The sequence below is a fragment of the Sinohyriopsis cumingii genome, unplaced genomic scaffold (assembly GCF_028554795.1).
Source record: "Sinohyriopsis cumingii isolate HCF-2022 unplaced genomic scaffold, ASM2855479v2 utg001779l, whole genome shotgun sequence".
In the NCBI taxonomy this organism is placed as follows: domain Eukaryota; kingdom Metazoa; phylum Mollusca; class Bivalvia; order Unionida; family Unionidae; genus Sinohyriopsis; species Sinohyriopsis cumingii.
In genome coordinates this window covers 474840-763197 of record NW_028316050.1, presented here as the reverse complement: position 1 = coordinate 763197, position 288358 = coordinate 474840, and the positions used below count along the sequence as shown (strand labels likewise).

General features: G+C 35.8%; 2 protein-coding genes, 4 long non-coding RNA genes and 22 other non-coding genes across 41 annotated transcripts in view; 6 read left to right on the top strand and 22 right to left on the bottom strand.

Annotated features, from left to right (window-relative positions):
* LOC149771557 (uncharacterized) overlaps positions 1-12135 on the top strand; it is a 24494-nt gene extending 12359 nt beyond the window's left edge. The window contains exons 1-6 of one of the 3 annotated variants that reach the window (XR_016418216.1): positions 8695-9020; positions 9143-9253; positions 9735-10286; positions 10377-10646; positions 10915-10984; positions 11594-12135. This is a non-coding gene — a long non-coding RNA (uncharacterized LOC149771557). Of the gene's footprint in view, positions 1-8694; positions 9021-9142; positions 10287-10376; positions 10647-10914; positions 10985-11593 lie in introns of those variants that run through there. The other 2 variants (XR_016418217.1, XR_016418215.1) reach the window with 2 other exon arrangements.
* Positions 12136-33549: 21414 nt separating this feature from the next.
* LOC149771556 (mediator of RNA polymerase II transcription subunit 22-like) lies at positions 33550-50242 on the bottom strand. The gene is made up of 4 exons (XM_089948355.1): positions 50146-50242; positions 47111-47301; positions 35534-35614; positions 33550-33982 (listed from the first exon to the last, which is right to left on the bottom strand). The coding sequence occupies exons 2-4, from the start codon at positions 47237-47239 to the stop codon at positions 33764-33766; spliced, it is 429 nt and encodes a 142-aa protein (XP_089804481.1). The 5' UTR covers positions 47240-47301; positions 50146-50242; the 3' UTR covers positions 33550-33763.
* Positions 50238-88933, top strand: LOC149771551 (large ribosomal subunit protein eL8-like). The gene is made up of 7 exons (XM_089948354.1): positions 50238-50341; positions 59217-59337; positions 67114-67263; positions 78904-79124; positions 80533-80663; positions 84342-84411; positions 88770-88933. The coding sequence occupies exons 1-7, from the start codon at positions 50339-50341 to the stop codon at positions 88872-88874; spliced, it is 801 nt and encodes a 266-aa protein (XP_089804480.1). The 5' UTR covers positions 50238-50338; the 3' UTR covers positions 88875-88933.
* LOC149771555 (small nucleolar RNA SNORD24) lies at positions 63172-63249 on the top strand. Its single transcript, XR_016418245.1, has one exon. It is a non-coding gene; the product is annotated as a small nucleolar RNA SNORD24 (small nucleolar RNA).
* Positions 70153-70230, top strand: LOC149771554 (small nucleolar RNA SNORD24). The gene has a single exon (XR_016418243.1). It is a non-coding gene; the product is annotated as a small nucleolar RNA SNORD24 (small nucleolar RNA).
* LOC149771553 (small nucleolar RNA SNORD24) lies at positions 78686-78763 on the top strand. Its single transcript, XR_016418244.1, has one exon. It is a non-coding gene; the product is annotated as a small nucleolar RNA SNORD24 (small nucleolar RNA).
* On the top strand, positions 79820-79893 carry LOC149771552 (small nucleolar RNA SNORD36). The gene has a single exon (XR_016418242.1). It is a non-coding gene; the product is annotated as a small nucleolar RNA SNORD36 (small nucleolar RNA).
* Positions 88934-91025: 2092 nt separating the features above from the next.
* On the bottom strand, positions 91026-103008 carry LOC149771550 (uncharacterized). The gene is made up of 2 exons (XR_016418235.1): positions 101526-103008; positions 91026-100664 (listed from the first exon to the last, which is right to left on the bottom strand). It is a non-coding gene; the product is annotated as an uncharacterized LOC149771550 (long non-coding RNA).
* A 26768-nt stretch (positions 103009-129776) lies between these two features.
* LOC149771543 (uncharacterized) lies at positions 129777-190819 on the bottom strand. Of its 6 annotated transcripts, none has more exons than XR_016418224.1 (9): positions 190634-190819; positions 182118-182246; positions 181112-181636; positions 174713-174863; positions 171102-171181; positions 166146-166386; positions 152640-152769; positions 151627-152158; positions 129777-129998 (listed from the first exon to the last, which is right to left on the bottom strand). It is a non-coding gene; the product is annotated as an uncharacterized LOC149771543 (long non-coding RNA). The 6 variants fall into 6 exon arrangements; XR_016418223.1 differs by having other exon boundaries at positions 151648-152158; XR_016418225.1 differs by having other exon boundaries at positions 151648-152158; positions 181133-181636.
* On the bottom strand, positions 150755-150828 carry LOC149771549 (small nucleolar RNA SNORD36). Its single transcript, XR_016418241.1, has one exon. It is a non-coding gene; the product is annotated as a small nucleolar RNA SNORD36 (small nucleolar RNA).
* LOC149771548 (small nucleolar RNA snR60/Z15/Z230/Z193/J17) lies at positions 152357-152439 on the bottom strand. The gene has a single exon (XR_016418264.1). It is a non-coding gene; the product is annotated as a small nucleolar RNA snR60/Z15/Z230/Z193/J17 (small nucleolar RNA).
* Positions 163009-163091, bottom strand: LOC149771547 (small nucleolar RNA snR60/Z15/Z230/Z193/J17). The gene has a single exon (XR_016418265.1). It is a non-coding gene; the product is annotated as a small nucleolar RNA snR60/Z15/Z230/Z193/J17 (small nucleolar RNA).
* LOC149771536 (uncharacterized) lies at positions 174755-240331 on the bottom strand. 7 transcript variants are annotated; one of them, XR_016418231.1, is made up of 9 exons: positions 240173-240331; positions 231658-231786; positions 230652-231176; positions 223957-224107; positions 220351-220430; positions 215403-215643; positions 206888-207016; positions 205882-206406; positions 199116-199335 (listed from the first exon to the last, which is right to left on the bottom strand). It is a non-coding gene; the product is annotated as an uncharacterized LOC149771536 (long non-coding RNA). The 7 variants fall into 7 exon arrangements; XR_016418233.1 differs by having other exon boundaries at positions 205903-206406; XR_016418232.1 differs by having other exon boundaries at positions 230673-231176.
* Positions 180217-180290, bottom strand: LOC149771546 (small nucleolar RNA SNORD36). Its single transcript, XR_016418239.1, has one exon. It is a non-coding gene; the product is annotated as a small nucleolar RNA SNORD36 (small nucleolar RNA).
* Positions 181835-181917, bottom strand: LOC149771545 (small nucleolar RNA snR60/Z15/Z230/Z193/J17). The gene has a single exon (XR_016418254.1). It is a non-coding gene; the product is annotated as a small nucleolar RNA snR60/Z15/Z230/Z193/J17 (small nucleolar RNA).
* Positions 187494-187576, bottom strand: LOC149771544 (small nucleolar RNA snR60/Z15/Z230/Z193/J17). The gene has a single exon (XR_016418263.1). It is a non-coding gene; the product is annotated as a small nucleolar RNA snR60/Z15/Z230/Z193/J17 (small nucleolar RNA).
* On the bottom strand, positions 204987-205060 carry LOC149771542 (small nucleolar RNA SNORD36). The gene has a single exon (XR_016418238.1). It is a non-coding gene; the product is annotated as a small nucleolar RNA SNORD36 (small nucleolar RNA).
* On the bottom strand, positions 206605-206687 carry LOC149771541 (small nucleolar RNA snR60/Z15/Z230/Z193/J17). The gene has a single exon (XR_016418253.1). It is a non-coding gene; the product is annotated as a small nucleolar RNA snR60/Z15/Z230/Z193/J17 (small nucleolar RNA).
* On the bottom strand, positions 212266-212348 carry LOC149771540 (small nucleolar RNA snR60/Z15/Z230/Z193/J17). Its single transcript, XR_016418262.1, has one exon. It is a non-coding gene; the product is annotated as a small nucleolar RNA snR60/Z15/Z230/Z193/J17 (small nucleolar RNA).
* Positions 229757-229830, bottom strand: LOC149771539 (small nucleolar RNA SNORD36). The gene has a single exon (XR_016418267.1). It is a non-coding gene; the product is annotated as a small nucleolar RNA SNORD36 (small nucleolar RNA).
* LOC149771538 (small nucleolar RNA snR60/Z15/Z230/Z193/J17) lies at positions 231375-231457 on the bottom strand. Its single transcript, XR_016418252.1, has one exon. It is a non-coding gene; the product is annotated as a small nucleolar RNA snR60/Z15/Z230/Z193/J17 (small nucleolar RNA).
* LOC149771537 (small nucleolar RNA snR60/Z15/Z230/Z193/J17) lies at positions 237036-237118 on the bottom strand. The gene has a single exon (XR_016418261.1). It is a non-coding gene; the product is annotated as a small nucleolar RNA snR60/Z15/Z230/Z193/J17 (small nucleolar RNA).
* Positions 240332-254641: 14310 nt separating the features above from the next.
* LOC149771535 (small nucleolar RNA SNORD36) lies at positions 254642-254715 on the bottom strand. The gene has a single exon (XR_016418266.1). It is a non-coding gene; the product is annotated as a small nucleolar RNA SNORD36 (small nucleolar RNA).
* Positions 254716-256259: 1544 nt separating this feature from the next.
* On the bottom strand, positions 256260-256342 carry LOC149771534 (small nucleolar RNA snR60/Z15/Z230/Z193/J17). The gene has a single exon (XR_016418251.1). It is a non-coding gene; the product is annotated as a small nucleolar RNA snR60/Z15/Z230/Z193/J17 (small nucleolar RNA).
* A 5577-nt stretch (positions 256343-261919) lies between these two features.
* On the bottom strand, positions 261920-262002 carry LOC149771533 (small nucleolar RNA snR60/Z15/Z230/Z193/J17). The gene has a single exon (XR_016418260.1). It is a non-coding gene; the product is annotated as a small nucleolar RNA snR60/Z15/Z230/Z193/J17 (small nucleolar RNA).
* A 17524-nt stretch (positions 262003-279526) lies between these two features.
* On the bottom strand, positions 279527-279600 carry LOC149771532 (small nucleolar RNA SNORD36). The gene has a single exon (XR_016418258.1). It is a non-coding gene; the product is annotated as a small nucleolar RNA SNORD36 (small nucleolar RNA).
* Positions 279601-281144: 1544 nt separating this feature from the next.
* Positions 281145-281227, bottom strand: LOC149771531 (small nucleolar RNA snR60/Z15/Z230/Z193/J17). The gene has a single exon (XR_016418250.1). It is a non-coding gene; the product is annotated as a small nucleolar RNA snR60/Z15/Z230/Z193/J17 (small nucleolar RNA).
* Positions 281228-286813: 5586 nt separating this feature from the next.
* LOC149771530 (small nucleolar RNA snR60/Z15/Z230/Z193/J17) lies at positions 286814-286896 on the bottom strand. Its single transcript, XR_016418259.1, has one exon. It is a non-coding gene; the product is annotated as a small nucleolar RNA snR60/Z15/Z230/Z193/J17 (small nucleolar RNA).
* Between the last annotated feature and the right edge of the window lie 1462 nt (positions 286897-288358).

Genomic DNA, 288358 nt, shown 5'->3' with positions numbered 1-288358 from the left:
GAAGAGCCCGTGGCGACACTATTAAGAGTATAAAAAAATTCGACGAAATAGATCTGTCACATTACGCGACTAAAGACGAACTCGCTGATATTATGAAACTCTCTGGAGGTGACCTAGATGAAGTTGTTGTTTATCAGGATAAATACGGCGTTTTAAAAACGAGAACAATCAAATGGAATGATATAGTTCGTAGAGTTCTCGGTGATACCAGGGATAACATTCCAGTATTTACTGACGGGGGTAGAATCAGAGACTCAAATATATCGTTTACAACCATCATAGATGAAAGTGCAAGAAGCATTGTTAATCGTTTGAAGAATACCGGTGACACAATGACAGGTGAACTCAGCATAAACGGAAATAAAATAGTCGTGCTAAGAGATCCAACATCCGACGAAGATGCGGCAACAATAAAATACGTGGATAACGTAGATGGTAAAGTATCCACGCTTCGAGCCGAGTACGACATTCATGTAAATATGTTCACGAATCTTCGTAGAAATTTTAGAAAAATTAATGAAACCTCAGAGGAATCCTTTGGTACTCCGTTGACTGCTGACGTGAAACTCTCTGTCTGATATCAAGACGCATATTGAAAGGATTAAAAAAAAAAAACACTAGAAGATGTCATAAGTGGAATTCCTGATATCGTTAACACAATTAACCTGATCAAAATTCCTCACAAGCAGATCACCAATATAGTATATACAGTGTCATCGGGATTCTCGACATGGTCACAGCAAAATAATACTATCAAACATACCGCAGAAGTCACTGGTGTATACAGGTTGTCTGTGTTCAGCACTGCAAAATTTAGTATATACACTACATATCCCTGGCGTCGTTCAACCGATAAGTTTTCCGGAGTTGGGTCTATTGTGTTAAATAGCGGAGATGAAGAAACATTTATACTGGAAGCAGCTGATAAGAAATTAACCGCAACATCTTACTGGTGGTGTCTGGAATTTGTTGCTCAAACGCCTCAATTGGTTACTGCGTAAAGTATAATGAGCATTTCAATCGACGTTCAAAAATTTAGATATGACCAAGTACGTGATTGGCAAATAACGTTGAAAACCACCATTGACAAGTATACAACGAAAGTAAAAAGAATACCGAAGACGTGCAGTTCTCATTGATGTTATTGTATACTAAACCTAACATTAATGATCTTGCACCAATGAGATTTTCAAAGCTGAATTGTATAGCCGAACGAGTAATCGAACATTTTACAAATGCGATGCCTGGAAATGGGTTAACGGATATACGACGTGAAAAAATAAACAAATGGGCTGAATTAGTTAAGTATATCGGAGCTACGATAAATAATGTCGCCAAGTTAGAAGAAAAAAATTAAAATTCCCAATAAAAGTAGCAACGATAACAGAAGAGATTTTATACGATTCGAAACATTATTAAAAAAGGGAGCTCCAGTAAATATCGTTGATCATAATGCTCACGCGTGGACCAGCGCAGTCACAATATTTCCACGAGATTGGACCGTAAGATTTTATCCCCCGGATAACTCTGGGAGGGGAAACATGTTTGAATTTATTCACGAAATAAGTAAAAACGATCCTGTATCAGTATGGCTATTTAAGAGTTCAGATGATGAAAAATATGATCAATCTGTACGACCTAACGGCGAAATATATCCTAAAGAATCTCTCCACGAAGAAATGAAAAATCTTGCGGAGAAATTTTCGACAAAGAATACTGAACTAAATTATTGTTTCACCGTTCCGTCAGTTGCAGCTCACTTTGCAAGAGAGAACAATTCGTGGAAGCCAACACGATTTGAATTTCTCGAAGACGTGCAGCTTAGTTGCTGTGAATACGGACACGGTGGATTGTAGAATACTAAGTATAATTACAGCGACGTTATTTCGGTTGATATGGTCGCGTGTTATCCTGGAAGTTTTCTTGGTTATGGATAATGTGCTGGATATTTTAAAAGATTTGGACACCACACACACGAGATGACCAGAGTATCGATAAATGGACCCCTACCTGATTTTGATCTAACCGGATTCGCTCGTATTGTGTCATTCGAGTTTGCTGAAGGTCTTCATCCGATCTGTTATGTTTGGTTTGGCAGGCACTTTTCAGAAAAACGTTGGGCACCAATAGTTTTATTACGAATTATGCTTGATTGTAAAATATTAAAATCGTTGATTGTCAGTGAAGCAATTATATCATACCATCCTCAAGAAGTTTGGTTATCACCACCTGATGATGATGAAACCGCAAAGGATCTCTGTAGAAGAATAATCGGTAAATTTACTCAAGGCAGGGCATATGATCATAAACGACATTATGCACGATTAATTCTAGACGATGCTGAATATGATTTTATAATCGCCGATGCAACAAAGAGAGATAAATTTGTCGAGAAAACGCTTATTTGTCTAGAGGAACACGATTAGGTACAATTGTTGGTTATATTGATGGTGAGTCACCTCAGTTTTCTCATTTAAGATCCTCGATACTCGCTTATGTTTCTATAAATTTATTATCGATGATAAATAGTTTTCCTACCACTGCAGTCAGAGTTGCTATGGATTCATTTTATATCGAAAGAAAATATACAGAATTGCTGACTCAATTTACAAGTACTGATGCATCATGGGGCGAATGAAGAATAAAAGAAGAAATGTTATATAAATAATCTGAATCCGCAGATGTTGAGATTAAAGATATTTATTACAAAAATAATCAAATATCAGAATTATCGTCTGCGGCATCTGTGTATGATCCAGTATCCAGACACAAGACGGTCTATCTAATCGGACCGGGTAGTTCTGGTAAAACAACGCGAGTTATTGAATTATTTCGACATAATTCAGATTGTATGGTTGTTTTAACACCTACACACAGACTCACAAGAGAAATGAGAGGACGAGGAATGTAATCATGTACTTATCATAGCTTTTTTCGATGGAAGGGAGACGCATGGACTCCTGATCGAATGTGAGAGAACTATATTCCAAAAATTATATTTTTGGGATGAGACATGTACAGTGTCGCTAGATACATTAAAAATGTTTCTCGATTGGCTATTATTAAAAAAATACAGCAGTGATAATGTGCGGCGATCACGGTCAACCACCGCCGATTGTTGGGTTATCTCCGCACGGAAGGCCAAAGAATTTTGTAGATTATTACGAGGAGATATCTGATGATCATAGATCTCTTGATGTAGAATTAAGGGAGTTTAAAATTTTAATCAGACTACAACCGAATAAAATTCAGTGCGAAATAATGTCTAAAATGACTTCAGAAACTTCTTTGAACGACTTTCTGCAAGTGTGGAGACCAAATGATTTAATAGTAGCAAGTAGAAAGATAGTTCTTGATACACTTCAACAGCGGTTATTTCAGTTGCATAAAGAAAATTTTTCAGATCTACGTGTACCATTGTGTTATAGATCAGCTGATACATTACGACAGAATATCGACGTTGATATACCAGGACAGACTGAGAAACAGAATCTCGTATTAAATGATGTTGTTTTGGTTGATGTCAGTGTTGTTGAGGATGCGCTGAGTACCGATAAGACACCATTGACACTGGGATATCTCAAGGGTTAACCATATCTGATACTCGAGTTTGGATTGTCGATGATCACGTCGAGTGGTCAAACTTAGTTTATCTTGCAGTGTCTCGAGTCAGAAGAATATCTCAACTGCGGAGAATTATCATAGACACTACAGAAACAATCAATGATGTCCTCGATGACAGTGATATAGTAAGAAAACAGTTAGCTGGTTATAAACAAAGTGACAAAAAAAACGCGACTTTGATCTCGATGTTGAATTTGTCATAGCGCTAAAACAGCAGCAGAATAATCATTGTGCGAGCTGTACTTGTATAATGTTTTTTCGATATTCAAATAATGATCCAAGACAATTTACCGTGGATAGAAAATATAGTAGTCTTGGTCAAACGCGCGAAAATGTGATGCTGACCTGTCTTGAATGTAATCGGCGTAGAGGTGCTAGTTAAGTGATAACGGTGGTAGTTAGGTGTCTTCAGGAAATACTTGTAATTGTTCACGTGTAAATCCACGTTGATGAGCAGTTGAATCTAGTCTGTAGATTGCAGGTCTACTCGCGGATCTTACCACTCTGGAAATTTGATGTGCCGTAATACTCCAGATAGGATCAGTTGCTCTTTTTTTTAACCACCTTCAGGTTCACCGGGTTCATATAAATATCTTACAGTCACATTACCTAATACTGGTTGTTTTGAAAAATCACGTCGTTGTTTTGGTATACGTTTTTTGTGATTGCGCTGATAGGTTTCATGGCAGTTTTCGAGTAATTTCATTATTTAATGCAGCTATCACATTTGGTAATCTTGCAACCCATTCGCGAGATCTTGTATCTTGAATTATTTCCTTCGCGTATTGATATAAAAATAGCCGCTCAGCAAGTGTTTGGTTAAATCTTTCAACAATTGCTTGATCACGATGAACTGCAGTGTGTCCTCGTCGTATTTTGACGTTATATCGCTTCACCAACGATGATACTACAACTTGAAATTCTTTGCCAGGATCAGCTTGTAGCAGCTGTGGCCATCGTAGACTACCACGTCGATAAATTCGTTCAAACGCAGAAGCTACTTCAGTTGCTGTCATTGTTGCTAGTGGCTCTGCTTCTTTATATCTACTTGCAACATCAACGACAGTACGGTAATCGACGTCTACCAATTTTAATAGTATAATGTAGTAAAAATAAAATATCAACCCGATGAACTTCTTTAGGAACGCAATCATCAAAATGTGTGTACTAAATTGTTTTAGGTGGTGGTAGATACATTTGCCATACTGCCTGTCGTGCTAACCATTTATCAGCAGTAGAACGTTCGACACCTGCTGCTTCAGCGAGTTTACTAATCGCTGCTCTATCTTTCCAATATCCTCTTGGAAATATCAACTCCATTATATAATAATAATAATCGGTTGATTAATTACCAGTTTCTAATACAAGTTTACTTTGCATCGCATATCTCACCAACCAATTAGCTAATGATTCTTATTCTTTAAAAGATTTATTTTTATGGGATTTAACGCATGAATTAATATTACATCTGCAATATGTCTATATTGTAGGTTTCTACTTTTTTAAGCTACATCATGAGCGTTTTGGTTGATCTTGGCTGTCAAGTCGGATATCAAGTCGAGTACTAGGACCACAATAGTTATACCCGGGAAGGTGTTTTTTTCCAGGGTATTTAGCCCATGGTGTTCCTGATAGTTTTGCTAACTGAGCGGCAACATCACCTCCTCTTTTTTATGTTGTTTGGATAGAAACAAATTAAAAAATTTTTGTACCACATCGTTCACACTTACCTGTAACTGCTGATCTGTTATTTTTTGTTGTAATGGTTGTTAGTTCACCTGTAGGAGTACGCGTACTGCATTTCACATAATATAAATCCATATTATTTATTATATTTCTACATCATGGATGTAACTAATTTTCGGCAACAAAAAAGCGAGAACCAGTCAAGCATCATCCAGCATTACCAAATTCTATCCGAGTGATTATAATTGGGCCATCTGGAAGTGGTAAAACGCAACTGTTACTTAATTTAATAATGAGATGGCTCAAGTGGGATAAGTTGTATTTAGTAGCTCCGTCTGTAGATGATCAGCGATGATACGATGTACTTAAAGACTTTAATGAAAACGCAATGTTTTGGGATGAAAACGGTGATGATGTTATTGAATTTATTACTGATAATAATGAAGCGCCATCTGTAGATGATACTGATGGATTTATTAATAATTTAGTTGTATACCACAATGTAATGCTGGATAAGCAATCTAATCGAGTTGGAATATTTTCACGCGGTAGACAAAAAAACACAAATGTAATTTATGTAACCCAGCGGTATACACAAATACCAAAAGTGATCAGAGATAACTGCAATATTCTTGCGGTGTTTAACGGAGTTGATACACATACGTTGAGACATATTCATCAGACTTGGTGCAGCGGAGAGATGGACATAATTAAGTGTAGAAATGTATTTAGTCACGCTCAGTTATCCCCGCATGGATTTATAACAATAAACTTACATGACCCACAGTCGAGATACCGAGTCGGCCTTGATAAAAATTTTGAATGAGAGAGAGCAGCAGAGAGGGTGCGACCACGATGAGGAGTCAACATAGTAAAACTTACAATATGTTTTTCGAAAACGACGACACGAAAAAAAAGTAGCAGGAAGCTAACCCCCAGGGAGACTCTCGGAAAGTTAGAAGCCTCGGTTTCACGTTATCAGCGTATTTGTTTGTTTTTTTTTCGTTTTTTTTTTAATAAGTCTTAGTTTACCAAAATAACACTTATAAAATGAGGTCGGTTCACCCTTTCTGCTGCTGACCGATTTGTTCCAATCGGATCCCACTCTCACAGAGGCCCCAAGCGTTAGTAATTTTAAACAACATATCTATAGGGAGAAAGTAATTTTAAAGCGATGGAAGAAACCTTTAAGTTCAATATAATATAAAACTTGTTTCAAATGCCTTGCTCACAGGGGTCTCCGCGCGTAAATCAGGCCCCGCGTTCCTAAGGCCGGTACTGCTGACAGCTACTTTAAAACCAATTGCAACAGAAGTTCGCAAAAAATCTGGGTTATTGTGATGCTTTCCGATATTTAATGGTTTTTACATTTTTTGTAACTATGGGAGACATTGGATCAGCATAATTTGTACATACTTCTAGGCTTTGCGCCGGGTGATTTTATTTTGTTTCAATTCAGCACACGTTAGGATGTACATAGCGGCCAGGTGGAAGAAGAACCAGGAAAATCATCAATAAGAAGCAAGGAACAACGGGAAGGTACTGGCAAGCTTTTTCACTTATCCATATTGGTCGAGCCCTAGATTCGAACCCACCTGGACAGAGGTAAAATGACAGTGGTCGGAAAAGGCGGTATCTGGTCATTCCGTACCCAAGTTGTTTCGTACCTAAGTCGTTTCGTACCCAGATGATCGTTTCGTACCAAAGCAACGGTCGTTTCATACCCAATGTGCTGGTTGTTTCCTAACCAATGCTATAGTTGTTGTTGTTGTGTTTTTTTTTTTTTTTGTTGTTGTAGGGTTTAACGCCATTTTTCAGCACACGATAGGCTATACATGGCGGCCAGTATTAATGGTGGAGGAAGAACCCGAGAAATCGTGGAAAGAACCACCTACCCACGAGAAGCTACTGGCAAGCTTTCTCACATACCCACATTGGCTGAATCCGAGACTCGAACCCACGCAGACAGAGGTGAGATGGCAGTGATCCGTAGCGGAGAGCGCTTTAGACCACTCGGTCACTCGGGGCCCATCCCAATGCTATAGTCGTTTCGTACCTAAAGTACAAATATAACCATCAATATCATATGATAAAAAGATATTTCATACGTATTTCAAACTGTTTAAAGCTGTTCAATGTTTCATTATAGGTATTACCATGTGAGAATTTATATCTTTGGATCGCCAAGATGAAGCATTGTAATATTATAGAATATGCAATTTTCATTTTATCAGAATTTAAAAAAAAAATATGTTGCTTTTTTCCTTTGTGATAGATAGATAGATAGATAGATAAATGGACGGATGGATGGATAGATAGATAGATCGAGGCATACAAAATTACGAACGATCAATGCTAAAATGGATCTACATGTTAGTGAAGCAACGGCTAGAAATAAATGGATAATAATAATAATAATAGGAACATAATTAGGGGATGATATGATATGAATTCTACATGACCTTGTATACTTTAACGGGAAGCATAATCGAAATGTTAAGTTATCAAATGTTAAAATCCACATATATCTAGTAAGTTGAAGCTTTCAAGCTTAGTTCAGTTTCACACGTGCTTGATTATTTATTTGCTTTTGTTTTACTTTGAAATATTTACACGAGGTCTTTGTTATTCAAATGTCTTTTGATTCGGAGAAATCTTATTGAATTCCGTGTCAAGAATTATTTGACATTAATGCTATATATACTTCACTGTTTACTGGAGATTTACTTTATCTCCGATAATTTAAATTTGTTTTACTCAGGCACTAATAATTTGCTATAATGATCAGAAGGCAAACTTGGAGTTATATCCAGTGAATTAAACTTTATCATTAAGCCAAAAAGAATCAGAAAATTAATTCAGTAGTTCTCATGGACGCTTAAATTGTTACGAATTGTCGCTGCTCGTACTCTCCTTTGTCGGTTAGGATTTACACGTGTTGAACTCCTAATTGTTTGTCGTCAGGTATTGTACAATTTACGTTTGATTTCTATCTCAGTTTATTTTAATGTTGTTCTATCTATTTATATCAGTAAATGAAGCCACATTTAAATTGTTTCTGTGCAAACAACATTTGACAAGAAAACGCGATATATATATAAATAGATGAGTTGGTTTAAAAAAATAAAATGTTGTAAGAAATAGTCAGACATCAGCACACACAAGCAAATACAAGCAAGAAATGGGCAACTGTATAGTTTGTTTCCAAAGAGTAAGACCACGTCAACATGCTTTACAATGTAACGCTTGCCAAAAGTGGCAGCATCGTACATGTGAGACAGGTATACACACTGATATTGTTATTATCATTATTATTATTATTATTAATAGTAGTAGAAGCAACAGTACTAAAAGTACTGCTGGTGGTTGTTGAAATAATATTAATATTACTGATGTAGCTACTATGCTGATGTTGTTGGTTTTCTTCTTCGGCATATCACAGACATTGTTCCTAATGTCGTGGTGATGAGATGCTGAGTGGCTGGCATTGCAAGGTCTATTCCCGACTTCGTCCACCATATTTTTCGACAGATGAGTCTCGACAATACGATGAACATTTTGCCAATAGCAGAGAGTACGCATCTGACTGCTGATGAAAGACATGATGTCCACAACCCTACACATGGTGATCTTATAGACGAGGCAATGAATGCTGACGTCAGTATCAGTGTCAATGATTCTGACATGCCGATCGACAACTCTTCAGTCCAGTAAGATATATATCCTTTTATTTCATCTTTTTTTAATCGATCTTAACGTAAGAAACAAATTCGTAAAAAATGTGCAGCGTTTTCACATTAGGTAACCACGGAAATATTCTTTTTTTTTCCAGATCGCCACCAGATGTTAGTTCTCATATCTGGATAGCGTCCCAAGCTACAGAAGTGACATGCACCTTTAACATAGACGCTTCCTTCCGAGTCACATAAAATCAAGAAGAAGAGTAGATTTATTCTTTTATAATCTTTGAGAATTTTATTATGTTGTAATGTAAATTTCCGTTCAATACAATTAAAATGGTATGTAGTTGAGAAATTAATAAGATTACATATTATGCTTAGCTACCTTGTGTTCTGAGAAAAACATAATATATAAGACCCATAATAGCACAATGTTCGATTGAAATATTCTTTATTCACGAAATCGAATCTTAATCTTTATATACATGTCCATACAAAACCGATGTTACAGCTCAAAGTAAACCATGTATGTCAACCAGACTTTCAGATCGCTCTTAATGTTTCCAAGATGTCTCGTCCAAAACTTGTGGAGGCTGATGGATATTCATACACTGTCAAGGTCAGTAGTAATATAATTGCCATAATGTCATCATCAGTATTGGTCATAGTAGTAGTAGTGTTGTGTTGGTGGTGGTAACCGTGATATTCACACATTTTATTTTTTTTTTGAAAACTTTCTTGTAGTGTAAAAGGGCCGGTATAACATACTAGTGGTGCTCTGTCCGCTCTATAAAAGGTGCAATGCCCAGCCACCATAATACAACGTGGGGATTGTTACGAGAGAGGACAACACCAGCATGTGCATAGCATCGATCCAGGGATCGTCTCGAAGGTTAAGGTATCATCGGAGGTTAGTTGCATGTCCACAAAATCTTGGCAATTTCATAATACACAATCGCTGATTACCCTGCACCTGTCAGTGTTCATTGTTTCTAAGAGGGAAAATCATCGTACATGTAAGTAATCTTTGATATACACATCATTAAAAAATAACGTTCCGCTTTATGTTCTTTATTTATTTGTAACGCTCACATATTCTATAATATATTCCATAGGTGAAGAGTGTAGCGAGACAGCACATATATACGTCGGCTGCTACGATCGTCGACAGAGTAATACAGCAATTAGTGCCAAACAAATGGTCACTTTCTACCTTAATCAGCGCTGTTAATTAGTGCTGCCTGTAGGACCCGCCAGAAAATGCGGCCAAATGAGCCGCGCGACTTAGAATTTGTTGTAAGTAGCACAAGTCATTATGTATTAATATTTTGCTTTCTTGCACCAGGCCCTTCAATATTTATTATTTCCTTGTTTTATTTCTTTCAGTTGGATGAATCACAATTTCCAGACAAATTTCTTCGAAAGGACATTCATGTTGGCAGTAAACGTCACATTTTATTGGCCATTGACAAACAACTTAAAGATTTGGGAAGAGTCAAGGTCTGGTACATAGATGCCACCTTCTAAATAATCAAGGTCCCGTTTAAGCAGTTGTTTTCTGTGCACGCCTTTGTCAAAAATGACGAGCATGAAACAAAGCAATTGCCACTGGCGTTTTCTTTTATGCCAGGACGAAAAAACAAGGATTATAAGAAGGTAAATATTCATTTTTTTCTTCTCATTTTATAACGATTTATTTACAAGTAGATTGGACGTAAAGTCAATTATGTTTCTTACAAGTTTTTAAAAAATGTTTTCCAAAGCATCCCTGCATATCATATCGTCATCATCTAATGGAGACGATGATAATATTGTTAACATGTTTAATACAATTTATTATTATTATTATTATTATTATTATTATTTCATGTTGTAATGTTGCATATTTAAGTAACTTATCACGGTCTTCTTTGTTTGTAATTAGGTATTCAAAGCGTTGAAGCGACTTCTCCCGTCTCCTGCTGTCAAAGAGGTTGTTGCAGACTTTGAAGCAGGTTAGTACAGTAGTAGTAGTAGAAGTAGCAGTTGTATAAGTAGTATTAGTGGTTTTAGTTGTCGTTCCTGGTCTCGTAATATTAATATAACGTATTTTTTTCATTCTTCCCCAATTATTAGCCAAAGAATTATATTGTGCATTTTTACAGATGAACTATTTTTCTTGATTCTAGCTGGCTGTAGCCATTTTATAGGTTCGTATTCCCTCTGTTCGTGTTAGCTTTCGGTATTATTTTATTTTATCTTTAAATTAAAACATAGTTGCTAATAATTATTTATTTATATTACTTAACACGTGCACAGACTTCATCATCATCGTCATCACATTATGTGCATTTCATCTGGGGCAAGTCATGTGGCGAAAACTGCAGGAATTGGGGTTGAGAACAACCTACATTCAAGAAAAAGAGTGTTCATCAGTTTTGCAGGAAGGTAATAAATAATACCGGCACTCTAATGAATTTGCTAATTTGCATTTTGAATGATATCTTTGTCATTGGTTTGGTAACTTTTCATTGTATTATCTCCAATGTTTAAGGCTTCCTTACTTTGTATAAAACTTATAATGTGTTATTAAAATTTTGCTTTCATTATGTGTCTCTTTTCAGGTGATGGTGCTACCATTTTTGCCTGCAGAACATAAGGAACAGTCCACGAAGATTCCCTTGTTATACATTTGGGTTGACTATGTGGATTCAACCTGGATTACGAACACCACATTCCCGTTTGAATCATGGTCTGTGTTCAGAAAATCTGTTCGAACCAACAACGATGTAGAGGGTTGGCATCGTAGGATCAACGCAAAAGCCGGCAAAGCCAATCTTCTTTTCTATGTGCTGGTTAGCCTCTTATACGACGAAGCCACTTCAGTTGTTACACAGATTCAACGGGTATCGGAAAAAAAACCTGAGAAGATACCAGAAAAAAACATATAAAAAGTGTAGCGAGAATATTCTCGGTGTGGGAAGAGTACCAGAACGGCGTTATCTCCTCCTCAAAAGTACTGAAACGTTGCAGCATATACGGCCCGACAACTGACTGACAAGGCAAATTATTTGCATTATTATACAATGATTTTAAATCGGAAAACATAAATGCATATAGTAATTATGTTTTCTTCATGTATGTAATAAAACTCTGGAATGTACAATTCGGAATAATGTTGTTTCTTTAAGAAACATGTTTGAGCAAAATCTTTAGTCTTACTGAGATTTCTCTTTCAATTATTCATTGGATTGTATTTTTTGCTGTTCTATTTTGGAAAAAAATATATGCCGTATTACATGGGGTGCTGTATTATAAACGTTTCAATACTGGCAGAACCAATTTATTAATTAAATAAATCAGTTTTAGAACACAGAAGTAGATATATGTAAAATGCAGTGCCAAGTTAAATCATCCCCCCCCTGCGCGATTATTTATGTGCATTATATTTAAGAGGATAACAAAATAAAACAGAGTATGCCAAACAATGAAAACAAAGTTTCACTTGCCGTGAAAAAATATTAATATTTATACATAGTTGAAAACGGAAAATTTCAATTATGCCATTAACTTGTTAGTTTCTTGTGATCGCTGCAAGTGTCCAAAACTTTGCATAAGTATGCCATTGCGGCCGGCAGCGTACCAAAAAAATGGACCGTATAGTATACCACGTTCAACACCCTTAAAAGCAGGCGATAAAAATTGAAATTAACACCAGTATTGGTCCTTGGAGAAGAGAACCAATCAAGCAACATTGTTTTATCTGCATTCAGCTCCATTATTAAAAGATCGCATAATTTCTAGTTGCTTTGAGAGCATAAACATTCTTAATTTTTTCAATCACGTTAGTCATTATTAAAAATACGACAATGTTTGCTAATTTGAACGATATAAAAAAGAATGGACTTATTCAGTTATTTAAACCTGGTCAACGTTTTCATTCTATTTTTTTACTGGCAATGTGAATTTTTGTTAATTCTTTTTAGTACACAGATGCTATTTTACAGTTAAAACAATACAGTTACTGTAATTATTTGTGTTTGGTCAATTTTTTTGCCCGGATATGCTTTGCTCATGCAATTTTTAAGGTAGGAAAAAGATTAGGCCTAGATGTATCACGGTACCAATTGTTTTTCCATATACCTCAGTGCTAATGTTTTGTGAAATAAATATACTTTCTATCCTACCTCAGCATGCATGTCACACACTGTCATAGAGAACAATGCTAGATTGTCAATTTGACAATGACATAACCACAGGTGCTCGACGCGAACTTGATGTTGAGAAAAAAAAAAAAAAAAATAATCTAAAGGAAAAAAATCATCCAGAGTGACAAAAATACCTTATATTACCCCCATGGCCCGTTCTGACATAGGACCCTCTCTATCATAATATATAAGAGAGAAGGTACGGAACTTCCAAATACTTCGTTCCACCTATGACCCTCGATTTCCTTCTGCTATTTCCGTCTTTAAAGGCACATGACCATGCTTTATGGCTTGTTTTACTCCTGAGATATTTTTGTATCCATCAAGCCATCATTGACTTTTCTGCGTTGAACCAAACTGAAGTTACGAGCTCCGAAACGTGAGATTTTCGATTTTTGATTGTGGACAAGTGCGTTCACATATGAAAACCGGTGAAAAGACGTACATGTACAGTCTTTTCAACTCTATGGTGCATCCCTTCTTGAATTACAGAACAGTGGTATATGCAAAAGTAAGTTTTTACTTACCATTAAGTCGATTCAACTTTAGGAATCCTGTTCCATGCAAGAATTAGACATTGTTTTCTTCACTGCACATGCATTGTATACATGCAACTCTATTTCCAAAATAGGTAAACTATGTGGCACACACGTCAACGCCGAAATATGATTGGCTCAAAAGGTTATACTTTAATGTACACTGTCATTAATTTAACACATTCAAATGATTCCTAACATGATCCGATCATGTTATTACCTATTTTTGCCGGTATGCAAATAGTCTTTATCGTGAAACGATTCTCTGAGCCATGGATGTTATTTAAATTCGCTACTTTTTTTACATTAATCATAACGAACACTAATTTCTTTACATAATTGTATAGATGCATGCAAATATATACAAATAATAACAGATTATACAGACTTTGTCTAACTTTTCGGTGTTTGGTAGGACCGACATGCAAATGACGCTATGGATCTACAACAGGGAAAGTGGCCGATTTATATTCATCAGTTACTGAATAAAACCCATACCACCAAAGATATATTTAATGGGTATATTTGAGTATATTCGAGTGTATTTGAGTATAAAGACGCTCAATACAAGTCCACATCATTAGCTGATTAAATACGCATGATATTGTATTGAACTCCAATGGCTACTGGTTAAATAATCTATATTTCAATGCAGGAACGCAAGAATGAATGATGGCTGATTTTTAAAGGTTGAATTTCCGCGATTAGTGGAAGAAAGCGAAAATAATATGGGATTTATCGAACAGTCATTTCTTGTACCACGTGGAAGACACGCTTTTCAATATGTAGGTTTTGTTGGTCACTATTAGTGATTAATAAAATATTCATGATAAAGATACATTATCATAAATCTAACAAAGCATTTTCATATTCCGACTAATACTCTCTCTCTCTCTCTCTCTCTATATATATATATATATAAGAAAAATGTAATTATTAATAACCACAATATAATAATCAACTTAAGAAATCAATATTAATATTTGCTTATTATTGATAGCTAAAGCATTAAACTCTTGTATAAATTGCAATACACGCTGTTAATATTAAATTTTGTTACTTTACGAACTGTCTCCAAAATGCGTTTCGGTGTTTCTATGCACCCATCAAGGGGTTGGGGTTTGTTACAAGTTCTAACCAGCCATATATGCTGGGATGGAGCTAAGAGGTGTCGTCAACAAGTTAGAACCCCCATCCCTTGATTCATGGACGGATACTCCAAATTTTCTTTGTAACAAGCCCCTGTGGTAGATCGGCATCACTTTTATATACGTGAACGGCCTTTAAACTTGTATGTTTCTTACAAATTTGATAAAATTCTGTTATGCGCCTTTTTGGAAGAAGTAGGTGTTTTTGTGTAACTGAGTAGCGGTCGCCATATCTGAAGGTAAAAGGCGCCATTTGTACATTTGTACAAACGTAAACACTCATCATGTAATCACAGTAGACCAGCAAGTTGTTCTCCACCTTTATTTTTTGTTTGACTAGCGCCGCCAGTCAAAAAAAAAAAAGAAAAAAAAAGAAGGTGGATAACAACTTGCTGGTCTTGTAATCACAGGTGCTCGACGCGAGCTTGATGTTGAGAAAAAAAAAACCAAACAATAATCTAAAGGGAAAAATCATACAGAGTAACAAAAATACCTTAGATTACCCCTATGACCCGTTCTGACATAGGACCCTCTCTATCATAATATATAAGAGAGAAGGTACGGAACTTCAAAATACTTCGTTCCACCCATGACCCTCGATTTCCTTCTGCTATTTCTGTCTTTAAAGGCACACGTCCATACTCCTTTTTGCTCCTGAGATATTTTTCTATCCATCAAGCCATCATTGACTTTTCTGCGTTGTACCAAACTGAAGTAGTTGGTGTGTTTGTGCTTCTCATCAGGAGGTAAATGTGGCGCAATATACATGTCGCCACTGCTAATGGTCTTTCCCAATTATCACACTTTTATTAAGTTAATCAATGCACGCTAATTTGAATGAAAAGAAAAAGTTAAAAATATTAAATGTGTACAAAGTGGCCGAAACTTTTCATTACATGGTAGTTTTTATCCTAAGGTGTAATAAAGGTGTTTGACATAGTTGTGTGTAAATTTTGGATTAATTTATAGTAAATACCGTTTATATTGTAACATTTCGATCGGATATATTTTGGTATAATATGAACTGATCTGTGTTAATAGTGACATTGGTGTTTTATCCGTGTGTAAAATCATTTTTAAATGCCATAGGCATGTCAGGCCTCGCCAGCTTGCTTTGTCTTGTAATAGATGAGGGAAATGGCAGCATCGCATTTCTGACACAGGTTAGCGTAATGTTTCATTATCTTTTTTTTTATTCTGTCAGTCAGCCTCTCTTAAATATTTATTTATTTTTTTATTTTTGAGTTGAACATACCAAGCAGCATAGATGTTGCTTGTGTAGCAGGAGCATATGTTTTATAATTTTATATTAATGTTTTAATTTGGCAGAAGTAGGTACTTTATTATTTTATGTAGTTAATGTTTATTATTGAGTGAAATACAGTCATCAGTTGCAATTATTGTGTTATTCTCATTTTACACATATTTAGCCATTTAGGTAACCTTGAACTAGGATGACCTGTTAGAGTTTTGTTCACAGAGCAATGCAACTACCCTGATTGCTGGTCATGCTGGGTTGTTCTATTGTGTGACAAGTGGTAAACAACTTTCTGATTGGTTAGTTTGCTACTTGTCTGTATAAACAATATAGTATGAACAGCATATTAGTGGTCAGTCCATTAGAGTTTCTGAAGGGTGCTGGTCATAGCATTGCATTAAAGTGCCTGATGATTCTTGTGCTTGCAAGATGTAAATTGGCCTTTTGTCCCATATGATAAGGTAAATAGATTTATAATATGGTTAATGTAATAGTTTATTTTATATGTACTCTGCATATTTCTCGGGAATGCATGTTGATGTATTTTAGTACATTTTAATAGGTTATCAACCTGCATTTTATTATTAGCATATCGTTCTGTCCATACCTCTGTTTGTCTGTCTGTCTGTTCCCTACTCTTGCTTTAAACACTGACTGTTGTTTAGGTTTAGTTGATCCACTATCTCTCTAGATGGATAATTAATAAATATATAGAACTGTAAGTTATTCGTATTGAATCTACTGTAAAGAGAATCAATGTAAACATGCAAAACAATAATGCACTGATGACGATATTTATTATTGTAGTAAATGTATTTTTATTGTATTTATAGGGTGTATGTAACAGAGAAAGGAGAAATGTCTCAATCTCCCCCAATCAACCCAATAATGCCCATTAAATCCAATACTAAACAAAATACTGGACTTGTATCCTCTCACCAATGAGTAGAAGGCAAGTGCGGTAACATTTTGGCGCCCACCGTGGGACTTATTGTGCTGAAGCCGAGGTTGTGTATATGTGTATGATGGAAGGAGGGCAGGACCAAGTGGATTAAACAATAGACACAATAGATGCAATCCGTTCAGTATCACGCTGCCAGTGGATATGGACATGTGGGTACTCCAGCCATATCAATTTAGAAGAATACATATGGAACTCCGGCTGTGTTTATTGTTTCATTCATGGGATTCAAGAAATGTTTTGTGACGCATGTTCATTGAGACTTTGTGGATCATCTAAATCTTGTGATATTCATCCTGTGCTTATATTGAATGATATTTATGTGTTTCGACTCATTAGGACACTGTATAATTTGTTTGTTCATTTAACCTGGACTAAATTGTTCTTTGATGAAGTATGTAAGAATGGTTATCATCAGTGAAAGTTGAAATAATTTGTATTTATTACAGAAACATCTATGAATATTTGAACTTGCTACTTGTTATATATATATATATATATATATATATATATATATATATATATATATATATATATATAATTTGGTGCATTTATATATTAAGTCCATCATATAGCAACCCATTGTAACAGATGCTCATATTAATGGAATTTCCTTCCTAATTTTGTTGCCATTCATTTTTTATTTTGGAAATTGGTTTCATCTTTAAATCTATATTATAGCATAGTTAGAATACAGGTAGTTCTGGTTCAATTGATTCTTCTAGAACTATTTTCCCATAGAAAGTATTTTTTCCCCAATTTTACAATATTCGCTATTGACAAGGCAAACATTGTTCTTTCAGGGTGATCCTTATTTTTTTTAAATATTCTTGCTTAACTGGCCCTATATAGATATTGCACAGAAGTTTGTGCATTTCTTCGTTTTAATCACGCGTTTGTTTTTTTGTTTTGTTTTTTTTTGTTTGTTTTTTTTTGTATGAGTACATATGGAGTTCACAGAGGACGAAGTTAAAAATATAGTAGGGGCCTTTAAGGCTTTAAAGGTCAAACCCAAGGCAGACACACCTGAAGATTTCGCAAAGTGGATGACAGACTTCGTCTTCGATGGGTGCACATCCTATTAAGGAAGAGCTGACAGCATCAACTGCAATGGAGTCCGTGGCCAGGGGTCCTATATCGGTCACACTACCACATGAATTAAGGATATCGGTATTTTCAGGAGAAGAGTGAAACATCGTATGAATTATGGAGATATGAAGTTACATGCTTACAACAAGGCAAGTATCCACAGGACCAGGTATCTCATGCCATCAGACGTTCCTTGAGAGAAGCTGGACGGATTGCTATGCGATTGGGTCCAACAGCATCCATTAAGGAATTGATATCAAAGCTGGACAGTGTATGGCAATGTAGATTTGAAAGAGACTTTGTTAGCTGACTTTTACAGTGCTCGCCAGGAAGATATTTCTACATGGAGTTGTAGGCTGGAAGATTTGTTAAACAAAGCCGTCCAACATGGGTTAGTGAAGACCAGTGAGACAAATGATATGCTAAGGGCTATGTTGTGGACAGGACTTAAACAGACACTTAAGGATGTGTCTGTCCATAAGTTTGATTTACTCAAGACATTTGACGAATTGAGAATAGCTCTTCGTCGTATTGAATCTGAACACAGGCAACCGGAAGATGAGCTAAAACGTACCAAGAGAACTACCAATCTTAATATGGCATCAACTTCAACCACATCACAAAACAAGGAGCTAAGTGAATTGAGAGATCTTGTCCAGCAGCACTCAAATGAAGTGAAGATGCTTAAGGAGCATTCAGCATCCCACGTATCCAACAACCAGCAACACTATATGAATCGATTTAGGACAAATAATACTGATGAGAGGAGAGATAGAATCTGCTGGCGCTGCGGGCAAATCGGACACATTGCTTCTGCTTGTCGTATTCGATTAGACCATTCAAAACGGATTTAAACTTCACGAGGCCTATGGCTGGGGGCAAGCAGTAGGCTTTATAAGGGGTTGCCCCAAGAAGCATAAAGGAACGGACACGATAGAGCTAGTAGGACAAACTAACGAGGTTTCTGTTGTCATCAATGGTATTAGAGTAAATTCATTGACTGATACCGGATCGACCGTATCAACAATTAGCCAGACATTTTATAACAAGAATTTGAAGATTACTCAGAATGAGCCCATTACAGACCTTTTGAGTGTTGAATGTGCAAATGGAGAGAAGCTACCATATAATGGCTACATAGAAGTTGAAATAGAAAGTAACATTCTGCCAAATGTGGAAAGACAACGTTGTCTAATGTTAGTCGTGCCAGACAACAACTACAGTAGTCGCCTTCCTGTGTTACTAGGGACAAACTACTTAATGCGTGCTCTAGAGGAATGCAAAAGTGAGCAAGGAGCAAGATTTCTACAGACAGCTCGATTGCCAACTCCGTGGTATTTGACATTCAGATGTTTGACTTTGCGAGAAAAGGAGTTAGCAAAGAGAAACTTTTGTCTAGGTGTTTTGAAGAGCGCAGAGTCACATGATATTATTGTAGAAAGCAATAACAATGTGATACTGCTAACCTTCGTTGATAAAGAGATACCTTATCATTTAACATGTGCTTTACTTCAGAATCCAGTGATGTTCACAGTAAATGAAGACTTAGATATTTCTCCAGGCCTGGTGACTTATAACTACACGAGGAATGGTTTAATAGAAGTTCACGTGTCAAACATGACTGCCAGGACAATTAGTATTCCCCCTAGAGCTATTTTGTGTGAGTTGCAACCAGTGTTTGTGGCTGATATCTCAGCAGATGTGGTTGGAAGGGAACGAGTAGATGATCTTCTCAGTCAGATGGACATTACTTCGGATAAACTGTCCAAAGATGAGCAACAAAAAGGAATAGTTCTTATAAAGAAATTCGAAGACATCTTTTCCAGAAGTAAAACAGATGTGGGATTTACGGCAGCTGTAAAGCATCGCATCAATCTGATCGACGAAACACCTTTTAAATAGAGATATCGTCGGATACCCCCTTCCATGTACAGTGAGGTGAAAGATCACCTTCACCAGTTACTTGCTAGCGGTGTGATTCGTAAATCACATAGTCCTTGGGCCAGCAATGTTGTTTTAATGAGGAAGAAGGATGGAAAACTGCGCCTGTGCGTTGATTTTCGGCAGTTGAATAAGATGACAATCAAAGATTCCTATGCCTTGTCCAGGATAGAAGATATCTTGGACTGTATGGCTGGATCTAAATATTTTACAGTGCTGGATATGAAGTCGGGGTATCATCAAATTGAATTAGATGAATCTCATAAGGAAAGGACAGCCTTTACAGTGGGTCCACTAGGTTTCTACAAGTTTGAGAGACTACCCATGGGGCTTTGCAATGCACCAGCTACGTATCTGAGATTGACTGATGGAAGTGTGCCTCGGAGATATGCATTTGACCATCTGCGTGATCTATCTAGATGATATCATCATTTTCGGTAAAACCTATGAGGAACATTTAACAAATCTGGAAAAGGTCCTAACAAGGCTTAGGGAGTGTGGTTTGAAGTTGTCCCCAAAGAAGTGCCAATTCTTCAAGGAAAGGGTCATATATGTCGGCCATATTGTATCAGAGGCAGGTGTTGAGGCAGATCCAGCCAAGATTGACAATATCATAAACTGGCCAGCTCCACAGACCCCTGAGGAAGTGAGGCAATTCCTTGAAATTTGCTGGCTCTTACCGCAAGTTTGTGAAGAACTTCTCGAAGATAGCTAGACCATTATCAGAATTAATGCCAAGCACTCTGAATAAAGCGGGTAACCATCAGAAGAAAATTCAACACATGCCATGGAAGTGGAGACCGGAACAGGAAAAAGCCTTTCACCAGCTGAAGGATGCTCTTTCTTCACCACCTATTCTAGGCTATGTTGACATTGGGCAACCTTTCCAGCTGCACACAGATGCCAGTCAACACGGCCTTGGTGCAGTTCTGTATCAGATTCAAGATGGTATCAAGCGAGTAATCAGCTTTGCCAGCAGAGGGTTAATTAACAAAGTGAGCGAAATTATTCAGCGCATCGACTAGAATTCCTAGCGTTAAAATGGGCAATCACAGAGAAATTCAATGATTACCTTTATGGACAGTACTTTACTGTGTACACTGACCAACTATCCGCTCACGTATATTCTTACATCAGCCAAACTTGATGCCACTGGGCATCAATGGTTAGCTGCTCTAGCCACTAACAACTTTGACATCATTTACAGAGCCGGTTCAAGGAATTCGGACGCAGACGGTCTATCTCGGTTGCCATGTGTAGAGAGCAGGAGCAGTACCAAGGATATGAAGACTATTACCAGAGAGACCTTACACGCTCTCTGTAATTTAACTAGTGCCCAGCCATTTGTTGAAAGTCTTTGTATGTCTGCAGATGTTGACATTGACTCTGGTTCGGGAATAGCCGCAATGACGGATAGAGATTGGAGAGTTGCTCAATCGAATGATCCGGTTATAAGGGAATGGGTAGAGCATGTACGAGACAAAAGAAAGCCTAATCGACAGTCCATACCTACTGGAAGATATCATTTAGGATTATTTCAGACTTTTTTTGACAATTTATGCCTGCGAAGAGGTGTGCTATACCGGAAGACAAGTGCTGATGATCATGATCAACTACAGCTGGTACTTCCCAAGTCTCACTGTGAGGAGGCTATGCACTACTTACATGATGATTACGGTCATTTAGGCTGAGACAAGACGCTTTCTCTCCTAATGGGTAGATTTTATTGGCCGCTTATGGGAAAAGATGTGGAAGTATGGATCCAAAAATGCCGTCGTTGCATGCTTAGAAAATCGTCAACGGATGTTCGAGCACCACTCGTCAACATAGTGACCACACAGCCATTGGAGCTCATTTGCATCGATTTTCTGACTCTTGAGATGTCCAAAGGAGGTTACCAAAATATACTGGTTATTACAGATCACTTTACCAGGTATGCATAGGCCATTCCGACAAGAAACCAGACAGCCAGGACTACAGCTGAGGCTCTGTTTAATAGTCTTATAGTGCATTATGGTATGCCCCAGGGTTTACATTCAGACCAAGGTGCAAACTTTGAAAGCAAGATCATCAAGGAATTGTCAAATTACTGGAATAAAGAAGTCTCGCACGACACTCTATCATCCAATGGGCAATGGTATGTGTGAGAGATGGGATAGGACACTGCTAGATATGTTGGGAACTCTCGACCCAGATCAGAAAAGGGATTGGAAGAGCTATTTAGGACCATTGGTTCATGCATATAATTGTACGCGCCATGAGTCTACAGGCCAGACTCCATTCTTTCTGATTGGAAGAGAGCCACGTTTACCTATTGACCTCACATTTGGATTAGATAAGGGTAGTGGATCAGGCAATTTGTCTATTTATATTATATCTCTTCGGAACCGATTGGAGGAATCGTACAAACTAGCCACATGTCTTGCGGAAAAATCTCAAGAAAAACAGAAGAGGGTATATGACATAAAAGCAAGAGCTGCAACTCTTCTGCCTGGGGATAGGGTTCTTGTGAAGATAGTGGCATTTGATGGAAAACACAAAATTGCTGATCGCTGGGAAACTGATGTTTACATTGTGGAATCCCAACAAAACCCGGATATCCCAGTATACGTTGTATGATCGGAAGATGGCAAAGGACCGAAACACTCTTCATAGAAATTTGCTGCTTCCTATTGGCGCCTTGCCAATTCAGTCAGAGCATAATAATCGTAAGCAAGAGAAACAAGCTTTCAAGTCTGCGACATCCAAGACTAGAAATTCACCCAAGAATAATTTCAGGATGAAAATAACTCTGTATCGCTTTATCTTCCAAGTGATAATGGAAATGATTGGTGTAACTGGTGGTTCCGCAACGGCAGATCTGGGAGATATATCTGTCAGAAACAGTGTTGAAAATGATTTAGCCGGCGAAAATTCAGTTGCAGACTCCTCCAGTGAGTCTTACAGTGGATGATGAAACCTCTTCAAACCAAGATGATGGTAATCCCAGTGTGGGAGGAGAGTTGGTTTCAGCTAGTGCAGTTGATGATGATGAGCAGATTGGTTATATTGCTGAACAGTCTGGAGCTATGAATCCAGAAGACACTGTGATCAACATTGATAATGACTCTGTAGTACCAGGGCAAACCAGGGTTGAGAGCCCCAGTAACGTAGTAGTTACTGATCAGTTACGAACAGAGAAGAGTTCCTTGCCTGTTCCTGCACCACGACGTTCTAGTCGAGTGATGAAACCACCTTATATGGATGACCTCTGGAGACTATTTGATGTCCCAAGCCGTTAATGAGCCAGACTGGCTAACAAAAGTCCGTATCCTCCAGTCATTGCACACAAAAAGAGTTTTCAACAGCATGCCTGATATATTTCAAGAGCCATCATTTCCATCATGGTGGATACTCCTAAATGATGAGGACATCATTTCAATGTGTGGAGGGAAGTGTGTAGGAGCATGTTTTATAATTTTATATTCATGTTTTAATTTGGCAGAAGTAGTTATTTTATTATTTTATGTAGTTAATGTTTATTACTGAGTGAAATAGTCATCAGTTGCAATTATTGTGTTATTCTCATTTTACACATATTTAGCCATTTAGGTAACCTTGAACCAGGATGACCTGTTAGAGTTTTGTTCAGAGCAATGCAACTACCCTGATTGCTGGTCATGCTGGGTTGTTCTATTGTGTGACAAGTGGTAAACAACTTTCTGATTGGTTAGTTTGCTACTTGTCTGTATAAACAACATAGTATGAACAGCATATTAGTGGTCAGTCCATTAGAGTTTCTGAAGGGTGCTGGTCATAGCATTGCATTAAAGTGCCTGATGATTTTTGTGCTTGCAAGATGTAAATTGGCCTTTTGTCCCATATGATAAGGTAAATAGATTTATAATATGGTTAATGTAATAGTTTATTTTATATGTACTCTGCATATTTCTTGGGAATGCATGTTGATGTATTTTAGTACATTTTAATAGGTTATCAACCTGCATTTTATTATTAGCATATCGTTCTGTCCATACCTCTGTTTGTCTGTCTGTCTGTTCCCTACTCTTGCTCTAAACACTGACTGTTGTTTAGGTTTAGTTGATCCACTATCTCTCTAGATGGATAATTAATAAATATATAGAACTGTAAGTTATTCGTATTGAATGTACTGTAAAGAGAATCAATGTAAAACATGCAAAACAATAATGCACTGATGACGATATTTATTATTGTAGTAAATGTATTTTTATTGTATTTATAGGGTGTATGTAACAAAGAAAGGAGAAATGTCTCAATCTCCCCCAATCAACCCAATAATGCACAATAAATCCATTACTAAACAAAATACTGGACTTGTATCGTCTCACCAATGAGTAGAAGGCAAGTGCTGTAACACTTGTATATTTATACATTTTAGATATAAAAATATATATATAATGATTTTATTCCTTCAAGCTTACCAACTTCATACAGTTATAGAATTTCTTTATTTTTAGAACATAATGTAAATAATTAAATATTGAATCAATTAACAATTAGCAAAAGTCTTACTAATTTCAGTATTTCAGACTGACTCAAACATTGTTTGCAGTAATTGTGAAGTATTAAATGTTTGACTTTCAATACCAATATATCATGATCTGTAGTTTGAATGGTATTTTATTTCTAAATGAATTATTACTGAGCATGAAGTTAGTAGCAAATTCTTTTATACAATAAATCAATACCATGATTACAGATTCATATAAATTCTTAACAATATTTAACTTTCCAAAACACAATATATATTTTATGATTAGTAGTATATAATAATAACAGCCTTATTAATTATGGTGCATTTTCCATTTTGTGATTTCATGTACTTTGATTTCTGTATACGTTTAATGTCCTTGAGGAAGTTTGTGAAAATCTCTTTTGCTTTTTGGATTTGCACCTCCAGACACTCATGGCAAATGTGTTTATTTTTCATTAACTGATAATTCCCGCTGTCGTGAAGAGCGCTTCTATCATCCATGAAATGGAGCTGTGTCACGCTGAAAAGTTGATGTATTAGGTCTTGCTCGTGTTGTGGTATCCAATCTATGGAGGTTTAGAATGTTACTGATGGACCCTGGATTGTCATTAGTCAAATTCACGTGTTCAGTATTTTTGCAGCTAGGTTTTTGAAAAAGTATTTCTGTAGTCTTGGTTTCAAGTTATTTATAAAGTATGGTGCAAATGTCGGATGCTGTTCATTGATGATTGTTTCCAGAAGTTCCGATTGACTTTCAAAATCTATTGTAGTATTTGCGTCTGTGATACCACCGGTACCAAATATTTGGGTCATTATTATATCATGTTCACCCCTTTCCACCCATATTTTATTTTGAAGGAAGTGCCTGACATTATCCTTCAGATGTTTAGTGCAAAGATAGCATGTAGCTGATGGAAATGCAGGCTTGGTTATAACCTTCTCATCATCACTTCCGAATTCCATCATTTCATGCACTCTTACTTCCACGGACTCAACACCTCTATCTAGCTCTGTAGCAATATGCTCCAGAGAGCTCTTGTAAGTTTTGTAAGAGCGTCTGTACAGAAGGACAGGATCAATACACATCGGATGTTCGTTTGTACTGTTTCCAACAACTCTTTGATACGTTATACTATCGTTTTACTCGTCAATAGCTCTTTATGCAATTTGTTTTGTAAATATAATGCAAAGAAAGCACGATTTGCTAGAGAACTCAATAACCAATAAATATGCATTATTGTTTGATAGTGTTGATATTTGGCCTTATTTACGAAAATTTTATATTTTCTTTATGGAAACATTGGAAAGTTATTTTAGTAAAAATAAATGTAAATGCGATAGCTCATATCTTTTTTCTCATTTCAGCTAGTAATTTGCTATAATAAATAAATTGAAAACGATGAAAATCTACCTTTCATATTCTATTACAATGCTTGCGAAAACATTAATAACTTCTAAAAAAAACCAGTTATGTGTGTTTCATCGTTTGTATTTCTTCTTTTAATCAGTCTTTAATTTGGGTCATATTTTTGGCTTGTCCTCTCGATTTGCTATTGAGACAGTAATTCATACATTGACACAAAGAATGTAACTTGTAGAACACCACTGATTGTATTTATTTCAGTAAATACTTAGTATAAGGAATACATTTTGTTTCAATATACAGCATAAGAAGAGCAGCAACTTTGAGGTTTGATCTCTCTCTATATATACATTAGGTTATATTAGGTAATCTGTCATCTGGTTACATTATCACCCCATCCACCCGACTAAAGGTGTTAAAGCACGAATGACTAATTTCTCATGTAAACAGGATTATAAAGCCCCCTACTTGACCTAGGACACAATCAGCATTTTCTAGAAATAATACGACTCGATGGAATTTTCTATTCATGAACATCCTGGGTTCACATCAAGATAAAATCTGTTATAAAATTACAATACAAATTAAAGTGTAAGCCAAACGGTCTTTTTTTTGTCTTTAGCACATGAATATTAGATTATACAAATGAATATTTATCCAATATTAATGCTTGATTAATGAAAAGAGGGCGTATTATGTACTTATTATACATTAGTGTCTTTAACTGGTGTGACATTATTAGAGAAACTTTCAACAGAACATATGGGATGATTTAAGTGTATTTGAATTAAACGATTTAGTGGTTTGTGAGTTATTGTTGATAATTAATTGTCTATGTGACTGTACCAATCATTAAATGACCTATTATATATTCAGACAGTTTAGATAAATTACATCTGATATATCAAGCATGACACTGGTGTAAAATCAAAAGAATTACAGAGCAACTTTCCTTCATGGCTAGTTAAAATCAAGGGAAATCACTTCCATGAAGCTTGTAACACTCTTTGGTCATGTATTCTAAACGTCTGTCAAAAATTCTGATGCACGATTTAAAATGAAAATTTGTATATAAACAGTTTATTACAAAATAAATGAGAGACGTATGGTGCATTGCCATTTAATGAGAAAATTGTTTAAAAAATATAAAATTAAAGAGATTTGATGCATAATAGTTTCCAGAGGTTATTGGAAATAGGGACATTCTATTAATCATTGATAGTAACAATATCCATATGGGTTGCTTTTTTAGGCTTCTTAGTACGTTTTTGAGCTCTTTGGTGTGAATATATGTAATATTGGGGTGTTCTTGGAGAGTCCTGGGGTGTTTAGAGATACCGTTTTCTTTTATTCGTAATAGTGGCAGTCTTTAACTGTTAAAAAGGAATAATTTTGAAAGCATTTAATGCCAGAATGATTTCTGCTATATTTAATTAAATTCTGTTCAGTATTTTTGAGATGATGTTATCAACTTTCTTCTATTTTTAGTAATGGTGTCCATATTTGACAGCGTTTGAGTAGAATTTGTTTTGCATTTTTCCCCATTGTTGAAAATGGAGACCATATTTGATGGCCCTTTCGAAAAAAATATGTACTTTCACATTTGGTTAATTCTGTTGAATTCCCCACCCCCACCCCCAGTCATTAAAAGGTTTACAATTTGTAGCAACAGTGTCCATATTTCAGTTTGGATCAGCATTGTTTGTACAAATTTTAAAAGGTTTTTGTGCCAGGATGCTTGCTGTCAAATTGGGTCCATTCTGTTTTGCAGTATTTAACAATAAGTCACATAAATGTTTTCTTATTTTATTTGTAGCAGTATCAGTATTTGATGGCAAATCAGCACCCTTTTTTTAAAATACATTTGAATGTATTTATGCCAGGAGACTTTCTGTTAAATTTAGTCCAATTCTAATGATTTTTTAAAAAAATAGACCAAGTAGATTTAAGGTTTGCACATTTGTAATACTGGTGGCTATTTTTGATAACAGAATGGCATCATTTGTGCAAAGTGTAAAGTTAGTTAAACATGATGGTCTCTGTCTAGTTTGGATGAAATGATTTTAGTGGTTTTGGAGAAGTTAAAAAGAGCAATTTTCAATGAACAACAGATGATGCAAGAAGCACAACATGCACAGGATATACCCTATTGGCCAGTTGAGCTGATTAAACAACACTTTCACTTGAGGCATATCGGAAATCTACCTCCATAGAACTGAACACTTAAAAATCATCCAGATCTTGAATAATATGCTCCCAAAAATGTAAGTTTATTGTGGAAAATGCAAATTAAAATTCTAAGCTCTTGTTTCTCTTTAAAACAGTCCAATTTCCACTATATTTATCTGAGCAACCATGGGTGCATAATTTCTAAAACGTATCATAAGGCTTGTTTTGGCATTGGTTTCACTTTATTGAGATCCGCAAGTTAACAAATGATAGACCATTAGAGATCAACCACTTAATTTTCTTTATTGTGTGTGTGTGTGTGTGTGGATATTTGTTTCTTTTATTTTAAGGCAGGCATACATCCACCCTGCTGACTGTGGCGCAGTCCTTCACATTGTGCAGTCCATGGCAGTCCTTTAGAAAATATGCATTTGAATTCCCTCTTTCTGTATTGCTTTCTGACGATGTTTTAAAATATTTAACAATATTATTATAACTGTTTAATAATAACATTATTAGTGTCATGTAACAATCGTGTTGGATTTTCATATTTAATTATTAAACTGTTCTTGCTCATGTACCCCTGTCAAGAAGGTTGGACGTCCTGTTTTAAGGCAATTTTGTTTTCTACCAACTAATATAATGGATAAATTTAGTTCTTATTTATGCAAATAAAAGGAAGAGTATTCCTGGTTCTGACTCAACTCTTCCAAGAAAATTAAATGGTAAGTCATTTACTATGGCAAATTGTATCTACTGATATGTTCAGTGGACCAATACACATCAATTATGATTTGAAGCTGCAGCAGCCTTTGTTTTGCATGGCAAAAGTTTTCAGTCCCCAGTTACGGAAATATTTCTCTAATATTTCAGTTAAAAGCTCTGATGACACGTCAGGATAATTTGTCCAATATTGAAAGGCTTGTATGCCAGGATGTAATCTGTAAAGTTTGGTCAAGTTCTACAAGCATTTTTTTATTAAAATAAAGTTGTGCCAATGTTTTTCTGTATTTATAAAATGTGGCAATAATTGACTGGATCTGCATCATTCTATAAATTTGAAAGATCACTTTCTGCCAAATGTGGTCACATTCTGTTAAACGACTTTTAAGAATTGACTAAAGTTTTCATTTATTAACAGCAAAACCATATTTAATGAAGATTATTGTAATTTGTAAAAAAATTGAAAGCCCGTCAGTCCAGAATGTTTTCTGCCAAATCTAGTGACAAATTATGCTGAGTAGTTTCTGAAAATATAAAACCTGAACCAAGTTTCGAGTTTTAAGTCATTTGACCCCAAATTAAAAGTTTCCATGCAAACTATATATGTGTAGTTTGTGTTTAGGAATGCAACTAAATGCCAAGTTCCCTTTTATATGTACAAGGCTCTGTGTTGATAAGTACATTGATGAACACATACAATCAATGATCTTTGATTTCACACCAATATCAATTAGGTCCATTTTTCAAAATTCACTGACTGAAGTGCAGGTTGTCCAATCAGCACCATGTTCATCTAAAATCAAATACTGCACAAGGTATTTTGGTGAATGCCACCATTTGTGCAAGAGTAGTGGCAAGAAGATTTTTGAAATGACCACTGTGGTGCCATGTTGGAAGTCAGATGAGCAGCATTTTACATTAGGAACCAGACACACATTGCCCAGAACCAAATAAATGTTGCTCAGAACCAGATACACACTGCCCAGAACCAGATATGCATTGCTCATCATCTCCAGCTCACTATTACTTTTGAAATATTGGGAACAAATGATTACTATTCATTTCTGAAATATGCTGTGTCTCCATAAAGAAACATCTCTGCCAATGTATTATCCCACAATAAACAAGAGTCCCTTGAAGGAATTAGTATTCTGATTTCCAAAACAAATTAACAGGAGTCCAAGCGAAGGCCATATCTATTAACTGCTGAGTGGTGAAACCATCTCTGATATTGAAAATTTATACATATGGCCTACAACAGGCTTGACACCCATATCCTGTTGGTGAAAATATTAATTTTGTCATCACAGAGTTTCTCAAAATGAATCTAAGAAAATCTTGGGAATAAATTTCAACATGTTATTGGTTATAAATATTTAGTTTTAAAACAAAAATAGCAGGCAGGAAGGAATTTCTTCTATATTAGAGATAAAAGTCACAAAGGATAAAAGCAGAGTCAATCACCTACTCAAAATGACTCAGATGATATTTGACTGGTTGAATGCCAGCGATGACATCAGTGTGAAATTATAAATTCTTGAGTGATAAGATTTTCAAATTGTATGCAAGAGTGTCAACATCTTCACTCAGAACCAACTAGATATAATACAACAAAAGATCCCTTCTAGTGAAAACCCAATCTTGATATTGTCATCCATTCAAAGAAGATAGCGATAAGAATATTTTCAAGATGGCCATATTATTATATGCTCATTTTTTTCCCCATTAACTTTACATTGTCAGAATCGTTCAATATTCCCCGATACTGAACGCGTGCGACAATACACATATAGCATTCACGCGAATAAAGGAACTATTTTCTACTGTAAACAAACAATGATGCAGACGCCATCACTTTTGATTTGTAAACAAATCATATACACTCGCGTAAAATGCTCCTTATGATGTGGTTGTTTAAATTTGTTTCTGAATGAACTAAAACATGTTTTATGGACTGCAAAAAACCCCAGCTGTTTTGGCACATTCCACGTTGATACAATGTTACGGATTTAGGCTAGCTACATTATATAAAAGACGGATGATTAGGTCCTTACAAATAACATACAAGTGACAAAGCATATACTGTCTTCTTTATCTGGTGATAAGAATGGCAAAAGAAAATATGCTTACAGTTTTACATCCTGAATTTCCTCAAAATGTTTTTTCTTAATTCTGCAAATCCGAATTACATGAGCCATGTCATAGGTTTTCAATCTGGATTACACATTTCAAAAGTGTGCTGTAATTTCGGTAAGTGCAATTGCATGCACCTTACTGCACTCACAATGAAATAAGCGTTAAATTCCATAGCGTCTTTTTGATAATTGCAATTGAAAGACTTCATATTTTTCCCACATTATGATTTCAAACATTCATGACAGAAACAGAAACACATTTGCAGACGTAAACATGCTTCTCCCACGCCACTTCAATCCGATGTATTTCACGTATATTCTGCACAGATGAATGCAGTCCAAAATCACAAACTTTCGTCGAATCGAAACAAAATACCAAAATATATTCATTCCAGATCAAATGGAACAGTTGTTGTAATGCGCATTCATTCACAATATGACTGCAAATTTCAATTTTAACTAGACACGCCATTTTCTTTCGAAAGTTATGTTGAGTGCACGACTAAGTTCAAATTTATCTGGGCGGAGTTACGTGTGTATTATTAATGATGTCATTGTGTAATGACAAATCTGCGTTTGTGTATTTAGTTTGGAATACGGCATTCATTCATTTACGTTGTTTCTTGTAGTGTATTTTGTTTATATAATTAAACCTTAGGTAGAATTTAAAAAATGAGCATATAATAAAAAGGTTACTGCATTTATATGGGAAAATATGAACTCGTTTTGTCGGAAAGATATACTGCACTCACAAGTTCGTGTAGTATTCCATCCCAAAACTCGTTCATATTTTTCCATACAAATGCAGTAACCTAATACTGGATACAAGATTGGCATCATTTTCGTTTTGGACAAGCCAGACACCATAAGATTTCTTCTGGTGAAAACTACCCAATGTCAATATGACTTTCCATTTAGGATGAACTATAACAAGATTTTAAAAATGAATGCCATGTGGCAATATTGGATGATGGATCTGCACCATTTCATTTAGGACCAACTATATAGACATCATAAAAAGTCCTTTGCTAAAATACTCATTTTGATGTAACCATTCATTTAGAAGAAGTAATAAGATTTTGAAGATGACCACCATGACAGCCATACTGATGGTTGGATCAGCACCAGTTTCATTTAGTGCCAACTAGACATTATGTCAGATTTGAAACCATTTTGTTTACGATCAATTAGGCCTTGGAATGAATATGTGTGTTAATTTCATGGCAGTAGCGTTAACAAGTGGACAGATGACGATGGACAACAGGCCATCCCAAAAGTTCTTGTGGGGTAAGAACAGAGCGAAAAACATAGTTCATACTGTTACTAATATGTGTATTATATATTATTATAAGATAATTTATAATAAAGTTTTACTTAAGTCATTTGGGTTTATGACATTTATAGTTTAATTTTTTTAATTCATTGGTGGGCTTGTGGTATAGTATTAGTACATGTACAATATGTGTAGAATTTCATTTATAATAAAGGAAGATTGCCAATGTCAAGTCAAAAAATATTTCAATCAAAATATGCAGTGCATCATTTGAATGTAGGTCATGTCAACATAGCATGATAACTAGGAGTACATTTGTCCTGTAGAGATATTAGGCTCACCCTAGTTGTTGATTGGCTCGATAATTTGCGAAGAACTGAACAAGACTTAAGTATTTCACAATTCAATGATTTAAATGTTTGAGAATCTTTTTAGTAATTCAGATTTTGTTGATTGGGTGCACACATAGAACTGGATAAGAGAATTAAAACACCATATTAGGATTCTTCATTTCATATGCCAGTTTTGTAAGAAAGAATAGGAATCATGATTTATTTATAATATTGTTTGTGGACTCGCAATCTGAGAGTGGAAAACACTTATTCTAATAGGGACAGTACCTTGAGGATTATGTGAAACTATTCAAGGACTTGAACATTTAAATAATTCTGTTGGATCATGTGAAACTTTCAAGAGCTTTAGTGATATTCTTCTTTCTCAGAATTACCTTGAAGAAAAAACTTTTGGATTTAGAACTGTTATTCCTCATTGGTGCCAGCATGTTAGCACATAACCACTTCAGAATGGTTACCTTCCATCGGAATACCTTTGGATAGTTTCCAGATTAATGTGAAATTGACAGTACAGTTTAGAATAAAAGTCTAGGAATTCATAAACTATATGTTATTTTAAGTTCTTTCACTTTGTTTGATTTTATATTTTTGCAAAAAATAAATTGATATTCTGGAAATTTGAATGCTGTTGGGTTTTACTATGCCTTGTTACTTAGTTCAAGCCCTTAGACATAACAATACTGGTGCAATACAGTCCTTTTGTTTCATTCCTTAATACATTTTTCACTGATTGCCCACATGAGAAAACCATGTGCGATAACACCCAGGGGACATCCATAACGTAGGTATGTAAAAAATCGGCCAGTTTCACCCCACTCCCCTACCTCCCATTGTACATCATACACTTTAAAGAAAACAACAACCTGTGTATGTATGCTTGTGAATCACACTCCCCCTTTCCAAAAATAGATGGGACAATCAAACTTAGAAAGATTAAAACATTTATTAAAAACAGTCAGTTTTAAATTTTAGTGCTACACTACAAAATAGTCATAATTTAATTCACAAAGTTCTAGTGACAGCTGATTTTGCACTGTAAGAATTACTTCAAATAAAAAATCATTCTGTGTTGGTATTTTTGTAAAAGAAGTAGCACTGTTCTCCAATCAAGTCATTTAAAAGATGCTGGGTAAGCACATCACTCATTTATAACTGGAGGCATAATATTCATCTTCTAATTCATATAGGTCCGCCGACAGCTCATCTCGTAGAGTCATCAATTTTGCGTCTAGGTCATTCTGCATGTGTTTATATAGTTGTGTCTTTTGTGAGATGGACTCATTCACTGAGGGAAAGTCATTCAAGATTAAAAACTGCTTCAGATCCGATACCAGCTTCATCAAAGACTCGCCAGCTCTCACCTGAACAATAATAATAATAGTAATAAAGAATTTCATTTTTCATATCTATTGATGGTTCTAAATTCTGCAATGAGCACCATCCATGCGTTAACTGCATGAGAAAATCATTTCTCAAACTCTTTGAAATTTTTGTAATTGTTTGAGCCTAGAAAAGATACATTTGTAAATTTGCACCAAATCAAAGTAATAGTTTATTTGTTATTTTAGCTCACATTTGCAATATATTTCCTCCAGTTTAAGGGAGCAGTTTCAACATGGTAGCATATATTATGTGGAACTATGTAATTGTACACTGGCTGTGGGTGGAAAGATAAAAAGATTCTAAGTTGCCACGGTGATCAACACATGTTAACTGCAACTAGATACATGCTGTATCCTTAGCTACAACACTTTCAGTCTCCTCTAAAATTGCAAAATTCTTGGACTTGCATTGGAATGGTATTTCTGTGGATTTGTGTAGACATGTGATGAAATAAAAAGCTTGCTATTTGACTCTGAACAAGTAAAAACCCAATAGTCCACTGCAAAATCAGCAGAGAACTAGATGGTTCCCTCCAGCTTTGTATGGCTTTTGAAATCAATATATTTGTCAAATCTGGTACACTAATTATTAAATGTGTCACCCCAAAAAGAACAAACTGAACCAGGGTGGTCCAACTACAAGCATGTGGGTCATTTTTTGTGTGGCCTGTGTTCATATAAAAAGTCAGTTCTTTAATTACAGTATAAATAATATAATATATATGTATGGCCCATGAACTTTACATTATTGGTCCATGTGGCTCACAGTGTTTAAAATATTGGACAAACCTTAAATGAGTAATACTGCAAAAGATGATCATGTTTTATGTGTTGATATATACAGAATTCACTTATTTTCTTGGATGCATATCAAATTACCTTTAATTTCAAGATAACCAACATCTGAAAGATCGTTAAAATCATTAATCCAAGAAGTTTCAACACACACGTGTACCTATGAAAGCAATGGATATTGCCAAACTGCTTTTGAATGTGAATGTAGCTATAATGGAGTGTTACTGCTGATTTATAGCAACACATATTTTTCCAAAAACTATGGACTATTTTGTGAAACATTAACCGTCAATGTTGAAACTAGATGTTTTTATAAAAAAAATTCCACGAATAAAATACTGATGCTATGATTTCATTGCTAGTAACCGTTTAAGTTCCTCTCATTCCTGAACAAACCTCTGAGTGCTAATTCAGGAATATCAAGTTCAATGCAAACCTTGGAACTTACTTCTCCATCATAAACTATATCAATGAAACAAGCTTTACATGGACTAATTACTCCCTTCTCTTGCAGATCCACTCCGGATTGTAAGATTTCAATAAACACTTATATAAATCAAACATCAAGACACAATGAGCACTTAATTAGGTTCTCAACAAAATGCTTGCATACACAGCTCTGATGGCAGACTGATATTTTTCACGTAGCAATACAATAGGGCACATCACATTTGTGATGCATGTACTATGATCCTTGAGTGTAGTATCAATGTACTTGATCAAGTATTTACTTACAATGTTAGCGGCTCGGACTTGCATTTCATATTGATCCTGTTCTGCTTGAAGTATCTTGGTTACCTGAGAATCTTCCTCTATCTGCAAAAACAAAAAAGTGCTCTCAGTCCAAGCTCATCTACTCATGACCACATCAGCTCCCATAGAAATTAAGATTGTATATTTTAGTTCTACATATTTATATCTAATTGTACATTGTTTAATAACATGGGTAAGTTTATGTCTTTGTCAACAGGGGACACAGGTTAGAGACAAATTGTAAACAGAAAACCTAAGTCATAAATAGGATAGCTTTAAGAGTTATTGGTGCTCTCTGTTGTAGCCTGATTGGCCTAAATATCATATACAGGAATTTTTAAATTGTGTTATACAATAGCTGACTACCACATTTCTTCGAGTTGGGTACCACAAAAAACTTTGCTTATTAAATACACTATTGATATAATATGCAGGGAAACTTCCAGTGGTATTCCAACACTGGGCAAGATATTTATCACAGAGGTCCAATAAACATAACACACAATGACTCGACAGGCAAGGAAAAACTTAGTGGACAAGATAAATTATATAAAATTCAAACAGAACACATGTGCTGTCCTAAAAAAAACTTAGGTAGATTTGGTCATACAAAGGAACATAAAGTAAAATACACTACTAAATAACTGAGAAAAAAAACCCAAATCCTTTTCTTTTTTTTGAAATCCAAAACTTGGATTTGGCTTGATTACTTTCACAATATCCTATCCTATTCAAATTCCATCTTGGCATTGTTGTTGTTGTATGGTTTAATGCCATTTTTCAGCACAAGATAGGCTATACATGGCAGCCAGTGGAAAAACCCTGGAAAGAACAACTGACCCAAGAGAAGCTACTGGCAAGCTTTCTCACCTACCCACATTGGCCGAGCCCGAGACTTGAACCCATGCAGACAGAGGTGAGCCGGCAGTGATCCATAACAGTGAGTGCTTTAGACCACTCGGGACCCCCTCATCATGGCATATGTGAAAAGAATGAAACCTTTAATTAAAATTTCCTAAATATAATTATATTTGTAATAAAGTATTCCAAAAATAATTTCTGATAAATACAGCTATCTTGTAACATTTCTTTATTTTGTCATCAAAAAGAAAACATTCTTTTAATATCAATAAGTCTGAAAAAAGCTCACTCAAAAGTTTCTGTACATTTCTTACTAATGGAAACTACCGAAGCATCAGAAAAGGAAAAGTACTGTGGTAATACCACCAGAACAATACATAAGTACACCAGTGTGATGGCAATGCTCAAAGAATTGTTGTTTTGTTTTTTTCAGACACAGGCCCAGGGCTTAAATTCCATAAGACCAGACTTGAATTCCATGTCCTCAAAAGGGCCCTATTGTTTTACTATCACTGGTCATAGTGGTGTAACTGATATACTTTAAAGATAAAAAGAAATAAACTAAGTGGTATTAAACTCACTCGTGTGTTTATTCAGATCTCAAAATATTTCCTATAAAGCAATATTTTCCTCATGGTCCTGATGTGAACAAGTGTCAAACTGCTCTATCAAGGACCTACTTACTCCTTAGACTACCACGTCTTGCTTTATACAGTAGCTCTTTATGCTTCTGATGACTTATGTTAGGTGTTTAGGCTTGAATAAACAGCAACACAAGAAAGAGTGAAAACAACAAGCTTTGAAAAATACAATAATTTATTTCCTGGATAAATTCTGTAAAATTGAAAAAAAAAATGAACTTAGGTATTAAGAATCAAATTCAAAAATAATCCACAAATAAAATTTTTAGAAGTCCTAATAACAAAATGTTCTAATGATTTCAAGTTTGAGTCCCGATGAAGAATCCAAGATGGAAGATGATGACATCTGATGTAACATGTAGTGCTGAAGTCTACAGTTCCTTGTAGAAACAAGAAACATCACACTGGTTTTGGAAATCTTAATAATTTTTTTTAAGAGCTGTCTTTGTTCCAGAAACTCATATGAGCAAACATATTTTCCAGAGAAAAAAAAAGAATTAATCCTTTTGAATCCAAGTAATTTGAAATGACTCCAAATGACAAAACACCTTCCAGTTTAAAGAAAAAAGCCCAACTGTGTTTACTTCTCTAATACGATGGCCTAAAACTTGAATTTTATGCCCCAGATAAGGGTCACATGGTCATGTTTACATATAAAAAAATCACATAGCTCCTGTATGTACCTGATAAGACCCAATCATTTTACTCCAAGAATAAAAGTTGTCCACTAAAAACTATTTACAAGTCTAAGGTCACATATTCAATACAGCCTCGATCTCACTCTTATAAGACCCACAATAAAAATAAATAATAAAAGACTTGTTGATGTGGCTGTTATTAATTTTGAATCAAGGTCAAACTATTTTCTGGAAAAAGTATCATCTCCAGTGAATAAATTTACATTACAATAGGATGAAAAATATTTTAAAAAATTAAACTGACAAACAATTAAATTTAAAATAAATATATAATAAATCAGATTTAATTAAATCAAATATACATAACATGTTGTTCATAGGTTCTGCTTAATAAGTTTAACCAGTGATGCCTTACTTACTCATGTGTTTCTGCCAAAATCAGTTTGAGTTTGTAATTCTTTTCTATCTCATCACCACCGCTCCAGTGGCCTAGTGGTTAGAGCGTCCGCCTTGAATGCGGGAGGTCAAGGGTTTGATCCCCGGCTGAGTCATACCAGAGACTTACAAAAATGGTACTAACAGCTGCCTCGCTTGGCGCTCAGCATTAAGAGGATAGTGTTAGGACTGGTCGACCTGGTGTCAGGATAATATGACTGGGTGGGACATCATGCTACATGTCTGTGGCATGATGCCCCAGTGCTAGACATCACTATAAACTGCCACACTGCAGACATCGTAGCGATATGACTGAAAAATTGTTAAAGCTATGTTAAAATTCAAAATCACACTATCTCATCACCAACAAAAGACAGACAAATTTTAATCAAAGTCTCAAAAAAAACATCACGGACCACTTTTGATTCCTTTATTACTTACAAGACTTCAAAAAACATCCCACATTTAGCTTAAACTCTTCCGATTACAACGATAAGCCCATCAATAAATAGCTTGTTGTATACACATGTTAGCATTAATCCCGTTACTCAGTCAAACATCATTGCACCGGTCACTATAGATGCCAACAGGTATCTGGGTACATGGGTACCCACCTGTTAAAAATAACCTGGGTAATAAAATGAACAACCAGGTACCCATAAAAAAAGTATTCCAAGTTTAGACTGAGACAAAGAATAACGATTACAGTTTGCAGGTCATGTTGTGTGCACACTTATTCATCATCACAGGAGCTCATATGACTACTTACAATTTACTTGTGATACATGTACTATATAATAATACAAGGGAGGACACTTCTCTCCTTTCTTGTGCAACCTATATAAGAATCAACGCTGATATTTAAAGCTAGACTGTCCTAACTTCATGTGTGTCCATGGTTTGTGTGCCATTTTTCTTGCAACTTAAACATGATTGTTTTGAGATCCTGATGACAATAACAAGGTCAGTACCTTTCATCAACAGCGACAGTACGTACCTATTAAGAAATATTCAATGAAATAAAATGTAAGTACATACTACAATTCAAAGAAAGCCCAATATAAATGTCCGGTTTAACTAATGCCATTTTTGCCTCAAGTTTGCGGCCCTGGAGCGAGTATTACCTGTTCAAGTCAGGGTCGCTGTTCACAGGACTCTTTTTCTTTCATTAGAGGGAAACCTGACATCAACTTTTGTCAAGGCAAAGGCAACACAAAATCTTGGTTACTGTAATATGCTTTTTTTAATACCATGTTAGGAAAAAATGAACCAAATGAACAGAATACATTTTTCACTTGAATATTTAAATATAAGGGAAATCTTTGTTATTTAATAATACTGAGAGAAAAAATCAAACAAAAATTGACCATGTGCATATATATGGTAATTTTTGCATTAATTTTACTTGAAACAGTTCCAAGAAAACAGACAGGATTATTCAATGTAAAACCTCTTGTCAAAGATTCATCAAATTTTGATACTACATATACAACGGACCAGTCTAAACTGCAAATACATGTCTCCAGATAGCATAAAAATAAAAGGCTGTATTAATGTGACTGTTGATGTTAAATGACTGAAAAATGTTAGAGGAGAGGGATTTTTTAACTTAAAAACATTGTACCGTACCGTTGTTAAGGGATGAACTATAGCAGGTTGAGGATTACTACAACAGTCGTCATTTGTGGACTTCACGACTATTTGCAAAAGCTACTACAGTCATGTAGACTAGTTAAAGTGAGTGTTATGCATAACTTATTTTGTGTCTATTCTCTTGTGCTAACTACTAATCCACATTGATTTAGCTGATTTGTGACAAAATATTACTGCATACCCAGGTAATTACAGCAATAAATGTACATTAAATAAAATAAATATGTATGTTTTTCATAGTTTTCTATAATTCTGGCATGTAATATATGATTGCTCTTTTTGTGCTCAGAATACACTTTCTGCCAATTATATTAGTAATAAATTATGCTTATACCTCTATTGGGCATTGGCATAAGTGAACCTAAAACAAAGCAGTTCAGGTTTACATTTAATACAATTTCCTTTTCATTGGGTACCCGGGTAACTGATCATTAAGATTGATGGGTACCCGGTAGAAATTTCTGAAAATTTTAACATCTCTACCAGTAACAATGACTGCTGTAATAGTTTCAGTCCCCATTAGACTAGTTATTGCTAGTTTCTGTAATGCAGATAAATGTGGATAGAAACATTTAAAAATACCCCCCCCCCTTCTTTTTCAATTATTTTAATGTTGGATTTCAGCTATAAAATGGTATGTGAGGTAGACAGCCTTAACAATGGTATTTCTGTCATACTGCCATTAGAATGACATGTACATTAAAGCAAACTGACCACTAATTACAGGCAATCCAAGCAATATGTTCCTCATTCATATGTTATATGCTTTGCTTTGTACACAAACCTTGTAACTTTTATAGACATACAGTCATAAAAGTAAAGGTCAATAATAGAGATAAATATAATTTACTAGTCTTATGCATGTCTTCAGTGCAATCCAAATTTTCTCAGACAAATTAGACTTTTTTTTTTTACAAGCCCAAGAGGATATTAGATATTTCTGGGCCCTGGTTGGTAATACCACGTACATATATTTCTGGATAGGTCTGTGTGTTTGCTGACATACATGTATTTACATTTGTGCAGAATGTGTGCCATCAGATCATTGTATACCTGGAAGTAAGTACCTGCATTTCACCAATCACTGAGAATACATTAAAAACTTTGCCAAATATTCAAAACTGATCACATTTTAACAACAATAGCTCCTGTATATTGTAAGCAAGTTCCACTAAACAATAATGACATACCACCACAGAACATAATGTCTAGCCTGTACCTTGTGCATTGTATTTTAATAATGTAATACTACAGAGCATAATGTCTAGACTTAGCCATGTACTTTAATGATATGGTACCGTAAAACACAATATTTAGTCAGTGCAATGTACTATATAATCATATACCACAACACAACATTGTGCCTAGCCTGTGCCTTGTACTATAATGACATACCTCCTCAGAATATAATGTCAAGTCTGTGCCGTGTACTAAAATGAAATACCACCACAGAATATGATGTCCAGCCTGTGCCATGTACTATAATGACATACCACCACAGAACATAATGTCTAGCCTGTACCTTGTACTATAATGACATACCACCTCAGAACATGTCTAGCCTGTACCTTGTACTATAATGACATACTAACTCAGAACATGTCTAGCCTGTACCTTGTACTATAATGACATACCACCACAGTACATTATGTCTACATTTGCATTGTACTACATTTATAATGATATGCCAGTATAGAACAAATGTAGCCTGTGCAATGCACTACAGTATCACCACTATCACACTGTGTGTGTGTGTGTGCATATGTGTAGATACACACAACATGGGCTCTGAAATTCTAATGGCTCAGGAGGTAGTAGCCTACTGCCAAGCTCTGTAGTATCATGGTCATGCAAGATACACTAAAATGGGTGGTATTATAGAAAGGTAGACAGATGTAGCTCTACAATGATACCAAATAATCTGGAATATCTAGCTGCACTATAAAATACAGAGGGAAAAACCTCATTTTTCTACCCATTATTCGCCCGTGGTCCGAATCCGATTTTGTGTCCGGATTATAGACTTTTTGGTCTCAGATCTAAGGCATATTGGTAAGAACTGCAAACAGACAGATGAACCTTTGCAAAAAGTAGGACAAGGTGGGCATTTGGAATAAAGAGTGGTCTCGATACAAAAATAATGGCTCTGCTTAGCAAAAAAAAAAAAAAAAAAAAAACCAATGAAAAACGATGCTTCTAACACAACTAGGCAGTATGTTATTGAAAGATTACCTGGGATTTGGTGTTTTTGGATCTATTCAAAAATAGCTTTCAAAATGTGTTTCTTACTCGAATTTCAGGTGAAAACGACAAAAACCTCCAGGGGTTAATGTGTTAATGGGTGCATTTTGATGACATCACCAAATTTGAGTATTTCTTGTGTATTTAATCACTTGTGCATCGACATTGCACATAAATTACAAATTTAGCCATTCCATGATGATTTGCAAAAAAAATTAAAAAATCCTTGTTAACACATTAACCCCATGCGAAGAGTTAACGTGGCAGGAGGTAGTAGCCTACTGCCGAGCTCTGTAGCATCATGGTCATGCATGATATACTAAAGTGGGTGGTATTATAGAAAGGTAGACAGATGTAACTCTACAATGATACCAAATAATCTGGAATATCTAGATGCAGTACAAAATAGAGGGAAAAACCTCATTTTTTGGACCCGATGTTTTCTACCCAAAATTTGCCTGTGGTCGAAATCTGATTTTGTGTCCAGATTTGCGACTTTTTGGTCTCAGATCTAAGGCAAACCGGTAAGAACTGCAAACAGACAGATGAACCTTTGCAAAAAGTAGGATAAGATGGGCATTTGGAATAAACAGTTGTCTTGATAAAAAAATAACGGCTCCGTTTAGCAAAAAAAGAAGAAAAAAGAACTCCAACATTTATCCTTCTGCTCATGCGCGAGCTAAAAAGCCAATGAAAAATGATGTTTCTAACACAACTAGGCAGTATGTTATTGAAATATCACTTGGGATTTGGTGTTTTCGGATCTATTCAGAAATAGCTTTCAAAATGTGTTTCCTACTCAAATTTCAGGCAAAAACGACAAAAACCTCCAGGGGATAATGTGTTACAAGGATAATCTTCATCCTGTTGAATTATGACAAAATGGGACTGGATTGACTGTTATGTTGTTGTTGTTGTTGTTGTAGGGTTTAACGCCATTTTTCAGCACAAGATAGGCTATACATGGTGGCCAGTATTAATGGTGGAGGAAGAACCCAGGAAATCCTCGGAAAGAACCACCGACCCTCGAGAAGCTACTGGCAAGCTTTCTCACATACCAACATTGGCCGAATCCGAGACTCGAACCTACGCAGACAGAGGTGAGATGGCAGTGATCCGTAACGGAGAGCGCTTTAGACCACACAGCCACTGTTATGTAAAAACTGGATCAGAGATGAATGAAAAAATGAACCAATTTGAGGAAAATCAGATTTAGACCTGGAGAAAAAAAATCAGCAATGAGGCAACACTACCAAAAAGCATACCTTACAGTTAATCATCAGCTTATACATGATGAGACAAAATGAGATTTAAAACTAAACATACTTTTGTGTCCATGTCATCTTTCCCAGGGCTCAACAAATATTTCATACACAGGTAATAATACAATTATTGACAGATGACTAGGAATATATGCTTGCTTGAGATCAATGTTTAGGAGTAAACTGACAGTTGTTACTAGGTTGATGAATATGGCTTATATGACAAGTCTGAACCAAATGGCTACTTTTTGTGTTATTATTGTCTATTTTTGTTTTACTATTGGCAATTATTTGTTTTATTTTTGTCTATTTTTGTTTTATTATTGTCTATTTTTTGTTTTATTATTGTCTATTTTTTTAAATTATTGGCTACTTTTGTTTACCTAGTGGCTATTATATTATATTATTGGCTGTTTATTTGTGTTATCATTGGTTAACTGATTTGATTCACACCAAAAAGGAAAAACAATATCATCGGTTTTCACATTCTCCTGAGCCATCATTCAGCAATGATTACTGATTTTTACTAACCCTATGTAGAAGAAAAAAAAATCAAGATTTAATTGAGTTAAATGTTACAATGTGATGCAAAACCAGAGTTGTTTATTCATAGAACCAGTAAGGAATATCCATATGTCCTTCTTGCATAATTTGATATATTAAGTACTGATAAATTAATCTAAACTGCATTATAAATATTTGTCATAATGTGAACTGAACCCTGAAAATAATTTACAATCTGTGCTAGAACAGCATTAATTTTGCCATGACCAGTTTTGTATTGAATATGGAATCAAGATTATTTCTTCAGGACTTCATGAATCTGAGAAGATATGAAGTTCCTTTTTCATCATAATCTAGGAAAATATGAAGTTACTTTTTCATCATCCACACAAATCATATTATGCATTCAGCTATAATAATAATAATAATAATAATAATAATGAGGACTTTGTATAGCGCCTAATCTTTAGGGGATGTCCATTAATTATGTCAACAATTTTTAGGCAATTTTTTACCCCCCCCCTCTTGTCAACAACTGTCAAACTTTCAGTGACCCCCCAATAAAATTTTACCCCCCCCCCCAAACTAACAATATTTTATATGGCTGGCTTTTATGCTAAAAATAGAATTATAGAAATTAAAAGGTCTACGAATAAATTTTAATACATTTTTTGTACTTGTTTAACAGATTTCAAATTGACTATAACACTTTGAATTCATGAAAAAATCGAGAGTTTATATTCTAGCTTTCATATATAGGCTACAGCAATTTTACAGCACATGCAAATGGGGGGCGGGGTCATTTGCCTGAAATGAACAAGAGTCTGTTATCAAAGTGTACAATATTTGTAAGGCATTAAGGTTACTGCATCTGGTTGAAGAAGTTGTATGCTTGTGTAGGCTACATAATTTATTTTATGTATTATGTTAAAGATGACTGTATGATAGTCAAGCTCTCAAGTTTCTTAGGCTCAGTTATCCATCCTTGGAGGGACAGCTCATGGACTTCAATATATATAGCATCTATACATACAACATAGATGCTATTTAATAGAAGTCCATGGATAGCTATACTATTTAGATGTCTATGGTTCAGTGCAGTCTTTGAATTTAGTAACAGCTTCCCTTAAAAATCTGTCTACAATCTACATTGAATAAAAACAAAATACGATGATGCAAGACTATGACTTCCTTGGCAAGAGCTCAACTGGTTTAGGATTAAACTGGTGGGCTGTTGACGGGCGAGCAAGTGTGTGCCATACCAATGCACCGACTAATTTCCTATTTTTTGATTTATTAAATTTATTGTAAAAAATAACATTGTTGACGTCAATTTATCTTGAACTCCCCCTCCCCCATGTCAACAATTGTCAAACTTCTTCAAACCCCCTCCCCCCTTATTTTGTTGACATAATTAATGGATGACCCCTTCGAAGCTCTAAGCGCTTTACAACATTAGACAACACATATAAGATCAAAAACATATAATGATATGATTATAAAAACAAACACCATGAAATTAGAAAACATTAAAAAACATGCAGAGAATATTTAAGGTAGGAAACATTATTAGGTCTTTAAATTTGTTCTTGCAGTCAAAATAAGTGAGTTTTGAAAGCCCTCTTGAATGTGATCACTGTGTCTTTGTGTCTCTAAGTTCAGTGGGCAATTCATTCCATGTTGCTGGGCCCTGGTATGCAAAAGAACGCTGTCCATATGACTTTGTTTTCATAGTGGGAATAATGAGTATACGATTGTCAGAAGAGGAGCGTAAGTATCTTTCTGGTGTGTACACATGGGTGAGGTTGGATAGGTATGTTGGACTAGAGTCCGACAGTGAAACGTAGCACAGAGAAATTTTGTGTTTGATTCTGGATTGAATGGATAGCCAGTGTAGGGTACAGAGCAGCGGGGAGGTGTGCTCTGATTGTGGTACTCTAAGTAAGATCCAAGCTGCTGTGTTTTGAACTGATGCGTCTCAGCTCAAGATATGCAGCCTTGCATATGTTCATGACATGTTGGTGTAATGTGAGAGTACTGTCCAGAGTAACACCTAGGTTTCGTACTGATTATGTGAATTTAATGTTGGTGTTGCTGATATTTATTGTTTGAGGTAAAGCATGTGAATGAGAAAGTCTTTGTATTGTGATCAGAATGGCCTCAGTTTTATCATCATTCATCTGCAGCTTGTTACATGTCATCCATGATTTCACATCAGAAATGCACCTTGGATGGTAGCATCAACTTCATTTGGGTGGCTAGATTTGTATATTTGGGTGTCATCAGCATACAATTCGTGAGACACTGGATGATGATCTATGACACTTGAGAGCGAATGAGTGTACAGAATGATGAGTACAGGTCCAAGAACAGACCCCTGTGGAATGCCACAACATAGATCAACTGGGCTGGAGTGTATTCCATTTGCAGATACAATTTGTGTCCTGTTGACCAAGTAGGACTTGAACCACAGTAAGGCTGTATCATGAATGCCAAATACATGCTGGAGACGGTAAGTAATATATCATGATCTATTGTGTCAAATGCTGCAGACAAATCAAGGAGGGTGAGGACTGTCATCTTTCCGTTATCCAACGCAGAGAGAATGTCATTAACTACTTTTAGAAGAGTAGTTTCAGTACTGTGGCAAGGGCAATATGCAGATTGTACATTGCTAAAAAGAATGTTTGAATTTATATGAGATACAAGCTGGGATAGAACAACCTTTTCTAAGATTTTTTATATGAATGGGAGATTAGAAACTGGGCGGTAGTTCTTTAAATCGTTATGGTCTAGTGTTGGTTTCTTCAGCAGAGGCTTTACAATGGCAGTTCTGAAAAATGATGGGAATCCCCAGGATGAGAGAGAGGTATTAATAACATCAGTTAGCGAAGGCAATACTGGATCTAAGCATTCAAGCAGCAGTGATATTGGAATTGGATCAAGTTGACATGACTTTGGTATAAGTCAACCTTTTCACGAAAGAACTAAAATTATTTGCAAAGAATTTTACTAAAACATGAAGAAAACTCAAAGTAAATCTTAATTTCAAGATCAAATTCTTTGATGTTTACAGTTAAATAAAACTTGTATATAATACTCAGTGGTAACACCAACAATGCAGGCACAGAATTAAAAAATGTTTACCTGTCTTCTAATATGGGTGAAACAATACTGATGATCATGATGATGATGACAACACCATCACAAAATGAAGACTATGTTTAGCTGTCATCTAACATGGATGATTAAAACAAGAAACCCAAGATTGCAAATAATAGGACTGAATACATATTCCTAGTTAACCAAATATCTGGTACTTACTCTGGCTAGTTTGACAATTTCTGTGAAATTATCTAACATAGACTTGACATCATCTTTAAGTTTCTTTGTGTATGACTTCAGTAATGCTTCTTTGCTTTGAGGAATTACTCCCCTTTGAGGCTGAGACATGGTGAGGGTCACTTCATGGAGCCAACTGCTTAAATCAATCTGGTAAAATCTTGCTTTGCCACCTGAAAGAAATTAAGATTTTCCAAGTTCTGAATGACTAGGTTTGCAGGTTAGATGAATGACAGATTTTACAACTGAACAACGATTAAAAAATCACATACCTGTCATGCCTCATACAAATTTCCCTCCTCCAATGGACATGTTTGGCACTGTCCTCAAATGCATACAAGTCCAAAGGAAGGGGAGGTGGTTAATTGCCTAGTACTGCTATGAAAGTGTCCTCCTAACGATTATCTCCTTTAAAAGATTGTTTAAGATTATTCACACATTCATGAAGGCTTCACCAAACAAAGAACATAATTTTATTGCAAACTGTGCCCATGACAACAAAGAAAAACTGTAATTGATGTTACATCTTTCACTAAGAAAGAAACTTTTCTACAGGAATAACTGATGGAATTTATTTATAACTAAGAAGATAGTTTGGAACAAGACCTTGATGAAGAAGCATGAATTTGTAAACAAAAATTCAATACCCACACTAAACTCTGGATCTTTCTCTTTCAAAAATACAGTACAATAAATTAAATAGGATAATGACATAAATATGATAATGAGATAAATATAAAGTAAAGATAAAAAAGAACAAAAAACAAACAAGTGTAATTAAGTTGCAAAAGCTGTATATTCATCACTGTTTATGATCTACATTTGTAATCCAAAATGGGCACCGTCAATTCACCAAAATATACTACATGATGACCACAGCTGGGTTAGCATGTGCAATAACAAGATACCATATGACGACTTCAACATACCACAGGATCACTACAAAATATTATATGTTTGAGTATTCAAAAGATAACAAGTGAATATATCATCCTCAAAAGCAGTGATTTTGAACCTGATTTAGCCAAATGATAAAAATGATGTAATTAAAATGGAAAGGGCTTTACGTGCATGGACAATAAAATGATCAGGCTTTGTTAACAATATAAGAAACCCATAGTGTGAAAGCAGAGTATATAATTATGGTTCTTTTGGCTCTTCATCATTTGATAGTAGTTGTTTTATTTATTGGAATACAAAAAATAGGTTGGACGCTTTGATTGCTTTAAAATCTTGTTTACACTAACGAACCTGTATGAAATCACTGAACTATTTTTTTCATGTCTACTTTAGTCACTTCCATTATATCCTCTTTTAAATACGATGTCTTTTTAGATTTCCGAATGATCAAACTATTTATTATTTACTGACTCTGCACTGTTATGAGTACATTGTCGAACTACAAGTTTTTTTTCTAAAAATGGACTTCAACACATTGCCAAATTAAACCTTCCAACCAGCACTGAAAATGTCTCTAAATCATCAGTTGTAGAGTCAAAGGTTGATTTATCTTGGGTTTCAGACTTCATAGCCAAAAATAATTTTCTCCCATTTATTGAAGTTGTATAAAAAATGCTGCCTCGCATTGTATTTAAGGTGTTTTGATAGCTATGCTCAAAGTATTCTGAAACATGCATTTTTAAGGAGTCATTTGTTTTAGACTTACTGGGTTCTGAGTATCACATATTACTGTTTTTCCCCATAAACCATAATATGTTGGGCTAGGAACTGATTAAAAGCTAAAATCTAAAAATAGCATGTAGTCACAATTTCCAACACTTGGAGACCATAGTAACTTAAACTACATAAATGTTGTGATATTCATAAATTTCTTCAAGTGAAAGACAGTGAAAACATTTATCCACATGTTTCTCCTATATAAGGTAATTTGGGTAAATGGTCCCCCGATTGTGTATTAGAATTCACCTCACTTTTATTTACTCCAAAAATAAAATGATATTAGGATTCAATGTTTCAGTTACATGCATTCTTGTACCTGAAAAATGAGTAGCAAAGTCGAGACAACAGTTAACCACAATCCTCAAGAAAAGGAAAAGAATAATATGTTTTTATAAAGTCCACTGGTTGGCGCTAACAATTACCAAAGGAGCATATACATATCTGATGACTGAATTTTTGAAATTTGATGAAATTGTTATGATTTTTTGTCCAAAGATTGACATACCGTTGGATTCTCAAGCCTTTACATCATTAAATTGGCAATGCATGTTCCAGTCTATTTCAGTAAAAACTGTTGTCTAAATCCACCATTTGCAATGTGTAGTTATAATATTTCTAAAACAAATTGAACAATAAAAAAGTAGGAACTATTGTATGTGTTCAATGAGATGCAACTAAACAATTCAAGGAATTATTGTGATTATCACAGACTGAACTACACTACATCTGTTGCTTCAAAAACAGACTGACCCATGCATTATGGTCACAGTGTTAGTGAAGAAACTCAAGTTTGATTCAAAACACCAACAGGTTGACAGTGTTTGGGACCCCTGGCCACAGTCAGGTTAGAACTTATAAATCAGTGAATAAAATGACCAAATTTTGTGCACTTTTTGATATCCATGATGCCTATAGTGTTGTGAGCAAGTATTGACGCGACTGGTAATGAAGCGTCAGGGGCTTTACGAGTTTCTTTTTTCTCACTGTATTATCAAGTCAGATAAAAACAACCTCTGCATTTCGAAACACATCTTTGTGGCAAATTGTAGTCCAACAAGGTAAAACATAGCACATGCTGGTTTTGTTTTAGTGCTACAAGACGCATATAATCTGACGCCCAAACCATGAATATCAGCGTCAAGGTCTTACATGTACTACATGATGTAGGACTGTGGTAAATTGACGTGTCGGATAAACTGGTTTCATAAGACCGAAATTTTTTACAGAAACAGTAAATTCCAAAACTCAACCATATCTGACAACTGTATATTTCTGAGTAGCTCTTTCACGTGAATGTCATATCTGTGAAGCTTAAAGAATTAGTAAAATTAGTTTACATCATTTGTATTCAGCTGATTGACTTGATTTAACCGGTCTGTTTGCTGCTGTAATGATCAGTATACTCAAGACGCATGTAATCTCTTTCAATACAAAGTCAGTTTGACTGGTTTTAGAACAATTACTTGGAGGAAGTTTGAAAACCAGTTTGAACATAGCGTGTCTCTTCCTTTTCCGGTTTAGAAAATCATCATGGTGAGCTATCGCTTATATTTTCCTTAAAATCTGCACGCATCTTTAAAGACTGGCAATAAATTAACTTAAAAAGCTGCATAAAGAAAGAAGAACAATTAATAATTAATATGAATGGTCAGATATCAGCAGTTTCTAATTACTGAATGCTAGTATGCACCCTCTTATTGTTGGAATAAACAACTGTACATAACGTTACAAATGCTCTCATTACACATTCCGTTGTTTTATAACTCGAAGTTAATCTAAAATGTGTTTAGTAGACCAACTTATGGAACGAGCTTCATTTTGAATGAATAAGTTCAACATTATTGCACTTGTAAAAAAAAGTACATTTTTCTCGATTTTGACTGCCAGTATAGTTTCTACAGCTTGTTGTGCACCTAACGCCTTCTGACAAACAATAAAGTAGAATACTTCTAACATTTGTAGGAGTGATAAACTTTCTTCAAATAATATTATTTTACTGTAGTACTAAAGTACATTTCTCTTACTGAAGTATGTGTCTAATCTAGTCCTACATGCAAAACATAGCACATGTTGATTTTGTTCAGGTACTATGTCTTACTATCCAAATAACGGCCTTGTATAGCGTATTCCGGACTTGCAGACAATTCGGCCCAACTTGGACCGAAAATAACTTGAAAGACAATTGGGCCCAACTTTGCAATAGTTGTATAAAGATTTTTCTTCAAACAGCAAGTAGATACTATACATTTGCTTCACATTAGTGAAATACATGCGTCACCTAAACAGTACACGTGAAGACTCCTCACTTTTATCTGCTAAAAATGTTGTTTTCTGTATGTGAGACTGTATATAAGTTCAGGCCATTTTAATTGCACACAAAAGTGTACATTTAAGTTGTTTGAACTTTAAAATATATCAGTGTTTTACACTACGACACATACATTACCGTTCTACATTTCAAAACATTTTATAAAATACATTTTTTTATTTTTATTTTTTAAGTTTCGTGAAAGCACTTAAGGATAAAATTTTTATTCATTTTATCTTATAAAATATAAAATAAGTCATAATGATTATATCAGATCAATGATCATGTGAATAATGATGTTCAGCTGTCACATAAAGGAGAAATAACTACAGTGAAGAATGTATGTGTTTAATATGGTTGATCAAAACATATTTGTAATAATTTCATGCCATATTTTCATGACCAAAAGGGAACCAAGAAAGCTGAGTGAAAACGATTACAGATTTAATGAAGTCTTTTGTCGTATGTATCTGATACATACTTTATATTTGTGGAGTGACTAAAAAGGCATACACATTGTAAACTTTCGTGCTGATATTTTGAATTGGAAACTTATGATTAGAATGGTATTTGACAACTTAAAATGTTTTTGATGTTTTGAATATTCATTATTATCAATTTAACCCTTTACCTCATGCAAGCGTCTTTGGACGCCTCACCTCCATTCGCATGGAAGCGCCTTTTGAAGCCTGCTGTAAACATCAGCCATTTTGAGCTGGTTTTCGTAGCGCCCCCTTCGGGGAAAATCCCCCTATTAGATACTACATTCATTTCTGCGAATGACAATTACGTCAGATCATGTGATCACTATTCATGCACTGGTCGATATCTGCTATTTAAAGTAACTGGATCGTAATCTCCACTCTGCAAAATGGTGGCCACGGATTTCATTAAGTACGTACGAAGTTTTCACGATTAGAATCACAACCACGAAAGATTCAATAAATTAGGTAAAGTCTCTGATATTGATGTAGGCAGCAATTAGTTTTTATAATTTATCAAATTCAGATGACTTAGTGATGTAGACGCACGCGAAAACCTTGTAAATTTCAAGTATCGGAAATGGCAGCTACGGTTGGTCATGCGGCCTCACTGACGTGACGGTGAACGAGTTCTCTCTCGATTTTAAAGCACATAAAAAAATTCCTCCGTGAAAAATAATTACACAGCTATAACAATCGGACTTTACTCTTAAATTTTTCCACATATATGTGTACCAAAAATGTAAAATGGTTAAAATTGCTGTTAAACATAACATACACTACATTGCTTAACATTTCACAGGCAGGATTTCATTTAGTACTTACAAAGTTTTCATGATTAGAATCACAACTATGAAAGGTTCAATAACTTAGGTAAAGGCTCTGATATTTATGTAGGCAGCAATTAGTTTTTATTGATTGTCAAATTCAGATGACTTAATGATGTAGACGCAGACAAAAAACATGTAAATTTCGAGTATGGGAAATGGCAGCTACGGTTGGTCATGCGGCCTTACTGACATGACAGTGAACGAGTTCTCTCTGTTTTTAAGCACATATAAAATTCTTCTGTGAAAAATAATTACACAGCTATAACAATCGGACTTTACTCTTAAATTTTTCCACATGTAATAGATGTGTAGCAAAAATGTAAAATGGTTAAATGGTTAAAACTCCTGTTAAACGTAACATACACTACATTGCTTAACACTTCACAGGCAGGCCTATGTGTATGCTGTTGACTAGTTAACGTGTTCTATTTATAGCATGCTGCACTTTGTCACTGTGCTATGAGGTAAAGGATTAAATGAAATTTAAAATACGAGAAATTTTGGTAAAGATGCATCTTATGTTGTGCACATTTGTCTTTTCGTAACTCATAATATTAAAACGCAATAATGTTCTGAATTAAATTTATGTGAAATTATCGCAGAATACCCAATTATGCAATTTTCAACCATTTTCCCGGTATCATTTTATTTGTAAATTATAACAAATACGTTCAAATACGAGATCTCTTGTAACATATGTATTTTGCTTGAGAATAAAGGTTTTGAGACCAAGTAGCAAGTGCCTAACAAAATTGACCTCCTTCCACAGGAGATGTGATGTATCTCATTATTGTCTATGTAACTCCCAAAGCATCACGTCCATCTGTACTATACTTCTTTTTATCAGATGTCCTTTCACCACAGTAATATTTGTCTTTGGGATGGTTTTCCTAAAGATATCAGAAAGCTCCTAATCATTATAACTTCGGAAAAAATTTATCTAGTTCACCAAATGTTTCAGATTTTATTCTCAATCTGTTCTATTTTACAAACTAATTAAAAGGAGAATGAATAATTATCTAATGCAAGGATTTTGAACTATACGGTAAAATCATATAAGAACTCAAAATATATGTTAAAAATAAATACTTGTTAAAACTATTGTCATTTGTACCATAAAATTGGGTCGAATTGTCTTCCGAGTTGGGCCGAATTGGGTCTTATTTTCGGTCCAAGTTGGGCCGAATTGTCAGATAGCCCATATTCCGATGTCGTTGACATCGGAATGAGTAATCCAAGTTTCAGGAACATCTCGCACATTTGACAGCCTATATCGACACTCTTCCACTAATTTATGTGTAATTAATATACTTATTGTGCTATCTTTATCCTGGCGGAATGAAAACATGATACTAGCAAATGGACGCATTTTCACGTTCCGTTGACATACATTTAAATTTGTTGCAATGCGACAGTAGTCGAGGTATGCCGAAGTAGGTACATGTTGGAGATAATTTTCTTAAATGAAACGAACCATTGCTTACGGTTCCAAAAGGCATACTATATTTTTATTAATTTTGTTAAAGAATAATATTTCAACTTGACCCGATTTCTGCATCTCTTATCACTTTCCAGCCAACTGAAATGTAGGCCAACAAAACTTGAAAGTACATCCATTTCTTTTGTTAGAATTTGAATTTATTAGAGAAAAGACTTCAAAGTAAAGTCTGACTAAAACATTATTACTTTACTTTGTTGAAAAGCGTCGTTTATTTTAGTTGTCATTTGTTTGAAATATTCCTGAAAATTTGACTTTCGTAACGATGTTAGGCGACATCAAAACACGCTACACAGTGCCGTTAGTTAGGCTGTAAGACCTTGGCGCCCACAACATGAATATCAGTATTGGGTCTTAGATGTAGGACTAATGTATAATCCTACAGTGCAAAACTTTGAGTAGTTCTACAATGTAAGACCTCGTTCTTGATATTTATGATTTGGCGTCGAGGTCTACTGCCTAAATGACTGCGCTGTCTAGTATGTTTTTATGTCTACTAACGTAACGAAAATAAATATTTCAGGAATATCTCGCACATTTGGCAGCCATTGTCTGTGCTTTTTTTACAAATTAAAGTTGTAATGTATTAGTCAGACTTGATACATATTTTTTCCTAAGAAATTCATATTCTCACACAAAGCAAATGGACCTGTTTTAAAGTTTCATTGGCCTGGAAGCAGGGAATGCTGAAATCAGGTCAGGTTGAAGTATTATTCTTTAATGAAACGAATAAAAATATATTATGCCTATTGGAACTGTAAGCAACATTTCGTTTTGTTAAAGAAACATCCGCCACATGAACATAATTCGTCATACCTCGACTACTGTCACATTTCAACTAATTCAAATGGTTGTTCACAGAACCTGAAAATGTATCCATTTGCTATCGTCATATTTTGATAACACCAGGATAAAAACGGCACTGTCACTATATTACATATCAATTGGTGGAAGTGTCGATATGGGCAGCCAAGTGCGAGATATTCCTGAAAGTTTGACTACTCCTTCTAATGTCAACAGACATTGGAACATGCTGTACAAGGCTGTTATTTGGACAGTATGACATAGCAGTAAAACACAAGCAACATGTGATGTATTTTAGATTGTAGGACTACACTTCGACTTGAAATGTATATTGTATTGGCCTAGTATTTGCACAACATACCGTGATACCATTTGTTTGTATCCCCCTACCACTATAAAAAATAAAAAAAAATATTAAAGATATTCGAAGAACTGGTGAAATTTTGGTCATTTTACTCATTGCCACAAGACCTAAAACACTGTTGACTTGTTGGCATTTCAAATTGGGAGTTTCTTCGGTTACATTTGCCATATTGGCTTGGGTGATTCTCTGTTTTCAAGCAACAGATGTGACAACATAAATATTGGGTAGATGGCATATTTTGGTGGAGTGGTTGTCCACTCAGATATTTATCTTGTTTTGGTTGACAATTTAGTGCAAAAATAAATGGCATAATATAGCATGTACCCTGGTAAACTGACAGGATCAAGTGGCAGAATTTTCAGATACATCTCTAACTTTGCTGCCTATATTGAGACTTTTCACAAAAGAAAATCTGATTTAGTAAGAAGTCTACTTTGTCTTCCTGATGAAATTAAATTTTGACACAAGCAAGTGGATATATTTTCAAGTTCCATTGACAGGGTTCCCACGCTATCGGGAAAAGTCAGGAGAAATGGTAATTTTTTTCCCGACTGTGAAAAGTCCTTGAATTTTGCAAATATTGACAAAAGTCTGGGAAAACCCCAGGAATTTTCCTCCACAACGTGATGCACAAAACAATTACATAATTGAGTTGTAACTGAATTGAGTTTAATTTGACGATTTCTAACTAGAATATTAGGAGGTTGCAGAATGGATCATTTTGGTGCTTGCCATAAATTTATTTGTTGAGACAATCCAAACGCTCAGTGGATTAGATGCATCTAGTAGACTTTGTTTCACAGACAGCTCGATATCCATATTTTTTTTTATTTAATAATGGAAGGTATGAAAAACAGTCTAGTACCACGAGCGGTCAGCATGGTGGCATTAAAGCATATCCCAGTGCTTCCCTTTGCGCACATTTGTGCGTCAGGGACGCATGCTGGAGAAAATTGATGCACACGTTTTTTTGATGCAAAAGATTTTCATAATGTGATAGGATTTATTTAATACCCAATGCATTGGATGATGGATGACATCGTATATACTTTTTCATAGGCATTGACTGCTTTCCCGCTTTGTTTGTTCCTTGCCTTGCGCTCGTATAGCAGAGTGCAACGCATGGAACATTCGATACAATGAACCAGACTAGCATAGGCAATGTTATGACCGAGTAGCTTCCCCTAATCTTGCGAGCTCCCGCACGATTTCCATCGAGCTCAGCAAGCTGTCATCTAGATGTTTAATCTCAATGCTTGTTGCACTTGAAAGTGATCTCCAGATTAAAACGCTGTGCACTAAAAATCATTAGCAAAGAAAGTGAAAGAAGCAGAACACAAGAGTGTGGATCTAACTTTAATGAAAAATGGAGAAAATAATGCCCTTGACTGGAATACGGTATTCATATATTAGGAAACCGGTGTGGCTTATGATCGCGTGATTGCGAAGACTGCAGTAGTAAATAATCCTTTCTTGACAGGGTTTTAGAATTCTTAAAAATCTGCCCTCATTCGCCACAAGATATCTGGAGAACACATTATAACCCAAGACATTCTTTCACAACAAAGAAATCGGTAAACTTGCAGAGACAGATGTATTATTTGGATTACAAAGTCGGTGGGTCACTGTAGATTTTGTTGGTTTTTAACTTTGCTGCAATAAAAGATAGATCTTAAAGTTCAAGTGTAACTTATTAGAAAGAAGATGAATCATTATCCTCCTTGATATTTGGATAAATATGTTCTAGGACGAAGTACAATGAAACCGATGATAGTACACATTTTATGAAAGGCAGTAATTTGACTGCCATTTTCTTAAAAAGATTTATTTGGCTTTTTGTATTGGCCTGTGTGTACTGTGTTGGGCTATAATATTGCTTCATATTGATTATAAGGAGACTGTTAAAAGTACGACTTTAAAAGAAATAGAACTAATAAAATTATTCTTTGAATGGACAATGCATTTGTTTGTTAATTGTGCATGTTGGCTTATTTGTATGTTTAGAGAGAGAGAATGTTGTGCAAGTTGCAATATCCCATTTCAAGCTGAAAAACTACAAGTCATATGAAAATTTGTCAGTACATTCTTTATTTGACCCCCAGTTCTGACACCAAGGGGTTTTTTTACCCTCAATTTTACACCCCTGGGGGATACACTGATATCCCCTTAGCGGATGGGCTACCAAACTTAAACGTTGTTAAATTGAGTTATACCTGCATGAAATCTATATGAAAATTATTTATTTTCTCAGAAATTGGAAGAGTATTAAAATCGTTATGTCTTTAATCTTCTGAAAGACAAAACTAATGCGTTGATGAAATTTGAGCTGGTACTAGCGATTTTGATAGCATGTCGCACGAGCACACAGAATCTCACAACTGTCATTTTGAAATATTATAGAAAAAATACTAAATGAAAGCCATATACTGCTTGTAATAAAAATACAAAAATGAAAGAGCACAAAATTCTCAATGTTTATTCCGAGACCTACTTTGGAGTTTTGTTTTATCATGTGATTACCATGTTGAATTTGCTCCCTCATGTATGGAGCATACGAAGCAGGTAACCAGACTACTCTGCTTGACAAATCAGACTGGCGCAGTTTCTTGTAGCTGGTTTTTCCAAAATGTATCAGACTTTCATTTAATATAATTGAAATTTTATACAACAACATTAAAAAGGAGTTTGTTGTTATCACATGCCTATCGGACTTCGATGTTGTTGTTTGAGATTTGTGAAGTAATGTGATTATTAACACAAATGGTGAGTACCAGGTCACATTTCATCTATGCTGAGTTTTGTCTAGTCTGTCAGCAGATTAAAGACGTTTGTAGTACTTAAAATTTATGAGAGAGAAAATAATTTTTGTATCAATTTCATGCAGGTATTAAGTCAACATAACCTAGTTAAAATTTGCTAGGCCCACTGGTAAGCTATCTTACGGTGGCGGCAGATTCCAAATTTGATATGTAATTACTCTGAACCCATCCAGGATGTCCAAATGTGAAAAATGAGGTTGGAATATTTGGCAGAAACCTGGATTAGAAAATTTTCGAATCCCTGAGCTGGACTTGGGCGCGAAACTATTACACAGTGACATGTAGCTTGAAGCACTGGATTCAGAGCTTAAATGGAATGCAGGAAAAATGGGAAGTTGTTGTCCCTCTTATTATATATTAAGAAACGATAATAGTCCATGTATCACTACAGGTTTGGGGACTGGTTTATTGAACTACAAGAAGATAAGTTGATTTTACAGAAAATTCAGTCCTTGTTTATACAACAGTATATAATCTTGAAGATCTTTTGTCAAAATTTAAATCAACCTATTTGTAAATGTCTTTAAATGATGAAATTTTTAACCAAATCGTCTTGAGAAGTTTAGGTTGGTTGAAGAATCTGGAGATTTTATTGGCACACATAATTTCAGGGTTAAACTTTTTTCGTAACAAGATAAGATTCTAAAATTTTGCATTTATTGGTTTTTTTTATACTGTGATAGGAAATGTTTTCTTTGTATAACATGCACACATATTGCTCTAGAATTCTGTGGAATTAAAGGTTTGAAAGGAAACAATGTATGCTCATTATGCTGTTTTCATGTAGCAACATAATGCAGGTCAGCAAAGTAAAGTTAGAATTTGTATTCTGTACATTGAAATGGCTTTAAATACCAATTTATGGGAATATAGTCAAATTTGTTTCGTGTGACTCATTTTGTGGTTTTGTACATGATCTTCGTTTCTGACATGCATGTTTTGGAGAGTTTTTGAAAGAGAAACATCTTCAGATTTGGAAAATGCATGTTTTGTAATCCAAAACGTTCTTTTAGTCCATTCAGTAATGGTCATATGTTAACCTTGAAAAAATTAATTTCATCCTGGAAAAGACCTGGAAATTTCAAAAAGCGTGGGAACCATGCATTGAAATAGTTTCATTTGTTTCAGATGGGGGATGTGTGTGCCGGAATCTGTTGCAATTGGAATAAACTAACCCCTCCTGTGGCTTAAAAAAAAGGTGTACTAAATTTCAGTTGCTTGAAATGACCATTCTGTTCAGCTTTTACAGGATAGTAGGTTACATTTAAAATTATTGTTTCTGATGTGTGAGTTATATTTACAGCCACCCAAGAAAAAGGGAAAGAAAAAGGTAGCCGCTGCACCCTTGGTGGCCAAGAAAGTAGTAGAACCCAAGAAGGTTGTCAACCCACTCTTTGAGAAACGACCAAGAAATTTTGGCATAGGTAAAGATCATCGTTTTTTAAATGAATGTTGAAATTTTCATTTGAATGGAAAGAAAATTTGTGGTTACTGAGGGAATGTTGGTGGAGATGGATAATAGCCACAGTTCAGGTCCAAACATTTGCAGCTCTTGGAAATGATTGTCCCTTTACCAGATGGAAGCGCCATTGAATGCCACTACCCCATTCTCATGAAATTACCTTTGGATGCCTCTGCCCGATTTGCATGGAAGCATATTTGGATGTCTGTTGTAAACATCAGCCATTTTGAGCTGGGTTTCTTCATGCCACCTTCAGAGAAATCTCCGTTAGATACTACATGGTCATTGTTTAAGCTCTGATTGTAATCTGCTATTAAAAGTAACTGGATCAGGTTTACCACATTCCAAGATGGAGGCGTGGATTTCATTCAGTACTTCCTGGAGTATGGGCAGTTGATGTAGGCAACACATAGCTTTTATTAGTTTATCAAATTCAGGTGATTTATCGATACAGATATAGACATAGAACTGGTAAATCTCGAGTACAAGAAATGGCAGCTATGTCATGGCTTCACTGGCTTGATTGTGAATGAGTTGTCTCAAGATTTTAAAACACGTAAAAATTCTTCTGTGATAATTAATTATGCAACTGTAATGATCAGATTTTACTTTTCAATCTTTCTGTATTTTAATATATGTCTACAAAAATGTGTACAATGGTTAAAATTGATGTTAAACATTACACATACTACTCTGCTGTAACAGTTAACACATTAACCCCTAGCGACGACTTTACGGGACAGGAGGTAGTAGCCTACTGCCGAGCTCTGTAGCGTCATGGTCAGGCATGATACACTAAAGTGGGTGGTATTATAGAAAGGTAGACAGATGTAGCTCTACAATGATACCAAATAATCTGGAATATCTAGTTGCACTACAAAATACAGATAGAAAAAGCTCATTTTTTTAACCCGACCTTTTTTATGCAAAATTCGCCTGTGGTCGGAATCCCATTTTGGGTCCTGATTTTAGACTTTTTGGTCTCAGATCTAAGGCAAACTGGTATGAACGGCAGAGAGACAGATGAGCCTTTGCAAAAAGCAGGATAAGATGGGCATTTGGAATAAAGAGTGGTCTCCATACAAAAATAATGGCTCTGTTTAGCAAAAAAAAAAACAAATCAAGTCCAGCTTTTACCCTTCTGCTCATGCACGAGTCCAATAGCCAACGAAAAACGATGTTTCTAACACAACTAGGCAGTATGTTATTGAAAGATGACCATGGATTTGGTGTTTTCGAGGCTATTCAGAAATGGCTTTCAAAATGTGTTTCCTACTCGATTTTCAGGCAAAAATGGCAAAAACCTCCAAGGGTTAATGTGTTAACAGGCAGGCCTTTGTGTGTGAAGCTCAATAGGTAACCGGTGTTCTGTTATTAGTGCACTGCACTGTTTGACTTTGGTACATGTATATCAACTGTCTACAAAACCATACACTGCTTGAGATGAAGGATTACTTGCGAGTCAGAAAGTCTGCTACTGACTTCTACTGTCCCATTCTAAAGATCTTGCTTCTATTTTGACTTGTTGTTCTGTGGGTACATCTCACTTAACCATTCATTTGGTTTTGGATAATGCATTACACAAAATGTAGTATTCTGTGGCATTACTGCCCCCTTACATGTGTTAAGACTGAGAGATTCAATGACTGTTGGCAAATAATTGATACCTTGGTAAGGTGAGCCTGTATTGCACCTTCATGGTCTGAAAAATATGGTGGTCTGAGGTGGGGAACCAAATGCTTTTTGGTATGGACCAGTCATATGTAAGCAGCACTAGCCTGATGGACCTTTATTATTTATTGCTAATAATTAATTTAAGAAAATCTGCTTCCTAATCCTTAAGAAACTAAAAAAAAAATCATAAAGTACACTGATGGAAGCAAAAGTTGAGCGAGCGACAGACTGGTGGTATAAAATTTGACAAGGAACCTTAACATCTAGTATGCAATATGCTGATCACTAGTCTAAACTTGATCTTGGCCAATCACACATTTGTCCTCAGCCATAGCTAAAACTAAGCATCACTAGTCTTGGATTACCATATATTCTAGATGGGTTTGTTTGAATATAGCAGAACACGAGAATCAACCAAAAGAAATTTGTCTGCTACAAGAAGAGTTGCTCCACAAGACTTCATATGTCCCAGTTCCAAAAGGGACAGATATTGCAATAAAAATAAACCTATTCAGACTTTACAGGATGATGGGGGAAAGGCTATGGGTTGAGTGTGATGATAGTAGCTTGTTTTATGTTTTGTTCAGCATGCATTGCATACACAGTCAACCAATCATTCAATTAACTTTTTTCACTGTGACATCCAATTTTATAACTGATCCATTGATATTATGTGAAACAAGCAAAGTACATATTACTTAAACCAGAAAGGTTATTGATTGTAAATAAGCATGCCATTCTTGGTCATCAAGACCCTGTTTCCTTGTGCCTTTAAAAATCTTTGCGCACAGGTTATTCGCCTGTCAGTGACAAGACCTAGCTCGTTTCTGTCCTGATAAGACCATTACCCACTAACTGCTTCTGAGGAAACGAAGCATTTGACATGAACACTCTGAGTGCCAAAGCAAAGTTGATCTGAGGTTGACCAGTCTGTCGAGCAATTTTCAGACATCTTGCACTGCATTTTAGATAATTTGATGAAGATAAAGTTAATATCTAAGATGAAGTGGGGAAAAGTCAGAGGATGCTTGGAATCTGTTAAGTGAATTGTTACCTTTTGGGCTACAGAATGCATATAGATCGACTTTATGAGTGTTTTCCCATTTATATCACTGAACATGCTTTGAATGTCAAATGTATTGTTTTATTGGGGCGTTTGGCATCTTTTATTTTGAGAACATTTACACTTGAAGTTTTATTTAACTATAGCACTGAGGTTCAAAGAGGAGCCACCAGTAGAAGGTATAGACACATAATTTTAAAACGTTTAGTCAAATATTTCTATGATTTAATAAGTAGTTAATTTTGAGTTTATATTAAATTTGCTATTTTTCTTGTTTGTCGCATATGGTAATGCACTGTAGTAAATAGTTGCACGGCAGACTTTGGACTGGTCCGTTGCAGATGTGTACCTGGGCAATTTAGGGTCCTACTGGGCCTGGACCAGCGATTCCAAAGCAAAATTTTCAAGCCCTGACCTTAGTTTAAATGGACTTGGGTAAACATTTTTAATGAGCTTTTGGGTAGTGTTCAATATACAGACATCTGAATGTTGAAATAAAGGGCATTTCTAAATGAATGAATACCTTTGTTAAACCTCTGCTAATTCTTGATTGACCAGCTGCTTTTATCTTAATAATTAACTAACTTATGGCATGCCAGAGTTCTATCCTTTAGTTAGGCATCTTAATTTCCATTGCAGATACGCATTAGAATGCACATGCTGCATTTAAATTGGACATTGCTCTGCTTAAGAGCCTTTTATTTTTCAGTTTTGCAAGTTTGATATTAACATGTAAAGCAATGGAAATTATGATTACTCTTACTTACAGATGGTATGGTCTTCATAGAGACAAAGATGTGCATGAAGAATTGACATCTTGAATCAGCGAATTTGCCCGTGTTGTACCATTATTAAAGTGGAACATTGTCATGGGGGCTTGCTCAAAATTCAACATTAATGTATGCTAACTACATTTTGGCATAGGAAGTGGTGGTGGTGGCGAGGGGTGCTGCTGTTGACATGACACAAGACATTTGTGTCAGATTCTTCAGATTAAATTGCAGAGTATATTCTTATAAAAGTGAGTGAACTGTTGTAGAAAGAGTGGGTAGTAGATGAAGGCAATGATGTAAAGAATATTTGCTATCTGATAGCAGTATGAATTTTAAAAAATCTACCACTTAGATCTCTGAGTCTTGTCTGTACCTATTAAACCACTGTATTTGTGCTGTTTATTTTCTTCGTATTGTAGAAATGGTTGTTTAATTAACTTGAACTCTGCAATTAAAAATGAAGTAAAAAAGAAAGTTTCAACTGGAAGAGATTGTTGGGTGGACCATTACGGTGACCTATATGGTTACAGCATCCATCTTGGATGTGGGAGGTGGTAGGTTCGAACCCTGGCTGAGTGCAGATATGATTTTTCTCTTGTTTTAAAGCAGATTTCTGCTTTTCTTTGACTTGAATCAAATTTTTCTTGATAAAGTCTGTTTTTTATTTCCAGTGTTTTTCCATACATTGGTTAGCACAAGAGTCTCGTAAAGACTATACTGATTGGTCAAAAGTTTAAATTCATCCAGTGAATCTTCTTTAATGGAAACTGATGGCAATGGAAAGAAGAAGCATGCTTGCAAAACATGGTGTCCCGAGTTGTTGAGAGGGCCATGACACGAAAAATTTAGATAAAGGTTTAAAAAATGTATGGGAATGACTGGAGCAAAAAGTTGATTGCAGTTTTCTTGGTCAATTTATAAGAAAACTGAATGCTCGAGAACTGGCATTTTGTGACCTCTGCAAGAAAGATGATCGCTGTTGGAAGAGTTTGGAACAGTACCAACAAAAGAAGCTGCATATGGAAAAGTTGAAGGTCAGAAGGCATCTGGAAAATGCAGTTAATTACTATTAGAAGAAAGATTTCTTGCGCGAGAGAACAGATGTAGCCCTCTGTTATAATATGCGACTGCATTTCGTCAGTACAAACAATCACCAGCTTGAAAGGAAAAATGGGAGGCTCAAGTCCAGTGAAGAGAAAGACAAGTGAATGTTTGGGATTATTTGTATATAGTTGATGTGTTTGGGTGTTTATTTTACAGATTTGTATTGAAAAGAGACAAGTACAGTAGTCTCCCACTTGAATGGCTCCCCTGACCAGCGGCCACCTGCTCCTTACAGCCAGAATCTGTTGGCACCGACGAGTTTGTATTCAAAATTACCCCTCATGAAAGGCCACCCAGCTAATGCAACCAGCGGCCAGCATATTGGTGCAGTTATATAAAATTTACCCTTCACAGGCGGCCACATTTCATTTTAATATGTATCCAGAACCCGTATTTTATTTATAACGTGTGTTAAGTAAGCCGATTTCTGTTTCCCGACGTCAGGTTTTCGTTACTGAAAGAAGTGTTGACTAAAGCACATGTACCACTAAGGTTAATATTATATCATTTATGCCTCACGAGAAGCCACATTTATTCCATAAAGCCGAGAAAGACTCAAATTTTAATCCATACAAGAGGGTAAGTACATGTAATCCAATTAGCCTTACTGTGGTGTTGTCATAAGACGTCAGGTTTAGTTACTGTGATAATTATTAAGATTACAATTATTGAACAGTAGTAACAGCTGAGAAGTGGCAGCATTGATGTGCAGTACACAAGTTAGCAGGAAAATGGTTTGATAGCCTTTATGGCTCCCCTTAGTAAGATGTTGAGCTTGTTCACTTTGATAATTAGTGGTTATTACTACTGACAATAATTGTCAAAATTACAAATCCTAACAGCTGTGAGGTCAAATCTGCATGTTGATTATACATTTCTAAGCCGTTTTGGATTCTCTCACTTAGTGTAAAGAAATGTATAAAAACTGTAGATTCAGACTGCGACTAACGAATCACGTGACAAGATCACTTCCTTTAAAAACACGGCAATTTGTTTAGATGCATAAAAAATTATTTTATCAGTATTGTAGTTCGCAACATAACTAACTGCAATAAGATCAGCATGTCATCGAGGAAATAAAATATTCTCAGTTTAGAAGAGAAAGTGAAAGTAATTCAACTGACCGACAGGGGGTTCGAGGATCCTTGCAGAAAACTAATGTCGGAGAGACTCGCTCGGATAACCAGTATCGTGAAAGATAAGGAAACAATTCTACACAAGTGGAAGGTGTAATGAGCCAAGAGATGTTTGTATCCTGATTTGAATGACAAGAAAAAGCAACAATTTTGTTAGTTGAATTGGCATATGATGACTTTACCAGAAGTAACGGATGGTTGCACAGATTTCAAGTGTGACAAAATATTAAGTGTTCTGTCCTTAGTGGAGAATCAGTTAATAATGAAGATGTCGAAGATTGGAACAAAAGACTAAACAATATATGCAGGGGATATGACAGTAAGGATATTATTAATTGTGACGAACTGGTTTGTTTTTTAGATTGTTACCAACAAAGTGACTATGATGTGATCTGTAACATAATTATAAAGACAGTTTTAAAACTATATCAATGATTATTCATAACATTCTTTTGAAAATTATGAAACCGTTTCTTTTACATTTATTTCACAACATGCATGTAATTTTTTAATGAAAATATTAAATGTTTTAGAATTAAATATACTTGTGACTTTCTTCATATGTATTTACTATTCACATTTGTCATCCCCCTCCAGAAAGGCCACCCTAATTATAAGGCTACTTCCCTGCTGTAATAGGGGTGGCCTTAGAAGAGTGGGATTACTGTTTGTTTTCTGCAAAAATTTACAAATTATCGTGATTTAATTACGACGTAAACAGTGACATGCACATAAAATAACTTAAGCATCAGTAGTATTGGAGAGCGAATTTATGTGAAATTATTCAAGACAAGTTTAACATTTTTGGTAAGTTGCCTTCCATTATCAAAGTTTCTTGTCACAGCACCTCCTGAACTATTTGGAGATTTAGATCAAACTTGACATGCACGTACAATTTATCCCGTGGTCTGGCTAGTTGGAAATGAAAATGTTGATGCTCTGATATAGAAATGTTTGTCTTGTGAAGTTGATCTGAAATAAATTAGTGAATCTCAGACATGCAATAGTGGCCATCTTGAAAGTCTTGTCGTTACTTGTTGACTGGCCGTTTCAACATCGTGCTTTAACTAGATTAGTTCTTATGATGTCTAATTGTTGGTTTACAGGCAGACGTGATACAAATCATGGAGATGTTGAATATTGATCAAGACCCGTACATATTGACTTGGTAACGTGAGTCAACCAGATAGGTAGTCCCTGGGAGCATACTTGTAGTGGGATCACCTAGCGCAGTGATAGCTATCATGATCTTTATCGCTGAGATTACTAGGCTATCAGATTTTTTTATTGAGGGGATACTTGAAAAAATTAATGCTTTGCTTTGCTTTGTATTCTTTTGAGTGTGCTGAAATTTACATCATAATTTAAAGTACCATGTAGAAATAAAGATAAATGGTCACTGTCAGACCTTTTTTCCTTGCCATCTATAGTTACCAGATTTTGTGGATGGCTTACATTCAAGCAGTACAGAATCTGAAAGATTCTGGGTTATAAATGTTGCAAGTGTAGAAAAAATATTGGGTTCATTTTAAGTTTTGCCCTTATATTAGTGACCCTTATTTTGATCTGCAATACCTGAAATTATTGATCTTCAATCCTTTTGATTTGGCTATAAGTCATCCAGAAAAGAGCCTTAAAATGCAGATTTGTGCAGCGTGGTTCTGGGTTTCATATTAAAATCAACAAATGATCAGGGAACCAGATTTACTTAACAGCAGTTGTCTGATGCTTTAAACTGTTCATCTTTTTTTCATGCAGACTGCTTGCTCATTTTGCTCAAGTGTACATCTGAGGAAAATTCATAGTATACCTTAATTTAACTTTCTCAGAAAACATTATTGCTTGTTTTTAGGAATATCTTGTTTAATAATCCAAAAAGATGAGAGGAAACACTTGGGGAAATCAATTATTTAGACCATGAATGGAGTTTTACAATTTGTATTTATGATCACTTTTCAGTATTGATACTGATTTGTATTTATTTGTAGGGCAGTGCATCCAGCCTAAGAGAGATCTAAGTCGATTTGTTAAATGGCCAAAATACATTCGTCTTCAACGACAGAAGGCCGTGTTGCTGCAGAGGTTGAAGGTGCCTCCCCCAATTAACCAGTTTACACAGGCTCTGGACAGGCAAACAGGTATTAACTATTGTCCCTTGGAACCCAATGCGGGTCTTGGTGTTTGCAGTGATTAATTTAGGAGTTCATAGGAGTAAAAGAAAATACTATGGGTATAAATTCCAAAATATCACAAAACAATGTTTTCAAGCAATTTGCCCAGATGCATTTATTCAAGATTTCCCCTTCCTGGATTTGGGTCCATGCTCCATTCCCTGTCCTGTTAAAAGTAAATTCAGGTGTTACCTTGTTGATCTTTATAAGAAATTTAAAATAGAAAAAATTTAACAGTAATGTCAAGCAGAAGTGGTGCTATGGGTACAAGGAAAAATTTTGGTCCTTGGTATTTCTGAATATGCCATGATGCATACCAGATTATACCACAAGTATAATTGGGACAACAATTTGAAGTTGAGTGGCAGAGACACTTTCAGTAACAAAAAAAGTGTCAGTAGCTGGACAAAATATCCTGCTCAGATTTAAAGCAGCATAACACCATATTATAATCATTACATTGTTTGGAGAAAAAATGTGAGCTGAAAGAAGCTATAAAGTATACTGTTTTCAAAGAAAATCATTAAATGTTTCTTTTTACAGCAGATAAATTTGCCAATATATGTTAATTGTTGTGAAGATTATGATCTAAAACTAACTAATGGTGGGATGGGTAACCTTACACTAAAGCCAATACACGATGAAAGACATTGTGCTGACATTAGAGAGTTTGTTGCTAAAAATAGAGTTGACATTGAAGCCTACAATATGCCCACTATACTATTGATATAATGGGCAGGGAAACTTTGCAATGGGATGCTAGCACCTAGGCATGATATTTATTAGAGGCTTAAGAACTTCCTGAACTAATGAGAAAATATTTCCTGAACTTGAGAAATTGCTTGAAATTCAAACAGAAAACAACTGTTCTTCAGAAAATTCAGTTTAAGTAAGGAATAAATGTTCTTAACACATTCACATGCACTACTGAATAACTTGAATCATCTAAACGTTTTCCTAAAGGTGGATTTGGCCTGAATGTGTTTAATAATATCCATTTTGGCCACTGCATCGGCATGCAATGCAATCATAATTAAAGGATCATACATATATTTATATTTTTTAATATTCAAAATTGGTTTGTGACAAAAAACCTTTGTAATATGGAAACAAAAAACTTCTTAAAATTATTTTGTCATGAAAAATCTTTTTTTAATATCCATAAATTTCTTACTGGTAGAAACATTTGAAGTACCAGTATGGTGAAATGGTACATACAACCCATAAAATACCAAGGTAACCAGTATACTGGTAATGATCGCACACCTCAAATGAACAGCTTCAAAATTAAGAACTGATAGGTGTTCCACATTTAGTAGGTAGAGATCTAGGGGCCACTGTTGGTTGCACATCATATTTTATGGTGCTATTTTGCCTTTAAAAAAATATCCTTTTTTCAGTCTGAAGATGCGAGATACATTTTTCAGTGCCTGGAAATGAAAACTCAGATCGCTGTAAACACTTTACGTTTACATTACTTAACCAAATGTGCCATTGCTATCTTTGTATCAGGTCCAAAAACAAAAGATGAGTGATACGAACATTAATAGGTAATGTAGCAAGCGTGTGTTTCTCGCTTGTACCTTTTCAATACACATGTGAATTTACACAAGCTTATGTGTTAAAGGGGTGAATGATCAGTCCACTTGGGCCTCTTGTTTGATCTTGAATTGTAATTTAGTCCTGAAATGAATGAAATTTGTAACGTGTTCAAATGGTGTAAACACTTTCCTCGTGTATGAATACTAACATCATACTGTGCTACTGCAAGTGCAATTGTCTGTTCATTGCAGTGACATGAAAAGTCACTGCCGAAAATGTTATGCAGTACTCAATGTTATCACCTAGATCTACTCTGAGGCATTGCCTTTATTCCCTCCAGATTTGAGTATGCTTATGATGTAGCTAGTGCTAATAAAAATCATGGCTAATGTGATCACCAGCAAAGCCATTGTGAAAATAGTTTTTACTCGACTTGCATGAATGGTAACACTGACAAAGGGCTTCATTAAGACACTTCTGCAGTATTTAAGCTGTTCTGAGAGTGTCCACTAGCATATTCACACTTTTGTGAGTTTTGAATATCCAATATGACCTTGGAGTCCAGTCAAGTGTCTCTGCTATCATTTTTATACTTAGGTTTATGAACATAGTGTTGCACATATACAAGTGACTTTTGATTAGTTTGTATTTAGTTGCATTCATATAATGAACTTGATAACCATTCAGATTTTGATTTAAAGGACTAGTTTTGATGCGAGTTTTTAGCTGCATTGGTTTGAAACTAAGATAAACAAATATGAATTGATTTTAATAATTTAACCCAGCTTGTTGATGTAATTAAAGAATGCTTTGAATGCTGCAACTTATTTCCATGCTACCAAACAGCCAAACTTTAGCATGTGGTTATATTTTGTCCAAGATGTGTGCATTGATCCATAGTATCTGGTTAGGATAAAAGGCCATGAGAAGAATTTTGTACTGCACTTAGTTTTCTTATGCTCGTGACAGCTTGGACTTGAGAAAATAGTTTAGTTGCCAAATTTGATATGTTGGAGTTGCACAAAAATATCAGAAGATGGTTTGGAGATTCTGAAGTTAAAAAAGAAGAAACAAATTCTGGAAAATAATTTTAGGCCAGTAGACTAGGTCTCTTTGAGAGGTAATTCATATCCTCCTGGCTTCAATATACAGCAACAATTGTTGCTAATAAATGCTGGCTACAATAGAAGATGATGCCTGTTCCTCAGATCTGTAATTGTTTCTGTCTTGTGCCAAATTCAGTGGATTAAATTTCAAAATAATTTTTCTGACAAAAATGAATGAAATGTTCGAGAAAGCTTGGGTAGCCGATGATGGCAATGATGTCAAGAATATTTGCTATCTGATGATGATATGAAGTACAAAATATCTATCACCAAGATCTCTGAGCCATGACTGCCTTCCTAGCTTGTATTTATGTACTTTTTTCTTTGCATTCCTGAAATGTTTATGTATTACTGTGTATGAAATATGATGAATTCTTGCTCCATTCAACAAAGTCTTGACATTTCTCAGGTATTAATTTAGGGCCACCAGCCTTTAGTGGCCTCCAAATGTTAATGTGCAATATCCAGTTGTAAGTTGGAAAATCGTGCTCACTGAAATTATAACTTATTCTGTTCATATTCATAGTATAGTTGGATCAGAACTGCCTTATCTTTAGCCAGTGGTCTTGGAAACACTTAGGCACATGTATTATCTTGGAAGGTGGCAAATTCAGAGACTTGCCACTCCTGTTTCAGTCACCTGCTGCGTGGGAAAATGGGTTGATCAAAGGATCATTTTAGCTGTACTGATATTAACAATGATTGAACTCGGAGGCAGCAAGACCCAGAGATGTACATGTGGTCATTATAAGAGTACATAAAAATGAACATAACATTCATTAAGGTGTTCATTTCCAAATGTAGCCAATTAAGTAGTACATGTGACCTTCAAATCAAGACATGTTGAGACCTGGACAGAATGCTGTTTGCCAATTTGGACGAGTATTTTGGTGTTAAAAGGCATATTGATTAAGAGTAATGAGATTCAGAAGAGTGCTAAATTTGCTAGAACTGATTGTTTGGATGGGACAGTAGCCAAGTGTAAGAAAGTGTGTGATGCCTGGCTTAGTGTTTTTAATAAAAACCTTTCTTTGGATTGACAAAATCCAGTCTTAGTCTGATGGACAAACAAGAGCTATACTTCAATGTCATAAAGAAGTTGAAAAATTAAACTTGATGGCACCTGCTGGTTCTTATAATCTGCAAAATTCTAAATATTCTGGGAGTGTACTGCAATTTTTTGCTGGTGTAACTCCTGTTTTACCAAAGTCCAGGACTTCTAGTTTTAAAATCATAGCCAGACCTCTCCTAACCTTATTGGAAGCCATCTTGATCACACATTGGCTTGCCATTTCTTTTATGAACATTTAGGATTAACAAGTATTTGGATTCGACATTATAATACTCATCATCAAGGAGCCGAGATGCAAGCAGACAATTCCTTCATTTTGATAGCACTAGATGTGTAATCCTTTTTTAATTTCAGGTTGTTGTTGTTTTTTTTTTTTGTTTTTTTTTTTTTTTTTTTTTTTTTTTGCTACTGCTTTGTATGATTGGTAATAATACTGATAATGACTGATGTGCCATGGTCCCCCTTCTGCACTGGGAAAGTGGCCTTTCCAGAGGGGACTATATTTGTGAGATGTGTATGTATATGTAAATAGTAGGAAAGCTACATGTGACTTAAAGCAGTTATTCTCTTCTTTTAAAAGTAGCATTAATTATTAAAATGTTCTCTTTTAAACTGATTTATTTCAAATTAATACTTTGTATTCTTAGGCGTGAAATGCACATTACAAAACCATTCAAAACATTTTTTCAAGTCTTGGTACATGCGCTCTTTCGTATTTAAAATAATTTCTTTCCATTTACTCCATTTTCCCACTGCTACAGAATGTTCTTTGTTTTATTTTCTTGTTTATTTGAGTCTTCCCAACATAAATTTTTCGACATGTATGATGTTTTTCACTAAAATGCCTATTGCAACGTCTAGTTTTATCCTGAATGAAAATGGTGCTGATCTGATTTGTCAATATGACCTATACCGTGGCCATTTTGAAAGTCTTGTCACTACAGTTACATGGATGATCATACCAGGATAGGTTATGAATATGGGGGTGTCCAATAAAAGATTTCTCGGATTACTTGCTCCTAAATAAAATGAGACCAATCTGATGTCCATATTGACCATCTTGAAAATCTTGATTTTGGTGATCCTTGTTCTGGACCTATTGTGTCCCAGTGGTATAAAGCACTCGCCTTTATCGATTTACAGTCATCTCACCTATCTGTAAACGTTTTTGCTTTTGGTTTCGCCAAAGTGCATGAGAAAGCATGCCAATAGCTTCCTTTGTCTGTAGTTGTTACCTGGACTTGAACAGGGTTCTTTCTCTATCAGTTATATTAGCCATGATGTATACCCTTTAGTTTGCTGAAAAATAGTGTTGAAACAACTAATTCTTGAGAATTAACAATTAATAATGCCATGGCGTTTTCACCAGAAGACTACATACAGGGTCCATGGGGGACCTTGAAAAGTGAATTGTTCCTTCAAGGCCTTGATTTTCTTGAAACCAAAAAGAACGAATAAATAATTTTTGTTTTACAGAATTTAATTTGTTAAAAAAACTACAAAAAACAATCTCTTGATAAGTTTGTGCTGGAACTCTTGTAACGTTGCTTAATAGTAGCAGAACTAGAAGCTTTCAGCATGAAATTATTTTTGACGAAAGAGGTATGTTTGTGAGCACAGATTAAAGTTTTAAAATAGAAACTATATTGTCTTAATTATGAAATTAGTTCAATCCAGTTCTGTTTTAGGATTGAGTGGAAAGAGGACATAACGATAATTGCAATGAACATGCCAAGTCTAAAAATATAGAATACAGCCAAGCTGAGAGGAATGATATATCTAATGTGAAATAGTTTAAAAGATCCATACACTGTTTTTAAGTAAGCAGTAATATAAAAAAATCTTTCCTGTTTTTTGTTTGTTTATGGAGGATGGGTGAAGAAGAAAGGATGGTACTGAAAAAGACATTGAGACAGTGACAGTTGCTGCTGATGGCTATGCAAAGCAAAGATCCATAAGAAACTTTCCTTTATCATGACATCAAAATAATTTGAAAAGTGAAAAGGACAAAATTGTTGGAGCTCTTGAAAAACAGCTCGATGACAAGCAACAAGAACTGAAAAATTCACAAATTTTGGACTTTGTAAATAGTGTAGTGTAGGCAGTGTAAAATGAATTTTGTTCAGTGACTACATCAGACCTGCCAACTCTTATGATTTTGCTGTAAGTCTTACGAAAATTACCCGTAAAATACGGACTTGTGCCACTCTAGGAAAAACTACCTTAAAATTATTGTTGCCGAAAAATCCGGATAATTCGTTCGTCTGTGTTTTATTTCGATATGGGTTTCATCTTAGAATTAGTGAAGTTAGTTAGGGAGCCAGACTAACTTTACAACAGCACCCAGATGCTTGAAACTGCACCTATTTGTTCATGTCTGCATGATCAAACTGTTGATTATAGAGTTCATAGGTGCCAAGTGTCCCGTTTTTTCCATATTTGTCCCATACTTTGGACATGAATACGGGTGTGTGTTATTTTTGGGCAAAAAATACATTTTTTATTTTATTTTTAAGTATTAAAAAAATTCCTTGCAATTTTCAGTTTAGATCGGGCACTCGGTTCCATTCTGATAGAAATGTATCACATGTATATAGGAATACAGCTGTCCAATATGATTGGTTCATTCAAAATCGAGGCTACAATGCCTGTCTTTCTCTGCCATATTGGATTTCGCAACAGTTACTGCTGTCACTGTATCTCATTTTTGTAATATTCAACTTATAATCATGTTGAATAGGAAACCAGAATATTCAGAATTTTCTCCAGGAAAGACAAGAAAACAGAACTAGAAGAACAATTGTGCCGTCTTGTTTAGATTTGTGAAACCATCTAGTAAAGGGGAAAACTCGATGTTTTGCAAGTTGTGTAACGTGATTTCACTATTGGGCGCCTATGAAATAAAGAGCATGAAAAAGCTAATAAACATCAGCTTGCTGCTTTATCATACACAACTCAGCATGAACTTACAGCGTATATAAATACCAGAGAGAACCTTGATGTAATTTGATCGAAATTCTGTTTATTAAATTTCTTTTGGAAATTAACCTTCCTTATTCAGTTACTAGTGTTGCTGGCGATTTATTTCGCACATGTTAAATCGCAGTGGATTACTTGTATGCTAGAAAGAAAACAGTTCAATAAGAAAATCACACAGAATTGAGATCATCAATGAAAGTTGATACATTCAAATTGATAATGATTGGAAAAAAATAAGGTGTGGAAAAGGCTACTATAAAAATTCTGTGTCTGAGTGTGTTGCACTCTTGCACCTTCTGAATGGGCATCCGAATAGAATATGGTACAACATATGCATATTTGACACTAAATAACTACGTAAAGCACTGTCCTACTTTACTGATTGTTGTAAATATTTAACATATGCATTAAAATTTTAAAAATCAGTATTTGTTCCTGAAAATCAGTATTTTTGTCACAAGAAGTCAGTATTTTTTTATTCGGGGGGTTGGCAGCTATGGAATCCGATTTGTACCAGGATTTTAAACATTTTGGTCTCACGTCTAAGGCAAACCGGTATGAACTGCAAACAGACGGATGAACCTTTGCAAAAAGTTGGATAAGATGGGCAATTGCAGACATCATTTTGGGCTTCCATAAAAAAAGCTGAAAATCTGAAAGGGGGATTGAGGTCCTCCCCCAACAGGGTTTCGAGGGGCAGTGCCCCCGATCCGAGGGTCCAAAAAAGCATTTTACACCCATGAAAAGCTGCTCCTGGTGCAACTTATGATCATAATATATAACAAAATAATCATTTGAAATACTAAAAGAACTTACCAAAAATTTTCAGCTTGAATAATTTCACAATCAATAAACTTTATTGTCACAGGAATTTTTTCTCCAATACTATTGGTGCTTAAGTTATTTCATGTGCATGTCAGTGTTCACATCGTAATTAAGTCAATAATTAGGCATTTTTTGCTGCCAACATATTACACTTCTCTCTTTTCATAATAAATCTGTAAAATAAACACCCAAGTACATCACCTATATACAAATAATCCCATATATTCCACTGGACAAAACCTGTTGATTTGCCAGTCGAGCTCTTTTTGCAGCTTTATCAAAGATTTCTTTAGCCTTCCTTTTTTGTCAACAATGATTGTGTTGGCTCAATGTGCAATCGTTTTTTTTTCCTTCTCAACGAGAGCCTTTTTTCTTTCAAGCCCCAGCTTGTGTTGGCAACATGCAGTGCACATATTCTGACAGAGGGCTACATCTGTTCCAGACTCTTCCAATCACGACTTCCGTAATTTATATTTTTATTGCAGATGTTACAAAATGTCCATATTCTAACAGAGGGCTACATCTGTTCCAGGCTCTTTCAGCCACGACTTCCGCAATTTATATCTTTATTGCAGAGGTCACAAAATGCCAGTCCTCTAGCGTTCAGTTTTCTTACAAACTGACCAACTAATTTTCCGTCGACTTTTTGCTCCAGCCATTCCCATTTCCATACATTTTTTAAACCTTTATCTAAACTTCTCATGTCATGGTCTCTCAACAACTCTGGATGCCATTTTTTTGTAAGCATGCTTCTTTTCATTGCCATCAGTTTCATTTACACGAAGATTCATTGGATGAATTTAAACTTTTGACCAATCAGAATACTCTTTACGAGAGTTGTGAGCTAACTAATATATGCAGCGAATACGTTACAAGGGTTATTGCGGAATGGGACCGAACAGACCGTTTAAAAACCGGAAAATACCGGATCGGACATAATAAAAAAACTGACTATATCAAGAAAAATCTGATTCAAGTTGGAAGAAAGGCGGAATTCCGCTTTAAAACGGAGAAAATGCATGTCTGCAATTGGTATAAAGAGTGGTCTCAAATAAAAAATAATGGCTCCGTTTAGCAAAAAAAAGAACCTACTTTTACCCTTCTGTGAGCCAAATAGCTAATGACAAACTATGTTTCTAACACAGCTATTCAGAAATAGCTTTCAAAATGTGTTTCCTACTCGATTTTAATGCTAAAATGACAAAAACATCCAGGGGTTAATGTGTTAATGGGAAAGATATCAATGAACATACTATTGACTTCATGTTTCTTTATTTACTTCAAAAAAAAGTTTGGCAACAAATGTTCCTCATACCGTATTTACCGTATTTGTTGGGACACCATAAATTAATTTTAAAAGTAACTTTTTTGTGCACTGTATGTTCTGGGACACATCGTTTTTTCGAGTCGTAAGTTGTGGGACACCTTTTAAATCATTCGAAAATTACATGTTGGAAATTGAACTCCAACTGAAATTTGATTTTTAAAATATAAAACTGTGTACTTGAGATAAAACTCTAATCCACTGCAGCGGCATCTCATCAACACAACCCTTCTCCTGCACATGTAAGATTTATTATTTTGGTACATGAATACTTTTTTAAATTTCTCATTCCGTGAAAAATTGTTAGAGGCAACACACCACCTGAAGTGGAAACTGCAAGAACAAAAGGAAGATTTTTTTTTTTTCAAATCTGCACTAGTCTTGCAAATTCTCACACTTTTGACGCCCATCTTATCGTCAGTCCATCCAGGAATGCGATCAAAGTAAACTAGAGTTTCATCCATGTTAATGATCATATTGTCGGCGAAATGATATGTTTCTCTTCTGGCCTTCGCGAATTCATCACGTGATTTTATTTTCTCCAAATCTTCTGGATGATGCTGGGTCATCAATGTTCGCGCACGAAGCACTATATTGTGTAACTTTAAAAACTGTTCCATTGTTTCACTTTATTGTCAAACTATTCGTGAATACTGTTGAAAAGGAACCAAAGTTAGCTTCCATATCTCGGCCGTCTTTTTATATTCAAAGCTATAAAAAAAAATCAGCACACTTAAAAGAATCCAGTAGTCGGCATCTGAGGTCAGCTTGCTTTGCAATAAAATAACCTTTGTATTGATATCTTTAAAAAAAATTTCGGCTTCTGAGTCCAAAGTCAGCTTCCGTCGGCTTGCTTTGTAATAAATATATAATTTGTCTTTGATGTCCTGTCGATAAGTTCAAAGAAGAAGTTTACTGCTGGCTGCCAGTTGTGTTTATTTACCACCAGGGCTTATATGTGCTTGGCATCTGTAGTAATAATTGATACAAAGGTGCATTGATGTCTGCGGGTAAATATTAATGATATTTATGTAACCCGCGCTGGTGAAATGATTGTCACTTGCACTCAAGTGAATGTATTTTCAAATAATGATTTTTATATGCGAGATACTGGCATACAGTATACCTGGATATAAATTAATCTTGGCTATTTTGCACCTAACACCATGCCATGCGTGAATGGCAGTTGTCTTCAATATATCGATTGATTATTTGCCTCTTGTTTGAGAAATCGTTTGCTTCTCTTCTGGCCTTCACGAATTCATCACATTATTTTTTTTCTTCTCCAAATATTCTGGGTGATGCTGGGTCATCGACATCTGTGCACAAAGCACTATATTGTGTCACTTTAAAATTTGTTCCTTTGTTTCAATTTATTTTCAAAATTCCCGTGAATACAGTTGAAAAGGAACCCAAGTATGCTTCCATATCTCGGCCGTCTTTGTATATTCAAAATTTTCTTTAAAAAAATCGGCTCACTTCACAGAATCCATAGTCAACTTCCAATTTCGGTTTGCTTTGCAATAAAATAACCTTTCTATTGATATCCTTTACACAAAAAAAATAACCAAAAGTCGGCTTCTGTTTTGTAATAAAAATAACCTTTTGTCTTTGATGTCATGTCGGTAGGTTCAAAGGAGGAGTTAACTGCTTGCTGCCAGTTGTGTTTATTCACCACCAGGGCTTCTATATGCTTGATATAGTAAGGATAATTATGTAACCCTAGCTGGTGAAAAGACTCAAGTGAATGTGTTTTCAAATAATGATTTTTATTTGCGAGATATTGTCATACAGTAGACCTGGATATAATTCAATCTTGATTATTTTGCACCCAACACCGTGTCATGCGTGAATGGCGTCTTCAAGATATCAGTTGACTATTTCCCTCTTGTATGCGAGTTTGTTGGCTCCAGTTTTCAGTCGGATAACATGTTCAAACCTTTGAGCACAACCACACACAGTTGTTTCTCCGTGTTCATGTCAAAGAACAACATGGTGTCTGGTATCAGACATAATTGATACATGCTAGAGTATGGAAGCCTACACTACTTATACGGATTTTGTGGAAATATTTTATTTTTTAATGCTCATGTTGAAAAAAGGAATAAATGATAACAACACAAGGTTAGTTGCTTTCTTTTTATTATCAATTAAGCGTTTTATTTATCTATTATATTGCGACGTGCAGTGGAGTAGGGGGGACGCAAATACAATACAAATTTATTTCGTTTCTTAAGTTTTGGGACATATGACCAAAGTGATAAAATGTTTCACCATAAGTTCTAGGACAGAAAAAAAATTATTATTTTATCGTGTCCCAACATGTGCGGTAAATACGGTATGTAGTAATAGTAAGTATTGTGTTTACATACAGTTTTCATTTATGTATCCTTGAAAATTATTGTAATGATTCACCTTGAAAAACACTATTTTAAACCTTGAAAATTTTGAATGAAATATGCTACTAACCCTGTACATATCATGTTTAGATGTTTATAAATGAATCTGATGGTGAACATCACCATCATGGGTAGCAGTTGATGGCAGTGATGTCAAGAATATTTGCTATCTGATAGTGATATGAAGTACAAAATATCTATCACCAAGATCTCTGAGCCATGACTGCCTTCCAAGCTTGTATTTGTGCAGGTTTGCATTCATGAAATGTTTATATATTAGTGTGTATGTGATACAATTAATTTGTGTTTTTTTTCTTGGCATATAAACAATATCTTTTACACTTTGTTATAATATTGCAGCCACCCAACTGTTTCGATTAATGGACAAATACCGACCAGAGACCAAGCAACAGAAAAAGGCAAGACTTAAGGAGAGAGCTGAAAAGAGAGCTGCAGGCAAGGAAGACCAGCCAACCAAGCGTCCCCCTGTCGTCCGATCTGGGGTCAACACTGTCACTTGCTTAGTTGAACAGAAAAAGGCCCAGCTAGTAGTGATAGCCCATGATGTGGATCCACTTGAGGTGCTGTTCAAAAGCATTATTGAGAGATGGAAAAAAAAAAAAATTTCTGTTCTGTGCCAACTTTTAATATGTGTGTGTGTGTGTATAATATATATAGAGATATAGTTGATTAAGCTTTATAAAATGGTGTGAAGAAAGAAATAAGTCATAATGTTGTTCAATCCCTCTAATGTCCATTTTGGCATCATTTTTTAAGATTTCTGTTAATACACACAGGTGGGTAATGTAAGGACCATATACAAATTTACAGCAAACTCTAGTGATTTAAGACCTGAAAAATTATTTTTATGATTAGATTTTTTGTTTGTTATAAAATGTGAAGAATTAAACATTAAATTCCAGTAATGCATCAGGAGACGAGTCCACGCCAGTGTGAAGTGTTTCTTGATCTTACATTTTATTCCCAGGGTCCCACAAATTCATTACCATTTCTTTTCTTTTTCTCTTTTTTTTTTTTTTTTTTTTTTTTTTCAATATAGAATTTGATTGGAAACTGATACTCCATGATATAATACCCCATTTTTGCACATTCATTGAGCTGCCAGGGGTGGGTCATTTTATGTGCCCCTGTTCCCACTATAATGATAACAATCGGGGGGGTTGTTGGGTAACCTAAAATTTGAAATGCGAGAATGTCTGCTGGGTTCGCTTAAGGTGCAACATTTATTCCCTGGAATTAATGAGAAGTCACTTGTTTGCAATGATGTTTGAATTTCTTCACCTGAATACTCTTTGTTGACTGCAAACAAACTTTTTAAATCTGAGCTTCAAGTGTTCTTTCCATACCTGGAAAACCAATCCCCCAGTATTAAATGCTAAAAAACTTGTTGGGGTTCTTTAGTATCCAAATTTCAATGTAAATTGGTCAAAATCTAGACTTCTCAGTTTCAGCTGTTCACTCCTAAATATTTTATTCCCAGTAAAAAAAAAATGCCCAAAATGATGGACCAAAAATGAAATCTGCACAAACACGTTTCAAAACATCAAACCCATCATTGGAGAGTGGCATTTCGTGTAAAAATAATGTTTTGGGGATGGGGATGTATTAACATTTATTGCATATATAGGACTTTGGCAATTGACTAAAGCACAGCTACTGTTGGACATGACTTGAAGTGAATACCCTGCCATTCCACAGACAGTGGAACACATTCTAGTCAAGTGTTAAAGCTTCCTCCAATCATGATGGAGTTTTATGCCAGTTTATTTAAGGAATTGAGAGAGAATGCTGTTTGCATAGAAAGAATGTATTGCCTTTTATTTTACAGAATGTTTATTTGTACTGGTTTTGTTATAGCCATTTTATGGGTTTTTGATATCTTTTTTATATTTGCATACATTGTTTTAAATAGTTTATGACCGAGTTATGTGTATTTCCTTATGATTAATGCAAATCTATTTGTTGCAGTTGGTGTTGCACTTACCTGCACTTTGCCGAAAAATGGGAGTTCCATACTGTATTGTGAAAGGCAAAGCTCGGCTTGGAACAGTTGTCCACAGGAAGACTGCCACGTGCCTGGCCTTTACAAATGTTTTTCCGTAGGTTTCATTCCTTTGAACCATGAGATAAGATTTCATGACAGAATGGCTACTAGTTTCGTCATGCTTGGTGCAGTATGTTGGTAAATTCAAGGAAGAAAAATCGATACTGAATTGACCAGTGAATTTTAATCCATTTTTCTTTTGTTATATCTACTGAAACCATTTCTAAATGTGAAGATTTGGTGCTGCTACATGTGAAGAATATATTTGGGACATCATGTATTACATACCTTTTTTTCTTCACATGCATTCTTTCAGATTTAACAACTGCACAAGAAATAGCAATGACAAAGGTTACATGAAAGATAAGACCTCTCCGGTGGCATAGTGGTTTGAGCATCCGCCTCGGATGTGGGAGGTTGTGGGTTCAATCCATGGTCAAGTCATACCAAAGACTTACAAAAATGGTACTAACAGCTGCCTTGCTTGGCACTCGGCATTAAGAGGTTAGTGTTAGGACTGGTCGGCCTGATGTCAGGATAATGTGACTGGGTGGGACATTATGTTACATGTCTGCAGCATGATGTCACAGTGCTAGACATCACTATCAGGGATGGTCCTGGCTTTTAAAAAGCTGTCGCCAAAAAAATCGCCAACCTCAATATTTTGTCGCCAATTTTCAAAAAAGTGTTGCCAAAAAAAGTAGTGTACATTTTTCCAAGTGTTAATTTAGTATATTAATGTAACAGGCAATGAAAATTAAAAAAAATGGATTAGTTAATACTTTAATTACAAGAAACATTAACAAAATGTTACAAAGTGTTACATGAAGATCCATCGCGATTTTAGGGCTGCCCACTTGTTGAATGCAGTTTCAAAGTCTAATTTTTCACATCTGTACGTGCTGATTCTCATTAAATTCTCAAGAGATGAGATGCAGAGCTTATTTCTGATGTCAGTTTTTATGAAGTTCATCTTACTGAATCCACGTTCACAGTGTACAGTGCTGACAGGTGACACCAGTAGTCTCTCAGCAGCCCCCCCCCCCCCCCCCCCCCATGGCTAGCTTCACAAAGCTTGCAGCGAATTGCTTCCTAAATCCCAAGAATGATCACTGAATGCTGTATAAATTTTCTTGACAAGAAAAATAGGATCTCCATTCCCACGAATGAAACTTACATGAGTCAACACCTGGCAATATTGGACCGTATATATAAGCATAAATTCACACCCAACTTAGGGATTCTTTCACTCCTGTATTTTGAGAAATAAATAATTATTATTAATTATGCAAAACTGTTTTTTTTTTTTTTTTTTTTTTTTTTTTTTTTTTTTTTTGCTATTTCTTGTTGCGGAGTTTAAGTCTCTGCAGCCGTAACACAGGACTGATGGCAAAAGGAAAAGATCAATGAGTAAAATGCTGCACTGGCGACAGATGTAATTGTGATTTAGATTGTTTCCATTTGCTTTGTATTTATACACAGTTGTCGGTACTTCAAAGCTTATCAGTTTTCTATGAAGGTTCAGCAAAACTATTGTATTGGTATATGTATAAAAAAAACAGAAGGATTAGCCATACAATTAATTGTATCTGTTCTATTCGCGTCTTCAGAAGTCGGTCAGTTGTAGGTATAGTGCGGTAGCATGATTGACTGTATCGCAGCATACAGTACTCAGCCCAGATGTCAGCATAAGCAGATTATGATGTAACAATGCACTGTAAAGATGGGGTTGTCAATAAGAACAAAGGATTGTTTGTGTGTAACAGATATTGATACCAATGCATTGCTTAGTCAAGTTTGTGGCTTCCTTTCGTTCTGCCTTTTAATTTATCCAGTCCAAATCCATGATTGTATGTACAAATTAAATAACCAAAAAGTATGTCACCAAAAAAATCGCCAGATGGGATATTTTTGTCGCCAGTAAGGAAAAAAAATCGCAATTTGCGACATTGGCAAAGCCCAGGACGATCCCTGACTATAAACTGTCGCACTGCAGACATCATAGCGATATGACTAAATTTTTTTTAAAGCTATGTTAAATATCCAAATCACACTCGAAGCAGGTTTCAAAAACAGTTACTTGCATCAGTAAAGGCTTAATATTTAAAACAGTTGATAACGTGAAATTTCCCTATATTTATGTTAAAATTCAGATTTTATTAAATCTTATATTTCTGTACCAGGTTAGTGAGGTTCCTGGCTCATTTTCTAGTTCCCAGATGTATGAGGATATTTGGTCAGTCCTTTCTGTTGGCTGGGAAATATTAAAAACAGGATGACTTGTTTTGGATCATTTAACTGCAATAATTACTAGTGGCTTGTACTATGTCATATAAAAACAAACGGCCAAAAATGTAACATCTCCAAAAAATTTTAAGCAGTTTCTGCACTGATTGACTGGACAGCTGTGAAATTGTCCAGGTGCACGTGCAAAATGAATCACTTTTGACTTTGTGTTTCAAACATTCTCTTACGGGTGCACGGCATAAACATGGAGAAAAACTCAGAAAATGAGTTAAAATTTGTGGAGGCTACAATAATACTGCTACATAGTTTCGAGTCTGTTTCTTCATCAGGTTATGTGCTCGAATGGCAACAAAGTGTACATTTTCATGTGTATTAAGACGCGTAGAGGAACAGTCTGACTTTCCATGTTTTATATTATGATAGACTAGGAGTCTGATAAAGTTCAGCAATAGGATTTATACTCAGCTTGAAAAATTTAAGACGGGGTTAGAAGTGAACCTGAGAAACCCAATATTTCTATTATGACCTTAGAAACTTGAAGAAAAAACCCATACAAACTGAAGAAAACATGAATGAAAGAAAACAAAACCAAACATTTAAAAAAAAATTATGAACATCTGTCCCATCCCCACGGATAATATTTTATTGAACTATTTTTGTTAGGCTAGCCTAGTGGCTGAGAAAGGGCATGATAATATTATGCAAGTTAAAGACATCTGGTAATTTTATTCCATCATTCATTTGTTACTTTTCAAAATTTTAATGTTACAATCTTCATGGAGATAATCGTTTAACTGATTTCTGTTTTGAACCTCAAAACCAATTTTAAAAACATTGAGAAACCAGTTTTAAAAACCCTCAGATTTTTTAATTTAAATTTCACTTCTATCCCTGTTTAGTTTTCTTAGTTCAGGCTTCCATGAACTCACAGACAGTAGCCTTACAATAGACAAAGACCCAAGTGGTGCAAAAATATTGTGCCGGTTGGTACAGAAGGAATTGCAGTGGGGGCGTGGAATCCGCTGATACATGATTGGCTATGCTAGAAATAGCAACACGCATGGTATGCAAGATTCTTCAGAGCTTTCTAGACTGTTAATGTTGGGATGACAAACTGTTGCATGGTGGAGAAATCTTAAAGAAAGAAAATTGGTACATGACTAAGAAAGTACTTGTACTTTGTGAAAAGTAGAAGTGAGATGCAGATCACCTTTAAAAGAGCATTGGAAATAAGCTTTCTAAAGTTGGTATTGAAGGCATGAATATTGTATTGCATAGTTATTGACACTGACAACACAGAAAGTTGGAACATAATGGTTTCTTCAACAAGAGAAAGTTTCTGTCATGGGTCTAGTTAACCTTTCTTCATGGATGTGTAGAGCACATATAAAATCATTAACGTGCACAGATGCACTTTGGAATTTTTTTTTATGTTACTGAAGGTTCTTTTCCTCGGATGAAACAACTAGTCTCTCTCTTGTTGCAGTGAAGACAAGAATGCATTGAACAAGCTGGTGGATGCAGTCAAGACCAACTATAATGATAGAGCTGATGAGGTGAGTCACTGATTTCATAGAATATGCTGTTAAATCAGAAATTTAATTTTGTTATTATTAGCTCTACTGATCATGGACTGGATGAGCTTAGGAGATGGTTTGTTCATACATGCCAACCATTACGCTTTTGGCGTAATCATTACGCTTGTTTTCACTAAATTACGGATTACGCGTTTTTGGTATATCCTCCTCCCCCCAAAAGTTAATTTATTTTTGCATGCAAGCGCCTTTGGACACCTATTTCATTCACATACAAGCTCTTTTTGACGCCTCTACACCATTGTCATGGAAGTGGCTTTCGATGCCTGCTGTAAACATCAGCTATTTTTAGCGTAGCGCCACCTTCGGGGAAAAGACCTGTTAGATACTACATTCATTGCTGTGAATGACCATTACGTCAGATCACGTGGCTGCTGTTTATGCTCTGGTCGAAATCTGCTAAAAGTAACTGGGTCTTATTCTCCACTCTCCAAAAGGAGGTTGTTGATTTCGTTCAATACTTACTCCAGTTTTCACGAATAGAATCACAACTATGAAAGCTTCAATAAGTTAGGTAAAGGCTCTGATGTTGTAGGCAGCAATTAGTTTTTATAAATTATCAAATTCAGATGACTTAGTGATGTAGATGCAGACTAAGAACTTGTAAATTTCGATAATGTGAAATGGCAGCTACAGTTGTAACGCGGCTTCACTGTCTTGATGGTGAACGAATTCTCTCAAGATTTTAAAGCACATAAAAAATTCTTACGTGAAAAATAATTACAGAGCTATAACAATTGGACCTTACTCTTAAATTTTTCCAACATTAGAGATACGTACCAAAAATGTAAAATAGTTAAATTTGCTGTTAAACGTACCATACACTGCACTGCTTAACCGTTAACAGGCAGGTCTATGTGTATGGCGTCCTATTTATAGCGCACTGCTCTGGGTAACTTTGCTACATGTGTATCGAAGAGCTAAAAAGCCATACACTCTTAGTAGTCTGTGTAAGAGACATTGACAATGAAAAGGGCAAAGTTAGAATGCTCTTCTTTCATTACCAGAAATAACAGTAGATTCCACTGGAGAAAAAAAAAATTTTTTGTGCTTGATAATGCTTTGAATAAACATAACAGAGAGATTGTTCAGTATTGCTAACAAAAATAAAACTGACTTCAGATCCATGCTCAGTAACCCAGCACTTAGTGCTCATCTAGTGTGCAAAACATTCATGGTCTCCACTGGTACAAAGCATTTTGAAATGCACTACAAGAGTCTATTGCTTTTTAAAGCTCAAAAGTGTTATATATGAAAACTTGAAGCACTAATTAATGTTAAAAGTCATGTGGGATAAATAAAACATTTCGTACATATTCTCATTGAATTTGTGTCATGTTTTATGTGGATTACTCTTTCTGATCGGATTACTCTTTTTGTCCACTTGGATTACACTTTTTCCTCACCAGGGGTTGACATGTATGGTTTGTTGTCTGTCCGTCCATTACCACAAGATTTTTATTGCTACTCCTTCATAACTTGATACTTTCTATACACGTTCAATCCATGGTCTTGGTGGGCCTAAATGAAAATGGTGCTGTTCACACATCAATTGTGGCCACCACAGTGGCCATCTTGAAATCTATTCATTACACCTGAATGGATGGTTATACAGTGTTTCCCTTTACCATCATTTGTGCTTCAGAGACCCAAAAATTTTAAATTTGACCCCCCGTTTTCATACCAAAGTTTGTTTTTTATTCAGTCTGACCCCCAGTTTTGACACCAAGGAGATTTTTGACTCTCAGTCTTGCACCCCTGAGGGATACACAGGTTATATCAGCATTGGATATTCACTAATATTATTGTGATGACTGATTGATCCTAAATGAAAATGGTACTAATCTGATGGTCCTTTATGGACACCACAGCAGCCATCTTGAAAACCTTGTCACTACTGATGAATGGGTGATTATATCAATATGGGCTTTTCACCAGAAAACTTCTTAATGAGATCTTGCTGGTGCTGACATCCAGTATGGCCAACCCGGTGACTATCTTCAAGAATCGTGCAGTCTCGGCTCTATGGATGGGTCATATTGATGCAAGGTTTTCATTGATTGGTTAGATGGTTGGTTGGTTATGGGATTAGCACCATTTTTCAGCGCAAAATAGGATATATATGGTGGCCAGAATAATAGTGGGGGAAGAACCACTGACCCATGGAAAGCTAAGGCATGCTTTCTCGCATGGATTTTATTAGGATTTTTCTGATACCCAGTGTGGTGGCCACAGCAACCATCTTGAAAATCTTGTTATTGCTCTACTCTTGAATGGAAAGTTGTGTAGTGAAATTATTTGCTCTAGACTTTGTGAAATAGGATGGCTTTATCAACATGAAGAAGAGACATCTTGTGATACCTAGTTGGTCATAAATGGTGCCAGTTGTATATCCAGTATAGCTGCCACAATGATTGCCTTGAAAGTCTTGTCACTAATCAGTTTCCACAAAATGAGAATTTTTCCCCTTCATACTGTTGACACTAGAACTGCTACTTTATATTTGAGGATCTCAAATTCTCCTGTATTGGTAGTAATCTTGTGATTAGGACATCTTTTTGTCTATTCACAATAGATTATTGTCTTCTTACAAATCTCACTCAACTTAGTGTTTACTATTGTCAAGCTTATGTTAGTGGAAAAAAGCAAGATGTTGCAATCATTTTTACAGTGATGGAATTTTTATCAACAGTTTGTTAAAATCTTGGTCATTTTTCATTTGAGTGACCCATGGCTTTAGCATATTAAGTAAGGTTTTTGCGCTGCACATGATGTTCATAACTTTATGACACCGGTAATGAATTTTATCAAACTCCATGCACAAGATAGTTTAATATCCAGATGTATTTATCCCTTCTTACCTCACAAAAATCTAATTTTTGTTTGCAAGGCAGATAATAAGTCTGTCCAACCATCCATTACTTGTTTGCTTGATATACTTCAAACCCTTGGAGATGTCTTCATGAAATTCACCCATGTGCTGTAATAAAATAACATCTTTAAATCTCGTCTTTTTTTCTCTTCATATTGATGTACAGTTGAGATGGTTTCGTATGTTTGTATGTGTGGTGGTCTTATGATTATGTTCTTGGATCTGTATTTATTGTTAACTTGGAAATATCAAATTTGAAAGTGTCTTGTTTTTCTGAAGCCCACATTTGAAGAAGAAAAAGCTGGGCATCGCAGTAACTTTTTCATGGAATACTTCATTTGATTGAGGCTCTGTTTACTTCCTCCGCACTTTTGATACAAAATAACAATTTTGGCTTAAACATGTCGAGTTGTTGGGTTACCATACAGATGATGGCTATGACCTTAGCATCACATAAGTAATGTTCTGGCTGTATCTCATTTTCACATCATGGGATTAACATTATAGCATAAGATCATTTTTATCAAGTATTTTATACCTTGCTTCTTGCAGCACTTATGGTCTTATTTGGGGGAGTACCTGTGTTGGCTTGTCTGTCATGCAGTTTTTAAACCTTTATTTAATCTCTTTTATATATAATCTTCACAAAGCTTGGCATATTCATGTATCACACCAAAAACGGCAAAGAAAAAATTAGCATTTTAATTTGGTTACTGTTTGGGTTCCCAAGCTTCAGGAGATACTAAATGGGAACCCAAACAGTAACCAAATTAAAATGCAAACTTTTTTCTTTGTCGTTTTTATTGTATTAAAATGGCAGCGAAAATGGCCTTGTGGTTTGAGCGTCCGCCTCAGAAGTGGGATGTTGTTGGTTTGATTCTTGGCCGAGTCATACCAAAGACTTGCAAAAATGGTACTAACAGCTCCCTCGCTAGGCACTCATCATTAAGAGGTTAGTGTTAGGACTGGTCGGCCTGGTGTCAGGACTAGGTGACTAGGTGGGATATCATGCTATAAATTGCTAGACATCACTATAAATTGCCACACTGCAGACATTGTAGTGATATGACTGAAAAATTGTTAGAGCTACGTTAAAAATCTTAATCACACACACACACACATCTCCTGAAGTTGTGTGCAGTTTTTGTATGGTCACATTAAATGTGTAATAAAAAAAGAATGGCTCCTTTGTCTGATCACTATTTTTCTGAGTAGTCCCAATTTTATAAAAATATTTAACATGTCACGATTAAATGGGTATATATCTATCACTATTATACAGCCAGGGACAGCAAATATCTTTCAGTCTTTGAGATATTGTCATAAAACTTGGTTTGCACTTGTGCCACAACTAGTATTTGTCACATGCAAGAATGGACTTTGTGATATATCTGGCACCTGAGATTTTATTTGCCAGTGACTGAATCGTGTGGATTTCATTTTTCAGATCCGTAAGCATTGGGGAGGTGGCGTCATGGGCAGCAAATCCCAGGCTAAAATTACCAAGTTGGAGAAAGCCAAGGCCAAGGAGTTGCAACAGAAACTGGGTTAAGGAAGATAGTCCGTCTTTGTGTCAGAAAAGCAAAAATAAATTTGAGACGAGAAAAAGTTGGGATTTGTTTTGTTTTTTTTTTAAATTTAATTTCTCATAAGGACTTTCTTTAAAAACTTGTTTTCAGTGATATTTTTAAAATTGTGCGTGAGCATGTCAGCACAGAGGATTGTGCTACAACAATATAAAAAAATTGTCAAATTATGTCCAGATAAATTGCGGTTTCAGTGTTATATCATACTGAACATTGCTGTTGGTGGCCATTGTGGGTCTCGGAAAGAGGCATCCTTTGTGCTGGGTAAGTTCTCCATCTGTTGTAAAGAGAGAATTAACTGGCATGTATTTTTGAATTGCTAATTAACTGCTGAGAAATGTGCATGTGATTTGTCATGCTCTTTACAAATTATTACCATTTTTAGAATTCTTCTGTGACACTAGTGTTAAACTAACAATAGAAGCATTGATGGTAAAACCTGTGGTCCAATTCAGTTCATTATCCTGACAATTTTCACAAGAAACATTAGGGTTACGCGTGTGCATTGCATTTGTAATTTTCTGCAACTTTTGTACACTGTAAACAGGCAGACTTCAAACTTGAGTACTTGATTGGAGATGGATGTGTCGAGTGGATTAACAATTTAGATTGATCCCAGACGAGGTGGGAATACAGATGTGGCCACTGGATCTTTTGTTAAACACGAGACCCAACCCTATATATAAATACTTGTCAAACACGATAACAAAAATTTAGGTAGGAAAGTGATATTGACCTATGGTTCTACTTTTGCTGCCCACATTTATGAGTAGGACATAACTGTTAAGTGAGCAACAGTTTTGTAGTGGTATTCGTGTAGTGTAACATTTGGCAAAGTATGGCATTCAGGGTCTGACCCCAAAATGAATTCTAACAGAATAAATTTGTTACAAAAGATGTAAACATAGCTGCCGACCCTCAGGAATTTCACGACTTGGTTCTCAATTATTTTAAATCTCTAATAAAATAACCGGTTTCCCATTAAGCGCTAGTCAATATTGGCAGTTGCTGAAATGGTACAGTACTGCTGGTCGCGATATTAGTAGATCTACAGCTGATTAGTACTTTTGGCCTGGTAGCAAGCATTTGAGTCTATTTTAATCTATATGTATAAGAGTAGTTTTACAAATGCTTTTGAGAGAAACGGGGGGCCTAACTGGAATTTTCCAACACCAATTTGAGTTACCATTCAGCATCGCATGTAAGAGCTTGAGAATGTCTCCACCACCAAGGACAAAGAGATGTATTGCTCAAAAGGTGAAGTTGAATTTGGAATATATCAAAAATTGGCCGTGCATTTTGCCATTAAACATTGATATTCATCATGCTTTTTGCACTCAGTGTGCCATCGCAGAGACGATGTGAGGAAGCACATTGGTTGCAGAAAACACATAGAAATTGGGAAAATTAAGAATTTGCTGATTTTAACTCTGAAGCATTATTTGTGAGTTTTCTAGTCGAACACAAATCTATCTTTATCAGTTGTAGACCATGCTAAACATTTGTTCCGACAAATGTTTCCGGTTTCGAAAATTGCTTCCAAATTTTCCAGTGGAAGAACCAGAAGTGCTGCAGCTCCTGTGCATTCCTCACAGCAACAGTGACAGCGAAAGAGTATTTTCTCTAGTGAGGAAAAATAAGACAGACCTTAGAAAATTTGTCAGCAATTTTAGTCACCAAAATCAACCAGCAGGCAAGAAGTCTGAACTGTTTAGAAAACAAATTTACGATCAAGCAGTTGAGGAACTTCAAGTCTGCCACAGTATCATGTCTTGATAAATAAATATTTCTGCATATATGTAGTGTTTTGGTTTTATATTGCGATATTGATATAGTGTAGTATTGACGGTCAGAGTGGATGGAGTTATTGTCATGGTATTTTTCACCAATTCATGTCCAAATTCATGACTTTTTATCCGTTTTCACTAATTGTGAGCCTGGATAGTTGGCAGCTATGTGTAAATGATGGCTAGGGGAATTGTTGAATAAATGAAAGTTTGAAAATCTTTTAGAAAACTTGTAAATGGCAATATATTTCTGGTGTTAACATCAAGACTTTGGCAGACATCTGTCCCTACATACTTGGACACTTGGTCATGCTTAGAAAAAAAAGCAAGAAAGCTGATCATTTGATTTATTGCACATGGCGGACGGGATGATATGCTGAAATATGAATTCCAAAAAGCATACACAATATGTTGTAATGAAATAAAGTTGTGTGCCAAAGACTGCTATAGGATTTGGTTCTTGAGTGCCAGAAACTGAGCTGGATGTCATAAAGGATGAAGTGTATTTTAGATAATGTTTTGGTTGAGCATAATGTTGTTACTGCTGCATCAGACGATACTTCGAAACTACTGAAATGCGTGTTAACCAAATCATCAGTAGCAAATAGTTGTCAGTTTGTTAGAACACAAATTACTATTGTATTACAGCAGTGCAAGTCAATTCAGAAATTATTAACGATATTTCATCCCATCCTTTCACTGTAGCAACTGATTGATTGTTAGCAATGATTCTGAGAAGTTGTACCCAGTTGTTGTTAGACATTTTGATCACAAAGATGGGGTTATAACCGAATCTGTTTTGCTAATTCCAACATGTTGGGAAGATATTTTCTTAATAAGGTACATTGATTTTTTTAAAAAAGAAATGTAAGCTGAAATATCTGTTGTTGCCGTTACAGGTTTAATGCCATTTTTCAGCACAAGATGGGCTATACCTGGCAGCCAGTATAGTAGAGGAAAACCCTGAAAAGAATCACTGACCAACGAGAAGCTACCAGGAAGCTTTCACATATACCCACACTGGCCAAGCCCAATACTTTAACCCACACAGAGGTGAGATGGCAGTGATCTGCAATGATGAGCACTTTAGACCACTTGGCCACTCGGGGGGGGGGGGGGGCCTGGAAAAACTATTGCATTTGAATGGATAATGTTTGAGGATGACTGGCTGCAATAAAGCAGACCTGGCAACCCTAACAAGACCTCAGTAAAGGAGTCCATTGTTTTTCTTTCTGTAAGTTGGGCCAGTTTTCAGTAAGGTATATAATGTGCTGTTGTCAAGCTGTAAAAATATTTAATAGTCCAGAAGTGCGATTCAAGACTGATGTACCAACGGTAAACATCGGGTTCAACTCAAAAGTTTGTCAAGTTTGCTTAACCTGAATTATGGAGCTCATTGGCTTCTTGATATCTCTCCATCTCCATCTGATGTAATCCTTTTCTATTAAAAGAACCCCATGGAAATGCAGCTGTCTTTCCCAGCGTGTGATCAACACATGTCCACTAAACGTAATTGTTTCCCTTCCTGCTTTTTCCCTCAATAATCTCAGACCTGCCAATCCTTGCGATTTTGCTGTAAGGCTTAGAAAAATTAAGCTTAAAATACGGACTTGCGGCATACAAACAAAAACTACGGAAAAATGATCATTGCTGAAAAATACAGATTATTGATAATTGAAAACTGGTCAATCTTATGGATAAAAATCAACTGCCTTACTGAGATGGACTCTTCAAGATTGGCAGGTCTGGAATCTGAGTATTCCTGTTTTTTTCTTTATACTATCAAAACCTTATAAGCTTATTTCCTGACCATCTGCATGTTGGATGCCTTTTTTTGAAAACGCTTCATCATACATATGGTTTTTATTGCAATGTGCGTGTTTAAGGCATCTGAGGTACTCCAGTAAAGATAGTGTGGTTCCCTTACCAATTTCACTGACGTGAAACCCGGACCCGAATCAAACTCTAACAAGCCAGTCTCCAGGTTTTGCCACAAACTATTGTATTTGCCTAATTAGTGCTTTTATTCCATCAAGTGCATATTTTGAGAATAATTTATGCAAGACTTGGTGCAAAATCATAAAAGTTGGCAGGTCTGATAAAGATGTGTTTGTACATATAACTTGACATGTATTTGTTGACCACATCGTTCCATTATTTAATGAGCAAAGAGCTTATGATTTACAAACTTTGAGAAAACATGCTTGAATTATTCATGCAACTGCTGGTTAGATTTGTAACGGCTACATAAATTTCTGTAAAGCTGTAAGGGGCCATAATTAAACAATTAAGAGGTTTCCTTTGAATAATGAACTTTTCAGAGTTTTTCAGTTAGATGAATCCTGATATCTTAAAACAATGAAACGGTTTATAAACAATGAGATCTTGTTAGCAAACACAAACTGTTGTCCAGCATCATAAGGACTGTCTATTGTTTCACATTCAAATTCAGGTTGCGATAGGGGGTTCTTAATGGTTGCAAAAAGCACTTAAAATCCTGATCATCCATATCTTTTGAAATGATGGAAGCAAAGGGAGGGGAGTGCTTCAGAATGATCAGAATACCAGCTGCTAAAATTCATATACAATGCAGTTAGCAGCACGGAAATACACTTTAAAGGTTGTTAAAACATCTCTTGTTCCCAGTTATTGTTTACATGTTAATGAAAATAGGTTGAACTGAAAACTTCAGATTGCTTTCCTGAGAACGTCTACTTAGGGTTTGCATGTGTGGCAACCAGAGATGTGTTCTTAAAGTTAATATTGTGCAGATTGGCATGAGGGCTGTTCCTGTAAATGAATATATCCCCCCCCCCCCCAGAGGACGGCACTTCAAAAAAACTGGTAAGAGGTGGTGTTTCAAACTATTTTGATTCTGACAGTGGAAGGTTGGTTGTGTGTTATGTGTTGTTAACAAAATGAGAAATCGCTGGTGGGGATGTCAGAAGAAAAAAACGAATATATATATAAAATCACATGTAACCCAACTCACCCCTCCCCCTGTCATCTAAGCTGAATAAAACATTGGGTCAGAAAATTATGCCAGTACACGTAATTTGTACAAAGTCGCATTCTTTTAAAGCAGTGATACAGCAAATTTAATGTTGCTGATATAAAACTTGGTTTGCGTAGTATGCAATTTTTATTAAACTTTTTAACTTGAAAAGTGCATTTCACAACGTAATTCGCGCTGCCAGTAGCGGTCTCCAAGTACTTGATGTGACATCAAGCTGGAAACTTCGGTTCAACATGAATGGCTGTTAAACTAAATTTGATTGGTTCACTGGCCTTATTTTGATGATGGAAGTTTTGCAAATACGTATTTCGAATAAGGGCCACACAATAAACCAAAATGATTGAATCATGACAGGGTTTGTCTTCAGACGACGTTTTCAGTCGGCAAATACTGGCTGGTGATAGCTATGATGACAATGAATTTCATGTATATTGGTCTGTTGGACATTAGGGAAAATGTCACTAGAAATACCTGTGTGAGATTTTGAGCCCAAAATTGATGTTGAGTCTGATGTACGTGTTGGATGGACAATATGCTGGTTATATTTATTCAAGATACCATGTCTGAAGAAGCAGGCTATGGGAATGTTGGACTTGAAACAGCATTACGGAAGAGAAAATAATCTGGCATAAGAGGTAGCAAAGCACTGATTCAAGGAAGTGAATCTTTGGCAGAGTTCATGGATGGACAATATGCTGTTTATATTTATTCAAGATACCCATGTCTGAAGAAGCAGGCTTTGGGAATGTTGGACTTGAAACAGCGTTATGGAAGCGAAAATAATCTGGCATAAGAGGTAGCAAAGCACTGATTCAAGGAAGTGAATCTTTGGCAGAGTTCATGTTAGTGAAAACTGGTTTCGGAAATGGTTAATCACATGTATTTGAATGTCAATTTTTTATTGGGGATGCCCAAAATCACTTAAGCGGGCAGAAAAATTCAAAGACTTGCCAGTCCTGCTTAGTGGGAAAAGGTGTTGATCAATTAGCTGTGCTGATACTTACGACATAATTTAGTGGCTGAAGCCAACCCCCCCATGTACTTGTTACCATGATAAGAGTACATCAGAAGAACATGCAGCATTAGCTGGGTGGCAAGATCAAATGCTTTGACTGGCAGCTGGGTGGGAAAATCTACTGGTATTTACAGTGCTTGAATTCAGAGGCAGAAAGACCCAGAGATGCACATGTAATTTATAACCTTGATCAACAAGTTCTCCACCTTTTTTTGTTTTGACTCCTCCACCAGTCCCCCCCCTCCCCCCGAAGAAAAGGTGGTGAACTTGTTGGTCTATTATAACAATAGATCAAACAACTTGAGCTTTCATTATTGTGTTCATTTCTGAGTAGCAGCATAAGCAGTGCACATGACCTGGGAATCATGACATGTTGAGACTTGAATGAGTATTTTGGCACTTTGTTTAAAGCCATCATTTGTATTACAAATTGGATTATTATCAAGTACACAACATTTTTAAGCAGTGTCATTAACTAACAACAAAATTGATGACAAAATACTTGTCATTCTGATATATGGATTCTTTACTACACTACTAATCTGTTCATCCTGTTTCTTTTTTCTTTTCTTTTAACCATCTTTAGTTTTGCTGGTACCACTACATTTAATAAAATTGTAACTTCTATTTTCTTGCAATCTAAATATTTGTAATTGTGTATTATTGTGAAAAGGTAAAATGTGCTTAGTTTTGTTGTAAAATCTAAAACTATTAATTAGCAAGGGAAGAAAGCAAAAAGTGGATCAACTTCATGTGTGCAGAAATTATTGCCATATTACACTGTTGTTAGAAACAACAGAATAGTTGTACAAGATGTATTATGCAAAGTTGTAGATCCAGCACACATATTGTCACCACATTCAGTTTAAATATTATTTCTGCATATTCCTATCAGTATTTTCCCAGTGGTATTAATTTTCTGATCATTAAAAAACAATGTAATCTGCACCAAATTGAGTCGTTTGAGAAGAAATTCGTTTTTCAAACCCCAAAAATCAACGAAGCTATGAATTCTGGCTTTAAAGTCGCACATTTGAAGTAGCCATGATAGTAATTTAGGATGTAACTGTACTAATTTTACTTATGGTATATTCAAATCTTATAAACATCTATTTTAGAATCCAATTCAATTGTTAGGTATTTTTAAAATCTTTTGACAAAATCGTAGCTAGCTGTTACATATGGATTAAGCTTGTGGTTTTTCTGCCATCACAACCACGTGACCATGCCCATCACAGTAATAATAGTTATACAACTAGAGATGACATCTCTTTGAGTGTTTTGATTTCGTTAGAGTCTTAACAGAGTGGAACAGTAAGAAAAAGTGACAGATATTTAAGTATTATGTAGATATTTAACAATGGCTATTCGTTCTGCCACCACTCTCTCATTGGAGATCACACCCATATAAAACTCGAATCCTGGCAGCATCCCTGCAGGGGAGATAACTTGACTATTTTATTGGTCTCTGATTATCCCATGGTATTTGTTACTTGAACATTTTTATCTTGCAGTGTGTCCAGTAAGCATGACCGAAATGTTTACAACCACTGAGAGTGTTGAAGGACACGCTACGGATATGAAAGATAAAATAGAGTATATATGGGTTTGATTGTCCCTGATAGTTGATAATGAAAGTAACATTTTAGTATAAAGAATTGGTTTAACGCTATTTTTCAGCACACGATAGGCGGAAGGAGAAGGAGGAAGAACCCGGAAAGAACCATCGACCCATGAGAAGCTACTGACAAGCTTTCTCACATACCCACATTGGCTGAACGCGAGACTTGAACCCACGCAGACAGAGGTGAGATGGCAGTGATCCGTAATGGAGAGCGCTTTATACCATTTGGGGGTCCAAGAACATTAGTACACTTGGGCTCATGGGCTCTGTTGATTTGATGTATCTCCAACAGCCGAAGTCATTTAGACATGATATCTCGGGTTTTGATAGATCATTATGGCCTTCACACCATTTTCAGATTAAGACAATATATGGCAGCCAATTTTACTGCTGAAGAAAATCCAAGTAATTTTGCACCGCTCTGGTGGCCTAGTGGTTAGAGCATCTGCCTTGGAAGCAGGAGGTCTTGGGTTTGATCCCCGGCCAAGTCATACCAAGACTTACAAAAATGATACTAACAGCTACCTCGCTTGGCGCTCAGCATTAAGAGGTTAGTGTTAAGACTAGTTGGCCTGGTGTCAGGATAATGTGTCTGTAGCATGATGCCACAGTGCTAGACATCACTATAAACTGTCACACTGCAGACATCGTAGCGATATGACAAGCATCTTGTACCACTCTGCCATGGAAGCCCCTCAGGCCATAGATATGTCTCATATGAAAGACTAGAAGTGGGAGATAGAACCTGTGACATCTGGATTGAAAGTCCATAATGTTACTGCTAGGCCATCGGTGATGACAATACAGTTAACTGCAATGACATTGATTTTACGAGTGCTCTGGGGAAAATGATTCATTGAATTTCATCCATTTTTTAAAATCTAATTAATGATATAAAAATGTTTGACTTTGTATCTTTTGTTTTTTAAAACTTTATATTAGACATTGGTAACTGAAATACATGTTCTTACAAGAATGAGTGTAAAAGTAGGCATTAATGGTTTTTTCTTCTGATAAATTGTGTATTATAAGTTTACCAAAACATTTATTGAAGAAAAAAGATAACAAGGAATCATAGCATCTGACAACACATTTAACTTATTCAGCCCCAATCCCTCCTGTAGGCATGATGAGGCTGTACCCTACTTCCGAGCTCTGCAGCATCAAGGTCCATTAAGATACACCAAAGTGGGTGGTATTACAAAAAAGCAGAGAGATATAGCTCTGCAATGGTACCATATAATCTGGATGTTCTAGTTGCACTACAAAATACAGAGGGATAAATCTGATTTTTGGACCCGCTTTTTTTCAACCAAAATTTGCCCATGGTTGGAATCCAATTTTGTGTCCAGATTTTATACTTTTTGGCTTCAGATCTAAGGCAGACTGGTCTGAACTGCACACAGACAGGTGAACCTTTGCAAAAAGTAGGATAAGGTGTGCAATTGGAATAAAGAGTGGTCTGTACGAAAGAACTTTTACCCTTCTGCTCATGTGCGAGCAAAATAAAAAATGGAAAACGATGTTTCTAACACAACTAGGCAATAGGCTTATGGAAAACCTGTTGAAAGTCGAAGTATTAGGAGATATTCAGAAATAGCCCCCAAAATGTGTTTCCTACTCGCACTTCAGGTGAAAACGACAAAAACCTCCAAGGCTATGAGTTAAAGCAATACAAAATTTAACTATTATTCTAATCAAGAGCAGCATGACTGGGAACAAAGAAAGATCGCAAAACAGTGATCACTTTGGTAAACACACAGATTAGTAAGGATACAAATTCATGATGTCTGTATTAGAATATAAATACCTGTTATACAATCTGTATTCATGGATGTTAATTGGCCGGTATTAAGAGACTGATCAGTGACATCTACAAATAATAAGCCACCATGAAAATTTGTGATTTCACAGTAGCAGATACATACATGGCCGACAGACAAACAAAAGGACAAAAAATTGATTATAATGAATGAACACAAATACAAATATGCAGTAGATTATATGATCTATAAGAATTCAGTAGATTACCTCTGGCCAGCTGTCATTTAAATCACTTCTGAACCAAACTCAATATTAAAATTGCTTCTACTGTCCAATAACCCATAGCCAGAAATTATGGTAAAAAATATGCTTCTGAGAGGGGGAAGTATTTTTTGATTGAAACGTATATGACAGTAGATCGTAATTTTTTAAAATTGCTTCCTTTTTGGGTTGGTTGAATTTGAAAGTGCCTTCCTCTGGGGAGGGGAGATATGTTTTACTGGAACAGCCCTAAGCTCTGCCATGCCATATGTTTTCAGAACTTTTAACTTTTTACAAGTAGGCAGTAAATATTCTGTTTAGTTCACCTCGATGCATTACAAAATAAGCTTGTGTCCTGTTTATGTGACACAGTAGACCATGATATATTACTTCACCGTCTCCAGCCTTCAAGTCCTACTTGGTCAACAAGACACAAATTGTATGTGCAAATGGAATAAACTCCAGCCCAGTTGATCTATGTTGTGGTGTTCCACAGGGGTCTGTTCTTGGACATGTTCTCTTCATTCTGTACACTCAGTCTTTCTCAAGTGTCATAGATCATCATCCAGTGTCTCACCAATTGTATGCTGATGACACCCAAATCTAGACACCCAGTTGAAATTGATGCTACCATCCAAGGTGTAGAGAGGTGCATTTCTGATGTGAAATCCTGGATGACATGTAACAAGCTGCAGATGAATGATGGTAAAACTGAGGCCATTCTGATAACAACACAAAGACTTTCTCATTCACATCCTTTACCTCAAACAATAAATATTAGCAACACCAACATTAAATTCACACATTCAGTACGAAACCTAGGTGTTACTCTGGACTACTCTCACATTGCACCAACATATCATAAACATATGCAAGGCTGCATATCTTGAGCTGAGACACATCAGCTCAATTTGCAAATATATTTCAGATGATGCCACTAAAACGTGTGTTCATTAGTACTTTCAAGACTGGACTATTGTAACTCAATTCTGTCTGGTTCATCTCAATATCTGCTCCAGAAATTTCAAAAAGTTCAAAACACAGCTGCACGGATCATACTTAGAGTACCATGATCAGAGCACACCACCCCACTGCTCTGTACCCTACACTGGCTATCCATTTGATCCAGAATCAAACACAAAATTTGTTCTCTGTGTTACATACCTATCCGACCTCACCCATGTGTACACTCCTCTTCTGACAATCATATACTCGTTATTCCCACTATGAAAACAAAGTCATATGGACAGCATTCTTTTGAATATCAGGGCCCAGCAACTGGAATGAATTGCCCACTGAACTTGGACACAGTGATCACATTCAAAAGGGCTCTCAAAACTCGCTTATTTTGACTACAAGAACAAACTTAAAGCCTTAATAATGTTTCCTATCTTAAATATTCTCCACTTTAATGTTTTATAATTTCATGGTGTTTGTTTTTGTAATCATATCATTAGATGTTTTTTTTATGTTACAGGTGTTGTCTAATGTTGTAAAGCGCTTAGAGCTTCTAAAGATTAGGCGCTATATTTTAAAATCGTGAAAAATCGCAATTTGGTACAGAATATCCTTGCTTGCAGTATATGCTTATGACCGAAAAAATTTTTTTATATCAAATTGGTACAAAATGTAGCTCCTCTAACATTATATGGCCATTTAATATAGAAAAATCCTGAAACAATTTCACATATCTTGATGTCAGTCTCCACTGCGGCAGGCGAATCCTACAAAATTTATAAGGTTTCAAATGTCGAAATAAACCCTCCAAAAAAAAGGGTTTTCAACCGGAAATAAACCGTCGACTACGTTTCAAGAGGAACCTTTGGAGGGAAAAACCTCCCAGGGGGTCCTCCCGTGTTAGTGTAAATACGGTATCTGGTTGAAAAACTCATTAATGGCGTTTCGATTAACAAAAATGAACCAATTCGTTGTCGTCGCCCTCCCGTGCTGTTATGAATTAAAAATTGCTATACCAGATAATGGTACACTCGCAATCTTACACAGCTAGACTAGCTAGAGAGCGAGAAGAAGCACTTAAAAAATATATCCCTGTAAAAGAGGATTTCAAAAAAAAAGTGCAATCGCGGCAGGAAGCATAAGTTGAGTACGCAGCGGAAACGGAACAGTTGTTTAAACCTATTACCGCGGTTACTGGAGATGTTTTAACCGCTATCAGGGGACCTAAAAAGGAACCAGGTGAGAAACAAGAAAGTCTTATTCAGGTATTAAAAGAAACTGCTGAAAAAATGACTGCAGTTCAGCCTCAACCTGAAGGTGCTGTTGGAGAACCTGAAAAGAAAAAAAAGGGAGTTGATTATAAGGAGAAATTTACTGAATCGGGTATAACAATAAAAAAATTTCCAATGGAAACGCCTGGTGAAATAATCAAGTTTGGTATGTTTGCTGCTGCTGGTTATGATTCAAGAAGAAATTTTTTAAAACCTTTATGTTAAAACTACAGGTCATAATGAATGGATTGATTGGGTGTATAAAATAAGAAAAGGTGGTGGTCGATTAAATACAAAAGAATTGTCTTATCGGACATATTTATCAGGAGTAAACGAATATGATGAAACGATGCAGGAACAAAAAGAACAAGAAGAGGAAGAAAAACGACTGCTAAAACGAAAGAAAAAAAAAATCTGCTACTACTATCACTGTTCCGCATCATGAACTTTTCCCACCCGAAGAAGAAGAAGAAAAAAGTGAGAAAAAACCGGAGGAAGATTTCTCCTATCGACTTCCTTCGCCACTGCAGCAAACAGAACAAGAACAATTCTGGGCTGGATTACCAAAGAATCCCGCAAAGATGTTTAAAAAAAACTCCCATAGAAAATCTTCAAGGAATTTTAAAACCTCATTTAATCACTGTTGCTTTGAATTACCAATATCTTTATTTAAAACCTGAATACCATGGAAAAGTAACATGTGAGCAGTGGCCTGCTGCAGTATATTTTACTACTGATGGATTACATTTTAACCCAGCCCATCCCAATTACTTGAAATTTATGCGAAGGGTCGAAGAACAAGGACAAAAAATACTCGGTAAAGGTTTGGGGGGTGATTTTATTCCCTACCCTGATAGTATTTTCAATGACGTTTCGCGGTTAGAAGTTCTCATAGGAGGAAAACGAGCCGGAAACAACTCACCAGAAATAATTAATGAAGCATCTGATATTTGTCGGCGATTGTTTCAAGGTGGTGTCATGGATGCTGGTATTTACCGAGAACTCGTTGATGAGCTCGTTGATGATTACAGCGATTAAACAATAGTAAATGGCATAACATGGTCATATATAACCGACATACACCTGTGCAGATCAGAGCAGTAAACTCACGATTACCAATCTATAGAGCAGCTTACGGAGACGGACTTGGTGATGTAACTCAACGATTATTTGCAGGGTTAGCACCAAAATTGGGTCCTCTTGCAAAACAATTATCGATGAAAGCCATTAACGTGGTTAGTGATAAAGCTCCTGGTGCAATTGTTAGTGCTGCTGGTAAGGCGCTCTCGGCGATCAAAGAAAGACTAAGACGAAAATCAGCACCGGTGAAATTACCGAGTACCGAAATTATGCCCGCGGATAAATCAAGCTGCAAATCTGAGACTAGCAGCGTTAGAATCTGACGCACAAAAAAATATAACGGCAAATTTGATAGGAAGTGGACTTCGTGTTCGACGAAGATAATCACCATCTGGAAATACACGCAATAGTATAAAATGTTCAAACGCATATTCGACACAGCATTTAACATAGATGAGCCGGTTGAGCGAGATTATTCAGTGCGTGATTATCAATTTTATTCCTATGATAGTAGTGAATGGGGATGGTATAGGGTCTATGGGACTTATCATTAAAAATACCCTTGGGAACATATAGGGTCTATGTAAATTTAACATGGAGAAAAATCGTGGGAACATATAGGGTCTATGGGAATTAACATGGCCAAAAACCCTGGGACAATATAGGGTCTATGGGAATTAACATGGCCAAAACCCCTGGGACAATATAGGGTCTATGTAAATTTAACATGGCCAAAAACCCTTGGGACTGTATAGGGTCTATGTAAAATTGAAACAGGGAGGGTCTCTATTTTTAAAAAAATAAAAACAAAACGAAAAAGGGGTAGGCAATGGAAAGGCTCTCTTTTCGAGAAATATGGGGGCCCTGAAAAGGGCCTTTGGGTTTTCTTCTTCTTCTTCTAATTTCTTCTTTTTCTCCACCAAGTTCTTATTTTATCTCCTACACTCTTTTTCTTCTTTTTTTCTCCTCCTCTTCTTTCTTCTCTTCCTCTTCTTTCTTCTCTTCCTCCTCCTCTTCTTTCTTCCTCTTCTCATTTTCTTCTTTTTCAATTTTTTCGTTCCATTTTGTGACGATCGTCGATAAATACCTATGTATCTATAATCAGCTGAAATTCCTATGAAATCCCACTATCTATTTATAGCTCCAACTTGTGGCTTTTTCCTTTGGAAAATCCCACTATCTTTTTATAGCCTCAGCTTGAGTGACGTTCCTGTTTATGAATTCTAGTATATATGTATAGCTACAAAATGTGGAAATCCCCAAGTCGATATTTATAGTCTCGAAATTTCCAGCGTCAGTGACGTCACTGTACTGAACACTAGGGATAAAATATCAACGGTGTTGCAAGTGGCTGACCTGAATACGCGCTACTGCAGGTAGGTAGGTAGCGTGTATCTGATAGGGTAAAGTGAGTTTTATACGGACAAACAGAGACCAATAGACACACACAACGTACGCGCGCAGACACACACACACACACACAAACACAAAAACACACACACACACACACAACGTACGCGCGCCGACATACTCACACACACACACATACTCTCTCACACACACACACACACAGAAACACACAACGTACGCGCGCAGACATGCTCACACACACACACATAAACACACACACTATAAAATAGATAAAATTAGTAACTACTTACAATATCAACTTCTGTGACGATCGTCGATAAATACCTATGTATCTATAATCAGCTGAAATTCCTATGAAATCCCACTATCTATTTATAGCTCCAACTTGTGGTTTTTTCCTTTGGAAAATCCCACTATCTTTTTATAGCCTCAGCTTGAGTGACGTTCCTGTTTATGAATTCTAGTATATATGTATAGCTACAAAATGTGGAAATCCCCAAGTCGATATTTATAGTCTCGAAATTTCCAGCGTCAGTGACGTCACTGTACTGAACACTAGGGATAAATATCAACAGTGTTGCAAGTGGCTGACCTGAATGCACGCTACTGCAGGTAGGTAGGTAGAGTGTATCTGATAGGGATAAAGTGAGTTTTATACGGACAAACAGAGACCAATACACACACCCACACAACGTACGCGCGCAGACACACATACACACACACACACATACAGAGGGAAGAGGAAAAAACAAACCCCAAATATACTATCAACACAGAAGGGAGATGATACAAACCCCAAATAAACTATCCACACAAACGTACGCGAACGCATACAAACCCCAAATATACTATCAACACAGAAGGGAGATGATACAAACCCCAAATAAACTATCCACACAAACGTACGCGAACGCATACAAACCCCAAATATACTATCAACACAGAAGGGAGATGATACAAACCCCAAATAAACTATCCACACAAACGTACGCGAACGCATACAAACCCCAAATATACTATCAACACAGAAGGGAGATGATACAAACCCCAAATAAACTATCCATACAAACGTACGCGAACGCATACAAACCCCAAATATACTATCAACACAGAGTGAAGAAGTAAAAGTTTTTTGAAAGCACCTAAGCCCTCACCTGCAATGACCAACTCTGCCAAACACCTACACCCCACCCCACCCCACCCCCCACTTCTAACACTACAAAACCCATTTAACCCGTTATTTTATGGCATCAGTGTGTGATTTAGGAAACATCAAGACACAAAATAATGGAGGAATAGACTGACTATTGTTTACCGACTTGCATGCCTAAAGAGCGTGCGTGAAGGAAAACATCCTTCCATTTCAATTCTAACTAAAACATGATCCAGAGGGATAGAGATAGGTGAAAGGGCACAATTTCATAAAGTGTGAGTAGAAAACAAAACACGCCATCCTTATTATACAATGTCAAGACCAAGAGACACGTACGTGTTCTTTCTGGTCTATTCTCTTTCAGAAGGTAGTATGAAATTTCACATCAGGGCCAACGCATCGGCTCACATTGTCAATTTTTCCATTTCCATGTCTTTACTGGCACAAGTTCTTCATCATCTTCAATTTCTTCTTCTTCTGAATCCCTCTTCTCTGTTTCGTCTTGTTTTTGTTTCTTCTCTTTTCTCGTAGGGCACTCTGAATTCCAGTGTCCTTTCTCCTGACAACGATATTAGGTATCTTGACTTTTGTCTCTCTTTCTTAGACGAAGCAGGTATTCTGGAGACAAATACCCATTTACCTTTGCAGATATGCAAACTTCATTAGCACTTACACACTTTCGTATGACTCTCATCAAATCAACGATCAAAAGAGTAAGTTTTGTTGCCACTTTCGCATGTGAATTATGCTTTCGTATGACTTTTAGCAAATATTTGACCAGCAGGTCGATCTGTGCTGACTCTTCCATCTTCTTGATCGTTTGAGAGCGGAATGAATACTCTGACGCTAAAACACTCTCCTTATATACAGGGACCTGCTGCATATGAAACCTAGTCAAATGTAATTTTGCAATAAGATGAAACGATTTCATTGAGGAAGTAAAAAGCAATGATGTACCGTATCGCCTCACACAAAACCTGAAGTGTTAGTTCAAATCCGTGTCAGCGATTTCGAAGACGACATAACTGAGCTTTAATCAATGCTCTCCAATTATGCCACAAAACCACGAGTCCTGATTCACGCCAAAAGAAATTTCGTTCGGTCCATAAAAAATAGTATCATATCTGAGAAACGCAAAAAGGAACTTCCAGAAAACTGAGAAAGACGGCTTACACCTACAACGTAAATGTATGAGTTCAAGTAGTGCGTAAAACTTGGTTAAATTAAATTTTTATAGTCAAGACGAAACGATCTCTTTTCGAACAAGAAAGCAGACACCAAGCGACAATGGCAATCCGTGTCACACAACACTTTTCAAAATGTATATTATCAGAGGTTTGTTCTAGCGATCTGCACGGTTAAATTAAATGTTGATGTATTTTGCAATAAGACGGACACAATTTCCATGGGATCGCCCATGGTACGAATGTTCGTGCATTAGTTTAATTTTTAAAAATATTTTTTTTATATAAATCGCCTATAGGATAGACCCAGTAAAGCATGGCCATTCTCGTCACTGTCTGAATAGCTACTCAAGTCAATTCGAAGCGAACGCGGTAAGAAAATAAGTATAGCCAATGAAATGGCTTACAACGGGTGATGCATTGTTTTGTTCTAGGACTGTGTGGCATAATAATCCCTATGTTCTTGCGTTGTTACCATTACAGTGCAGACAGACTGAAATGTGAACTTACAAGCCCTCTTTGTGTGTGTTGTACCATTTCCTCTTACCACATCAAAATACTGAGCGTCACAGTATTGGTTCGCGTTTTCAAACTGACCATTTTTTTATATCTCACTTAAACATTTCGACATAAACACTCACACTCACATCGGTAGAGTCAGAACAGACGTGTTACAGTATTGAGGGGCATGTTATCTTTTCGTTTTCAAACTAATAAATTTGGGGCTTGTATGAAGTAAAGAACCGAAAGTACAGTGAAACTCAAGGATGATGACCCAATCTGTCTGTCTATTGATGCGTGTATTTACTTAAGAAGAAATATGACCTCTAAAACACAAAGAGATACGGCAAGCATGATTAGATCAAACACAACGATGTTTTCCTTCACGCCCGTGTAATTTAGAGTTTCAATCGTCTTTGAAGACAAACTTGGTCTCCTTTTGTAGGGCTTGACATAATAAAAGAAGCTGAAAAATCTTAAGCACTTTGCTATAGATAATTTCATCAACAGACTAAACAACATAAATACCGTTACAACAATAGAAAGCCTTAAATCTTCTATCAAAAAGAAATGCATGAAAAAAATTAAAGATTAACGATAACTAACCAATGAAACCGAATTTAACAAAGGCAATGACATGTGAACAAATGCCCCTCACTTTGGAAAGGTAGGCGAATGTACTCTGTCATGCACCACCAACTTGAAAAAAATTATAAACAGAGAGAAACCTGAATTCAAAATTCAGTTGTTTCTTTTTCTTCAAAATTGTTTCGTTTCTTTTTTCTTTTTTTTGGAACAAATCTAAGCACTAATATAGAGTGGAAAAGAGAAAATGCACATACAAGCTTTGATATTTCTGAAAAAATGAGGGGATATTCCTAACGTTCATAACCACCTATATATGCTTGGACTTGTCTGTGACTTATCCACAAAACAAGATGTACATATTTCTGGTCAAGCTGCAAGTGTGTGCGTGTTTTTGAAAATGGTAAAAATGGGATATACAATTTTCTCGTGACACTTATAAAGTGAAGAGTCTGTGCAAGTGTCAAAAGCCAAAGTCATATAAGTTTTGTATTTTGTACGGCTTGTAAAGATTTCCACTTTAGAAAATGTGAAGTATCACAAGTTATTATCACAAACAGAAGTGGAACATAGGGGCTTGCAAGAAAGAAAATAACCCAGACAGTTGGTGTCATCAAGAGTGCTAGAGACGGTACCCGAACTTGCTTGCTTGCTTACTTGAATTAAAGTGATTTTCGCTCTAATGGAGCATGTATCACTGGTTTAATAACGCACCGCGTGATTTTTAATTACTCCTGGGGAAGGAAAGAGAGCCTCATCCCCCCAGGCTTTTATGTACTCACAGACTACTTTTAAATTTAGCCAATCAGGTGTAGGACTAACTAGTCCTTAGCAACCTGACTGAAAGGCTTTAAACATGAGTGGGAATTGTCTCACCATACACTCATTTTTCTGTCCGAGCGTGGTAAAGGAGGAAAAAGGTGCTCAGCAAGACAGCCATGGATGTTAAGTACTCACCAAAACGCTAGCCCGTACTTATTTCAAATCAAGTCGTGTCACCAAAAAATACGACGTGTACGACATCAAAGGCATTGTCAAACGCAGAATACCTCAGTGCTAACTTGCTAGGTCTGCATTTCTTGCTCCCGCTGCTGTTGCGTATATTTCTTCCCTCCACACCGAGTTCTGGGCCTAATTCTTTAAATTTCGTTGTACCCGAACTTATATTATCCATATTATCACCAACAAAAAAAACACAAAAAAAAAAAAAAAAAACGCACAGACCTAAAAGAAACACTCACTCACTTTTTACAGAACATTACTATTTTTAAAATTTTGATAAGCGACGGAAACGAACAACTTAGAGTCACACTTTCTAACCAAGATAAAGAAATCATGTGCTGATAGACTCACTTCTGTATTTTTTCTTCTAACTGACTAACATATCATAGGCAATGGAATGTTATTTCTTTTCGAGAGTATGGGGTAGCCCTAAAAAATTTTTGGGGAACTTGAAGCTATGGCTAAAGCGATCGCCATAGCCATAGCTTCAAGTTCCCCAAAAAATTTTTAGGGCTACCCCATACTCTCGAAAAGAAATAACATTCCATTGCCTATGATATGTTAGTCAGTTAGAAGAAAAAATACAGAAGTGAGTCTATCAGCACATGATTTCTTTATCTTGGTTAGAAAGTGTGACTCTAAGTTGTTCGTTTCCGTCGCTTATCAAAATTTTAAAAATAGTAATGTTCTGTAAAAAGTGAGTGAGTGTTTCTTTTAGGTCTGTGCGTTTTTTTTTTGTGTGTTTTTTTTTGTTGGTGATAATATGGATAATATAAGTTCGGGTACAAAGAAATTTAAAGAATTAGGCCCAGAACTCGGTGTGGAGGGAAGAAATATACGCAACAGCAGCGGGAGCAAGAAATGCAGACCTAGCCAGTTAGCACTGAGGTATTCTGCGTTTGACAATGCCTTTGATGTCGTACACGTCGTATTTTTTGGTGACACGACTTGATTTGAAATAAGTACGGGCTAGCGTTTTGGTGAGTACTTAACATCCATGGCTGTCTTGCTGAGCACCTTTTTCCTCCTTTACCACGCTCGGACAGAAAAATGAGTGTATGGTGAGACAATTCCCACTCATGTTTAAAGCCTTTCAGTCAGGTTGTTAAGGACTAGTTAGTCCTACACCTGATTGGCTAAATTTAAAAGTAGTCTGTGAGTACATAAAAGCCTGGGGGGATGAGGCTCTCTTTCCTTCCCCAGGAGTAATTAAAAATCACGCGGTGCGTTATTAAACCAGTGATACATGCTCCATTAGAGCGAAAATCACTTTAATTCAAGTAAGCAAGCAAGCAAGTTCGGGTACCGTCTCTAGCACTCTTGATGACACCAACTGTCTGGGTTATTTTCTTTCTTGCAAGCCCCTATGTTCCACTTCTGTTTGTGATAATAACTTGTGATACTTCACATTTTCTAAAGTGGAAATCTTTACAAGCCGTACAAAATACAAAACTTATATGACTTTGGCTTTTGACACTTGCACAGACTCTTCACTTTATAAGTGTCACGAGAAAATTGTATATCCCATTTTTACCATTTTCAAAAACACGCACACACTTGCAGCTTGACCAGAAATATGTACATCTTGTTTTGTGGATAAGTCACAGACAAGTCCAAGCATATATAGGTGGTTATGAACGTTAGGAATATCCCCTCATTTTTTCAGAAATATCAAAGCTTGTATGTGCATTTTCCCTTTTCCACTCTATATTAGTGCTTAGATTTGTTCCAAAAGAAAGAAAAAAGAAACGAAACAATTTTGAAGAAAAAGAAACAACTGAATTTTGAATTCAGGTTTCTCTCTGTTTATAATTTTTTTCAAGTTGGTGGTGCATGACAGAGTACATTCGCCTACCTTTCCAAAGTGAGGGGCATTTGTTCACATGTCATTGCCTTTGTTAAATTCGGTTTCATTGGTTAGTTATCGTTAATCTTTAATTTTTTTCATGCATTTCTTTTTGATAGAAGATTTAAGGCTTTCTATTGTTGTAACGGTATTTATGTTGTTTAGTCTGTTGATGAAATTATCTATAGCAAATTGCTTAAGATTTTTCAGTTTCTTTTATTATGTCAAGCCCTACAAAAGGAGACCAAGTTTGTCTTCAAAGACGATTGAAACTCTAAATTACACGGGCGTGAAGGAAAACATCGTTGTGTTTGATCTAATCATGCTTGCCGTATCTCTTTGTGTTTTAGAGGTCATATTTCTTCTTAAGTAAATACACGCATCAATAGACAGACAGATTGGGTCATCATCCTTGAGTTTCACTGTACTTTCGGTTCTTTACTTCATACAAGCTCCAAATTTATTAGTTTGAAAACGAAAAGATAACATGCCCCTCAATACTGTAACACGTCTGTTCTGACTCTACCGATGTGAGTGTGAGTGTTTATGTCGAAATGTTTAAGTGAGATATAAAAAAATGGTCAGTTTGAAAACGCGAACCAATACTGTGACGCTCAGTATTTTGATGTGGTAAGAGGAAATGGTACAACACACACAAAGAGGGCTTGTAAGTTCACATTTCAGTCTGTCTGCACTGTAATGGTAACAACGCAAGAACATAGGGATTATTATGCCACACAGTCCTAGAACAAAACAATGCATCACCCGTTGTAAGCCATTTCATTGGCTATACTTATTTTCTTACCGCGTTCGCTTCGAATTGACTTGAGTAGCTATTCAGACAGTGACGAGAATGGCCATGCTTTACTGGGTCTATCCTATAGGCGATTTATATAAAAAAAATATTTTTAAAAATTAAACTAATGCACGAACATTCGTACCATGGGCGATCCCATGGAAATTGTGTCCGTCTTATTGCAAAATACATCAACATTTAATTTAACCGTGCAGATCGCTAGAACAAACCTCTGATAATATACATTTTGAAAAGTGTTGTGTGACACGGATTGCCATTGTCGCTTGGTGTCTGCTTTCTTGTTCGAAAAGAGATCGTTTCGTCTTGACTATAAAAATTTAATTTAACCAAGTTTTACGCACTACTTGAACTCATACATTTACGTTGTAGGTGTAAGCCGTCCTTCTCAGTTTTCTGGAAGTTCCTTTTTGCGTTTCTCAGATATGATACTATTTTTTATGGACCGAACGAAATTTCTTTTGGCGTGAATCAGGACTCGTGGTTTTGTGGCATAATTGGAGAGCATTGATTAAAGCTCAGTTATGTCGTCTTCGAAATCGCTGACACGGATTTGAACTAACACTTCAGGTTTTGTGTGAGGCGATACGGTACATCATTGCTTTTTACTTCCTCAATGAAATCGTTTCATCTTATTGCAAAATTACATTTGACTAGGTTTCATATGCAGCAGGTCCCTGTATATAAGGAGAGTGTTTTAGCGTCAGAGTATTCATTCCGCTCTCAAACGATCAAGAAGATGGAAGAGTCAGCACAGATCGACCTGCTGGTCAAATATTTGCTAAAAGTCATACGAAAGCATAATTCACATGCGAAAGTGGCAACAAAACTTACTCTTTTGATCGTTGATTTGATGAGAGTCATACGAAAGTGTGTAAGTGCTAATGAAGTTTGCTATATCTGCAAAGGTAAATGGGTATTTGTCTCCAGAATACCTGCTTCGTCTAAGAAAGAGAGACAAAAGTCAAGATACCTAATATCGTTGTCAGGAGAAAGGACATTGGAATTCAGAGTGCCCTACGAGAAAAGAGAAGAAACAAAAACAAGACGAAACAGAGAAGAGGGATTCAGAAGAAGAAGAAATTGAAGATGATGAAGAACTTGTGCCAGTAAAGACATGGAAATGGAAAAATTGACAATGTGAGCCGATGCGTTGGCCCTGATGTGAAATTTCATACTACCTTCTGAAAGAGAATAGACCAGAAAGAACACGTACGTGTCTCTTGGTCTTGACATTGTATAATAAGGATGGCGTGTTTTGTTTTCTACTCACACTTTATGAAATTGTGCCCTTTCACCTATCTCTATCCCTCTGGATCATGTTTTAGTTAGAATTGAAATGGAAGGATGTTTTCCTTCACGCACGCTCTTTAGGCATGCAAGTCGGTAAACAATAGTCAGTCTATTCCTCCATTATTTTGTGTCTTGATGTTTCCTAAATCACACACTGATGCCATAAAATAACGGGTTAAATGGGTTTTGTAGTGTTAGAAGTGGGGGGTGGGGTGGGGTGGGGTGTAGGTGTTTGGCAGAGTTGGTCATTGCAGGTGAGGGCTTAGGTGCTTTCAAAAAACTTTTACTTCTTCACTCTGTGTTGATAGTATATTTGGGGTTTGTATGCGTTCGCGTACGTTTGTGTGGATAGTTTATTTGGGGTTTGTATCATCTCCCTTCTGTGTTGATAGTATATTTGGGGTTTGTATGCGTTCGCGTACGTTTGTGTGGATAGTTTATTTGGGGTTTGTATCATCTCCCTTCTGTGTTGATAGTATATTTGGGGTTTGTATGCGTTCGCGTACGTTTGTGTGGATAGTTTATTTGGGGTTTGTATCATCTCCCTTCTGTGTTGATAGTATATTTGGGGTTTGTTTTTTCCTCTTCCCTCTGTATGTGTGTGTGTGTGTATGTGTGTGTGTGTGTGTGTCTGTGTGTGTCTGCGCGCGTACGTTGTGTGGGTGTGTGTATTGGTCTCTGTTTGTCCGTATAAAACTCACTTTATCCCTATCAGATACACTCTACCTACCTACCTGCAGTAGCGTGCATTCAGGTCAGCCACTTGCAACACTGTTGATATTTATCCCTAGTGTTCAGTACAGTGACGTCACTGACGCTGGAAATTTCGAGACTATAAATATCGACTTGGGGATTTCCACATTTTGTAGCTATACATATATACTAGAATTCATAAACAGGAACGTCACTCAAGCTGAGGCTATAAAAAGATAGTGGGATTTTCCAAAGGAAAAAACCACAAGTTGGAGCTATAAATAGATAGTGGGATTTCATAGGAATTTCAGCTGATTATAGATACATAGGTATTTATCGACGATCGTCACAGAAGTTGATATTGTAAGTAGTTACTAATTTTATCTATTTTATAGTGTGTGTGTTTATGTGTGTGTGTGTGAGCATGTCTGCGCGCGTACGTTGTGTGTTTCTGTGTGTGTGTGTGTGTGTGAGAGAGTATGTGTGTGTGTGTGAGTATGTCGGCGCGCGTACGTTGTGTGTGTGTGTGTGTGTTTGTGTGTTTGTGTGTGTGTGTGTGTGTCTGCGCGCGTACGTTGTGTGTGTCTATTGGTCTCTGTTTGTCCGTATAAAACTCACTTTATCCCTATCAGATACACTCTACCTACCTGCAGTAGCGCGTATTCAGGTCAGCCACTTGCAACACCGTTGATATTTTATCCCTAGTGTTCAGTACAGTGACGTCACTGACGCTGGAAATTTCGAGACTATAAGTATCGACTTGGGGATTTCCACATTTTGTAGCTATACATATATACTAGAATTCATAAACAGGAACGTCACTCAAGCTGAGGCTATAAAAAGATAGTGGGATTTTCCAAAGGAAAAAGCCACAAGTTGGAGCTATAAATAGATAGTGGGATTTCATAGGAATTTCAGCTGATTATAGATACATAGGTATTTATCGACGATCGTCACAGAAGTTGATATTGTAAGTAGTCACTAATTTTATCTATTTTATAGTGGTGTGTGTTTATGTGTGTGTGTATGTCTGCGCGCGTACGTTGTGTGTTTCTGTGTGTGTGTGTGTGTGTGTGAGAGTATGTGTGTGTGTGTGAGTATGTCGGCTCGCGTACGTTGTGTGTGTGTGTGTGTTTGTGTGTGTGTGTGTGTGTGTGTGTCTGCGCGCGTACGTTGTGTGTGTCTATTGGTCTCTGTCCGTATAAAACTCACTTTATCCCTATCAGATACACTCTACCTACCTGCAGTAGCGCGTATTCAGGTCAGCCACTTGCAACACCGTTGATATTTTATCCCTAGTGTTCAGTACAGTGACGTCACTGACGCTGGAAATTTCGAGACTATAAATATCGACTTGGGGATTTCCACATTTTGTAGCTATACATATATACTAGAATTCATAAACAGGAACGTCACTCAAGCTGAGGCTATAAAAAGATAGTGGGATTTTCCAAAGGAAAAAGCCACAAGTTGGAGCTATAAATAGATAGTGGGATTTCATAGGAATTTCAGCTGATTATAGATACATAGGTAGTTATCGACGATCGTCACAAAATGGAACGAAAAAATTGAAAAAGAAGAAGAAAATGAGAAGAGGAAGAAAGAAGAGGAGGAGGAAGAGAAGAAAGAAGAGGAAGAGAAGAAAGAAGAGGAGGAGAAAAAAAGAAGAAAAAGAGTGTAGGAAATAAAATAAGAACTTGGTGGAGAAAAAGAAGAAATTAGAAGAAGAAGAAGAAAACCCAAAGGCCCTTTTCAGGGCCCCCATATTTCTCGAAAAGAGAGCCTTTCCATTGCCTACCCCTTTTTTGTTTTGTTTTTATTTTTTTAAAAATAGAGACCCTCCCTGTTTCAATTTTACATAGACCCTATACAGTCCCAAGGGTTTTTGGCCATGTTAAATTTACATAGACCCTATATTGTCCCAGGGGTTTTGGCCATGTTAATTCCCATAGACCCTATATTGTCCCAGGGTTTTTGGCCATGTTAATTCCCATAGACCCTATATGTTCCCACGATTTTTCTCCATGTTAAATTTACATAGACCCTATATGTTCCCAAGGGTATTTTTAATGATAAGTCCCATAGACCCTATACCATCCCCATTCACTACTTATGATGCAAAAGAACCAAATCAACGAGGGCGTATCGAACTTCAAGTTCATGATACAAGTAGATATTTTCTACCCCATGAGGCTTTTATTGAAGTGGAAGGTAGACTTGTGAAGATGGATGGTACTAACTATGGCGCCAATGACCGAGTTGGTTTTGTCAACAACGGGATCATGGCATTGTTTAGTAGCGCCACTTACATGATTGATGGAAAAAATATCGAATCGATTCAGAAGGATGTCGATGTTGCTACAACAATAATTGGTCTAGCAAGATACTCTGACGATTTTATAAAATCGGCTGGTCCATCGATGATGTTTGTTAAGGATGTTACCGATAACGCTGACCATATTCAATATATCAAGTTACTTACGCCAGCAGCTACTGGAAATGTTGATAAGCTAGAAGCTGCCAACCCCGACCGCGAAGCTAAACCAGCTAATCCTTTTGAAATTATAAAAGGTATTAGCCCCAAATACAACTTAGGATTTGCAACACGCTGATTAATGTTGTCAGGACTCAATAGGATGTTTTCTTGTGCCATTCCGCTGTCGCATATCTTTGGATTTTGCAGAGATTTTAGAAGGGTTATCTTTGGAGTTAAACAAACAGTTGTGCTTTACAGAAAAGAAAGTGATAATGATGCGATCTGGCGAGGAGCTGGTGTTGTTGATGATGATGCTGCTACTGATGCTGCTGTTGCTGGCAAAGTAGAGATAACAAAACTTTCACTGTGGATGCCGGTATTAACTCCATCGATCACGGAAGAACCCCGATTACTTTCTTTTATGAATCAGGGTGGTGGTGACCACAGATTCCGCTCAAAGTTCTGCCGTGGGTTTGTTTACTTGGCATATAGCATCACAACAAGGTATTTCTGCGACACGACTTATTTTTATTGCGCTGCAAGGTAAAAGCCGGGAAAATAAACAAAACCGATCTCATATGATATTTGACAACCTTGATGTTACCGAGGTTTCGTTAAGAATAAATGGGCAACAAGAACCATCTGAGGATATATCACTAAATTTTACACAAAATCATGTAGCGCGCGCATATCATCGCTGGCTGATGTTCCTGGCGCGTAATACAAATATAGATACTGGGACGCAAATATCACAGTTTGATTTTACAAATCTGTATCCGATTTATTACTTCCCGCTGGAGCAGCTTGATTTATCCAAGCAATCTGTCGTCGATATATACTTCCGAGCTCAGATTGGTCACCTACCAATTATCAATCCTAATCCGATAGCTTATGACACCGGTTACAAAGCAATCGCGGTCATACTCAGTAATAAGGCGATGTTACTTGAAGGTATCAGTGTCCGAATGAGACTCGTTGATGCACCAGTGGAAAACATGTAGTTTTCAAAAACATGTAGACAATTAGATCAATCATGTTTATTATAAAATGTCATATAGTCACGTTAATGTCACTTTGACTTCTGGTCAGACAAAGAAATTACAATCGAAAAACGCAAAAGTATGTGGGGCGGCGATAACACTAAAAAATAATCAAATCGCTAGCGGCGGCCCAAACAAGTTATCGCTGACTAAAACCCAAATAAAACATTTCAATAAAGCAAAGCAAGCAAAAACTGGTGTTAACTTGATTTCGCTCCAAAAGCTTTCAAGGATATGATTAAAACCGGTGGCATATTTCCACTTCTCGCAGCAATACCAGCGCTGATAGCTGCTGCTGCCCCAGCTGTCACAAAAGCAGCCGCGTTAGGAGCTGTTGGAACAGCTGCTGGAATGGCATTAAAGAAAGCAACTGGAAAAGGATACAAAAAAAAAAAAAAAAGGACGGGGTCTAAGACTTCCAGGAACCCCACCTTCATGGTACCCAAAACGGTTTTGACACCGATGTTAAATTTTGATTTACTCGATGCTGCTAAACAATTAAATATAAAAAATTTCAAAGGTGTTTTTATGCGAGATCAATTACCGCAACAACCGAATAATCCAGAAACCCGAATTATTAATCTCGATAACAGTGATGGTCCAGGAAGTCACTGGGTTGCTTACGCGATCGATCCACGTGGAATTATCTATTTCGATTCGTATGGGTTAGCACCGCCAGTCGAATTCCTCAAGTACACACATAGAGTACGAAGTACTCCAATCTGGTATTCAATGCTACCAACACAAACGCTAACTGATCCACCGATATGTGGTCGTGAAGTATTAAATGTTCTCACCGCGATATCAAAATCAACCAAACCACCTCACAAAGTTGTGCACAAGTATACCTCGGGTCGATTTAAACAATCCTTAAGAGAATAATGGTAGATATTTACGGAAGATCTCTCATCGAAGCAAAGATTAAAAAAACGCGGTGATGTAGATTTATCAAAATATGCGACCAAAGATGAAATTGACAATCTTTTAACGTTAACCGGGATAGACCCAGATGAGGTTGTTGTTTTTCAGGACCGATACGGAAAACTATAAACCAGTAATGTCAAATGGAATGACATAGTTCGCTGGGTTCTTGGAGCTACCGCGGATAACATCTCTGTGTTTACTGACAGCGGAAAAATCAGAGACTCAAGTATATCGTTTACAACCATCAGAGATCAAATCGCAGCAAGTGTCACTAATCGCTTAAAAAATACCGGTGACACAATGACAGGTGAACTCAACATGAACGGGAACAAAATAGTTGTTTTAAGAGATCCAACATCCGACGAAGATGCTGCAACGAAAAAATATGTTGACGTTAACTATGGCACCGTAGACAGTAAATTATCGACTCTGCGGGCTGAGTATGACGTTCACGTGGGCGCTTTTGCAAGATTTCGCAGAAACCATCAAAGAACCGCAGAGGAATTCTTCGGTACTCCGCACACCGTTGACATAAAACTTTCTGATATCAAAACCAACATTGACACGATCAAACAAACACAGCAAGATATCAAAACCAACATTGACACGATCGAAAAAACACAGCAGGATATCGTAAGTGGGATTCCTGATATCGTTAACAAAACCAGTTTGATTAAATTCCCACCTGGAGTTACTCCTGGGCATTTTATCAACATAGTATACACGGTATCATCTGGGTTCGCAACATGGTCTAAAAAAATAATACTATCAAACATACCGCAACAGTTACTGGCGTGCACAGGTTTTCTGTGTTCAGGGCTGCAAAATTTGAGATATTTACAAAGTATCCCTGGCGACATTCCACCGACAAGTTTTCTGGGGTTGTGACTGTAATATTAAACAATGGAACCGAAGAGGAATTTATACTGGAAGCAGCCGATAAGAAATTAACCACAACATCTTACTGGTGGTGTTTGGAATTCGTAGCTGAAATACCTGAATTGGTTACTGCGTAAGATAACAAGTGACATCCTTAACAGCATCAACGACAACATTGGATGCACAACAATATAGATACGATCAAGTACACGAATGGCAATCAGAGTTAAAAAACCCTCATCGACAAATACAACCTAAAAGTAAAAAAATATAAATGACGAGCAGTCATCCTGGATGCGTTGGTATACTCAGTATCCGCGTTAGTTGCATCCACCGGAGTAGTATTATCAGCGCTGACACCAGTAACAATCGTAGTAATAATCGTCTCTTCATCAACTGCCATAGCAGAGGTTTTTTAATATAATCGCAAAAAAAATATCCTCGAGCACGAGCACAAAATTGCACGATTACGTCATACAACTAAACACGGCCACAGCCGCATACTCAAAATTATCGTCGTTGATATCAACAAGCATCGATGATACAACAATATCAGATTCCGAATTCGCGTTAATGGTTAAGATATACGAAGACTGCACCGGCCATTTAAAAACAACAAAGATAAATAATGACAAAATTACTTCATCGAGCTCTGCTCGACATAGTCGAAAATACAAACCCCAAGAGAATTTCGATGATAACGGTAAGTTCAACTAACCCTGAATTTAGTATTAATTTTCCAACTGCAATTCCCGTGAAAGAAATCGCACTAGCAAAATTACGAGTATACCACAGTTGGCCCAATATCAGATCAAAATCGTTTGGTGGATTATCAGCGAATAATTTGTTCGTGTTTGCACATAAAAACCGACCCGATGGTACACCCGACTGGAACGTCATTGGGATACCAACCGGGTCTTATCAAATCGAAGAAATCGATGAGGAATTACAGCGTCGAATAAAAAATATCACAGGATAAGAATCCAAGATAAAAATAACTGTTCATGAACCAACGCTGTCATCTGCGATCGAAATAAGCACTCCAGACTACGCTGTGGATATATATCGGAGTTCGATCAAAACAGTGTTAGGATGGCCTGAAATCCCACCTGAAGCACCACCAATACCACCAGAACCGAAAAAGTCTGATTATGTCACGGATAAGACCTCATACCACAATATGGAACCATCGTACAAAGATATTTTACTTAAAATAAGAAATTCACCGCTGAGTGAAGATGGTCTTCATATTGCGAATACAGACAAGGGAGTGACTGAATCTTGGTTATTGGGTGGTGAAATTATTAGCCCAAATCGAATTTTTAGATACTTCAGCGAAATTAATCAAGAACATAAAAGAAAACTACAGCAACTATTTCAAGAACATCTTTCCAATATAACTTCACACGGTGAAATCATTAAACACGTAGAAATGTTATATCAACTTGCATCCGACATGGAATATATCAACTATCGGGTAATTCAGATAATGATTCCACTCGAGAATATCCCTGATAGTTTTAAGAACCGATGTATAACTGCGCGCTCGTTAACAGAAGCAGATCTGCCAAATTATAAATTCCCTCAGTATGGTGTCCCCGAACAAAAAAAATCAGTCAGCGATCTCATTGATAAGTTCTTTGATGACATACTCGCTGCGTAGAAAAAAAAACACTACCGGAGCCTACTATCCTCAGACACAACAATAACCCAACCGGAGAAGGGCGACATGTGTCCCCGGGCATCGTAAATATAACCCCTGTGGTCGTGGTCAATCTTGTGTGTGATGTCATCGATGGCAGCTACAGTACAGACACGACAGTATCAAATCAAGCCCAGCAAGGATTTGTTCTTTATTCGTTCACCCCGAAAGACCCACCTGGATATCTGATTGTGCAAGAGCCAATTAATCAGGTTCATCTGCAGTGTTATAATCCACTGCTATCAAGAATAAATTTCAAACTAACAGACCAATCTAACCACCTTCTGGATTTAAGAAATGAAACACTACATATTAATCTACTTGTGAAATCCTAGAGATTTTGTCTTAAGATTTTCAATCTTCAAAAAAAATTCTCCTGACAGTCAGGGTGGATATTTTTTTTACTGTCGCTCAGAATTATAAGAAATTTATTTTTTACTGAAAAACTGTCAAATTTCTCAATTCTGAAGGGTAATATGCCTGTCAGAATCATGAAAATCGTCCGATTTGCTAATTCTGCAGGGTAATATGCCTGACAGAATCATGAAAATCGTCCGATTTGCTAATTCCGCAGGGTAATATGCCTGTCAAAATCATGAAAATCGTCCGATTTGCTAATTCTACACAAATTCAGTAAAAAAAAAAATATACCTGTGAAGAATTTTATTCCTGACAGACTTTGATTTCTAATTAATGAAACGAGTATCATATATGTAAAAGTTTTTATTCACGACAAGCAAACACTTGAAAAATACATCAAGGAGGTGTTTATGCAATCCTCGGTCAGCACAGTTGATTTGGTTATTGATGTATTCGGTAATGAAGACTTTTTATTAATGCAGGAACAGTTAGATGAGCTGCGGTTAAAACGTATTTGAGTGATCACATGTGACAGAGATCAGATTTTAAATTACGCGCTCTCCTGCATTACATTTAGTCAGCTTTAGAAATTTTATTTAACACTGCGGATCCAGATGAAGATGCAGATGATACAAGTGAAAATAACTTATCGGATTAATTGATGTAGGTCAGATTAATGTGGGTAAAAAAAATGTGGGTGAAAAATATATTTTTTTTTTCTGTCAGTGCGAGACTGACTCTACTTTCGATTTCATTTCCACGTACCTGACTTCATTTCCCAGCAATTTCATCAAGGGGATCTAACTCACGATCTGATATAATTTTTCTCAACTGTCTTGCACACGTATTAATTACCTTCCTGGTTTCGTATTCTTCGGATAACACAGACCTGATTTTTTCAATTGCACGGGATAGAGGGACAAATTCATCTAGTTGCTGTTCTTGTATTTTAGCCAGTGATTTATTTAACGCTGTCTGCATTCTCTTTGTAAATTTATACTGAGCAGGTAAAATATACCGACCTTCCAATTTAGCCTCATATAGTGCTTCAAAATCAGACCTGATTTTTTCAGGATTTAATTCATCATATATATTAATTTTGTTTTCTTCTAATTTTTTAATAGCAACAATTACTTCATTGATATTTTCGTAACTCGTATTTATATGATTATATATTTAAAAAAAAAAATAAACAGCAGCCTTGATGAGGTTATCAATCATGGGTCTTGCACTGGCCTGTGTCTCCATGAAGGTCCTTTCAGACTTTTGTCTCAAGATTTTATCTCGGAGATTTTTGTCTTACAGATCGTTTCTTGTCGATTCTCGGCATCATTCGTGATCGTGACCGCATTCTTTCTGAATGGGACCCATGTGACGTAGAGCTTTCTGCATCCAAGGCAACTGTTTATTTTTTTTTTTTGGGGGGGGCGTATTCACAAACATACCTCCAGCAAATTCTCTAAGCGAAAGTGAGGCGAAATGTTAGAGTATTCAGAAGGCTGTCTGTGTATTTTTCATGTACATCCCCCCCCCCCCGATTAAATCCCAGGGGTGATAAAACGTCACCCCCACGATTTAACGTAGAGGAGGATATGTACACGAAGGTCCTTTGCTGGGCCCTCCAGCAAAAGCCATATTTATCGGCACCGTCGACATATGTCCGTTACGAGATTCGATCTGAAGGCAGCGATAAGTCAGGGACGAAAGTCGGTTGAGCTAACCACTACGCCACGGTCGCATCTGAGGATATAAGATTTAAAAAACATCATATAGGTAACTATTGACAGAGCTGCAGCTGAATTCTGTTCTGAACTAGATTTTAAGTTCTGAACTAGATTTTAAGTTCTGAACTAGACCATCATTGACTTTTACACAGCCGCTGCAGAGTTATATCCGTTATCTGCATTTACATAACGAAATGAAATCCAGCTATTAAACTTGCATGAAAATGTTGATTTGATTATATTTTCTGCAACGCGTCTGAATGATATCGACTGAATACCGAAATACTTGCTAGCTGAGTACATCGAATGAAATATTTTTGTTTCGTTTGTCTTTAGATTTATAGATACAATGGTTTTAGCGCTTTTATCATTATATCCAGCGTTTCCAAATTTACAATTTTACACTCGGTGTCACAACTCTCAAATTGGATAAAGAATTATTAAATTTATTTTTATCTATATGATCGATCACAAGACCGTCTTCGATCTCTCCGTAATAAACCTCAAATATGAAACGATGACAGAGATAATTTTTCTTCCCAGCACTAAACATTAGATAGCCAGAATTAATAACAAAACCAACTGTTTTTTTAACCTGCAATTTCTAATTTCACCATTACGATTCGCTTCGTAATTATTGATGATGGGGTGTCAGACAAATTCTTGGGTCATTTTATATAACAATGTCATTCGTCTAATTTATAATTTGTCTGAAACCTAGTTATATAATCGCGCTCACATTTCAATGCATCATTTTTATTTTTTTTGTTATAATATCGCTTAAGTTCACGGTATCGCTTATCCCCGCAACCTGCGCACAATTGTGTTTTACCCCTAACCCCAATACCACATTGCAGACACGGTATTGGTCCTGAACTCCCCCTTCGGATGCTTTGGGAATGTTCCCACAGAATTCCTTTCTGCAGGATTTATTACAAACAGTTACAGATCCCAATTTAAGCCACTTGCATTGATTCATTGTATATATATATATTTCTTTTTTAAATGTTTGTCTTAAATATAATATGGAGGAGTTTGAGAGATTATCTGCAATCAAACCCCGGAAAGCTTCTAGATTTGATCTTGACAGACTAACCCCTCATTCGCGAAGACGAGCCTTGACTGATCTGTTTGATATTATCAGAGATGCCAAAGACGAATTTCGTAATGATGGGGTATCTCACGTGTGGTCCACATTCAAAATTATACACGACGACGATGTCAAGGACGCTACAATGAACGATACACGAGCGAAAACAATCATCGATTACCTTAATCAGAAATATTTTTTCAGAGTAAAGTTTATTGTGCGCTCGGATGATGATACTTGGATTATCCGTGACAAACGTGATCCTGTCCTTGCTGGTGGAAAAACCACTCTGTTAAGTAAAGATTCCAAACCAGGAATGCTGACTGGGATTGACAAACCATATTACGCTCGATCGTATCCTGTGACCGCGGTCATTTATGGAATTTCTCCGATAAAAAAACCCAACATAAATGATCTTGCTCCGACGAGATTTTCAAAGCTGAATTGTGTAGCCGAGCGAGTAATAGAATATTTAAAAGATGCGAAGCGTGGAAACGGTTTAACTGATCTGCGACGTGAAAAAATAAACAAATGGGCCGAATCGGTTAAGGATACAGGAGCGTCAATAAACAATGTTGCCGAGTTAGAAAAGGCATTAAGATTCCCCATAACTGTAGCAACGATAACAGGGGAAGTATTACACAAATCAAAATATAATCGGAATGGAGCTCCAATAAATATCATTGATCAAAACGCTCATGCTTGGAGCTCCGCAGTCACAATATTTCCACGAAATCGTGTTGTGAGATATTACTCGTCCTCGGAATTTTCTGAGGGTGGAATATTTGATGCTATCAGCCGAATAAGCAAAAACGACCCTGTGTCAGTATGGTTGTTTAAAAGTTCCGAAGAAGGTGAGTATGATCAATTTGTAAGACCTAACGGCGAATTATATTGTAAAGAATCTCTCCACGAAGAAATGAGAAAACTCGCACAAAAATATTCAGAAAATACTGAGCAATTATTAACTAATTGTTTTACAGTCCCGTCAATTGCTGCTCATGCCGTGAGAGAGAAAAATTCATGGAGACCAACACACGCTGAGTTCCTTGAAGATGTCCAGAATAGTTGTATCGAATACGGACACGGCGGTTTGTGAAACACCAAGTATAATATCGGTGAGATGATTTCCTTTGACATGACCGCGTGTTATCATGGAAGTTTTCTTGGGATTGGCGAGTGCGCTGGATATTTTGCGAGGTTTGGTCATCCTTGTCATGAGATGGTCAGAGTATCGATTAATGGTCCATTACCCGATTTTGATCTGACAGGATTTGCTCGTGTAACGTCGTTTGAATTCACTATGAATCTTCATCCGTGCTGTTATGTTTGGTTCTCGGAGAAACGTTGGGCGCCAGTAGTGTTATTACGATATATGCTTGACAGTAAAATATTGATATTGTTGACGGTCAGTGAAGCAATTATATCGTACCGAAAACAGACTTCGGTTTGGTTACCAACACCGGAGCGTATCAGTCTCGAAGAATGCAAACAGGAATATCCAGATCTAACCGTGGATGTCATTGTTAATATTCTTAAGAATAAACTTAGCAACAGTGAAAAAACAGCAAAAGATCTCGGTAGAAGAATAATCGGTAAATTTACTCAGGGTGGTGCATATGATCATAAACGGCATCACTCACGATTGATTATGGACGATGCTGAATCAGATTTTATAATTAATGATGCCACTGCGAGAGATATACTTTGTAATCGGGAGGATGCTTACTTGTCTGACGGAACAAAGTTGGGCACAATTGTTAGTTACATCGAAGGAGAATCACCTCAGTACACCCATTTAAGATCTTCGATGATCGCTTATGTTTCTACAAATTTGATATCGATGATAAATAGATTGCCTGACACTGCAGTTAGAGTTGCTACGGATTCATTTTATATCGATAAAAAATATTCAGAATTACTGGCTCGTTTCACAAGCAATGATGAAACATGGAGTTCGTGGAGAATAAAAAAGGAAATGTTACATTGTTATTGTGAATCCGCTAATGTTGCAGTTAAAGATAGTTATTGTAAATCAGAATTATCAGAAACGTCGAATGCACCATCTGTGTACGATCCAGTATCCAGACACAAGACTCTTTACTTGAACGGGGCGGGAGGCTCTGGTAAGACAACTCGAGTAATCGAATTATTTTGACAGAATTCGGATATGATTGTGACAACACCAACACACAGACTTGCCAGGGAGATGAAACAACAAGGAGTCAATTCTAGTACAGCGGTGGTGTGTGGACTCCAGATCGAATGGGGGAGAAATATATTCCAAAAGTTATTATTTGGGATGAAGTGTGCACAGTGCCATTAGAAACATTAAAAACATTTCTCGATTGGTTATTAACAAAAAATACTGCAGTGGTTATGTGCGGCGATCACGGTCAGCCACCTCCGTTTGTTGGACCATCTCCACACGATTGGTTGAAGAATTTTGTTGATTATTACGAAGTAGTGACTGATGATCATAGATCTCTCGATGCAGAATTAAATGAATTTAAGAAATTAATCAGACTGCAACCGAATAAAATTCAGTGCGAAATTATGCGCGAGGTGATTTCAGAAACTTCAATGAACGACTTTTGGAAAACGTGGAGACCAAACGATTCGATAGTGGCAAGTAGAAAGATAATCAGAGACACACTTCAACGGCAGTTATTTCAATTACACAAGAGAAAATTTTCCAACGTTACCAGTGCCATTGTGTTATAGACCAGCTGATACGCGGTTACAAAATATTGACGTTGATATACCAGGACAGTCAGGGAAACAGAATTTAGTATTAAATGATGTTGTTGCAGTTGATGTCAATGTTGTTGAAGATGCACTGCGCGCTGATAAATCCCCGTGGATGCTAGGATACGCAATGATGATTCATTCGTCTCAAGGACTGACTATCTCTGATACAATTGTTTGGATTATTGATGATCGAATTGAGTGGTCAAACTTAGTTTACTTGCCTGTGTCCAGAGTCAGAAGAAGATCTCAGCTGCGAAGGATTGTCTTGGATGAGTCAATGGCTGATGAAATTAATAATGAAAACAACAGTGATATAATCAGAAAAGAATTTAGCTGGTTACAGAAAAAGTGACCAAAAAAATAATCGAGAATTTGACCTTAATGTTGAATTTATCATGACACTGAAGCAACAGCAGAATAATCACTGTGCGAGCTGTAATTGTGTAATGTTGTGGCAGTATTCGAGTAATAATCCAAGACAATTTACTGTAGATAGAAAAGATAATCGTCTTGGTCATACACGCGAGAATGTGACGCTGACCTGTCCCGAGTGCAACCGGCGTAGAGGCGCTAGTTAAGTGATTTGGGTTGTAATTGTGTATCCTCGGGAATTACTTGTAATTGTTCATGTGTGAATCCACGTTGAAGAGCAGTCGAATCCAGCCTGTAGATTGCTGGTCTACCAGTAGATCTAGTTATGTTAGATATCTTGTGTGTAGTGATGCTCCAGATAGGATCAGTCGCGCTTTTCTTACCACCTTCAAGTTCACCTGGTTCATATAAATATCTCACAGTGACATTGCCCAGTGTTGGCTGTACTGAAGAATCATGTCGTACGGGTATATGTTTTTTGGATATTGCGTTAATAGTTTTCATATTGGTTGTTCGAGTAATTTCATTATTTAATGCAGTTATCACGCTTGGTAATCTTGCGACCCATTCACGTGATCTTTTATCTTGAATGAATTCTTTCGCGTACTGATATCCAAATAACCGCTCAGCAAGAGTTCGATTAAATCGCTCAACAATTGCCTGATCACGGTGAATTTCAGTATGCCCTCGTCTGATGGTAACGTTATATTGGTTCATCAACTATGATACTGAGCCCTGAAATTCTTTGCCAGGATCAACCTGTAGCAGCTGTGGCCATCGTAGAGGTCCTCGATGATAAATTCGTTCAAAAGCATTGGATACTTCAGATGCTGTTTTAGTCGTTAAAGGCTCCGCATCTTTGTATCTACTTGCAACATCAACTACAGTTAACGCGTACTTGTATGTGTTTTGATGTCTTCGGATTTTAATGGTATCATGTGGCAAAAATAATATATCAGCCTGGTGAACTTCATTTGGCACACTGACATTGAAATGTGCAAAGTGAATTTGTTTAGGCGGTGGTTGGTAAATTTGCCATATTGCCTGTTTGGATAACCAATTTTTAGCAGTAACTCGCGTAACTTTTGCTGCTTCAACGAGTTTACTTGATGCTGCGCTACTCCTCCAGTATCCTTTTGGCGAATAATAAATCGACTCCATTATAATTAATTACCAGCACCTAGCGCTAATTTACCTTTCATTGCGGATTTTATTAACCAGCTAGCTAACTTTTCCTTGAGAGATTTATCAGTGATGGAATTTAGCGCGTGAATTAGTTTCACATCTGCGAGATGTCTATCTTGTAGATTTTTACTTTTATAAGCTACATCATGCGCATGACACGCCTTATCAATAGCGTTTATCGGATACTCACCTGGTTTTGGTTGATCTTGGTCATTAAGTCTAATATCAAGTCGGGTTCCAGGGCCGCAGTAATTATATCCTGGGAGGTGTTTTTCTCCTTGGTATTTAGCCCACGGAGTCCCGGGTAGTTTTATTAATTTTGCTGCAATATCACCTCCGTGTTGCTTTTTTTTTACTTGATTGTGACTTTGACTTTGACTTTGGTTTTGATTTTGGTTTTGGTTTTTCACCTGACTTGCCAGTCGAAATAAATTTAAATTTCTTTGTACCGCATCGCTCACACTTGCCCGTAACCGCAGATCTATTATTTTTTGTTGTAATGGTTGTTAGATCACTTGTTGGTGTACGTGCCCTGCATTTCACACAATATAAATCCATATTATTTTATATTATATCTAATGGAGATCACTGATTTTTCTGCTACAAGAAAACGAGAACCAGTTAAGCATAACGCAGTGCTACCAAATTCTATTTGAATGATTATCATTGGTGCATCTGGGAGTGGTAAGACGCAGTTGTTACTTAATTTAATAATGAAGTGGATGAAATGGGATAAATTATATCTGGTAGCACCATCTGTTGACAATCAGCGTTGTTGTAAGGTGTTAAAAGATTATAATGAAAGCGCAAAATCGTTAAGTGGAGATGATGTTTTTGAATTTATAACTGACATCAAAGAAACGCGAAGTATTGATGATATTGATAGGTCAATTAACAATTTAGTTGTTTAAGATGACGTAATGTTGGATGAACAATCAAATCCTGGCAGAATATTTTCCAGAGGTAGACACAAAAACACAGATGTCATTTATGTAACCCAGCGGTATACACAAATACCAAAAGTGATCAGAGATAACTGTAATATTCTTACTGTCTTTAACGGAGTTGATACTCACACGTTATGGAAGATTCATCAGACCTGGTGTAGTGGTGATATGGATATAAATAAATTTAAAAATTTCTTTAGTCATGCTAAAATAAACCCACACGGATTTATAACAATAAATTTACATGATCCTCGAACACGGCATTGAGTTGGTCTTGATAAAAAAAAATTTAATTGAGCAGCAAGGAGGGCGACGACAACAAATTGGTTCATTTTTTTAAATCGAAACGCCATTAATGAGTTTTTCAACCAGAAACCGTATTTAGACTAACTCAGAGGACCCCCTGGGAGGTTTTTCCCTCCAAAGGTTCCTCTTGAAACGTAGTCGACGGTTTATTTCCGGTTGAAAACCCTCTTTTTGGAGGGTTTATTTCGACATTTGGAACCTTATAAATTTTGTAGGTTGTCTCCTTATGCTAATAGCAACCTAATTCGGAAGATGGGCAATTTTTACAGGCTTTTATGAGTGGATACTTTTGTTTGGTTCAAAGTTCACCCTGTCCTTCACACTTAATGTGATACGTTAACCAGTCAATCCAGTTTAGCCAAAACTCAATCTCATGTGGAAAGATGAGGTAAACTGTTAAGCCAAGCACCTTAGCCCATCAAGTCAAACTCATCTTGCTCAAAGTGACCTTCTAGTGTCAAATTAAGATAAATCACTGAATTTGGACAGGTGCGTGAAATACCTTTCAAAAACACCACTTATAAGTTTAAAGTATGATCATTTTTAGTAATCCATTAACAGCTTCAACTTTATTTGATTAAACCTGAAAAATTCCATAAATAGTATTGTGAAGAATTTGTTGATATTTCCACATTCTTGGTGAATGGTCTTTTCTGATTTGGCCTAGTCAACCGTCAATCATTTTGCACATAATTAGATTCTGATATACAGACATGTGTGCAAACATTGGACTTCAATATGTCGAAAGAAAATGGGAGGAATTGGGCAAGCAAATATACAAGTCATCAACGCTACTGTAGAAAGTCTTTCATCAAATACCAACTTTTCATTTTGTTCTTGTGTGCAACTCACTTTCGTATAAATTGTACATGAGGATCCTGACAGCAGCTTTTACTTGTTTATAGGATTCCTTTAGTTATTACAAGCATATAAGCTGTAGATGGAAAAATCAATATTGTGGTAGTCGATTTAGTTCACATTTCATCATTAAATCTTTTACTGCACCAAAAGAACCCTATGCACGAAAACTGCTAAACCCAACAAGACTGCCTCAGGAAGGTAGATGATTTCCTATATTAGTTTTTACCAGATTTCAGTAAGGTGCAAACAAATATTGTACTGCTATTGTGAAGTCGTTAACCATGTATTTAAAAATAAAGTATTTGAAATTGATGCTGCAATGCTAAATTTAAAAGACCATATTTACCTCTAATACATTTGCACAAACTTCAGTTCCAAACCCTATGCACCTCAACGTCAACTTGACATAATTCCTTCAATTTTATTATTTCACATGACTGCAATCCTATCTACTGCCTCAAGACAAACCTAAATCTACATGAAGAACTGTCAAGAAATCAATGTAAAAACATCTCACTCTTTCACATCTCATTGATCTTGCTCATTATCAAATTTGACCAAGATTTTTATGATACAAGCCCATAGTCCAAGTTTAATCTAAACTGGATCAGAAATAATGGACGGGAATGGCAACATGCAACTGTGGACAGACTGACAATGCATGAAAGATTCAGTGCCAATTGACCTTGTAGCGCGGTGAGCTCCCCCCTAAAAATATCTGGAATAATATCCATCAGTAATGCACATACTAAACACAAATGCCTTCCGACTCCTGTACTAAAACAGCCCTTACAAGAAAACAATGTAGTAAAAGCAAGTACAAGGAATGCCAAACTGAAGACATGAAAATTGTACAATCATCTGCTGTCCTATACCATTATGATGGTACAATTTACATGTGAGCTAATACACATGTAGCAGACAACCCTACTCTCTTATCAATTGTGCTCTTTAACATATTAAACCCACATTTCAACAGTCCAGACCAGAGTTTACAAGCAAAATGGGGTTTATATAAAGGACAGACATATGGAGTTCTTACAACATTTTGTTTTAACGAGAAAAGTACATAGGAGTGAAATTGATCTTGGAGTAGTAAATTTACTTGAATGTATCCAGTCATATGAATGGACTTGGCAAGCAACCATGATACCTCTGCATCCCACAAATCTCGTGGTTCAGGAAATTTACTGAATACCTTCATGTAGGAAAAATATCTCGGTACATCAAACTCTTTGTTTACCCCATCCTTGATCCTGAAACAAAAATGGGAAAGTTTGTTACTGCATATGCTTACTAAAAAGTCAAGTTCAAATGCAAACTACAGACTCCTGATCTGCGATTACATTATGTGCTAGCAGAACAAGTTCTACCAATCATGCTGAATACCAAGATAAAAGCTCTGATGTACAGCACTGAATGATGAATACCTGCAACAGTTTGAATGCAAAACTTCAACACAACAAACACTTAGGACGCATCACATGGCTGTCACTAGAAAAGTGATTAATTTGTTTTTGTTTCCTGGTGTACACCGAATATTTTCCGGTGGCTTTTCCCTGTCAACTTAGGAATATGTTCAATCTGCATATCGCATTCACAACCATTAGCCAAGATTATACAGTGTTGATACTATCGAAGAGCAATGACTTTCTCAAGAGATAACATCACCGAAAATACTTTCTGCAGTTTTGTAGAAATAAAGAAAAAACAAAAGGAACAAAATAATGATTAAACCGAGTTCCATTTCTCAAAAAAGTGCTACCAGTAATAACAGCTGACAGCCTTATTCTTCGGCCAATGGTCATATGTGAGAAAGCTTGCCAGCAGCTTCTCATGGGTCGGTGTTTTTTTTCCCGGGTTCTTCCTCTACCATTAATACTGGCCGCCATGTATAGTGTATCGTGTGCTGAAAAATGGCATTAAACCCTACAACAGCAACAGCAACAACAACAATAACAAAACCTCATTCATTCCATTAAAACACGACTATCAGTGAGATAGAGTTTGTTCATGAAAAATCATTTGTACCTATCTATCTCTACACCATCATTGGCAGACATTGAATCTTTCAATATCATTATGAAAAAACAGTTTAAATCTGTCTTAAATGGGCATCATATTACCTCTTTACATAACTGAATAGTTAACAATTTCAACAAGAAAGTGATGGTTTGAGAACACCAGTTATAAAACTATATCCCAAAACTACAATATGTTGATTTTACAACTTTTAATATAAGAGGCCATCCATTTAGTATGTATGCAGAGATAGGTAGCAACCTTGGCATATCAGATATTCAAACTCTTCCAAGATCTTGAAACATCTGAATTGCAATACTACCCAAACCATGGCCCCCAAGGTAACAACAAGCAAATGTTGATACATGAACACTAAAGCATTTATAAAAAACTTTAATGTGCATTTCAAGGCAACTAATATTGACCTGGATTATACATATTAAATCCTCCTCAAATTGTTTTTATTTCTTTCTTTGTTTAATGTCTTTTCTCAGCATATGGTTGGCTTATACATGGCAACCAGTATATCTAGTGAAAAAGAGAAACGAGAAAAATCCTGCAATGAACCTCAGACTCCCATGCTCGCCAAGCTGGAGACTCCAACCCATGTAGATAGGTGAGATGTAAGTGATCTGTATAAGACAGAGCTCATTGTCCCAATTAACTCTACATATATGCCATCATTCAACTTCACCAATATTCACTTTCAAATCTCAACATTAATTGGTTTGTTCATCTATGTGCATACAATTTGGTGTGTGTGTGTGTAATCAATTTGTAAATTGCATTAGCAGCAGAGGGGCCGAATCCCACAACTTTTAGAAGCCTCCAAACGCCGAAATAAACCCTTTATAAAAACGCGTTGACGCTTCATTGTAAACGCAATTGTCGCCGTTGTTGCTGCGTTTTTGTTGTCGTCGTCGTCGTCAGAAGGGGCGAATCCCACAACTTTTAGAAGCCTCCACATGCCGAAATGGAGGGCTCTAACCCTACACCATTGTAAACGTAATTGTCGCCGTTGTTGGTGCATGCTGTTGCCGTCGCCTCCTCTGCTGCTCTCTAGCTGAAAATTGTATCTAAACCAACTTGATACCGTGTTCGAGGATCATGTAAATTTATCGTTACAAACCCATATGGTTTTGCCTGAGCACGACTAAAGAAATGTTTAAACTTATTTATATCCATATCGCCGCTGCACCAAGTCTGATGTATATTTCGTAACCTGTGTGTGTCAACACCGTTGAACAGTGCAAGAATGTTACAGTTGTCCCTGATCACTTTCGGGATTTGTGTATATCGTTGAGTTACATAAATCACATCCACGTTTTTATGTCTGCCGCGTGAGAATATCCTGGCAGGATTTGATTGTTTGTCCAACATCACATCGTCGTACACGACTAAATTGTTAATTCTCAAATCAATATCATCGATACTTGGTGATTCATCAATACTAGTAATAAATTCAACAACATCATCACCGTCGTTTAGCGACTTTGCACGCTAGTTAAAATCTTTTAACACGCTGTAGCATCGCTGATTGTCCACAGATGGAGCTACCAAATACAACTTATCCCACTTCATCCACTTCATTATTAAATTAAGTAACAACTGCGTCTTACCACTCCCAGATGGGCCTATAATTATCATTCGAATTGAATTTGGTAGCACTGAGTTACGCTTAACTGGTTCTCGTTTCCTTGTAGCAGAAAAGTCAGTGATCTCCATTAGATATATTATAAAAGAATTTGGATTGATATTGTGTGAAATGTAGAGCACGTACCCCAACTGCAGACATAACAACCACTACAACAAAAAATAATCAACAAGCGCTTAGAGGCAAGTGTGAACGATGCGGCACAAAAAAGTTTAAATTTATTCCGTCAGGTGGAGCGCCGAAACCAAAGTCAGCGCCAAAACCAAAGCCAAGTAATAAAAAAAAGGAGGTGATATCGCAGCCAAGTTAGGAAAATTACCAGGAACTCCGTGGGCTAAATACCCAGGAGAAAAACATCTTCCAGGATATAATTACTGTGGTCCTGGAACCCGACTTGATATCAGACTTGATGACCAAGATCATGCCCAATCCAAGTGAGTATCCGATAAATGCTATTGATAGCGCATGTAATGTCCATGATGTAGCTTACCGAAGTAAAGATCTGCAACAGCGCCATCTCGCGGATGTAAAATTAATTCATGCGTTAAATGCCATCACTGATAAATCTCTCAAAGAAAGATTAACTAGTTGGTTAATAAAATCTGTAATGAAATCTAAGCTTGTATTAGGCACTGGTAATTAATTATAATGGAGTCGATTTATTATTCCCCAAGAGTATACTGGAGAGGTAGCGCAGCAATCGGCAAGCTCGCAAGTGCAGCAAAAGTCACACGTGATACTGCTAAGAATTGGTTATTCAAGCAGGCAATATGGCAAATTTACCAACCACTGCCTAAACAAATTCACTTTGCACATTTTGATTTTAGTGTGCCAAATGAAGTTCATCAAGCTGATATATTATTTCTGCCACATGATACCATTCGTCGCCGAACATACAAGTATGCGTTAACTGTAGTTGATGTTGCAAGTAGATACAAAGATGCGGAACCGTTAGCGACTAAAACAGCATCTGAGGTTGCTTCTGCGTTTGAACGAATTTATCAACGAGGACCTCTACGATTTTCACAGCTGCTACGAGTTGATCCTGGCAAAGAATTTCAAGATGCAGTATCATCACTGATGAAGCAACATAATGTCGCCATCAGGCGAGGACATACTGCAATTCATCGTGATCAGGCAATTGTTGAGCGATTTAATCGAACACTTGCTGAGCGGTTATTTGGATATCAATACGCGAAGGAATTCATTCAGGACAAGAGATCTCGTGAATGGGTCGCAAGATTACCAAGCGTAATAGCTGCGCTAAATAATGAAATAACTCGAACAACCAACATGAAACCTGCCATCGCGGTCACTAAAAAACATATACCTGTACAACGACGTGGGTTTTCAGCACGACCAATACTGGGTAGTGTCACTGTGAGATATTTATATGAACCAGATGAACTTGAAGGTGGTAAAAAAAGAGCGACTGATCCCATTTGCAGTATTACTACACATAAGATATCTAATATAACTAGATCTACTGGTAGACCAGCAATCTACAGGTTGGATTCGACTGCTCCTCAACGTGGATTCACACGTGAACAATTACAAGTAATTCCCGAGGACACACAATTACCACCCCGATCACTTAACTAGCACCACGACTTCGATTACACTCAAGACAGGTCAGCATCACATTTTGTCGTGTATGACCAAGATTGTTATCTTTTCTATCTACGGTGAATTGTTTTGGGTGTTTACTCAAATACTGCCACAACATTATACAATTACAGCTCGCACAGTGATTATTCTGCTGTTGTTTCAGTGTCATGATAAATTCAACATCAAGGTCGAAATTGCGATTATTTTTTTGGTCACTGTTTGCTACCGGCTAATTTTTATTATTATTATGTCGCTGTTGTTTTCATTATTAATTTCATCAGCCATTGACTCATCCAAGACAATTCTCCGCAGCTGAGATATTCTTCTGACTCTGGACACAGCCAAGTAAACTAAGTTTGACCACTCGATTTGATCATCAATGATCCAGACAGTTGTATCACTGATAGTCAGTCCTTGAGATAAATGTATCGTCATTGCGTATCCTAGCGTCCACGGGGATTTACTCATGCGCAGTGCATCTTTAGCAGCATCAATGTCAACTAGCACAATATCATTCAATACTAAATTCTGTTTCTCGGTCTGTCCTGGTATATCAACATCTATATTCTGTAACCGCGTATCAGCTGGTCTATAACACAGCGGCGTTGGCAGCATTGGGAATTTTTCTTGTTGTAATTGAAATAACTGCTGTTGAAGTGTGTCTCTGACTATCTTTCTACTTGCCACTATCAAATCGTCTGGTTTCCATGTTTTGTAAAAGTCACTCATTGAAGTTTCAGGAATCATTTCACGCATGATTTCACATTGAATTTTATTCGGTTGTAATCTGATTAATGTTTTAAATTCCTTCAGCGTTGCATCAAGTGCTCTATGATCATCAGACACTTCTTCATAATAATCAACAAAATCTTTTAACCATAAATGTGGAGATGGACCAACAAAAGGTGGTGGCTGACCGTGATCGCCGCACATTATCACAGCTGTATTTTTTGTTAGCAGCCAATCCAGGAACAATTTTAATATATCTAACGAAACTATGCATATCTCATCCCAGATTACTTTCTCTGGGATATATTTTGTTCCCATTCGATCTGGAGTCCACACACCACCGCTGTATTTAAAAAAGCCGTGATAAGTGCAAGAATTGACTCCTCGTTGTTTCATCTCCCTGGCAAGTCTGTGTGTTGGTGTTAGCACAACCATATCTGAATTTCGAAATAATTCAATCGCTCTAGTTGTCTTACCAGAACCACCCGGTCCGTTCAAATAAAAGGTTTTGTGTCTAGTGATTGGATCATTTACAGATGGTGCGTTCGACATTTCTGATAATTCTGATTTGCAATAATTATCTTTGATAGCAACATCAGCGGATTTACAATATCCATGTAACATTTCCTTTTTTATTCTCCACGAACTCCATGATTCATCAGTGCTTGTAAAACGAGCCAGTGATTTTGAATATCTTTTATTGATATAAAATGAATCCGTTGCAACTCTAACTGCAGTGTTGGGAAATCGATTTATCATTGATAGCAAATTTATAGAAACATAAGCTAGCATCGAAGATCTTAAATGTGTGTATTGAGGCGATTCTCCATTAATAAAACTTACAATTGTGCCTAACTTTTTCCCGTCAGACAAGAGCGCGTCCTCCCGATTACAAAATATATTTCTCGCAGTGGCATATGCAATTATAAAATTTTATTCAGTGTCATCGATAATCAATCGTGAGTGATGTAGTTTATGATCATATGCACCACCTTGAGTAAATTTACCGATTATTCTTCTCCTGAGATCTTTTGCTGTTGTTTCACTATTGCTGAGTTTAACCTTAAGAACTTTAGGAGCTTCTTTAATAATGACATCCATGGGAGTATTTGGACTCTCTCGTGCATATTCTTCAATGATTTCATCGAGACTGATACGCTACAGTGTTGGTAACCAAACTAAAGTCTGCGGTCGATATGATATAATTGCTTCACTGACAGTCAACGATACCAGTATTCGGTTGTCAAGCATATATCGCAATAACACTATTGGTGCCCAACGCTTTTCACTAAAGTGTCTGCCAAACCAAACATAACAGCACGGATGAAGTTTTTCATCAAATTCAAATGATGTCACACGAGCAAATCCTGCCAGGGAAAAATCTGGTAAAGGACCATTTATAGCAACTCGTGTCATCGAGTTCGTGGGATGTCCAAATCTTTTAAAGTATTCGTTACACTCGCCCATCCCGAGAAAGCTTCCCGGATAGTACGCAATCATATCCACGGATATCATCTTGTTGTGGTCATACTTGGTATTCCACAAACTGCCGTGTCCATACTCAACACAACTCAACTGTATATCCTCGAGAAGCTCACTTCGGGTTGGCCTCCACAAATTTCTTTCTCTGGCGGTGTGAGTGGCAACATTTGGAACTGTAAAACAATTAGTCAATAACTGCTCAGTGTTTTCTGAATTTTCTCTGCGAGTTTTTTCATTTGTTGTTGCAGAGATTCTGTCCGGTTTAATTCGCCGCTGGGTCTTACAAATTGATCATACTCACCATCTTCGGAACTTTTAAACAACCACATCGACACAGGGTCGTTTTTGCTTATTTGTTTAATAAAATCAAATATGTTTCCCGAATAATATTTCACAACACGATCCCGCGGAAATATTGTAACTGCGTTAGTCCAAGCGTGAGCGTTATGATCAATGATATTTATTGGAGCTCCGTATCGATTATATTTCGATTTGTATAATACTTCTTCTGTTATCGTTGTTATGGTTATGGGAAATCTTAATGCTTTTTCTAGCTTGGCAACATCGTTTATTGATGCTCCTGTGTCCTTGACTTGCTCAGCCCATGCTGCTAACGTCTTAGATCAGTTAGAACGTTTCCGCGCATTGCATTTTTAAAATGTTCCATTACTCGCTCGGCTACACAATTCAGCCTTGACAATCTCATTGGGGTGATTTTATTGATTTTTGTTTTTTTTTATCGGATAGATTCCATAAATGACTGCGGTCACAGGATACGCTCGAGCGTAATATAGTTTATCAATCCCAGTCAGCATTCCTGGTTTGGAATCTTTACTTAACAGAATGGTTTTTCCATTAGCAAGGACAGGGTCATTTTTGTCACGGATAATCCACTTATCGGAATCTGCTTGCATAATAAATTTTATTCTGAAAAAATATTTCTGATTATCAGAGATAATTAATAATTGTTTTTGCTCGTGCATCATTCATTGTAGCATCAATGACTTCGTCAACACTGACTCTGTCAATGTCGCGTATAATTTTAAATGTGGACCATACGTGAGATGCACCGTCATTACGAAATTCTTTTTTTGGCATTCATGATAATACCAAACAGATCAGTCAGGGCCCATCTCCGCGATTCAGGGGTTAGTCTGTCAAGATCGAATCTGGAAGCTTTCCCAGTGCCAATGGCAGATAATCTTTCAAACTCCTCCATATTAAGACAAACATTTAAATAAGAAATATTATATACAATGAATAAATGCAAGTGGCTTCAAGTTGGATCCATAATTCCTTGTAATAAATCCCACAGAAAAGAATTCTGCGGGAACCATTCCCAAAGCGTCCGATGGGGAAGTTTTGGACCAATACCGTGTCTGCGATGTGGTGTTGGGGTCAGGGGTAAAACACAGTTATGTGCAAATTGCGAAGGAAAGAGATACCGTGATCTTATAACAAAAAAAAATAATGATGTTGCGCTAAAATGTGAGCGCGATTATATAACTAAGTTTTCAGACAAATTATAAATTAGACAGATACATTATTATATAAATGAGCCAAGAATTTGTTCCACATCCTATCATTAAGAATTACGAAGCGAATCGTATGGGAATAGTTAGGCACTGTATATTGAAAAAACCAGTTGGTGCTGTTAGCAATGCTGGTTATCTTAGATTTACTGTTGGAAAGAAACATTATCACAATCACAGGTTCGTGTTCGAGTGTTTCTTTGGAGAGATCAAAGACGATCTTGTAGTTGATCATATTAACAAAAACAAACTTGATAATTCTCTTCAAAATTTACAGGCCATCACACAACGCCAAAATTCTGCATGTGGGAATGCTGGGGTGGGGGGAGAGAAAGTCTAGGGCAGTTGTATCCATAAACTTAGATACGAATGAAGAAATAATATTTCAATCGATGAACATTTTGATATTTGTGGGGCTTCAGTACGTAAAGTCGCAGAAAAAATATACAAATCCGCCATCTCAAAAAATATAATAAAAAATTGTTTTTCATTATTGTTAGGAATCCTGAAGTTGTAAATGGGAGATAACTCCGTTAAGCATATCTCATGCAATTAGTTCCTTCCCTTTGCGCAACACTCTTGCATTAGAGCAGTATACACACTACGTCAGTCTATAACACTTCCGCGTTTACGAGTACAGGTAACACGATCTCTAATTACTTCCCCTTTGACTTTCTCAAAACCTGTCAGCACGGGCGGGTGTACAATAAATAATATTTTTTTTCACAGATAAAATCCTTATTTTATTACATTTGTTCGGTTTTATGGTTCATCTGTATTTTTTCTGCGATTATATTTAAGAAAACAAGTACAAAAAACCGAGTGAGCTATTTTTGAACTTCCAAGTATCAGTTGGTTTATATACTATAGCGTTCGAATTATGTACGGGGTTTTGAAACCCAACAAAGTTGCACAACTTTCCGCGTTATCACCCTGACGGGGTGACATTTTGCACTCTGTGGGATTGATTTTGGGGAGGGTGTGCAACTTTGTTGAGCATACAGTATAACCCCATATCTGTCTGTGCCGTCCTTAGTTACTATACTATATCCTACTGTAAATACTATATCCTACTTTAAATACGTGTAAATACTATGCCCTACTGCAAGCTTGCTAAGCTGCGGTGGCACTTTAGAAGCTTTACAAATGTAAATATTATGTATAATAGTGTAAATACTATATGTTGTACTGTCCTACTGTAAGCTTGCTAAGATGCGGTGGCACTTTAGAAGCTTTACAAATATAAATACATGTAAATACTATGTCCTACTGTAAGCTTGCTAAGATGCGGTGCCATTTTAGAAGCTTTACAAATGTAAATACTATATGTTGTACTGTCCCTATATGAACCTGCTAGCATATCATTTGGGTAAGCTAGAGGCTCAACATGGAGAATGTCTCGTCTTTCGCAAACACACCCTCTGGGCTCTCTAGAGTGTTATTTGACAGGTTAGGGGCTCAAATGCGGGTTGTGTTTCCGCTCCTGAGTTTGGTAGCCTATCATTTGATAAGCTAGAGACTCAAGGAAGATGTGGTGTCCATTTTTTTTCTTTTAAATATATAATATTATATATATGAATTACGAAAATATGAATGATGTGATTGTTGCTATTAAAAAATTAGAAGAGCGCGGATTTAATATATCACTAAATCCTGAAAAAATTATGTCTGATTTTGAATCACTACATGAAGCTAAATGCACAGGGCGTTATATTCTTCCTGCTCAGTATCGATTTATAAAAAGAATTCAGAACAATTTGTATAAATCGCTGGCTACAGTAGAAGAAGCACAAATAAATGAATTTGTTTCATTGTCTCGTGTAATTGAAAAGATTAGGTTGGAATTAGCTCAAGAGTATGAAACAAAAAAGATAATAAATACTCGTGTGAGAAGATTAAAGGATTGTATGTCCGCTGACGAAGTCAAGGAAGAAAATATCTCACCTTGATTTACTTAGAAGTCAAGTACTTAGAAATTGAAAGTTAAAAAAAAAAAAACCACTTTTTTTTACTTGCATCAGTCCGAGTTAGATAATATTTCCCTTAGTCGGTGGGGTTTAATGCAGGAGTGTGTATAATTGAGAATTTGATCTCTGTCGCATACAATTGAAATAATATGCCCGCATCTGAGACTATCTAATTGTTGCTGTGTTAGTAAGAAGTCTTCGTCTCCGTATTCGTCAATAATAAATTTAACGTTAATTTCTTCTTGTGCAAATGCAGCCCTAACTGCTTGCTCGAGCGCTTGTTTGTCATACACAAAAACATCTATGTGGTGGTACATATTCATAAATCTAATCTAAGATCTAAATACGCATATATATTCTAAAATTTGATGTATACCGCAATGCGCGATCACAATATGATCTTTTTTTAGTTGCTGTAGTTGCGTATCAGTCATTATAAAATTGTCGTTGCCGTATTCATCAATAATTATTTTTTCCGGGGTAACTTTTCCGGTACTGACAGCTTCATCAAGAAGTTCTTTGTTATGAATGAAACATTTTACGCGGTGGTACATTATATAATACTTGCTTGATTAATTGTGAAATCGTAAATGATTTTCGGTCTTACAGTAAAAATATATTTGTTTTTGCTTCTTACTAAATTCACATGATTTTTACTAGTAAATTACCTTTCCAAATTGAGAAATTGGTCGATTTCTGTGATTTTTACTAGTAAATTACCTTTCCAAATTGAGAAATTGGTCGATTTCTGTGATTTTTACTAGTAATTACCCTATAAATTTCAGTGAATTTGTCAACGTTGCAGAAAATATAAAATAAAATTAATTTTTCACTGAAAAATCCCTAGGACTTTGCTAGCAGATTAATATGTAGTGTTTCACCTCGAAAATCAAGAAGATGGCCACGCTGGTCTGTCAGCACGAAATTTATTCTGGTCAGCCACAGATTATGACATCGTAGATAGACCGAATTGATCGGCTCTTGCACGATTAGAAATCCAGGTGGTACATCTTTCGGAGTAAACGAATAGAGAATAAATCCATGCTGGGCTTGATCTGATACTGTCGTGTCCGTGCTGTAACTGCCATCAATGACATCACACACGACTGACCGCGACCACTTCGGTGATGTTTACGATGCCCGGTGATACATGTCTGCCATCGGTGATTTGACTGTTATTGTGTCTGAGGATAGCTGGTGCTGACAGAGTCCGCACGTGCCTGGCAAGAATATCATCGAAGGACTCATTGATGAGGTCAGTGACGGATTTTCTTAACGCGGGCACGTTATATCCGGGAAATTTATAATCTGGCAGCGTGGCCGTTGTCAGTGAGTAATCGGTCATAAATTTTTGCTTAAAGTAAAGGTCGCCACTAGTGTAATTGATTGTTTCCTCGATTACTCACTGGTTAATATATTCCATGTCGGCTGCAAGTTGATTTAATATTTCTACACTCCTGATGATTTCGCTGCGTGAACTTTGTAAATCAAAAAGGTGTTCTTGGAAGAGCTGCCGTAGATGCTCTAGTTGTTGTTTATGTAACTCATTAATCCATCCAAAGTAGTAAATAATACTACTTAGGGCAAGAGGAAAAGAGCCGCCTTCTCGGTCATAAATAAATGACCACTGAGGCTCACCCCCACAGTAAATCATATAAATACCCAATGCTGCACTTTTTATATTATCCAAATGCTGTTGATGTGCTGTGATAATTCCGTGATATGATTGTTTGTCAGTGACATAGTCAGACTTTTTAGGCGTTGGTGGTATTGGTGGCGTCGGTGGAGCAACTTCAGGCCATCCTAACACTGTTCTGATTGAACTCTGATATATATCCACGGCGTAGTCTGTGGTGTTTATTTCAATGGCAGAAGACAGCGTTGGCTCATGAACAGTTATTGCTATTTTGGATTCCTTTGTTGTGATAGTTTTTATTCGACGTTGTAATTCCTCATTCATTTCTTCGATTTGATAAGACCCGGTTGGTAACCCAATGATGTTCCAGTCTGGTGTGCCATCGGGTTTATTTTTATATGCAAACACAAGCGAATTATTTGCTGGTAATCCACCAAACGATTTTGATCTGATATTGGGCCAACTGTGATATATTCGCAATTGTGCTAACGCGATCTCGCTTACTGGAATCGCAGTTGGAAAATTAATACTAAATTATGGTTGGGTTGAGGTTACTGTGATTAAAGAAGTTCGCGCTGGGCTTGTATTTGCGACTATCTGTTGAAGTAATTCCGTCATTATTTATCTGCTGTCATTTCAAATCAAAGTACTTTATACGCTGAGTGTAGTCTTCACACATCTTTGCCATTTGTGCGAATTCGGAATCTGATATTTTTATATCGTCAAGACTGGATGATATCAACGACGACAATTTTGAGTAGGTGCTTGTGGCCGCGTTGTTTAATTTTTCATACTCGTGCAATTTTGTTAGCGCACACGAGGATATTTATTTCGCGATAATATTAGCAACTCCTGTAATTGTTGTTGATGTTGAAACTGTAATTGTGACCGCGATTGCAGTTGTCACTGGTGTTAGCGCTGATAATAATACTCCCGTAGATGCAACTATCGCGGACACTGAATACACTATTGTGTCTAACATGGTTACACGTCGCTTGCATTTTTTTTACCTTTGCTGTGTATTCGTTGATGGTATTTTTTAACTCTGATTGCCATTCGCGTACTTGATATCTGCATTGTTGTGCATCCAGTGTATTCGTTGATGCTGCCATTGTTGACTTCATTAATGCCATTTTATTATTTTACGCAGTAATCAACTGAGGCGTTTCAGCTACAAATTCCAAACACCACCAGTAAGATGTTACAGTTAATTTCTTGTTGGCGGATTCCAGTATAGTTTCTTCGGTTCCCTTGTTTAATACGAGTGGAGTACCAAAGAAATTATCTGCGGCCTCATAAGTTTTTTGAAAGTTTTTACGAAGTTTTGTAAACGCGTCTACGTGCTTGTCATACGCGTCCCGCAACGTGGATAATTTACCGTCAATGGCGTCAACATATTGTTTGTTTGCGGCATCTTCCGGGGATGTTGGATCTCTTAACATGGTTATTTTGTTTCCGTTCATGCTGAGTTCACCTGTCATTGTACCACCGGTCTTTTTTACTGCAACTTTCTGCATATCAGCTCGCAACGCCGCGATTGGTATCAGCAAATCTCTGATTTTTCCGCTGTCAGTGAACACAGGGATGTTACCTGGAGTAGCTCCAATGACCCTACGAATTATTTCATGCCATTTGATATCACTGGTTTTTAGTTTTCCATGTCGGTCCTGAAAAATAACAACCTCATCTGGGTCTATCCCGGTCAGACTTAAAAGATTATTGATTTCATCTTTGGTCGCATATTTTGATAAATCCACGTCGGTGCGCTTTACTTTTCTGTTGAGAGATCCTCCGTAGATATCAACCATTAATTGATAGGAAACTGTTTAAATCGACCCGTGGTATACTCGTGCACAACTTTGTGAGGTGGTTTGGTTGACGCTGATATCGCATCAAGAACATTCAATACTTCACGGCCACATATCGAAGGATCGGTCAGTGTTTGTGTTGGCAGTGTTCAGTACCAAACTTTCGTCGTTGTCTTTGACAGGGGGATGTTTTTTGTGTATTCGAGAAATTCAACTGGCGGCGCTAACCCATATGAATCAAAATAGATAATTCCACGTAGATCGATCGCGTAAGCAACCCAGTGAGTTCCTGGACCATCGCTGTTATCAAGATTAATAATTCCGGTTTCTGGATTATTCGGTTGTCGTGGTAGTTGATCTCTCATAAAGACGCCTCTGAAATTTTTTATATTTAATTGTTTAACAGCATCAAGCAAATCAAAATTGGACATCGGAGTGGGTTTCAGAACCGTTTTGGGTACCATGATGGTGGAGTTCCTGGAAGTCTTAGCCCACGTCCCATTTTTTTGGTATCCTTTCCCTGTGGCTTTCTTTAGTGCCATTCCAGCAGCGGTTCCAACAGCTCCTAACGCGGCGGCTTTAGCAACAGCTGGGGCAGCAGCAGCTATCAGTGCTGGTATTGCTGCGAGAAGAGGAAATATACCACCGGTTTTAATCGTGTCCTTGACAGCTTTTGGAGCAAAATCAAGTCGAACTCCAGTTTTTGCTTGTTTTGCTTTATTGAAATGATTAAGTTGCGTTTTAGTCAGCGATAGCTTGTTTGGACCACCAGTAGTCTGATAATTTTTTAGTGTTATCGTTGCCCCACATTTGCTCGCGTTTTTCGATTGTAATTTCTTAGCCTGACCAGGAGTCAGAGTGACATTAACGTGACTGTATGACATTTTATTTAATACTAGACTGATCTAATTGTTACATATTTTCTACTGGTGCATCAACAAATTTCATTCGGCCGCCAGCACCTTCAAGTAACATTGTTTTATCAGAAAGTATAACAGCGATTGTTCTGTAATTAGCTATAGCTCCTGGGTCGCTATTCACGGTAGCCCGAAAGTGTATATCAATGACAGACTGTCTAGTTAAATCAAGATGCTCTAGTGAAAAGTAACAGACTGGATAATGAGATATAAATTCCAATTGTGATATTTGCAAACCAGTATTGATATTTAGATCACGTGCTAGATATTTCGCCAATCGTTGAGATACACGTGCAACATGATTATTATCAAAATTTAACAGTATGTTCTCAGACGGTTCTTGATGTCCATTTATTCACAGAGAAATGTCAGTGATACGAAGTTGATCAAATATCATATGCGAACGTGTTTGATCACCTACTTGTACAGCATCTTGAAGAGCAATAAAAATATGTTGCGGCGCGGAAACCCCCTGCTGTGATGCTATATGCCATGTAAATAAGCTGTTATTGGTACTTTGAATACTATCTGTGGTTCTTGTAAGCCACGATAACAACACTTTACCACCCTGATCCATAAAAGAAAGCAGTCACTGTTCTTCAGTAATTGCAGGATTCATTACCGGCATCCACAGTGATAGTTTTGTTATTTCTACCTTACCAGCGTCACCTAGAGGTCGCCATAAAGCATCATTATCGTTATTTTTTCTAACAAGCACGACCGTATGTTTTGCTCCAAAAATTACCTTTCTGACATCTCTGCAAAATCCAAAGATGTGCGACAGCGGAATCACACAAGAAAAATTTCTACGATTACCTTTCAACATTTGTCTACGTGCAGCAAAACCTAAATTAAATTCTGTATTAGCACCATGAACCACCGGCGACACATCAGCGTCAGCGGTATTGGCATTATTTCTTGGTTGTCTAATAATAAACTGATCACTGTTAGGAAAATTAGAAGTGTCCTTGGCAAACATCATTGATGGACCAGCTGATCTTGTATAATCATCAGAATATCTTGCTAGACCAATTATTGTTGTAGCAACATCGACATCCTTCTGAATCGATTCAATATTTTTTCCATCAATCATGTAGATAGCACTATCAAACAAGGCCATAATTCCGTTATTGACTAAACCGATTTTAACCGCATCCCTGTATACTGTATCATCTGTTTTTATAATTTCACCTTCTACTTCAATAAATGCTTCAGTGGGCAAGAAATATCTACTTGTATCCTGAACCTGTAATTCAATTCGTCCTCGTTTATTTGGTTCTCTTGCGTCATAAGAATAATACTGATAATCACGCACTGATTCATTTTTAGGGACTGGCTCGTCTATGTCGAATGCTGTGTCGGATTCCCGTTTAAACATTTTATTATAGACGTTATCGTCTAAAATGAAGACCACTTCCCGCCACCAAACTTGTGTTTATTTGTTCAGGATTTATCAGCGCTGCCAGTTTTTGATTTGTGGCTTCGTTTATTACTTTACTAACATTTGTAGGCATGTCTGCAGTGGCTGGTAATTTTACTGGTGGTGAACCCCTTTGAGGTTTGCATATTAATCGTGCTAGTCTGTCCTTGATTGCCAGGAATGCTTTACCAGCAGCGCTACCAACAGCGCCAGTAGCTTTATCCCTGATAACATCCATAGCTTTCATTGATAATTGTTTTGCGATTGGTATTGCTTTAGGTGACATCCCCGCGAATAAACCCCGAACAATATCGCTGAATCCGAGTCTGTACGTCATTCTGTATACGGGTACTCGTGAGTTTACAACCCTGACCATAACTGGTCTACGATAAGAATTGTGTACGATCATTTCATTTAATTGTTGTTTCTCTAATCGCTGTCGACAAGCTCATCAATAAGTTCTCGGTAGATGCTAGTATCCATGATACCACCTTGAAATAATCGCTGACAGATATCAGCTGCTTCATTAATTATTTCTGGTGAGTTATTTCCAGCTCGCTTTCCTCCTATGAGAACTTCTAACCATGATACATCATTGATGATATTATCAGGACAAGTAATTCCCAAACCACTGCCAGTTGCTCCTTCTTCTGTTGTGCTTTTCTTAGATAAGGATCTTGCTTTTTTAAGAAACTCCACTTTTCTAAGTTCCGGCGAAGAAGACCGTTGTTGTTCTATCTGTTGCAGAGGTGGAGGAAGTTGATATGAAGATTCCTGCTGGAGTTCTAGTTGTCCTATTCTCTCTTTATAAAGTCTTTTTACTTCTTCATCAATAATTCTGTAATTTAAATCATCTCTGGCCTGTTTTTTGTTTTTATATATGCGATATATCCACTTAATAAGATTGTCGTCGGTTACTCCTTAAAAACTGGATTTTAAGATATTAGGTTTATCAAATATACTAATTAATATTTTTTCAGGTAATTCTTTTCTTTTAGTATTTCTAATATCTTCAACAAAATTCTTTTTAAATTTTGCAATCAGTCCAATATTTTCCTTTATTGGTTTAGACGCGAGTTCAGTATGAATTTGTTCAATGCCTTCAAGTATTTCTTCACCGGGTTGAGCTGCAGCTATATCAGTTGGAAGATCTTGTAAAAGTTTTGTATTTTTAGTTCTTCTAGCAATTTTTTCAGTCTGCTCGGCGGTTTGTTTTAGCACTGGAAGAATACCCTTTATTCGTTCCTCTTCCTCCTTAATATCATCCTTACAATCTCCCAGTAAAGCTCTTTCAGTAACCACTGCAGCTTTTTCAGTAGCTGTCGTAACAGGTCTAAATAATTGTTCTGCACCTGTCGAAAATTCAACTTGTGCGTCTTGCCGCGCTTGTAATATTTGTCTTACAGAATCTCTCACAGGAAGACATTTTTTTTATTGCCTCTAGTCGCTCTCGAACTAATCTAACGGAATGTGCTTCTCCAATGTTGGCCATTATTGTTAACTTAAACTTTTAATTCATAGCAGCAGAGGGGGCGACGTCAACGGCACGCAGCAACAACGGCGACAATTACGTTTACAACGGCGTAGGGTTAGAGCCCTCCATATCGGCATTTGGAGGCTTCCAAAAGTTGTGGGATACGCCCCTTCTGACTACGATGACAACAACAAAAACGCAGCAACAACGGCGACAATTGCATTTACAATGACGCGTCAACGCATTTATAAGGGTTTATTTCGGCATTTGGAGGCTTCTAAAAGTTGTGGGATTCAGCCCCTCTGCTGCTGCATTTTGTATGCCTGGTTCCCACGTTTTTCTAAAGATAAATTTCCAGGTCATTTCCAAGGTTTTTCCAGGTTGAAATTACATTTTTCAAGGTTCACATATGACCATTACTGAATGGAACTAAAGAACATTTTAGATTATAAAACATGCATTTTTTAAATCTAAAGATGTTTCTCTTTCAAGACTCTCCCAAAACATCAAAGTCAGAAAAGATGATCATGCACAAAACCACAAAATGTATCACATCAAATAAGTTTGATTATATTCCTATAAATTAGCAAGTAAAGTCATTACAATGTACAGAAGAATTTTTTTAATTATTTTGCTGCATTATGTTGCTAAGTGAGAAAAACATAATGAACATAAATAATGTTTTGTTTCCTTTCAAACCTTTAATTCTAATGAATTCTATAGCAATATATTTATATACATTTCATAGAAAGTAACATTTCCTATTAAGTATATAAAAAAAAAATGCAAATAATTAGAATCTTGACTTGTAATGAAAAGAATTTAACCCTGAATTCATCTGTGCCAATAAAATCCCAAACAAAATTTTTCAAACAACCTAATCTCTTTAAGATGATCTGTTTGAAAATCCATCATTTGTAAAACATTTTCAAAAGGGTTTATTTAAATTTTGACAACAGACCTTCAAAATTAAATACTGTTGTATAAACAAAGACTGAATTTTATGAAGATACAACTTGTAATTTGTTAAACCAGTCCCCAAACATGTATTGATACAGGAGTTTGTATCGTTTTTTAATATATACAGTGCTGTAAGGCATTTATGTGCACCTAAGGTTTCCGTATCCAATACTGAAGTAAAACGCATGCCGAATTCGACCGACTGACGAAAATAAAATACTGTAATGCTTACCATTTGAAAAGAGGCAATTGTCACCACAATATTCTGTTCAAAATAATATTAATTTTGGACCCATGGGATACCACCACCGTGTTTTCATGACTCGCGATATGTTGGCCAATTCTGCGCACAGCTTTGAAATGATGTAATGTTTATCCATCGGGCTACAGAAATGAAATGCATTACTATGGACTGTTTCTGTCAGCAATTCAGTAATCTGATCAGGTTTATAGCTAGTTTTACAAAATGCAACATAACAATGCCAATAAATGGCAAGCGATATTAAGCTAACTAAACCGATCTTGTAAAAAATGAGTAAAATTGAATATTTTATATTTTTTAAAAATGAGCTATTATGTGGAAGAGAAACAACAATGAATAGGGTGTAATGTGTTTATGTCTTGTTTATGTGGAAAAATACTAAAGAATTTAGAAACAGACTATTACTTATTCAGTAATATAACAAAGGAGTGCAAGCATGACCACAACCCTCCGCTCGATTCGACTGTTCCCATGCGTCTTTTATCACTTCAGAATCGCAAGGAGGCTGAAAAACTACAGATATACATTCAAAAGACGTGATATACCAAAGTATAACTCTCCAATCCGGCGAATTAACCTTTATTTTCACCATTATTTTCTCAGAAATGGGGAGTATTATAATTGTTATGTCGTTAATCATCAGTCAGACAAGATGAAACTACGGCATAGATGAAACCTGACCCAGTACTCGCCATTTGTATTACTAGTCACAGGACTTCACAAATCTCAAATGAGGACATCGGATGTCCAAATTTCATGTGATATCAACAACAAACTCATTTATAATGTTGTTGTACAGAAATTCAATTATATTAAATGAAAGTTAGATACCTTTTGCAAAAGCCAGCAATCTGGCCAGTCTGATTTATCAAGCAGAGATCACATGTGAACATGGTGGTCACGTGATACAACAATACTCCAAATGTTGTTCTCGGAATATATAATTATGGAGAATTTTGTGTTCTTTTCTTTTTTATATTATTATAACTAGTATATGATTTTCAATTTACAAGTATTTTTTTCTCTCTCTACGACATTTGAAAAGGTGGGTTGTTAGATATGTGTACAGTACTCATGCGACTAGCAATGCATATCGCGAGCACCAGGTCACATTTAATCAACGATGTAGTTTTACCTTGTATTTCAGGAGATTAAAGACATAACGATGTTACAACACACAATTTCTGAGTAAATATGTAATTTTCATATCGATTTCATGCATGTATCACTTGATCTAGCAACGTTTAAAGTTTGCTAGGCCATCCGTCTAAGCTTTGTCACCATCATATTGGCCTCTTGTGATGCTAGATTGGTTTTCATACCTTCCATGTAAGGAAAGATATGGATATCAAGCTGACTTTGAAATTAAAAGTCTACTAGATGAATCTCTAATCCACTGGGCATCTGGATTGACTCGGCATATCTTTTATTGCAAGCAACCAAATAATCCATAGCGCACCCTCCAAATATTCTGGTTAGAACTCGACAAATTTAACTCACGATCTGTTTAGTTACAACTCAATTACGTGATTATTTCTCGTGTCAAGTGGTGGCAGAAAATTCCAGGGCTTTTCCTGGACATTCATCAATATTTGCTAAATTCCAGGACTTTTCATGGTCGGAAAAAAAAATGATCATTTTTCCTGACTTCCTGGTAATGTAGGGACCCTGTGTATGGGTTAGATCCAAAACAAATTTGATAAAGAGGCTTGCGTGACAATTTCTGTATGCATTCAGCTCAAAACCAATTAGATGAAGTGAATTTTGGAATGGAGGTGAAATGCAAAATGTCAAGTAACACCAATAGACCCTACAACTGGTCATTTTAAGAAATATGCATATTTTTGCATTTCAGTTGCATGTATCTGCATTTCAGCTATCATCTTGTCATTTTACAGTCTTGGAAATGCATTCACTCATTTAGTTTTGCGAACCTAGGTATAACAGTATATATACAGGGTGCTAATTAGCTAAATGCAAAAGCTTAACTGAAATCCGTAAACTGTGAAATGTTGGCCAAAGTGTCCTTTTGTGGCAAGGGTGAAGTACTAATAGAGGGACATTCAATCATCCAATTTGATGATTTCAGCATAAACAGAGCACGAGATATAAAACAAGATTATGAAAGCCAATAAAGCAAGAAATATAGGTCATTCTGACCTACTTCTGTGACAAGGTTGTAATAAATGTCAATATTCATCTCTCAAACAACCTTTATGACTCTAGCAGTAACATTACATGTATGTGGTACCAACAGAGATGCTTGCATGAACAAAGAGCAAGAAATGCTTTTAAAGCATTACATTTAACCAAAGTCAGAAGTATGAAATAAAGGTTGTAAAGGTCAGATCAACAATGCATGCTAAAACCAAAAGTTGACTGCCAAATAGGGGGATTACCACAGCGATGCCCTCACCTTTGATTGACCAGGACTTGAAAGATTCCAATCAGCAACATATGTATCTGATGAAGAAAGTTCCCTTAATATTTAAAAATACTATATAGACAAGAATTCTGATCAAATTTTTCTGCATATTAAGGCTTGCCAAGATTTAAAAAGCTCGTTTTTGTTACAACATGGAGACTCAGGTGAAGAAATTCACACATCATAGCAAGCTTGGGTATACAGTACACCTACCTACATCTTTGATGAAACAGTATCCCCACCCCCTTAAAAAATAAAAAATACTTGAGACACCAGACCAACAAGAATGCATGATCTAAAACAGGTGTTGGCAACCTATGGCCAGTGTGCCAATGGTACATGGTAAGAATTGTAACTTTGTAATGTATAGACTAAAAAAAGATAAATAAAAGGGACAAATACAACTTGACATGAAGCACCCCGCACAACTGTTCTAAAAGTCTGATGTCTGATGTAGAACCAAATTTCAACATCTTCATAGAATTATCAAAATTGTCATCAATTTGTGATTTTGGAAGATTCAGTTTTGAACTTTTGCAAATTTAACATTTGGTGGCACAATTTAACTTACTAAATGTTAAAATTTCTCGATTCCAAAGTTGGCCATGAAAATAAAAACAATTTAAAACCATGTGGACATATGTTCCTTATAGACTCCAAGCTTTCTTTGTACACTGAACGTTAGCTGCAACAGGCAGCATCTGCACGAAGATGCTTAATGTTTTATTGCTACATGGGGAACAAGTTAAATAGCCCCACCCATTTGTTTTTATTTAAAGAAAAGCAAGGTACTTGGAAAGAATATTCTTAAATGGTTCATTATACAGCACAAATGGCTATAAATAAATAAAAAATTCAAAGCTTTAGAAATTTAAGGTTCCAATATATTTTCTCCATACAGCTATCATTACATGACCCATAGACAAATATTAAAAAAAATCAATGTAGTTTCATTTTGGAGGGGTGCGGGTGTGAGTGTTTCAATTACTTTTAATTTTGTGATACTGACTGGTCACTGACACAGAGTAAGATCCCACACACCACACCATCCTGGGATTGAGGATAACTGGATCCCATACAGTTCTGGAATTGTGGAGACGTAGAGGCAGTAGGATCTCGTTTCCTCCCCTTGCAAGCCTGCAGACTCAGCAAGTCCCAAACCTCAATGGACCCAAGAAGGCTGAATGAACAACTGTTCATAAGTGTGATCTGAGTACATGCCATACAGGTGGGTGAGTGTCCCATTGGAATTTAATACCCCCACATTCACACTGTCATGACACAGGTGGCACATAAGGCTTTGGTATGGCAGCAACAATGTGGATGGTCTACAGCCCTATGTGTGTTAATATACCACAGAATACACTCCCATGTATTAGCCTCTATATTCCTCTGCCACGTCTCTTTGGGCTGATCCCTCTTTCATCTCAATTTGAAGTCCAACAGAAGGCTGATTTTGGCTGTATATACAGTGACATTTGGCATACATGAACCAGCCAGTACCATCTTTTCTTCACAATCTGGTCAAAGAAATGACAAACTTAAAAATATTCCATATAATGACTTGTTAAAAAAACATGAAAAGGAATACAACTGCAAACTAAAAATGGCAGCAAATACTTGCCATATGAACAGAGAAAAAGCTTCATTACGAAAAGAGTTTTTGTCCAGTCCTTTCTAACATGCCAATTTCATCAGAGACAGTGGTACTGAAATTTCTGCTTCTTCAGTTAGAAGCAAAAGACATTTTGGTAGTCCTCACAAAATATCAGCTGAACTATGCAGTCATCATCAGAAGCAGAAAAATGTCAAATACATCTTGGATGGATACTTCACACATGATACACCATCTATAGGACATGCATCTGATTTCTTAGCTCATACAGAAACTTTGTTAACATCTGAACACGTACGCTAGATGAAAATGTCAAGTCGGCAGAATTCTTTTTCTCATTTAAAAGATTTTAGGGAGGAAAAAAGAAACAAATTTTTTTTAGTCACCTTGTAGTCCAATGTCAGACCCCCGATTTCATTCTGACCACCTTGTCAGCACAGGCTCCAGGTTTAAAACCTGAACAGCTTATTGCTGGATGTTCCTTGCTAGATATTTGTTGTTGACGAACAACCTGAGCTGAAAAATAAAGGACGTACATTAAAATCGTTAGGCTTACAAGGACCTTTCACTGACAGTGCAGACCTGCCAAAGTAACAAGACTGCAGTAAGGCAAATTTTTTGGGAAGGGTGAAACAAAATATCATATACAGCTATTGTCAAGTTGGAAAATGTGCATTTGAAAAGTTCAAAAGCTATATTTGGGACTGATGCAGCTATGGTAAATGTTTGTAAATTACACAATGACATTAATTACCTCCAATTGTGAGAAATTACTGAATGTAGGTAATATTTAGAACTTAATAAATATTTTCTTTTATCAGCAGGTGTCCTTTGATATAAGACAGGTTTGAATGTATTTATATGCATAAAAGACGTAGTCATCCCTCCAGTCCTCAGATAAAGTTACGGGCTTGAATGTGATATCATTATGACATCATCTGGCACAAAGCTTATCATCACAGGACTTTGGCCAAGTATCTCTACAGCTGTGCAAGATATGAAAAGTATGATTTGTCCAAATCATCTATCTTTTCATGTTGGACATAAAACCCATGTAAAAATAAAAAAACTGTCAAGACGTTGGTTGATCCCGTTCAACATTGTTTTTTTTGTTGTGCTCAAATGTGAACTCTATAATTCTTAGTTTATTTTTTCCAGGCCTCTACATTTTGCCAGTGTCCTAAAAACTATGTGCATGTAATGTTGGGCACTGAAAAATAGACAAAAACAAAGTAGAAAGCCACAATGACAGAATTTCACTGTAAACATCTGCATGTTGCAGAATAATTGGTGTTGGCATCTAAATGATTCATCCCAGCATGAACGAAAATCCATCAAGGGGGTTTAGGATATGTAAACAACTTTAATAACTTGAACCAAAACCTATTTTTTCTTTCTTTCTGCAAAGACTAACTTAAGAGTAAATCCCAATGGGGGCTGGATCATCCTAAGTATGAAGAAAATCCATCATGTGGTTAAGGAAATATAAACCTGAGATGTTTATTAGTCTTGAATATAGTCCAACATAAATAGCCCATTAATTATTTTACCAACAGTCATTTCAACTTGAATCTATTTCTCACTCCCTTTTCAAGTGATCTGATATCTGCACCAATATCTAAAACTGTTTTGGAAATTATTTTCTTAAACATCAGAAAAGCTTTTCTTTACAGCCAATTTCTTTAAGATACAACACATACAAGTGACAAATATGCTTCTCACTAGTTGAAACCAGTAAAAGCCACAATTTCACTGTTTACATGCAACAGTCAAAACATTGGTTCGTCAACAATGCAATCCTAGTGTTTATACATCTAATGAAAAACTGAATGCAGATAACAACAGTATTTGTCCAGATGCTGAAAATTCTGGACACCTGGCAAAATATCTCCAGGTCAGAAATCTGAAAACTTGATTGCAAAAATATATACTTGGTTCATGTTTCATTTCAATATCATCACGAATTCAAATGTTACTCCAGCACATGGACTGGAATCTCCAATTTATAAGATACGGTCTCGATGTGATGTACAAATGGGTCACAGGAAACAGGTAACATTTTCTTGTGATGCGACCATCAAAACGGGAACAAGTAGTTGTTATGGTATGCAATGTACACCTCAAACACGATCAAATTTACTTAAAATAATTAGATTACACAAATTATATTTTGGATTAGAATACAAGTCAAAGAATTGCACTTTCCTTTGCCATGACTGTGGCCATGAGGCATGGACAGTGGCTTTGGTATATGATGCCATCTAGCCACGAGATACAATGGACACTTGTTTTATGAAACTCTCACCAAAGGAAAAAAGTTGTGAAAAGGACATGCAGAGACATAATTACAATATGCTCAAATTAGGATCCGCATATAAAAAACAAGTTTGTTAAATTTCAGTCAAATCTAGAGGTAGAACAATTCATGTACACCATACTAATATATATACACACACACACACACTGGTGTATTTGCATTATCTGGATTGCAGATATTTAAACATAAAACTTGATGCTTTGGATTTATTATGATACTGAACACTTGAATTGTGCATGTGAAACCTTTGGCCTAAGAACTGGTTGTATCCAGTTATATTTCGATCACAAGATGTGCCTTAAAAATCACTAACGGAACTGTGCTTTGGAATAAGCTAAGTTCTCCACATTAAGCCACTGAGAATACCTGGCTGTTAAAACTTGTATGACACAGCTAAAACCAAATTTAATTATCAATTTTAAATGAGCTCTAATGATCTTAATTTTAACCCAAATTTATGGATTTAGGCCAAAACAGGTTTAAAGGTGAAATTGGGAGAGGCGACTATTGCCCCCACCTCTTGCCCCAATGTGCAAGTGCCCACAGGACGCACCATTTCTCCCCGTGAGATGCCTCATTTTCCCCCAGGACAATTTCCCATTTTCATATTCTGGTCAGCTGTGGCTAAAGTGCATGCTAGCTAAAGGTTAAACTGAAGTACAGAAGCATAAAGCCAATGTGACTAATTAACAATTAATCTGTATCACAGCATTTATCTTGTGAAAAGGACTGCGTTCAGACATAATTTTAAAGAAACCATGCGTTACAGTGTGTGTATATATGCACTAGCAATTGATTGGCAAATAAATGATGCCAAATTTTTTTGTAACTTGCGACTTAATTTTAACAGTTCAAATCTGCAGTCACAAGTTACCATAAATGTGGCAACTGTTTCCCACATTTTATATCCCACCTTATTTCATTATGTTTAAATCTAAAGGCATGTAAAACTGTTTAATATATGAAATATTTACTCTGAATTAGTTCTCTGGGGGCACATACTGCTTGGTATATTGTATTTCATTCCTTTTAATTTAATCATAGTAATTAAAGTTTATAGTACTGTTGTAGGGTTTTAACAAATCTGAAATTTACGTGAATAATGATAAATCTTCACGATCTATTTACTGAAGAAGAAAAATAACTTTGTAGTGTGATATTAATTATATGGTCACAGCAGTATTCACAAGTAATAAAATAAAATATAGCATATGTGGATTGCATACAATAAATCTATTTTTGTATATTTTTGTTGTTTTTTTTAGAAATGAAAATTGATAATGTAATACTCAGGAGTTCTCTGCGAAATATCAGGAGATAAAAGACTGGGAGGCAGGTGTGGAAATACCTCCTAAATTGGTTGGGTTTTTTTTTTCCGTCTTGAGAGTTGACATGAACTGTCTAGGTTTGTGGAATTTCAGTCAGGGCTTATGAGTTTGTTTAGGTCACCAGCTCGGATCCTGTGTCTAAAACATTTTTCCTTTGAGCTCTGTTGATAGATATTTTTTACTTCCGATATTCAAAAAAAAAATTAGATGAAATCAGCAATACCACAAACAACCAAAACAGATTTATTCCTTCACTGGTTATAAAGTAAATCCACCCCCCACCCCAAAAATACACATCCCATCTATACTCACAAGTCCAACTGTAAACTGCGTAGATTTAAATGCACCAGCAGCTCTTGGTCTATACAGTCTGTTAGATGTGATCAGTAAATACACCTTGATCCAACATGTGGCAAAATGTCTAATGTGTGCATGTGTGTGTGACAGTGGGCTCCCACATTTGTCCCCAGATCAATTTCTTAAACTAATCTTGGAATAAGGGCTGTTCCAGTAAAACATATATCCCCCCCGGGGACGGCACTTCAAAAAAACTTCTGTAGGAGGTTGTGTTTCGAATTATTTTGATTCTGATAGTGGAAGGTTGGTTAGGAAAATCACTTCTGGTGTGGGTTGTGCTAACAAAATGAGAAATCGCTGGTGGGGTTGTCAGAAAGAAGAAGAAAAAAAACGAATATATATTTAAAATCGCATCTACCCCCTCCTAGCGGTCTAACGTGAATAAAACATTGGGTCAGAAAATGATGCCAGTACACGCGAGTGCACGTAATTTGTACAAATTAACCTACTTTTAAAGCAGTGATACGCGTTCAGCAAATTACGTCAACGCCGCGGTTATAAAAAAAATGTGCTTTGCGCAGTATGCAATTTTTATTAAACTTTTAACTTTAACTTTAAAAGTGCATTTCGCGATGTAATTCGTGCTGCCGCAGCTTTCTCACAGCGCTTGATGTGACACCCAGATATCTGGATACTTTGGTTTGACAAGAATGGCTGTTAAACTAAATCTGATTCGTTTATTGGCCCTGGAACATGCATTTTACGGAGTTTTAGCCTTCCTTTCATCGTGGTAGTTTTACAAATGCGTGTTTCCAATAAGGGCCACACAGGAAACCAAAATGGTTGAATCACAACACGGTTTGTCTTCAGACGTTTTCAGTCGGCAAATACTGGCTGGTGATAGCTATGATGACAATGAATTTCATGTATATCGGTCTGTTTGACATTGGAAAAATGTCACTGGAAATACCAATGTGTGATTTTGAGCCCAAAATTGATGTTGAGTGCGAGTCCGATGTACATGTTGGATGGACAACATGCCGGTTATATTTATTCAAGATACCCATGTCTAAACAAGCATTCTATGGGAATGTTGGACTTAAAACCCTAATAAAGCAATATGGAAGAGATAAATCTGGCATAGGAGGCAGCAAAACACTGATTCAAGGAAGTGAATCTTTCTTTGACAGGGTTCATGTTAGTGAAAACTGACAGAGGTCTTGGAAGCACTTATAATCACGTGCATTTGGACGCCAATTTTTTTAAAATTTAGGTGGGCGGTAAAATTCAAAGACTTGCCAGTCCTGCTTCAGTCAACTGCATAGTGGGAAAATGTGCTCATCAGTTAGCTGTGATGATACTTACAATGACAGAATTTAGTGGTTGAAAGCCCCCCCCCCCCCAAGGGACTAAAGTGGACAGAAATCATTGCCATATTACGGTGCTGTTAGAAACAACAGAATAGTCGTAAAAGATGTATTTTGCACAAAGTTGTAGAACTAGCGCTCATATTGTCACCATATATTCTACTTAAATAATTATATCATTATTTCTGTATATTCCTATCAGTATTTTCCCCAGTGGTAGTAATTTTCTGATCTGATGTTGTTCATTTCTTGTGCAGTTTTTACACATCAAGAATTCTCACCATATTAAAAAAACAATGTAATCTGTACCAAATTGAGTTGTTTGAGAAGAAATTAATTTTTTTAACCCAAAAATCACTGAAACTACGAGTTCTTGCATTAAAGTCTCACATTAAATAACATTTGAAGTAGCCATGATAGTAGTTTAGGATGCAACTGTACCAATTTCACCTTTGGTATATCTAAATCTTGAATGTGATGGAGGAACATAGGTCCAAAATAAACTCATCACTTTTAGAACCTGTTCATTGACTATCAATCAAGTATCCAAGTCCAACTGAATTGCTAGAAATTTTTTAATTCTTTTGACAACATCATAATTAGCTGTCAAATATGGAGTAAGCCTATAATCTTTATGCCATCCCAACCAAGACCCCACCACAACCACGTGACCATGCCCAATGATGTCACAGTAATAATCGCTATACAACTAGAGATGACATCTCTTCAAGAATTTTGATTTCAGTAGATCTGTAACAGAGTGGAACAGTAAGAAAGAGTGACAGATATTTAAGTGTTAGGGAGATATTTAACAATGGCTATTCCCACCACCACCACTTTCTCATTGGTGATCACACACACACAAAACTTAGAGTACATTCTGAAATCCTGGCAGCATCCCTGCAGAGGAGATAATCTGACTATTCAATTTTATTGGTCTCTGGTTATCCCATGGTATTTCTGTTACTTGAACATTATCTTACAGTGTGTCCATTCAGCATGGTCAAAAAAGGCTTACAACCATTGAGAGTTGTTCAAGGACTCACATTACTACAGATGTGAAAGAACGAGAACCATACTATAAGTCAGTGAAGATAAAATAGAGTATATACAGGTTTGACTGTCCCTGATTGGTTGATAATGAAAGTAAGATTTTAGTTAAAAAAATCTTTTGAGAGCCTGTCCTACTTGTAACTGAAAAAAGTGAGGGACATTGTTTTATTAAGATAATTTCCATCCCTTTACAGACCCGTGTTTGGACGACTCATTACTGAAATCAGCAGCTGACTCTTTGGTGCAGTATTGAAAGCACACATTTCAAATTTGTATAGATCCAGAAAATGGTAAAGCTGTTATGTTTCTTTTTCTTCACAAAGCTGTCATATAGATGTGTCTATACTGATATAAATTTGATCATGAGCACTCAAAATTTTAAGTTACTGAATTTTAATATCGTGGTGTTTGCACAAATTTACAGTAGGAACTAAAGTAGTGCAGAGTCCTGAACTCTTGAGTTTTGTGCAGAAATATGGAATCCAAGCAGAATACATCCAGAAATGTGGAGGTTTTCAATCTTGGATTTAGTCTCCCCATTGTGTTTCACACTGATATGCACATTCACAGAACATCTGTATAGTAGTAGGAAAAGTAAGTGAGAAATTTAGATACACATCATAAACAAGACAAACAGTATGTGGGGGGAGAAGATCATAAGAACAGGCTGGAATGGAGAAGTATAATAAAAACAATAATGAGTAGAAGTGTGCCTCTTTTTTATGTGTGCAACATTATTTTCTGTGCTTCAGTAAGAAATTTCATCAAAAGGAAGACAATAAAGGGTGTACAGTTAACTAAACCAATAGGAATTTAGCTACTTAAAAGATGTATCAAATTGATTTTAACCTTCTGGTCCATTCTGGTGATATGTCCAATGAATCAGTATGGTTGGAAAAAATATTTGGCAAATTTAAAAAATTAAAAATCTTTTGGAAGATTATGATTATACCCTACTTCTGCCTGAGAGACGTGAATAATTTTATTTCTTGCTTTGTTGATTGTGGTTTTTGCTCATTGAAAAACATTGATGCATTCTCATACCTTGTTACAAATATTTATTACAGATGCATATCATCAGATAGATATTGGTGAATATAGCTTGATTAAGTTATAACAGTTCTAGTTGGAACAATGAACATTGTTAAGAGAAAATTTAAGTGAGCTAAAATGTAAACTTTTCGACAGTGTGGGATGCAGGATTGTTCAAGACTTTTCTATCTCATATGCTCACCATGAAAATTCCATTTGCACCAACTGATGATGACTTTTAGGTAACTGACAGAAAGGCATAATTGACGATATTCTAAGGTCCACAAAAATTACTCGAGTCAAAAGTTATAAACTCATACAGCTGTGGCAAAAATGATTGACTAGTACCTTTGCTGCTGTTGCCACAGTTGATTAGTTAGTTGATTCAGTGTGGTTTGATTTGGGGTTTTTTGGTGATTCTTTTACAATATATTAGGTGGAGGAAGAACCCCGAAAGACTATATATGGCAGCCAGTTTTACTGCTGAAGAAAATCCAAGTCCTTTTGAGACACCAAACACCACTTATGTAGAACCACTGACCTTCCACAAGTAACTGGCAACATTCTCATTAGCACATTGGAGGCAAGTAATCACATGACAATCATCTTGTACCACTGCCATGGAAGCCCCTCAGTTCTGTATCACAAGGCAAGCATCTTAAACCACTCTGCCATGAAAGCCCCTCAGGCCATAGGTATAAGTCTCATATGAAAGACTAGAAGTAGGAGATAGAACCTGTGACAACTGGATTGAAAGTGCAGAATGTTACTGCTAGGCCATCAGTGATGATTATAATGCTGTTGACAATACAGTTAACTGCAATGACATTGATTTTATGAGTGATCCTTGACTTTCATCCATTTTTTTAAATCTATGATATAAAAATGTTTGACTTGCTATATTTTTTTATAACTTTATATTAGTCTTGCAACAAGGTGTAAAAAAGAAGACATCGGTAACTGAAAAAGATGTTCTTACAAGAAATGATATAGTGTAAAAGTAGACAAATGATGCAACATCACTTCCACAGGCATCATTGGTTTTTTTCTGACAAATCATATAAGTTTACCAAAACATTTATCGGAAAAAATAAAAACAATGAATCATAGAATCTGACCACACATTTAAAGCAATACAAGATTTAACTATTATTCTAATCAAAAGCAGCATGCCTGAGAACAAAGAAAAATAGCAAGACATATTGATTACTTTAGGAAACACAGAGTTTAGTTAGGATACAATTCACGATTTCTGTATTAGAATAGAAATATGTTATAAAATCTGTATGCATGGATCTTAAATTAGTAGTTATTTAGGGACCGATCAATGACATCTACAAATAATAAGCCACCATGAAAATCTGTGATTTCACAGTATCAGAGACATACTTGGCTGACAGACAAACAAACAAAAGGACAAAAGACTGATTATATGAATGAATACAAATCAAAATATGCAGTAGATTATATGATGTATATGAATTCGGTAGATTACCTCCAGCCAGCTGTCATTTAAATCGCTTCTGTCCCCAACCCAATATTAAAATCGCTTCTACTGCCCACTAACCCAAAGCCAGAAATTATGTTAAAAAAATATACTTCTGTAGGGGGCAGTGTTTCTCGATTAAAACACATCTGACAGTGGATCATAATTTTTTTAAATTGCTTCTGTTGTGGGTTGGTTGAATTTGAAAGTGCCTTCCCCACGGGGGGTATATGTTTTACTGGAACAGCCCTAACTGTGAAAACTGCTAAGATGATATAAATTTCTTTTAAAATATTTTACATCGACTGTATTACTTACGGAAACAATCATTATGAGAAAATCACACAATGAGCCAAGTCTATCATGATTCACTTTCATTTCTGGTGTGCCAATTTTCAAGATATTATGGTTGCTATAACAATCTTCAGGATATTGTAGTTGCTACAAACCATAAATAAAACTATCCTACATGAACTGTCTTGACTATAAAAAGCTACTGGGGTTCAAAGTAGATATATACATTTAAGTATCCAAAATATGCATTTCTTTCAACATGACAAAAAGCAATTGCCAACAAAATGAATAAATTCACAGTATTTGAAAATCCTGTACCAATATCTCTGTTTAGAATCGGAAAACAAAATGACTGGAAGAATCCATTCTTATAATGACACAGTAAGAACTTTACCAAGTAATAAACATGCTGGTGTATTATAAAGAAAATTTCATAATTAAAGGTAGAAAACACGCGATAACCTTAAAGGCAGAGTCAAATAAACTTGACAATATACACTAATTTATTCAAATGGTTGAGGTATTAGGACTTTATCTGGAAGATTGTGAAAATACTCATCTGACTGAACCAAGTTGTCTACAATGTTGTCATTCCACACTGTCAGGGAACTGTTTGTCAACACAATTGCTCAGTGAGAGAGTTCGATTGTCATCATGCAGTGAGAAAAAACTTTCAATTCAAGCACTGCCTTTTATGTCAACAAGATTTCAGATCCAACCACATAATTTTTTGTAAGCTAATGTCTTCAAACTGAAATACAAATGTACAAACAACCTGAGACTCTTGCAGTGAGACATACTTGGGACCCTGGGAATGCACTTTCAATGTGGAATTGTCACTTGTAGATGCAATTTTGAATTATGTAAAATTTAATATTAACTCAATGAATAATTAGAATAATCTTGCACATGTTTGTAAAAAACTGCCCCCGCCCCCCCCCAAGTACAATGGATATACATGCATAAATTGAGCAGTCATTAATTTCAATTGTTTTCAGTTTTAGTTTAACCAGTACCAAATCTTGTCAAAGTCTGCTCAGTGAGGATTATAAATATGGACATATCAAATTAAAGTCTTCAACTTTATGAGTTTCAGTTTCATTTAATAGCTATAAATGAATTTTGACATACTACATACATGTCAACCCTAGGGAAATTTAAGCCACAACTGTTTTGTAACAGAAGTGGTAGAAAAGCAGAAACTGGGCATAAAGTTAAATCTATACACTGCATGCCATAATTACAAGCAACTATAAGAAATATACATTTATTGTTGCTACTAGCCTGGATCTGAAGCTGGTGGGCAAAATCCATGCAGATTAGTACCACAATAAAAAAACAAAAAAGTTCTTACAATTTATTTATGTACAACATTCACTTCAACTAATCTTCTAACTTTTGCTGAATGATCACGAGTCCAAAAATATTGGAATGAGCATAGGAAATAAAATTTTGAAACTAAAAAAAGGGTAGAATATACATGCCATATGACCAGAGGAAGATGCTTTCAATGTGAAAATAGCTTTTGTCCAGTCATTTTGAACATACTAATTTTAATCACAGAACATTTGACTGAAATTTCTGCTTCTTCAGTTAGAAGCAAAAGACATTTTGGTAGTCCTCACAAAATATCAGCTGAACCATGCTGTCATCATCAGAAGCAGAAAATGTAATGCTACATACATGCCAACCCCTGGCGAGGAAAAAGTGTAATCCAAGTGGACAAAAAGAGTAATCCAAGCAGAAAAAGAGTAATCCACATATAACATGACACAAATTCAATGAGAATATGTATGCAATGATTTATTTATCCCACAGGACTTTTAACATTAATTAGTACTTCAAGTTTTTGTATATATAACACTTTGAGCTTTAAAAAGCAAGAGATTCTCATATTGCATTTCAAAACACTTTGGACCAGCTGAGACTAAATGTTTTGCACACCAGTAGAGCGCAAAGTGCAGCGTTATTTCAGAGCCTGAATCTAAATTCAGTTTTACTTTTGTTAACAATACTGAACAATCACTCTCAGTCAGCATTAGAATGGTAAAGAACCAATATTCCTTTCAGGAAAGTTATATCTTCCAGTTATTGGGTCTTTTAGCTGGCAAATAAGATGAAAAAATCAACTCTGTCCCCAGGAAGTACATTGTCAGGTAGTGACAATTTGATACTTCAGGAGTTCTCCTCCTAATTTATCAGCAGCATGGTGCATCCTATGACAGAGACAACCTGATATGAACAATGATGGGAGACATTTTTTCAAAATATACAATGCAACTCCTTTATGAATTCCAGTCATCACTGATGCAGTATCAGCTAAAAAACCCATACAGTTCTGCCAACTTATGTTTATTCAAAGCATTATCAAGCACAAAAAAAAAAATGTTTTCTCCAGTGGAATCTACTGTTAATTCTGGTAATGAAAGAAGAGAATGCTGACTTTGCCCTTTTTGTTGTCAAAGTCTCTTACACAGACTGGGTACAACATTTTGTCATCATAATCACTACTCATGTCTGTTGCAATACTAAATGGCTTCATGTGGGAAGGCACACTGTGCATATTCTATATCCCTGAGAATTGCACTGCACAAATTCAAACTCTAAACAAAATCAATTTACAAGGACAGAATTCTTGTAGCCATGTGATATCAGGTAGAGCTAATAACTTGTCAACACAAAGGTATTCTGAGTAGATAAGGATAATCATCATTTATCACATGACATTTACTAACTCGTAAAAAACTTGTCAACAAAATAAACCCAAGGCCCAAATGAGAATGATATTGCTCACTGCCTCACATTTAACTTGATATCTGAACACTTCACAAGCACGCACATGTAACTTGTAAAAAAACATCTCCAAATATGTATGTATATGTGTAGATCTAGCTTACAATCCAGTCTGGACAATGAAAGAATTTTCAACAAATCTGATCAGAAACAAAGCATTGACTAACACAGCTGGTCTATTGGTTAATAATGCTCAGTGATGCAAATGTAGAAAATTACAGAATGTGCCTAACGAAAGCCAAGTGTTGGTTACTTAATCTCCCACTTAGGCAGACTTGCCAACCCTAAGAAGATCATCTCAGAAAGGTAACCGATTGTTTTTCTCAAGTTTGACCAGTTTTCCATAAGGTGTAACAAAATGTGTTCTGTTTTGTCAAGTTGGAAAATGTGTGTTTAAAGCATTCTGTATTCCAAACCATACAGACCCGTATCATTGCTTATAATCTACCTGTCATACATGTACTAATATAATAAATGCACACGTGTGACTGATAGTTAAATTGTAAGCAATGATACAAGAGCCTGCGTTCCAAACTAATTTATCGACCTTAAACATTATGTTCATCTGTAAAGTGTGTAAAGTAAACAGACACCTTCAGTTCCAAACCCTATGCAGCTCAATGGCTTGTTGCTATATCTCTACTTGACGTAATTTTTGGTATCTCCTGCAACATGACATGCTCAAATTGATATGTGATTTCCAATAAATGTAATTGTGCCTCTTCCTACTTTTATTCAGAACCATCTGAGTATTCCTTTTCATTCTTCTGTAGTGATTATTAAAACATTTTTAAGAGGCTTGTTTTTGTTTTTTTCCTTTTGTCTTCAACATGCATTAGTAGCAGGATGCCATAAAAAAAAATATGACCTCCAATTTGCTCACGCAGATGCTTCACATGGAAAAATATGTACAGTTTAAAGTGTTTGAGGTACTACTATAACGTTATTCTGATTCTCTAATTAATTCCACTAAAGCTAATATGAAACTCAGACCCAAATAAAACAAGGCGGAGCAATTATCTGGAATATACCCCAATGACCACATCTCTGTAGTTGTTCCTTTTATTCCGCAAGTCCGTATTTTAAGGGTCATTTTCATCAGATTTATGGCAAATTCTTAAGAGTTGGCAGTCACGCCTGCTGTGTTGTTGTTGTTGTTGTGGGGTTTAACGCCATTTTTCAGCACACGATCGGCTATACATGGCGGTCAGTATTAATGGTGGAGGAAGAACCCAGGAAAACCTCGGAAAGAACCACCGACCAACGAGAAGCTACTGGCAAGCTTTCTCACATACCCAGATTGGCTGAATCCAAGACTTGAAAATGCGCAGACAGAGGTCAGATGGCAGTGATCCGTAACGGAGAGTGCTTTAGACCACTCGGGGCCCCCACGCCTGCTGTGTTGAGTTAGTATTATGGTAGCAGGTACAAGTGCCAAGCTTGAAATTCTACGGTTTTTCAATTAACACCAAAAAACAAAATTAACAAAATAAAAATAAAGAAAAGGCCCTTTCCTGATACATTTCAGCACATATAATTTCTCATAATTACAAGGAAAGCATATAAAAACGAGTCATTACTCACTTTAATCTACACTGAGAATGGTATGCAATCATAAGGGTTCCCTAAAGGGACTGATGTTCAACTAGATGATACAAGACCATTTCTTCCTTTCAACTGCCTAGTGTTGAAACCATTTCTTCAGTGATCACACATTTTTAAAAGTAGCTTCTGTAGGCAAGAATAAGTGCAAAACAAAAGAGCAATTTTTAAGTGGGATACTGTCTGCATTTTTAAAAAGTTTTATGCAGACTCAAATCTGCAGAAACATGCTTCTTGTTGGTTTTAAGTCCTTGACAACTCCATTGTACCACGGTGTTCCTCATTATGAATTAGTTGAGATGGTTTAGACAATTAGGCTTTACCTTTCGGAAGTGAACATTTCCAAACGCTTATTTATCAGGAAGATGTACAAGTAACATTTTCTGTCAGTAGGTATGGAGCCACCCTGACGACACAGGCTAGTTTCTTCTCCATCCATGTCCTCAAAGTTGCCAGACCTATTATGCAGCTTCATAGGGTCATTAGACCCTGTGCTGCCTGCCAGGTATCGGTTTCCATTTTGATGATTGGCTTTCTCGATGGCAATAGTCACTGTACCACCACCTGAAAAATAAATAAATTACGTGAGTTAGGTGAGAGGAAGTGTTTCTGAAAATAGAGACAAGCAGCCAGGGGTCCACCCAATTCTTTTGCGTATTTCATGCAGTAACTTGGTAGGTGGTTTGAAGATTGGGTGCAGTGAAGGCATCGGTACTGTAAGTAAACACGAGGTATTTAAAAATACTGGCCTTTATTGTGAGGTGTCCTTGATATGAAAGTATCCCCCAAGACAGGCTTAAATGTATTTATATGCATTCAAATAACAGTGGTCCCTCCAGTCCTCAGATAAAATTACGGGCTTGAATGTGATATCATTATGACATCATCTGGCACAAAGCTTATCATCACAGGACTATAAGTATATATGATGCTAGACAAGGATATTTTTAAACAAAAAATAAAGAATAAAAGAATACATAGATGGAATTTTAAATGAACTTTAACCAAAACCTTAACTGCTGATGCCACCATAGAACTGTGTATTACTTTTCCACTCAAATGGCATGACAATGATAAAGTCTAGAATACTGTATATAGGTAGATTTGAGAGGTTTATAAATACTATCCTTTATTAGGTGTCTTTCATATAAAAGTATTTCCAAGATAGGTTTGAATGTATTTATATGCACTAAAGTCATAAATTGATCCCTCCAGTCCTCAGATAAAGTTACAGGCTTAAATGTGATATCACTATGACATTATCTAGCACAAAGCTTAGCTTCATAGGACTTGGGCCAATAATCTCTACAGCACCATCACAATTATTAAGTCCATGAAGTCAACCTATGAGCAAGCAATCTGCCCTATTAGAATGATGTTTCGTGGCAAAAGTTTTATTGAGTAATCCATGTAATGATGTGGGTAAGAATCTTGCATTGAAAAAGTATTGCTCCACATCAGGTGTTCTTTATGATAGAAATCCATTAATGGTTAAACTGCTAGGAACTGACTGACCACTTCCAAATTATCTTTTTAGCTCATGTGTAACACAGTACATGTAATTTCTATGTAAAGACCTCAATATTCTGTAAGCGTATTATAAGTATATATAATGCAGGGCACAGAAACTATTAAAGAAAAAACCACACAAAATAAATATAAATAGAAGGATACATCAATGGAATTTTAACCAAAACCTTAACTGCTGGTGCCACCATAGAATTATGTATTATACTTTTCTACACAATTGAGCATGATAAAGAAACAGTCTGGAATACTGTATATAGGTAGATTTGAGAGGTTTAGATGTCTTTGATATAAAAGTATTTCCAAGACAGGTTTAAAATGTATTTATATGCATTAAAGACATAGTCATCCCTCCAGTCCTCAGATAAAATTACGGGCTTAAATGTGATATCACTAAGACATCATCTGGCACAAAGCTTATCATCAGAGGACGTTGACCAATCATCTCTACAGAACCATCAATTACTAAATCTAAGCCAACCTATCACCAGGCAATCTGACTGACTATTTGTGGGTATTTGTATTGAGTAATCTGTGTAATGGTGTGCTAGATCCAACCTTGCATCCTTGAAGATCAAAATATGAAAACGGTTAGTCAATATGAAGTGTTCTTCATGCTGGAAAATGCATAATTGGCAGGAAATTGCTCAGTCCAATGCAAATTCAGTTTTTTTTTGCTTAAGTATAAACACTACTCCCTATAATATTTTGTGAGACTTCAAATGTTTTGTTATGGTACCAAAAAAAAAAAAACCAAATGAAAAACCTTAACCAAGACGTTAACTGATGATACAGTTGTACAAGTGATCATTAAATCTCCCTTTGCAATCAAGCAGGGTTGATGATGAAAATAGTTGAGACTGCTAGAGGAACTCGGCCAATAATTAGGGAAATCAACGCAATTTCAGGATCTGACAGTTATCTAATTAATCATCTGCCTCAAATGTTTTTCACCCATCAACTTTACAAACTTCCTTCAAGTCTATAATTAAATACACTATTGGAAATTAGTACAAGCCTGGAAATCAGGTGCTCAGAAAATTAGGACCCAGATGCTTCAGTCACTTATAGCATACAGTCTCCATCTTTTCCATGACATAATGTACAACGTTTGGTAAATCCAGAATACAATGTCACTGTAATTCTTTTATGTCTATCTTTTACTAGCTCCCATTGACCCTTGGCAGGGGAGAGGCATAAAATGCAGATCCCTCATTGTTAGATATCACAGTAACAACTTTGGCATGTTTAAGGTTTGACTAATTTTGATTCAGCATTTCTTTTTGGGGCGGTATGGCTCAAAACAAATAAAGGGCATCACAATATCCCCTTCTAAAGCATATGACAAAAATTTGATACAACAAAGGTACTCTACATGCCAAGTCAGATAGTAATCAAATCTCTCATCATATTTCTCAGAGAGATTCCCATTACAAATTACATCATGTTGTGGAACAAGAGTACCTTCTAAAACACAAATTTCATCTTCAAGAGCCGTTAATTTTTTATGTAATACACAATAATGCTCATTTTAGGTGCTTGATTTTTGACACTACACTTCCTTGTCAGACATTTTTAAACTGAAAAACAAAATCATTACACACATGCATAATCTCATGCAATCTTACTTTACAATTTAGTGGCACAGGCTACATCTGTTTGTATCCCTTTTCCATGAATAAAGGAATTCAAAAGTGGGTGCAAGAAGGGATTAGACAGAAAATGCAGGGGATTCAAATTTGCAAACCTAAATGTTGCATCTCAGGTTCAAATATTTGCTAAACTTCATTCCTTCCTCCCCATCCCCATAACTTGTCCGCTTCAAAAATGGAGACAATGGTATACATTCTAGGTGGACAAATCAGAGGTATAGAATGTATGAGTGCTAAATATTCTTTGAGCTTGCCCAATGTGCAAGACTGATGTGCTCTAGAAACTTGACACTAAATTACAAATGTTTTCAGAACTATGTAATGGCCCATTTATAATCATTTCAAGTGCAACATGGTAGTACGGCTTTGCAATGACGTTGTTTTTAGTAGACTTATACACGTGTACGAGCAAAAAGAAAAACACTGCAAAAGGCAAAGATCAAAGTATATTTAATTAGAGTTCTTGATTAAAGCAGCAGTACTAAATCTTGAATAATGTATATTCATAAATGCCAATCCCTGAGAGGTACAAGCACAATAATTACTGATGAAAGTGGACCAAAAAAAAAAAACCCTAATCCAAGCATAAAGTGTTATCTATGTTACATGCCATGTTTACAGGATATGTACATTTATTTTTGCTACTAACCTGAATCTGTCACTAGTTACAAATTCTTGTCACAAATGCAGACCTACTACCTTGAGTGGAACAAAAATCAGGATGCCAAAAGGAAAAATATAAATCAAGATTTAGAGATACCCCATCCCCCCAAAACAGGGTTAGTGTTTACAACCATATATTTACAAAAACTTTATAAAGGAACTGAGATCTTCACTGTCTTATGCAATTTACTTCATGTGAGAAACTTGTGCTACAGCCATACTTGTATCCTGATATTAAGTGTTAATTCAATCAACACACTAAATATTGGCATAAAGATGAGAATGGAAAAATGCTAGATTTGCATGGTCTGACTAACGTATCCCTCATGAAATTTCTGCAACACTGTTTAAAACAGCAGGATTTGAGATTTAAGAACAAATCAGAAAATCTGAATTTTCAGTTTTCAAAAATAATTTGGGATGATAAGAAGTAAATCGTGACAAGTCTGCAAATGGGCAAATTCCATTTAGATTAGTACCATAATGCAAACAAAAAACATACTGACAAATGATTTATATACAAAACTTACTTTAACGAGTCTAAATGTCTGTTGCTGAATTATCGTAAGGCCAAGTCAACAACTTCTGTAATGAGCATGACGAGTTGCTCATTCCAAAAAATGCTGTACAACATACATATTTTTTTTTTAAATTTTTAAAGTGTGACTGATTTATCCTTTTCTGGTCCAACAAGTTTAGAACTGGGAACTTCCATTAACAGATATTGTTCTTTCGAGTTTTAACACCATTTTTCAGCACATGGCAGACCTTCCAACCCTGATGAGTCCGTCTCAGTAAGGCAGCCGATTTTTTCCCCTAAGATTAACCAGTTTTCAGTAAGGTGTAACAAAATATCAATAATCTACTATTGAAAAAGCTGGAAAACAATTAAATATTCAATGTAGCGATGATAAACATTATGTTCCACTGAAAAGTTTGTAAAGTATGCATAGACTTTATTTACCACAAGTACAGTTGCACAAACTTTAGTTCCAAACCCTATGCAACTCAATGGCTTGTTGCCATCGCTCAACATTAGGTAATTCTTGGAAATTCTTTTTCCATTTCACATGACGGCGGCAATTATTTCTCCCACTGGAAGGCATACTCAAATTGGCACGTGATGTTCAATAAATGTTGTGTCCTTTCCAGCTTTTCTTCATAAAAATCTGAATACTCCATTTTATTCTGATGTGTTGATTATTAACACTTTTTTAGAAGCTTATTTTCTCTTTTGTCTTGAACATGCATCTCTTTCTGGACACCATTAAAAAAAAAAATCTATAATCAACAGTTTGATCATGCATAGAAAATCTAATATTTAAAAAGGACACAGGAAACCTGGCTAAATACCATAGTGTAATCTCCCTTATTCCAGATTTCTGATTTTTGGAGTGGGTGAGTGGTAGAACTAAGTTTAAATTTTGTAATATTTACCTCTCAACTGCTTTCTCTGACAGAGAGAAAAGATCATATACCCTCTTGGAGACATTTTCCACCCTCTTCCAAATTTCACACTGAAATGAAAAATAACATAAAACAATTATTCTATATAATTTGCTAAAAAGGACAAATAAAATTCTGGAACAATAAACAGGTAGCAAACACCTGACCTATCCAATAAGGGAAAATGTACAATATAATTTGAATGCTGTTACATTAACATGGGGCAATAGCAGTCCTCCAGTCTAACTAGGGAGTTCAGAATAACACTCGTATGTGCAAGGACTTAGGGTATTTTCACTTGATCATGATGGAAAACAGATTCAAATACCAAAAGGCATCTTTGAGATACAAAGGGAGGCAAAATTTCCATGTCTTAACATGTACAGCATTCAAGGAAAGGTGGAAAGGTGTCCTGCAATGGTCACTGATGTAGGTCTTGGACCATCATCTTACTTCTTTGCTTCTGATGTTCTGGAACTTTGTTTAAAGAAAGGATGGAACTGGGAGCTACTACAGTGGTACATGTACTATCATCACAATAGAGTTAAGCAAGGCAAGGCAATAATGACAGGTCTTGCATTGCTATTAAATCTAAATTTATAATGAACAGATAATTAAATTAAAATAATTTAGCATGACAATCAAACTGCAAGGCTGTTTTTGGTCAAAAAAGGAATTGTTACAAATATACAAGGTTACTCAACGGTGCAGGGGATGCAGGTAAAGGAAGGACAGACCTCAAATGCAATTAAATGTAGTAATCAACATAACAGCCTCGACATGAATAGGCATGTGACCTGCATTATCCCTTGGTGCGACTTTGACCTCCAGGAGGTGTGCATAGCTTATAACTGAACATGCAAGATATTGTCAAGTTATGGTACACAACACTATCTAGTCATGATATACAACAGATAAAGGTTTAATGAAAATCTTAAAGGCTACAAAGCAATGAAGCAGACAAGAAAATTTTTAATGGATAGAAGGATATAAAAACATCATTACAATATGTTAAAATTAAGATCAGCATAAAATCTCAAAAGTACGATTACATACCAGAGGGAAGCCATTACAGGTTTATTTCAGTGAAAGGATGTATTTGTGCAAACATGATTCAGCAGTGGAAAACGGCTTATTCATGAGTCCATTCCAGTTGGTAATGTCCTTACACCCCCACCTTTTTTTTAACAGATACATTTATATCACAGGGTGTGCCTTTAAAAATCACTCTCTTAACTTTGCCCTGAAGTATATTTAAGGTCTCAACTTGTCAGGTTCACAATATGCCACACTGAATGCTTGGATGTTATAACTTGTAGGACAATGATAAAACCAAATTTAATTATCAATTTCAAATTAACTCTTATGATCCTAATTTTAACCAACACAAATCTCGTAAATGCCAAACATGTATATGAAATCAAACTAACTGTCTACCATCAGTGAGATAGAGTTTAATCACGAGAAATCAGTTGTCCCTATCTATCTCTTTATCATCATTAGCAGACTTCTGAATTGATATTTTTACTTCTGAGATTTTGCAGGAAATATATTATACTTCTCTCTTTTCATAACAAATCTGTAAAATAAACACCCATAATAATCCCATACACCGACTCGTCTTTTTCTCCAATGGACACAATCTGTTGATATTCCAGTCTAGCTCTTTTTGTGGCTTTGGCAAAGATTTATTTAGCCTTACTTTTTGACAGACTTTTTTCTGGCTCAATGTGCAATCATTTCTTTTCCTTCTCAACGAGGAGCCTTTTTTCCTTTCAAGCTGGTGCTTGTATTGGTGACATGAGTGCACATATTCTGACAAGAGAGCTACATCTGTTCTCTCATGCAAGAAATATTTCTTCTTATAGTAATTAAATGCACTTTTTCCAGATGCCTTTTGAGCTTCAATTTTTCTGTATGCAGCTTCTTTTGTAGGTGCCATTCCTAACTCTTCCAACCGCAATTAACGTAGAGCAGAAATCACAAAATGCCAGTCCGCTAGCATTCAGTTTTCTTATAAATTGACCAACTAAATTTCCGTCGACTTTTCGCTCCAGCCATTCCCATACATTTTTAAACCTTTATCTAAACTTCTCGTGTCATGGTCTCTCTCAACAACTTGGGATGACATTTTTTGCAAGCACGTTTCTTCTTTTCATTGCTATCAGTTTCCATTACACGAATTTAAACTTTTGACCAATGAGAATACTCTTTTTGAGTCATGGGCTAACTTATATATGGAACGAAAACTTTACAAGGGTCGTTGTGGCATGGGACCGAACAGACAGTGTTTAGAAAACCAGATAAGAGATGGGGGAAAAAAAACCAACAAAAAAACCAAACTATAAACAAAAAAATCGGTTTCAAGTCAGGAGAAAAGCGAAATTCTGCTTTAAAATGGAGAAAACTCGTGTCTGTAAATGCAAGTTGTTTACAAACTTATTGGGAAAATTACCTTCATCTTGGCTCTATTATTGGTTTTGATTTTAAAATATATGGTGTTTACTTCAAAATACTCATATTTTAACATGTGTAATTCGCTATGTCTTTAGATGTGTCCAATTAATCAGAGAGATTTATTTAGATCACTGGAATTACAAATTGCTCATTAATAATTTTGGAGTAATCATTTTTTGGGGATTATTGTAAATTCATTCAAGGATATTTTGTATAATAATCCCATTCTGATACATGAAGACAGTTGGTACATTAGTGCAGTCAAGACTAATGTCACATTAACACATTCAATATTAGAATTCATCAAGAATAATCCATAATTATGATAGAACTTTTAGGACTATATGGGATCAATTGCACAATACAAAAGTTTTTTTATTTTAATTTTTAAAATTTTCACTTTCTATGTTAAACATATTAAATTTGTTGAATTGTACAAATCTTGTTCATTTTTGGCCGTCTGTTGTTTATTTTAAGACCATAGAGTTGTAACAATACTATTTACAAAACGTGGCCTCAAGACAGGTGACGATGTCAAGAAATCAGATGTAAAAACATCTCACTACCATTAATGAATCTTGTTCATTATCAAATTTGTCCAAGATTTTAATGATACAAGCCCATATTCCAAGTTTAATCTAAACTGGATCAGAAATAATGGACGGGAATGGCAACATGCAACTGTGGACAGACTGATAATGCATGAAAGATTCAGTGCCATTTGACCTTGTAGCTTGGTGAGCTCCCCACTAAAAATATCTGGAATAATATCCATCAGTAATGCACATAATAAACACAAATGCCTTCCGACTCCTATTCTGAAACAGCCCTTACAAGATAACAATGTAGCAAAAGCAAGTACAAGGAATGCCAAACTGAAGACATGACAATTGTACAATCATCTGCTGTCCTACACCATTATGATGGTACAATTTACATGTGAGCTAATACACATGTAGCAGACAACCCTACTCTCTTATCAGTTGTGCTCTTTAACATATTAAACCCACAATTCAACAGACCAGACCAGAGTTTACAGGCAAAATGGGGTTTGTATAAAGGACAGACATATGGAGTTCTTACAACATTTTTGTTAATGAAAAAGGTACATAGCAGTGAAATTGATCTTGGAGTAGTAAATTTACTTGAACGTATCCAGTCATATGAACGGACTTGGCAAGCAACCATGATACCTCTGCATCCCACAAATCTCGTGGTTCAGGAAATTTACTGAATACCTTCATGTAGGAAAAATATCCTGGTACATCAAACTCTTTGTTTACCCCATCCTTGATCCTGAAACAAAAATGGGAAAGTTTTTTACTGCATATGCTTACTAAAAAGTCAAGTTCAAACGCAAACTACAGACTCCTGATCTGCGATTACATTACGTGCTAACAGAACAAGTTCTACCAATTATGCTGAATACCAAGATAAAAGCTCTGATGTATAGCACTGAGTGATGAATACCTGCAACAGTTTGAATGCGAAACTTCAACACAACAAACACATGACTGAACATGGCTGCCACTAGAAAAGTGATTAATTTGTTTTTGTTTCCTGGTGTACACCAGACAAATATTTACTGGTGGCTTTTCCCTGTCAACTTGGGAATATGTTCAATCTGCATATCGCATTCACAACCATTAGCCAAGATTATACAGTGTTGACACTATCGAAGAGCAATGACTTTCTCAAGAGATAACATCACCGAGAATACTTTCTGCAGTTTTGTAGAAACAAAGAAAAAAAAAAGGAACAAAATAATGATTAAACCAAGTTCCATTTCTCAAAAAAGTGCTACCAGTAATAACAGTTGACAGCCTCATTCTTTGGCCTATGTAGGTATGTGAGAAAGCTTGTCCGTAGCTTATCATGGGTCGGTGGTTTTTTTCCGGGTTCTTCCTCCACCATTAATACTGGCCGCCACGTACAGCCTATCGTATGCTGAAAAATGGCATTAAACCCTACAACAGCAACAGCAACAACAAGAACAAAACCTCATTCATTCCATTAAAACACGACTATCAGTGAGACAGAGTTTGTTCATGAAAAATCATTTGTACCTATCTATCTCTACATCATCATTGGCAGACATTGAATCTTTCAATATCATTATGAACAAACAGTTTAAATCTGTCTTAAATGGGCATCATATTACCTCTTTACATAACTGAATAGTTAACAATTTCAACAAGAAAGTGATGGTTTGAGAACACCAGTTATAAAAACTATATCCCAAAACTACAATATGTTGATTTTACAACTTTTAATTAAGAGGCCATCCATTTAGTATGTATGCAAAAATTTGGCAATGCTTGACATCTCCCCCCATACACATGTGTACTTCTTTACACTCCCCCCACCTGAATATGTACCCCTAGCCCGCAGCCTATATTTAATCCACGTAGAAACCGTAAAAGTTTATTATTAATAATAACATGTTTAATAAAACACAGTCCACTGATGTTGAATGTCTGGCTGCATAACTTCAATCAGTTTGTCTAGTGTCCACTAAAATTCAAACGCCGACTGAACCAGTCAAACAGGATACATATTAGACAAATTGTTGAGGTTTCACCCCACCCCCCGTTGCCTATGCATACGTACATTATCAGTAGATCCTTACCATATGCAAGCATATGCATCTGGGTTACCCCCCCCCCATGCATACGTACTAAATTGATGGCCCCTAACCTGAAAAAATGGTATAATTAGTATGCATAGTTACTGAAGTAATTCAAGATCTTCATGTAAATCCATTTACAAAGTTTTAAAAAATTTGATAAGCAAATAGTCTTTATCAAGAGGAACAAGCTCAGTCAAATATCAGAGTAATATTGTCCTCATATTCCAATAAAAAACAACTGTATCAGCTTATTCATTAATTTGCAGTAAAATCAGATTGGGATATTTTGTCTCCAGAGTGGTAGCAACCTTGGCAAATCAGATGTTCAAACTCTTCCAAGATCTTGAAACATTTGAATTGCAATACTACCCAAACCATAGCCCCCAAGGTGACAACAAGCAAATGTTGATACATGAACACTAAAGCATTCATAAAAAACTTTAATGTGCATTTCAAGGCAACTAATGTTGACCTGGATTATACATATTAAATCCTCCTCAAATTGTTTTTATTTCTTTCTTTGCTTAATGTCTTTTCTCAGCACATGGTTGGCTTATATATGGCAACCAGTATATCCAGTGAAAAAAAGAAACCAGAAAAATCTTGGGATGAACCTCAGACTCCAATGCTCGCCAAGCTGGAGACTCCAACCCATGTAGATAGGCGAGATGTAAGTGTCCCAATTAACTTTGCATATATGCCATCATTCAACTTCACCAATATCCACTTTCAAATCTCAACATTAATTGGTTTGTTCATCAATGTGCATACAATTTGGTGTGTGTGTGTGTGTGTAATCAATTTGCAAATTGCATTTTGTATGCCTGGTTCCCATGCTTTTCTAAAGAAAAATTTCCAGGTCATTTCCAAGGTTTTTCCAGGTTGAAATTACATTTTTCGAGGTTCACATATGACCATTACTGAATGGAACTAAAGAACATTTTAGATTATAAAACATGCATTTTTTAAATCTAAAGATGTTTCTCTTTCAAGACTCTCCCAAAACATCAAAGTCAGAAAAGATGATCATGCACAAAACCACAAAATGTATCACACGAAATAAGTTTGATTATATTCCTATAAATTAGCAAGTAAAGTCATTTCAATGTACAGAAGAATTTTTTTAATTATTTTGCAGCATTATGTTGCTCAGTGAGAAAAACATAATGAACATAAATAATGTTTTGTTTCCTTTCAAACCTTTAATTCTAATGAATTCTATAGCAATATATTTATATACATTTCATAGAAAGTAACATTTCCTATTACAGTATAAAAAAGAAAAAAAACCCTGAAATAATTAGAATTTTGCCTTGTAATGAAAGAATTTAACCCTGAATTAATCTGTGCCAATAAAATCCCAAACAAAATTTTTCAAACAACCTAATCTCTTTAAGATGCTCTGTTTGAAAATCCATCATTTATAAAACATTTTCAAAAGGGTTGATTTAAATTTTGACAAAAGACCTTCAAAATTAAATACTGTTGTGTAAACAAAGACTGAATTTTATGAAGATACAACTTGTAATTCGTTAAACCAGTCCCCAAACATGTATTGATACAGGAGTTTGTATCGTTTTTTAATATATACAATGCTGTAAGGCATTTATGTGCACCTAAGGTTTCCGTCTCCAATACTGAAGTAAAACGCATGCCGAATTCGACCGACCGACGAAAATAAAATACTGTAATGCTTACCATTTGAAAAGAGGCAATTGTCACCACAATATTCTGTTCAAAATAATATTAATTTTGGACACATGGGATAACAACAACATTTTTTCATGACTCGCGATGTCGGCCAATTCTGCGCACAGCTTTGAAATGAGCACAGGAGTCTGACATTTTATCAATCAAGTATGGTGAAATCTCTGACATTAAATCACTCATCCAGTAATATAACAAAGGAGTACAAGCATGACCACAACCCTCCGCTTGCTTCGACTGTTCCCATGCGTCTTTTATCACTTCAGAATCACAAGACGACTGAAAAACTACACATATACATTCAAAAGACAGTGATGTACCAAAGTATAACTCTCCAATCCGGCGAATTGACCTTTATTTTCACCATTATTTTCTCAGAAATGGGGAGTATTATAATCGTTATGTCGTTAATCATCAGTCAGACAAGATGAAACTACGGCATAGATGAAACCTGACCCAGTACTCGCCATTTGCATTACTAGTCACAGGACTTCACAAATCTCAAATGAGGACATCGGATGTCCAAATTTCATGTGATATCAACAACAAACTCATTTATAATGTTGTTGTACAGAAATTCAATTATATTAAATGAAAGTTAGATACCTTTTGTAAAATCCAGCAATCTGGCCAGTCTGATTTATCAAGCAGAGATCACATGTGAACAGGGTGGTCACGTGATACAACAATCCTCCAAATGTTGTTCTTGGAATATACAATTATGGAGAATTTTGTGTTCTTTTGTTTTTTGTGTTTTATTATAACTAGTATACAATTTTCAGTTTAAATTTTTTTTCTCTCTCTACAACATTGGAAAGGTGGGTTGTTAGATATGTGTACAGTACTCATGTGACTAGCAATGCAAATCGCGAGCACCAGGTCACATTTAATCAACGACGTAGTTTTACCTTGTATTTCAGCAGATTAAAAACATAACGATGTTACAACTCAAAATTTCTGAGAAAATGTGTAATTTTCATATCGATTTCATGCACGTATCACTTGATCTAGCAACGTTTAAAGTTTGCTAGGCCATCCGTCTAAGCTTTGCCACCATCTTATTGGCCTCTTGTGATGCTAGATTGGTTTTCATACCTTCCATGTAAGGAAAGATACGGATATCAAGCTGACTTTGAAATTAAAAGTCTACTAGATGAATCTCTAATCCACTGGGCATTTGGATTGACTCGGCATATCTTTTTATTGCAAGCAACCAAATAATCCACAGCGCACCCTCCAAATATTCTGGCTAGAACTCGACAAATTTAACTCACGATCTGTTTAGTTACAACTCAATTACGTGATTGTTTCTGGCGTCAAGTGGTGGCAGAAAATTCCAGGGTTTTCCGCAGACTTTCATCAATATTTGCAAAAAATTTCAGGACTTTTCATGGTTGAAAAAAAAAATAATCATTTTTCCTGACTTCCCGTTAACGTAGGGACCCTGTGTATGGGTTAGATCCAAAGCAAATTTGCTAATGAGGCTTGCGTGACAATTTCTGTATGCATTCAGCTCAAAACCAATTAGATGAAGTGAATTTTGGAATGGAGGTGAAATGCAAAATGTCAAGTAACACCAATAGACCCTACAACTGGTCATTTTATGAAATATGCACATTTTTGCATTTCAGTTGCATGTATCTGCATTTCAGCTATCATCTTGTCATTTTACAGTCTTGGAAATGCATTCACTCAGTTTTGCGAACCTAGGTATAACAGTATATATACAGGGTGCTAATTAGCTAAATGCAAAAGCTTAACTGAAATCCGTAAATTGTGAAATGTTGGCCAAAGTGTCCTTTTGTGGCAAGGGTGTAGTACTAATAGAGGGACATTCAATCATCCAATTTGACGATTTCAGCATAAACAGAGCACGAGATATAAAACAAGATTATGAAAGTCAATAAAGCAAGAAATATAGGTCATTCTGACCTACTTCTGTGACAAGGTTGTAATAAATGTCAATATTCATCTCTCAAACAACCTTTATGACTCTAGCAATAACATTACATGTATGTGGTACCAACAGAGATGCTTGCATGAACAAAGAGCAAGAAATGCTTTTAAAGCATTACATTTAACCAAAGTCAGAAGTATGAAATAAAGGTTGTAAAGGTCAGATCAACAATGCATGCTAAAACCAAAAGTTGACTGCCAAATAGGAGGATTACTACAGCGATGCACTCACCTTTGATTGACCAGGACCTGAAGGATCCCAATCAGCAACATATGTATCTGATGAAGAAAGTTCCCTTAATATTTAAAAATACTATATAGACAAGAATTCTGATCAAATTTTTCTGCATATTAAGGCTTGCTCAGATTTAAAAAGCTCGTTTTTGTTACAACATGGAGATTCAGGTGAAGAAATTCACACATCATAGCAAGCTTGGGTATATAGTACACCTACCTACATCTTTGATGAAACAGTATCCCCACCCCCTTAAAAAATAAAAAATACTTGAGACACCAGACCAACAAGAATGCATAATCTAAAACAGGTGTTGGCAACCTATGGCCAGTGTGCCAATGGTACACGGTAAGAATTGTAACTTTGTAATGTATGGACTAAAAAAAGATAAATAAAAGGGACAAATACAACTTGACATGAAGCACCCCACACAACTGTTCTAAAAGTCTGATGTCTGATGTAGAATCAAATTTCAACATCTTCACAGAATTATCAAAATTGTCATCAATTTGTGATTTTGGAAGATTCAGTTTTGAACTTTTGCAAGTTTAACATTTGGTGGCACAATTTAACTTACTAAATGTTAAAATTTCTCGATTCCAAAGTTGGCTATGAAAATAAAAACAATTTAAAACCATGTGGACATTTGTTCCTTATAGACTCCAGACATTTGTTCCTTATAGACTCCAAGCTTTCTTTGTACACTGAATGTTAGCTGCAACAGGTAGCATCTGCACGAAGGAGCTTAATGTTTTATTGCTACATGGGGAACAAGTTAAATAGCCCCACCCATTTGTTTTTATTTAAAGAAAAGCAAGGTACTTGGAAAGAATAATCTTAAATGGTTCATTATACAGCACAATGGCTATAAATAAATAAAAAATTCAAAGCTTTAGAAATTTAAGGTTCCAATATATTTTCTCCATACAGCTATCATTACATGACCCATAGACAAATATTAAAAAAAATCAATGTAGTTTCATTTTGGAGGGGTGCGGGTGTGTGTGTTTCAATTACTTTTAATTTTGTGATACTGACTGGTCACTGACACGGAGTAAGATCCCACACCATCCTGGGATTGAGGATAACTGGATCCCATACAGTTCTGGAATTGTGGAGACGTAGAGGCAGTAGGATCTTGTTTCCTCCCCTTGCAAGCCTGCAGACTCAGCAAGTCCCAAACCTCAATGGACCCAAGAAGGCTGAATGAACAACTGTTCATGAGTGTGATCTGAGTACATGCCATACAGGTGGGTGAGTGTCCCATTGGAATTTAATACCCCCACATTCACACTGTCATGACACAGGTGGCACATAAGGCTTTGGTATGGCAGCAACAATGTGGATGGTCTACAGCCCTATGTGTGTTAATATACCACAGAATACACTCCCATGTATTAGCCTCTATATTCCTCTGCCACGTCTCTTTGGGCTGATCCCTCTTTCATCTCAATTTGAAGTCCAACAGAAGGCTGATTTTGGCTGTATATACAGTGACATTTGGCATACATGAACCAGCCAGTACCATCTTTTCTTCACAATCTGGTCAAAGAAATGATAAACTTAAAAATATTCCACATAACGATTTGTTAAAAAAACATGAAAAGGAATACAATTGCAAACTAAAAATGGCAGCAAATACTTGCCATATCAACAGAGAAAAAGCTTCATTACGAAAAGAGTTTTTGTTCAGTTCTTTCTAACATGCCAATTTCATCAGAGACTGTGGGACTGAAATTTCTGCTTCTTCAGTTAGAAGCGAAAGACATTTTGGTAGTCCTCACAAAATATCAGCTGAACTATGCAGTCATCATCAGAAGCAGAAAAATGTCAAATACATCTTGGATGGATACTTCACACATGATACACCATCTATAGGACATGCATCTGATTTCTTAGCTCATACAGAAACTTTGTTAACATCTGAACACGTACGCTAGATGAAAATGTCAAGTCGGCAGAATTCTTTTTCTCATTTAAAAGATTTTAGGGAGGAAAAAAGAAACAAATTTTTTTTAGTCACCTTGTAGTCCAATGTCAGACCCCCGATTTCATTTTGACCACCTTGTCAGCACAGGCTCCAGGTTTAAAACCTAACAGCTTATTGCTGGATGTTCCTTGCTAGATATTTCTTGTTGACGAACAACCTGAGCTGAAAAATAAAGGACGTACATTAAAATCGTTATGCTTACACGGACCTTTCACTGACAGTGCAGACCTGCCAAAGTAACAAGACTGCAGTAAGGCAAATTTTTTGGGAAGGGTGAAACAAAACATCATATACAGCTATTGTCAAGTTGGAAAATGTGCATTTGAAAAGTTCAAAAGCTATATTTGAGACTGATGCAGCCATGGTAGATGTTTGTAATTTACACAATGACATTAATTACCTCCAATTGTGAGCAATTACTGCATGTAGGTAATATTTAGAAATTAATAAATATTTTCTTTTATCAGCAGGTGTCCTTTGATATAAGACAGGTTTGAATGTATTTATATGCATAAAAGATGTAGTCATCCCTCCAGTCCTCAGATAAAGTTACGGGCTTGAATGTGATATCATTATGACATCATCTGGCACAAAGCTTATCATCACAGGACTTTGGCCAAGTATCTCTACAGCTGTGCAAGATATGAAAAGTATGATTTGTCCAAATCATCTATCTTTTCATGTTGGACATAAAACCCATGTAAAAATAAAAAAACTGTCAAGACGTTGGTTGATCCCGTTCAACATTGTTTTTTTTGTTGTGCTCAAATGTGAACTCTATAATTCTTAGTTTATTTTTTCCAGGCCTCTACATTTTGCCAGTGTTCTAAAAACTATGTGCATGTAATGTTGGGCAGTGAAAAACAGACAAAAACAAAGTAGAAAGCCACAATTACAGAATTTCACTGTAAACATCTGCATGTTGCAGAATGAATGGTGTTGGCATCTAAATGATTCATCCCAGCATGAAGAAAATCCATCAAGGGGGTTTAGGATATGTAAACAACTTTAATAACTTGAACCAAAACCTATTTTTTCTTTCCTTCTGCAAAGACTAACTTAAGAGTAAATCCCAATGGGGGCTGGATCATCCTAAGTATGAAGAAAATCCATCACGCGGTTAAGGAAATATAAACCTGAGATGTTTATTAGTCTTGAATATAGTCCAACATAAATAGCCATTAGTTATTTTACCAACAGTCATTTCAACTTGAATCTATTTCTCACTCCCTTTTCAAGTGATCTGATATCTGCACCAATATCTAAAACTATTATGGAAATTATTTTCTTAAACATCAGAAAAGCTTTTCTTTACAGCCAATTTCTTTAAGATACAACACATACAAGTGACAAATATGCTTCTCACTAGTTGAAACCAGTAAAAGCCACAATTTCACTGTTTACATGCAACAGTCAAAACATTGGTTCGTCAACACTGCAATCTAGTGTTTATACATCTAATGAAAAACTGAATGCAGATAACAACAGTATTTGTCCAAATGCCGAAAATTCTGGACACCTGCCAAAATATCTCCAGGTCAGAAATCTGAAAACTTGATTGCAAAAATATATACTTGGTTCATGTTTCATTTCAACATCATCACGAATTCAAATGTTACTCCAGCACATGGACTGGAATCTCCAATTTATAAGATACGGTCTCGATGTGATGTACAAATGGGTCACAGGAAACAGGTAACATTTTCTTGTGATGCGACCATCAAAACGGGAACAAGTAGTTGTTATGGTATGCAATGTACACCTCAAACACGATCAAATTTACTTAAAATAATTAGATTACACAAATTATATTTTGGATTAGAATACAAGTCAAAGAATTGCACTTTCCTTTGCCATGACTGTGGCCATGAGGCATGGACAGTGGCTTTGGTATATGATGCCATCTAGCCATGAGATACAATGGACACTTGTTTTATGAAACTCTCACCAAAGGAAAAAAGTTGTGAAAAGGACATGCAGAGACATAATTACAATATGCTCAAATTAGGATCCGCATATTAAAAACAAGTTTGTTAAATTTCAGTCAAATCTAGAGGTAGAACAATTCATGTACACCATACTAATATATATACACACACACACACACTAGTGTATTTGCATTATCTGGATTGCAGATATTTAAACACAAAACTTGATGCTTTGGATTTATTATGATACTGAACACTTGAATTGTGCATGTGAAACCTTTGGCCTAAGAACTGGTTGTATCCAGTTATATTTCGATCACAAGATGTGCCTTAAAAATCACTAACGGAACTGTGCTTTGGAATAAGCTAAGTTCTCCACATTAAGCCACTGAGAATACCTGGCTGTTAAAACTTGCATGACACAGCTAAAACCAAATTTAATTATCAATTTTAAATCAGCTCTAATGATCTTAATTTTAACCCAAATTTATGGATTTAGGCCAAAACAGGTTTAAAGGTGAAATTGGGAGAGGCGACTATTGCCCCCACCTCTTGCCCCAATGTGCAAGTGCCCACAGGACGCACCATTTCTCCCCGTGAGATGCCTCATTTTCCCCCAGGACAATTTCCCATTTTCATATTCTGGTCAGCTGTGGCTAAAGTGCATGCTAGCTAAAGGTTAAACTGAAGTACAGAAGCATAAAGCCAATGTGACTAATTAACAATTAATCTGTATCACAGCATTTATCTTGTGAAAAGGACTGCGTTCAGACATAATTTTAAAGAAACCATGCGCTACAGTGTGTGTATATATGCACTAGCAATTGATTGGCAAATAAATGATGCCAAATTTTTTTGTAACTTGCGACTTAATTTTAACAGTTCAAATCTGCAGTCACAAGTTACCATAAATGTGGCAACTGTTTCCCACATTTTACATCCCACCTTATTTCATTTTGTTTAAATCTAAAGGCATGTAAAACTGTTTAATAAATGAAATATTTACTCTGAATTAGTTCTCTGGGGGCACATATACTGCTTGGTATATTGTATTTCATTCCTTTTAATTTAATCATAGTAATTAAAGTTTATAGTACTGTTGTAGAGCTTTAACAAATCTGAAATTTACGTGAATAATGATGAATCTTCACATTTTATTTACTGAAGAAGAAAAATAACTTTGTAGTGTGATATTAATTATTTGGTCACAGCAGTATTCACAAGTAATAAAATAGAATATAGCATAGGTGGATTGCATACAATAAATCTATTTTTGTATGTTTTTGTTGGTTTTTGTAGAAATGAAAATTGATAATGTAATAATCGGAAGTTCTCTGCGAAATATCAGGAGATACAAGACAGGGAGGCAGGTGTGGAAATACCTCCTAAATCGGTTGGTTTTTTTTTTTCGTCTTGAGAGTTGACATGAACTGTCTGGGTTTGTGGAATTTCAGTCAGGGCTTATGAGTTTGTTTAGGTCAGCAGCTCGGATCCTGTGTCTAAAACTTTTTTCTTTTGAGCTCTGTTGATAGATTTTTTTTACTTGATATTTTAAAAAAAAATCAGATGAAATCAGCAATACCACAAACAACCAAAACAGATTTATTCCTTCACTGGTTCCAAAGTAAATCCACCCCCACCCCAAAAATACACATCCCATCTATACTCACAAGTCCAACTGTAAACTGCGTAGATTTAAATGCACCAGCAGCTCTTGGTCTATACAGTCTGTTAGATGTGATCAGTAAATACACCTTGATCCAACATGTGGCAAAATGTCTAATGTGTGCATGTGTGTGTGACAGTGGGCTCCCACATTTGTCCCCAGATCAATTTCTTAAACTAATCTTGGAATAACTGTGCAAAATGCTAAGATGATATAAATTTCTTTTAAAATATTTTACATCGACTGTATTACTTACGGAAACAATCATTATGAGAAAATCACACAATAAGCCAAGTCTATCATGATTCACTTTCATTTCTGGTGTGCCAATTTTCAAGATATTATGGTTGCTATAACAATCTTCAGGATATTGTAGTTGCTACAAACCATAAATAAAACTATCCTACATGAACTGTCTTGACTATAAAAAGCTACTGGGGTTCAAAGTAGATATATACATTTAAGTATCCAAAATATGCATTTCTTTCAACATGACAAAAAGCAATTGCCAACAAAATGAATAAATTCACAGTATTTGAAAATCCTGTACCAATATCTCTGTTTAGAATCAGAAAACAAAATGACTGGAAGAATCCATTCTTATAATGACACAGTCAGAACTTTACCAAGTAATAAACATGCTGGTGTATTATAAAGAAAATTTCATAATTAAAGGTAGAAAACACGTGATAACCTTAAAGGCAGAGTCAAATAAACTTGACAATATACACTAATTTATTCAAAAGGTTGAGGTATTAGGACTTTATCTGGAAGATTGTGAAAATACTCGACTGACTGAACCAAGTTGTCTACAATGTTGTCATTCCACACTCTCAGGGAACTGTTTGTCAACACAATTGCTCAGTGAGAGAGTTCAATTGTCATCATGCAGTGTGAAAAAACTTTCAATTCAAACACTGCCTTTATGTCAACAAGATTTCAGATCCAACCACATAATTTTTTGTAAGCTAATGTCTTCAAACTGAAATACAAATGTACAAACAACCTGAGACTCTTGCAGTGAGACATACCTGGGACCCTGGGAATGCACTTTCAATGTGGAGTTGTCACTTGTAGATGCAATTTTGAATTATGTAAAATTTAATATTAACTCAATGAATAATTAGAATAATCTTGCACATGTTTGTAAAAAACTGCCCCCGCCCCCCCCCAAGTACAATGGATATACATGCATAAATTGAGCAGTCATTAATTTCAATTGTTTTCAGTTTTAGTTTAACCAGTACCAAATCTTGTCAAAGTCTGCTCAGTGAGGATTATAAATATGGACATATCAAATTAAAGTCTTCAACTTTATGAGTTTCAGTTTCATTTAATAGCTATAAATGAATTTTGACATACTACATACATGTCAACCCTAGGGAAATTTAAGCCACAACTGTTTTGTAATAGAAGTGGTAGAAAAGCAGAAACTGGGCATAGAGTTAAATCTATACATTGCATGCCATAATTACAAGCAACTATAAAAAATATACATTTATTGTTGCTACTAGCCTGGATCTGAAGCTGGTGGGCAAAATCCATGCAGATTAGTACCACAATAAAAAAAAAAAAAGTGCTTAAAATTTATTTATGTACAACATTCACTTCAACTAATCGACATGTCTAAATTTTGCTGAATGATCATGAGTCCACAAATATTGGAATGAGCATAGGAAATAAAATTTTGAAACTAAAAAAAGGGTAGAATATACATGCCATACGACAGAGGAAGATGCTTTCAATGTGAAAATAGCTTTTGTCCAGTCATTTTGAACAAACTAATTTTAATCAGAGAACATTTGACTGAAATTTCTGCTTCTTCAGTTAGAAGCGAAAGACATTTTGGTAGTCCTCACAAAATATCAGCTGAACTATGCTGTCATCATCAGAAGCAGAAAATGTAATGCTACATACATGCCAACCCCTGGCGAGGAAAAAGTGTAATCCAAGTGGACAAAAAGAGTTATCTGAGCAGAAAAAGAGTAATCCACATATAACATGACACAAATTCAATGAGAATATGTATGCAATGATTTATTTATCCCACAGGACTTTTAACATTAATTAGTGCTTCAAGGTTTTGTATATGTAACACTTTGAGCGTTAAAAAGCAAGAGATTCTCATTGCATTTCAAAACACTTTGGACCAGCTGAGACTAAATGTTTTGCACCCAGTAGAGCACAAAGTGCAGCGTTATTACAGAGCCTGAATCTAAATTCAGTTTTACTTTTGTTAACAATACTGAACAATCACTCTCAGTCAGCATTAGAATGGTAAAGAACCAATATTCCTTTCAGGAAAGTTATATCTTCCAGTTATTGGGTCTTTTAGCTGGCAAATAAGATAAAAAAATCAACTCTATCCCCAGGAAGTACATTGTCAGGTAGAGTGACAACTTGATACTTCAGGAGTTCTCCTTCTAATTTATCAGCAGCATGGTGCATCCTATGACAGAGACAACCTGATATGAACAATGATGGGAGACATTTTTTCAAAATATACAATGCAACTCCTTTATGAATTCCAGTCATCACTGATGCAGTATCAGCTAAAAAACCCATACAGTTCTGCCAACTTATGTTTATTCAAAGCATTATCAAGCACAAAAAAAAAAAAATGTTTTCTCCAGTGGAATCTACTGTTAATTCTGGTAATGAAAGAAGAGAACGCTGACTTTGCCCTTTTTGTTGTCAAAGTCTCTTACACAGACTGGGTACAACATTTTGTCATCATAATCACTACTCATCTCTGTTGCAATACTAAATGGCTTCATGTGGGAAGGCACACTGTGCATATTCTATAACCCTGTGAATTGCACTGCACAAATTCAAACTCTAAACGAAATCAATTTACAAGGACAGAATTCTTGTAGCCATGTGATATCAGGTAGAGCTAATAACTTGTCAACACAAAGGTATTCTGAGTAGATAAGGATAATCATCATTTATCACATGACATTTACTAACTCGTAAAAAACTTGTCAACAAAATAAACCCAAGGCCCAAATGAGAATGATATTGCTCACTGCCTCACATTTAACTTGATATCTGAACACTTCACAAGCACGCACATGTAACTTGTAAAAAAACATCTCCAAATATGTATGTATATGTGTAGATCTAGCTTACAATCCAGTCTGGACAATGAAAGAATTTTCAACAAATCTGATCAGAAACAAAGCATTGACTAACACAGCTGGTCTATTGGTTAATAATGCTCAGTGATGCAAATGTAGAAAATTACAGAATGTGCCTAACGAAAGCCAAGTGTTGGTTACTTAATCTCCCACTTAGGCAGACTTGCCAACCCTAAGAAGATCATCTCAGAAAGGTAACCGATTGTTTTTCTCAAGTTTGACCAGTTTTCCATAAGGTGTAACAAAATGTGTTCTGTTTTGTCAAGTTGGAAAATGTGTGTTTAAAGCATTCTGTATTCCAAACCATACAGACCCGTATCATTGCTTATAATCTACCTGTCATACATGTACTAATATAATAAATGCACACGTGTGACTGATAGTTAAATTGTAAGCAATGATACAAGAGCCTGCGTTCCAAACTAATTTATCGACCTTAAACATTATGTTCATCTGTAAAGTGTGTAAAGTAAACAGACACCTTCAGTTCCAAACCCTATGCAGCTCAATGGCTTGTTGCTATATCTCTACTTGACGTAATTTTTAGTATCTCCTGCAACATGACATGCTTAAAATGATATGTGATTTCCAATAAATGTAATTGTGCCTCTTCCTACTTTTATTCAGAACCATCCGAGTATTCCTTTTCATTCTTCTGTAGTGATTATTAAAACATTTTTAAGAGGCTTGTTTTGTTTTTTTCCTTTTGTCTTCAACATGCATTAGTAGCAGGATGCCATAAAAAAAAATATGACCTCCAATTTGCTCACGCAGATGCTTCACATGGAAAAATATGTACAGTTTAAAGTGTTTGAGGTACTACTATAACGTTATTCTGATTCTCTAATTAATTCCACTAAAGCTAATATGAAACTCAGACCCAAATAAAACAAGGCGGAGCAATTATCTGGAATATACCCCAATGACCACATCTCTGTAGTTGTTCCTTTTATTCCGCAAGTCCGTATTTTAAAGGTCATTTTCATCAGATTTATGGCAAATTCTTAAGAGTTGGCAGTCACGCCTGCTGTGTTGTTGTTGTTGTTGTTGTGGGGTTTAACGCCATTTTTCAGCACACGATAGGCTATACATGGCGGCCAGTATTAATGGTGGAGGAAGACCCCGGGAAAACCTCGGAAAGAACCACCGACCAACGAGAAGCTACTGGCAAGCTTTCTCACATACCCAGATTGGCTGAATCCAAGACTTGAAAATGCGCAGACAGAGGTCAGATGGCAGTGATCCGTAACGGAGAGTGCTTTAGACCACTCGGGGCCCCCACGCCTGCTGTGTAGAGTTAGTATTATGGTAGCAGGTAGAAGTGCCAAGCTTGAAATTCTACGGTTTTTCAATTAACACCAAAAAACAAAATTAACAAAATAAAAATAAAGAAAAGGCCCTTTCCTGATACATTTCAGCACATATAATTTCTCATAATTACAAGGAAAGCATATAAAAACGAGTCATTACTCACTTTAATCTACACTGAGAATGGTATGCAATCATAAGGGTTCCCTAAAGGGACTGATGTTCAACTAGATGATACAAGACCATTTCTTCCTTTCAACTGCCTAGTGTTGAAACCATTTCTTCAGTGATCACACATTTTTAAAAGTAGCTTCTGTAGGCAAGAATAAGTGCAAAACAAAAGAGCAATTTTTAAGTGGGATACTGTCTGCATTTTTAAAAAGTTTTATGCAGACTCAAATCTGCAGAAACATGCTTCTTGTTGGTTTTAAGTCCTTGACAACTCCATTGTACCACGGTGTTCCTCATTATGAATTAGTTGAGATGGTTTAGACAATTAGGCTTTACCTTTCGGAAGTGAACATTTCCAAACGCTTATTTATCAGGAAGATGTACAAGTAACATTTTCTGTCAGTAGGTATGGAGCCACCCCGACGACACAGGCTAGTTTCTTCTCCATCCATGTCCTCAAAGTTGCCAGACCTATTATGCAGCTTCATAGGGTCGTTAGACCCCGTGCTGCCTGCCAGGTATCGGTTTCCATTTTGATGATTGGCTTTCTCGATGTCAATAGTCACTGTACCACCACCTGAAAAATAAATAAATTACGTGAGTTAGGTGAGAGGAAGTGTTTCTGAAAATAGAGACAAGCAGCCAGGGGTCCACCCAATTCTTTTGCGTATTTCATGCAGTAACTTGGTAGGTGGTTTGAAGATTGGGTGCAGTGAAGGCATCGGTACTGTAAGTAAACACGAGGTATTTAAAAATACTGGCCTTTATTGTGAGGTGTCCTTGATATGAAAGTATCCCCCAAGACAGGCTTAAATGTATTTATATGCATTCAAATAACAGTGGTCCCTCCAGTCCTCAGATAAAATTACGGGCTTGAATGTGATATCATTATGACATCATCTGGCACAAAGCTTATCATCACAGGACTATAAGTATATATGATGCTAGACAAGGATATTTTTAAACAAAAAATAAAGAATAAAAGAATACATAGATGGAATTTTAAATGAACTTTAACCAAAACCTTAACTGCTGATGCCACCATAGAACTGTGTATTACTTTTCCACTCAAATGGCATGACAATGATAAAGTCTAGAATACTGTATATAGGTAGATTTGAGAGGTTTATAAATACTATCCTTTATTAGGTGTCTTTCATATAAAAGTATTTCCAAGATAGGTTTGAATGTATTTATATGCACTAAAGTCATAAATTGATCCCTCCAGTCCTCAGATAAAGTTACAGGCTTGAATGTGATATCACTATGACATTATCTAGCACAAAGCTTAGCTTCATAGGACTTGGGCCAATAATCTCTACAGCACCATCACAATTATTAAGTCCATGAAGTCAACCTATGAGCAAGCAATCTGCCCTATTAGAATGATGTTTCGTGGCAAAAGTTTTATTGAGTAATCCATGTAATGATGTGGGTAAGAATCTTGCATTGAAAAAGTATTGCTCCACATCAGGTGTTCTTTATGATAGAAATCCATTAATGGTTAAACTGCTAGGAACTGACTGACCACTTCCAAATTATCTTTTTAGCTCATGTGTAACACAGTACATGTAATTTTTATGTAAAGACCTCAATATTCTGTAAGCGTATTATAAGTATATATAATGCAGGGCACAGAAACTATAAAAGAAAAAACCGCACCAAATAAATATAAATAGAAGGATACATCAATGGAATTTTAACCAAAACCTTAACTGCTGGTGCCACCATAGAATTATGTATTATACTTTTCTACACAATTGAGCATGATAAAGAAACAGTCTGGAATACTGTATATAGGTAGATTTGAGAGGTTTAGATGTCTTTGATATAAAAGTATTTCCAAGACAGGTTTAAATGTATTTATATGCATTAAAGACATAGTCATCCCTCCAGTCCTCAGATAAAATTACGGGCTTAAATGTGATATCACTAAGACATCATCTGGCACAAAGCTTATCATCAGAGGACGTTGACCAATCATCTCTACAGCACCATCAATTACTAAATCTAAGCCAACCTATCACCAGGCAATCTGACTGACTATTTGTGGGTATTTTTATTGAGTAATCTGTGTAATGGTGTGCTAGATCCAACCTTGCATCCTTGAAGATCAAAATATGAAAACGGTTAGTCAATATGAAGTGTTCTTCATGCTGGAAAATGCATAATTGGCAGGAAATTGCTCAGTCCAATGCAAATTCAGTTTTTTTTTGCTTAAGTATAAACACTACTCCCTATAATATTTTGTGAGACTTCAAATGTTTTGTTATGGTACCAAAAAAAAAAAACCAAATGAAAAACCTTAACCAAGACGTTAACTGATGATACAGTTGTACAAGTGATCATTAAATCTCCCTTTGCAATCAAGCAGGGTTGATGATGAAAATAGTTGAGACTGCTAGAGGAACTCGGCCAATAATTAGGGAAATCAACGCAATTTCAGGATCTGACAGTTATCTAATTAATCATCTGCCTCAAATATTTTTCACCCATCAACTTTACAAACTTCCTTCAAGTCTATAATTAAATACACTATTGGAAATTAGTACAAGCCTGGAAATCAGGTGCTCAAAAAATTAGGACCCAGATGCTTCAGTCACTTATAGCATACAGTCTCCATCTTTTCCATGACATAATGTACAACGTTTGGTAAATCCAGAATACAATGTCACTGTAATTCTTTTATGTCTATCTTTTACTAGCTCCCACTGACCCTTTGCAGGGGAGAGGCATAAAATGCAGATCCCTCATTGTTAGATATCACAGTAACAACTTTGGCATGTTCAAGGTTTGACTAATTTTGATTCAGCATTTCTTTTTGGGGCGGTATGGCTCAAAACAAATAAAGGGCATCACAATATCCCCTTCTAAAGCATATGACAAAAATTTGATACAACAAAGGTACTCTACATGCCAAGTCAGATAGTAATCAAATCTCTCATCATATTTCTCAGAGAGATTCCCATTACAAATTACATCATGTTGTGGAACAAGAGTACCTTCTAAAACACAAATTTCATCTTCAAGAGCCGTTAATTTTTTATGTAATACACAATAATGCTCATTTTAGATACTTGATTTTTGACACTACACTTTCTTGTCAGACATTTTTAAACTGAAAAACAAAATCATTACACACATGCATAATCTCATGCAATCTTAATTTACAATTTAGTGGCACAGGCTACATCTGTTTGTATCCCTTTTCCATGAATAAAGGAATCCAAAAGTGGGTGCAAGAAGGGATTAGACAGAAAATGCAGGGGATCCAAATTTGCAAACCTAAATGTTGCATCTCAGGTTCAAATATTTGCTAAACTTCATTCCTTCCTCCCCATCCCCATAACTTGTCCACTTCAAGAATGGAGACAATGGTATACATTCTAGGTGGACAAATCAGAGGTATAGAATGTACGAGTGCTAAATATTCTTTGAGCTTGCCCAATGTGCAAGACTGATGTGCTCTAGAAACTTGACACTAAATTACAAATGTTTTCAGAACTATGTAATGGCCCATTTATAATCATTTCAAGTGCAACATGGTAGTACGGCTTTGCAATGACGTTGTTTTTAGTAGACTTATACACGTGTACGAGTAAAAAGAAAAACACTGCAAAAGGCAAAGATCAAAGTATATTTAATTAGAGTTCTTGATTAAAGCAGCAGTACTAAATCTTGAATGATGTATATTCATAAATGCCAATCCCTGAGAGGTACAAGCACAATAATTACTGATGAAAGTGGACCAAAAAAACCCCCTTAATCCAAGCATAAAGTGTTATCTATGTTACATGCCATGTTTACAGGATATGTACATTTATTTTTGCTACTAACCTGAATCTGTCACTTGTTACAAATTCTTGTCACAAATGCAGACCTACTACCTTGAGTGGAACAAAAATCAGGATGCCAAAAGGAAAAATATAAATCAAGATTTAGAGATACCCCATCCTCCCAAAACAGGATTAGTGTTTACAACCATATATTTACAAAAACTTTATAAAGGAACTGAGATCACTGTCTTATGCAATTTACTTTATGTGAGAAACTTGTGCTACAGCCACACTTGTATCCTGATATTAAGTGTTAATTCAATCAACACACTAAATATTGGCATAAAGATGAGAACGGAAAAATGATAGATTTGCATGGTCTGACTAGCGTATCCCTCATGAAATTTCTGCAACACTGTTTAAAACAGCAGGATTTGAGATTTAAGAACAAATCAGAAAATCTGAATTTTCAGTTTTCAAAAATAATTTGGGATGATAAGTAAATCGTGACAAGTCTGCAAATGGGCAAATTCCATTTAGATTAGTACCATAATGCAAACAAAAAACATACTGACAAATGATTTATATACAAAACTCACTTTAACGAGTCTAAATGTCTGTTGCTGAATTATCGTAAGGCCAAGTCAACAACTTCTGTAATGAGCATGACGAGTTGCTCATTCCAAAAAATGTTGTACAACATTCATATTTTTAAAAAAAAATTTCTAAGTGTGACTGATTTATCCTTTTCTGGTCCAACAAGTTTAGAACTGGGAACTTCCATTAATAGATATTGTTCTTTCGAGTTTTAACACCATTTTTCAGCACATGGCAGACCTTCCAACCCTGATGAGTCCATCTCAGTAAGGCAGCCGATTTTTTCCCCTAAGATTAACCAGTTTTCAGTAAGGTGTAACAAAATATCAATAATCTACTATTGAAAAAGCTGGAAAACAATTAAATGTTCGATGTAGCGATGATAAACATTATGTTCCACTGAAAAGTTTGTAAAGTATGCATAGACTTTATTTACCACAAGTACAGTTGCACAAACTTTAGTTCCAAACCCTATGCAACTCAATGGCTTGTTGCCATCACTCAACATTAGGTAATTCTTGGAAATTCTTTTTCCATTTCACATGACGGCGGCAATTATTTCTCCCACTGGAAGGCATACTCAAATTGGCACGTGATGTTCAATAAATGTTGTGTCCTTTCCAGCTTTTCTTCATAAGAATCTGAATACTCCATTTTATTCTTATGTGTTGATTATTAACACTTTTTTAGAAGCTTATTTTCTCTTTTGTCTTGAACATGCATCCCTTTCTGGACACCATTAAAAAAAAAATCTATAATCAACAGTTTGATCATGCATAGAAAATCTAATATTTAAAAAGGACACAGGAAACCTGGCTAAATACCATAGTGTAATCTCCCTTATTCAGGATTTCTGTTTTTTGGAGTGGGTGAGTGGTAGAACTAAGTTTAAATTTTGTAATATTTACCTCTCAACTGCTTTCTCTGACAGAGAGAAAAGATCATATACCCTCTTGGAGACATTTTCCACCCTCTTCCAAATTTCACACTGAAATGAAAAATAACATAAAACAATTATTCTATATAATTTGCTAAAAAGGACAAATAAAATTCTGGAACAATAAACAGGTAACAAACACCTGACCTATCCAATAAGGGAAAATGTACAATATAATTTGAATGCTGTTACATTAACATGGGGCAATAGCAGTCCTCCAGTCTAACTAGGGAGTTCAGAATAACACTCGTATGTGCAAGGACTTAGGGTATTTTCACTTGATCATGATGGAAAACAGATTCAAATACCAAAAGGCATCTTTGAGATACAAAGGGAGGCAAAATTTCCATGTCTTAACATGTACAGCATTCAAGGAAAGGTGGAAAGGTGTCCAGCAATGGCCACTGATGTAGGTCTTGGACCATCATCTTACTTCTTTGCTTCTGATGTTCTGGAACTTTGTTTAAAGAAAGGATGGAACTGGGAGCTACTACAGTGGTACATGTACTATCATCACAATAGAGTTAAGCAAGGCAAGGCAATAGTGACAGGTCTTGCATTGCTATTAAATCTAAATTTATAATGAACAGATAATTAAATTAAAATAATTTAGCATGACAATCAAACTGCAAGGCTGTTTTTGGTCAAAAAAGGAATTGTTACAAATATACAAGGTTACTCAACGGTGCAGGGGATTCAGGTAATGGAAGGACAGACCTCAAATGCAATTAAATGTAGTAATCAACATAACAGCCTCGACATGAATAGGCATGTGACCTGCATTATCCCTTGGTGCGACTTTGACCTCCAGGAGGTGTGCATAGCTTATAACTGAACATGCAAGATATTGTCAAGTTATGGTACACAACACTATCTAGTCCTGATATACAACAGATAAAGGTTTAATGAAAATCTTAAAGGCTACAAAGCAATGAAGCAGACAAGAAAATTTTTAATGGATAGAAGGACATAAAAACATCATTACAATATGTTAAAATTAAGATCAGCATAAAATCTCAAAAGTACGATTACATACCAGAGGGAAGCCATTACAGGCTTATTTAAGTGAAAGGATGTATTTGTGCAAACATGATTCAGCAGTGGAAAACGGCTTATTTATGAGTCCATTCCTGTTGGTAATGTCCTTACACCCCCACCTTTTTTTTAACAGATACATTTATATCACAGGGTGTGCCTTTAAAAATCACTCTCTTAACTTTGCCCTGAAGTATATTTAAGGTCTCAACGTGTCAGGTTCACAATATGCCACACTGAATGCTTGGATGTTATAACTTGTAGGACAATGATAAAACCAAATTTAATTATCAATTTCAAATTAACTCTTATGATCCTAATTTTAACCAACACAAATCTCGTAAATGCCAAACATGTATATGAAAACTAACTGTCTACCATCAGTGAGATAGAGTTTAATCACGAGAAATCAGTTGTCCCTATCTATCTCTTTATCATCATTAGCAGACTTCTAAATTGATATTTTTACTTCTGAGATTTTGCAGGAAATATATTATACTTCTCTCTTTTCATAACAAATCTGTAAAATAAACACCCATAATAATCCCATACACCGACTCGTCTTTTTCTCCAATGGACACAATCTGTTGATATTCCAGCCTAGCTCTTTTTGTGGCTTTGGCAAAGATTTATTTAGCCTTACTTTTTGACAGACTTTTTTTGGCTCAATGTGCAATCATTTCTTTTCCTTCTCAATGAGGAGCCTTTTTTCCTTTCAAGCTGGTGCTTGTATTGGTGACATGAGTGCACATATTCTGACAAGAGAGCTACATCTGTTCTCTCATGCAAGAAATCTTTCTTCTTATAGTAATTAAATGCACTTTTTCCAGATGCCTTTTGAGCTTCAATTTTTCTGTATGCAGCTTCTTTTGTAGGTGCCATTCCAAACTCTTCCAACCGCAATTAACGTAGAGCAGAAATCACAAAATGCCAGTCCGCTAGCATTCAGTTTTCTTATAAATTGACCAACTAAATTTCCGTCGACTTTTCGCTCCAGCCATTCCCATACATTTTTAAACCTTTATCTAAACTTCTGTGTCATGGTCTCTCAACAACTTGGGATGACATTTTTTGCAAGCACGTTTCTTCTTTCCATTGCTATCAGTTTCCATTACACGAATTTAAACTTTTGACCAATCAGGATACTGTTTTTGAGTCATGGGCTAACTTATATATGGAATGAAAACTTTACAAGGGTCGTTGTGGCATGGGACCAAACAGAAAGTGTTTAGAAAACCAGATAAGAGATGGGGGAAAAAAAACCAACAAAAAAACCAAACTATAAACAAAAAAATCGGATTCAAGTCAGGAGAAAAGCGGAATTCTGCTTTAAAATGGAGAAAACTCGTGTCTGTAAATGCAAGTTGTTTACAAACTTATTGGGAAAATTACCTTCATCTTGGCTCTATTATTGGTTTTGATTTTAAAATATATGGTGTTTACTTCAAAATACTCTTACTTTAACATGTGTAATTCGCTATGTCTTTAGATGTGTCCAATTAATCAGAGAGATTTATTTAGAACACTGGAATTACAAAGTGCTCATTAATAATTTTGGAGTAATCACTTTTTGGGGATTATTGTAAATTCATTCAAGGATATTTTGTATAATAATCCCATTCTGATACATGAAGACAGTTGGTACATTAGTGCAGTCAAGACTATTGTCACATTAACACATTCAGTATTAGAATTCATTAGGAATAATCCATTATCATGATAGAACTGTTAGGACTATATGGGATTAATTGCACAATACAAAAGTTTTTTATTTTAATTTTTAAAATTTTCACTTTCTATGTTAAACATATTAAATTTGTTGAATTGTACAAATCTTGTTCATTTTTGGCCGTCTGTTGCCTATTTTAAGACCATAGAGTTGTAACAATACCATTTACAAAACGTGGCCTCAAGACAGGTGACGATGTCAAGAAATCAGATGTAAAAACATCTCACTACCATTAATGAATCTTGCTCATTATCAAATTTGTCCAAGAATTTAATGATACAAGCCCACATTCCAAGTTTAATCTAAATTGGATCAGAAATAATGGACGGGAATGGCAACATGCAACTGTGGACAGACTGACAATATATGAAAGATTCAGTGCCATTTGACCTTGCAGCTTGGTGAGCTCCCCACTAAAAATATCTGGAATAATATCCATCAGTAATGCACATAATAAACACAAATGCCTTCCGACTCCTGTACTGAAACAGCCCTTACAAGAAAACAATGTAGCAAAAGCAAGTACAAGGAATGCCAAACTGAAGGCATGACAATTGTACAATCATCTGCTGTCCTACACCATTATGATGGTACAATTTACATGTGAGCTAATACACATGTAGCAGACAACCCTACTCTCTTATCAGTTGTGCTCTTTAACATATTAACCCACATTTCAACAGACCAGACCAGACCAGAGTTTACAGGCAAAATGGGGTTCATATAAAGGACACACACATGGAGTTCTTACAACATTTTTTTTAATGAAAAAAGTACATAGGAGTGAAATTGATCTTGGAGTAGTAAATTTACTTGAATGTATCCAGTCATATGAACGGACTTGGCAAGCCACCATGATATCTCTGCATCCCACAAATCTCGTGGTTCAGGAAATTTACTGAATACCTTCATGTAGGAAAAATATCCCGGTACATCAAACTCTTTGTTTACCCCATCCTTGATCCTGAAACAAACAAAAATGGGAAAGTTTTTTTACTGCATATGCTTACTAAAAAGTCAAGTTCAAATGCAAACTACAGACTCCTGATCTGCGATTACATTACGTGCTAACAGAACAAGTTCTACCAATTATGCTGAATACCAAGATAAAAGCTCTGATGTATAGCACCGAATGATGAATACCTGCAACAGTCTGAATGCGAAACTTCAACACAACAAACACATGACTGAACATGGCTGCCACTAGAAAAGTGACTAATTTGTTTTTGTTTCCTGGTGTACACCAGACAAATATTTACTGGTGGCTTTTCCCTGTCAACTTAGGAATATGTTCAATCTGCATATCGCATTCACAACCATTAGCCAAGATTATACAGTGTTGACACTATCGAAGAGCAATGACTTTCTCAAGAGATAACATCACCGAGAATACTTTCTGCAGTTTTGTAGAAACAAAGAAAAAAAAAGGAACAAAATAATGATTAAACCAAGTTCCATTTCTCAAAAAAGTGCTACCAGTAATAACAGTTGACAGCCTCATTCTTTGGCCTATGTAGATATGTGAGAAAGCTTGTCCGTAGCTTATCATGGGTCGGTGGTTTTTTCCGGGTTCTTCCTCTACCATTAATACTGGCCGCCACGTACAGCCTATTGTCTGCTGAAAAATGGCATTAAACCCTACAACAGCAACAGCAACAACAATAACAAAACCTCATTCATTCCATTAAAACACGACTATCAGTGAGACAGAGTTTGTTCATGAAAAATCATTTGTACCTATCTATCTCTACATCATCATTGGCAGACATTGAATCTTTCAATATCATTATGAACAAACAGTTTAAATCTGTCTTAAATGGGCATCATATTACCTCTTTACATAACTGAATAGTTAACAATTTCAACAAGAAAGTGATGGTTTGAGAACACCAGTTATAAAAACTATATCCCAAAACTACAATATGTTGATTTTACAACTTTTAATATAAGAGGCCATCCATTTAGTATGTATGCAAAAATTTGGCAATGCTTGACATCTCCCCCCAGTCCACTGATGTTGAATGTCTGGCTGCATAACTTCAATCAGTTTGTCTAGTGTCCACTAAAATTCAAACGCCGACTGAACCAGTCAAACAGGATACATATTAGACAAATTGTTGAGGTTTCACCCACCCCCCCTTGCCTATGCATACGTACATTATCAGTAGATCCTTACCATATGCAAGCGTATGCATCTGGGTTACCCCCCCCCATGCATACGTACTAAATTGATGGCCCCTAACCTGAAAAAATGGTATAATTAGTATGCATAGTTACTGAAGTAATTCAAGATCTTCATGTAAATCCATTTACAAAGTTTTAAAAAATTTGATAAGCAAATAGTCTTTATCTAGAGGAACAAGCTCAGTCAAATATCTGAGTAATACTGTCCTCATATTCCAATAAAAAACAACTGTATCAGCTTATTCATTAATTTGCAGTAAAATCAGATTGGGATATTTTGTCTCCAGAGTGGTAGCAACCTTGGCAAATCAGATGTTCAAACTCTTCCAAGATCTTGAAACATTTGAATTGCAATACTACCCAAACCATAGCCCCCAAGGTGACAACAAGCAAATGTTGATACATGAACACTAAAGCATTCATAAAAAACTTTAATGTGCATTTCAAGGCAACTAATGTTGACCTGGATTATACATATTAAATCCTCCTCAAATTGTTTTTATTTCTTTCTTTGTTTAACGTCTTTTCTCAGCACATGGTTGGCTTATACATGGCAACCAGTATATCCAGTGAAAAAAAGAAACCAGAAAAATCTTGGGATGAACCTCAGACTCCAATGCTCGCCAAGCTGGAGACTCCAACCCATGTAGATAGGCGAGATGTAAGTGTCCCAATTAACTTTGCATATATGCCATCATTCAACTTCACCAATATCCACTTTCAAATCTCAACATTAATTGGTTTGTTCATCAATGTGCATACAATTTGGTGTGTGTGTGTGTGTGTAATCAATTTGCAAATTGCATTTTGTATGCCTGGTTCCCATGCTTTTCTAAAGAAAAATTTCCAGGTCATTTCTAAGGTTTTTCCAGGTTGAAATTACATTTTTCAAGGTTCACATATGACCATTACTGAATGGAACTAAAGAACATTTTAGATTATAAAACATGCATTTTTTAAATCTAAAGATGTTTCTCTTTCAAGACTCTCCCAAAACATCAAAGTCAGAAAAGATGATCATGCACAAAACCACAAAATGTATCACACGAAATAAGTTTGATTATATTCCTATAAATTAGCAAGTAAAGTCATTTCAATGTACAGAAGAATTTTTTTAATTATTTTGCAGCATTATGTTGCTAAGTGAGAAAAACATAATGAACATAAATAATGTTTTGTTTCCTTTCAAACCTTTAATTCTAATGAATTCTATAGCAATATATTTATATACATTTCATAGAAAGTAACATTTCCTATTACAGTATAAAAAAGAAAAAAAACCCCGAAATAATTAGAATTTTGCCTTGTAATGAAAGAATTTAACCCTGAATTAATCTGTGCCAATAAAATCCCAAACAAAATTTTTCAAACAACCTAATCTCTTTAAGATGCTCTGTTTGAAAATCCATCATTTATAAAACATTTTCAAAAGGGTTGATTTAAATTTTGACAAAAGACCTTCAAAATTAAATACTGTTGTGTAAACAAAGACTGAATTTTATGAAGATACAACTTGTAATTCGTTAAACCAGTCCCCAAACATGTATTGATACAGGAGTTTGTATCGTTTTTTAATATATACAATGCTGTAAGGCATTTATGTGCATCTAAGGTTTCCGTCTCCAATACTGAAGTAAAACGCATGCCGAATTCGACCGACCGACGAAAATAAAATACTGTAATGCTTACCATTTGAAAAGAGGCAATTGTCACCACAATATTCTGTTCAAAATAATATTAATTTTGGACCCATGGGATACCACCACCGTGTTTTCATGACTCACGATATGTCGGCCAATTCTGCGCACAGCTTTGAAATGATGTAATGTTTATCCATCGGGCTACAGAAATGAAATGCATTACTATGGACTGTTTCTGTCAGCAATTCAGTAGAGTAATTTGATCAGGTTTATAGCTAGTTTTACAAGATGCAACATAACAATGCCAATAAATGGCAAGCGATATTAAGCTAACTAAACCGATCTTGTAAAAAAATGAGTAAAATTCAATATTTTATTTTTTTTAAAAAATGAGCTATTATGTGGAAGAGAAACAACAATGAACAAGGTGTAATCTGTTTACGTCTTGTTTATGTGGAAAAATACTAAAGAATTTAGAAACAGACTATGCGCCTGGAAATTTAGTGAGAATCCAGTTTTAATGGCAAGCTGACATGTTGGGCAACAGACGATTTTGTATGTGTGGGACAACTTCTTGCAAAATTGGAAACTTTGATTAAGCACAGGAGTCTGACATTTTATCAATCAAGCATGGTGAAATCTCTGACATTAAATCACTCATCCAGTAATATAACAAAGGAGTACAAGCATGACCACAACCCTCCGCTTGCTTCGACTGTTCCCATGCGTCTTTTATCACTTCAGAATCACAAGACGACTGAAAAACTACACATATACATTCAAAAGACAGTGATGTACCAAAGTATAACTCTCCAATCCGGCGAATTGACCTTTATTTTCACCATTATTTTCTCAGAAATGGGGAGTATTATAATCGTTATGTCGTTAATCATCAGTCAGACAAGATGAAACTACGGCATAGATGAAACCTGACCCAGTACTCGCCATTTGCATTACTAGTCACAGGACTTCACAAATCTCAAATGAGGACATCGGATGTCCAAATTTCATGTGATATCAACAACAAACTCATTTATAATGTTGTTGTACAGAAATTCAATTATATTAAATGAAAGTTAGATACCTTTTGTAAAATCCAGCAATCTGGCCAGTCTGATTTATCAAGCAGAGATCACATGTGAACAGGGTGGTCACGTGATACAACAATCCTCCAAATGTTGTTCTTGGAATATACAATTATGGAGAATTTTGTGTTCTTTTGTTTTTTGTGTTTTATTATAACTAGTATACAATTTTCAGTTTAAATTTTTTTTCTCTCTCTACAACATTGGAAAGGTGGGTTGTTAGATATGTGTACAGTACTCATGTGACTAGCAATGCAAATCGCGAGCACCAGGTCACATTTAATCAACGACGTAGTTTTACCTTGTATTTCAGCAGATTAAAAACATAACGATGTTACAACTCAAAATTTCTGAGAAAATGTGTAATTTTCATATCGATTTCATGCACGTATCACTTGATCTAGCAACGTTTAAAGTTTGCTAGGCCATCCGTCTAAGCTTTGCCACCATCTTATTGGCCTCTTGTGATGCTAGATTGGTTTTCATACCTTCCATGTAAGGAAAGATACGGATATCAAGCTGACTTTGAAATTAAAAGTCTACTAGATGAATCTCTAATCCACTGGGCATTTGGATTGACTCGGCATATCTTTTTATTGCAAGCAACCAAATAATCCACAGCGCACCCTCCAAATATTCTGGCTAGAACTCGACAAATTTAACTCACGATCTGTTTAGTTACAACTCAATTACGTGATTGTTTCTGGCGTCAAGTGGTGGCAGAAAATTCCAGGGTTTTCCGCAGACTTTCATCAATATTTGCAAAAAATTTCAGGACTTTTCATGGTTGAAAAAAAAAATAATCATTTTTCCTGACTTCCCGTTAACGTAGGGACCCTGTGTATGGGTTAGATCCAAAGCAAATTTGCTAATGAGGCTTGCGTGACAATTTCTGTATGCATTCAGCTCAAAACCAATTAGATGAAGTGAATTTTGGAATGGAGGTGAAATGCAAAATGTCAAGTAACACCAATAGACCCTACAACTGGTCATTTTATGAAATATGCACATTTTTGCATTTCAGTTGCATGTATCTGCATTTCAGCTATCATCTTGTCATTTTACAGTCTTGGAAATGCATTCACTCAGTTTTGCGAACCTAGGTATAACAGTATATATACAGGGTGCTAATTAGCTAAATGCAAAAGCTTAACTGAAATCCGTAAATTGTGAAATGTTGGCCAAAGTGTCCTTTTGTGGCAAGGGTGTAGTACTAATAGAGGGACATTCAATCATCCAATTTGACGATTTCAGCATAAACAGAGCACGAGATATAAAACAAGATTATGAAAGTCAATAAAGCAAGAAATATAGGTCATTCTGACCTACTTCTGTGACAAGGTTGTAATAAATGTCAATATTCATCTCTCAAACAACCTTTATGACTCTAGCAATAACATTACATGTATGTGGTACCAACAGAGATGCTTGCATGAACAAAGAGCAAGAAATGCTTTTAAAGCATTACATTTAACCAAAGTCAGAAGTATGAAATAAAGGTTGTAAAGGTCAGATCAACAATGCATGCTAAAACCAAAAGTTGACTGCCAAATAGGAGGATTACTACAGCGATGCACTCACCTTTGATTGACCAGGACCTGAAGGATCCCAATCAGCAACATATGTATCTGATGAAGAAAGTTCCCTTAATATTTAAAAATACTATATAGACAAGAATTCTGATCAAATTTTTCTGCATATTAAGGCTTGCTCAGATTTAAAAAGCTCGTTTTTGTTACAACATGGAGATTCAGGTGAAGAAATTCACACATCATAGCAAGCTTGGGTATATAGTACACCTACCTACATCTTTGATGAAACAGTATCCCCACCCCCTTAAAAAATAAAAAATACTTGAGACACCAGACCAACAAGAATGCATGATCTAAAACAGGTGTTGGCAACCTATGGCCAGTGTGCCAATGGTACATGGTAAGAATTGTAACTTTGTAATGTATGGACTAAAAAAAGATAAATAAAAGGGACAAATACAACTTGACATGAAGCACACCGCACAACTGTTCTAAAAGTCTGATGTCTGATGTAGAATCAAATTTCAACATCTTCACAGAATTATCAAAATTGTCATCAATTTGTGATTTTGGAAGATTCAGTTTTGAACTTTTGCAAGTTTAACATTTGGTGGCACAATTTAACTTACTAAATGTTAAAATTTCTCGATTCCAAAGTTGGCTATGAAAATAAAAACAATTTAAAACCATGTGGACATTTGTTCCTTATAGACTCCAGACATTTGTTCCTTATAGACTCCAAGCTTTCTTTGTACACTGAATGTTAGCTGCAACAGGTAGCATCTGCACGAAGGAGCTTAATGTTTTATTGCTACATGGGGAACAAGTTAAATAGCCCCACCCATTTGTTTTTATTTAAAGAAAAGCAAGGTACTTGGAAAGAATAATCTTAAATGGTTCATTATACAGCACAATGGCTATAAATAAATAAAAAATTCAAAGCTTTAGAAATTTAAGGTTCCAATATATTTTCTCCATACAGCTATCATTACATGACCCATAGACAAATATTTAAAAAAATCAATGTAGTTTCATTTTGGAGGGGTGCGGGTGTGTGTGTTTCAATTACTTTTAATTTTGTGATACTGACTGGTCACTGACACGGAGTAAGATCCCACACCATCCTGGGATTGAGGATAACTGGATCCCATACAGTTCTGGAATTGTGGAGACGTAGAGGCAGTAGGATCTTGTTTCCTCCCCTTGCAAGCCTGCAGACTCAGCAAGTCCCAAACCTCAATGGACCCAAGAAGGCTGAATGAACAACTGTTCATGAGTGTGATCTGAGTACATGCCATACAGGTGGGTGAGTGTCCCATTGGAATTTAATACCCCCACATTCACACTGTCATGACACAGGTGGCACATAAGGCTTTGGTATGGCAGCAACAATGTGGATGGTCTACAGCCCTATGTGTGTTAATATACCACAGAATACACTCCCATGTATTAGCCTCTATATTCCTCTGCCACGTCTCTTTGGGCTGATCCCTCTTTCATCTCAATTTGAAGTCCAACAGAAGGCTGATTTTGGCTGTATATACAGTGACATTTGGCATACATGAACCAGCCAGTACCATCTTTTCTTCACAATCTGGTCAAAGAAATGATAAACTTAAAAATATTCCACATAACGATTTGTTAAAAAAACATGAAAAGGAATACAATTGCAAACTAAAAATGGCAGCAAATACTTGCCATATCAACAGAGAAAAAGCTTCATTACGAAAAGAGTTTTTGTTCAGTTCTTTCTAACATGCCAATTTCATCAGAGACTGTGGGACTGAAATTTCTGCTTCTTCAGTTAGAAGCGAAAGACATTTTGGTAGTCCTCACAAAATATCAGCTGAACTATGCAGTCATCATCAGAAGCAGAAAAATGTCAAATACATCTTGGATGGATACTTCACACATGATACACCATCTATAGGACATGCATCTGATTTCTTAGCTCATACAGAAACTTTGTTAACATCTGAACACGTACGCTAGATGAAAATGTCAAGTCGGCAGAATTCTTTTTCTCATTTAAAAGATTTTAGGGAGGAAAAAAGAAACAAATTTTTTTTAGTCACCTTGTAGTCCAATGTCAGACCCCCGATTTCATTTTGACCACCTTGTCAGCACAGGCTCCAGGTTTAAAACCTAACAGCTTATTGCTGGATGTTCCTTGCTAGATATTTCTTGTTGACGAACAACCTGAGCTGAAAAATAAAGGACGTACATTAAAATCGTTATGCTTACACGGACCTTTCACTGACAGTGCAGACCTGCCAAAGTAACAAGACTGCAGTAAGGCAAATTTTTTGGGAAGGGTGAAACAAAACATCATATACAGCTATTGTCAAGTTGGAAAATGTGCATTTGAAAAGTTCAAAAGCTATATTTGAGACTGATGCAGCCATGGTAGATGTTTGTAATTTACACAATGACATTAATTACCTCCAATTGTGAGCAATTACTGCATGTAGGTAATATTTAGAAATTAATAAATATTTTCTTTTATCAGCAGGTGTCCTTTGATATAAGACAGGTTTGAATGTATTTATATGCATAAAAGATGTAGTCATCCCTCCAGTCCTCAGATAAAGTTACGGGCTTGAATGTGATATCATTATGACATCATCTGGCACAAAGCTTATCATCACAGGACTTTGGCCAAGTATCTCTACAGCTGTGCAAGATATGAAAAGTATGATTTGTCCAAATCATCTATCTTTTCATGTTGGACATAAAACCCATGTAAAAATAAAAAAACTGTCAAGACGTTGGTTGATCCCGTTCAACATTGTTTTTTTTGTTGTGCTCAAATGTGAACTCTATAATTCTTAGTTTATTTTTTCCAGGCCTCTACATTTTGCCAGTGTTCTAAAAACTATGTGCATGTAATGTTGGGCAGTGAAAAACAGACAAAAACAAAGTAGAAAGCCACAATTACAGAATTTCACTGTAAACATCTGCATGTTGCAGAATGAATGGTGTTGGCATCTAAATGATTCATCCCAGCATGAAGAAAATCCATCAAGGGGGTTTAGGATATGTAAACAACTTTAATAACTTGAACCAAAACCTATTTTTTCTTTCCTTCTGCAAAGACTAACTTAAGAGTAAATCCCAATGGGGGCTGGATCATCCTAAGTATGAAGAAAATCCATCACGCGGTTAAGGAAATATAAACCTGAGATGTTTATTAGTCTTGAATATAGTCCAACATAAATAGCCATTAGTTATTTTACCAACAGTCATTTCAACTTGAATCTATTTCTCACTCCCTTTTCAAGTGATCTGATATCTGCACCAATATCTAAAACTATTATGGAAATTATTTTCTTAAACATCAGAAAAGCTTTTCTTTACAGCCAATTTCTTTAAGATACAACACATACAAGTGACAAATATGCTTCTCACTAGTTGAAACCAGTAAAAGCCACAATTTCACTGTTTACATGCAACAGTCAAAACATTGGTTCGTCAACACTGCAATCTAGTGTTTATACATCTAATGAAAAACTGAATGCAGATAACAACAGTATTTGTCCAAATGCCGAAAATTCTGGACACCTGCCAAAATATCTCCAGGTCAGAAATCTGAAAACTTGATTGCAAAAATATATACTTGGTTCATGTTTCATTTCAACATCATCACGAATTCAAATGTTACTCCAGCACATGGACTGGAATCTCCAATTTATAAGATACGGTCTCGATGTGATGTACAAATGGGTCACAGGAAACAGGTAACATTTTCTTGTGATGCGACCATCAAAACGGGAACAAGTAGTTGTTATGGTATGCAATGTACACCTCAAACACGATCAAATTTACTTAAAATAATTAGATTACACAAATTATATTTTGGATTAGAATACAAGTCAAAGAATTGCACTTTCCTTTGCCATGACTGTGGCCATGAGGCATGGACAGTGGCTTTGGTATATGATGCCATCTAGCCATGAGATACAATGGACACTTGTTTTATGAAACTCTCACCAAAGGAAAAAAGTTGTGAAAAGGACATGCAGAGACATAATTACAATATGCTCAAATTAGGATCCGCATATAAAAAACAAGTTTGTTAAATTTCAGTCAAATCTAGAGGTAGAACAATTCATGTACACCATACTAATATATATACACACACACACACACTAGTGTATTTGCATTATCTGGATTGCAGATATTTAAACACAAAACTTGATGCTTTGGATTTATTATGATACTGAACACTTGAATTGTGCATGTGAAACCTTTGGCCTAAGAACTGGTTGTATCCAGTTATATTTCGATCACAAGATGTGCCTTAAAAATCACTAACGGAACTGTGCTTTGGAATAAGCTAAGTTCTCCACATTAAGCCACTGAGAATACCTGGCTGTTAAAACTTGCATGACACAGCTAAAACCAAATTTAATTATCAATTTTAAATCAGCTCTAATGATCTTAATTTTAACCCAAATTTATGGATTTAGGCCAAAACAGGTTTAAAGGTGAAATTGGGAGAGGCGACTATTGCCCCCACCTCTTGCCCCAATGTGCAAGTGCCCACAGGACGCACCATTTCTCCCCGTGAGATGCCTCATTTTCCCCCAGGACAATTTCCCATTTTCATATTCTGGTCAGCTGTGGCTAAAGTGCATGCTAGCTAAAGGTTAAACTGAAGTACAGAAGCATAAAGCCAATGTGACTAATTAACAATTAATCTGTATCACAGCATTTATCTTGTGAAAAGGACTGCGTTCAGACATAATTTTAAAGAAACCATGCGCTACAGTGTGTGTATATATGCACTAGCAATTGATTGGCAAATAAATGATGCCAAATTTTTTTGTAACTTGCGACTTAATTTTAACAGTTCAAATCTGCAGTCACAAGTTACCATAAATGTGGCAACTGTTTCCCACATTTTACATCCCACCTTATTTCATTTTGTTTAAATCTAAAGGCATGTAAAACTGTTTAATAAATGAAATATTTACTCTGAATTAGTTCTCTGGGGGCACATATACTGCTTGGTATATTGTATTTCATTCCTTTTAATTTAATCATAGTAATTAAAGTTTATAGTACTGTTGTAGAGCTTTAACAAATCTGAAATTTACGTGAATAATGATGAATCTTCACATTTTATTTACTGAAGAAGAAAAATAACTTTGTAGTGTGATATTAATTATTTGGTCACAGCAGTATTCACAAGTAATAAAATAGAATATAGCATAGGTGGATTGCATACAATAAATCTATTTTTGTATGTTTTTGTTGGTTTTTGTAGAAATGAAAATTGATAATGTAATAATCGGAAGTTCTCTGCGAAATATCAGGAGATACAAGACAGGGAGGCAGGTGTGGAAATACCTCCTAAATCGGTTGGGTTTTTTTTTTCGTCTTGAGAGTTGACATGAACTGTCTGGGTTTGTGGAATTTCAGTCAGGGCTTATGAGTTTGTTTAGGTCAGCAGCTCGGATCCTGTGTCTAAAACTTTTTTCTTTTGAGCTCTGTTGATAGATTTTTTTTACTTGATATTTTAAAAAAAAATCAGATGAAATCAGCAATACCACAAACAACCAAAACAGATTTATTCCTTCACTGGTTCCAAAGTAAATCCACCCCCACCCCAAAAATACACATCCCATCTATACTCACAAGTCCAACTGTAAACTGCGTAGATTTAAATGCACCAGCAGCTCTTGGTCTATACAGTCTGTTAGATGTGATCAGTAAATACACCTTGATCCAACATGTGGCAAAATGTCTAATGTGTGCATGTGTGTGTGACAGTGGGCTCCCACATTTGTCCCCAGATCAATTTCTTAAACTAATCTTGGAATAACTGTGCAAAATGCTAAGATGATATAAATTTCTTTTAAAATATTTTACATCGACTGTATTACTTACGGAAACAATCATTATGAGAAAATCACACAATAAGCCAAGTCTATCATGATTCACTTTCATTTCTGGTGTGCCAATTTTCAAGATATTATGGTTGCTATAACAATCTTCAGGATATTGTAGTTGCTACAAACCATAAATAAAACTATCCTACATGAACTGTCTTGACTATAAAAAGCTACTGGGGTTCAAAGTAGATATATACATTTAAGTATCCAAAATATGCATTTCTTTCAACATGACAAAAAGCAATTGCCAACAAAATGAATAAATTCACAGTATTTGAAAATCCTGTACCAATATCTCTGTTTAGAATCAGAAAACAAAATGACTGGAAGAATCCATTCTTATAATGACACAGTCAGAACTTTACCAAGTAATAAACATGCTGGTGTATTATAAAGAAAATTTCATAATTAAAGGTAGAAAACACGTGATAACCTTAAAGGCAGAGTCAAATAAACTTGACAATATACACTAATTTATTCAAAAGGTTGAGGTATTAGGACTTTATCTGGAAGATTGTGAAAATACTCGACTGACTGAACCAAGTTGTCTACAATGTTGTCATTCCACACTCTCAGGGAACTGTTTGTCAACACAATTGCTCAGTGAGAGAGTTCAATTGTCATCATGCAGTGTGAAAAAACTTTCAATTCAAACACTGCCTTTCTGTCAACAAGATTTCAGATCCAACCACATAATTTTTTGTAAGCTAATGTCTTCAAACTGAAATACAAATGTACAAACAACCTGAGACTCTTGCAGTGAGACATACCTGGGACCCTGGGAATGCACTTTCAATGTGGAGTTGTCACTTGTAGATGCAATTTTGAATTATGTAAAATTTAATATTAACTCAATGAATAATTAGAATAATCTTGCACATGTTTGCAAAAAACTGCCCCCGCCCCCCCCCCCCAAGTACAATGGATATACATGCATAAATTGAGCAGTCATTAATTTCAATTGTTTTCAGTTTTAGTTTAACCAATACCAAATCTTGTCAAAGTCTGCTCAGTGAGGATTATAAATATGGACATATCAAATTAAAGTCTTCAACTTTATGAGTTTCAGTTTCATTTAATAGCTATAAATGAATTTTGACATACTACATACATGTCAACCCTAGGGAAATTTAAGCCACAACTGTTTTGTAATAGAAGTGGTAGAAAAGCAGAAACTGGGCATAGAGTTAAATCTATACATTGCATGCCATAATTACAAGCAACTATAAAAAATATACATTTATTGTTGCTACTAGCCTGGATCTGAAGCTGGTGGGCAAAATCCATGCAGATTAGTACCACAATAAAAAAAAAAAAGTGCTTACAATTTATTTATGTACAACATTCACTTCAACTAATCGACATGTCTAAATTTTGCTGAATGATCATGAGTCCACAAATATTGGAATGAGCATAGGAAATAAAATTTTGAAACTAAAAAAAGGGTAGAATATACATGCCATACGACAGAGGAAGATGCTTTCAATGTGAAAATAGTTTTTGTCCAGTCATTTTGAACAAACTAATTTTAATCAGAGAACATTTGACTGAAATTTCTGCTTCTTCAGTTAGAAGCGAAAGACATTTTGGTAGTCCTCACAAAATATCAGCTGAACTATGCTGTCATCATCAGAAGCAGAAAATGTAATGCTACATACATGCCAACCCCTGGCGAGGAAAAAGTGTAATCCAAGTGGACAAAAAGAGTTATCTGAGCAGAAAAAGAGTAATCCACATATAACATGACACAAATTCAATGAGAATATGTATGCAATGATTTATTTATCCCACAGGACTTTTAACATTAATTAGTGCTTCAAGGTTTTGTATATGTAACACTTTGAGCGTTAAAAAGCAAGAGATTCTCATTGCATTTCAAAACACTTTGGACCAGCTGAGACTAAATGTTTTGCACCCAGTAGAGCACAAAGTGCAGCGTTATTACAGAGCCTGAATCTAAATTCAGTTTTACTTTTGTTAACAATACTGAACAATCACTCTCAGTCAGCATTAGAATGGTAAAGAACCAATATTCCTTTCAGGAAAGTTATATCTTCCAGTTATTGGGTCTTTTAGCTGGCAAATAAGATAAAAAAATCAACTCTATCCCCAGGAAGTACATTGTCAGGTAGAGTGACAACTTGATACTTCAGGAGTTCTCCTTCTAATTTATCAGCAGCATGGTGCATCCTATGACAGAGACAACCTGATATGAACAATGATGGGAGACATTTTTTCAAAATATACAATGCAACTCCTTTATGAATTCCAGTCATCACTGATGCAGTATCAGCTAAAAAACCCATACAGTTCTGCCAACTTATGTTTATTCAAAGCATTATCAAGCACAAAAAAAAAAAATGTTTTCTCCAGTGGAATCTACTGTTAATTCTGGTAATGAAAGAAGAGAACGCTGACTTTGCCCTTTTTGTTGTCAAAGTCTCTTACACAGACTGGGTACAACATTTTGTCATCATAATCACTACTCATCTCTGTTGCAATACTAAATGGCTTCATGTGGGAAGGCACACTGTGCATATTCTATAACCCTGTGAATTGCACTGCACAAATTCAAACTCTAAACGAAATCAATTTACAAGGACAGAATTCTTGTAGCCATGTGATATCAGGTAGAGCTAATAACTTGTCAACACAAAGGTATTCTGAGTAGATAAGGATAATCATCATTTATCACATGACATTTACTAACTCGTAAAAAACTTGTCAACAAAATAAACCCAAGGCCCAAATGAGAATGATATTGCTCACTGCCTCACATTTAACTTGATATCTGAACACTTCACAAGCACGCACATGTAACTTGTAAAAAAACATCTCCAAATATGTATGTATATGTGTAGATCTAGCTTACAATCCAGTCTGGACAATGAAAGAATTTTCAACAAATCTGATCAGAAACAAAGCATTGACTAACACAGCTGGTCTATTGGTTAATAATGCTCAGTGATGCAAATGTAGAAAATTACAGAATGTGCCTAACGAAAGCCAAGTGTTGGTTACTTAATCTCCCACTTAGGCAGACTTGCCAACCCTAAGAAGATCATCTCAGAAAGGTAACCGATTGTTTTTCTCAAGTTTGACCAGTTTTCCATAAGGTGTAACAAAATGTGTTCTGTTTTGTCAAGTTGGAAAATGTGTGTTTAAAGCATTCTGTATTCCAAACCATACAGACCCGTATCATTGCTTATAATCTACCTGTCATACATGTACTAATATAATAAATGCACACGTGTGACTGATAGTTAAATTGTAAGCAATGATACAAGAGCCTGCGTTCCAAACTAATTTATCGACCTTAAACATTATGTTCATCTGTAAAGTGTGTAAAGTAAACAGACACCTTCAGTTCCAAACCCTATGCAGCTCAATGGCTTGTTGCTATATCTCTACTTGACGTAATTTTTGGTATCTCCTGCAACATGACATGCTCAAATTGATATGTGATTTCCAATAAATGTAATTGTGCCTCTTCCTACTTTTATTCAGAACCATCTGAGTATTCCTTTTCATTCTTCTGTAGTGATTATTAAAACATTTTTAAGAGGCTTGTTTTTGTTTTTTTCCTTTTGTCTTCAACATGCATTAGTAGCAGGATGCCATAAAAAAAAATATGACCTCCAATTTGCTCACGCAGATGCTTCACATGGAAAAATATGTACAGTTTAAAGTGTTTGAGGTACTACTATAACGTTATTCTGATTCTCTAATTAATTCCACTAAAGCTAATATGAAACTCAGACCCAAATAAAACAAGGCTGAGCAATTATCTGGAATATACCCCAATGACCACATCTCTGTAGTTGTTCCTTTTATTCCGCAAGTCCGTATTTTAAGGGTCATTTTCATCAGATTTATGGCAAATTCTTAAGAGTTGGCAGTCACGCCTGCTGTGTTGTTGTTGTTGTTGTGGGGTTTAACGCCATTTTTCAGCACACGATCGGCTATACATGGCGGTCAGTATTAATGGTGGAGGAAGAACCCAGGAAAACCTCGGAAAGAACCACCGACCAACGAGAAGCTACTGGCAAGCTTTCTCACATACCCAGATTGGCTGAATCCAAGACTTGAAAATGCGCAGACAGAGGTCAGATGGCAGTGATCCGTAACGGAGAGTGCTTTAGACCACTCGGGGCCCCCACGCCTGCTGTGTTGAGTTAGTATTATGGTAGCAGGTACAAGTGCCAAGCTTGAAATTCTACGGTTTTTCAATTAACACCAAAAAACAAAATTAACAAAATAAAAATAAAGAAAAGGCCCTTTCCTGATACATTTCAGCACATATAATTTCTCATAATTACAAGGAAAGCATATAAAAACGAGTCATTACTCACTTTAATCTACACTGAGAATGGTATGCAATCATAAGGGTTCCCTAAAGGGACTGATGTTCAACTAGATGATACAAGACCATTTCTTCCTTTCAACTGCCTAGTGTTGAAACCATTTCTTCAGTGATCACACATTTTTAAAAGTAGCTTCTGTAGGCAAGAATAAGTGCAAAACAAAAGAGCAATTTTTAAGTGGGATACTGTCTGCATTTTTAAAAAGTTTTATGCAGACTCAAATCTGCAGAAACATGCTTCTTGTTGGTTTTAAGTCCTTGACAACTCCATTGTACCACGGTGTTCCTCATTATGAATTAGTTGAGATGGTTTAGACAATTAGGCTTTACCTTTTGGAAGTGAACATTTCCAAACGCTTATTTATCAGGAAGATGTACAAGTAACATTTTCTGTCAGTAGGTATGGAGCCACCCTGACGACACAGGCTAGTTTCTTCTCCATCCATGTCCTCAAAGTTGCCAGACCTATTATGCAGCTTCATAGGGTCGTTAGACCCTGTGCTGCCTGCCAGGTATCGGTTTCCATTTTGATGATTGGCTTTCTCGATGGCAATAGTCACTGTACCACCACCTGAAAAATAAATAAATTACGTGAGTTAGGTGAGAGGAAGTGTTTCTGAAAATAGAGACAAGCAGCCAGGGGTCCACCCAATTCTTTTGCGTATTTCATGCAGTAACTTGGTAGGTGGTTTGAAGATTGGGTGCAGTGAAGGCATCGGTACTGTAAGTAAACACGAGGTATTTAAAAATACTGGCCTTTATTGTGAGGTGTCCTTGATATGAAAGTATCCCCCAAGACAGGCTTAAATGTATTTATATGCATTCAAATAACAGTGGTCCCTCCAGTCCTCAGATAAAATTACGGGCTTGAATGTGATATCATTATGACATCATCTGGCACAAAGCTTATCATCACAGGACTATAAGTATATATGATGCTAGACAAGGATATTTTTAAACAAAAAATAAAGAATAAAAGAATACATAGATGGAATTTTAAATGAACTTTAACCAAAACCTTAACTGCTGATGCCACCATAGAACTGTGTATTACTTTTCCACTCAAATGGCATGACAATGATAAAGTCTAGAATACTGTATATAGGTAGATTTGAGAGGTTTATAAATACTATCCTTTATTAGGTGTCTTTCATATAAAAGTATTTCCAAGATAGGTTTGAATGTATTTATATGCACTAAAGTCATAAATTGATCCCTCCAGTCCTCAGATAAAGTTACAGGCTTAAATGTGATATCACTATGACATTATCTAGCACAAAGCTTAGCTTCATAGGACTTGGGCCAATAATCTCTACAGCACCATCACAATTATTAAGTCCATGAAGTCAACCTATGAGCAAGCAATCTGCCCTATTAGAATGATGTTTCGTGGCAAAAGTTTTATTGAGTAATCCATGTAATGATGTGGGTAAGAATCTTGCATTGAAAAAGTATTGCTCCACATCAGGTGTTCTTTATGATAGAAATCCATTAATGGTTAAACTGCTAGGAACTGACTGACCACTTCCAAATTATCTTTTTAGCTCATGTGTAACACAGTACATGTAATTTTTATGTAAAGACCTCAATATTCTGTAAGCGTATGATAAGTATATATAATGCAGGGCACAGAAACTATTAAAGAAAAAACCGCACCAAATAAATATAAATAGAAGGATACATCAATGGAATTTTAACCAAAACCTTAACTGCTGGTGCCACCATAGAATTATGTATTATACTTTTCTACACAATTGAGCATGATAAAGAAACAGTCTGGAATACTGTATATAGGTAGATTTGAGAGGTTTAGATGTCTTTGATATAAAAGTATTTCCAAGACAGGTTTAAATGTATTTATATGCATTAAAGACATAGTCATCCCTCCAGTCCTCAGATAAAATTACGGGCTTAAATGTGATATCACTAAGACATCATCTGGCACAAAGCTTATCATCAGAGGACGTTGACCAATCATCTCTACAGCACCATCAATTACTAAATCTAAGCCAACCTATCACCAGGCAATCTGACTGACTATTTGTGGGTATTTTTATTGAGTAATCTGTGTAATGGTGTGCTAGATCCAACCTTGCATCCTTGAAGATCAAAATATGAAAACGGTTAGTCAATATGAAGTGTTCTTCATGCTGGAAAATGCATAATTGGCAGGAAATTGCTCAGTCCAATGCAAATTCAGTTTTTTTTTGCTTAAGTATAAACACTACTCCCTATAATATTTTGTGAGACTTCAAATGTTTTGTTATGGTACCAAAAAAAAAAAACCAAATGAAAAACCTTAACCAAGACGTTAACTGATGATACAGTTGTACAAGTGATCATTAAATCTCCCTTTGCAATCAAGCGGGGTTGATGATGAAAATAGTTGAGACTGCTAGAGGAACTCGGCCAATAATTAGGGAAATCAACGCAATTTCAGGATCTGACAGTTATCTAATTAATCATCTGCCTCAAATGTTTTTCACCCATCAACTTTACAAACTTCCTTCAAGTCTATAATTAAATACACTATTGGAAATTAGTACAAGCCTGGAAATCAGGTGCTCAAAAAATTAGGACCCAGATGCTTCAGTCACTTATAGCATACAGTCTCCATCTTTTCCATGACATAATGTACAACGTTTGGTAAATCCAGAATACAATGTCACTGTAATTCTTTTATGTCTATCTTTTACTAGCTCCCACTGACCCTTGGCAGGGGAGAGGCATAAAATGCAGATCCCTCATTGTTAGATATCACAGTAACAACTTTGGCATGTTTAAGGTTTGACTAATTTTGATTCAGCATTTCTTTTTGGGGCGGTATGGCTCAAAACAAATAAAGGGCATCACAATATCCCCTTCTAAAGCATATGACAAAAATTTGATACAACAAAGGTACTCTACATGCCAAGTCAGATAGTAATCAAATCTCTCATCATATTTCTCAGAGAGATTCCCATTACAAATTACATCATGTTGTGGAACAAGAGTACCTTCTAAAACACAAATTTCATCTTCAAGAGCCGTTAATTTTTTATGTAATACACAATAATGCTCATTTTAGATACTTGATTTTTGACACTACACTTTCTTGTCAGACATTTTTAAACTGAAAAACAAAATCATTACACACATGCATAATCTCATGCAATCTTAATTTACAATTTAGTGGCACAGGCTACATCTGTTTGTATCCCTTTTCCATGAATAAAGGAATCCAAAAGTGGGTGCAAGAAGGGATTAGACAGAAAATGCAGGGGATCCAAATTTGCAAACCTAAATGTTGCATCTCAGGTTCAAATATTTGCTAAACTTCATTCCTTCCTCCCCATCCCCATAACTTGTCCGCTTCAAGAATGGAGACAATGGTATACATTCTAGGTGGACAAATCAGAGGTATAGAATGTATGAGTGCTAAATATTCTTTGAGCTTGCCCAATGTGCAAGACTGATGTGCTCTAGAAACTTGACACTAAATTACAAATGTTTTCAGAACTATGTAATGGCCCATTTATAATCATTTCAAGTGCAACATGGTAGTACGGCTTTGCAATGACGTTGTTTTTAGTAGACTTATACACGTGTACGAGTAAAAAGAAAAACACTGCAAAAGGCAAAGATCAAAGTATATTTAATTAGAGTTCTTGATTAAAGCAGCAGTACTAAATCTTGAATGATGTATATTCATAAATGCCAATCCCTGAGAGGTACAAGCACAATAATTACTGATGAAAGTGGACCAAAAAAACCCCCTTAATCCAAGCATAAAGTGTTATCTATGTTACATGCCATGTTTACAGGATATGTACATTTATTTTTGCTACTAACCTGAATCTGTCACTTGTTACAAATTCTTGTCACAAATGCAGACCTACTACCTTGAGTGGAACAAAAATCAGGATGCCAAAAGGAAAAATATAAATCAAGATTTAGAGATACCCCATCCTCCCAAAACAGGATTAGTGTTTACAACCATATATTTACAAAAACTTTATAAAGGAACTGAGATCTTCACTGTCTTATGCAATTTACTTTATGTGAGAAACTTGTGCTACAGCCACACTTGTATCCTGATATTAAGTGTTAATTCAATCAACACACTAAATATTGGCATAAAGATGAGAACGGAAAAATGATAGATTTGCATGGTCTGACTAGCGTATCCCTCATGAAATTTCTGCAACACTGTTTAAAACAGCAGGATTTGAGATTTAAGAACAAATCAGAAAATCTGAATTTTCAGTTTTCAAAAATAATTTGGGATGATAAGTAAATCGTGACAAGTCTGCAAATGGGCAAATTCCATTTAGATTAGTACCATAATGCAAACAAAAAACATACTGACAAATGATTTATATACAAAACTCACTTTAACGAGTCTAAATGTCTGTTGCTGAATTATCGTAAGGCCAAGTCAACAACTTCTGTAATGAGCATGACGAGTTGCTCATTCCAAAAAATGTTGTACAACATTCATATTTTTAAAAAAAAATTTCTAAGTGTGACTGATTTATCCTTTTCTGGTCCAACAAGTTTAGAACTGGGAACTTCCATTAATAGATATTGTTCTTTCGAGTTTTAACACCATTTTTCAGCACATGGCAGACCTTCCAACCCTGACGAGTCCATCTCAGTAAGGCAGCCGATTTTTTCCCCTAAGATTAACCAGTTTTCAGTAAGGTGTAACAAAATATCAATAATCTACTATTGAAAAAGCTGGAAAACAATTAAATGTTCGATGTAGCGATGATAAACATTATGTTCCACTGAAAAGTTTGTAAAGTATGCATAGACTTTATTTACCACAAGTACAGTTGCACAAACTTTAGTTCCAAACCCTATGCAACTCAATGGCTTGTTGCCATCACTCAACATTAGGTAATTCTTGGAAATTCTTTTTCCATTTCACATGACGGCGGCAATTATTTCTCCCACTGGAAGGCATACTCAAATTGGCACGTGATGTTCAATAAATGTTGTGTCCTTTCCAGCTTTTCTTCATAAGAATCTGAATACTCCATTTTATTCTTATGTGTTGATTATTAACACTTTTTTAGAAGCTTATTTTCTCTTTTGTCTTGAACATGCATCCCTTTCTGGACACCATTAAAAAAAAAATCTATAATCAACAGTTTGATCATGCATAGAAAATCTAATATTTAAAAAGGACACAGGAAACCTGGCTAAATACCATAGTGTAATCTCCCTTATTCAGGATTTCTGTTTTTTGGAGTGGGTGAGTGGTAGAACTAAGTTTAAATTTTGTAATATTTACCTCTCAACTGCTTTCTCTGACAGAGAGAAAAGATCATATACCCTCTTGGAGACATTTTCCACCCTCTTCCAAATTTCACACTGAAATGAAAAATAACATAAAACAATTATTCTATATAATTTGCTAAAAAGGACAAATAAAATTCTGGAACAATAAACAGGTAACAAACACCTGACCTATCCAATAAGGGAAAATGTACAATATAATTTGAATGCTGTTACATTAACATGGGGCAATAGCAGTCCTCCAGTCTAACTAGGGAGTTCAGAATAACACTCGTATGTGCAAGGACTTAGGGTATTTTCACTTGATCATGATGGAAAACAGATTCAAATACCAAAAGGCATCTTTGAGATACAAAGGGAGGCAAAATTTCCATGTCTTAACATGTACAGCATTCAAGGAAAGGTGGAAAGGTGTCCAGCAATGGCCACTGATGTAGGTCTTGGACCATCATCTTACTTCTTTGCTTCTGATGTTCTGGAACTTTGTTTAAAGAAAGGATGGAACTGGGAGCTACTACAGTGGTACATGTACTATCATCACAATAGAGTTAAGCAAGGCAAGGCAATAGTGACAGGTCTTGCATTGCTATTAAATCTAAATTTATAATGAACAGATAATTAAATTAAAATAATTTAGCATGACAATCAAACTGCAAGGCTGTTTTTGGTCAAAAAAGGAATTGTTACAAATATACAAGGTTACTCAACAGTGCAGGGGATTCAGGTAATGGAAGGACAGACCTCAAATGCAATTAAATGTAGTAATCAACATAACAGCCTCGACATGAATAGGCATGTGACCTGCATTATCCCTTGGTGCGACTTTGACCTCCAGGAGGTGTGCATAGCTTATAACTGAACATGCAAGATATTGTCAAGTTATGGTACACAACACTATCTAGTCCTGATATACAACAGATAAAGGTTTAATGAAAATCTTAAAGGCTACAAAGCAATGAAGCAGACAAGAAAATTTTTAATGGATAGAAGGACATAAAAACATCATTACAATATGTTAAAATTAAGATCAGCATAAAATCTCAAAAGTACGATTACATACCAGAGGGAAGCCATTACAGGCTTATTTAAGTGAAAGGATGTATTTGTGCAAACATGATTCAGCAGTGGAAAACGGCTTATTTATGAGTCCATTCCTGTTGGTAATGTCCTTACACCCCCACCTTTTTTTTAACAGATACATTTATATCACAGGGTGTGCCTTTAAAAATCACTCTCTTAACTTTGCCCTGAAGTATATTTAAGGTCTCAACGTGTCAGGTTCACAATATGCCACACTGAATGCTTGGATGTTATAACTTGTAGGACAATGATAAAACCAAATTTAATTATCAATTTCAAATTAACTCTTATGATCCTAATTTTAACCAACACAAATCTCGTAAATGCCAAACATGTATATGAAAACTAACTGTCTACCATCAGTGAGATAGAGTTTAATCACGAGAAATCAGTTGTCCCTATCTATCTCTTTATCATCATTAGCAGACTTCTAAATTGATATTTTTACTTCTGAGATTTTGCAGGAAATATATTATACTTCTCTCTTTTCATAACAAATCTGTAAAATAAACACCCATAATAATCCCATACACCGACTCGTCTTTTTCTCCAATGGACACAATCTGTTGATATTCCAGCCTAGCTCTTTTTGTGGCTTTGGCAAAGATTTATTTAGCCTTACTTTTTGACAGACTTTTTTTGGCTCAATGTGCAATCATTTCTTTTCCTTCTCAATGAGGAGCCTTTTTTCCTTTCAAGCTGGTGCTTGTATTGGTGACATGAGTGCACATATTCTGACAAGAGAGCTACATCTGTTCTCTCATGCAAGAAATCTTTCTTCTTATAGTAATTAAATGCACTTTTTCCAGATGCCTTTTGAGCTTCAATTTTTCTGTATGCAGCTTCTTTTGTAGGTGCCATTCCAAACTCTTCCAACCGCAATTAACGTAGAGCAGAAATCACAAAATGCCAGTCCGCTAGCATTCAGTTTTCTTATAAATTGACCAACTAAATTTCCGTCGACTTTTCGCTCCAGCCATTCCCATACATTTTTAAACCTTTATCTAAACTTCTGTGTCATGGTCTCTCAACAACTTGGGATGACATTTTTTGCAAGCACGTTTCTTCTTTCCATTGCTATCAGTTTCCATTACACGAATTTAAACTTTTGACCAATCAGGATACTGTTTTTGAGTCATGGGCTAACTTATATATGGAATGAAAACTTTACAAGGGTCGTTGTGGCATGGGACCAAACAGAAAGTGTTTAGAAAACCAGATAAGAGATGGGGGAAAAAAAACCAACAAAAAAACCAAACTATAAACAAAAAAATCGGATTCAAGTCAGGAGAAAAGCGGAATTCTGCTTTAAAATGGAGAAAACTCGTGTCTGTAAATGCAAGTTGTTTACAAACTTATTGGGAAAATTACCTTCATCTTGGCTCTATTATTGGTTTTGATTTTAAAATATATGGTGTTTACTTCAAAATACTCTTACTTTAACATGTGTAATTCGCTATGTCTTTAGATGTGTCCAATTAATCAGAGAGATTTATTTAGAACACTGGAATTACAAAGTGCTCATTAATAATTTTGGAGTAATCACTTTTTGGGGATTATTGTAAATTCATTCAAGGATATTTTGTATAATAATCCCATTCTGATACATGAAGACAGTTGGTACATTAGTGCAGTCAAGACTATTGTCACATTAACACATTCAGTATTAGAATTCATTAGGAATAATCCATTATCATGATAGAACTGTTAGGACTATATGGGATTAATTGCACAATACAAAAGTTTTTTATTTTAATTTTTAAAATTTTCACTTTCTATGTTAAACATATTAAATTTGTTGAATTGTACAAATCTTGTTCATTTTTGGCCGTCTGTTGCCTATTTTAAGACCATAGAGTTGTAACAATACCATTTACAAAACGTGGCCTCAAGACAGGTGACGATGTCAAGAAATCAGATGTAAAAACATCTCACTACCATTAATGAATCTTGCTCATTATCAAATTTGTCCAAGAATTTAATGATACAAGCCCACATTCCAAGTTTAATCTAAATTGGATCAGAAATAATGGACGGGAATGGCAACATGCAACTGTGGACAGACTGACAATATATGAAAGATTCAGTGCCATTTGACCTTGCAGCTTGGTGAGCTCCCCACTAAAAATATCTGGAATAATATCCATCAGTAATGCACATAATAAACACAAATGCCTTCCGACTCCTGTACTGAAACAGCCCTTACAAGAAAACAATGTAGCAAAAGCAAGTACAAGGAATGCCAAACTGAAGGCATGACAATTGTACAATCATCTGCTGTCCTACACCATTATGATGGTACAATTTACATGTGAGCTAATACACATGTAGCAGACAACCCTACTCTCTTATCAGTTGTGCTCTTTAACATATTAACCCACATTTCAACAGACCAGACCAGACCAGAGTTTACAGGCAAAATGGGGTTCATATAAAGGACACACACATGGAGTTCTTACAACATTTTTTTTAATGAAAAAAGTACATAGGAGTGAAATTGATCTTGGAGTAGTAAATTTACTTGAATGTATCCAGTCATATGAACGGACTTGGCAAGCCACCATGATATCTCTGCATCCCACAAATCTCGTGGTTCAGGAAATTTACTGAATACCTTCATGTAGGAAAAATATCCCGGTACATCAAACTCTTTGTTTACCCCATCCTTGATCCTGAAACAAAAATGGGAAAGTTTTTTTACTGCATATGCTTACTAAAAAGTCAAGTTCAAATGCAAACTACAGACTCCTGATCTGCGATTACATTACGTGCTAACAGAACAAGTTCTACCAATTATGCTGAATACCAAGATAAAAGCTCTGATGTATAGCACCGAATGATGAATACCTGCAACAGTCTGAATGCGAAACTTCAACACAACAAACACATGACTGAACATGGCTGCCACTAGAAAAGTGACTAATTTGTTTTTGTTTCCTGGTGTACACCAGACAAATATTTACTGGTGGCTTTTCCCTGTCAACTTAGGAATATGTTCAATCTGCATATCGCATTCACAACCATTAGCCAAGATTATACAGTGTTGACACTATCGAAGAGCAATGACTTTCTCAAGAGATAACATCACCGAGAATACTTTCTGCAGTTTTGTAGAAACAAAGAAAAAAAAAGGAACAAAATAATGATTAAACCAAGTTCCATTTCTCAAAAAAGTGCTACCAGTAATAACAGTTGACAGCCTCATTCTTTGGCCTATGTAGATATGTGAGAAAGCTTGTCCGTAGCTTATCATGGGTCGGTGGTTTTTTTCCGGGTTCTTCCTCTACCATTAATACTGGCCGCCACGTACAGCCTATTGTCTGCTGAAAAATGGCATTAAACCCTACAACAGCAACAGCAACAACAATAACAAAACCTCATTCATTCCATTAAAACACGACTATCAGTGAGACAGAGTTTGTTCATGAAAAATCATTTGTACCTATCTATCTCTACATCATCATTGGCAGACATTGAATCTTTCAATATCATTATGAACAAACAGTTTAAATCTGTCTTAAATGGGCATCATATTACCTCTTTACATAACTGAATAGTTAACAATTTCAACAAGAAAGTGATGGTTTGAGAACACCAGTTATAAAAACTATATCCCAAAACTACAATATGTTGATTTTACAACTTTTAATATAAGAGGCCATCCATTTAGTATGTATGCAAAAATTTGGCAATGCTTGACATCTCCCCCCAGTCCACTGATGTTGAATGTCTGGCTGCATAACTTCAATCAGTTTGTCTAGTGTCCACTAAAATTCAAACGCCGACTGAACCAGTCAAACAGGATACATATTAGACAAATTGTTGAGGTTTCACCCCACCCCCCGTTGCCTATGCATACGTACATTATCAGTAGATCCTTACCATATGCAAGCGTATGCATCTGGGTTACCCCCCCCCATGCATACGTACTAAATTGATGGCCCCTAACCTGAAAAAATGGTATAATTAGTATGCATAGTTACTGAAGTAATTCAAGATCTTCATGTAAATCCATTTACAAAGTTTTAAAAAATTTGATAAGCAAATAGTCTTTATCTAGAGGAACAAGCTCAGTCAAATATCTGAGTAATACTGTCCTCATATTCCAATAAAAAACAACTGTATCAGCTTATTCATTAATTTGCAGTAAAATCAGATTGGGATATTTTGTCTCCAGAGTGGTAGCAACCTTGGCAAATCAGATGTTCAAACTCTTCCAAGATCTTGAAACATTTGAATTGCAATACTACCCAAACCATAGCCCCCAAGGTGACAACAAGCAAATGTTGATACATGAACACTAAAGCATTCATAAAAAACTTTAATGTGCATTTCAAGGCAACTAATGTTGACCTGGATTATACATATTAAATCCTCCTCAAATTGTTTTTATTTCTTTCTTTGTTTAACGTCTTTTCTCAGCACATGGTTGGCTTATACATGGCAACCAGTATATCCAGTGAAAAAAAGAAACCAGAAAAATCTTGGGATGAACCTCAGACTCCAATGCTCGCCAAGCTGGAGACTCCAACCCATGTAGATAGGCGAGATGTAAGTGTCCCAATTAACTTTGCATATATGCCATCATTCAACTTCACCAATATCCACTTTCAAATCTCAACATTAATTGGTTTGTTCATCAATGTGCATACAATTTGGTGTGTGTGTGTGTGTGTAATCAATTTGCAAATTGCATTTTGTATGCCTGGTTCCCATGCTTTTCTAAAGAAAAATTTCCAGGTCATTTCTAAGGTTTTTCCAGGTTGAAATTACATTTTTCAAGGTTCACATATGACCATTACTGAATGGAACTAAAGAACATTTTAGATTATAAAACATGCATTTTTTAAATCTAAAGATGTTTCTCTTTCAAGACTCTCCCAAAACATCAAAGTCAGAAAAGATGATCATGCACAAAACCACAAAATGTATCACACGAAATAAGTTTGATTATATTCCTATAAATTAGCAAGTAAAGTCATTTCAATGTACAGAAGAATTTTTTTAATTATTTTGCAGCATTATGTTGCTAAGTGAGAAAAACATAATGAACATAAATAATGTTTTGTTTCCTTTCAAACCTTTAATTCTAATGAATTCTATAGCAATATATTTATATACATTTCATAGAAAGTAACATTTCCTATTACAGTATAAAAAAGAAAAAAAACCCCGAAATAATTAGAATTTTGCCTTGTAATGAAAGAATTTAACCCTGAATTAATCTGTGCCAATAAAATCCCAAACAAAATTTTTCAAACAACCTAATCTCTTTAAGATGCTCTGTTTGAAAATCCATCATTTATAAAACATTTTCAAAAGGGTTGATTTAAATTTTGACAAAAGACCTTCAAAATTAAATACTGTTGTGTAAACAAAGACTGAATTTTATGAAGATACAACTTGTAATTCGTTAAACCAGTCCCCAAACATGTATTGATACAGGAGTTTGTATCGTTTTTTAATATATACAATGCTGTAAGGCATTTATGTGCATCTAAGGTTTCCGTCTCCAATACTGAAGTAAAACGCATGCCGAATTCGACCGACCGACGAAAATAAAATACTGTAATGCTTACCATTTGAAAAGAGGCAATTGTCACCACAATATTCTGTTCAAAATAATATTAATTTTGGACCCATGGGATACCACCACCGTGTTTTCATGACTCACGATATGTCGGCCAATTCTGCGCACAGCTTTGAAATGATGTAATGTTTATCCATCGGGCTACAGAAATGAAATGCATTACTATGGACTGTTTCTGTCAGCAATTCAGTAGAGTAATTTGATCAGGTTTATAGCTAGTTTTACAAGATGCAACATAACAATGCCAATAAATGGCAAGCGATATTAAGCTAACTAAACCGATCTTGTAAAAAAATGAGTAAAATTCAATATTTTATTTTTTTTTAAAAATGAGCTATTATGTGGAAGAGAAACAACAATGAACAAGGTGTAATCTGTTTACGTCTTGTTTATGTGGAAAAATACTAAAGAATTTAGAAACAGACTATGCGCCTGGAAATTTAGTGAGAATCCAGTTTTAATGGCAAGCTGACATGTTGGGCAACAGACGATTTTGTATGTGTGGGACAACTTCTTGCAAAATTGGAAACTTTGATTAAGCACAGGAGTCTGACATTTTATCAATCAAGCATGGTGAAATCTCTGACATTAAATCACTCATCCAGTAATATAACAAAGGAGTACAAGCATGACCACAACCCTCCGCTTGCTTCGACTGTTCCCATGCGTCTTTTATCACTTCAGAATCACAAGACGACTGAAAAACTACACATATACATTCAAAAGACAGTGATGTACCAAAGTATAACTCTCCAATCCGGCGAATTGACCTTTATTTTCACCATTATTTTCTCAGAAATGGGGAGTATTATAATCGTTATGTCGTTAATCATCAGTCAGACAAGATGAAACTACGGCATAGATGAAACCTGACCCAGTACTCGCCATTTGCATTACTAGTCACAGGACTTCACAAATCTCAAATGAGGACATCGGATGTCCAAATTTCATGTGATATCAACAACAAACTCATTTATAATGTTGTTGTACAGAAATTCAATTATATTAAATGAAAGTTAGATACCTTTTGTAAAATCCAGCAATCTGGCCAGTCTGATTTATCAAGCAGAGATCACATGTGAACAGGGTGGTCACGTGATACAACAATCCTCCAAATGTTGTTCTTGGAATATACAATTATGGAGAATTTTGTGTTCTTTTGTTTTTTGTGTTTTATTATAACTAGTATACAATTTTCAGTTTAAATTTTTTTTCTCTCTCTACAACATTGGAAAGGTGGGTTGTTAGATATGTGTACAGTACTCATGTGACTAGCAATGCAAATCGCGAGCACCAGGTCACATTTAATCAACGACGTAGTTTTACCTTGTATTTCAGCAGATTAAAAACATAACGATGTTACAACTCAAAATTTCTGAGAAAATGTGTAATTTTCATATCGATTTCATGCACGTATCACTTGATCTAGCAACGTTTAAAGTTTGCTAGGCCATCCGTCTAAGCTTTGCCACCATCTTATTGGCCTCTTGTGATGCTAGATTGGTTTTCATACCTTCCATGTAAGGAAAGATACGGATATCAAGCTGACTTTGAAATTAAAAGTCTACTAGATGAATCTCTAATCCACTGGGCATTTGGATTGACTCGGCATATCTTTTTATTGCAAGCAACCAAATAATCCACAGCGCACCCTCCAAATATTCTGGCTAGAACTCGACAAATTTAACTCACGATCTGTTTAGTTACAACTCAATTACGTGATTGTTTCTGGCGTCAAGTGGTGGCAGAAAATTCCAGGGTTTTCCGCAGACTTTCATCAATATTTGCAAAAAATTTCAGGACTTTTCATGGTTGAAAAAAAAAATAATCATTTTTCCTGACTTCCCGTTAACGTAGGGACCCTGTGTATGGGTTAGATCCAAAGCAAATTTGCTAATGAGGCTTGCGTGACAATTTCTGTATGCATTCAGCTCAAAACCAATTAGATGAAGTGAATTTTGGAATGGAGGTGAAATGCAAAATGTCAAGTAACACCAATAGACCCTACAACTGGTCATTTTATGAAATATGCACATTTTTGCATTTCAGTTGCATGTATCTGCATTTCAGCTATCATCTTGTCATTTTACAGTCTTGGAAATGCATTCACTCAGTTTTGCGAACCTAGGTATAACAGTATATATACAGGGTGCTAATTAGCTAAATGCAAAAGCTTAACTGAAATCCGTAAATTGTGAAATGTTGGCCAAAGTGTCCTTTTGTGGCAAGGGTGTAGTACTAATAGAGGGACATTCAATCATCCAATTTGACGATTTCAGCATAAACAGAGCACGAGATATAAAACAAGATTATGAAAGTCAATAAAGCAAGAAATATAGGTCATTCTGACCTACTTCTGTGACAAGGTTGTAATAAATGTCAATATTCATCTCTCAAACAACCTTTATGACTCTAGCAATAACATTACATGTATGTGGTACCAACAGAGATGCTTGCATGAACAAAGAGCAAGAAATGCTTTTAAAGCATTACATTTAACCAAAGTCAGAAGTATGAAATAAAGGTTGTAAAGGTCAGATCAACAATGCATGCTAAAACCAAAAGTTGACTGCCAAATAGGAGGATTACTACAGCGATGCACTCACCTTTGATTGACCAGGACCTGAAGGATCCCAATCAGCAACATATGTATCTGATGAAGAAAGTTCCCTTAATATTTAAAAATACTATATAGACAAGAATTCTGATCAAATTTTTCTGCATATTAAGGCTTGCTCAGATTTAAAAAGCTCGTTTTTGTTACAACATGGAGATTCAGGTGAAGAAATTCACACATCATAGCAAGCTTGGGTATATAGTACACCTACCTACATCTTTGATGAAACAGTATCCCCACCCCCTTAAAAAATAAAAAATACTTGAGACACCAGACCAACAAGAATGCATGATCTAAAACAGGTGTTGGCAACCTATGGCCAGTGTGCCAATGGTACATGGTAAGAATTGTAACTTTGTAATGTATGGACTAAAAAAAGATAAATAAAAGGGACAAATACAACTTGACATGAAGCACACCGCACAACTGTTCTAAAAGTCTGATGTCTGATGTAGAATCAAATTTCAACATCTTCACAGAATTATCAAAATTGTCATCAATTTGTGATTTTGGAAGATTCAGTTTTGAACTTTTGCAAGTTTAACATTTGGTGGCACAATTTAACTTACTAAATGTTAAAATTTCTCGATTCCAAAGTTGGCTATGAAAATAAAAACAATTTAAAACCATGTGGACATTTGTTCCTTATAGACTCCAGACATTTGTTCCTTATAGACTCCAAGCTTTCTTTGTACACTGAATGTTAGCTGCAACAGGTAGCATCTGCACGAAGGAGCTTAATGTTTTATTGCTACATGGGGAACAAGTTAAATAGCCCCACCCATTTGTTTTTATTTAAAGAAAAGCAAGGTACTTGGAAAGAATAATCTTAAATGGTTCATTATACAGCACAATGGCTATAAATAAATAAAAAATTCAAAGCTTTAGAAATTTAAGGTTCCAATATATTTTCTCCATACAGCTATCATTACATGACCCATAGACAAATATTAAAAAAAATCAATGTAGTTTCATTTTGGAGGGGTGCGGGTGTGTGTGTTTCAATTACTTTTAATTTTGTGATACTGACTGGTCACTGACACGGAGTAAGATCCCACACCATCCTGGGATTGAGGATAACTGGATCCCATACAGTTCTGGAATTGTGGAGACGTAGAGGCAGTAGGATCTTGTTTCCTCCCCTTGCAAGCCTGCAGACTCAGCAAGTCCCAAACCTCAATGGACCCAAGAAGGCTGAATGAACAACTGTTCATGAGTGTGATCTGAGTACATGCCATACAGGTGGGTGAGTGTCCCATTGGAATTTAATACCCCCACATTCACACTGTCATGACACAGGTGGCACATAAGGCTTTGGTATGGCAGCAACAATGTGGATGGTCTACAGCCCTATGTGTGTTAATATACCACAGAATACACTCCCATGTATTAGCCTCTATATTCCTCTGCCACGTCTCTTTGGGCTGATCCCTCTTTCATCTCAATTTGAAGTCCAACAGAAGGCTGATTTTGGCTGTATATACAGTGACATTTGGCATACATGAACCAGCCAGTACCATCTTTTCTTCACAATCTGGTCAAAGAAATGATAAACTTAAAAATATTCCACATAACGATTTGTTAAAAAAACATGAAAAGGAATACAATTGCAAACTAAAAATGGCAGCAAATACTTGCCATATCAACAGAGAAAAAGCTTCATTACGAAAAGAGTTTTTGTTCAGTTCTTTCTAACATGCCAATTTCATCAGAGACTGTGGGACTGAAATTTCTGCTTCTTCAGTTAGAAGCGAAAGACATTTTGGTAGTCCTCACAAAATATCAGCTGAACTATGCAGTCATCATCAGAAGCAGAAAAATGTCAAATACATCTTGGATGGATACTTCACACATGATACACCATCTATAGGACATGCATCTGATTTCTTAGCTCATACAGAAACTTTGTTAACATCTGAACACGTACGCTAGATGAAAATGTCAAGTCGGCAGAATTCTTTTTCTCATTTAAAAGATTTTAGGGAGGAAAAAAGAAACAAATTTTTTTTAGTCACCTTGTAGTCCAATGTCAGACCCCCGATTTCATTTTGACCACCTTGTCAGCACAGGCTCCAGGTTTAAAACCTAACAGCTTATTGCTGGATGTTCCTTGCTAGATATTTCTTGTTGACGAACAACCTGAGCTGAAAAATAAAGGACGTACATTAAAATCGTTATGCTTACACGGACCTTTCACTGACAGTGCAGACCTGCCAAAGTAACAAGACTGCAGTAAGGCAAATTTTTTGGGAAGGGTGAAACAAAACATCATATACAGCTATTGTCAAGTTGGAAAATGTGCATTTGAAAAGTTCAAAAGCTATATTTGAGACTGATGCAGCCATGGTAGATGTTTGTAATTTACACAATGACATTAATTACCTCCAATTGTGAGCAATTACTGCATGTAGGTAATATTTAGAAATTAATAAATATTTTCTTTTATCAGCAGGTGTCCTTTGATATAAGACAGGTTTGAATGTATTTATATGCATAAAAGATGTAGTCATCCCTCCAGTCCTCAGATAAAGTTACGGGCTTGAATGTGATATCATTATGACATCATCTGGCACAAAGCTTATCATCACAGGACTTTGGCCAAGTATCTCTACAGCTGTGCAAGATATGAAAAGTATGATTTGTCCAAATCATCTATCTTTTCATGTTGGACATAAAACCCATGTAAAAATAAAAAAACTGTCAAGACGTTGGTTGATCCCGTTCAACATTGTTTTTTTTGTTGTGCTCAAATGTGAACTCTATAATTCTTAGTTTATTTTTTCCAGGCCTCTACATTTTGCCAGTGTTCTAAAAACTATGTGCATGTAATGTTGGGCAGTGAAAAACAGACAAAAACAAAGTAGAAAGCCACAATTACAGAATTTCACTGTAAACATCTGCATGTTGCAGAATGAATGGTGTTGGCATCTAAATGATTCATCCCAGCATGAAGAAAATCCATCAAGGGGGTTTAGGATATGTAAACAACTTTAATAACTTGAACCAAAACCTATTTTTTCTTTCCTTCTGCAAAGACTAACTTAAGAGTAAATCCCAATGGGGGCTGGATCATCCTAAGTATGAAGAAAATCCATCACGCGGTTAAGGAAATATAAACCTGAGATGTTTATTAGTCTTGAATATAGTCCAACATAAATAGCCATTAGTTATTTTACCAACAGTCATTTCAACTTGAATCTATTTCTCACTCCCTTTTCAAGTGATCTGATATCTGCACCAATATCTAAAACTATTATGGAAATTATTTTCTTAAACATCAGAAAAGCTTTTCTTTACAGCCAATTTCTTTAAGATACAACACATACAAGTGACAAATATGCTTCTCACTAGTTGAAACCAGTAAAAGCCACAATTTCACTGTTTACATGCAACAGTCAAAACATTGGTTCGTCAACACTGCAATCTAGTGTTTATACATCTAATGAAAAACTGAATGCAGATAACAACAGTATTTGTCCAAATGCCGAAAATTCTGGACACCTGCCAAAATATCTCCAGGTCAGAAATCTGAAAACTTGATTGCAAAAATATATACTTGGTTCATGTTTCATTTCAACATCATCACGAATTCAAATGTTACTCCAGCACATGGACTGGAATCTCCAATTTATAAGATACGGTCTCGATGTGATGTACAAATGGGTCACAGGAAACAGGTAACATTTTCTTGTGATGCGACCATCAAAACGGGAACAAGTAGTTGTTATGGTATGCAATGTACACCTCAAACACGATCAAATTTACTTAAAATAATTAGATTACACAAATTATATTTTGGATTAGAATACAAGTCAAAGAATTGCACTTTCCTTTGCCATGACTGTGGCCATGAGGCATGGACAGTGGCTTTGGTATATGATGCCATCTAGCCATGAGATACAATGGACACTTGTTTTATGAAACTCTCACCAAAGGAAAAAAGTTGTGAAAAGGACATGCAGAGACATAATTACAATATGCTCAAATTAGGATCCGCATATAAAAAACAAGTTTGTTAAATTTCAGTCAAATCTAGAGGTAGAACAATTCATGTACACCATACTAATATATATACACACACACACACACTAGTGTATTTGCATTATCTGGATTGCAGATATTTAAACACAAAACTTGATGCTTTGGATTTATTATGATACTGAACACTTGAATTGTGCATGTGAAACCTTTGGCCTAAGAACTGGTTGTATCCAGTTATATTTCGATCACAAGATGTGCCTTAAAAATCACTAACGGAACTGTGCTTTGGAATAAGCTAAGTTCTCCACATTAAGCCACTGAGAATACCTGGCTGTTAAAACTTGCATGACACAGCTAAAACCAAATTTAATTATCAATTTTAAATCAGCTCTAATGATCTTAATTTTAACCCAAATTTATGGATTTAGGCCAAAACAGGTTTAAAGGTGAAATTGGGAGAGGCGACTATTGCCCCCACCTCTTGCCCCAATGTGCAAGTGCCCACAGGACGCACCATTTCTCCCCGTGAGATGCCTCATTTTCCCCCAGGACAATTTCCCATTTTCATATTCTGGTCAGCTGTGGCTAAAGTGCATGCTAGCTAAAGGTTAAACTGAAGTACAGAAGCATAAAGCCAATGTGACTAATTAACAATTAATCTGTATCACAGCATTTATCTTGTGAAAAGGACTGCGTTCAGACATAATTTTAAAGAAACCATGCGCTACAGTGTGTGTATATATGCACTAGCAATTGATTGGCAAATAAATGATGCCAAATTTTTTTGTAACTTGCGACTTAATTTTAACAGTTCAAATCTGCAGTCACAAGTTACCATAAATGTGGCAACTGTTTCCCACATTTTACATCCCACCTTATTTCATTTTGTTTAAATCTAAAGGCATGTAAAACTGTTTAATAAATGAAATATTTACTCTGAATTAGTTCTCTGGGGGCACATATACTGCTTGGTATATTGTATTTCATTCCTTTTAATTTAATCATAGTAATTAAAGTTTATAGTACTGTTGTAGAGCTTTAACAAATCTGAAATTTACGTGAATAATGATGAATCTTCACATTTTATTTACTGAAGAAGAAAAATAACTTTGTAGTGTGATATTAATTATTTGGTCACAGCAGTATTCACAAGTAATAAAATAGAATATAGCATAGGTGGATTGCATACAATAAATCTATTTTTGTATGTTTTTGTTGGTTTTTGTAGAAATGAAAATTGATAATGTAATAATCGGAAGTTCTCTGCGAAATATCAGGAGATACAAGACAGGGAGGCAGGTGTGGAAATACCTCCTAAATCGGTTGGGTTTTTTTTTTCGTCTTGAGAGTTGACATGAACTGTCTGGGTTTGTGGAATTTCAGTCAGGGCTTATGAGTTTGTTTAGGTCAGCAGCTCGGATCCTGTGTCTAAAACTTTTTTCTTTTGAGCTCTGTTGATAGATTTTTTTTACTTGATATTTTAAAAAAAAATCAGATGAAATCAGCAATACCACAAACAACCAAAACAGATTTATTCCTTCACTGGTTACAAAGTAAATCCACCCCCACCCCAAAAATACACATCCCATCTATACTCACAAGTCCAACTGTAAACTGCGTAGATTTAAATGCACCAGCAGCTCTTGGTCTATACAGTCTGTTAGATGTGATCAGTAAATACACCTTGATCCAACATGTGGCAAAATGTCTAATGTGTGCATGTGTGTGTGACAGTGGGCTCCCACATTTGTCCCCAGATCAATTTCTTAAACTAATCTTGGAATAACTGTGCAAAATGCTAAGATGATATAAATTTCTTTTAAAATATTTTACATCGACTGTATTACTTACGGAAACAATCATTATGAGAAAATCACACAATAAGCCAAGTCTATCATGATTCACTTTCATTTCTGGTGTGCCAATTTTCAAGATATTATGGTTGCTATAACAATCTTCAGGATATTGTAGTTGCTACAAACCATAAATAAAACTATCCTACATGAACTGTCTTGACTATAAAAAGCTACTGGGGTTCAAAGTAGATATATACATTTAAGTATCCAAAATATGCATTTCTTTCAACATGACAAAAAGCAATTGCCAACAAAATGAATAAATTCACAGTATTTGAAAATCCTGTACCAATATCTCTGTTTAGAATCAGAAAACAAAATGACTGGAAGAATCCATTCTTATAATGACACAGTCAGAACTTTACCAAGTAATAAACATGCTGGTGTATTATAAAGAAAATTTCATAATTAAAGGTAGAAAACACGTGATAACCTTAAAGGCAGAGTCAAATAAACTTGACAATATACACTAATTTATTCAAAAGGTTGAGGTATTAGGACTTTATCTGGAAGATTGTGAAAATACTCGACTGACTGAACCAAGTTGTCTACAATGTTGTCATTCCACACTCTCAGGGAACTGTTTGTCAACACAATTGCTCAGTGAGAGAGTTCAATTGTCATCATGCAGTGTGAAAAAACTTTCAATTCAAACACTGCCTTTCTGTCAACAAGATTTCAGATCCAACCACATAATTTTTTGTAAGCTAATGTCTTCAAACTGAAATACAAATGTACAAACAACCTGAGACTCTTGCAGTGAGACATACCTGGGACCCTGGGAATGCACTTTCAATGTGGAGTTGTCACTTGTAGATGCAATTTTGAATTATGTAAAATTTAATATTAACTCAATGAATAATTAGAATAATCTTGCACATGTTTGCAAAAAACTGCCCCCGCCCCCCCCCCCAAGTACAATGGATATACATGCATAAATTGAGCAGTCATTAATTTCAATTGTTTTCAGTTTTAGTTTAACCAGTACCAAATCTTGTCAAAGTCTGCTCAGTGAGGATTATAAATATGGACATATCAAATTAAAGTCTTCAACTTTATGAGTTTCAGTTTCATTTAATAGCTATAAATGAATTTTGACATACTACATACATGTCAACCCTAGGGAAATTTAAGCCACAACTGTTTTGTAATAGAAGTGGTAGAAAAGCAGAAACTGGGCATAGAGTTAAATCTATACATTGCATGCCATAATTACAAGCAACTATAAAAAATATACATTTATTGTTGCTACTAGCCTGGATCTGAAGCTGGTGGGCAAAATCCATGCAGATTAGTACCACAATAAAAAAAAAAAAAGTGCTTACAATTTATTTATGTACAACATTCACTTCAACTAATCGACATGTCTAAATTTTGCTGAATGATCATGAGTCCACAAATATTGGAATGAGCATAGGAAATAAAATTTTGAAACTAAAAAAAGGGTAGAATATACATGCCATACGACAGAGGAAGATGCTTTCAATGTGAAAATAGTTTTTGTCCAGTCATTTTGAACAAACTAATTTTAATCAGAGAACATTTGACTGAAATTTCTGCTTCTTCAGTTAGAAGCGAAAGACATTTTGGTAGTCCTCACAAAATATCAGCTGAACTATGCTGTCATCATCAGAAGCAGAAAATGTAATGCTACATACATGCCAACCCCTGGCGAGGAAAAAGTGTAATCCAAGTGGACAAAAAGAGTTATCTGAGCAGAAAAAGAGTAATCCACATATAACATGACACAAATTCAATGAGAATATGTATGCAATGATTTATTTATCCCACAGGACTTTTAACATTAATTAGTGCTTCAAGGTTTTGTATATGTAACACTTTGAGCGTTAAAAAGCAAGAGATTCTCATTGCATTTCAAAACACTTTGGACCAGCTGAGACTAAATGTTTTGCACCCAGTAGAGCACAAAGTGCAGCGTTATTACAGAGCCTGAATCTAAATTCAGTTTTACTTTTGTTAACAATACTGAACAATCACTCTCAGTCAGCATTAGAATGGTAAAGAACCAATATTCCTTTCAGGAAAGTTATATCTTCCAGTTATTGGGTCTTTTAGCTGGCAAATAAGATAAAAAAATCAACTCTATCCCCAGGAAGTACATTGTCAGGTAGAGTGACAACTTGATACTTCAGGAGTTCTCCTTCTAATTTATCAGCAGCATGGTGCATCCTATGACAGAGACAACCTGATATGAACAATGATGGGAGACATTTTTTCAAAATATACAATGCAACTCCTTTATGAATTCCAGTCATCACTGATGCAGTATCAGCTAAAAAACCCATACAGTTCTGCCAACTTATGTTTATTCAAAGCATTATCAAGCACAAAAAAAAAAAATGTTTTCTCCAGTGGAATCTACTGTTAATTCTGGTAATGAAAGAAGAGAACGCTGACTTTGCCCTTTTTGTTGTCAAAGTCTCTTACACAGACTGGGTACAACATTTTGTCATCATAATCACTACTCATCTCTGTTGCAATACTAAATGGCTTCATGTGGGAAGGCACACTGTGCATATTCTATAACCCTGTGAATTGCACTGCACAAATTCAAACTCTAAACGAAATCAATTTACAAGGACAGAATTCTTGTAGCCATGTGATATCAGGTAGAGCTAATAACTTGTCAACACAAAGGTATTCTGAGTAGATAAGGATAATCATCATTTATCACATGACATTTACTAACTCGTAAAAAACTTGTCAACAAAATAAACCCAAGGCCCAAATGAGAATGATATTGCTCACTGCCTCACATTTAACTTGATATCTGAACACTTCACAAGCACGCACATGTAACTTGTAAAAAAACATCTCCAAATATGTATGTATATGTGTAGATCTAGCTTACAATCCAGTCTGGACAATGAAAGAATTTTCAACAAATCTGATCAGAAACAAAGCATTGACTAACACAGCTGGTCTATTGGTTAATAATGCTCAGTGATGCAAATGTAGAAAATTACAGAATGTGCCTAACGAAAGCCAAGTGTTGGTTACTTAATCTCCCACTTAGGCAGACTTGCCAACCCTAAGAAGATCATCTCAGAAAGGTAACCGATTGTTTTTCTCAAGTTTGACCAGTTTTCCATAAGGTGTAACAAAATGTGTTCTGTTTTGTCAAGTTGGAAAATGTGTGTTTAAAGCATTCTGTATTCCAAACCATACAGACCCGTATCATTGCTTATAATCTACCTGTCATACATGTACTAATATAATAAATGCACACGTGTGACTGATAGTTAAATTGTAAGCAATGATACAAGAGCCTGCGTTCCAAACTAATTTATCGACCTTAAACATTATGTTCATCTGTAAAGTGTGTAAAGTAAACAGACACCTTCAGTTCCAAACCCTATGCAGCTCAATGGCTTGTTGCTATATCTCTACTTGACGTAATTTTTGGTATCTCCTGCAACATGACATGCTCAAATTGATATGTGATTTCCAATAAATGTAATTGTGCCTCTTCCTACTTTTATTCAGAACCATCTGAGTATTCCTTTTCATTCTTCTGTAGTGATTATTAAAACATTTTTAAGAGGCTTGTTTTTGTTTTTTTCCTTTTGTCTTCAACATGCATTAGTAGCAGGATGCCATAAAAAAAAATATGACCTCCAATTTGCTCACGCAGATGCTTCACATGGAAAAATATGTACAGTTTAAAGTGTTTGAGGTACTACTATAACGTTATTCTGATTCTCTAATTAATTCCACTAAAGCTAATATGAAACTCAGACCCAAATAAAACAAGGCTGAGCAATTATCTGGAATATACCCCAATGACCACATCTCTGTAGTTGTTCCTTTTATTCCGCAAGTCCGTATTTTAAGGGTCATTTTCATCAGATTTATGGCAAATTCTTAAGAGTTGGCAGTCACGCCTGCTGTGTTGTTGTTGTTGTTGTGGGGTTTAACGCCATTTTTCAGCACACGATCGGCTATACATGGCGGTCAGTATTAATGGTGGAGGAAGAACCCAGGAAAACCTCGGAAAGAACCACCGACCAACGAGAAGCTACTGGCAAGCTTTCTCACATACCCAGATTGGCTGAATCCAAGACTTGAAAATGCGCAAACAGAGGTCAGATGGCAGTGATCCGTAACGGAGAGTGCTTTAGACCACTCGGGGCCCCCACGCCTGCTGTGTTGAGTTAGTATTATGGTAGCAGGTACAAGTGCCAAGCTTGAAATTCTACGGTTTTTCAATTAACACCAAAAAACAAAATTAACAAAATAAAAATAAAGAAAAGGCCCTTTCCTGATACATTTCAGCACATATAATTTCTCATAATTACAAGGAAAGCATATAAAAACGAGTCATTACTCACTTTAATCTACACTGAGAATGGTATGCAATCATAAGGGTTCCCTAAAGGGACTGATGTTCAACTAGATGATACAAGACCATTTCTTCCTTTCAACTGCCTAGTGTTGAAACCATTTCTTCAGTGATCACACATTTTTAAAAGTAGCTTCTGTAGGCAAGAATAAGTGCAAAACAAAAGAGCAATTTTTAAGTGGGATACTGTCTGCATTTTTAAAAAGTTTTATGCAGACTCAAATCTGCAGAAACATGCTTCTTGTTGGTTTTAAGTCCTTGACAACTCCATTGTACCACGGTGTTCCTCATTATGAATTAGTTGAGATGGTTTAGACAATTAGGCTTTACCTTTCGGAAGTGAACATTTCCAAACGCTTATTTATCAGGAAGATGTACAAGTAACATTTTCTGTCAGTAGGTATGGAGCCACCCTGACGACACAGGCTAGTTTCTTCTCCATCCATGTCCTCAAAGTTGCCAGACCTATTATGCAGCTTCATAGGGTCATTAGACCCTGTGCTGCCTGCCAGGTATCGGTTTCCATTTTGATGATTGGCTTTCTCGATGGCAATAGTCACTGTACCACCACCTGAAAAATAAATAAATTACGTGAGTTAGGTGAGAGGAAGTGTTTCTGAAAATAGAGACAAGCAGCCAGGGGTCCACCCAATTCTTTTGCGTATTTCATGCAGTAACTTGGTAGGTGGTTTGAAGATTGGGTGCAGTGAAGGCATCGGTACTGTAAGTAAACACGAGGTATTTAAAAATACTGGCCTTTATTGTGAGGTGTCCTTGATATGAAAGTATCCCCCAAGACAGGCTTAAATGTATTTATATGCATTCAAATAACAGTGGTCCCTCCAGTCCTCAGATAAAATTACGGGCTTGAATGTGATATCATTATGACATCATCTGGCACAAAGCTTATCATCACAGGACTATAAGTATATATGATGCTAGACAAGGATATTTTTAAACAAAAAATAAAGAATAAAAGAATACATAGATGGAATTTTAAATGAACTTTAACCAAAACCTTAACTGCTGATGCCACCATAGAACTGTGTATTACTTTTCCACTCAAATGGCATGACAATGATAAAGTCTAGAATACTGTATATAGGTAGATTTGAGAGGTTTATAAATACTATCCTTTATTAGGTGTCTTTCATATAAAAGTATTTCCAAGATAGGTTTGAATGTATTTATATGCACTAAAGTCATAAATTGATCCCTCCAGTCCTCAGATAAAGTTACAGGCTTGAATGTGATATCACTATGACATTATCTAGCACAAAGCTTAGCTTCATAGGACTTGGGCCAATAATCTCTACAGCACCATCACAATTATTAAGTCCATGAAGTCAACCTATGAGCAAGCAATCTGCCCTATTAGAATGATGTTTCGTGGCAAAAGTTTTATTGAGTAATCCATGTAATGATGTGGGTAAGAATCTTGCATTGAAAAAGTATTGCTCCACATCAGGTGTTCTTTATGATAGAAATCCATTAATGGTTAAACTGCTAGGAACTGACTGACCACTTCCAAATTATCTTTTTAGCTCATGTGTAACACAGTACATGTAATTTTTATGTAAAGACCTCAATATTCTGTAAGCGTATTATAAGTATATATAATGCAGGGCACAGAAACTATAAAAGAAAAAACCGCACCAAATAAATATAAATAGAAGGATACATCAATGGAATTTTAACCAAAACCTTAACTGCTGGTGCCACCATAGAATTATGTATTATACTTTTCTACACAATTGAGCATGATAAAGAAACAGTCTGGAATACTGTATATAGGTAGATTTGAGAGGTTTAGATGTCTTTGATATAAAAGTATTTCCAAGACAGGTTTAAATGTATTTATATGCATTAAAGACATAGTCATCCCTCCAGTCCTCAGATAAAATTACGGGCTTAAATGTGATATCACTAAGACATCATCTGGCACAAAGCTTATCATCAGAGGACGTTGACCAATCATCTCTACAGCACCATCAATTACTAAATCTAAGCCAACCTATCACCAGGCAATCTGACTGACTATTTGTGGGTATTTTTATTGAGTAATCTGTGTAATGGTGTGCTAGATCCAACCTTGCATCCTTGAAGATCAAAATATGAAAACGGTTAGTCAATATGAAGTGTTCTTCATGCTGGAAAATGCATAATTGGCAGGAAATTGCTCAGTCCAATGCAAATTCAGTTTTTTTTTGCTTAAGTATAAACACTACTCCCTATAATATTTTGTGAGACTTCAAATGTTTTGTTATGGTACCAAAAAAAAAAAACCAAATGAAAAACCTTAACCAAGACGTTAACTGATGATACAGTTGTACAAGTGATCATTAAATCTCCCTTTGCAATCAAGCAGGGTTGATGATGAAAATAGTTGAGACTGCTAGAGGAACTCGGCCAATAATTAGGGAAATCAACGCAATTTCAGGATCTGACAGTTATCTAATTAATCATCTGCCTCAAATATTTTTCACCCATCAACTTTACAAACTTCCTTCAAGTCTATAATTAAATACACTATTGGAAATTAGTACAAGCCTGGAAATCAGGTGCTCAAAAAATTAGGACCCAGATGCTTCAGTCACTTATAGCATACAGTCTCCATCTTTTCCATGACATAATGTACAACGTTTGGTAAATCCAGAATACAATGTCACTGTAATTCTTTTATGTCTATCTTTTACTAGCTCCCACTGACCCTTTGCAGGGGAGAGGCATAAAATGCAGATCCCTCATTGTTAGATATCACAGTAACAACTTTGGCATGTTCAAGGTTTGACTAATTTTGATTCAGCATTTCTTTTTGGGGCGGTATGGCTCAAAACAAATAAAGGGCATCACAATATCCCCTTCTAAAGCATATGACAAAAATTTGATACAACAAAGGTACTCTACATGCCAAGTCAGATAGTAATCAAATCTCTCATCATATTTCTCAGAGAGATTCCCATTACAAATTACATCATGTTGTGGAACAAGAGTACCTTCTAAAACACAAATTTCATCTTCAAGAGCCGTTAATTTTTTATGTAATACACAATAATGCTCATTTTAGATACTTGATTTTTGACACTACACTTTCTTGTCAGACATTTTTAAACTGAAAAACAAAATCATTACACACATGCATAATCTCATGCAATCTTAATTTACAATTTAGTGGCACAGGCTACATCTGTTTGTATCCCTTTTCCATGAATAAAGGAATCCAAAAGTGGGTGCAAGAAGGGATTAGACAGAAAATGCAGGGGATCCAAATTTGCAAACCTAAATGTTGCATCTCAGGTTCAAATATTTGCTAAACTTCATTCCTTCCTCCCCATCCCCATAACTTGTCCACTTCAAGAATGGAGACAATGGTATACATTCTAGGTGGACAAATCAGAGGTATAGAATGTACGAGTGCTAAATATTCTTTGAGCTTGCCCAATGTGCAAGACTGATGTGCTCTAGAAACTTGACACTAAATTACAAATGTTTTCAGAACTATGTAATGGCCCATTTATAATCATTTCAAGTGCAACATGGTAGTACGGCTTTGCAATGACGTTGTTTTTAGTAGACTTATACACGTGTACGAGTAAAAAGAAAAACACTGCAAAAGGCAAAGATCAAAGTATATTTAATTAGAGTTCTTGATTAAAGCAGCAGTACTAAATCTTGAATGATGTATATTCATAAATGCCAATCCCTGAGAGGTACAAGCACAATAATTACTGATGAAAGTGGACCAAAAAAACCCCCTTAATCCAAGCATAAAGTGTTATCTATGTTACATGCCATGTTTACAGGATATGTACATTTATTTTTGCTACTAACCTGAATCTGTCACTTGTTACAAATTCTTGTCACAAATGCAGACCTACTACCTTGAGTGGAACAAAAATCAGGATGCCAAAAGGAAAAATATAAATCAAGATTTAGAGATACCCCATCCTCCCAAAACAGGATTAGTGTTTACAACCATATATTTACAAAAACTTTATAAAGGAACTGAGATCTTCACTGTCTTATGCAATTTACTTTATGTGAGAAACTTGTGCTACAGCCACACTTGTATCCTGATATTAAGTGTTAATTCAATCAACACACTAAATATTGGCATAAAGATGAGAACGGAAAAATGATAGATTTGCATGGTCTGACTAGCGTATCCCTCATGAAATTTCTGCAACACTGTTTAAAACAGCAGGATTTGAGATTTAAGAACAAATCAGAAAATCTGAATTTTCAGTTTTCAAAAATAATTTGGGATGATAAGTAAATCGTGACAAGTCTGCAAATGGGCAAATTCCATTTAGATTAGTACCATAATGCAAACAAAAAACATACTGACAAATGATTTATATACAAAACTCACTTTAACGAGTCTAAATGTCTGTTGCTGAATTATCGTAAGGCCAAGTCAACAACTTCTGTAATGAGCATGACGAGTTGCTCATTCCAAAAAATGTTGTACAACATTCATATTTTTAAAAAAAAATTTCTAAGTGTGACTGATTTATCCTTTTCTGGTCCAACAAGTTTAGAACTGGGAACTTCCATTAATAGATATTGTTCTTTCGAGTTTTAACACCATTTTTCAGCACATGGCAGACCTTCCAACCCTGACGAGTCCATCTCAGTAAGGCAGCCGATTTTTTCCCCTAAGATTAACCAGTTTTCAGTAAGGTGTAACAAAATATCAATAATCTACTATTGAAAAAGCTGGAAAACAATTAAATGTTCGATGTAGCGATGATAAACATTATGTTCCACTGAAAAGTTTGTAAAGTATGCATAGACTTTATTTACCACAAGTACAGTTGCACAAACTTTAGTTCCAAACCCTATGCAACTCAATGGCTTGTTGCCATCACTCAACATTAGGTAATTCTTGGAAATTCTTTTTCCATTTCACATGACGGCGGCAATTATTTCTCCCACTGGAAGGCATACTCAAATTGGCACGTGATGTTCAATAAATGTTGTGTCCTTTCCAGCTTTTCTTCATAAGAATCTGAATACTCCATTTTATTCTTATGTGTTGATTATTAACACTTTTTTAGAAGCTTATTTTCTCTTTTGTCTTGAACATGCATCCCTTTCTGGACACCATTAAAAAAAAAATCTATAATCAACAGTTTGATCATGCATAGAAAATCTAATATTTAAAAAGGACACAGGAAACCTGGCTAAATACCATAGTGTAATCTCCCTTATTCAGGATTTCTGTTTTTTGGAGTGGGTGAGTGGTAGAACTAAGTTTAAATTTTGTAATATTTACCTCTCAACTGCTTTCTCTGACAGAGAGAAAAGATCATATACCCTCTTGGAGACATTTTCCACCCTCTTCCAAATTTCACACTGAAATGAAAAATAACATAAAACAATTATTCTATATAATTTGCTAAAAAGGACAAATAAAATTCTGGAACAATAAACAGGTAACAAACACCTGACCTATCCAATAAGGGAAAATGTACAATATAATTTGAATGCTGTTACATTAACATGGGGCAATAGCAGTCCTCCAGTCTAACTAGGGAGTTCAGAATAACACTCGTATGTGCAAGGACTTAGGGTATTTTCACTTGATCATGATGGAAAACAGATTCAAATACCAAAAGGCATCTTTGAGATACAAAGGGAGGCAAAATTTCCATGTCTTAACATGTACAGCATTCAAGGAAAGGTGGAAAGGTGTCCAGCAATGGCCACTGATGTAGGTCTTGGACCATCATCTTACTTCTTTGCTTCTGATGTTCTGGAACTTTGTTTAAAGAAAGGATGGAACTGGGAGCTACTACAGTGGTACATGTACTATCATCACAATAGAGTTAAGCAAGGCAAGGCAATAGTGACAGGTCTTGCATTGCTATTAAATCTAAATTTATAATGAACAGATAATTAAATTAAAATAATTTAGCATGACAATCAAACTGCAAGGCTGTTTTTGGTCAAAAAAGGAATTGTTACAAATATACAAGGTTACTCAACAGTGCAGGGGATTCAGGTAATGGAAGGACAGACCTCAAATGCAATTAAATGTAGTAATCAACATAACAGCCTCGACATGAATAGGCATGTGACCTGCATTATCCCTTGGTGCGACTTTGACCTCCAGGAGGTGTGCATAGCTTATAACTGAACATGCAAGATATTGTCAAGTTATGGTACACAACACTATCTAGTCCTGATATACAACAGATAAAGGTTTAATGAAAATCTTAAAGGCTACAAAGCAATGAAGCAGACAAGAAAATTTTTAATGGATAGAAGGACATAAAAACATCATTACAATATGTTAAAATTAAGATCAGCATAAAATCTCAAAAGTACGATTACATACCAGAGGGAAGCCATTACAGGCTTATTTAAGTGAAAGGATGTATTTGTGCAAACATGATTCAGCAGTGGAAAACGGCTTATTTATGAGTCCATTCCTGTTGGTAATGTCCTTACACCCCCACCTTTTTTTTAACAGATACATTTATATCACAGGGTGTGCCTTTAAAAATCACTCTCTTAACTTTGCCCTGAAGTATATTTAAGGTCTCAACGTGTCAGGTTCACAATATGCCACACTGAATGCTTGGATGTTATAACTTGTAGGACAATGATAAAACCAAATTTAATTATCAATTTCAAATTAACTCTTATGATCCTAATTTTAACCAACACAAATCTCGTAAATGCCAAACATGTATATGAAAACTAACTGTCTACCATCAGTGAGATAGAGTTTAATCACGAGAAATCAGTTGTCCCTATCTATCTCTTTATCATCATTAGCAGACTTCTAAATTGATATTTTTACTTCTGAGATTTTGCAGGAAATATATTATACTTCTCTCTTTTCACAACAAATCTGTAAAATAAACACCCATAATAATCCCATACACCGACTCGTCTTTTTCTCCAATGGACACAATCTGTTGATATTCCAGCCTAGCTCTTTTTGTGGCTTTGGCAAAGATTTATTTAGCCTTACTTTTTGACAGACTTTTTTTGGCTCAATGTGCAATCATTTCTTTTCCTTCTCAATGAGGAGCCTTTTTTCCTTTCAAGCTGGTGCTTGTATTGGTGACATGAGTGCACATATTCTGACAAGAGAGCTACATCTGTTCTCTCATGCAAGAAATCTTTCTTCTTATAGTAATTAAATGCACTTTTTCCAGATGCCTTTTGAGCTTCAATTTTTCTGTATGCAGCTTCTTTTGTAGGTGCCATTCCAAACTCTTCCAACCGCAATTAACGTAGAGCAGAAATCACAAAATGCCAGTCCGCTAGCATTCAGTTTTCTTATAAATTGACCAACTAAATTTCCGTCGACTTTTCGCTCCAGCCATTCCCATACATTTTTAAACCTTTATCTAAACTTCTGTGTCATGGTCTCTCAACAACTTGGGATGACATTTTTTGCAAGCACGTTTCTTCTTTCCATTGCTATCAGTTTCCATTACACGAATTTAAACTTTTGACCAATCAGGATACTGTTTTTGAGTCATGGGCTAACTTATATATGGAATGAAAACTTTACAAGGGTCGTTGTGGCATGGGACCAAACAGAAAGTGTTTAGAAAACCAGATAAGAGATGGGGGAAAAAAAACCAACAAAAAAACCAAACTATAAACAAAAAAATCGGATTCAAGTCAGGAGAAAAGCGGAATTCTGCTTTAAAATGGAGAAAACTCGTGTCTGTAAATGCAAGTTGTTTACAAACTTATTGGGAAAATTACCTTCATCTTGGCTCTATTATTGGTTTTGATTTTAAAATATATGGTGTTTACTTCAAAATACTCTTACTTTAACATGTGTAATTCGCTATGTCTTTAGATGTGTCCAATTAATCAGAGATTTATTTAGAACACTGGAATTACAAAGTGCTCATTAATAATTTTGGAGTAATCACTTTTTGGGGATTATTGTAAATTCATTCAAGGATATTTTGTATAATAATCCCATTCTGATACATGAAGACAGTTGGTACATTAGTGCAGTCAAGACTATTGTCACATTAACACATTCAGTATTAGAATTCATTAGGAATAATCCATTATCATGATAGAACTGTTAGGACTATATGGGATTAATTGCACAATACAAAAGTTTTTTATTTTAATTTTTAAAATTTTCACTTTCTATGTTAAACATATTAAATTTGTTGAATTGTACAAATCTTGTTCATTTTTGGCCGTCTGTTGCCTATTTTAAGACCATAGAGTTGTAACAATACCATTTACAAAACGTGGCCTCAAGACAGGTGACGATGTCAAGAAATCAGATGTAAAAACATCTCACTACCATTAATGAATCTTGCTCATTATCAAATTTGTCCAAGAATTTAATGATACAAGCCCACATTCCAAGTTTAATCTAAATTGGATCAGAAATAATGGACGGGAATGGCAACATGCAACTGTGGACAGACTGACAATATATGAAAGATTCAGTGCCATTTGACCTTGCAGCTTGGTGAGCTCCCCACTAAAAATATCTGGAATAATATCCATCAGTAATGCACATAATAAACACAAATGCCTTCCGACTCCTGTACTGAAACAGCCCTTACAAGAAAACAATGTAGCAAAAGCAAGTACAAGGAATGCCAAACTGAAGGCATGACAATTGTACAATCATCTGCTGTCCTACACCATTATGATGGTACAATTTACATGTGAGCTAATACACATGTAGCAGACAACCCTACTCTCTTATCAGTTGTGCTCTTTAACATATTAACCCACATTTCAACAGACCAGACCAGACCAGAGTTTACAGGCAAAATGGGGTTTATATAAAGGACACACACATGGAGTTCTTACAACATTTTTTTTAATGAAAAAAGTACATAGGAGTGAAATTGATCTTGGAGTAGTAAATTTACTTGAATGTATCCAGTCATATGAACGGACTTGGCAAGCCACCATGATATCTCTGCATCCCACAAATCTCGTGGTTCAGGAAATTTACTGAATACCTTCATGTAGGAAAAATATCCCGGTACATCAAACTCTTTGTTTACCCCATCCTTGATCCTGAAACAAACAAAAATGGGAAAGTTTTTTTACTGCATATGCTTACTAAAAAGTCAAGTTCAAATGCAAACTACAGACTCCTGATCTGCGATTACATTACGTGCTAACAGAACAAGTTCTACCAATTATGCTGAATACCAAGATAAAAGCTCTGATGTATAGCACCGAATGATGAATACCTGCAACAGTCTGAATGCGAAACTTCAACACAACAAACACATGACTGAACATGGCTGCCACTAGAAAAGTGACTAATTTGTTTTTGTTTCCTGGTGTACACCAGACAAATATTTACTGGTGGCTTTTCCCTGTCAACTTAGGAATATGTTCAATCTGCATATCGCATTCACAACCATTAGCCAAGATTATACAGTGTTGACACTATCGAAGAGCAATGACTTTCTCAAGAGATAACATCACCGAGAATACTTTCTGCAGTTTTGTAGAAACAAAGAAAAAAAAAGGAACAAAATAATGATTAAACCAAGTTCCATTTCTCAAAAAAGTGCTACCAGTAATAACAGTTGACAGCCTCATTCTTTGGCCTATGTAGATATGTGAGAAAGCTTGTCCGTAGCTTATCATGGGTCGGTGGTTTTTTCCAGGTTCTTCCTCTACCATTAATACTGGCCGCCACGTACAGCCTATCGTCTGCTGAAAAATGGCATTAAACCCTACAACAGCAACAGCAACAACAAAACCTCATTCATTCCATTAAAACACGACTATCAGTGAGACAGAGTTTGTTCATGAAAAATCATTTGTACCTATCTATCTCTACATCATCATTGGCAGACATTGAATCTTTCAATATCATTATGAACAAACAGTTTAAATCTGTCTTAAATGGGCATCATATTACCTCTTTACATAACTGAATAGTTAACAATTTCAACAAGAAAGTGATGGTTTGAGAACACCAGTTATAAAAACTATATCCCAAAACTACATTATGTTGATTTTACAACTTTTAATATAAGAGGCCATCCGTTTAGTATGTATGCAAAAATTTGGCAATGCTTGACATCTCCCCCCATACACATGTGTACTTATTTACACACCCCCAACCTGAATATGTACCCCCAACCCGCAGCCTATATTTAATCCACGTAGAAACCGTAAAGGTTTATTATTAATAATAACATGTTTAATAAAACACAGTCCACTGATGTTGAATGTCTGGCTGCATAACTTCAATCAGTTTGTCTAGTGTCCACTAAAATTCAAACGCCGACTGAACCAGTCAAACAGGATACATATTAGACAAATTGTTGAGGTTTCACCCCACCCCCCGTTGCCTATGCATACGTACATTATCAGTAGATCCTTACCATATGCAAGCGTATGCATCTGGGTTACCCCCCCCCATGCATACGTACTAAATTGATGGCCCGTAACCTGAAAAAATGGTATAATTAGTATGCATAGTTACTGAAGTAATTCAAGATCTTCATGTAAATCCATTTACAAAGTTTTAAAAAATTTGATAAGCAAATAGTCTTTATCTAGAGGAACAAGCTCAGTCAAATATCTGAGTAATGCTGTCCTCATATTCCAATAAAAAACAACTGTATCAGCTTATTCATTAATTTGCAGTAAAATCAGATCGGGATATTTTGTCTCCAGAGTGGTAGCAACCTTGGCAAATCAGATGTTCAAACTCTTCCAAGATCTTGAAACATTTGAATTGCAATACTACCCAAACCATAGCCCCCAAGGTGACAACAAGCAAATGTTGATACATGAACACTAAAGCATTCATAAAAAACTTTAATGTGCATTTCAAGGCAACTAATGTTGACCTGGATTATACATATTAAATCCTCCTCAAATTGTTTTTATTTCTTTCTTTGTTTAACGTCTTTTCTCAGCACATGGTTGGCTTATACATGGCAACCAGTATATCCAGTGAAAAAAAGAAACCAGAAAAATCTTGGGATGAACCTCAGACTCCAATGCTCGCCAAGCTGGAGACTCCAACCCATGTAGATAGGCAAGATGTAAGTGTCCCAATTAACTTTGCATATATGCCATCATTCAACTTCACCAATATCCACTTTCAAATCTCAACATTAATTGGTTTGTTCATCAATGTGCATACAATTTGGTGTGTGTGTGTGTGTGTAATCAATTTGCAAATTGCATTTTGTATGCCTGGTTCCCATGCTTTTCTAAAGAAAAATTTCCAGGTCATTTCTAAGGTTTTTCCAGGTTGAAATTACATTTTTCAAGGTTCACATATGACCATTACTGAATGGAACTAAAGAACATTTTAGATTATAAAACATGCATTTTTTAAATCTAAAGATGTTTCTCTTTCAAGACTCTCCCAAAACATCAAAGTCAGAAAAGATGATCATGCACAAAACCACAAAATGTATCACACGAAATAAGTTTGATTATATTCCTATAAATTAGCAAGTAAAGTCATTTCAATGTACAGAAGAATTTTTTTTAATTATTTTGCAGCATTATGTTGCTAAGTGAGAAAAACATAATGAACATAAATAATGTTTTGTTTCCTTTCAAACCTTTAATTCTAATGAATTCTATAGCAATATATTTATATACATTTCATAGAAAGTAACATTTCCTATTACAGTATAAAAAAGAAAAAAAACCCCGAAATAATTAGAATTTTGCCTTGTAATGAAAGAATTTAACCCTGAATTAATCTGTGCCAATAAAATCCCAAACAAAATTTTTCAAACAACCTAATCTCTTTAAGATGCTCTGTTTGAAAATCCATCATTTATAAAACATTTTCAAAAGGGTTGATTTAAATTTTGACAAAAGACCTTCAAAATTAAATACTGTTGTGTAAACAAAGACTGAATTTTATGAAGATACAACTTGTAATTCGTTAAACCAGTCCCCAAACATGTATTGATACAGGAGTTTGTATCGTTTTTTAATATATACAATGCTGTAAGGCATTTATGTGCACCTAAGGTTTCCGTCTCCAATACTGAAGTAAAACGCATGCCGAATTCGACCGACCGACGAAAATAAAATACTGTAATGCTTACCATTTGAAAAGAGGCAATTGTCACCACAATATTCTGTTCAAAATAATATTAATTTTGGACCCATGGGATACCACCACCGTGTTTTCATGACTCGCGATATGTCGGCCAATTCTGCGCACAGCTTTGAAATGATGTAATGTTTATCCATCGGGCTACAGAAATGAAATGCATTACTATGGACTGTTTCTGTCAGCAATTCAGTAATTTGATCAGGTTTATAGCTAGTTTTACAAGATGCAACATAACAATGCCAATAAATGGCAAGCGATATTAAGCTAACTAAACCGATCTTGTAAAAAAATGAGTAAAATTCAATATTTTATTTTTTTAAAAAAATGAGCTATTATGTGGAAGAGAAACAACAATGAACAAGGTGTAATCTGTTTACGTCTTGTTTATGTGGAAAAATACTAAAGAATTTAGAAACAGACTATGCGCCTGGAAATTTAGTGAGAATCCAGTTTTAATGGCAAGCTGACATGTTGGGCAACAGACGATTTTGTATGTGTGGGACAACTTCTTGCAAAATTGGAAACTTTGATTAAGCACAGGAGTCTGACATTTTATCAATCAAGTATGGTGAAATCTCTGACATTAAATCACTCATCCAGTAATATAACAAAGGAGTACAAGCATGACCACAACCCTCCGCTTGCTTCGACTGTTCCCATGCGTCTTTTATCACTTCAGAATCACAAGACGACTGAAAAACTACACATATACATTCAAAAGACAGTGATGTACCAAAGTATAACTCTCCAATCCGGCGAATTGACCTTTATTTTCACCATTATTTTCTCAGAAATGGGGAGTATTATAATCGTTATGTCGTTAATCATCAGTCAGACAAGATGAAACTACGGCATAGATGAAACCTGACCCAGTACTCGCCATTTGCATTACTAGTCACAGGACTTCACAAATCTCAAATGAGGACATCGGATGTCCAAATTTCATGTGATATCAACAACAAACTCATTTATAATGTTGTTGTACAGAAATTCAATTATATTAAATGAAAGTTAGATACCTTTTGTAAAATCCAGCAATCTGGCCAGTCTGATTTATCAAGCAGAGATCACATGTGAACAGGGTGGTCACGTGATACAACAATCCTCCAAATGTTGTTCTTGGAATATACAATTATGGAGAATTTTGTGTTCTTTTGTTTTTTGTGTTTTATTATAACTAGTATACAATTTTCAGTTTAAATTTTTTTTCTCTCTCTACAACATTGGAAAGGTGGGTTGTTAGATATGTGTACAGTACTCATGTGACTAGCAATGCAAATCGCGAGCACCAGGTCACATTTAATCAACGACGTAGTTTTACCTTGTATTTCAGCAGATTAAAAACATAACGATGTTACAACTCAAAATTTCTGAGAAAATGTGTAATTTTCATATCGATTTCATGCACGTATCACTTGATCTAGCAACGTTTAAAGTTTGCTAGGCCATCCGTCTAAGCTTTGCCACCATCTTATTGGCCTCTTGTGATGCTAGATTGGTTTTCATACCTTCCATGTAAGGAAAGATACGGATATCAAGCTGACTTTGAAATTAAAAGTCTACTAGATGAATCTCTAATCCACTGGGCATTTGGATTGACTCGGCATATCTTTTTATTGCAAGCAACCAAATAATCCACAGCGCACCCTCCAAATATTCTGGCTAGAACTCGACAAATTTAACTCACGATCTGTTTAGTTACAACTCAATTACGTGATTGTTTCTGGCGTCAAGTGGTGGCAGAAAATTCCAGGGTTTTCCGCAGACTTTCATCAATATTTGCAAAAAATTTCAGGACTTTTCATGGTTGAAAAAAAAAATAATCATTTTTCCTGACTTCCCGTTAACGTAGGGACCCTGTGTATGGGTTAGATCCAAAGCAAATTTGCTAATGAGGCTTGCGTGACAATTTCTGTATGCATTCAGCTCAAAACCAATTAGATGAAGTGAATTTTGGAATGGAGGTGAAATGCAAAATGTCAAGTAACACCAATAGACCCTACAACTGGTCATTTTATGAAATATGCACATTTTTGCATTTCAGTTGCATGTATCTGCATTTCAGCTATCATCTTGTCATTTTACAGTCTTGGAAATGCATTCACTCAGTTTTGCGAACCTAGGTATAACAGTATATATACAGGGTGCTAATTAGCTAAATGCAAAAGCTTAACTGAAATCCGTAAATTGTGAAATGTTGGCCAAAGTGTCCTTTTGTGGCAAGGGTGTAGTACTAATAGAGGGACATTCAATCATCCAATTTGACGATTTCAGCATAAACAGAGCACGAGATATAAAACAAGATTATGAAAGTCAATAAAGCAAGAAATATAGGTCATTCTGACCTACTTCTGTGACAAGGTTGTAATAAATGTCAATATTCATCTCTCAAACAACCTTTATGACTCTAGCAATAACATTACATGTATGTGGTACCAACAGAGATGCTTGCATGAACAAAGAGCAAGAAATGCTTTTAAAGCATTACATTTAACCAAAGTCAGAAGTATGAAATAAAGGTTGTAAAGGTCAGATCAACAATGCATGCTAAAACCAAAAGTTGACTGCCAAATAGGAGGATTACTACAGCGATGCACTCACCTTTGATTGACCAGGACCTGAAGGATCCCAATCAGCAACATATGTATCTGATGAAGAAAGTTCCCTTAATATTTAAAAATACTATATAGACAAGAATTCTGATCAAATTTTTCTGCATATTAAGGCTTGCTCAGATTTAAAAAGCTCGTTTTTGTTACAACATGGAGATTCAGGTGAAGAAATTCACACATCATAGCAAGCTTGGGTATATAGTACACCTACCTACATCTTTGATGAAACAGTATCCCCACCCCCTTAAAAAATAAAAAATACTTGAGACACCAGACCAACAAGAATGCATGATCTAAAACAGGTGTTGGCAACCTATGGCCAGTGTGCCAATGGTACATGGTAAGAATTGTAACTTTGTAATGTATGGACTAAAAAAAGATAAATAAAAGGGACAAATACAACTTGACATGAAGCACCCCGCACAACTGTTCTAAAAGTCTGATGTCTGATGTAGAATCAAATTTCAACATCTTCACAGAATTATCAAAATTGTCATCAATTTGTGATTTTGGAAGATTCAGTTTTGAACTTTTGCAAGTTTAACATTTGGTGGCACAATTTAACTTACTAAATGTTAAAATTTCTCGATTCCAAAGTTGGCTATGAAAATAAAAACAATTTAAAACCATGTGGACATTTGTTCCTTATAGACTCCAGACATTTGTTCCTTATAGACTCCAAGCTTTCTTTGTACACTGAATGTTAGCTGCAACAGGTAGCATCTGCACGAAGGAGCTTAATGTTTTATTGCTACATGGGGAACAAGTTAAATAGCCCCACCCATTTGTTTTTATTTAAAGAAAAGCAAGGTACTTGGAAAGAATAATCTTAAATGGTTCATTATACAGCACAATGGCTATAAATAAATAAAAAATTCAAAGCTTTAGAAATTTAAGGTTCCAATATATTTTCTCCATACAGCTATCATTACATGACCCATAGACAAATATTAAAAAAAATCAATGTACTTTCATTTTGGAGGGGTGCGGGTGTGTGTGTTTCAATTACTTTTAATTTTGTGATACTGACTGGTCACTGACACGGAGTAAGATCCCACACCATCCTGGGATTGAGGATAACTGGATCCCATACAGTTCTGGAATTGTGGAGACGTAGAGGCAGTAGGATCTTGTTTCCTCCCCTTGCAAGCCTGCAGACTCAGCAAGTCCCAAACCTCAATGGACCCAAGAAGGCTGAATGAACAACTGTTCATGAGTGTGATCTGAGTACATGCCATACAGGTGGGTGAGTGTCCCATTGGAATTTAATACCCCCACATTCACACTGTCATGACACAGGTGGCACATAAGGCTTTGGTATGGCAGCAACAATGTGGATGGTCTACAGCCCTATGTGTGTTAATATACCACAGAATACACTCCCATGTATTAGCCTCTATATTCCTCTGCCACGTCTCTTTGGGCTGATCCCTCTTTCATCTCAATTTGAAGTCCAACAGAAGGCTGATTTTGGCTGTATATACAGTGACATTTGGCATACATGAACCAGCCAGTACCATCTTTTCTTCACAATCTGGTCAAAGAAATGATAAACTTAAAAATATTCCACATAACGATTTGTTAAAAAAACATGAAAAGGAATACAATTGCAAACTAAAAATGGCAGCAAATACTTGCCATATCAACAGAGAAAAAGCTTCATTACGAAAAGAGTTTTTGTTCAGTTCTTTCTAACATGCCAATTTCATCAGAGACTGTGGGACTGAAATTTCTGCTTCTTCAGTTAGAAGCGAAAGACATTTTGGTAGTCCTCACAAAATATCAGCTGAACTATGCAGTCATCATCAGAAGCAGAAAAATGTCAAATACATCTTGGATGGATACTTCACACATGATACACCATCTATAGGACATGCATCTGATTTCTTAGCTCATACAGAAACTTTGTTAACATCTGAACACGTACGCTAGATGAAAATGTCAAGTCGGCAGAATTCTTTTTCTCATTTAAAAGATTTTAGGGAGGAAAAAAGAAACAAATTTTTTTTAGTCACCTTGTAGTCCAATGTCAGACCCCCGATTTCATTTTGACCACCTTGTCAGCACAGGCTCCAGGTTTAAAACCTAACAGCTTATTGCTGGATGTTCCTTGCTAGATATTTCTTGTTGACGAACAACCTGAGCTGAAAAATAAAGGACGTACATTAAAATCGTTATGCTTACACGGACCTTTCACTGACAGTGCAGACCTGCCAAAGTAACAAGACTGCAGTAAGGCAAATTTTTTGGGAAGGGTGAAACAAAACATCATATACAGCTATTGTCAAGTTGGAAAATGTGCATTTGAAAAGTTCAAAAGCTATATTTGAGACTGATGCAGCCATGGTAGATGTTTGTAATTTACACAATGACATTAATTACCTCCAATTGTGAGCAATTACTGCATGTAGGTAATATTTAGAAATTAATAAATATTTTCTTTTATCAGCAGGTGTCCTTTGATATAAGACAGGTTTGAATGTATTTATATGCATAAAAGATGTAGTCATCCCTCCAGTCCTCAGATAAAGTTACGGGCTTGAATGTGATATCATTATGACATCATCTGGCACAAAGCTTATCATCACAGGACTTTGGCCAAGTATCTCTACAGCTGTGCAAGATATGAAAAGTATGATTTGTCCAAATCATCTATCTTTTCATGTTGGACATAAAACCCATGTAAAAATAAAAAAACTGTCAAGACGTTGGTTGATCCCGTTCAACATTGTTTTTTTTGTTGTGCTCAAATGTGAACTCTATAATTCTTAGTTTATTTTTTCCAGGCCTCTACATTTTGCCAGTGTTCTAAAAACTATGTGCATGTAATGTTGGGCAGTGAAAAACAGACAAAAACAAAGTAGAAAGCCACAATTACAGAATTTCACTGTAAACATCTGCATGTTGCAGAATGAATGGTGTTGGCATCTAAATGATTCATCCCAGCATGAAGAAAATCCATCAAGGGGGTTTAGGATATGTAAACAACTTTAATAACTTGAACCAAAACCTATTTTTTCTTTCCTTCTGCAAAGACTAACTTAAGAGTAAATCCCAATGGGGGCTGGATCATCCTAAGTATGAAGAAAATCCATCACGCGGTTAAGGAAATATAAACCTGAGATGTTTATTAGTCTTGAATATAGTCCAACATAAATAGCCATTAGTTATTTTACCAACAGTCATTTCAACTTGAATCTATTTCTCACTCCCTTTTCAAGTGATCTGATATCTGCACCAATATCTAAAACTATTATGGAAATTATTTTCTTAAACATCAGAAAAGCTTTTCTTTACAGCCAATTTCTTTAAGATACAACACATACAAGTGACAAATATGCTTCTCACTAGTTGAAACCAGTAAAAGCCACAATTTCACTGTTTACATGCAACAGTCAAAACATTGGTTCGTCAACACTGCAATCTAGTGTTTATACATCTAATGAAAAACTGAATGCAGATAACAACAGTATTTGTCCAAATGCCGAAAATTCTGGACACCTGCCAAAATATCTCCAGGTCAGAAATCTGAAAACTTGATTGCAAAAATATATACTTGGTTCATGTTTCATTTCAACATCATCACGAATTCAAATGTTACTCCAGCACATGGACTGGAATCTCCAATTTATAAGATACGGTCTCGATGTGATGTACAAATGGGTCACAGGAAACAGGTAACATTTTCTTGTGATGCGACCATCAAAACGGGAACAAGTAGTTGTTATGGTATGCAATGTACACCTCAAACACGATCAAATTTACTTAAAATAATTAGATTACACAAATTATATTTTGGATTAGAATACAAGTCAAAGAATTGCACTTTCCTTTGCCATGACTGTGGCCATGAGGCATGGACAGTGGCTTTGGTATATGATGCCATCTAGCCATGAGATACAATGGACACTTGTTTTATGAAACTCTCACCAAAGGAAAAAAGTTGTGAAAAGGACATGCAGAGACATAATTACAATATGCTCAAATTAGGATCCGCATATAAAAAACAAGTTTGTTAAATTTCAGTCAAATCTAGAGGTAGAACAATTCATGTACACCATACTAATATATATACACACACACACACACTAGTGTATTTGCATTATCTGGATTGCAGATATTTAAACACAAAACTTGATGCTTTGGATTTATTATGATACTGAACACTTGAATTGTGCATGTGAAACCTTTGGCCTAAGAACTGGTTGTATCCAGTTATATTTCGATCACAAGATGTGCCTTAAAAATCACTAACGGAACTGTGCTTTGGAATAAGCTAAGTTCTCCACATTAAGCCACTGAGAATACCTGGCTGTTAAAACTTGCATGACACAGCTAAAACCAAATTTAATTATCAATTTTAAATCAGCTCTAATGATCTTAATTTTAACCCAAATTTATGGATTTAGGCCAAAACAGGTTTAAAGGTGAAATTGGGAGAGGCGACTATTGCCCCCACCTCTTGCCCCAATGTGCAAGTGCCCACAGGACGCACCATTTCTCCCCGTGAGATGCCTCATTTTCCCCCAGGACAATTTCCCATTTTCATATTCTGGTCAGCTGTGGCTAAAGTGCATGCTAGCTAAAGGTTAAACTGAAGTACAGAAGCATAAAGCCAATGTGACTAATTAACAATTAATCTGTATCACAGCATTTATCTTGTGAAAAGGACTGCGTTCAGACATAATTTTAAAGAAACCATGCGCTACAGTGTGTGTATATATGCACTAGCAATTGATTGGCAAATAAATGATGCCAAATTTTTTTGTAACTTGCGACTTAATTTTAACAGTTCAAATCTGCAGTCACAAGTTACCATAAATGTGGCAACTGTTTCCCACATTTTACATCCCACCTTATTTCATTTTGTTTAAATCTAAAGGCATGTAAAACTGTTTAATAAATGAAATATTTACTCTGAATTAGTTCTCTGGGGGCACATATACTGCTTGGTATATTGTATTTCATTCCTTTTAATTTAATCATAGTAATTAAAGTTTATAGTACTGTTGTAGAGCTTTAACAAATCTGAAATTTACGTGAATAATGATGAATCTTCACATTTTATTTACTGAAGAAGAAAAATAACTTTGTAGTGTGATATTAATTATTTGGTCACAGCAGTATTCACAAGTAATAAAATAGAATATAGCATAGGTGGATTGCATACAATAAATCTATTTTTGTATGTTTTTGTTGGTTTTTGTAGAAATGAAAATTGATAATGTAATAATCGGAAGTTCTCTGCGAAATATCAGGAGATACAAGACAGGGAGGCAGGTGTGGAAATACCTCCTAAATCGGTTGGGTTTTTTTTTTCGTCTTGAGAGTTGACATGAACTGTCTGGGTTTGTGGAATTTCAGTCAGGGCTTATGAGTTTGTTTAGGTCAGCAGCTCGGATCCTGTGTCTAAAACTTTTTTCTTTTGAGCTCTGTTGATAGATTTTTTTTACTTGATATTTTAAAAAAAAATCAGATGAAATCAGCAATACCACAAACAACCAAAACAGATTTATTCCTTCACTGGTTACAAAGTAAATCCACCCCCACCCCAAAAATACACATCCCATCTATACTCACAAGTCCAACTGTAAACTGCGTAGATTTAAATGCACCAGCAGCTCTTGGTCTATACAGTCTGTTAGATGTGATCAGTAAATACACCTTGATCCAACATGTGGCAAAATGTCTAATGTGTGCATGTGTGTGTGACAGTGGGCTCCCACATTTGTCCCCAGATCAATTTCTTAAACTAATCTTGGAATAACTGTGCAAAATGCTAAGATGATATAAATTTCTTTTAAAATATTTTACATCGACTGTATTACTTACGGAAACAATCATTATGAGAAAATCACACAATAAGCCAAGTCTATCATGATTCACTTTCATTTCTGGTGTGCCAATTTTCAAGATATTATGGTTGCTATAACAATCTTCAGGATATTGTAGTTGCTACAAACCATAAATAAAACTATCCTACATGAACTGTCTTGACTATAAAAAGCTACTGGGGTTCAAAGTAGATATATACATTTAAGTATCCAAAATATGCATTTCTTTCAACATGACAAAAAGCAATTGCCAACAAAATGAATAAATTCACAGTATTTGAAAATCCTGTACCAATATCTCTGTTTAGAATCAGAAAACAAAATGACTGGAAGAATCCATTCTTATAATGACACAGTCAGAACTTTACCAAGTAATAAACATGCTGGTGTATTATAAAGAAAATTTCATAATTAAAGGTAGAAAACACGTGATAACCTTAAAGGCAGAGTCAAATAAACTTGACAATATACACTAATTTATTCAAAAGGTTGAGGTATTAGGACTTTATCTGGAAGATTGTGAAAATACTCGACTGACTGAACCAAGTTGTCTACAATGTTGTCATTCCACACTCTCAGGGAACTGTTTGTCAACACAATTGCTCAGTGAGAGAGTTCAATTGTCATCATGCAGTGTGAAAAAACTTTCAATTCAAACACTGCCTTTCTGTCAACAAGATTTCAGATCCAACCACATAATTTTTTGTAAGCTAATGTCTTCAAACTGAAATACAAATGTACAAACAACCTGAGACTCTTGCAGTGAGACATACCTGGGACCCTGGGAATGCACTTTCAATGTGGAGTTGTCACTTGTAGATGCAATTTTGAATTATGTAAAATTTAATATTAACTCAATGAATAATTAGAATAATCTTGCACATGTTTGCAAAAAACTGCCCCCGCCCCCCCCCCAAGTACAATGGATATACATGCATAAATTGAGCAGTCATTAATTTCAATTGTTTTCAGTTTTAGTTTAACCAGTACCAAATCTTGTCAAAGTCTGCTCAGTGAGGATTATAAATATGGACATATCAAATTAAAGTCTTCAACTTTATGAGTTTCAGTTTCATTTAATAGCTATAAATGAATTTTGACATACTACATACATGTCAACCCTAGGGAAATTTAAGCCACAACTGTTTTGTAATAGAAGTGGTAGAAAAGCAGAAACTGGGCATAGAGTTAAATCTATACATTGCATGCCATAATTACAAGCAACTATAAAAAATATACATTTATTGTTGCTACTAGCCTGGATCTGAAGCTGGTGGGCAAAATCCATGCAGATTAGTACCACAATAAAAAAAAAAAAAGTGCTTACAATTTATTTATGTACAACATTCACTTCAACTAATCGACATGTCTAAATTTTGCTGAATGATCATGAGTCCACAAATATTGGAATGAGCATAGGAAATAAAATTTTGAAACTAAAAAAAGGGTAGAATATACATGCCATACGACAGAGGAAGATGCTTTCAATGTGAAAATAGTTTTTGTCCAGTCATTTTGAACAAACTAATTTTAATCAGAGAACATTTGACTGAAATTTCTGCTTCTTCAGTTAGAAGCGAAAGACATTTTGGTAGTCCTCACAAAATATCAGCTGAACTATGCTGTCATCATCAGAAGCAGAAAATGTAATGCTACATACATGCCAACCCCTGGCGAGGAAAAAGTGTAATCCAAGTGGACAAAAAGAGTTATCTGAGCAGAAAAAGAGTAATCCACATATAACATGACACAAATTCAATGAGAATATGTATGCAATGATTTATTTATCCCACAGGACTTTTAACATTAATTAGTGCTTCAAGGTTTTGTATATGTAACACTTTGAGCGTTAAAAAGCAAGAGATTCTCATTGCATTTCAAAACACTTTGGACCAGCTGAGACTAAATGTTTTGCACCCAGTAGAGCACAAAGTGCAGCGTTATTACAGAGCCTGAATCTAAATTCAGTTTTACTTTTGTTAACAATACTGAACAATCACTCTCAGTCAGCATTAGAATGGTAAAGAACCAATATTCCTTTCAGGAAAGTTATATCTTCCAGTTATTGGGTCTTTTAGCTGGCAAATAAGATAAAAAAATCAACTCTATCCCCAGGAAGTACATTGTCAGGTAGAGTGACAACTTGATACTTCAGGAGTTCTCCTTCTAATTTATCAGCAGCATGGTGCATCCTATGACAGAGACAACCTGATATGAACAATGATGGGAGACATTTTTTCAAAATATACAATGCAACTCCTTTATGAATTCCAGTCATCACTGATGCAGTATCAGCTAAAAAACCCATACAGTTCTGCCAACTTATGTTTATTCAAAGCATTATCAAGCACAAAAAAAAAAAATGTTTTCTCCAGTGGAATCTACTGTTAATTCTGGTAATGAAAGAAGAGAACGCTGACTTTGCCCTTTTTGTTGTCAAAGTCTCTTACACAGACTGGGTACAACATTTTGTCATCATAATCACTACTCATCTCTGTTGCAATACTAAATGGCTTCATGTGGGAAGGCACACTGTGCATATTCTATAACCCTGTGAATTGCACTGCACAAATTCAAACTCTAAACGAAATCAATTTACAAGGACAGAATTCTTGTAGCCATGTGATATCAGGTAGAGCTAATAACTTGTCAACACAAAGGTATTCTGAGTAGATAAGGATAATCATCATTTATCACATGACATTTACTAACTCGTAAAAAACTTGTCAACAAAATAAACCCAAGGCCCAAATGAGAATGATATTGCTCACTGCCTCACATTTAACTTGATATCTGAACACTTCACAAGCACGCACATGTAACTTGTAAAAAAACATCTCCAAATATGTATGTATATGTGTAGATCTAGCTTACAATCCAGTCTGGACAATGAAAGAATTTTCAACAAATCTGATCAGAAACAAAGCATTGACTAACACAGCTGGTCTATTGGTTAATAATGCTCAGTGATGCAAATGTAGAAAATTACAGAATGTGCCTAACGAAAGCCAAGTGTTGGTTACTTAATCTCCCACTTAGGCAGACTTGCCAACCCTAAGAAGATCATCTCAGAAAGGTAACCGATTGTTTTTCTCAAGTTTGACCAGTTTTCCATAAGGTGTAACAAAATGTGTTCTGTTTTGTCAAGTTGGAAAATGTGTGTTTAAAGCATTCTGTATTCCAAACCATACAGACCCGTATCATTGCTTATAATCTACCTGTCATACATGTACTAATATAATAAATGCACACGTGTGACTGATAGTTAAATTGTAAGCAATGATACAAGAGCCTGCGTTCCAAACTAATTTATCGACCTTAAACATTATGTTCATCTGTAAAGTGTGTAAAGTAAACAGACACCTTCAGTTCCAAACCCTATGCAGCTCAATGGCTTGTTGCTATATCTCTACTTGACGTAATTTTTGGTATCTCCTGCAACATGACATGCTCAAATTGATATGTGATTTCCAATAAATGTAATTGTGCCTCTTCCTACTTTTATTCAGAACCATCTGAGTATTCCTTTTCATTCTTCTGTAGTGATTATTAAAACATTTTTAAGAGGCTTGTTTTTGTTTTTTTCCTTTTGTCTTCAACATGCATTAGTAGCAGGATGCCATAAAAAAAAATATGACCTCCAATTTGCTCACGCAGATGCTTCACATGGAAAAATATGTACAGTTTAAAGTGTTTGAGGTACTACTATAACGTTATTCTGATTCTCTAATTAATTCCACTAAAGCTAATATGAAACTCAGACCCAAATAAAACAAGGCTGAGCAATTATCTGGAATATACCCCAATGACCACATCTCTGTAGTTGTTCCTTTTATTCCGCAAGTCCGTATTTTAAGGGTCATTTTCATCAGATTTATGGCAAATTCTTAAGAGTTGGCAGTCACGCCTGCTGTGTTGTTGTTGTTGTTGTGGGGTTTAACGCCATTTTTCAGCACACGATCGGCTATACATGGCGGTCAGTATTAATGGTGGAGGAAGAACCCAGGAAAACCTCGGAAAGAACCACCGACCAACGAGAAGCTACTGGCAAGCTTTCTCACATACCCAGATTGGCTGAATCCAAGACTTGAAAATGCGCAGACAGAGGTCAGATGGCAGTGATCCGTAACGGAGAGTGCTTTAGACCACTCGGGGCCCCCACGCCTGCTGTGTTGAGTTAGTATTATGGTAGCAGGTACAAGTGCCAAGCTTGAAATTCTACGGTTTTTCAATTAACACCAAAAAACAAAATTAACAAAATAAAAATAAAGAAAAGGCCCTTTCCTGATACATTTCAGCACATATAATTTCTCATAATTACAAGGAAAGCATATAAAAACGAGTCATTACTCACTTTAATCTACACTGAGAATGGTATGCAATCATAAGGGTTCCCTAAAGGGACTGATGTTCAACTAGATGATACAAGACCATTTCTTCCTTTCAACTGCCTAGTGTTGAAACCATTTCTTCAGTGATCACACATTTTTAAAAGTAGCTTCTGTAGGCAAGAATAAGTGCAAAACAAAAGAGCAATTTTTAAGTGGGATACTGTCTGCATTTTTAAAAAGTTTTATGCAGACTCAAATCTGCAGAAACATGCTTCTTGTTGGTTTTAAGTCCTTGACAACTCCATTGTACCACGGTGTTCCTCATTATGAATTAGTTGAGATGGTTTAGACAATTAGGCTTTACCTTTCGGAAGTGAACATTTCCAAACGCTTATTTATCAGGAAGATGTACAAGTAACATTTTCTGTCAGTAGGTATGGAGCCACCCTGACGACACAGGCTAGTTTCTTCTCCATCCATGTCCTCAAAGTTGCCAGACCTATTATGCAGCTTCATAGGGTCATTAGACCCTGTGCTGCCTGCCAGGTATCGGTTTCCATTTTGATGATTGGCTTTCTCGATGGCAATAGTCACTGTACCACCACCTGAAAAATAAATAAATTACGTGAGTTAGGTGAGAGGAAGTGTTTCTGAAAATAGAGACAAGCAGCCAGGGGTCCACCCAATTCTTTTGCGTATTTCATGCAGTAACTTGGTAGGTGGTTTGAAGATTGGGTGCAGTGAAGGCATCGGTACTGTAAGTAAACACGAGGTATTTAAAAATACTGGCCTTTATTGTGAGGTGTCCTTGATATGAAAGTATCCCCCAAGACAGGCTTAAATGTATTTATATGCATTCAAATAACAGTGGTCCCTCCAGTCCTCAGATAAAATTACGGGCTTGAATGTGATATCATTATGACATCATCTGGCACAAAGCTTATCATCACAGGACTATAAGTATATATGATGCTAGACAAGGATATTTTTAAACAAAAAATAAAGAATAAAAGAATACATAGATGGAATTTTAAATGAACTTTAACCAAAACCTTAACTGCTGATGCCACCATAGAACTGTGTATTACTTTTCCACTCAAATGGCATGACAATGATAAAGTCTAGAATACTGTATATAGGTAGATTTGAGAGGTTTATAAATACTATCCTTTATTAGGTGTCTTTCATATAAAAGTATTTCCAAGATAGGTTTGAATGTATTTATATGCACTAAAGTCATAAATTGATCCCTCCAGTCCTCAGATAAAGTTACAGGCTTAAATGTGATATCACTATGACATTATCTAGCACAAAGCTTAGCTTCATAGGACTTGGGCCAATAATCTCTACAGCACCATCACAATTATTAAGTCCATGAAGTCAACCTATGAGCAAGCAATCTGCCCTATTAGAATGATGTTTCGTGGCAAAAGTTTTATTGAGTAATCCATGTAATGATGTGGGTAAGAATCTTGCATTGAAAAAGTATTGCTCCACATCAGGTGTTCTTTATGATAGAAATCCATTAATGGTTAAACTGCTAGGAACTGACTGACCACTTCCAAATTATCTTTTTAGCTCATGTGTAACACAGTACATGTAATTTTTATGTAAAGACCTCAATATTCTGTAAGCGTATGATAAGTATATATAATGCAGGGCACAGAAACTATTAAAGAAAAAACCGCACCAAATAAATATAAATAGAAGGATACATCAATGGAATTTTAACCAAAACCTTAACTGCTGGTGCCACCATAGAATTATGTATTATACTTTTCTACACAATTGAGCATGATAAAGAAACAGTCTGGAATACTGTATATAGGTAGATTTGAGAGGTTTAGATGTCTTTGATATAAAAGTATTTCCAAGACAGGTTTAAATGTATTTATATGCATTAAAGACATAGTCATCCCTCCAGTCCTCAGATAAAATTACGGGCTTAAATGTGATATCACTAAGACATCATCTGGCACAAAGCTTATCATCAGAGGACGTTGACCAATCATCTCTACAGCACCATCAATTACTAAATCTAAGCCAACCTATCACCAGGCAATCTGACTGACTATTTGTGGGTATTTTTATTGAGTAATCTGTGTAATGGTGTGCTAGATCCAACCTTGCATCCTTGAAGATCAAAATATGAAAACGGTTAGTCAATATGAAGTGTTCTTCATGCTGGAAAATGCATAATTGGCAGGAAATTGCTCAGTCCAATGCAAATTCAGTTTTTTTTTGCTTAAGTATAAACACTACTCCCTATAATATTTTGTGAGACTTCAAATGTTTTGTTATGGTACCAAAAAAAAAAAACCAAATGAAAAACCTTAACCAAGACGTTAACTGATGATACAGTTGTACAAGTGATCATTAAATCTCCCTTTGCAATCAAGCGGGGTTGATGATGAAAATAGTTGAGACTGCTAGAGGAACTCGGCCAATAATTAGGGAAATCAACGCAATTTCAGGATCTGACAGTTATCTAATTAATCATCTGCCTCAAATGTTTTTCACCCATCAACTTTACAAACTTCCTTCAAGTCTATAATTAAATACACTATTGGAAATTAGTACAAGCCTGGAAATCAGGTGCTCAAAAAATTAGGACCCAGATGCTTCAGTCACTTATAGCATACAGTCTCCATCTTTTCCATGACATAATGTACAACGTTTGGTAAATCCAGAATACAATGTCACTGTAATTCTTTTATGTCTATCTTTTACTAGCTCCCACTGACCCTTGGCAGGGGAGAGGCATAAAATGCAGATCCCTCATTGTTAGATATCACAGTAACAACTTTGGCATGTTTAAGGTTTGACTAATTTTGATTCAGCATTTCTTTTTGGGGCGGTATGGCTCAAAACAAATAAAGGGCATCACAATATCCCCTTCTAAAGCATATGACAAAAATTTGATACAACAAAGGTACTCTACATGCCAAGTCAGATAGTAATCAAATCTCTCATCATATTTCTCAGAGAGATTCCCATTACAAATTACATCATGTTGTGGAACAAGAGTACCTTCTAAAACACAAATTTCATCTTCAAGAGCCGTTAATTTTTTATGTAATACACAATAATGCTCATTTTAGATACTTGATTTTTGACACTACACTTTCTTGTCAGACATTTTTAAACTGAAAAACAAAATCATTACACACATGCATAATCTCATGCAATCTTAATTTACAATTTAGTGGCACAGGCTACATCTGTTTGTATCCCTTTTCCATGAATAAAGGAATCCAAAAGTGGGTGCAAGAAGGGATTAGACAGAAAATGCAGGGGATCCAAATTTGCAAACCTAAATGTTGCATCTCAGGTTCAAATATTTGCTAAACTTCATTCCTTCCTCCCCATCCCCATAACTTGTCCGCTTCAAGAATGGAGACAATGGTATACATTCTAGGTGGACAAATCAGAGGTATAGAATGTATGAGTGCTAAATATTCTTTGAGCTTGCCCAATGTGCAAGACTGATGTGCTCTAGAAACTTGACACTAAATTACAAATGTTTTCAGAACTATGTAATGGCCCATTTATAATCATTTCAAGTGCAACATGGTAGTACGGCTTTGCAATGACGTTGTTTTTAGTAGACTTATACACGTGTACGAGTAAAAAGAAAAACACTGCAAAAGGCAAAGATCAAAGTATATTTAATTAGAGTTCTTGATTAAAGCAGCAGTACTAAATCTTGAATGATGTATATTCATAAATGCCAATCCCTGAGAGGTACAAGCACAATAATTACTGATGAAAGTGGACCAAAAAAACCTCCTTAATCCAAGCATAAAGTGTTATCTATGTTACATGCCATGTTTACAGGATATGTACATTTATTTTTGCTACTAACCTGAATCTGTCACTTGTTACAAATTCTTGTCACAAATGCAGACCTACTACCTTGAGTGGAACAAAAATCAGGATGCCAAAAGGAAAAATATAAATCAAGATTTAGAGATACCCCATCCTCCCAAAACAGGATTAGTGTTTACAACCATATATTTACAAAAACTTTATAAAGGAACTGAGATCTTCACTGTCTTATGCAATTTACTTTATGTGAGAAACTTGTGCTACAGCCACACTTGTATCCTGATATTAAGTGTTAATTCAATCAACACACTAAATATTGGCATAAAGATGAGAACGGAAAAATGATAGATTTGCATGGTCTGACTAGCGTATCCCTCATGAAATTTCTGCAACACTGTTTAAAACAGCAGGATTTGAGATTTAAGAACAAATCAGAAAATCTGAATTTTCAGTTTTCAAAAATAATTTGGGATGATAAGTAAATCGTGACAAGTCTGCAAATGGGCAAATTCCATTTAGATTAGTACCATAATGCAAACAAAAAACATACTGACAAATGATTTATATACAAAACTCACTTTAACGAGTCTAAATGTCTGTTGCTGAATTATCGTAAGGCCAAGTCAACAACTTCTGTAATGAGCATGACGAGTTGCTCATTCCAAAAAATGTTGTACAACATTCATATTTTTAAAAAAAAATTTCTAAGTGTGACTGATTTATCCTTTTCTGGTCCAACAAGTTTAGAACTGGGAACTTCCATTAATAGATATTGTTCTTTCGAGTTTTAACACCATTTTTCAGCACATGGCAGACCTTCCAACCCTGATGAGTCCATCTCAGTAAGGCAGCCGATTTTTTCCCCTAAGATTAACCAGTTTTCAGTAAGGTGTAACAAAATATCAATAATCTACTATTGAAAAAGCTGGAAAACAATTAAATGTTCGATGTAGCGATGATAAACATTATGTTCCACTGAAAAGTTTGTAAAGTATGCATAGACTTTATTTACCACAAGTACAGTTGCACAAACTTTAGTTCCAAACCCTATGCAACTCAATGGCTTGTTGCCATCACTCAACATTAGGTAATTCTTGGAAATTCTTTTTCCATTTCACATGACGGCGGCAATTATTTCTCCCACTGGAAGGCATACTCAAATTGGCACGTGATGTTCAATAAATGTTGTGTCCTTTCCAGCTTTTCTTCATAAGAATCTGAATACTCCATTTTATTCTTATGTGTTGATTATTAACACTTTTTTAGAAGCTTATTTTCTCTTTTGTCTTGAACATGCATCCCTTTCTGGACACCATTAAAAAAAAAATCTATAATCAACAGTTTGATCATGCATAGAAAATCTAATATTTAAAAAGGACACAGGAAACCTGGCTAAATACCATAGTGTAATCTCCCTTATTCAGGATTTCTGTTTTTTGGAGTGGGTGAGTGGTAGAACTAAGTTTAAATTTTGTAATATTTACCTCTCAACTGCTTTCTCTGACAGAGAGAAAAGATCATATACCCTCTTGGAGACATTTTCCACCCTCTTCCAAATTTCACACTGAAATGAAAAATAACATAAAACAATTATTCTATATAATTTGCTAAAAAGGACAAATAAAATTCTGGAACAATAAACAGGTAACAAACACCTGACCTATCCAATAAGGGAAAATGTACAATATAATTTGAATGCTGTTACATTAACATGGGGCAATAGCAGTCCTCCAGTCTAACTAGGGAGTTCAGAATAACACTCGTATGTGCAAGGACTTAGGGTATTTTCACTTGATCATGATGGAAAACAGATTCAAATACCAAAAGGCATCTTTGAGATACAAAGGGAGGCAAAATTTCCATGTCTTAACATGTACAGCATTCAAGGAAAGGTGGAAAGGTGTCCAGCAATGGCCACTGATGTAGGTCTTGGACCATCATCTTACTTCTTTGCTTCTGATGTTCTGGAACTTTGTTTAAAGAAAGGATGGAACTGGGAGCTACTACAGTGGTACATGTACTATCATCACAATAGAGTTAAGCAAGGCAAGGCAATAGTGACAGGTCTTGCATTGCTATTAAATCTAAATTTATAATGAACAGATAATTAAATTAAAATAATTTAGCATGACAATCAAACTGCAAGGCTGTTTTTGGTCAAAAAAGGAATTGTTACAAATATACAAGGTTACTCAACGGTGCAGGGGATTCAGGTAATGGAAGGACAGACCTCAAATGCAATTAAATGTAGTAATCAACATAACAGCCTCGACATGAATAGGCATGTGACCTGCATTATCCCTTGGTGCGACTTTGACCTCCAGGAGGTGTGCATAGCTTATAACTGAACATGCAAGATATTGTCAAGTTATGGTACACAACACTATCTAGTCCTGATATACAACAGATAAAGGTTTAATGAAAATCTTAAAGGCTACAAAGCAATGAAGCAGACAAGAAAATTTTTAATGGATAGAAGGACATAAAAACATCATTACAATATGTTAAAATTAAGATCAGCATAAAATCTCAAAAGTACGATTACATACCAGAGGGAAGCCATTACAGGCTTATTTAAGTGAAAGGATGTATTTGTGCAAACATGATTCAGCAGTGGAAAACGGCTTATTTATGAGTCCATTCCTGTTGGTAATGTCCTTACACCCCCACCTTTTTTTTAACAGATACATTTATATCACAGGGTGTGCCTTTAAAAATCACTCTCTTAACTTTGCCCTGAAGTATATTTAAGGTCTCAACGTGTCAGGTTCACAATATGCCACACTGAATGCTTGGATGTTATAACTTGTAGGACAATGATAAAACCAAATTTAATTATCAATTTCAAATTAACTCTTATGATCCTAATTTTAACCAACACAAATCTCGTAAATGCCAAACATGTATATGAAAACTAACTGTCTACCATCAGTGAGATAGAGTTTAATCACGAGAAATCAGTTGTCCCTATCTATCTCTTTATCATCATTAGCAGACTTCTAAATTGATATTTTTACTTCTGAGATTTTGCAGGAAATATATTATACTTCTCTCTTTTCATAACAAATCTGTAAAATAAACACCCATAATAATCCCATACACCGACTCGTCTTTTTCTCCAATGGACACAATCTGTTGATATTCCAGCCTAGCTCTTTTTGTGGCTTTGGCAAAGATTTATTTAGCCTTACTTTTTGACAGACTTTTTTTGGCTCAATGTGCAATCATTTCTTTTCCTTCTCAATGAGGAGCCTTTTTTCCTTTCAAGCTGGTGCTTGTATTGGTGACATGAGTGCACATATTCTGACAAGAGAGCTACATCTGTTCTCTCATGCAAGAAATCTTTCTTCTTATAGTAATTAAATGCACTTTTTCCAGATGCCTTTTGAGCTTCAATTTTTCTGTATGCAGCTTCTTTTGTAGGTGCCATTCCAAACTCTTCCAACCGCAATTAACGTAGAGCAGAAATCACAAAATGCCAGTCCGCTAGCATTCAGTTTTCTTATAAATTGACCAACTAAATTTCCGTCGACTTTTCGCTCCAGCCATTCCCATACATTTTTAAACCTTTATCTAAACTTCTGTGTCATGGTCTCTCAACAACTTGGGATGACATTTTTTGCAAGCACGTTTCTTCTTTCCATTGCTATCAGTTTCCATTACACGAATTTAAACTTTTGACCAATCAGGATACTGTTTTTGAGTCATGGGCTAACTTATATATGGAATGAAAACTTTACAAGGGTCGTTGTGGCATGGGACCAAACAGAAAGTGTTTAGAAAACCAGATAAGAGATGGGGGAAAAAAAACCAACAAAAAAACCAAACTATAAACAAAAAAATCGGATTCAAGTCAGGAGAAAAGCGGAATTCTGCTTTAAAATGGAGAAAACTCGTGTCTGTAAATGCAAGTTGTTTACAAACTTATTGGGAAAATTACCTTCATCTTGGCTCTATTATTGGTTTTGATTTTAAAATATATGGTGTTTACTTCAAAATACTCTTACTTTAACATGTGTAATTCGCTATGTCTTTAGATGTGTCCAATTAATCAGAGAGATTTATTTAGAACACTGGAATTACAAAGTGCTCATTAATAATTTTGGAGTAATCACTTTTTGGGGATTATTGTAAATTCATTCAAGGATATTTTGTATAATAATCCCATTCTGATACATGAAGACAGTTGGTACATTAGTGCAGTCAAGACTATTGTCACATTAACACATTCAGTATTAGAATTCATTAGGAATAATCCATTATCATGATAGAACTGTTAGGACTATATGGGATTAATTGCACAATACAAAAGTTTTTTATTTTAATTTTTAAAATTTTCACTTTCTATGTTAAACATATTAAATTTGTTGAATTGTACAAATCTTGTTCATTTTTGGCCGTCTGTTGCCTATTTTAAGACCATAGAGTTGTAACAATACCATTTACAAAACGTGGCCTCAAGACAGGTGACGATGTCAAGAAATCAGATGTAAAAACATCTCACTACCATTAATGAATCTTGCTCATTATCAAATTTGTCCAAGAATTTAATGATACAAGCCCACATTCCAAGTTTAATCTAAATTGGATCAGAAATAATGGACGGGAATGGCAACATGCAACTGTGGACAGACTGACAATATATGAAAGATTCAGTGCCATTTGACCTTGCAGCTTGGTGAGCTCCCCACTAAAAATATCTGGAATAATATCCATCAGTAATGCACATAATAAACACAAATGCCTTCCGACTCCTGTACTGAAACAGCCCTTACAAGAAAACAATGTAGCAAAAGCAAGTACAAGGAATGCCAAACTGAAGGCATGACAATTGTACAATCATCTGCTGTCCTACACCATTATGATGGTACAATTTACATGTGAGCTAATACACATGTAGCAGACAACCCTACTCTCTTATCAGTTGTGCTCTTTAACATATTAACCCACATTTCAACAGACCAGACCAGACCAGAGTTTACAGGCAAAATGGGGTTTATATAAAGGACACACACATGGAGTTCTTACAACATTTTTTTTAATGAAAAAAGTACATAGGAGTGAAATTGATCTTGGAGTAGTAAATTTACTTGAATGTATCCAGTCATATGAACGGACTTGGCAAGCCACCATGATATCTCTGCATCCCACAAATCTCGTGGTTCAGGAAATTTACTGAATACCTTCATGTAGGAAAAATATCCCGGTACATCAAACTCTTTGTTTACCCCATCCTTGATCCTGAAACAAACAAAAATGGGAAAGTTTTTTTACTGCATATGCTTACTAAAAAGTCAAGTTCAAATGCAAACTACAGACTCCTGATCTGCGATTACATTACGTGCTAACAGAACAAGTTCTACCAATTATGCTGAATACCAAGATAAAAGCTCTGATGTATAGCACCGAATGATGAATACCTGCAACAGTCTGAATGCGAAACTTCAACACAACAAACACATGACTGAACATGGCTGCCACTAGAAAAGTGACTAATTTGTTTTTGTTTCCTGGTGTACACCAGACAAATATTTACTGGTGGCTTTTCCCTGTCAACTTAGGAATATGTTCAATCTGCATATCGCATTCACAACCATTAGCCAAGATTATACAGTGTTGACACTATCGAAGAGCAATGACTTTCTCAAGAGATAACATCACCGAGAATACTTTCTGCAGTTTTGTAGAAACAAAGAAAAAAAAAGGAACAAAATAATGATTAAACCAAGTTCCATTTCTCAAAAAAGTGCTACCAGTAATAACAGTTGACAGCCTCATTCTTTGGCCTATGTAGATATGTGAGAAAGCTTGTCCGTAGCTTATCATGGGTCGGTGGTTTTTTCCAGGTTCTTCCTCTACCATTAATACTGGCCGCCACGTACAGCCTTTCGTCTGCTGAAAAATGGCATTAAACCCTACAACAGCAACAGCAACAACAAAACCTCATTCATTCCATTAAAACACGACTATCAGTGAGACAGAGTTTGTTCATGAAAAATCATTTGTACCTATCTATCTCTACATCATCATTGGCAGACATTGAATCTTTCAATATCATTATGAACAAACAGTTTAAATCTGTCTTAAATGGGCATCATATTACCTCTTTACATAACTGAATAGTTAACAATTTCAACAAGAAAGTGATGGTTTGAGAACACCAGTTATAAAAACTATATCCCAAAACTACATTATGTTGATTTTACAACTTTTAATATAAGAGGCCATCCATTTAGTATGTATGCAAAAATTTGGCAATGCTTGACATCTCCCCCCATACACATGTGTACTTATTTACACACCCCCAACCTGAATATGTACCCCCAACCCGCAGCCTATATTTAATCCACGTAGAAACCGTAAAGGTTTATTATTAATAATAACATGTTTAATAAAACACAGTCCACTGATGTTGAATGTCTGGCTGCATAACTTCAATCAGTTTGTCTAGTGTCCACTAAAATTCAAACGCCGACTGAACCAGTCAAACAGGATACATATTAGACAAATTGTTGAGGTTTCACCCCACCCCCCGTTGCCTATGCATACGTACATTATCAGTAGATCCTTACCATATGCAAGCGTATGCATCTGGGTTACCCCCCCCCATGCATACGTACTAAATTGATGGCCCGTAACCTGAAAAAATGGTATAATTAGTATGCATAGTTACTGAAGTAATTCAAGATCTTCATGCAAATCCATTTACAAAGTTTTAAAAAATTTGATAAGCAAATAGTCTTTATCTAGAGGAACAAGCTCAGTCAAATATCTGAGTAATGCTGTCCTCATATTCCAATAAAAAACAACTGTATCAGCTTATTCATTAATTTGCAGTAAAATCAGATCGGGATATTTTGTCTCCAGAGTGGTAGCAACCTTGGCAAATCAGATGTTCAAACTCTTCCAAGATCTTGAAACATTTGAATTGCAATACTACCCAAACCATAGCCCCCAAGGTGACAACAAGCAAATGTTGATACATGAACACTAAAGCATTCATAAAAAACTTTAATGTGCATTTCAAGGCAACTAATGTTGACCTGGATTATACATATTAAATCCTCCTCAAATTGTTTTTATTTCTTTCTTTGTTTAACGTCTTTTCTCAGCACATGGTTGGCTTATACATGGCAACCAGTATATCCAGTGAAAAAAAGAAACCAGAAAAATCTTGGGATGAACCTCAGACTCCAATGCTCGCCAAGCTGGAGACTCCAACCCATGTAGATAGGCAAGATGTAAGTGTCCCAATTAACTTTGCATATATGCCATCATTCAACTTCACCAATATCCACTTTCAAATCTCAACATTAATTGGTTTGTTCATCAATGTGCATACAATTTGGTGTGTGTGTGTGTGTGTAATCAATTTGCAAATTGCATTTTGTATGCCTGGTTCCCATGCTTTTCTAAAGAAAAATTTCCAGGTCATTTCTAAGGTTTTTCCAGGTTGAAATTACATTTTTCAAGGTTCACATATGACCATTACTGAATGGAACTAAAGAACATTTTAGATTATAAAACATGCATTTTTTAAATCTAAAGATGTTTCTCTTTCAAGACTCTCCCAAAACATCAAAGTCAGAAAAGATGATCATGCACAAAACCACAAAATGTATCACACGAAATAAGTTTGATTATATTCCTATAAATTAGCAAGTAAAGTCATTTCAATGTACAGAAGAATTTTTTTAATTATTTTGCAGCATTATGTTGCTAAGTGAGAAAAACATAATGAACATAAATAATGTTTTGTTTCCTTTCAAACCTTTAATTCTAATGAATTCTATAGCAATATATTTATATACATTTCATAGAAAGTAACATTTCCTATTACAGTATAAAAAAGAAAAAAAACCCCGAAATAATTAGAATTTTGCCTTGTAATGAAAGAATTTAACCCTGAATTAATCTGTGCCAATAAAATCCCAAACAAAATTTTTCAAACAACCTAATCTCTTTAAGATGCTCTGTTTGAAAATCCATCATTTATAAAACATTTTCAAAAGGGTTGATTTAAATTTTGACAAAAGACCTTCAAAATTAAATACTGTTGTGTAAACAAAGACTGAATTTTATGAAGATACAACTTGTAATTCGTTAAACCAGTCCCCAAACATGTATTGATACAGGAGTTTGTATCGTTTTTTAATATATACAATGCTGTAAGGCATTTATGTGCACCTAAGGTTTCCGTCTCCAATACTGAAGTAAAACGCATGCCGAATTCGACCGACCGACGAAAATAAAATACTGTAATGCTTACCATTTGAAAAGAGGCAATTGTCACCACAATATTCTGTTCAAAATAATATTAATTTTGGACCCATGGGATACCACCACCGTGTTTTCATGACTCGCGATATGTCGGCCAATTCTGCGCACAGCTTTGAAATGATGTAATGTTTATCCATCGGGCTACAGAAATGAAATGCATTACTATGGACTGTTTCTGTCAGCAATTCAGTAATTTGATCAGGTTTATAGCTAGTTTTACAAGATGCAACATAACAATGCCAATAAATGGCAAGCGATATTAAGCTAACTAAACCGATCTTGTAAAAAAATGAGTAAAATTCAATATTTTATTTTTTTTAAAAAATGAGCTATTATGTGGAAGAGAAACAACAATGAACAAGGTGTAATCTGTTTACGTCTTGTTTATGTGGAAAAATACTAAAGAATTTAGAAACAGACTATGCGCCTGGAAATTTAGTGAGAATCCAGTTTTAATGGCAAGCTGACATGTTGGGCAACAGACGATTTTGTATGTGTGGGACAACTTCTTGCAAAATTGGAAACTTTGATTAAGCACAGGAGTCTGACATTTTATCAATCAAGTATGGTGAAATCTCTGACATTAAATCACTCATCCAGTAATATAACAAAGGAGTACAAGCATGACCACAACCCTCCGCTTGCTTCGACTGTTCCCATGCGTCTTTTATCACTTCAGAATCACAAGACGACTGAAAAACTACACATATACATTCAAAAGACAGTGATGTACCAAAGTATAACTCTCCAATCCGGCGAATTGACCTTTATTTTCACCATTATTTTCTCAGAAATGGGGAGTATTATAATCGTTATGTCGTTAATCATCAGTCAGACAAGATGAAACTACGGCATAGATGAAACCTGACCCAGTACTCGCCATTTGCATTACTAGTCACAGGACTTCACAAATCTCAAATGAGGACATCGGATGTCCAAATTTCATGTGATATCAACAACAAACTCATTTATAATGTTGTTGTACAGAAATTCAATTATATTAAATGAAAGTTAGATACCTTTTGTAAAATCCAGCAATCTGGCCAGTCTGATTTATCAAGCAGAGATCACATGTGAACAGGGTGGTCACGTGATACAACAATCCTCCAAATGTTGTTCTTGGAATATACAATTATGGAGAATTTTGTGTTCTTTTGTTTTTTGTGTTTTATTATAACTAGTATACAATTTTCAGTTTAAATTTTTTTTCTCTCTCTACAACATTGGAAAGGTGGGTTGTTAGATATGTGTACAGTACTCATGTGACTAGCAATGCAAATCGCGAGCACCAGGTCACATTTAATCAACGACGTAGTTTTACCTTGTATTTCAGCAGATTAAAAACATAACGATGTTACAACTCAAAATTTCTGAGAAAATGTGTAATTTTCATATCGATTTCATGCACGTATCACTTGATCTAGCAACGTTTAAAGTTTGCTAGGCCATCCGTCTAAGCTTTGCCACCATCTTATTGGCCTCTTGTGATGCTAGATTGGTTTTCATACCTTCCATGTAAGGAAAGATACGGATATCAAGCTGACTTTGAAATTAAAAGTCTACTAGATGAATCTCTAATCCACTGGGCATTTGGATTGACTCGGCATATCTTTTTATTGCAAGCAACCAAATAATCCACAGCGCACCCTCCAAATATTCTGGCTAGAACTCGACAAATTTAACTCACGATCTGTTTAGTTACAACTCAATTACGTGATTGTTTCTGGCGTCAAGTGGTGGCAGAAAATTCCAGGGTTTTCTGCAGACTTTCATCAATATTTGCAAAAAATTTCAGGACTTTTCATGGTTGAAAAAAAAAATAATCATTTTTCCTGACTTCCCGTTAACGTAGGGACCCTGTGTATGGGTTAGATCCAAAGCAAATTTGCTAATGAGGCTTGCGTGACAATTTCTGTATGCATTCAGCTCAAAACCAATTAGATGAAGTGAATTTTGGAATGGAGGTGAAATGCAAAATGTCAAGTAACACCAATAGACCCTACAACTGGTCATTTTATGAAATATGCACATTTTTGCATTTCAGTTGCATGTATCTGCATTTCAGCTATCATCTTGTCATTTTACAGTCTTGGAAATGCATTCACTCAGTTTTGCGAACCTAGGTATAACAGTATATATACAGGGTGCTAATTAGCTAAATGCAAAAGCTTAACTGAAATCCGTAAATTGTGAAATGTTGGCCAAAGTGTCCTTTTGTGGCAAGGGTGTAGTACTAATAGAGGGACATTCAATCATCCAATTTGACGATTTCAGCATAAACAGAGCACGAGATATAAAACAAGATTATGAAAGTCAATAAAGCAAGAAATATAGGTCATTCTGACCTACTTCTGTGACAAGGTTGTAATAAATGTCAATATTCATCTCTCAAACAACCTTTATGACTCTAGCAATAACATTACATGTATGTGGTACCAACAGAGATGCTTGCATGAACAAAGAGCAAGAAATGCTTTTAAAGCATTACATTTAACCAAAGTCAGAAGTATGAAATAAAGGTTGTAAAGGTCAGATCAACAATGCATGCTAAAACCAAAAGTTGACTGCCAAATAGGGGGATTACTACAGCGATGCACTCACCTTTGATTGACCAGGACCTGAAGGATCCCAATCAGCAACATATGTATCTGATGAAGAAAGTTCCCTTAATATTTAAAAATACTATATAGACAAGAATTCTGATCAAATTTTTCTGCATATTAAGGCTTGCTCAGATTTAAAAAGCTCGTTTTTGTTACAACATGGAGATTCAGGTGAAGAAATTCACACATCATAGCAAGCTTGGGTATATAGTACACCTACCTACATCTTTGATGAAACAGTATCCCCACCCCCTTAAAAAATAAAAAATACTTGAGACACCAGACCAACAAGAATGCATGATCTAAAACAGGTGTTGGCAACCTATGGCCAGTGTGCCAATGGTACATGGTAAGAATTGTAACTTTGTAATGTATGGACTAAAAAAAGATAAATAAAAGGGACAAATACAACTTGACATGAAGCACCCCGCACAACTGTTCTAAAAGTCTGATGTCTGATGTAGAATCAAATTTCAACATCTTCACAGAATTATCAAAATTGTCATCAATTTGTGATTTTGGAAGATTCAGTTTTGAACTTTTGCAAGTTTAACATTTGGTGGCACAATTTAACTTACTAAATGTTAAAATTTCTCGATTCCAAAGTTGGCTATGAAAATAAAAACAATTTAAAACCATGTGGACATTTGTTCCTTATAGACTCCAGACATTTGTTCCTTATAGACTCCAAGCTTTCTTTGTACACTGAATGTTAGCTGCAACAGGTAGCATCTGCACGAAGGAGCTTAATGTTTTATTGCTACATGGGGAACAAGTTAAATAGCCCCACCCATTTGTTTTTATTTAAAGAAAAGCAAGGTACTTGGAAAGAATAATCTTAAATGGTTCATTATACAGCACAATGGCTATAAATAAATAAAAAATTCAAAGCTTTAGAAATTTAAGGTTCCAATATATTTTCTCCATACAGCTATCATTACATGACCCATAGACAAATATTAAAAAAAATCAATGTAGTTTCATTTTGGAGGGGTGCGGGTGTGTGTGTTTCAATTACTTTTAATTTTGTGATACTGACTGGTCACTGACACGGAGTAAGATCCCACACCATCCTGGGATTGAGGATAACTGGATCCCATACAGTTCTGGAATTGTGGAGACGTAGAGGCAGTAGGATCTCGTTTCCTCCCCTTGCAAGCCTGCAGACTCAGCAAGTCCCAAACCTCAATGGACCCAAGAAGGCTGAATGAACAACTGTTCATAAGTGTGATCTGAGTACATGCCATACAGGTGGGTGAGTGTCCCATTGGAATTTAATACCCCCACATTCACACTGTCATGACACAGGTGGCACATAAGGCTTTGGTATGGCAGCAACAATGTGGATGGTCTACAGCCCTATGTGTGTTAATATACCACAGAATACACTCCCATGTATTAGCCTCTATATTCCTCTGCCACGTCTCTTTGGGCTGATCCCTCTTTCATCTCAATTTGAAGTCCAACAGAAGGCTGATTTTGGCTGTATATACAGTGACATTTGGCATACATGAACCAGCCAGTACCATCTTTTCTTCACAATCTGGTCAAAGAAATGATAAACTTAAAAATATTCCACATAACGATTTGTTAAAAAAACATGAAAAGGAATACAATTGCAAACTAAAAATGGCAGCAAATACTTGCCATATCAACAGAGAAAAAGCTTCATTACGAAAAGAGTTTTTGTTCAGTTCTTTCTAACATGCCAATTTCATCAGAGACTGTGGGACTGAAATTTCTGCTTCTTCAGTTAGAAGCGAAAGACATTTTGGTAGTCCTCACAAAATATCAGCTGAACTATGCAGTCATCATCAGAAGCAGAAAAATGTCAAATACATCTTGGATGGATACTTCACACATGATACACCATCTATAGGACATGCATCTGATTTCTTAGCTCATACAGAAACTTTGTTAACATCTGAACACGTACGCTAGATGAAAATGTCAAGTCGGCAGAATTCTTTTTCTCATTTAAAAGATTTTAGGGAGGAAAAAAGAAACAAATTTTTTTTAGTCACCTTGTAGTCCAATGTCAGACCCCCGATTTCATTTTGACCACCTTGTCAGCACAGGCTCCAGGTTTAAAACCTAACAGCTTATTGCTGGATGTTCCTTGCTAGATATTTCTTGTTGACGAACAACCTGAGCTGAAAAATAAAGGACGTACATTAAAATCGTTATGCTTACACGGACCTTTCACTGACAGTGCAGACCTGCCAAAGTAACAAGACTGCAGTAAGGCAAATTTTTTGGGAAGGGTGAAACAAAACATCATATACAGCTATTGTCAAGTTGGAAAATGTGCATTTGAAAAGTTCAAAAGCTATATTTGAGACTGATGCAGCCATGGTAGATGTTTGTAATTTACACAATGACATTAATTACCTCCAATTGTGAGCAATTACTGCATGTAGGTAATATTTAGAAATTAATAAATATTTTCTTTTATCAGCAGGTGTCCTTTGATATAAGACAGGTTTGAATGTATTTATATGCATAAAAGATGTAGTCATCCCTCCAGTCCTCAGATAAAGTTACGGGCTTGAATGTGATATCATTATGACATCATCTGGCACAAAGCTTATCATCACAGGACTTTGGCCAAGTATCTCTACAGCTGTGCAAGATATGAAAAGTATGATTTGTCCAAATCATCTATCTTTTCATGTTGGACATAAAACCCACGTAAAAATAAAAAAACTGTCAAGACGTTGGTTGATCCCGTTCAACATTGTTTTTTTTGTTGTGCTCAAATGTGAACTCTATAATTCTTAGTTTATTTTTTCCAGGCCTCTACATTTTGCCAGTGTTCTAAAAACTATGTGCATGTAATGTTGGGCAGTGAAAAACAGACAAAAACAAAGTAGAAAGCCACAATTACAGAATTTCACTGTAAACATCTGCATGTTGCAGAATGAATGGTGTTGGCATCTAAATGATTCATCCCAGCATGAAGAAAATCCATCAAGGGGGTTTAGGATATGTAAACAACTTTAATAACTTGAACCAAAACCTATTTTTTCTTTCCTTCTGCAAAGACTAACTTAAGAGTAAATCCCAATGGGGGCTGGATCATCCTAAGTATGAAGAAAATCCATCACGCGGTTAAGGAAATATAAACCTGAGATGTTTATTAGTCTTGAATATAGTCCAACATAAATAGCCATTAGTTATTTTACCAACAGTCATTTCAACTTGAATCTATTTCTCACTCCCTTTTCAAGTGATCTGATATCTGCACCAATATCTAAAACTATTATGGAAATTATTTTCTTAAACATCAGAAAAGCTTTTCTTTACAGCCAATTTCTTTAAGATACAACACATACAAGTGACAAATATGCTTCTCACTAGTTGAAACCAGTAAAAGCCACAATTTCACTGTTTACATGCAACAGTCAAAACATTGGTTCATCAACACTGCAATCTAGTGTTTATACATCTAATGAAAAACTGAATGCAGATAACAACAGTATTTGTCCAAATGCCGAAAATTCTGGACACCTGCCAAAATATCTCCAGGTCAGAAATCTGAAAACTTGATTGCAAAAATATATACTTGGTTCATGCTTCATTTCAACATCATCACGAATTCAAATGTTACTCCAGCACATGGACTGGAATCTCCAATTTATAAGATACGGTCTCGATGTGATGTACAAATGGGTCACAGGAAACAGGTAACATTTTCTTGTGGTGCGACCATCAAAACGGGAACAAGTTGTTGTTATGGCATGCAATGTACACCTCAAACACGATCAAATTTACTTAAAATAATTAGATTACACATTTTATATTTTGGATTAGAATACAAGTCAAAGAATTGCACTTTCCTTTGCCATGACTGTGGCCATGAGGCATGGACAGTGGCTTTGGTATATGATGCCATCTAGCCATGAGATACAATGGACACTTGTTTTATGAAACTCTCACCAAAGGAAAAAAGTTGTGAAAAGGACATGCAGAGACATAATTACAATATGCTCAAATTAGGATCCGCATATAAAAAACAAGTTTGTTAAATTTCAGTCAAATCTAGAGGTAGAACAATTCATGTACACCATACTAATACACACACACACACACACACACACACACACGTGTATTTGCATTATCTGGATTGCAGATATTTAAACACAAAACTTGATGCTTTGGATTTATTATGATACTGAACACTTGAATTGTGCATGTGAAACCTTTGGCCTAAAAACTGGTTGTATCCAGTTATATTTCGATCACAAGATGTGCCTTAAAAATCACTAACGGAACTGTGCTTTGGAATAAGCTAAGTTCTCCACATTAAGCCACTGAGAATACCTGGCTGTTAAAACTTGTATGACACAGCTAAAACCAAATTTAATTATCAATTTTAAATGAGCTCTAACAATCTTAATTTTAACCCAAATTTAAGGATTTAGGCCAAAACAGGTTTAAAGGTGAAATTGGGAGAGGCGACTATTGCCCCCACCTCTTGCCCCAATGTGCAAGTGCCCACGGGACGCACCATTTCTCCCTGTGAGATGCCTCATTTTCCCCCAGGACAATTTCCCATTTTCATATTCTGGTCAGCTGTGGCTAAAGTGCATGCTAGCTAAAGGTTAAACTGAAGTACAGAAGCATAAAGCCAATGTGACTAATTAACAATTAATCTGTATCACTGCATTTATCTTGTGAAAAGGACTGCGTTCAGACATAATTTTAAAGAAACCATGCGCTACAGTGTGTGTATATATGCACTAGCAATTGATTGGCAAATAAATGATGCCAAATTTTTTTGTAACTTGCGACTTAATTTTAACAGTTCAAATCTGCAGTCACAAGTTACCATAAATGTGGCAACTGTTTCCCACATTTTACATCCCACCTTATTTCATTTTGTTTAAATCTAAAGGCATGTAAAACTGTTTAATAAATGAAATATTTACTCTGAATTAGTTCTCTGGGGGCACATATACTGCTTGGTATATTGTATTTCATTCCTTTTAATTTAATCATAGTAATTAAAGTTTATAGTACTGTTGTAGAGTTTTAACAAATCTGAAATTTACGTGAATAATGATAAATCTTCACATTCTATTTACTGAAGAAGAAAAATAACTTTGTAGTGTGATATTAATTATTTGGTCACAGCAGTATTCACAAGTAATAAAATAGAATATAGCATAGGTGGATTGCATACAATAAATCTATTTTTGTATGTTTTTGTTGGGTTTTTTAGAAATGAAAATTGATAATGTAATAATCGGGAGTTCTCTACGAAATATCAGGAGATACAAGACTGGGAGGCAGGTGTGGAAATACCTCCTAAATCGGTTGGTTTTTTTTTTCGTCTTGAGAGTTGACATGAACTGTCTGGGTTTGTGGAATTTCAGTCAGGGCTTATGAGTTTGTTTAGGTCAGCAGCTCGGATCCTGTGTCTAAAACTTTTTTCTTTTGAGCTCTGTTGATAGATTTTTTTACTTGATATTTTAAAAAAAAATCAGATGAAATCAGCAATACCACAAACAACCAAAACAGATTTATTCCTTCACTGGTTACAAAGTAAATCCACCCCCACCCCAAAAATACACATCCCATCTATACTCACAAGTCCAACTGTAAACTGCGTAGATTTAAATGCACCAGCAGCTCTTGGTCTATACAGTCTGTTAGATGTGATCAGTAAATACACCTTGATCCAACATGTGGCAAAATGTCTAATGTGTGCATGTGTGTGTGACAGTGGGCTCCCACATTTGTCACCAGATCAATTTCTTAAACTAATCTTGGAATAACTGTGCAAAATGCTAAGATGATATAAATTTCTTTTAAAATATTTTACATCGACTGTATTACTTACGGAAACAATCATTATGAGAAAATCACACAATGAGCCAAGTCTATCATGATTCACTTTCATTTCTGGTGTGCCAATTTTCAAGATATTATGGTTGCTATAACAATCTTCAGGATATTGTAGTTGCTACAAACCATAAATAAAACTATCCTACATGAACTGTCTTGACTATAAAAAGCTACTGGGGTTCAAAGTAGATATATACATTTAAGTATCCAAAATATGCATTTCTTTCAACATGACAAAAAGCAATTGCCAACAAAATGAATAAATTCACAGTATTTGAAAATCCTGTACCAATATCTCTGTTTAGAATCAGAAAACAAAATGACTGGAAGAATCCATTCTTATAATGACACAGTCAGAACTTTACCAAGTAATAAACATGCTGGTGTATTATAAAGAAAATTTCATAATTAAAGGTAGAAAACACGTGATAACCTTAAAGGCAGAGTCAAATAAACTTGACAATATACACTAATTTATTCAAAAGGTTGAGGTATTAGGACTTTATCTGGAAGATTGTGAAAATACTCGTCTGACTGAACCAAGTTGTCTACAATGTTGTCATTCCACACTCTCAGGGAACTGTTTGTCAACACAATTGCTCAGTGAGAGAGTTCAATTGTCATCATGCAGTGTGAAAAAACTTTCAATTCAAACACTGCCTTTTATGTCAACAAGATTTCAGATCCAACCACATAATTTTTTGTAAGCTAATGTCTTCAAACTGAAATACAAATGTACAAACAACCTGAGACTCTTGCAGTGAGACATACTTGGGACCCTGGGAATGCACTTTCAATGTGGAGTTGTCACTTGTTGATGCAATTTTGAATTATGTAAAATTTAATATTAACTCAATGAATAATTAGAATAATCTTGCACATGTTTGTAAAAAACTGCCCCCGCCCCCCCCCCCCCAAGTACAATGGATATACATGCATAAATTGAGCAGTCATTAATTTCAATTGTTTTCAGTTTTAGTTTAACCAGTACCAAATCTTGTCAAAGTCTGCTCAGTGAGGATTATAAATATGGACATATCAAATTAAAGTCTTCAACTTTATGAGTTTCAGTTTCATTTAATAGCTATAAATGAATTTTGACATACTACATACATGTCAACCCTAGGGAAATTTAAGCCACAACTGTTTTGTAATAGAAGTGGTAGAAAAGCAGAAACTGGGCATAGAGTTAAATCTATACATTGCATGCCATAATTACAAGCAACTATAAAAAATATACATTTATTGTTGCTACTAGCCTGGATCTGAAGCTGGTGGGCAAAATCCATGCAGATTAGTACCACAATAAAAAAACAAAAAAGTGCTTACAATTTATTTATGTACAACATTCACTTCAACTAATTGACATGTCTAAATTTTGCTGAATGATCATGAGTCCACAAATATTAGAATGAGCATAGGAAATAAAATTTTGAAACTAAAAAAAGGGTAGAATATACATGCCATACGACAGAGGAAGATGCTTTCAATGTGAAAATAGCTTTTGTCCAGTCATTTTGAACAAACTAATTTTAATCAGAGAACATTTGACTGAAATTTCTGCTTCTTCAGTTAGAAGCGAAAGACATTTTGGTAGTCCTCACAAAATATCAGCTGAACTATGCTGTCATCATCAGAAGCAGAAAATGTAATGCTACATACATGCCAACCCCTGGCGAGGAAAAAGTGTAATCCAAGTGGACAAAAAGAGTTATCTGAGCAGAAAAAGAGTAATCCACATATAACATGACACAAATTCAATGAGAATATGTATGCAATGATTTATTTATCCCACAGAACTTTTAACATTAATTAGTGCTTCAAGTTTTTGTATATGTAACACTTTGAGCATTAAAAAGCAAGAGATTCTCATTGCATTTCAAAACACTTTGGACCAGCTGAGACTAAATGTTTTGTTTAGAGTGACAACTTGATACTTCAGGAGTTCTCCTTCTAATTTATCAGCAGCATAGTGCATCCTATGACAGAGACAACCTGATATGAACAATGATGGAAGCATTGACTAACACAGCTGGTCTATTGGTTAATAATGCTCAGTGATGCAAATGTAGAAAATTACAGAATGTGCCTAATGAAAGCCAAGTGTTGGTTACTTAATCTCCCACTTAGGCAGACTTGCCAACCCTAAGAAGATCATCTCAGTAAGCTAGCCGATTGTTTTTCTCAAGTTTGACCAGTTTTCCATAAGGTGCAACAAAATGTGTCCTGTTTTGTCAAGCTGGAAAATGTGCGTTAAAAAACATTCTGTATTCCAAACCATACAGACCCATATCATTGCTTATAATCTACCTGTCATACATGTACTAATATAATAAATGCACATGTGTGACTGATAGTTAAATTGTAAGCAATGATACAAGAGCCTGCATACCAAATTAATTTATCGACCTTAAACATTATGCTCATCTGTAAAGTGTGTAAAGTAAACAGACACCTTCAGTTCCAAACCCTATGCAGCTCAATGGCTTGTTGCTATATCTCTACTTGACGTAATTTTTAGTATCTCCTGCAACATGACATGCTCAAAATGATATGTGATTTCCAATAAATGTAATTGTGCCTCTTCCTACTTTTATTCAGAACCATCCGAGTATTCCTTTTCATTCTTCTGTAGTGATTATTAAAACATTTTTAAGAGGCTTGTTTTTGTTTTTTTCCTTTTGTCTTCAACATGCATTAGTAGCAGGATGCCATAAAAAAAATATGACCTCCAATTTGCTCACGCAGATGCTTCACATGGAAAAATATGTACAGTTTAAAGTGTTTGAGGTACTACTATAACGTTATTCTGATTCTCTAATTAATTCCACTAAAGCAATTATGAAACTCAGACCCAAATAAAACAAGGCTGAGCAATTATCTGGAATATACCCCAATGACCACATCTCTGTAGTTGTTCCTTTTATTCCGCAAGTCCGTATTTTAAGGGTCATTTTCATCAGATTTATGGCAAATTCTTAAGAGTTGGCAGTCACGCCTGCTGTGTTGTTGTTGTTGTTGTGGGGTTTAACGCCATTTTTCAGCACACGATAGGCTATACATGGCGGCCAGTATTAATGGTGGAGGAAGAACCCGGGAAAACCT

Bases quoted from the DNA above. Each gene is read 5' to 3' on its own strand.
- LOC149771556 (XM_089948355.1), bottom strand. From the start codon at position 47,239: ATGTCTCAGCCTCAAAGGGGAGTAATTCCTCAAAGCAAAGAAGCATTA. The intron at 35,615-47,110 runs GTAAGTACCAGA...TTGTTTTTGCAG, and splicing joins AAATTGTCAAACTAGCCAGA to ATAGAGGAAGATTCTCAGGT. The intron at 33,983-35,533 runs GTAAGTAAATAC...ATTATTGTTCAG, and splicing joins AAGTCCGAGCCGCTAACATT to GTGAGAGCTGGCGAGTCTTT.
- LOC149771551 (XM_089948354.1), top strand. The intron at 59,338-67,113 runs GTAAAGATCATC...ATTTATTTGTAG, and splicing joins ACCAAGAAATTTTGGCATAG to GGCAGTGCATCCAGCCTAAG. The intron at 80,664-84,341 runs GTAGGTTTCATT...CTCTTGTTGCAG, and splicing joins GCCTTTACAAATGTTTTTCC to TGAAGACAAGAATGCATTGA.